We start from the raw sequence: 288,358 nt of genomic DNA, 5'->3' as shown, positions 1-288,358 counted from the left end.
TTTCCATTACTCATAACCTGAGTTTTATTTTGAAGGGTGGATTTTGTTTTGTTTCATTGTTTTGGTTTGTTCTCAGGATCTCTCCTGTACCCATCTTACTTTTATCTTCTCTCCCAGTTGTTCAGATCTCAAGTCCAGAATTGAGTCTTATAATGTGTTTTGGGATTTCTACACTATTATGACATATGGGTTCATAATGGATTTAGACCTTGGCACCAGAAACAGCTTGAATCAGTTCCTAGTCACAAGGCCTCTTCCTTCCTCAACCTACAGCTTCCTATAAGCCCTGAATCAGCAGCAGCAAGGAGAAAGTCAGCAGCAAGGAGAAAAGCAGGGAAATACAGTCTTTCTTTTTTTAGCTTCCTTTCAAAGAGGTGAGCAGGAGAGGACCCACTCCAGCCACCGGCTTCAACCTATGAAGCAGGGCAGATCCCCCATCTCCTGGGGAAAAGGAACCTTTTAGTTCATCACCAGCGGGAGCCATCCATTCCTCACTTCTGTTTCTAGGCTGGTCATCTGGCAGGCCTGTAGCTTCAGCCTCACTTATTCATTCACATTTCTGTCTGTCTATGAACCTTGAAGATGCTTCTGTGTTTTGGACACTGTCTACAGCTTTTACATTTTATCTGTTATAGCTACAGTTTTCATCTAGGTGAAATATACTACCCAGCTGACCAAAGCCCACATAGTTTTAGCAAAGCACCTTATATTAACTCAAGAGTTCATGACAGTAAGCATATGAAAAGATGCTCAATATCATTAATCATTAGGGAAATATAAACCACAATGAAATGCTACCCCACAATTATTAGAATAGCTAAAATTAAAGACTGATCGTACCAAGTATTAGCAATGAAGTGGAACAACAGGAGTGTTCATACATCACTGGTGAGAATGAAAAATTATGCAACCAATTTGGAAAATAGCTTGGCAGTTTTTTAAGCTAAACATATACCTATGGATATGATTTAGCCAGTTCACTCTTTGTTATTTATCCAGTTAAAGCATTCCTCCATATAAACACTTGCACATGAATGTTTATGACAGCTTTATTTGTAACAGCCAAAAATGGGAAACAATCCAAATTCCATCAACAGCTGGGTGGGTAAATAAACTGTGGTATACACATACAAGGCCCTGCTACTTGGCAATTAAAAAGAATGAACTATTAATATAAACAACAGCATGACTAAATCTCAAAATAAAGCTCAGTGAAAGAAGCCAGACAGAAGAGAATATATACTACATACCCCTTGTAAACATTCTAGAAAATATAAACTAATTTATAGTGTCAAAAAGTAGATCAGTAGTTGTCTGGGGGGTGGGGAAGGTGAGAGGGAGAAATTACAGAGTTAGGGAGCTGTCGGAGGTGATGGCTATATTCATTACAGTGATGGTTACACCCAGGAGTTCCCCTCTATCTGCAGTTTACTTTTTGCAGTTTCAGTTACCTGAGGTCACTGAGGTCTGAAACTATTCAAGGGAAAATTCCAGAAATAAACAATTCATAAATTTTAAATTGCGTGCTGATCTGAGTTTCATGATGAAATTTCATGCTCTCCCACTCCAGTCTGCCCAGAATGTGAATCGTCCCTTTGTCCTGCATAACCTGTTAGTCACTTAGTAACCACCTCAGGTATCAGATCAACTGTTGCCTATCACAGTGATTCTGCTCAAATAACTCTTACTTTATTTAATAAAGGCTCCAACACCCAGAGTGAAGATGCTGGCAATTCCAGTAGGCCTAAAAGAAACCATAGTGCATTCTTTAAGTAAAAAGGTGAAAATTCTGTATTTAATAAGAAAATAATCAAATCTGAAGTTGCTAAGATGTACCAATATTCTATCCATTAACTTGTGAAGAAAGAAAAAGAAATTCATGCTAGTTTTGCTGTCGCACTTCAAACTGCAAAGGTTAAAGCCACAGTGTGTGACAAGTGCTTAGTTAAGATGGCAAAGGCTTTAAGTTTGCACTGTAAAGGTATTTTGAGAGAGACCACATTTACATAAGTTTTATTACAGTTTATTGCTGTAATTGTTCTATTTTATTATTATTATTGAATTATTGTTAATCTTCTAGTGCACCTAATTTATAAAGTAAACTTAATCATAGGTATGTATGTATAGGAAAAAATATATTACATATAGCGTTCAGTACTATCTAAAGTTTCAGACATCCACTAGGTATCTTGGATCACATAATCCCACAGATAAGGGAAGAGTTGGAGGTGTTGGAGGTGATGCTGCTAGTACAGTGGATAGGAATCCGCCTGCCAGTTCAGGGGACAAGGGTTCAATCCCTGGTCTGGGAAGATTTCACATGCCGTGGAACAACTAAACCCCTGCGGCCACAACTACTGAGCTCACGCTCTAGGGCCCGCACACATGAATGTTAAACATCAGTTGTACACTTGAAGTATATCCAGTTTATTATATACCAATTATTTATTTAAAAATCTGTTTAAAAGTTAATGTAATGTTATTATATCTGAGCTTGTTTAGCTTGGTCATACTAGTTTCATTATAAGTACAATATTGAAAAAAATATTAATGATGATAGTTAACATTTATCTGACACTTTGCCAAGCCAGTTATGTAAGCATTTTACTTAGGTCATCTCACTTGATCCCCATCAACAAGTTTACCAATAGGTACTTTAGATAATAACTCCATTATCTACATAAAGAAACTGGAGCTTCAGAGGATTAAGTAAATTGCCCAATAGGTGACTATGTGACCAAAATGGAATGTGAACCATATGCTGTGGTTCTAAGGCCCAAGCTGAGTTAAAAAGGACAGTTTGCCTCACTGTATTTCAGTTTCCTCGTCTTGACCTTTGAAACCATCCTCTCTCCCCACTCTCCCTCAGTCTCACTTTTATCTCCTGGTAAAGACTAATAAGCTCATTCCCAGAATGGGAGTCGGGAAAGAGAACCACTTTCTGGTTGCACTGCACCGGCTTCCACATATAAGGAAACAGTGTGACAGACTCGGAAATTACGGGGTGTCCTTGCTAGTCTATAGAGCTAGTGACCACCTTTGCTTGTTTTTGAGCTATTTTAAAACTTTATAGAGATAGAAATTAACTCATAGAAACTTGATAGTAATGCAAATAATTCTTACCCATAGAAATGCAAATTGTGTTTCGTGGGAATACTTGATTACTGCCTTGTGGAAAATAGCTTCTTTTGGCCAGTGTTTTATCCATTTATATATTTATTTCAGCTGGAGAAGGGAATGGCAAACCACTCCAGTATTCTTGCCATGAGAACCCCATGAACAGTATGAAAAGGCAAAAAAATAGGACACTGAAAGATGATATCTCCAGATGAGTAGGTGCCCAATATGCTACTTGAGATGAGAGGAGAAATAACTCCAGAAAGAATGAAAAGGCGGAGCCAAAGCAAAAACAACACCCAGTTGTGGATGTGAGTGGGGATGGAAGTAATGGAAGTAAGGTCCGATGCTGTAAAGAGCAATAGTGCATAGGAACCTGGAATGTTAGGTCCATGAATCAAGGCAGATTGGAAGTGACCAAACAGGAGATGGCAAGGGTGAACATCGACATTTTAGGAATCAGTGAACTAAAATGGACTGGAATGGGTGAATTTAACTCAGATGACCATGATGTCTTCTATCATGGGGATAGAATCCCTTAGAAGACATGCAGTAGCCATCATAGTCAACAAAAGGGTTCAAAATGCAGTACTTGGATGCAATTGCAAAAACAGCAGAATGATATCTGTTTGTTTCCAAGGCAAGCACATTCAATATCCCCAATTAAATATTGAAGTAACAGACAGTTCCAAGTCTATGCACTAAAGAGTAATCCAAGTCTATGCCCCAACCAGTAATGCTGAAGAAGCTGAAGTTGAACGGTTCTAGGAACACTTACAAGACCTTCTAGTACTAACACCCAAAAAAGGTGTCCTTTTCATTTGAGGGGACTGGAATGCAAAAGTAGGAAGTCAAGAGATACCTGGAATAACAGGCAAATTTAGCCTTGGAGTACAGAATGAAGCAAGGCAAAGGCTAATAGAGTTTTGCCAAAAGAACACGCTGGTCATAGCAAAGACCCTCCTCCAACAACACAAGAGAAGACTCTACACATGGACACCACCAGATGGTCAATACCAAAATCAGATTGATTATATTCTTTCAGCCAAAGATGAAGAAGCTCTATACAGTCAGCAAAAACAAGACCAGGAGCTGACTGTGGATCAGATCATGAACTCCTTATTACCAAATTCAGACTGAAATTGAAGAAAGTAGGGAAAACCACTTGACCATTCAGGTAGGACCTAAATCAAACCCCTGTGATTATACAGTGGAAGTGACAAATAGATTGAAGGGATTAGATCTGCTAGACAGAGTCCCTGATGAACTATGGGTGGAGGTTTGTGACACTGTACAGGAGGCAGGGATCAAGACCATCCCCATGGAAAAGAAATGCAAAAAGGCAAAATGGTTGTCTGAGGAGGCCTTACAAATAGCTGTGAAAAGAAGAGAAGTGAAAAGCAAAGGAGGAAAGGAAAGATATACCCATTTGAATGCAGAGTTCCAAAGAATAGCAAGGAGAGATAAGAAAGCCTTCCTCAGTGATCAATGCAAAGAAATAGAGGAAAATAATAGAATGGGAAAGACTAGAGATCTCTTCAAGAAAATTAAAGATACCAAGGGAACTTTCCATGCAAAGATGGGCACAATAAAGGGTAGAAATGGTATGGACCTAACAGAAGCAGAAGATATTAGGCAGAGGTGGCAAGAATACACAAAAGAACTATACAAAAAGATCTTCATGACCCATATAATCATGATGGTGTGATCACTCACCTAGAGCCAGACATCCTGGAATGTGAAGTCAAATAGGCCTTAAGAATCATCACTATGAACAAAGCTAGTGGAGGTGATAGAATTCCAGTTGAGCTATTTCGAATCCTAAAAGATGATGCTGTGAAAGTGCTACACTCAGTACACCAGCAAATTTGGAAAACTCAGCAGTGGCCACAGGACTGGAAAAGGTCAGCTTTCATTCCACTCCCAAAGAAAAGCAATGCCAAAGAATGCTCAAACTACTACACAATTGTACTCATCTCACACACTAGCAAAGTAATGCTCAAAATTCTCCAAGCCGGGCTTCAACAGTACGTGAACCATGAAATTCCAGATATTCAAGCTGGATTTAGAAAAGGCAGAGGAACCAGCAATCAAATTGCCAACATCCATTGGCTCATCGAAAAAATGAGAGAGCTCCAGAAGAACATCTACTTCTGCTTTATTGACTATGCCTAAGCCTTTGACTGTGTGAATAACAACAAACTGTGGAAAATTCTTCAAGAGATGGGAATAGCACAAAATACCACAAAAGTGCATTTCTCAGGACCTGCCTCATGGAACAACAGACTGGTTCCAAATCGGGAAAGGAGTACATCGAGGCTGTATATTGTCACCCTGCTTATTTAACTTATATGCAGAGTACATCATGAAAAACGCTGGTCTGGATGAAGCACAAGCTGGAATCAAGATTGCTGGGAGAAATATCAATAACCTCAGATATGCAGATGACACCACCCTTATGGCAGAAAGTGAAGAAGAACTAAAGAGCCTCTTGATGAAAGTGAAAAGGAGAGTGAAAAAGTTGGCTTAAAGCTCAACATTCAGAAAATGAATCATGGCATTAGGTCCCATCACTTCATCACAAGTAGATGGAGAAGAATGGAAAGAATGACAGACTGTATTTTAGGGGGCTCCAAAATCACTGCAGATGGTGACTGCAGCCATGAAATTAAAAGATGCTTGCTCCTTGAAAGAAAAGTTATGACCAACCTAGACAGCATATTAAAAAGCAGAGACATTACTTTGCCAACAAAGGTCCGTCTAGTCAAAGCTATGGTTTTACCAGTAGTCATGTATGGATGGGAGAGTTGGACTCTAAAGAAAGCTGAGCATTGAAGAGTTTACGCTTTTGAACTGTGGTGTTAGAGAAGACTCTTGAGAGTCCCTTGAACTGCAAGGAGATCCAACGAGTCCATCCTAAAGGAAATCAGTCCTGAATATTCATTGGAAGAACTGATGTTGAAGCTGAAACTCCAATACTTTGGCCACCTTATTCAAAGAGCTGACTTATTGTAAAAGACTCTGATGCTGGGAAAGATTGAAGGCTGGAGGAGAAGGGGACGACAGAGGATGAGATGGTTAGATGGCCTCGCCGACTCAATGGACATAAGTTTGAGTAAACTGTGGGAGTTGATGATGGACAGGGAGGCCTGGCATACTGCAGTCCGTGGGGTCTCAAAGAGTTGACACAACTGATCGATTGAACTGAACAGACTGAACTGATTCATTTCAGCGTTCCTTGTCTGACTGTAAGTTGTCTTTGAACTACTTGTAAAATCTACTGGTTCCGTCATTAATAGTGAGTTAAATAAAAGCTTTAACATATGTTCATTTTATATTTGTATGAGTTACAATTTTACCTTTAAAAAAATCTATTCTTTAACCCATATATATATAGAATAATTTAAAATTATTTTGAAAATTGTTACTTAACTGTAGCTCACTGAATTCAGTAATCTCTTCCTTACCCTATACAGCCATGAAATTCCCTTCTGTATATATTTTCAAAGACTATGAGAATTTCAGCTCTAGTATAAGACAATGGTGAGGCTCTCCCTTTGCATCTAATTAGGAAAAGTAATATTTGGGAGAGAAAAACAGAAAGTAGAAATGAAACAGAGGTGAAGTAAAAACAGGGCTTTAAAAAAACAAAAAACAAACAAAAAAAAAAACAGGGCTTTTTTTCCTCTACAAAGGAATATAAAATTTTAAAAGAATAAGAGGGAGAAAAGTAAATGTAGCCCTTAGGAATGCCTTCTTGTGACATTTGTAAAGAGAAAGGAAGGGAGCCAAATACATGTTCTTTGGCTTGAGTGCTCATAGAAATAACTGAGACTTTAAAATTGAGTATTTGGAAAGAGCAAGAAATACCTGCTTTATGATGGTGAGTATATTAAATACAGATGACTCATGGCTTTTTCCAGTCCAAATATCCAAGTTCTTTTCTGTCCTTTAGCTGAAGCAGTAGGGAAGTAAGACAGAAGATCAAGAGGCCTGACCAAGGTACAGGTCTCTAGAGCACAAGACTAAATAACCTTGGATACAGAAAATCAGAAAAACATTGATAAATTCAGAACTGAACAGTAGACTCATTATCCAGATTATCTGCTATAAAGAAGAGTTCATGGATATCTAGTTAAAACTGAAAGAGAGGGGACATCTTAAAGTTTTCTATAAGAAAAAAGAGTAAATGGGAATTGTGTAGTATATACTATTATCATTTAAGGTATATAAAATATTGATGCTGTCCTTATGAATAAGTAATGGTTTATCTGAGATGACATTCGAAATATTTAACAACCTTAAAGAATGAGAAAGTCCTATTTTGGAAGGATGCAGGACCTCCAGGGAGCAAGGTTCTAGAGGCCTCTTGCTGTGCCTAACATTGACCTGGGGTTCATGCTGGGTTTGGGAAGTCTAGTAGGTCTCAGGAATATAACCAAGACCACTGGGGCGAGGGTCTGGCACTTGGAAGGCTTGGGGCAGTGGCTATTTACAAACTGTATGGAAGTATTTCACTAAAATGCTTCTCTCTTTCTCTTTCCTTCCCTCCCTCCCTGCTTTCCTCTCCTCCCACTTTCTAAGTACTTGGCACTACTCAACTCAGCAGAAAAGGGCAAAGGATTTGTAAAAGAAACGGTCACTGCATGTGGTTTAAAATGTGCATAGCTGCGAATAATAGATGACTCTACTGCAGTGGCTTAAATGGAAGAGGTTTTTCATGTCATGATAAGACAGGCTAGCTATGAGCAGTTTAGGGCTTAGACATGGTGATACGCAGTGATATTGCCAAGGACCCAGGCTCCTTCCATTTTTGTCTTCTACCATCTAGCCATCCTCATCACACTTGTTGCCTCATGGTTGTAAGATGAGTCTTGCACCCCCATACTTCACTTCTGAGTTTCAGGGAAGAATAAGATGAAAGGATGAAGGAGTGGTATCCGTCTTAAGACTGTCTGTCTCAGCAGACTTCTGTTTGCCTTTGGCCCGAAGTGTGTCACGTTACCTACTGTGGATACCAGGCAACGTCAGGAGGCCAGTGTTTTTAGTGATGCGCTTTGTTGCTTTGAGAAAAATGAGAATTTGTTCGTAAGGGTGAAGGGGGAAATAAATATTGTTTGGGCAAAAGGTAGCACTTACCTCACTCATTTAAAGGCTGTATCAAAAACTGGATAGAGGGGGTTTCCCTGGCAGTCCAGTGTTTAAGACGCCATGCTTCCACTTCAGGGGCATGGGTTCGATCCCTGGTTGGGGGCTAAGATCCCATATGCCACACAGCACAGCCAAAAGGAAAAAAATAAAGCAGAGAGTTGGTTCTGCTGCTGAAATCTTAATATTTATGAAATAAGTCTTAAAATAGCAAAGTACAGTTCACTCTGCTAAGAGTTTTTAAATAATGTATTATGCCACTCAGTGAATGTTGTTAAATTTAAATTTCACATCTGCAAAGATGTATATAATCACAACCTCATGTTTAAGTGGAAACCATTGTATTACATATAAGCTGCTTCCAAACATGTATGACTAATCAAATTTCTAAGCCAAATTTCTTCATCCATGCAGAAAAAAAGCACTCCTCATTGATGCTCACATAAAAGCTTTTTGTCAATGTAGGATTAATTTTTGTAGTGTCTGAGGAGAGAAAAGACATAATTTAAAAATTGTGAAACTATCTTAGTTGAAGCAATCAAATATAAAGGAATTTTCAACTTAAACATTTGAATTTCAGAGTTACCTGCCACTTTGAGGTAATTACATTTTGCTCTTCTTGGTTCTGCTGCTTTTCTAGGGTGATCTTCAGTTTCCATTCTGTTTTTGTCTATTTTTGTTTGCCTTTTAATGTTTTTCCTCCATTTCAGAACAGAATTTTTACAAGAGCAATAGAGAGGTTTTCTCCAAATTGCCCAACATTACTTATCTCTACTCTAGAAAATGGGACTCTCATCTGTCTCTGCAAAGAGGCTTTTCATAGTTTCTAGTGCAGCAAATGCAATGCAATAAGTTATACTCCCAGTTTAAAAACATCTATGATGTAAAATGTAAGAGTTCATTGGAGAACAGCCCTTGCATAATATGTTTGAGCATGGCTTATTTAGTCTGAATCCCTGTTTAGGAAGAAAAATGTTCTCAGAATGGTTTTCTTTTCATAATTGTTAATACTGGTGAATCCACCTCCAAATACACCAGAGAGAAGAGGGGAATCAAGGAGAGGCCAACATATTCAGTCAGTCCTCCGAATGCCCAGGCTTCACATCTGAGAATTCAACCAACCATGGATTAAAAATGTTTAGGAAAAAAAAACCTGAAAAATTCCAAAAAGCAAAACTTAAATTTTGCCCTATGCCAACAACTATTTACATAGCATTTACATTGTATTTACAACTATTTACATAGAATTTACATTGTATTAGCTATTGTAAGTAATCTAGAAATGATTTAGTATACAGGAGGATGTGTGTGGGTTACATACAAATGCTACACCATTTTATATAAGGGACTTGCATATCCTCAGACTTTGGAATCCTTGGGGTGACTGAGTCCTGGAACTTATCTCTCACAGATATCAAGAGATGACTATGTGGTTAAGACGCTGATATTCACATATCACACATACAGCGCTATAAGGTCTCAAACAAAAGCCAGATGATGGGCTTCCCTGGTGGCTCAGTGGTGAAGAGTCGGCCTGCCAATGCAGGATACACAAGTTCGATCCCTGATCTGGAAAGATCCCACATGCTGCTGAGCAGCTAAGCCTGTGGGCCATGACTACTGAGCCTGTGCTCTAGAGCTGGGAGCCGCAATCACTGAGCCTGTGCGCCACAACAAGAGAAGCTACCACAGTGAGAAGCCCACACACCACAGTTAAGGAGTAGCCCTTGCTCTCTGCAATCTCAGAAAAGCACGCACTGCAACAAAGACCCAGAGCATCTGAAAGTGAATCAATAAAATGTTAAAACAAAAAAGTTAATGATTCCCTAAAAAATAAAAGTGGAAGATAAGAAGACATTTCCAAGATAGATGTTAGTTCTATATTTATATGTGCAATTATATATGCAATTTATATGTAATTCAAATTGTCATTGTTGTTCAGTTGCCCAATTTATCCAGTTCTTTGCAGCCCGATGGACTGTAGCATGCCAGGCCTCTTTGTCCCTCACCATCTCCAAAGTTTGCCCAAGTTCATGTCCATTACATCAGTGATGCCATCCAGGCATCTCATCCTCTGATGCCCTCTTCTCCTTCTGCCCTCAATCTTTCCCAGCATCAGGGAAATTCAATTCAAAGTAATAATTTAATTAAATAAAGTTAATTTGAATAGCAATTCAAATTAACACAATGTAAATAGACTGAAATACTTATTACATTAGTTTAAATTGATTTATCTTAAACTTTGTGTCACTAAAGACCAATAAGTAATGAGGACCTCCTTTCCTTGTCTCCTTTATGAGGCCTAGACAAATGCCTGCTTGGCATTAAATGGACCCAGTGAGTCACCTAGATCTAATCAGAGGTAGCTTTAAACTTCATTAGAATTTGGTGTCACTGAAATATGTTATATCCTGGTAGTGAGAATATAAGTTGGTTCAACTATTTGGAAGAATATCTGATAATGTATCAAGAATTTTTTTTTTAGTTTTGTAATTGAGGGATAATTGCACTACAGAAATTGGTGGTTTTCTGTCATACATCAATGAGAATCAGCCATAGGTACACCCAAGTCCCCTCCCTCCCAGACCTCCCTCCCATCTCACTCCCCACCCCACCATTCAGCCTGTTGCAGAGCCCCTATTTCAGTTCCCATAGTCATATAGTAAATTCCCACTGTCTATCTGTTTTACCCACGGTATTGTAAATTTCTGTTACTCTCTCCACACATCTCCCCTTCTTCCTCCTCTCCTCCTACCTTGTCCATAGGTCTCTTCTCTATGTCTGTCCATTGCTGCCCCAAAAATAAATTCATCAGTGCCATCTCTTCAGATTCCCTACATATGTATCAGTATATGATATTTATATTTCTCTTTCTGACTTACTTCACTCTGTATAATGGGGTCTAGTTTCATCCACCTCATTAGAACAGATTCAAGTGTGTTCCTTTTCATGGCTTAGTAGTATTCCATTGTATATATGTACCACAGCTTCTTTATCCATTCTCCTGTCAATAGACATCTAAGTTCCTCCCATGTTCTAGCTATTGTAAATAGTGCTGCAATGAATATTGGAATACATATGTCTTTTTCAGTTTTGATTTCCTCAGGGTATATGCCTAGGAGTGGGATTGCTTGGTCGTATGGTGGTTCAATTCCTAGCTTTTTAAGAAGTCTCCACACCATCTTCCATAGTGGCTGTATCAGTTTACATTCCCACCAGGAATGCAAGAGTATTTCCCTTTTATCCACACCTTCTCCAGCATAACTCAGATGACCATTATATCTTCTACTGTGGGCAAGAATCCCTTAGAAGAAATGCAGTAGCCATCATAGTCAACAAAAGACTCCAAAATACAGTACTTGGATGCAATCTCAAAAACAGCAGAATGATATCTGTTTGTTTCAAAGGCAAACCATTCAATATCACAGTAATCAAAGTCTATGCCCCAACCAGTAATGCTGAAGAAGCTGAAGTTGAACAGTTCTATGAACACCTACAAGACCTTCTAGAACTAACACCCAAAAAAGGTGTCCTTTTCATTATAGAGGACTGGAATGCAAAAGTAGGAAGTCAAGGGATACCTGAAATAACAGGCAAATTTGGCCATGGAGTACAGAACGAAGCAAGGGAAATAGAGTTTTGCGAAGAGACAACACTGGTCATAGCAAACACCCTCTTCCAACAACACAAGAGAAGACTCTACACATGGACATCACCAGATGGTCAATACCGAAATCATATTGATTATATTCTTTGCAGCCAAAGATGGAGAAGCTCTCTATAGTCAGGAAAAACAAGATCAGGAGCTGACTGTGGATCAGATCATGAACTCCTTATGCCAAATTCAGACTGAAATTGAAGAAAGTAGGGAAAATCACTTGGCCATTCAGGTATGACCTAAATCACCCCCTGGTGATTATATTGTGGAAGTGAGAAATAGTTTGAAGGGATTAGATCTGCTAGACAGAGTCCCTGATGAACTATGGGTGGAGGTTTGTGACACTGTACAGGAGGCAGGGATCAAGACCATCCCCATGGAAAAGAAATGCAAAAAGGCAAAATGGTTGTCTGAGGAAGCCTTACTAATAGCTGTGAAAAGAAGAGAAGCAAAAAGCAAAGGAGGAAAGGAAAGATATACCCATTTGAATGCAGAGTTCCAAAGAATAGCAAGGAGAGATAAGAAAGCCTTCCTCAGTGATCAATGCAAAGAAATAGAGGAAAATAATAGAATGGGAAAGACTAGAGATCTCTTCAAGAAAATTAAAGATACCAAGGGAACTTTCCATGCAAAGATGGGCACAATAAAGGACAGAAATGGTATGGACCTAACAGAAGCAGAAGATATTAGGCAGAGGTGGCAAGAATACACAAAAGAACTATACAAAAAGATCTTCATGACCCATATAATCATGATGGTGTGATCACTCACCTAGAGCCAGACATCCTGGAATGTGAAGTCAAATAGGCCTTAAGAATCATCACTATGAACAAAGCTAGTGGAGGTGATGGAATTCCAGTTGAGCTATTTCGAATCCTAAAAGATGATGCTGTGAAAGTGCTACACTCAGTACACCAGCAAATTTGGAAAACTCAGCAGTGGCCACAGGACTGGAAAAGGTCAGTTTTCATTCCAGTCCCAAAGAAAGACAATGCCAAAGAATGCTCAAACTACTACACAATTGTACTCATCTCACACACTAGCAAAGTAATGCTCAAAATTCTCCAAGCCAAGCCTCAACAGTACATGAACCGTGAACGTCCAGATATTCAAGCTGAATTTAGAAAAGGCAGAGAAACCAGCAATCAAATTGCCAACATCCATTGGATCATCAAAAAAGTGAAAGAGTTCCAGAAAAACATCTACTTCTGCTTTATTGACTATGCCAAAGCCTTTGACTGTGTGGATCACAGGAAATGGTGGAAAATTCTTCGAGAGATGGAAATACCCCACCACCTGACCTGCCTCTTGAGAAATCTGTATGCAGTTCAGGATGCAACAGTTAGAACTGGACATGGAACAACAGACTGGTTCCAAATCAGGAAAGGAGTACCTCAAGGCTGTATATTGTCACCCTGCTTATTTAACTTATATGCAGAGTACATCATGAAAAACGCTGGTCTGGATGAAGCACAAGCTGGAATCAAGATTGCTGGGAGAAATATCAATAACCTCAGATATGCAGATGACACCACCCTTATGGCAGAAAGTGAAGAAGAACTAAAGAGCCTCTTGACGAAAGTGAAAGAGGAGAGTGAAAAAGTTGGCTTAAAACTCAACATTCAGAAAACGAAGATCATGGCATCAGGTCCCATCATTTCATGGCAAATAGATGGGGATGCAATGGAAACGGCGACAGACTTTATTTTGGGGGGCTCTTTTAATGCTGCAGATGGTGACTGCAGCCATGAAATTAGAAAACACTTTCTCCTTGAAAGAAAAGTTATGACCAACCTAGGGCTGCTGTCCATAGGGTCACACAGAGTTTGACACCACTGACACAACTTATCATGCATGCACGCATTGGATAAGGAAATAGCAACCCACTCCAGTGTTCTTGCCTGGAGAATCCCAGGGACAAAGGAACCTAGTGGGCTTCTGTCTATGGGGTCGCACAGAGTCAGACACAACTGAAGCGACTTAGCAGCAGCAGCAAACAGAATATTAAAAAGCAAAGATATTACTGTGCCAATAAAGGTCTGTGTAGTCAAAGCTATGGTTTTTCCAGTAGTCATGTATGGATGTGAGAGTTAGACTATAAAGAAAGCTGAGCACCAAAGAATTGGTGCTTTTGAACTGTGGTGTTGGAGAAGACTCTTGAGAGTCCTTTGAACTGCAAGGAGATCCAACCAATCCATCCTAAGGGAAATTAGTCCCAAATATTCATTGGAAGGACTGATGCTGAAGCTGAAACTCCAATACTTTGTCCACCTCATGCGAAGAACTGACTCTTTTGAAAAGACCCTGATGCTGGGAAAGATTGAAGGCAGGAGGAGAAGGGGATGACAGAGGATGAGATTGTTGGATGGCATCACAGACTCCATGGACATGGGTTTGAGTAAACTCTGGGAGCTGGTGATGGACAGGGAGGCCTGGCGTGCTGCAGTCCATGGGGTCACAAGGTGTCAGACACGACTGAGCAACTGAACTGAACTAAACTGAACTCTCCAGCAGTTATTATTTGTAGACTTTTTGATCATGGCCATTCTGACTGGTGTGAGGTTATAACTCATTGTAGTTTTGATTCGCATTTCTCTAATAACGAGCGATGTTGAGCATCTTTTCATGTGCTCATTAGCCATCTGCATGTTTTCTTTGGAGAAATGTCTTTTCAGGTCTGTTTCCCACTTTTTGATTGGGTTGTTTGCTTTTCTGGTACTGAGTTGTATGAGCTGCTTGTGTATTTTGGAAATTAATTCTTTATCAGTTGTTTCCCTTGCTATTATTTTCTCCCATTCTGAAGGTTGTGCCTTTCACCATGTTTGTAGTTTCTTTTGCTGTGCAAAAGGTTTTAAGTTTAATTAGGTCCCACTTGTTTATTTTTGTTTTTATTTCTATTACTCTAGGAGGTGGGTCATAGAAGATCTTGCTTTGATTTTTGTCATCAAGTGTTCTACCTATGTTCTCCCCTAAGAGTTTAATAGTTTCCGGTCTTACATTTAGGTCTTGAATCCATTTTGAGTTTATCTTTGTGTATGGCATAAGGTAGTGATCTAATTTCATTCTTTTGCACATAGCTGTCCAGTTTTCCCAGCTCCACTTATTGAAGATCTGTCTTTGCCCCATTGTATATTGTTGCCTCCTTTGTCAAAAATAAGGTATCTATAGGTGCATGGGTTTATCTCTGTGTTCTCTATCTGGTTCCATTGGTCTATATTTCTGTTTTTGTGCCAGTACCATACGGTCTTGATGACTGTAGCTTTCCAGTATAGTCTGAAGTCGGGAAGGTTTATACCTCAGCTCCATTCTTCCTTCTCAGGACTGCTTTGGCTATTTGGGGTCCTTTGTGTTTCCATATGAATTGTGAATTTTTTGTTCTAGTTCTGTGAAAAAAGCCGTTGGTAATTTGATAAGGATTGCATTGAATCTGTAGATTGCATTTGGTAGTATAGTCATTTTTACAATATTTTACAATATTCTTTTACATTTTTACATTACATTACATTCTTTTACATCATTTTATATTTTACATTACAATACATTTTACAATATTCTTCCTACCCAGGAACATGGAATATCTCTCCATCTGTTTATGTCATCTTTGATTTCTTTCATCAGTGTCTTATAGATTTCAATATACAGGTCTTTTGTTTCCTTGGGTTTTTTTTTTTTCTTTTTGTTACAATAGTGAATGGTATTGATTCCTTAATGTCTCTTTCTGATTTTTCATTGTTAGTATATAGGAGTGCAAGTGATTTCTGTGTATTGACCTTGTATCTTGTGACTTTGCTAAAGTTGATTAGCTCTAGTAATTTTCTGATAGTTTCTTTTGGGTTTTCTATGTGTAATATCATGTCATCTGCAAATAGTGAGAGTTTTACTTCTTCTTTTCCAGTCTGGATTCCTTTAATTTCTTTTTCTTCTCTAATTACCATAGCTAGGACTTCCAAAACTATGTTGAACAATAGTGGTAAGAGTGGACACCCTTGTCTTTTTCCTGATCTTAGAGGGAAAGCTTTTAGTTTTTCACCATTGAGAATAATGTGTGCTGTGGGCTTTTCATACATGGACTTTACTATGTTGAAGTAGGTTCCTTCTATGCCCATTTTTTGAAACATTTTTATCATAAACGGATGCTGGATTTTGTCAAAGGTGTTTTCTGTGTCTGTTGAGATGATAATATGGTTTTTATCTTTCAATTTGTTGATATGGTGTATCACATTGATTGATTTGTGTATATTGAAGAATCCCTGCATTGTGTATACTGAATAAATGTGATTTTATCATGGTGTATGAGATTTTTAATGTGGTATTGAATTCTGTTTGCTAGAATTTTGTTGAGGATTTTTGCATCTATGTTCATCAGTGATATTGGCCTGTAATTTTCTTTTTTCATGTTGTCCCATCCTGGTTTTGGTGTCAGGGTGATCATGGCCTCGTAGAATCAATTTGCAAGTGTTCCTTCCTCTGAAATTTTTTGAAAGAGTTTCAGAAAAATGGGCATTATCTCTTCCCTGAATGTTTGATAGAATTCCCCTGTGAAGCCATCTGGCCCTGGGCTTTTGTTTTGGGGGAGATTTTTGATCACTGTTTCGATTCCAGTGTTTGTAATTGAATTGTTCATTTCTATTTCTTCCTGGTTCAGTCTTGGGAGGCTGATCTTTTTAAGTATCTGTCCGTTTCCTCTAGGTTGTCCATTTTATTAGCATACAGTTGCTCATAATATTCTCTTATGATCCTTTATATTTCTGTGTTGTCTGTTGTAACCTCTCATTTTTCATTTCTAATTTTATTGATTTGATTTTTCTCCCTTTTTTCATGATGAGTCTGGCTAGTGGTTTATCAATTTTGTTTATCTTCTCAAAGAACCAGCTTTTAATTTTATTAATCTTTGCTATTGTTGCCTTCATTTCTTTTTCAATTATTTCTGCTCTGATTTTTATGATCTTCTTTCTGCCAATTTTGGAGGTTTTTTTGTTCTTCTTTCTCCAGCTGCTTTAGATACAGAGTTAGGCTGTCTATTCAGTGATTTTTTTTGCTTCTATAGGTATGATTGTATTGCTGTAAACCTCCCTCTTAGAACTGCTTTTTCTGAGTCCCATAGGTTTTCATTGTCATTTTTTCCTAGGAATCTTTTGATCTCTTTTCTTATTTCTTCAGTAACTTCTTTGTTATTTAGTAATGTATTATTTAATCTCCATGAGTTTGTGGTTTTTTGCCATTTTTTCCCTTTAGTTGATATCTAGTCTCATAGCATTGTGGTCAGAGAAGATTTTGATAATGTACCAAGAATTTTTAAAGGCACAAATTCTACTTTGTGGTCACATCTGATCATCTCTTTTAGATAAAGTAGATTTATATAAAGTGAGGTTTGTTATAACATCTTCATAAGAGAAAAAATGTAAATATCCTAATCATTAAATTGTTAGGACATACCCCTAATACATGGTTATAATCAAAGATAGGGTGCAAAATATAGAGTTTGCAGCAGTATATGTATATATGATCTGAATTTTTAAATTATTCATACAATTAGAGTCAATATTAAAAAATTACTGAAAGGAGAAAAAAAAATCACTTGAAGGAAATTCAACCATGTAGCAGTTGTATCTATGTAAAGAGATTGCATCCTTCTATACAAATGTTATACATATATTTGATTATTTTGAGTAAATGCCTAAACATGGAAATATGAGACATATTGTTAAGTCTTTTATGTAGCATTTTCAAACAACCATCCGGAGATATTATGCCAATTTATGTATTTTCATTGTAAGCAAGTCAATTTCAACATGTGCACATAGTTTATCAAGTCTTCTTTATATTTTTCTTTATTGTCCAAATTATCTGAACTAAACAAGAATATTTTAATAATAAGAAATACTTATACACATTAGAAAAGTGGTTATGAAGATATAGTATTAGAAATGAGGATCAAATAGAAGATTAATATGACCTCACATCCCACAGCGGTGTTTGTTAGAGTTTCTGGGAACCAGCATGAACCATAGCATCAACCTCAAATACCTATCTATCTTCCTTGCTTTATGGTAGATTTTTGTACTGAAGTGTATCACCATCCATCTGACACTTAAAGTACCAAAACTGAGACTCCAAATGCAGCTGCCACTAGCTTTGTTTCTACCAATGGTACTATCCTTCTCTCACACTTGAGACCATTTGAACTAGCTTTGACTTTCTCCTTCTTTGCTTAGATTGCTGCTGCTGCTCAATCACTCATGTCCAGCTCTTTACAAGCCTATGAACTGTAGCCCACCAGGCTCCTCTGTCCATGGAATTTTTCAGGCAAGAATACTGGAGTGGGTTGCCATTTCCTCCTGCAGGGGATCTTCCTGACCCAGAGATCAAGCCCACATCTCCTGAATTTCCTGCATTGCAGGTGGATTCTTTACCAATGAGCCACATGTGAAGCCCCAATTATTCAAGGAACACAGAAGCAATCTATGCGTAAAGAACAAGACGTTCAAAGGACCTAAGGTAAAAGGAACCTGGGGCATTTGGAATACTGGGGGGCAAAACCATCTGGATAAAGGACAAACAGAAGCACTCTGCCCTGAGGCTTGGCAAGGTAGGGTAACCAGATCGTAGTGCCCCTTGTAGGCTATGTACTAGATTGTAACCCTTGAACAGCCTAAAATTACTCTCTGCCTCTAGTTTATATTGCCTCTTCAATTGCTATTGCCCACTACAACTAGATACATCTTTCTAAAAGATCTGCTGGAACACATCAGTTTCCTGACACAAAGAAAAACAGAAATGAAAATATATCACTTAGCTTCTCACCACTGCCTTCTCCTGGACTTTGATTTGGGTTGAATTGTGTCCCCCTCAAAATTTGTATGTTGAAGTCTCTACTCCTAGGATCTCAAAATGTGACCTTATTTGGAAACAGGGAGAATAAGGTCATTGCAGATGAAATAGTGAAGGTAAGGTCATTCTGGAGAAGGGAGGACTGCTAATCCATATAACTGGTATCCTTATAAAAAGGGGAAATTTGCACACAGATATAGTAACAGAAGGAGAATACCATGTACAGATTGGAGTTAATGCTCCTACCGGCCAAGAAATACCAGAAGCTAGAAGATAGCCTAGGAACAGATGTTTTGCTTGTCCCTTCAGAGGGAGCATGGCTATGCCGACACCTTGGTCTCAGACTTCTGGACTCTGTGTGAGTAAATACATTTCTTTTATTTAGGCCACTCAGTTTGTGATACTTCGTTAGAGCAATCCTAGCAACTCATCCAAGTTATTCATTTTAATTTTCATTTGCAATAAACTGTTGTCCTCAGGCACACAAGAGGACTATCTCCTTTCTTGTTTCCCTATTTCCTGACTACAATGCTTTCCACTGCTCTCTGCTTATCTACGTCAGTTCTTCCTTTTAAAACCCACCCTTTTAAAAGCCCCTTCTCTTTTGAAACCTTATATAATTATTTTGTATAAATACATTCATATATAAATATATTTTATAAATATGATAAAGTTATAGATATGATATATTAAATATTAATAGATATAATAAAACATAAAAACTTTCTATTTATAAAACATATTTATATACATAAATATATTAATATATGGGCAAAAGTCCGTCTAGTCAAAGCTATGATTTTGCCAGTAGTCACGTATGAATGTGAGAGCTGGACCATAAAGAAAGCTGAGTGCCAAAGAACAGATGCTTTTGAACTGTGGTGTTGGATAAGACTCTTGAGAGTCCCTTGGACTTCAAGGAGATCAAATCAGTCAATCCTAAAGGAAATTAGTCCTGAATATTCATTGGAAGGACTGATGCTGAAGCTCCAATACTTTGGACACCTGATGCAAAGAACTGACTCATTGGAAAAGACTCTGATGCTGGGAAAGATTGAAGGCGGCAGGAGAAGGGGACGACAGAGGATGAGACGGTTGGATGGCATCACTGACTTGATGGACATGAGTTTGAGCAAGCTCCAGGAGTTAGTGATGGACAGGGAGGCCTGGCATGCTGCAGTCTATGGGGTCACCAAGAGTCGGATATGACTGAGCAACTGAACTGAAAAAGTGAAATTCAAAGTTGCTCAGTTGTGTTTGACTTTTTGAGACCCCATGGACTATACAGTCCATGGAATTCTCCAGGCCAGAATACTGGTGTGGGTAGCCTTTCCCTTCTCCAGGGGATCTTCCCAACCCCTGAGATCCAACCCAGGTCTTCTGCATTTCAGGCAGATTCTTTACCAGCTGAGCCACCAGGGAAGCCCAAGAATACTGGAGTGGGTAGCCTATCCCTTCTCCACCAGATCTTTCCGACCCAGGAACGAACTGGGGTCTCCTACATTGCAAGCGGATTCAGACGAACTGAACTGAACCAATAATTATTTTTAAAGTCATAATCATTCAATTTTTGCAAACTACCTTAAATAAGGTGGGGGAGGACATGATTAGAGTAAAATAAATAGATATAAAGATACTGTGGTGCCTAACTGCTATACTACTGATTATCTATTGTATGATACCTTGTATTGCCATCTTGTTATGGATTTGTCTTCTCTTTCCAATGAAATTTTGCACTTCATAACCTTTCTCTACTTATTTGAATCCCCCCAAAGTAGTTCAACAAATCTTAGCTGATTGCCTGACAATAGGAGCCCCTGATTGATCTCCTGTAAACCTCAATCTAGTTGATTTCTAGGTAGTAGCAAAGCATGATGCTAACTTGCCTCTGGGCCAGGTGCCCAAATTCTCACTCTCAGTATCCATCTTGAGCATTCCTCTCCTTTCTGACCATCCCAGCCTCCCTTTCCAAAAGACCTCAAGGCTTTGGAGAACTAAAAGTAGACCTCCATCAAAAAGGATTAGAAAATTTAGGACTGAGACTTACATATATTAAAGTGTGTTCAATTTAGAAATTCATAATTTAAGAAAGGATACAACAAATAATGGTATCCTGTTATAGGTCTAACTGTACTATTAAATATGAATGAAGAAAATGAAGCTAATAACATAAAATTGCTTTTTAAACAGGATTGGACATTTCTACAATGATTTAGACATGGATGTTAGTTTGGCAGTTGCTGTTTTTTCAAGCAATATAAAATTCAAAATCTTTTGTCCCTAACTAAACTAATATTTGTCAAAACATATAAGAAACAGAAAATGGTTAATATTTCATGGTTATATTAGCTTTTGATGTTGCTGTTCATGTCGACTCTTTTCAACCCCATAGACTGCAGCATGCTAGGCCCCCGTTTTCCTTCACTATCTCCTGGAGTTTGTTCAGATTCATGTCCATTGAGTCAGTGACGCTATCTTATCATCTCATCCTATTCATCCCCTTCTCCTTTTGCCTTTAATCTACTGCTAGTTTACTTTAAGGAATCATGCTGAACCACCTAGAGACACATGCGAGTGTGTAAGTAGAATGCGGTTAACCCAGTAATTAAAAGAACATTATTTCCCCTTCAGTTAAAAGGAAAAGTCAAATGATGCTAATGGTAATAGTTAAATAGAATATACAATATCTATAACAAATGATTGTTCTCATTTGCTTTAATTTGATGGTAAGAAACCTGAATTATATTTAGAACAAATGCACTAACCTGACTCTAATTCCAAAATAGGCATAAACCATAACAATTTTAATGACAATTAGATGGATTGTGCCCACAATATATTATCACAGAAACCACCTCTACATAACATGAATTCACTTTAAATATTGACTTTGGAAAGATAAGATTTTATATGGAATCTAAAAATACCAAGCTCATAGAAACGGAGATCAGACCAGTGGTTGCCAAAGGTAAGGTTAGGGAAATTAGGTGAAGATAATCAGAAAATATAAACTTCCACCACAACAATGTAGAGCAATTATCCTCCAATTAAAAAAAAAATATATATATATATGTACATGTATATATATATATATATATATTTCTAGTTATAAGATAAATAAGTTCTTGGGATATAATGTACAACATGATGACTATAGTTAATCAATATTGTACTGTGCAAGTTGCTAAGAGAGTAGATCTTAAAAGTTCTTATCATAAGGCGGAAAATGTAATTATGTGAGGTGATTGTTGTTCACTAAACTTATTGTGGCGATGATTTTGCAGTGTGGGCATATTTCAAATCATTTTGTTATAAACCTGAAACTAATTTAATGTTCTAAGTCAGTTATATCTCCATAAAACTGGGAAAATGAGTTTAAACATTATTTTAAGGGTTCCTGCTTTTATTTGTTACCATCAACTAAATTTCTAGGCAGTTAACCAGATATATTTTACACAGAACAAAATAGCTGCATATTACAATATTACATATTACAATATGCTACTATTTTGTTCTGTGTAAAATATATCTGAAATACAGAGAATATGTTTTTGATTGGCAGCCTGTGGGATGGTCCCCAATGATCTCTGCCTCTTGGTATATTCAAACTGTGCATCATCTGCCTTTGAGTGTGGACTAGACTTAGTGACTCACTTCTAACAAATACAATATGGCAGAAGTAGTGTAATTTATACCCCTTTAGATACGAAGTTATAAAAAGAATGTGGCCTCTCTCTTAGGTGTTGTTACTCACTCTCTCATTCTATTTGGAATTTCGTTTTTTCTTGACTCAGCTTGCGGAAGGCCACTGTGGTGAGTGAGGTAGTCCTATGAAGAGACGATCTGTCTTGGAAGTGGATCTCCTGGGGCTGGCCAAGGGACACTTGCGGAAGCTCTGAGGTGGACACCCCTTCAGATGAGACTACTGCGCTGGCTGACAGCTGGGCAGAACCATTTATAGAAAGCCACTCCCAGACTCCTAAGCCACAGAATCTGTGTGAAGGGGTTACTGAGTTTTGGGGTTACTTGTTACATGGCGATAAGTAACTAATGCAGCATGATATTGTGTGCTGTATAGTGATGTGTTTTCTTTCTGTCCTGAAATTTGTCCAGTCATATTTTGGATATTTAGCATGGGGCTGCTCATTAGTATAATTTGGTCTTCTGTGGAGAATCACATCATTATATAGCTTAATTTTTCAGTGGATATTTTCATAATCAATCTTGGTAGATCACAATGCCCTGTCATGTTCTATGTGATATGGGTAAATTTTTTTCAAAGATCCTGGTGAAACTCCTGATAATGCAAACAAACAAAATTCCAGTACTTTAGAATTTATAGTACACTTACTGCTACATTTAGATACATCTATCTTAAAATGTTAAGAACTTCTATACATTTGGAACATATTCTATCATTTGTTCACTACTTCATTCATCCACTTTTTTCTCGTTAGTTTGGTCAGAAAGCATCTATTGAACCCCCCACTAAAACCAGGCGTGATCTAGGCAATGGGAATAACAAGTAGAATATTGCTAATTTTAGGCTTCAGATATGCGAGGTCTAATAAGATAGACAAATCAGTAACAATGATGATAGAGGGTGATAACTGACAGAAATAGCAGTTGGTTCTGGGAGCTGTTAGCACACAGCAGGAGCATTAGGATGAGAGGAAGCTCGTTTTAGGAAGTCATGACTGATTTTATTTTAGGACAAATAGGATTTTGTCAATTAAAGGAAAGTTTGAGGAAATCTTAGATGTTAAGTCAAAGTACAAGGCAGAAACAGAATTCACAACTTTAGGGTCATCAAGTTATTTATTATGGCTCTGAGGAAAAGGGTGTGTGGTGATGGTGAGACAAGAAGCTCGAGGGGTTGGCAGGGGCAGATCTTAAATTAATTTGTGAATCAATTTAGGAATTGAGATATACTGATTTGTTTACAGAAGACTCACTACATTAAAATCACCTAGGATACTTAGTAAAATTATAGATTCCTATGTTTCACCAGAGACCTATTTAATCAGATTCTGTGGAGTGAGAATTAGACATTATAGTAAGCTCTCCTGGCCAGTGTTTCTAAAATTAGTGAACTTATGGATCATTTTTGTAGGAAAAAATAAACTTTCATTGGCCACAACTATTTCTAAATAAAATACAAGCAAAAAACTGTGAAACTAATGAACTTTAAATCTAATAACATCAATTTCAATTATGTGATGATGTTTGTAGAGATAAATTGTTGCTTTGTTAGTTACTATGATTCTGCCTGCTGCTGCAGTGCTAGATCTTCAGGGTTTAGCATGTAAATGAGATTGTGTATCATGTGATGATTCAGTTCATCCAACACTTTTTCCTATTTGAACTACTGTGAATTCTAATTTATGCAGCCTACTTGAGTGTCCTTTGACTTCCACAGAAAATATTTTTGAATATTGAGTCCATGTACTTACTAGGATTAAGTTCATATACAAGTAGCCAAAACCCAAAAAATTAATTTAAATTGGATAGATGTTTATAACTCTCTTGTGTAAGTCAGGGAAAGTGATGCAAGCTTGGTATGGTCTCCACAGTATCAAAAACTCAGGTTTCTTATACACTATTCTGTTACTCTACCTTCAATGGCCCTAAGTGAGCACTAAGTATCTCATCGTCTAAGGAGAGGTACTCTAGCTCCAGGCATGAGAATACATTCCACAGAACCGAACAGAGAAAAGGGAAGGAAAAGTTCATGCTTTCTTTGTGTAAGGGCAGTCCCCACAGATTGCATATTCCACATTTAATTATATCCCAAGGCCACACCTCGATGAAAGGGATGCTGGGAAATAAGAGCCTTTATTACAGGCAGTGTTTCTATTACTCAGGAAAAGAGAACAAATTATCCACAGGTTACTGGTAAACAATTTACAATCTCAGCTACATTCATTATTTTCTTTTATAATTCATCCACAATGCGAAAATTATACTATTTTTCAGCATGCTCTTCTAAACATAAAAGTAGATGAAGACACTAAATAAGGTAGTCATTGAGTTCTTCCAGAATATACTCGTTTATATCATCTTAGATCATCATTAAAGTGAAAATACAAATGCAAAATATATTTTAATTTAGTTATGGGATCCATGAGAGAATGGGATTCCTGCTTGAACGAAACTACTACCATTATGAAAAAAATCACAGATTTAAACATCCATGCTAGGTAATGTAGAACCATAAAAGGATTTTGAGCAAACTTATGCTCACAAAAGTATTAGTTCTTAAAGTGGGAGGGGGACTATGGAGAGCCATGCCCAAATCTTGGAGGATTCACTTTTTCAAAGCATGTCACTGTATCTCATGCTTTTTTAAAACAGAAAGTAAAAGTTTGATACGATCTTCATGGAATTATTATGGAAGGTAAAGAGAAAAATATTTTAGAAGGTTACAAAATTTGACAAATAGTGCTTTGGAAAGACTACTCTGGAAGGAGTGTAAAAACTCATTTGAAGATGAAACCAGCACTAAGGGACCCAGGAAAGAGGCTCCTGCGGTTACACAAAGAGAAAATAAAGGACCTGGGCTGTCACTGGAGTGTAAATGAAGACAAGTAAGTCTGTGCTGACTTGAAATTTTCTGGCTTGGACCATGTGAATGTGGATGGTCTTGCTATTTATCAAGTCATTGAATCTGAGAGGAGATACAGGTATATCTTTCAGTCATTTATCACCAAATGCTTTTTTTTTTTTTAAGTTTCAACTATAAATCACATATTGTTCTATCCACTGAGAATATTGTGTGAACTAAATAAGTACGGTCCCTGCCCTCTTGAAACTAGTACTTTAGTGATGGAGGAAAATGCATGAGCAAATAAATATTGAATTACAATTGTGGTAAAAAGAATAAAGGGGAAAACAGTGCTAAGAGACTATGAGGGGATTTAGATATAACGGTGTTGTTGGTGGAAATGATTCGTATATTAAACAGTTATTTTTTAGATAATTATGGGATATCCTCTTGGAAAAGTCCCAATGCAATGTATAGAGAGGAGAAGCTGGCCTTAGGATTAAAGAATTGGGATTCATCAGTGTACTGGCCTTAGTTAAAACGGTGGATCTCAATTATGATTCCAAAAGAAAATGTGCAGGGTCTTAAAATTTTTAATTATTGAAAGAAGAGGTAGATTTTGTTAAAGCATCTGCACTGATTAGTTGTATTCTGAGAATATCACTTTTTTGCATCAGTATAGGATTTTAAAATAATTTCAAATAATTTTCACCAAATTATAATATTGGCAAACACAAAAATTGTTACTAATGGGATGCAGTGTGGTTTCAGAAGTTTCATTTGGTAAGTTTGTGAGACTGAAGAGGCTTAAGACTTAAAAAGCATAAAATGCTGTGAGGGCTTCTATTTTCAACTGGTAGGCTTTGGCACTTACTGTACAACCACAGACTAGTTACTTAATATCTTTCATCTCAATTTGTTTCTCTATGAATTAGTGATAAGCCTTATATATGTAGAATGTGGAAAAAATGAGTCTGTGGCAACTATGAGGGTTCAACTAAAATACGGTAGCAACTTCAAATATTATTCTTATGCTTAATACTATGATCATCAGTAGTAAGAGTACCTGTAGTAGTAAGTAGTTGTTCTGTGAGAACTTTCTAAAACTCTGTGAGATATATTGGGCTATAGAATTGTCAGTATTTTTATATTTTCTGGTTAATGTTGCAATTTCTCATTATATGACCATAAAAGAGAGATGTGCTTCTGTTCTCTGTTTGAAGAAGGAGTACAGGAAAAAGAAAGAGGTTTATGGGAACACTAAGAAATAAGGTCAGACAACTGAAGACATGCCATCTGCCACAGGAACTCAGAATCTTAGGATTTCCCAAGATCTCCATTTGCTCCTGGGATGTCAGATACTTAATATTGCTAAGAAATGTAATCACTGCCCATTTTGAATAAATATGGAGACTATTTCTTTACTGTACTATTACATTATTTTAAAATATAAAAATGTTATTAAATTTTCTTAATTATTGGGACTGATTGTTAGAGTGCTGAGGATGTGGCAGACAACGTTATGTTTACCTTTACCCCTTTATACTATTTAGACATTTTTGCCCTGAACATGTAGTACTTTTATCATTTAAAATATAGTTATTTAAAAATTTTAAGATACACAAAAAAAACTATGAAACAGACAAAGTAATTTAGGTTATACTATGACAACATATGATTCTTGTAAAATTCTAGAAATTTAATCTGGTAAAAAAATATAGGTAATATCTCCCCCAACCCATACTTTTCTGATCAGAGTAAAGTGCTTTAAGTCTAGTCTATTGCTAATATTTTCCCTGGTGGCTCAGTCAGTAAAGAATCTGCCTGTGATGCAGGAGACCCGGGTTCGATTCCTTGGTCGGGAAGATCTGTTGGAGAAGGGAATAGCTACCCACTCCAGTATTCTTGCCTGGAGAATTCCATGGACAGAGGAGCCTGGCGGGCTACAATCCATGGGGCTGCAAAGAGTTGGACACAACTGAGCGAATAACACACAACACATTGCTGGTATTAGGGCTTCCCAGGTGGTGCTAGTGGTAAAGAAGCTGCCTGCCAATGCAGGAGACATGAGATGCATGGGTTCAGTTCCTGGGTCAGGAAGATCCCCTGGAGAAGGGCACAGCAACCCACCCAGTATTCTTGCCTGGGGAATTCCATGGACAGAGGGGCCTGGTGGAATACAGTCCATGGGGTCACCAAGGACTGAAGAGACAGTACACGCGCATTGCTAATATTATTTCCAGGGGTCAGATTTAGCTAGCTTTTTGTAAACTAGTTCGTTTTAAAACAAGGTTATTCCCAGGAACAGCAGTCAAGGGGAGAGAGCTGACCAGAACAGTCGTTCAGTGTTTTCCGTTAAGAGTCTCTTTCGCTGGAACTTCCAAGCCATGAGTTCAGGAACTTCTGAATTTACTGCTGGATATACTCCTTTAAGACTGCAGCCAAGCAGGAATTTCATTTCTGCTGTGATGGGAATTGTAGTAAGTGATTTGTGTAGCACTTAAAGGCCCTGCAGTGTTTTTCACATCTATTATCTCATTCTCTCTGCTGAATCATCCTGTGAAACAGTAAGATAGGAAGGTTGTACCTATCAGACCACTTTCTAATAGTGTGTTAAATGTCTTTTTAAACAAGATATTTTGTTATTTAAACCAGCACAAGCTTCAGAGTTCATAGTTCCATTTTTCCAGCTATATAACATTGGGCCTGATTATTAGAGAGATGGCAGAAGTTTCACTTATTAGCCAGTTATGTTTCCTCCTTTGTTGAATTGCCTGCTCATAACTTTTGCCCATTTTTTTCCTATGGAATCATTTTGTAATTGATTGTAGTGAGTTCTAGAGAGAATAGGTGTTAATCATTTTTTAATTATGGTGTTACAAACATCTTTTAAATGGTGGTGGGTTATTTGTTCAATTTTTATACTGTCTCTTGATTTTAAAAGTTTTTCATTTTAACTCTGAGTTTATAAATATTCTTCAAAAAATTTTAATGTTTTGCTTTTCATATCAGGTCTTTAATTCTATCCCTTTACCAGCTTACTTTTGTGCTTAAAATGAGAGGGAATCCAGTTTTTCTCATATGAAGTACTGAACTTGGGAACTACAACTATTCAATCCAAGAGTCTGTTTGGCTGTTTTTCTTAAGGACTAGACCTATGTCATAAGTGAGATTCAGATCTGTTTATTGAAGTGTGTCTTCTTCCCACTGCTGTGAACTATTGGCTTGCTTACATTTTCCTCTGTTTATGTTCTTTGGCCTATCTGTCTGTCCCATTGCTGACACATTGCCCTACTGTAACTTTAAATCTTTCTCTTTGGTAGAACACATCTTTTCAATAGGTTCAGCTTCAAAACTGTCTTGGCTTCTTCCAGCCTTCTACTGTTTCATACATATTTTTCAGTTTTATTAAGGTATAATTGACAAGTTGAAATTCTATGTATTTAAAGTGTACAACTTGACATTTTTATATACCAGTAAATTATGAAATAATCACCTCAATCAACCTCAATTAACATAGTCATCATATCATACAGTTACTACTTCTTTCTTTCTTCCTCCCACCTTCCCTCCCTTCTTCTTTCATTCTTTCATGGTGAGGATGCTTTAAGATATACCCTTCTAGCAGATTTCAAGTATACAATACAATAATGTTAACATAGTCACCTTGCTGTATATTAGATCTTCAGAACTTATGCATCTTATATAACTGATACTTTGTATACTTTAAGCAAGATGTCACCATATCCCCCATCTCCCAGCCCATGATAACAACCATTCTATTCTCTCCTTCTATGAGTCTATTTTGGCTTTCATATATAACTGACAGCATTCAATATTTGTCTTTCTGTGCCTGATTTATTTCACTTAGCACAATGTCCCTCAGATTCATCCATGTTGTCACAAATGGAAAGATTTTCTTCTTTTTAAGGTTGGATAATATTCCTGAGAAATCTGTATGCCAGTCAGAAAGCAACAGTTAGAACTGGACATGGAACAACAGACTGGTTCCAAATCAGGAAAGGAGTACATCAAGGCTGTATATTGTTACCCTGCTTATTTAACTTATATGCAGAGTACATCATGAGAAATGCTGGGCTGTAAGAAGCACAAGCTGGAATCAAGACTGCTGGGAGAAATATCAATAACCTCAGATATGCAGATGACATCACCTTTATGGCACAAAGTGAAGAGCCTCTTGATGAAAGTGAAAGAGGAGAGTGAAAAAGTTGGTTTAAAGCCTAACATTCAGAAAACGAAGATCATGGCATCTGGTCCTATCACTTCATGGCAAATAGATGGGGAACCAGTGGAAACAGTGGCTGACTTTATTTTTCTGGGCTCCAAAATCACTGCAGATGGTGATTGCAGCCATGAAATTAAAAGATGCTTAGTCCTTGGAAGGAAAGTTATGACCAACCTAGACAGCATATTAAAAAGCAGAGATATTACTTTGCCAACAAAGGTCTGTCTAGTCAAAGCTATGGTTTTTTTCCAGTAGTCATGTATGGATGTGAGAGTTGGACTATAAAGAAAACTGAGTGCTGAAGAATTGATGCTTTTGAACTGTGGTGTTGGAGACGACTCTTAAGTGTCCCTTGGACTGCAATGGGATCCAACCAGTCCATCCTAAGGGAAATCAGTCTTGAATATTCTTTGGAAGGACTGATGCTGAAGCTGAAACTCTGATACTTTAGCCACCTGATGCAAAGAACTGACTCATTTGAAAAGACCCTGATGCTGGGAAAGGTTGAAGGCAGGAGAAGGGGACAAGAGAGGATGAGATGTTTGGATGGTACCACCGACTCAATGGACTTGAGTTTGAGTAAACTCCGGGAGTTGGTGATGGATGGGGAGGCCTGGCGTCTGCAGTCCATGGGGTTCAAAGAGTTGGACACGACTAAGCGAATGAACTGAACTGAATATTCCAGTGTATTTGTTTGTGTGTGATTGACTTTTTTCACATTCTTTTTATTCATTCATCCATCAGTGGACATTCTGCAGTTAACATAGATGTGCATAGATTTCAAGACCCAGGTTTCGTTTTCTTTGGCTCTATGTCCAGAAGTAGGATTGCCGGATCATATAGTGATTTTATTTTTAATTTTTTTTAGTAATCTCCATATTACTTTCCATAATGGCTGTACCAATTTACATTCATATAGGCAATGTACAAGAATTTCCTTTTGTTCACAATTTCACCAACACTTTTATCTTTTTGATAATAGTTATCCTAACAGATGTGAGGTGATATCTCATTGTGATTTTGATTTCCATTTCCCTGATGATTAATGATGTTGAGCACCTTTTCATGTACCTGTTGGTCATTTTTATTTCTTCTTTTAAGACATATCTGTTCAGATCCTTGCCTGTTATTTTCACATATATTTTATAATACAAACATTGAAATCCTGACCCCTAGTGTAATGGTATTAGAAGATAGGTTCTTTGGGAGGTAATTAGGTCATGAGGGTAGAGCCCCTGTGAGTGGGATCAGTGCCCTTCCATGAGCAACTCCGAGAGAGCACCCTTGCTCTTCACCATATGAGGGCACAGCAAGAAGATAGCCATGTAAGAACCAGGATGCTGGCTCTCACCAGACACCAAGCCTCCTGGCGCCTTGATCTTGGATTTCCCAGCCTCCAGAACTGTAAGAAATGGATTTCTGTTGTTTATAAGCCACAGGGTCTATATTATTTTTGTTATAGCAGCCAGAGCAGACTGAGACAGTGTTTCTTTAGCAACCCATTTTACTTTTTAAAAGTAGTTGAATTATTTTTAAACAGAACAGCTTACACAAAATCCCAACAAGTTAAACAGAGGAAAGTGATAAGCCTAAAGTGGATAACCTGGAGATGAATCTGTTCTGTCTGCTCTGGGTGCCCTGACAGTCCTCTTGGAGGTTCCTGGGAAATCCTATAATACCAAAAATTGAATCTGAAACCATTGATTGAGAGTGTCTCTCCTTTTCCTGGCATATAAGAAGATGCCTGTTTTATTTATTAGCAAGTGATGCAGAGACAAATCCTCCCTATATCCAAGTTCTTTGGTGGTTAGTTGACTGTTGAAGGGTGGGAGCCACTCAAATACTGTTTACTGAACCTCAGCAGCAAGGCCCAGAAAAAGATAGCTGGTGTTATGTCCAGACTTCAGTTTGCCAGCTTGCTTTGTTATTTTTTTTGACAGTACAACTGATCCTCCAGTTGTCTAATAGCAATTCACTAGAAGGGGGGAAGAGGCCATCAGAGCTCTTTTAATTTGCATTTTTATATGCCTTAGCACCAGCTGATTTTAGGAACACACTGCTAAGAAGTCAGGGTGGGACAGGAGGTGAGGGTTGGGTGCTGAGCATCTGTTAAAAGGTGCTCAGTGAGCTATCTGTACCAGCAACCTGAATGTCGTTTGTGCACCAGGAGTTTCAGAGAATGCTCCAAAATTAATGTGGAGTATTCAGTTTATACTCTTCTACCAAGGAGAGGGTTTTCTGTAGAAACAGGTTATATTCATCAAAACTGTTTAATTGTGTTATGACCAGCTTTTCTTTGGCAATCATATAGGAATGGCTTTCTAGGACCTAGACATCTTAGAATATGTCACAACTTCAATGGGTAACTTAATAAATTCTTACAAATACAATTTTCCTATTAAATGAAAATAAGCATAACAGCTACGCCATATGTAAATAAGCTAAGCATAAATGATAGGCTGAATGATAGCCCCTAAATATATCCAAGTTCTAATCCCTGGATCTGTGAATGTTACTTATGAGAATTTGAAGATGTGATTAAGGATCTTGAGAATGGAGGGTTATCCTGCGCATCTGGGTGGATCTAAATGTGATCACACATGTCCTTGTAAGAGGGAGGCAGAGGGAGACCTGAGACAGAAGGGAGAAATCCATGTGACCTCAGCAGAGAAGAAGATTTGGAAATGCAACAGTGCTGGCTCTGAACAAGAAAGTAAGGTCTATGCAATGAGGAGTCCAGCTCTAGAGACTGTAAGGAGAGGAAACAGATTCCTGCCTGGCCTGGAGCCTCTGGAGGAAGCAGAGCCCTACCAACACCTTAAATTCAGCTCAGTGAAACTGACTTCACTCAGACTTCTGACCTCCAGAACCATAACAGAATAAACATTTGTTGTTTTAAGACACCAAGTTTGTGGTAACTGTCCATTGCAGCCATAGGAGAGTAACATAACATATTCTGACATATGACAAGAAAAGATGGGGAGAGCAGGGGCGGGTGGGAATCACAGCAAAAAGTAATCAAGATGTCCTGACTCCAAAACTCTGAGAATTCTGAACTAAGAATTTGTAATCGAAGGATTTTTGTTGTTATGCCAGTCTTTTTCGGTGGGATGCATGAGACAAGTGCTCCGGCCTGGTGCACTGGGAAGACCCAGAGGAATCGGGTGGAGAGGGAGGTGGGAGCGGGGATCGGGATGGGGAATACGTGTAAATCCATGGCTGATTCATATCAATGTATGACAAAACCCACTGAAATGTTGTGAAGTGATTGTCCTCCAACTAATAAAAAAAAAAAAATCTGTACACTAAAATCAGCAAAAGAGCAGATCATACAGAGGTTCCCAAATGATGGATTATAGAATAGCACTGGAATGGGAAATTTTTATTGGTCTTTGGATGAAGTGAGGAATATAAAGACCATGTAAGAAGTTTTCCCCCCAATTAAATTTAAATATTTACTCTTATATGTTATATTAATATTATTCCTTTGTAAAACTATGTTATAATATGCTGGTGTTATAATTTTAAAAAGTTTAGAATAAGGTTGCAAAATTAAAAGCTGTCAGTTGGCCCTAACATTTTTTGACACTATTTAAGTGCCTATTAAATTCACCAGACTAGTAATTATTCACTATATATTCACCATTTAATGCAAGCAATCAATCATAAACATTTTTTTCTGCTTGCTCTGGATTACTTATTCCTGATGTAACAAATTACTGTAAACAGTGTCTTACAGCAACAAAAATTTATTACATTGCTGTTCTTTAGGTTAGAAATTGGAGCTAGGTCAAGGCATCAGGAGCTCTACATTCTTCCCCAGAGGCTCTAGGGAAGAAAGCATCTCTTTGCCTTCTTTTTTGCTTTGCTCCCAGAGGCCTCCAGCATGCCTTGGCTTATAGCTCTTTCCTCCATCTTCAAAGTCACCAACAGGAGAATAACTCCATTTCACACTGCTTATTAGTCCAACCTCCTGCCTTATTGCATCTCTTTCTCTTGCCTCGGTCTTTCACTTTCAATGATCCTTGTCATTACACTGGGCCCACCTGGATAATCCAGGCTGGTACCCCTATTTTAAGATCAGTTCATTAGCTACCTTAATTTACCTGCAACCTTAATTTCCCTTTGCCCTGTAACCTTACATACCCACAGGTTCCAGGGACAAAGAGAGGCATATATGTTTTTTTTTTTTTGGCGGGTGGGCGGGAAGATTATTCTGCCTACTACATCAACAAACTTAGCCCAAACAAAAACTGACGTAGAGGCATTAGTTAGTTAGTTAGTTAGTTAAGTCACTCAGTCCTGTCCGACTCTTTGCAACCCCGTGGACTGTAGCCCACCAGGCTCCTCCATCCATGGGATTCTCCAGGCAAGAATACTGGAGTGGGTTGCCATTTTCTTCTCCAGGGGATCTTCCCGAGCCAGGGATCAAACCCAGGTCTCCTGCATTGCAGGCAGACACTTTAACCTCTGAGCCACCAGGGAAGCCCCCAATAGAGGCATTAATGTAGTTTAATTTTGGTTATTTCCTTAGGATGAGTTATGAGCCTTATAATCAGTGGATATATGCACACTGTAAAGGTTTTTTTAAATATACTGTCAAATTGCTTTACAAAAACCATGGCAAACTATTACACAAACTATTACATTAAAATAAAGATTAGATTCTAAGATGTATTATCATTTCATGTGCCATTAGGGAAGAAAAATGACTGCAAATTAAACTATGATACTATTTTTATCACTTAGACTTCTTATTTTATAGTTCTATAAAGAATTTTCTTAAACTTACTTGGCCTTAGGTTTTTATCACGCATCACAACAATATGAAGAGCTATGGCCAAGTTCATGCAGTCACAGGCAGTGCAGCTACATCAGAAGTGCTGCCTGGCTGAGACTGATTTAAGACCTCATCGATTGGATGGTACATTTTGATTTCAGAGATGTTAAAATGTGCACGTTAGAATCAATGAAATGTAATATATAGTGACTCCCAGAATATGATGATTTAACGTTCTTGATTCCCACTCTTCACTAGTACCTAGGATGGTCCCTGATGGGAGGTGATTTCAACTTTGCTGAGACACATAATGCTTGTTTCCCATCGGGTCACAGAACAGGGCACCTCACTTGTGAATGAGTGTGGGGGTCTATGCACTTAACTCACATGGCCTTGAATGTACCTATGCAACAACTCACACTCGCCTTGCAACTCTATGCCTAAATTTAAGACTACGTAAAAATTTCTGTAACTCTCACGAATGCCGAGTCTGTGGTAGGCAGTATTAAAAAAAACAGCACATATTACCTAGGGGGAAAAAGACTTTTTAAATATGTGCTTGAACAATTTAAAAAAGAACTAAAGAACTACCATTTATTTAGAGTTTATTATGTGTCAGTCACTATATTGAGGGCTCTGTCAACATTTCTTAATCTCCCACAATTAACAACCTTGTACAGAAGATGTAAATATGCCCCTTTTGTAGATGAAAAAAAGTGAGTCCTGGTCTAGATAAATGATATATTCCAGGAAACATGGCTGGGAGGGGCAGAGCTAGGTTTTGAACCCTGGCTTGTTTGAGTCTAATCACTGTAAATACTTTCTATATTAATTATATCTAAACAAGTAAATCACTGCTTTCAATGTTACTGAAATTACATTAAAGTTGGGGGGAATTTTTCTGCTTCTACTGTAATTCATCTTTCTTACATCTTTCTTTCTTAGCATCTGGATAATGCTAATAAGATACCTCAGGAAAGCATACTTTATGAAAATGAATAAATTTCAAGGGGTAACAGCACAAAATATATATTTGTCATTTCCTCCCTCAACTGAGAACAGCTAAAATCTACTTCACTCCCAAGGACATCTTTGCCACCTCCAAATACTATTTGAAAAGTATTTACTCTGCCTAGTTTTTTATTAATATATTTTTGCTAAATATTCAAAGATACTTCTTTGAAAAAGAACTCCACAAATTAAAAATTATTATATATTGAAATAAGGGGCAACCTATATCACTGGTGTGTTTCAATCTTAATAAATAGGTATAATTATTTGTATAATCTGGAAATTTACCCTCTCATATAACAGATGGATCTAAAGTTATAATTTTCAAAGAAAGCAGAAAAAAGATAGCCTAATAATCTTTCTACATTGTCATCAGTCTACAGCAATATGAACAATCCCTGACAGTCACTTTTTAACTTAGTATATAGAAGTTCTTTTCTTGCTGTTTCTCCATCTCACTGATTCTCAGCATCTCTACCACTAAGTAGTTTTCCACCTTGACCATCCATTGGCCTCACCTGGTAGGGGGGGAGGGGTTAAAAAAGTATTGATACTAATGTCTGGATCTCACTCCCAGAGCTTATGATTTAATTAGTTTGGAGTATGGCCTGTGTATCAGGAATTTTAACAGCTCCCCAATCATTACCAGATGATTCTAACACGAAGCCCAAGTTGAAAACCATGAATACAAAGGGTTAGGTAATAGAAAACACATCTGTGAGTTTGAGAAAAAAAGCTGATTCTAATGGCTTAACAGTGATACTTTTGAATTAGCTACAGATTTCCATGTATATATCTGTTCCTAACACCACAGAAAACGCAGACTTAGTTGTGCTGCTAAGTACTCTAGGCATTTCATGGACCAAGAAATAACCAGATCATTATCTCATTTGTTAACACTGCTTCTAAAATTCTTCTTTGATTCTGGAATTCTGTAACAAATTTGTGTTTGGATCACAGTACCAGAAAACTCAGTAGTACTACTGTCTTGGGGGAGAGAAGTGGGAGTGTTTAGCAATAAGGTTTAAAATTTATAACTTACCATCTTGGGTAGTAATCCTGGCCAAGTTTCTTAAAAGACAATTTGACACACTAATAAAACTTCTGCCAAAATAATCTTTTGCGGAGCCAAAGTACCTTTAGGTAAGATAAACTGACCCCAATGCATGAATTTATGAAATAAAACAAATAACAAGTTATCTGTACTTCTGATGTTGCTGTTTTCTGTAAAACTACACATAGAATAAAGCAAGATTTTATATAGCAAGTGGTAGAGATGCAGCCAGGCCCAAAATAATAATAATTTCTATTTATGTTGAATTTTATAATTTTTTTAGCTTCTTCACAATGAAGTTCTTTATTTGATTTCTCTGACAATTTAAAGTCACCTCACTTCTTGGTAATGTTCTTTCTTAAACAAATATTTTTACAGCTCAAGCAGTGTACTAATAAGGTAATTTAAAAGAAAATTCATGACTGGTTGATGAGAAGTTATCATGATGCTGTCAAGAAGGATAAGGTAAGTCACTATGATGTCTAGACAAGCATTATTGCTTTTTCTAATTAGCATATTTACCTCTGGTTCAGACTCTACATCATTATACTTCAATACGTCACGTTATGTAGCTCCTTAGTGTTATGTCTTCTTAACAGACAATTGGCAACCGCAGTAGCAAACATCCAGTAAGAAAAAACTATGACTTCTCAAGAGGAAAGTGTCATCTACTGGGACTTCACGTCAGTGAATGAATATGCATTCGAATAAACATCTGTTACTTCTACAAGCTACTGCAATAAATCAGGTTTAAGAAGCTATACAGAAATGAATACCATATCACCTTTGCTCACCCCAAATCAATCTCTTTAAAATGTTTTGTTAGAATTTCACATTCCACATTCCACATGCAACCACGCTGTAGCCACTTAGCTTAGGCAATGTAGAGCCTATGTCTGTGCTCCTGATGCCAGCCTCTGTCGCTAGTTTTACTTATTCCCTATTTGCAGCGCCTGAATCATGTGGTTTATCCAGTTATATGGTTGTGAATGCTGCTGCGATGTTGATTCTTACTTTTAGTCTTAAACAAGCACTTGTTCTTATAGCAAATTGTCTGTGCAGACACATGCACAGACAATTAAGTCTGGATTAAGTCACTAATCCATATATTGTACCAGGCTCAGCACAAATGGCTGAAAGTGTTTTCTACTTATGCTGAAAGTTTTCTCTAGACAACTCTTGTAAATGATTCACTATTATTTTTATATATTCATTTATATAACTAAATGAACAAATACAATTTTAATCTTTAGTGTTCTATCCAGAAACCCAGAAATTTCAGCATTCTATAAACTATCCCTTAGCTGACATTAGATACGAATGAACTCTTGATCCTATCATAAAGGGAAGAGTCTAATCAATGTTAAAATGTTCTTTAATCTAAACTTGGAGATACTTTTAAAATTTGAAAGAAAATGTTAAATTTCAGTATGAAGTGCTTTGTATTTAAGAGTAGCCCTCTCTTCTAATAATGAAGTGATGGATTACCAAGGTATATTTTCATAATCTCTCACCGTTTAACAATTAGTCCACTTGGAAGACTTTTTTTTTCTATTAAGAATCACTGACCTGCATGTACAACACTAATAAGGAATAATTTTGAAGTAACTTTAGTTGTTTTTTAATAGAAGTGCAGATGAAAGTGGGATGATGTATTGTTACTGTTCAGTTGCTAGTCTGACTCTTTGTGACCCCATGGACTCAAGTACACCATGCTTCCCTGTCCTTCACCATCTCCCAGAGTTTGCTCAAATTCATGTCCTTTGAGTCAGTGATGCTATCTAACCATCTTGTCCTCTGCTGTCCACTTCTTTTGCCTTCCATCTTTTCCAGTATCAGTGTCTTTTTCAATGAGTCAGCTCTTCGCATCCGGTGGCCAAAGTATTAGAACTTCAGCATCAGTTCTTCCAATGAATATTCAGGATTGATATCCTTTAGGAGTGACTGACTAGTGGAATGATATGGAGAAGGTAATGGCACCCCACTCCAGTACTCTTGCCTGGAAAATCCCATGGACAGAGGAGCCTGGTAGGCTGCAGTCTTGCTAAGAGTCGGACACAACTGAGCTACTTCACTTTCACTTTTCACTTTCATGCATTGGAGAAGGAAATGGCAACCCACTCCAGTGTTCTTGCCTGGAGAATCCCAGGGATGGGGGAGCCTGGTGGGCTGCCATCTATGGGGTCGCACAGAGTCAGACACGACTGAAGCGACTTAGCAGCAGCAGCAGTGGAATGATATATATATATGTATATATATATATATATGATTTAATAAATACAATAATTTAAAATTTAGGTCAATATTACAACAGGCTAAAAGGAACAGTAAAGGGACAAAGAAAGAGAATGGCACAAAAAAGAATGAACTAGATCCAACTTATTTTGAAAAAATTCAAAAAGAATGAACTAGAGAGAGAATAGCAGAAGAAAAATTTCCCAGACATATCACAAATCATTCTGGTTTTTATAAGAGCTTTCTTGCAAATGTCTTTCTCATTGGACAGTTTCTGTCAACCCCAGTATCCAAAGACTGTCCAAAAGCAAACTTTTTGGGATATCTAAAACTTGCCTATTCTTCACCAGCCTGTCCCAAAGAACCCAATCCTTTCCCAACTGACTATGGGGTCAATGATGCTGTTTCCTTCTCCTCCCTTCCATCTCCTCACTCGAAATGTCCCTATTTATTAATATTTGGAAGTGGCATAGCATAGCAGTCAAAACCATAGGCTTCTCTGCCAGAGACCACCATTTATTTGTCATGTGACCTTGGGCTTTATCTTTCTGTGCCTCAGTTTCCACATCTGTGACATTAATGTACAATAACAGTACTTGCCTCGTGGGGGCTATTGAGAGAATTAAATGAGTCATTATATATAAAAATAGCATAAAAAACAGTAAGTGTTATAGAATTGTTTGCTCTTACTCAACAAATATATCTTGAGCTCCAATAATATGCTAGGCATGGATGGGATACAGTTGTGATGGCAGGAAAAGAGCCCAATATCTGAAATATCCTAGCTGGAGGGTTAAACTCTGAACTCTGTTTTCCTTAAAAAAAAAAAAAAAAAAACTTGTTACAATGCAAAAAATAATTCAACTGCTGCTTTTTTAATCATAGAATTATCCGAAGATAGAATTTGTTTTCCATCTACCCTCCTAGTGCCTACTTCTTCAGAGCCTGCTCTGGTGTGCATGAGCTTGGAAAACATGCCATCTGTCTTCAAAAATAGTTTTCTCAGTTGTTCAGTGGGTACTCAATGTTAGTTGAGTAAGAATATAAATCCCTCTTTTACACCCTCTGGTTTCTCCTCGAATGTATTTGAAGGTTGTAAAAGTGCAATTCTAAGGCACTTTTGCTTAATTCTGCTTATTACAAGGGCTTCCCAGAAGGCTCAGCGGTAAAGAATCTGCCGGTTAACGCAGGAGCCAAGGGTTCAATCCCTGAGTCAGGAAGACCCCTTGGAGAAGGAAATGGCAACCCACTCCAGTATCCTTGCTGGTATAAGCCCATGGACAGAGGAGCCTGGTGGGCTACAGTTCATAGGGTTGCAAAGAGTTAGATGTGACTGAGCATGCACGCGTGTTTATTACAAGAAGAGGAGCTGAATGAAATCCTGCTGTTGCCTTTTAGACAGGAAACTCCTGTTCTTGGATCTTGAAGTCCTCGCTCTTAAACCATCCTGCTAGGTTATCAACCTTTCAGAGCAGAAATGGTATTACCACCTGTTTGACTCACATCTTCCAGGACTGAGCTTTGTCCTTGAAAAAGGCATTTGCTATGTTTGTTAAATGAGTAAATAAAGGCTTAGATGTGCAAATAGTTATATTCCTTAAGTTCATGTGGTGTTTTGTGTGGATGGCAAAAATGGTCATAGGTAAGTTATGGACTTTTTTTAAAGAAATTTTTCCCTGGACAAGAAAAAATCAATTAAGTCTAGAATTTATCAGGGAAGGTCCCAGACAGTCAAGTGATTAAGATTCTGCACTTCTAATGCTTCCTCTGCAGGGGGCGCAGGTTCAATCTCTGGTCAAGAAACTAAGACCCCACATGGGGCAGAATGCAGTCAAAAGCAACAAATAAAGATACTGATAGAACCATTTAAAAAACATGATTTGACAGTCAAACCTTAAATTAAAAGAAATAGAATTAATCTGACCAAGAAGAGGAAATTTCACCTGATGTAAACAACCTTATTATTAATAGAAATTACACTATTTTCTTCATAAAACTTCAAACAAGAACTACTGGTATATATATATATTTTCCATTTAAGTTGATAGCTGATTTGGATGCACGTAGATTCATACATCCAAAATAACTGGGGTAGAGGTGGGTTGGGGATGAAGTGGGCTAGCTGATTATGATAGCCTTCGTGTAAGAAGGACATTTGCATTTTCTAAAGCCAAATTGAATTTTAATGGTTAATCAACTTGTATGGTTATATATGGCCTTAAATCATTGCTGGCATAATCTTGCCATTAAGCAATGCTAGAGTTGAAAAAAATCACTACCAGCTATACTAGTTAATTTAGTATGTTCAACAGCACTTCCTTATACACTAGCATAAATCATAGATTCCAGAATTGGAAAGAACCTTCAGACTCACTTTGCTGATGAAGAAACTGGCATCTAGAAGGTTGACACAATGAAACAGGAACCAGAACCCAAGATGCCATGTTTCGGGGTCATTGACTACAATGCTTTTGATTAAGAGCTAAAGAAAGCTGTACCAAATATATCACAGTTTTATTTTTCCAGTCATCCTTTTAAATACCCTGCCAATGAGGCTGAGATTGATTGAAGTTGATTGATTTTAATCTTAGTTGCTAGCATTTAGCTTTACAGAACACAACTTTATCTCTTCTACATAGAAATTGTATAAAGCAGATTAGAAAAAGTTTTGCTGTCCTGCTGTATTTTTAGAATAGAACATAAGCTAATATTCATTTTTGGAGCATAATTCTATAAGAAGTTTAGTAAGAAAATGTGGTCATTGTTCTCCTGACGTGTATTTCATAGATTAGGGTCACACATCAAACACCTTTAATTTATTTTTGAATATATGAACCTATTGTCCTTTAATTTCTCTAAAAAATTTTAGACATCTATATGTTTGGCCTATGCTAGTTTTCATGAAAATTCAGTTCAGTTCAGTTTAGTGGCTCAGTTGTGTCCAGCTTTTTGTGACCCTATGGACTGCAGCACGCCAGGCCTCCCTGTCCATCACCAACTCCCGGAGTTTACTCAAACTCATGTCCATTGAGTCCATGATGCCATCTAACCATCTCATCGTCTGTCATCCCCTTCTCCTCCCACCTTCAATCTTTCCCAGCATCAGGGTCTCTTCAAATGAGTCAGTTCTTTGCATCAGGTGGCCAAAGTATTGGAGTTTCAGCTTCAGCATCAGTCCTTCCAAAGAATATTCAGGACTGATCTCCTTTAGGATGGACTGGTTGGATCTCCTTGCAGTCCAAGGGACTCTCAAGAGTCTTCTCCAACACCACAGTTCAAAAGAATCAGTTCTTTGGTGCTCAGCTTTCTTTATAGCCAAACTCTCACATCCATACATGACTACTGGAAAAACCATAGCTTTAACTAGAAGGACTTTTGTTGGCAAAGTAATGTCTCTGATTTTTTTAACATGCTGTCCAGGTTGTTCATAACTTTTCTCCCAAGGAGCAAGCAACTTTTAATTTCATAGCTGCAGTTACCATCTGCAGTGATTTTGGAGCCCCCCAAAATAAAGTCTCTCACCGTTTCATTGTTTCCCCATCTATTTGCCATGAAGCAATGGGACTGGATGCCATGATCTTCGTTTTCTAAAGGTTGAGTTTTAAGCCAACTTTTTCACTCTCCTCTTAGGTCCATAAATATATCAGACAGTAGAGAAAGGTTGTTTCTTCCTGTTATTCTATAACAGTTTCTTCTGTTGACTTTGAGTGTGATGTTACTCGGGTATCCACTCATTCATTCTGAAATTATTTACTAAATATTACTTACCAGACACTTTGTTAGGCATAAAATGCCAATATGGTCACTGCCCTTATTCTTTTAGGGAGATAAATTTATTAAAGAAATAAGCTTACAAATAAATATTTGCTTACAAACAGTATAAGTATTATATAATACATATAGAGTATTATGAGTGATTATTACAGGATTACAAAATTTATAACAGCATATCAGATGTTTTTCTCATGCTTATGAATAAGGGTGAGAAAAGACTTTCAAACTTATAAGAATTTTTTGATGGTGTCTTTCTGACATTACAGCAGGAGCTAGTGATTTAGAAATATGGGCTATAGGCTATATATAACAGTATAGTGAAATGGGGGCAGAATGCAGACTTTAGGAAAGTAATTTAAGTGTCTCTGACACTCAGTTTCCTTGATTAAAAGTCACTACTTCAATATCCTTTTCTTGGAATTTAAGTATTGGTAATAAGCAGTCATTCCTTAGTATGAGTCCAAGTTTCTCCTTACCCGCCACCATACATTGAGTACATAGTCTTACTGAGGAGTATTTTTTTTAACCCACTCACATCACTCTGTGATGTTTAGTTTATCTGAGCTATTTTGGGACATTATAATCCAGAGAAGTTAAAATCAAATGCATTCTGACATTTTATTAGGCACACCTTTGAGATGTTTTATAAATGATGACAAACCTCTAGAATTTGAACCTGAAAAAAACTGAAGTATAACTCAACATATTTAATTGATATCCCATTTTAAAATATTATTTTGATTCTTTGGTATAAAGACATTTAAGTAAAATGTAAGCTACTTTCTTTGCAGTCCTAAATTAAAACATGTTGTTTCTTATTGAATCTCTTCCAATTAGATAACCATTTGTGCATATGGAAAAGATGGCCAGAATCACAAGTAAACTGGCCCTTAACCCAAAATGATTGTTGGCATATGTCTTCCAAGTCTCTTGTATACACTTTCCAGGCAATCATATTGTGCATACAAGTTTGTTTTCTGAAGCATAAAGTATGCACTTAACCTGATTTTACACATGACATACTGTAAAACATCTTAGAAAATTTAAGTGACATAATGTTAAGTGAAAACAACAGTTAAAAAGATGATGCATGACATCTTTGTTAGTTTTATTAACTAAGAAGGACATGAGCTGATCTCATAGAAAGGGATTTACCATGACAAAGAATTGATAGTGAAAATGATAGTTATAATACTCACTATTTTATATTCATGTACATTCCATTGAATGAATGGAGTGTAATTTACTAAAGCATAGCCTTTATGTGGGACAGTTTGAGTGGTTTCCATTTTTATATAGTATAAATTACATTGGGATAAACATTGTCAAGCATATGGTGTTTTTTAATATTTTGGATTATTTCCTTAGGATAGATTCCCAGAAGTAGAATTACTAGGCTAAAGGGTATGAACATTTTTATGATTCTTGAAACACATTGCCAAATTGCTTTCCAAAAAAAGGTTATATCAATTTACGATGCCACCAGCAATATAGGAAAGTGCCCTTCTCATAATATTCCCATAAGCATTTGGCATCATACAGCTTTTAGATTGAAAATTTTGTGGAATATATATATACACACACACATATGTGTCCGTGCTTGGATGTTCAGTCATGACTGACTCTTTGTGACCCCGTGGCATGTCCATGGGATTCTCCAGGCAAGAATACTAAAGTGTATTTTCTTCTATCGGAGTGCATATTCTTCTCCAGGGAATATTCCTGACCCAGGGATTGAACTCAGGTCTCCTGCATTGCAGGCAGATTTTTTTTTTACCATCTGAGCCACCAGGGAAGCCATATATGTGTATGTATATATGCATACATATCATATGTGTGTGTGTATATATATATACATAATCTTGTATATATGTGTATATATACTATACACATAAACCCATATATATATATGCACCCCTGTATGTATGTGTGTGTATGTACATACAGCTCTGTATTTATGTGTATATATATTATATATGAGCCTATATACATATATAACCTTGTATATATGTGTGTGTATATGTATATCCCTGTGTGTGTATCAGTTCAGTTGCTCAGTCGAGTCCAACTCTTTGCGACCCCATGGACTGCAGCACAGCAGGATTCTTTGTCCATCACCAACTCCCAGAGCTGACTCAAACTCATGTCCATCGAGCTTGTGATGACATCTAACCATCTCATCCTCTGTCATCCCCTTCTCCTTCCACCTTCAATCTTTCCCAGATCAGAGTCTTTTCAAATGAATCAGTTCTTTGCATCAGGTGGTGAAAGTATTGGAATTTCAGCTTTAGTATCAGTCCTTCCAATGAATATTCAAGATATTCATTGGACTGGTTGGATGGACTGGTTGGATCCAACCAGGATGGACTGGTTGGATCTCCTTGCAGTCCAAGGGACTCTCAAGAGTCTTCTCCAACACCACAGTTCAAAAGCATCAATTCTTCAGTGCTCAGCTTTCTTTATAGTCCAACTCTCACATCCATACATGACTACTGGAAAAAACATAGCCTTGACTAGACAGACCTTTGTTTGCAAAGTAATGTCACTGCTTTTTAATATGATGTCTAGGTTGGTCATAACTTTCCTTCCAAGGAACAAGCGTCTTTTAATTTCATGGCTGCAGTTGCCATCTGTAGTGACTTTAGAGCCCCCCAATATAAAGTCTCTCATTGTTTCCATTGTTTCCCCATCTATTTCCCATGAGGTGATGGGACCGGATGCCATGATCTTAGTGTTCTGAATGTTGAGTTTTAAGCCAGGTTTTTCACTCTCCTCTTTCATTTTCATCAAGAGGCTCTTTAGTTCTTCTTTTCTGCCATAGGGTGATGCCTTCTGCATATCTGAGGTTATTGATATTTCTCCCAGCAATCTTGATTTCAACTTGTGTTTCATCCAGCCCGGCATTTCGCATGATGTACTCTGCATATAAGTTAAATAATCAGGGTGACAATATACAGCCTTGACATACTCCTTTTCCTATTTGGAACCAGTCTGTTGTTCCATGTCCAGTTCTAACTGTTGCTTCCTGATCTGGATACAGATATCTTAGGAGGCAGGTGAGGTGGTGTGGTATTCCCATCTCTTGAAGAATTATCCACAGTTTGCTGTGATCCACACAGTCATAGGCTTTGACATAGTCAATAAAGCAGAAATAGATGTTTTTCTGGAAATCTTTTGCTTTTTCTATGATCCAACAGATGTTGGCAATTTGATCTCTGGTTCCTCTGCCTTTTCTAAATCCAGCTTGAACATGTGGAAGTTCACGGTTCACGTATTGTTGAAGCCTGGCTTGGAGAATTTTGAACATTACTTTGCTAATGTGTGAGATGAGTGCAATTGTGCAGTAGTTTGAGCATTCTTTGGTATTGCCTTTATTTGGGATTGGAATGAAAAACAGACATTTTCCAGCCTTGTGGCTGCTACTCAGTTTTCCAAATTTGCTGACATATTGAGTACATCAGTTTAATAACATCATCTTTTAGGATTTGAATTAGCTGAACTTCCAGATGTTCAAGCTGGTTTCAGAAAAGGCAGAGGAACCAGAGGTCAAATTGCGAACATCCACTGGATCATCAAAGACCAAGAGAGTTCCAGAAAAACATCTATTTCTGCTTTATTGACTATGCCAAAGCCTTTGACTGTGTGGATCACAATAAACTGTGGAAAATTCTGAAAGAGATGGGAATACCACACCACCTCACCTGCCTCCTGAAAAACTTATATGCAGATCAGGAAGCAACAGTTAGAACTGGACATGGAACAACAGACTGGTTCCAAATAGGAAAAGGAGTATGTCAAGGCTGTACATTGTCACCCTGATTATTTAACTTATGTGCAGAGTTCATCATGAGAAACGCTGGTCTGGATGAAGCACAAGCTGGAATCAAGATTGCTGGGAGAAATACCAGTAACTTCAGATATGCAGATGACATCACCCTTATGGCAGAAAACAAAGAAGAACTAAAGAGCCTCTTGATGAAAGTGAAAGAGGAGAGTGAAAAAGTTGGCTTAAAGCTCAACATTCAGAAAACGAAGATCATGGCATCTGGTCCCATTACTTCATGGCAAATAGATGGGGAAACAGTGGCTGACTTTATTTTTTTGGGCTCCAAAATCACTGCAGATGGTGATTGCAGCCATGAAATTAAAAGACACTTACTCCTTGGAAGGAAAGTTATGACCAACCTAGACAGCATATTAAAAAGCAGAGACATTACTTTGCCAACAAAGGTCTGTCTAGTCAAGCCTATGGTTTTTCCAGTGGTCATGTATGGATGTGAGCGTTGGACTGTGAAGAAAGCTGAGCACCAAAGAATTGATGCTTTTGAATTGTGGTGTTGGAGAAGACTCTTGAGAGTCCCTTGGACTGCAAGGAGATCCAACCAGTCCATCCTAAAGGTGATCAGTCCTGGGTGTTCATTGGAAGGACTGATGCTGAAGCTGAAACTCCAATACTTTGTCCACCTCATGCAAAGAGCTGACTCATTGGAAAAGACCCTGATGCTGGGAGGGATTGGGGGCAGGAGGAGAAGGGGATGACAGAGGATGAGATGGCTGGAGGGCAACACTGACTCAGTGGACATGAGTTTGAGTAAACTCCAGAAGTTGGTGATGGACAGGGAGGCCTGGCGTGCTGTGATTCATGGTGTTGCAAAGAGTCAGACACGACTGAGCGACTGAACTGTACTGAACTGAACTGGAATTCCATCACCTCTGCTAGCTTTGTTCGTAGTGATGCTTCCTAAGGCCCACTTGACTTCGTATTCCAGAATGTCTGGCTCTAGGTGAGTGATCACACCATCATGGTTATTCGGATCATGAAGATTTTTTTTGTATAGGTCTTCTGTGTTTTCTTGCCACCTCTTCTTAATATCTACTGCTTCTGTTAGGTCCATACCATTTCTATTGTTTCTTGTGCCCAACTCTGCATGAAATGTTCCCTTGGTATCTCTAATTTTCTTGAAGAGATCTCTAGTCTTTCCCATTCTATTGTTTTCCTCTATTTCTTTGCATTGTATGTGTGTGTGTATATATATATAAGAGTCGGACACGACTGAGCAATTGAACTGAACTGAACTGATACACACGCATATATAGATATTTCTTAGAGCAACATATAGTTTAATAATCTCCATTTTTTAACATGTCCTTCAACTGTCTATGATAATTTGATATTTTATAAAACTATATAAAATTATATTTGATGTATATGAATCTGTTTTCATAGTACAAACTGCTTTGTCTATTTTCCTGTTTCAGCCTGGTGATTGCCTGTGTATGTGTGTTGGTAAGCATATTGAGTATTCAATTTTTGTACCTGGTTAAATATATTTTTTCTTCTGTGATTTTTTTTTCTGTTAGATTTTAGCATAGTGTATCATAACTCATCTCTATCTATATTAAGTAATCAAATTATTCTAATTTTTCCAAGGAGTGACTTTATAAAACTTAACTCTTGAGTTAATCTGTAATTTATATGGAAATATAGGGTATGATTCTAAGTGGCCTTTTCCATATTGGGAACTAGTTACCTCAATATCATTAACTAAATATTATTAATTAAATAATCCTTCATTTTCCTATGTTTTTGATGAAGTCTCATTTATTATATATTAAATCACCTAATTCTTAGTTATTTCTGTTTTAGTGATCTATCTGTCCTTGAGCAAGGGTTTATTGTTTTATTTATGAAGAGCCCCTTCACACAATCCTTAATGGATCAGTCTTGTTGTGGCAAAGGGGTTTGCTTAACTCAATGAAACTATGAGCCATGCCATGCAGGACCCATCCAAGACAGATGGGTCAAAGAGAAGGGTTCTAACAAAACATGGTCCACTGAAGGAGGAAACAGCAACCCACTCCGGTATTCTTGTCTGGAGAACCCCATGGAGAATATGAAAAGGCAAAAAGATATGACACTGGAAAATGAGCCCCACAGGTTGGAAGGTGTCCAATACACCATTTGGGAATTGCAGAAGGCATATTAATAGCTAAAGAAAGAAAGAAGTGGATGGGTCAAAGCAGAAACAATGTTCAGTTGTGGATGTGTCTGGTGGTGCAAGTAAAGTCCAAAGCTGTAAGAAGAGTATTGCATAGGAACCTGGAATGTTAGGTCCATCAATCAATGTAAATTGGATGTTGTCAAGCAGGAGATGGCAAGATGGAACACTGACACCTTATGATTCACTGAACTAAAATGGATGAGAATGGGCAAATTTAACTCAGACAACCATTATATCTACTAGTGTGGGCAAGAATAACTTAGAAGAAATGGAGTAGTCCTCATAGTCAATAAGTGAGTCCAAAATGCAGTGTGCCTGTGTACGTTAGTTGCTTAGTCATGTCCGACTCTTTGCGACCTGTTGGACTCCAGCCCTCCAGGTTCCTGTGTCCATGGAATTCTCCAGGAAAGAATACTGGAGTGGGTTGCCACTTCATTCTCCAGGGGATCTTCCTGACCCTGGGATCAAACTTGGGTCTCCCATTTTGCAGGCAGATTCTTTACCATCTGAACCAACAGGGAAGCTACTGAAACGCAGTAATTGGGTGCAACCTCAAAAACAACAGAATGATTTAGGTTTGTTTCCAAAGCAAACCGTTCAACATCACAAGTAATCCAAGTCTATGCACCAGCCACTAATGCCAAAGAAACTGAAGTTGACCAGTTCTGTGAAGACTTACAACACCTTCTAGAACTAATACCAAAAAAAGAGAGAGAGAGAGATGTCCTTTTCATCATATTGGATTGGAATGTAAAAGTAGGAAATCAAGAGATACCTGGAGTAACAGGCAAGTTTGGCATGTCAATGTATGGCAAAAACCACTACAATATTGTAAAGTAATTAGCCTCCAACTAATAAAAATAAATGAAAAAAAAAAAGAGTATAAAATGAGGCAGGACAAAGATTATAATAGGGTTCTGTCAAGACAACACATGGGTCATGGGAAACACCCTTTTCCAACACCCCAAGGGATGATTCTACACATGAACACCACTAGATGGTCAATACTGAAAGCAGATTGATTATGTTTTTGCAGCCAATGATGGAAAAGTTCTATATAGTCAGCAAAATCAGACTTGGGGCTGACTGTAGTTCAGATCATGAGCTCCTTATTTAAAAATTCAGCCTTAAATTGAAGAATGTAGGGAAAGCCATCAGGCCATTCATGTATGACCTAAATCAAATCCCTTATGATTATATAGTGGAAGTGACAAATAGATTCAAGGGATAAGATCTGGTAGACAGAGAGCCTGAAGAACTATGGACAGAAGTTGATAACATTGTACAGGAGGCAGTGACCAAAACCATCCCAAAGAAAAAGAAATGCAAGACAGCAAAGCGGTTGTCTGAGGAGGCTTTACAAATAGCTGAGGAAAGAAGAAAATTGAAAGGCAAGGGAGAAAGGGAAAGATATACCCAATTGAATGCAGAGTTCCAAAGAATAGCAAGAAGAGATAAGAAGGCCCTCTTAAGTGGACAATGCAAGAAATAGAAGAAAAAAATAGAACAGGAAACACTAGACATCTATTCAAGAAAATTGGAAATGCCAAGGGAATATTTCATGCAAAGATGGTCATGATAAAGGACAGAAATGGCAAGGACCTAACAGAAGCAGAAGAGATTAAGAAGAGGTGGCAAGAATATACACAGAAGAACTATACAAGATATGTCTCAATGACCTTGATAACCACAATGGTGTGGTCACTTACCTAGGGCTGGACATCCTGGAATGTAATGTCAAGTGGGCCTTAGGAAGCATTACTATGAACAAAGCTAGTGGAGGTGATGGAATTCCAGCTGAACTATTTAAAATCCTAAAAGATGATGCTGTTACGTGCTGCACTCAATATGTCAGCAAATTTGGAAAACTCAGCAGTGGCCACAGGACTGGAGAAGTTCAGTTTTCATTCCAATCCCAAAGAAGGGGAATGCCAACCAATGTTCTCTTTGTGCCTATTTCACATACTAGTAAGGTTATGCTCAAAATCCTTCAAGCTAGTCTTCAAGCAGTATGTGAACCAAGAATTTACAGATGTACAAGCTTGGTTTTCAAGAGGCAGAGGAACTAGAGATCAAATTGCCAACATTTGCTGGATCATGGGGAAAGCAGGGGGCTTCCAGAAAAATATCTACTTCTGCTTCTTTGACTATGCTAAAAGCCTCTGACTGTGTGAATCACAACAAACTGTAGAAAATGTTAAAGAGATGGCAATATCAGACCACCTTACCTGTCTCCTGAGAAACCTGTATGTGGTCAAGAAGCAACAGTTAGAACTAGACATGGAACAACTGACTGGTTCAAAATTGGGAAAGAAGTACATCAAGTCTGTATATTGTCACTCTGCTTATTTAATTTATATGCAGAATACATCATGCAAAATGCCAGGCCGGATGAATTATAAGCTGGAATCAAGATTGTCAGAAGAAATATCAGCAACCTCAGATATGCAGAGGCTACTACTCTAATGGCAGAAATTTAAGGGGGAACTAAAGAGCCTCGTGATGAAAATGAAAGAGGAGAGTGAAAAAGCTAGCTTAAAACTCAATATTCAAAAAACTAAGATCATGGCATCCGGTCCCAGCACGTAATGTCAAATAGACGGGGAAACAATGAAACAGTGAGAGACTATTTTGGGGGCTCCAAAATCACTGCAGATGGTGACTGCAGCCATGAAATTAAAAGACACTTGTTCTTTGGACAGAAAGCTATGACAAACCGAGACAGCATATTAAAAAACAGAGACATTGCTTTACCAACAAAGGTCTGTCTAGTCAAAGCTATGGTTTCAATAGTCATGTAAGGATGTGAGAGTTTGACCATAAAGAAGGCTGAGTGCCAAAGAATTGTTGCTTTCAAATTGTGGCGCTGGAGAAGATTCTTGAGAGTCCCTTGGACTGCAAGGAAATCAAACCAGTCAATCAAGGAAATCTATCCTGCATATTCATTGGAAGGACTGTTGCTGAAGCCAAAGCTCCAATACTTTGGCCACCTGATGCAAAGAGTTGACTCACTGGAAAAGACCTTGATGCTGGGAAAGTTTGATGGCAAAAGGAAAAGGGGGTGGCAGAGGATAGGATGGTAAGATAGTATCACCAACTCAATGAACATGAATTTCAGCTAATAATGGAAATAGTGGAGGGCAGAGGAGCCTGGTGGGCTTCAGTCCAGGTTATTTGCAAAGAGCTGACTCAACTTAGTGATTGAACAATAACCCTTCTCACAGCCTTTTAACGGTTTTAAAAATGGTCTTTCCAATTTTTTCTATTAACCTTAAAACTTTTGACAATCTGAAAGTCCACTTGAATTTTCATTTTTTTAGTTTATAAAAATAACAAATTAGAAAACCATTAAAACAGTATCAATTTTCACCTAATGTTCCCCTCTGTATTTATTCCCATCATTTTTTTCTCATTATAAAAGTTCAGTTCAGTTCAGTTCAATTCAGTCGCTCAGTCATGTCTGACTCTTTGCAACCCCATGAACCGCAGCACGCCAGGCCTCCCTGTTCATCACCAACTCCCGGAGTCTACCCAAACCCATGTCCATTGAGTCGGTGATGCCATCCAGCCATCTCATCCTCTGTCGTCTTCTCCTCCTGCCCTCAATCTTTCCCAGCATCAGGGTCTTTTCCAATGAGTCAGCTCTTTGCATCAGGTGGCCAAATTATTGGAGTTTCAGCTTCAACATCAGTCCTCAAAGTTGGACTATAAAGAAAGCTGAGTGCCGAAGAATTGAGGCTTTTGAACTGTGGTGTTGGAGAAGACTCCTCAGAGTCCGTCGACTGCAAGGAGATCCAACCAGTCCATTCTAAAGGTGATCAGTCCTGGGTGTTCATTGGAAGGACTGAGGCTGAAGCTGAAACTCCAATACTTTGTCCACTTCATGCGAAGAGTTGACTCATTGGAAAAGACCCTGATGCTGGGAGGGGTTGGGGGCAGGAGGAGAAGGGGGCGACAGAGGATGAGATGGCTGGATGGCATCACCGACCTGATAGGCATGAGTTTGAGTAACCTCCAGGAGTTGGTAATGGACAGGGAAGCCTGGCGTGCTGCGATTCATGGGGTTGCAAAGAGTCGGACACGACTGAGCGACTGAACTGAACTGAACTTCCTTCCAAGGAGTAAGCGTCTTTTAATTTCATGGCTGCAATCACCATCTGCAGTGATTTTGGAGCCCAGAAAAACAAAGTCAGCCACTGTTTCCACTGTTTCCCCATCTATTTGCCATGAAGTGATGGGACCAGATGCCATGATCTTCGTTTTCTGAATGTTGAGATTTAAGCCAAGTTTTTCACTCTCTTCTTTCACTTTCATCAAGAGGCTCTTTAGTTCTTCTTTGTTTTCTGCCATAAGGGTGATGTCATCTGCATATCTGAGGTTATTGATATTTCTCCCGGAAATCTTGATTCCAGCTTGTGCTTCATCCAGCCCAGCGTTTCTCATGATGTAGTCTGCACATAAGTTAAATAAGCAGGGTGACAATATATAGCCTTGACATACTCCTTTTTCTGTTTGGAACCAATCTGTTGTTCCATGTCTAGTTCTAACTGTGGCTTCCTGACCTGCATATAGGTTGCTCTTAAAAGTAGTACCTGCTTATTTAAAAGAAGAAAATTACTGAATAAAAAAAGAGTTAAAAAGATTTTTTCATAGTTGCTCTAAAATATAAGCCTAGTTAAGCTTTTAGAGTATATTCCTTTCAGATATTTTGGTCTTGCTAGTTGTAAAGATATGGTGCAAATTCATTTTTGTGCCATATTTTGCACAGATATTTTGCCAGTTTTCTTCCTAGGCATTGAGTCAAGCTCTGGTTTCACAAAATAAACAAATCCTGCCTTCACTTATTATCATAATAATACATGATGTTATCATAATCTGTTTTTGTAGTTTTGCATAATCTTCATATGTATTACTTTAATAACTTCAAATTTCATTGGGTGAATCAGTTTTTATAGTCATTTTCCTATAGTTGTGTGTTAGTTGCTCAGTTGTGTCTGACTCTTTGCAATCCCATGGACTGTAACCTACCAGACTTCTCCGTCCATGGAATTCTCCAGGTAAGAATACTGGAGTGGGTTGCATTCCCTTCTCCAGGGGATCTTCCTGATGCAGGAATTGAACCCAGGTCTCCTGCACTGCAGGCAGATTCTTTACCAACTGAATCACCAGGTTACTCCCAATTTTTCAATGTTATTTTTTCTGTAGTTAGAGTACCTTTTAAGATACATTTCCTGAAATGGAGTAATTTGGCTAAAGGACATGGACATATTTAAGACTGGATACAAACTTTGAAGTTGCTTTTCAAACAGCTAGTACCAACTCTCATGCCACTGAAAACGGACAAAGGGAAATCTTTTTTTTTTTAATGAATTTGCCAGCAATGACTGTAAACACTGAAAATTGTTTTTGTTATTTTGGTAGGTACTTCATTTTAATTTTTCCTTTTTTTCCTGCCTAGCAAGGTTGAGTCCATGGAATCGCAGAGTCGGACATGACTGAGCAACTGAACTGAATTGAGCAAGATTGAGTTGTATATGTGTGTTTTATTGGAGGGCAATTACTTTACAATGTTGTGGTGGTGTGTGTGTGTGTGTGTGTGTGTGTGTGTGTGTGTGTGTGTGTTAAATGAGGTTAAATAAATGTATTTCTTTTAAAAATTTATCTGTTCAGGAAATTCCCTAGTGGTCCAGTGGTCAGGCCTCTGCACTTCCATTGCAGGGGGCCCGGGTTTGATCGCTGGTCTGGAAACTAGAATCCCACAAGCCCCATGGTGTGGCTAAAGGAAAAAGAAGAAATTATCTGTTCATGCCTTTTGTCTTATTAAGGTTCTTATGCTTTCATTTCATGTGTACAAGCTCTTTATGGAATAAAGACATAGCCCTTTTTGGTATATACTCTCCCTCAGACTTTTGTCAAAGGAGAAAAGCAGAAAGTGATCACTGAGCTTTGTGCCCTGAAGTCAAATAGAGGGGTTTAAGCCATCTTCCCATTTCCAGTTCCAGCCCAGGGCGTGGCACGTGGCAGGTTTTGTGCACACGACACAATGGAGGCACATTAGACGTCAGTCGGGGCACTGGACCCTGGAGGTCCAGAGACACTGAGAAAACAATGGCAATCTTAGCTTCTTAAACTAAGCCTGGGCCAACAAATGACTTCCTAATAAACCAAAATCTGTTTTTATTTCAATGGATAGAGAAAGATAATTTTATAGCCAGAGGACAAATGGATGCACATAACTGGATAACATCTGAAAGGAATGGATGTTGAGAAAGGTTGTTGTGTGGAAGGAAAGAAATGAAAGCAACAAAGCAAAGTAACAAGTATTCTACATCCATTGTGTATAAGGTATGTTGTTGGCCATGGTGGGTGATTTAAAAAAGATCTGTGGCCCTTCTATAGTTTATAAGCAAATCAAATGCGTATTCCTATAGAATTCTTGGTTATATGCACACTTATGTACAGGTATAACACTGAGACCTATTGAAAAGCATGGGAAAAAGCAATTCCCAAATCAGGGAAGTCTAAAGGATTCTGGAACCTGCCTTGTCTCTCCTTGTAATGACCAGTTACTTTAGGTCATGGCATTTGTGAGAGGAAGAGAAGAAGAGGTCTCCATGGCAATACTGAATTTTGTATCTTTCCTCCTACTTCTGACTTTCTCAGAGCTGTGAGCTAGAAGCTGGCAGGACCTCATACCAAGAAGAGAAAAAGAAGAAACCAAAAGGGAATGATCTTCTTGCAGTAGCTGAAGTCTACTGTCGTACTATTTTGAGGGGTCATACGGGAAAATTTTTATTGCATACTTTACAGAATAATTTGCATTAGGCAAACTCTGTATGCCAACACGAATGCATATAAGACATGGTTCCTATTTTCAAGGGTAAAAGCAGCTGGTTACCTACTATTGTGGGGGCATGCCCCTAATGTCCCTAACCTCAACAGAACCATTCATTTTCTTTCTAGTGACTTCAACAATTTTGTGCATGCATGCATGCTCAGTTGCTTCATATGCTCAGTTGCTGCCTGACTTTTTGCGACCCCATGGACTGTAGCCCGCCAGGCTCCTCTGTCCATGGGATTCTCCAAGCAAGAATACTGGAGTGGGTTGCCATTTCCTGAGTACTATTTATTGAACACTTATTATGTCCTAGATAATTTTCCCAGAGCACTGGTTATATTATTACTTAATGATCCTTTCAGGCCCAGTTCGTTGTTACTTTTTTTGACACATACATATCCTCAAGTTTAAGTAATAATTTATTCCATGACTAATTTTTAATTGATAATTATTAATACATCACTCATTCTGTTCACTCCTTTAATGCAGCACTTCTCATTCTGTAGTCTACATCTCTGGCTGTCCCACTATACATTGAGCTCAGTAAGGGCAGCACCTGTATTTCACTCAAATTTCTTAGCATTCGGTAGTTCCTAAGTATTCTGTTGTGTGAATATTGCGTGGAACTCCATGACTTCAAACACATTGAAGAATCATGAGATTTTTGAGCCAAGAGAGGATTTACACTTCTACATGGGAGAAAGATTAAACTGGAAAGTGTAACTTGCCTGAGGTCACATGAATCTGGTAAAATTCAATTAGAATCTAGTTGCCTTCCTTTTCAGTTCATTATTGTTTCTTCTATCATGGAAAATGCTACCAAAACAGCACTAAATATCTTTATCTCCCAATCTCCCAGCTCCACCCAAACCTCATCAGTCCATGGCCTTTGGGCCTTCAGTCTACTTCTGTGATATTAGATTTCCTAAAACAATCAGTCTTTTTAAAAAAATATATAGCTTTCCTTTCACAACTTCACATTCCTAGCAGAGAAAAATCCAAACTCCAAATTGGTTGGCTTTTGCTAGCAGAGTGTAAAAGTTGGGAGAACCTTCTGCCGGTATTTTCACTAACAAGCTCTTTCCACAAGTACACTTTGATCCAACCCAATCAAACTGCTTGTCAACACACACACTATGCTCTGTCTTCAACATTTGAGACTTCATATTCGTTCTGACTGGTGTCCTTCCTTCTAACCAACCTGGTGCACTTTAATACCTGTTCCCCTTCTGGATCGGTGTCTTCTAACACAGAGCAGAGAGATGTGGCTTTAGTCACGAGGTAGTTGAAGGAGTGAATTTTGCATCCAGCACCTGGGGCACAGACCTCCAAAATGTTCACTGAATGATTGTGTCTTAGGAAAAATCACAGAAATGTAACTTACTCATTAGAATTGTAAGCAATCCTTTACCAAAACTTTTCTATTTGGAGGACAAATAAGTATATTGGCTCACTCAGCCTTTTTTTCTTTTTTTCCTTTAATTCTATTTCATCTGTTATGACTCTGCCATTCTCTGTGAACTCCACATTCTCCCAGCACCCCTGCCCCTGACACTTGTGGGAGAGGAATCCACAAATTCCTTTGGGGCTCCATCACTGGAGCAAGTTCTCAGGAGCTGGAGAAGGTCTGGGCTGCAAACAGGAAGTTTCTGGACTTCTGGCCACTTTGCTCCCTGGGGCAAAAACTGGAGTCCACCTGGAGACTGAGAATAACAGAACAAAACTAATCTTCGCTATCCCCCATCTGTAGCTTTTCTGTGTGGACATTCTGACCCAGTACCACTTAGGGATATCGCTCTCCAGAACTGCTATCTAGTACGCACATCAGAAGAGCATCCAGCAAAGTGTCAAGTATGAAACTGTCTTACGTCCCTCTTCACTGTAATCGTTTTGAATTTTTAAGTTTTGAAAGCATCATAGGACCTCTCTTTGGAAGGCCGAGGGCCAAAGAGAAACAGAGGCTGGCCACCTGGTCTCGAAATCCTTTTTTCTTCCCTCCGTGTCCAAGACCTCATCTTGCCCCCCGAGCTGTCAGGAGGGGCAGGTGGCAGCTATCCTCTGCCTCCGTACCTGGCCTCGTCAACGACACCCATTAGTCTCCAGTCTTCCAGGGCAGTGGGGGACTACCGGCCACGCGACCCAGGCCCTTGCCCAGGCATGGGGACCCCGTGGACCACGCTGGCCCGTGCGTTGGCAGAGGGGAGTGGGCCAGCCCGGGCATGACCGCAGCTCCGGCCTGTGGGGCGGGTAGTCCAATGGGCAGCCTCGCTCCGGAGGCGGGCTCAGGCCGGAAGCCACCCCGCGGCACAGCGGCCCCGCGAGACGGCGCCCGCGCCCCCGCCTTCTCCGGCAAGGGCTCCGCGGCCAAGGGCGGCAGGGGCCAGTCCGCCGGGTCCCCGCCGCGCTCTTTGTCCGGGCCGCGCGCGGGCGGACGCGTGCGCCCCCCGGGTGAAGGGAGGCGCGGAGAGACCGCGCGGGAGCGCGCGGGAAGAGCTCGCGCCCGCCGGCCGCCGGCGGCGCGCGCCCCTCCGCCAGGCAAGCAGCGAGCGAGAGCGCGCGCCGTCGCCGCGCCCGCCCCTCCCCCCGCGCTCGCCTCGGAACTTGCTGACTGCGCGGCCGGGAGGAGCCGAGCCGGGCGGCGGCGGCGGGAGGCCACAGCGCGCGGGGGTCTCCCGCGTCCCCTCAGCCTCGCCGGGAGCTCGCGCCCTCGCCCAGCCGGGCTCCCACCCCCCGCTTTTTTCCGAAGGCGCTGGGCGGCGCCACCCTCCGGCCGGAGCCCGGCACTGCACAACCCCCTCCGACTTTCAATGTTCCACACTCCCCGGCCAGAGCCTCCTCGGCTTCTTTTTTTCCCTCCCCCCCCTTTCCCCCCCCCAGCTGCCTCCATTTCCTTAAGGAAGGGTTTTTTTCTCTCTCCCTCCCCCACACCGTAGCGGCGCGCGAGCGGGCCGGGCGGGCGGCCGAGGTAAGGCGGCGGGGCCGGGGGGCCGCGTGGGGGGCGGCCGGGGCGGCGGCGGTGGGGGAGGGGGCGGGGGCGGGCAGCTTTGTTCGCGCCGGGCGCCCGCGCCGCCGGTGTCCGCGAGCCGCCGCGGGGCCGGCCGGGCTGCTCGCATCACTTGGCGCCCGGCGCGGCGAGCGCTGCCCGCGGCCCCCGCGCGGCCCTCCCCACAAAGGGCCGCCGAGCTGCGTGGCCGCCGCCGGCCGCGGCTCGCCTCGGCGGGCGCGGAAATTTGTTGCACTTCTTGAGGCTTTGTTTGTTTGTTTTTCCTCCGGGGGAAAAAAAAAAAATTTTTTTTTTTTTTTTTTGTTATTTTGGACAAAATGTCGGTCCGTGATGTAAAAATTGAGCGAGGAACCTTGATGGCATGGGGAGCTTTGCAGAAGGTGCAGTTTGAATTCTGCTTTTCCCAGGGTGGCAGCTTGGTCTTGGCCGGATGAATCTTCGCTGCTGGCCGTGGCCAGAACAGCTTGTTAGTTGATTTTTTAAATTCCTAAGTGTTGTATTTAAAGGCTTACGTGCACAGAGGAGGAATCACCACCTTAAATAAGCATATGGGCGATTAGCAGGGTATGTTTTCCTCTCGGAAAAGGAATTTGGTAGCTTTGACCAATGTCAGTGTGTAAATATTTAGACGTTATTAGTGACTTTTTAACATTTTTCTGCGAGATCTGTTATTTACAGCGTGTCATATGTTATTAATGCTCGTTCCCTAAGTTCCCTGGCAAATCTGTTTAATGCCTTCTGAGAAAGTAGACAATTGATAGATTGTCCAAGGGATGGAAAAAAATGTGAGTGGGTTTTCTAACTTGAGTTCGGTAAATCCCTGAACGCTGCCGTTGTGAGACACATCACCTCCCCTATAACCTTGCTGTACCATGAGATAAGTGTGAACACTTCTGAAGCGTTTTCAGTAAAACACGATTTTAGGTGATGGAGAGAAGAAAATGCTATTGGTTTATTTCTTAGACTTACATTTCCTTTCTTTCCCCGTTTTTTCTTTTAAAAGTTTTCCAAGAAATAACTTCACCAAGATGTCCAGTGATCGGCAGAGGTCCGATGATGAGAGCCCCAGCACCAGCAGTGGTAGTTCAGATGCAGACCAGCGAGACCCAGCCGCTCCAGAGCCTGAAGAACAAGAAGAAAGAAAACCTTCTGCCACCCAGCAGAAGAAAAACACCAAACTCTCTAGCAAAACCACTGCTAAATTATCCACTAGTGCTAAAAGGTAATGTGTAAAAAAAAGGATTAAGCACGTTGTCAGGTTGTCTTCCAAATGGACGCTTCTGTTGATTTAACATCAGTAGCCATAGTTCAAAAATATTTCCTTTGCTATCAGTTTTGTTTGGACTTGAATGAGTTGTCATTCTTTTTAGGTGGTATAGAAGCCACCTCCCTAGAATTAGACTTTTAAGCAAACTTGTTCTGGGCTTTGGTAACTTCAGAGAGAGTGTCCTTGAGTAGAGATTGGAGTAACATCTGACAGATTAAGGAGTTGGCAAGGAAAATTTGGTGATCCCAGATGAACTGGTAGATTTGAGGATGTTGTCTTTTTGTGAGTTATATTCATCGTCATTGAAGGTGACACTTCTAGAGATCAGTGTCCCTCTTCATGAAACTTAATGATCAGAAATGGTCATGTTTGCTAAAAAATTTGTAAACTCAGGGCCTTGGCTGTATTTGAAGGCAGATTTTCAAATTGTACTTCAAGTCTGTTTTCAGCTTTTAAAAGCATGACTTTAAGTCATTCATCTCAGGTTTTACTTTTTCTAATTAAGCTATGGTCATACCTCCGTGTCTTTGTGAGAGTAGGTAAAACTGAAAAGTAGCCGTTGACATGTGAGGTGGCACTTGGTGATTGAGAAGTTTGCCATTATGCCTCTTCACTCTAAAATTTGTGGATATGCTTGACATGTTAATTCTCAACAGCAGGAGAAGCCTATTTTGTTGGATATAAGTGAAAGATCATTTGTTTTCTGTTGATTTATATTTCTGTGATAGTGAAAATAATGCTGTCAGTGGGACTCCAATCAATGGTGGTAGTAAGTGGCATACCTGTGAATTTTAGTAATTACACATCAAGTGTTCCTATAGCATTAGCCAATATCAACGTTTTATTGATTTTTGTTGATCTCAACCAAAAGAAACAATATAAAAGCTGATCAAATGTTGGCATTCTGTAGTGATAGTCTGTGGATTTTCACCTCTATTGTATCAATAATCAAGTGTTAATAACTAGAGTATTTTATGAAATAACAGCAGTCCATGAGATAATTTAAAATCCTTCTCAGTTTCTTACAATCTTGTTGATGAACATATTAAACATATCTTAAGTTTTGAAAGCATTGTAAATTTGAATAAAATAAGAACTGCTCTTTTTCCTCTTACCTCAAGGCTGTCTATCTTTTCTCCCAAATTTATTAAATTTAAGTGCTGTACTTAAGGTCAGGGAAAACAGATTTACTTAAATAAGAATGCCAGAATTCTTTGAAAGTTTTTCACTGGTAAAAATATTTGTAAATTTTAAACTTTTTTCTAACATAAAATATTGTCAAAATTATTAATGTGCACTTGCAGTAGCTTGTTAATTTTTACCTTGGTAAAGTGTCTTGGAGTCATTGTCAAATATTCTAGTGCTTTCCCTCCTCCCTTCTTGTCTCATTTGCATATAAGCTTGAAAAGAGAATTTCTTTGGTAAAAAGTGCTTTAAAATATATTTTACATCCTTTTCTGAGTACAAGTGGAGGGCTAGTTCTCAAATCAGGTGTGAATGTCTTACTTATTTACAGTAGCAAGTGAGAAAAAAAGCTGCAAAGTTTCTGTTAAGGGATTTGGGTTATGCCTCTGAGAACAAAGAGGAAGCAGCCATGTTAGCATTACTGAAGGCGAAGCCAGCCTTGCATTTAACTGCATGGTGGTAGAGGGCAGTGTAATTCCCCGGTTATTCTGTAGACTCTCAAATCCTTTTTGTCTGTTCTCATTTCACTAACAGAATTCAGAAGGAGCTAGCTGAAATAACCCTTGATCCTCCTCCTAACTGCAGGTAAGAAACAAATTTTGTTGTTTTAATTTCAAATTGTGGAAAAATATCCAGAGATTCATGTATCGTCGTTGGATGTTTGTGCTGCAGAAGAGGCTACATTTGCTTCTTTTCAGCTTTGCAAGTGGATTGAACAAAAATTGTCTTGGGTGAATTAATTAAATTGGGAGGAAAAAACCTTTTTAGAATGTATCATACGTTTTGAACTTATGAATATATTGATTTTTGCTTCTTGCTGGGGTTAGTATGAATGGTGCTGATTTTTACACTGTTGGAATAGTTCTGTAGTGTGTTTATTCAGAAGTATATTGCAGAAACTTCTAAGATTTTGCTCAGCTTTAAAGTTACTACTTGTGTGCAATCTGAACTGACCTTCCAAATTTAGAAATTGCTGAATGTGGTGTTACAGAAATGTAAATGCAGTAAACAGGAGTATAGTTGTTTCTGTTTGATTTATTCAGTAACTTGCCTTTAGGACAGAGTTTATGTGCTAAGCTAATGGTTTTAGCTGTTGTTTTCTAGAGAAGGCATTGTTGGAATTATTTACATTTTAATCAAATGGTTTAATTACTTGGGAAAATTCTTAGTATTTTTGGTACTAGAAATATGCGTATAAAAGATAGTGAATGAGTTGGAATTTGTGGGAAGAAGTCATTTCAGTGAAACTCATGTAGGATGATTTAAGATTGTTGGTTGGTATAAGGTGCGTTAAAAGTAACTGGTTTGTAATTAAATAATATTTCAATTATTTAAATTGCTCTTAGTGCTCAGTTTTTCATCTGTGACTGTATGACTTCAAAATTCATCAAATTTAGAAAAACTGTCATGTAGATAATTTGTATGGCGATATGTACTCAGATACCAGAGAGGCTACTAGAAATAAGGCAGTGTTATGGTTTGATGTGAAAGTGTTTCTTGTCTTACCTATATTTTTCTACAAGTTGTATTCACTAGTGGTGATCAGACCTGTTTCTGAAATCTACTTGAGATAGGATATAATCCAACCGCTTCTTATTTTGTATGTTAACTGGGTCCTCTGATAAGGTGATCTGATGTTTATTTGCTTTTTTTAATATTTGTAATCAGACATTTCAATTCAAAATGGAAACATGAATGTAAGCTAATTTTAAACAGATAGTAGTATGTCAGATATCAAAGTAGTGCTTAGGAGCTAGCTGCGCTATCCAGTAATGTAGCCACTAACCACTTGTGGCTATTGACCACTTTGGTTGTAGTCCAAAATGAGATGTTCTGTAAGTGTAAAATACACATCAGATTTTGAAAACAATATGAAGAAAAGAATGCAAAATATTTTACTGATTTTCAAAAAATATTTATTGCATGTTGAAATACTAATATTTTGATATGTTGGGTTTTGGTTATTTTGGTATGTAAAATGTTTTAAAATTAATTTCTTCCTGTTTTAATATGGTTACTAGACAATTTAAAATTACATATGTGGCTCATGTTGTATTTCTGTTGAACAGCACTGCATTAGAGAATAAATTACTCAGTATATCCTTTCAGGCTTCTAAATGGTGTGTCAAATCTGTAGCCATTTAGGGAGGTCAGGTTAAATTTGCTCTCTGGAAGAATTACTTAACGTGGAGAGTGTATTCTGGTATTTCTCATTATAGAAGATGTAAAGATCTATAGGTTCAAAAGTCTTTATTGTTTTAAAATTGCATATAAGGGCAAACATTTTTTTAAAGGTTTTTGTTGATTTTGTACAAATGGCACAAACTATTAAATAGTGTTTGTGTGTGAATCTAGTAAGCCCAATAGACACGTGCCGGATGCCCTGAGAGCAATAGTGTTGCAGTTGCTGAAGAAATGTGCTCTGCCTGTTTAACCCAGGAATGTTTCCACAAGGTCACTGACGATTATTGTAGAGGAAGTATAGTCTGTCTTAGAGATGAAAAATTTAGTTTAGTTTGCTTTTGTTTTTCTCTTTATATACCAGATTTCCTTTCCGTCCATGAAACAACGCTTCACATTTAGTGACCAGACTAGTGAAATGGTGAGCTCTGGGCTTACTTGTGAGCAGTAACTTGGCCCACATGCATCATCTGTGCTTTCCCTCCTCACAGCTTGTGATCGCTGTCAACTGCTGCAAACGGCACCTTTCAGTTCTCTGCTGCTTTTAATGTGCGAGTTCTTTTGTGACTGTGTGAGTGATTAATAGAGGAGGAAGAAACACGAGAAGATATCAGTCTTAGTAGGAGACCGGAGAAGTTGTTTTTGTTTTTATTAGTTTGGGGACAGTCTTCTTTCATATGCTGGACAAGTGAAGTATTCACATATTTTTATGTGTTTCTCTGTTAAGTCTTCAGATTCTTTTGGGTGGAAGAACTTCTAGGTCTTGTTCTTGAGCAGGAGTTTGGAATAGTAAGGTTTAGTGGAGACATTTTTAGGATTTTTGACAGCTAATTTAAAATTTGTGTTTTTACCTTTGTGTCAAATACGTTTTTGTGGTGTTCTTGTAATTCACAGGTGAGAATTTTAGCTTTGTGGTGATTGTACAGTTTAAATTTTTTAATTTGTTATAATTAATAGTGGGACTCTATTAATAAATTCTAGAAAATATGTGAATTCCTATTGTCTGAAATCTATGAAACCTAATTATTTTGACTTTCATGTGTAGTTAATTAATCAGAATTCCATTATGCTTTTGAATATGATTTTTACAAGCTTGTCAAAGTATGTGATACATTTAATTTTTCAGAGAAGAATGTAAAGTATGTCTGTGTACATTGAGAAAAGAACTTGAATGAAATACAAGAAAACTCAACAAAATCAAAATTACTCAGACTTCAGATACTTTCTTAAATCTTTTCCTATGTTTAATTAATAAAATATTTTTTAGTTATTTATATAGCTGTGTTAAATATGTATACACCCAGGGTGATCATAGGATAGACTTAATTATTGAGTTAAGTGTGTGGCTTTAAACATGTCTGAATATATTTGGATAGTATTAATATTTCTTTTCCTGATAGTATAAACGTGTGATAAAATGTTATTTCCAGTGATTTGATGGCATTTCAGTTTTTAGGTATTGCAATGCTTTAGGCCAAAGCATTTACAGATATAACACTTAGTGGCTTCAATTTATATTCTTTATTCTAGATTAGAGTGTGAAGAGTTGATGCACCAGTGAGAATGAAGGGAGATTGTATTATGTGCATTTCCTTATCTGTTTTTAGAGAAGGTTATTAAGTAGAATTGAGTGATGGGCTACAAGACTTTTATGTTCCATCTGTTCCCCAGAGGGTATCCTCTCAGGACTTGACAGGTGGTGGAAGTTTAGAAAGGTGCTGGATTTTTAACTCAGTCTCTTTAATTCTTTTCATATCTGAGACAGTACAAAAATATGCTCTAAAAATATCCTTTAATATGTTCAGATTGAACCTATGTTAGAGTAGACATTCAGAGACGTTTGTAATAGTTTTTGGATGTCAGAAAGGCCTTATTGAGAGGGAGGCGTTACAGTATCAAGTTACTGTATTAACATGCAAAACCTGAAAGTGGGTGCTATGATGCTTGCAAATTTTGCTCATTTCCGTCTTTCTAAAAAATGAACAAAAGCAATTAAGTTCTAAACCAGTAGTTGGGAAGCCCTGATTTACTCATAAGCCAACTGTCTGTGGATGAGCTCTGCCTCCTTTTGCGGATTACCATCGCTTTGCGCCATTTCTAGGGAATATAGAACTTTGCTGCTCCGGGGTGGTCTTCAGACCAGTTGCATCATCTGCATCACAGGTGAGATTTTAGAACTGTAGAATCTTTTAGAAATGTAGACTCTTGCCTACCCCCCCCCTGCAGAAGTACTGAATCAGGATCTGAATTTCAACTAGATTTCCAGATGGATTGCATGTATTTTAAGGTTTGCAAAACAGTGGTACTTGAGCTGGACTGGGTACAAGTCTCTGCTCTGGCACTTAATAGCTGTGTTAGCTTAGATAAGTTATGGAATATTTCTGTCTTTCTGCTTCTTATATGTATAATAAGAGATTAAAATTATACTCCCTTTATAAATTTGTTGGGAAGATCAGATGAATTTGTATGTTTAGAAATTCCTTAATGTGAATTTTCGGGTCAGTAAAGTGGCCGAGGCGTGGTTAAAGAGCTAGCTTAGCAGTATGTCTTCACCTTTGCTGGCATTTTCTCCAGTGCATCAGCATCCAGCTATCGGAATAATTTTACCTTAATCAGCTCTGCACCTATTGGGAATGTCAGGCGGCTTAGTTAAAAGCAGTTCCTTGGAACTGGAGTAAAAAAGAAAATAAACCTAAGAACACTGGGCAAGGTTGAACAAATAGTATATCCTCTTTAAAGAAATATGCTAATGGTTAATGAAACCTAATTCAGTAGAGAATGGTCTGTCCAGTGGATTATAATAAACTACTTTTAGATAGTGGTGATATGTTTTCCCTTTTAAGTATGCCATTATAGGAATTCATAGTTTTACTGAGAATGAGATTATATCAATAATTTTGTAAAATTTAGATTCTGAATTGATATAATTTGCTAGTTACCTGGACATAGCATTCTTTCCTTCTCTGTGATCTAAGGAGAGATTTTGAAAGCTTTCTCTAGTTGCCATACGAAGGCAGGTCATGACGAAAGTGACATGTGAATCTACATAGCTTTGTTGGTTGCTTATATAATACTTGGTTTTAAATCCTCCCACACATATGGATAGATTGCTTTTTCTTTTTTATGTATACATTTGATTGTTACTGTTTATGTTAGCCAAAATGTGCTGTGGGAAGGTACGCTATTTCGTAAAACAAGATTGTTTCATTAATTATCTAGCCCTTTTGTTTCCAACTCTTGAAAAAAATCCTGTAATGGCCTTTTTATAAAAATTAAATCTTAGTTGGATGCTCAGTTTGTAAAACAGATAAGTACAGAACTACTCTGACTGAAGGTGTTTTCCAGCTGGTCTGTCAAATTGACAGGAATAGAAATTCTAGGCAAAATAATGACTTTGGATTGGAGATCTATGAAATATCCCGTATATTCTTTACTTTTTCATAATTATGTGTGTTTTAATTTTTGGCTTCACACTGAAGCATGGGAGATCTTAGTTTCTCAACCAAAGATTGAACTTGCACACTCTGCATTGGAAGGCAGAGTCAACCCTGGGACTACAGGGGAAGTACCCATGATTGTCATTTTTTAATATGATTGTTCAGAGGTATTTGGCTACCATTTGTATTATAAAAAGAGATTGGTTTGCAGTAAAGCTAGTTATTTCCTTCATACATGCTGGTGTAGCAGAAGGATTCAGTACTTTGTGACTGAACACTTTTTCCAAAAGACTGGTATAATTGAAAATAATATTCTTCCCTCTCAACAGGTCAGATTTTTATTAGGAAGCTGTTAAGTTCAGTGCAGATAATGAAATCAGAAAGTGGGTGAAAACTGCATTTAAAAAGTTATGTGGTTACTTTGCAGCTACATGCAAGACTCAGTTTGTTCCTTTCTATAGATAACCAGCTGGTACCTTATTCTCTCCTTGAATGAGTAGCTGTAACAACAGATGGATATGTTTAGTTATAAGAAAATCAACAAGTCATTGTTCCTTAGAGTACAAGGGTGCTCCAGTGGATCTTGATCTGCCATTCTCATCTTTCCTACAAAATTAAGATTAAAAACAGGATAAAACCACCTGTAGATCTAGAGAACTAGAAAGATTCCCCCCCCCCCCCTTTCTATACTGCTTTAACAGGGTAGCTTATTTGGCATTTTAGATCTAGAAGAAGAAGCATCTTTAATCCTTTACTATTTCTCTTTCCCCAGTTCTCAACTTGGGGGCAGTTTTTGCCTTCTTATTCACACACCCCACACCAGTTGTCCTATGGAACAATTGGCAATGCCTAGAGACTTTTCACAACTGGGGGAAGAGGAGCTGCTATTAATAATTTAGTGAATAGAGGTCAGGGATGCTCTTAAATGCCCTGTAATGCCTAGGTCGCCCCCCTCCAACAAAGATTTTATCTGGCCTAAAATGTCAGTCATTTTACTTTGAGGTTGAGAAATCCTGCTATAGATGTTAATTACAATACCTTGCCTCTTTAATTTTTACATAGTTCATTTATTATTATTTTCCTATCTTAGTAGTGATGCCTAGTGAATATACATTCTCCTATACTTTCCTCAGAGCTGGTATCCCCATCTCCCACTACTCTTGTGCTGTGGTTTATCTTATATTATCTGATACATGTCTTTTTTTTTTTTTTTTCATGTGACCCTTTAGGAATGGCTGTGTTGAGTACCTTTTAAATTATGGTCTATTGAGGCCAGAAATTCTTAATAGCAATATTTATAATTAATTAGCTAGTTTACTATTAGTTCATTATACCCTCTTCATGACTTAGCTTTAGGCTGGTTATATCTGTGTGCTGCTGGAAATACTGAAGTATCATCGAGTGTAAATAACCATTGGGAAATCATCAAAATTCAGTTTGATTCAGTACATTGAACTGCAAACAGTTTAGAAAGTCATGCTCTTCATCTGATTTTGATTTTTATCATTAAGACAATACAGAGATTATCTTCTTATTGTTACAAGTCCACAGTCCTTTATTTCTAACCTTTGGAGCCAGTAATGTTTCAGAATGTGGAAGTTTTCGGATTTTAGAAAGGGAATGTGATGTAGTTTATGTAACACTGTCGGTGGGACCTGGGGCAGCACTCCATAACCAAACACATTCATATTTCTACACCCAGACTGTACGAATGTTCTCACTAAGTGGCATAAATCGGCACTACAGATAGCTTCAGGTTAGTTCATGTTTGGTGTGGCTGCCAGATTATGTCTCAGTCTTTGATTTTTAGAGCTTCTGGGATACTCCAGAATTTGGGTGAGCAGCTGTGGCCCCGTCCTCCCACTGTGACAGTGACGAGTGACACCAGCTGTTTACTGCGTGGTGCGCGGTGTGTGAAGTCTCATTCGCTTTTCTTTCTTTTACCTGTTTCCTCGTAGCTGTCTTTAGTTTCTCAGCTTTTATTTTTGGATCGTTGCTTTTTTTTTTTTTTTTTTAATTGTCTAACCTGTATGATCAACTAGAAAAGAGTTTAGATTCTTGATTTTAGAGTTTTTTTTCTCCTTTTCTTTTGAGGTGAAACTATAAGTATCCGTTTCTAAGTTATTCTGTCTATGTTGGATTACTTTTCTACTTTGCTATCAGTATTCTCTCTTAATTATTCTGTTCATTCTGTACATACAGTATTGCACAGAAAGGAGGATATCCTTTAATACCTAAGCATGCACGCATGCTAAGTTGCTTTAGTCGTGTCCGACTCTTTTGAGACTCCATGGACTATAGCCTGCCAGGCTCCTCTGTCCATAAGATTTCCCAGGCAGGAATACTGGAGTGGGCTACCATTTCCTTCTCCAGGGGGTTTTCCCCACCCAGGGATCAAACCTGTGCCTCCTACATTGCAGGCAGATTCTTTACCACGAACCACTGGGGAGGCCCATGATACTTAAGCATCGGACTTGCCATCGTTATGTAGGCATTTGAGTGCAGTTAGGCTATGAAAGGCGACATTAAATTTTGCTAAGCTGTTTTGTGCTGCATTAACTTCAACATATAAATATTTATTTCTTTCACTTGTAAGAAGTCCTCTGTAGGTCCAGGGACGCTCCTGAGTGGCTCTTCCATATGTTGGCTGGGATCTGCAGCTTACAGCTTGTAGCTCTGCCATTTTGAACATGTCCAGGCAGGATAACTAGAGGGTCATGTGCTGGCTGTAAGTGCTTTGGTCTGAAAGTAAGGTAGGGATTTAATCACATGACCTCAACTAGCTGCAAGGTGGTTGGAAAATGTTGGGGAGCGTCTGGGTATTTAGAGGGAAACTTCTCTGCCTATATATTGTACAAAGTCTATGTACTTCATGAATAGGCAGCTTTCATTCTCACTTCAGAAAAGGAAAGAGGAAATAATTGAGCACCCAGTCTGACACTCTGCTGGATTTCCATACTATAGTGCCTATTAATATACTATTTTATTTAATTCCCAAAACAATCCTATGAAGTATCATTCTTGTTCAGGTTTCAAAAGGTAATCTGAGAGTTGTCACACATGTAGTGCATTTATATACATAACAGCTTCAAGGCAAACATCTAGGCTTAGTTTTGACGTAAATGTAAGCACTTCTTGCTTCTGTACACTGCTGCTTGAGAAATCTGGTAAAAGCATTCAGAGTTGTTTAATGGTCTGTAGGCGCGTTCTTAGTGTGTGTGTGTCCCATTTGTTTGCTTCGAGTCTCCTGAAAGATCCAGCATACTCTATGGTTTTAGAACCTGGCGAGTGAGGTGCAGTTGGTGAATTGGAGAGTTTTCTTTGCCTTGGGGGTACTAGGCTTGCATTAGTGATTTTTTTTTTTTTTTAATCATTCAGACAGAATCATTTTCTTTTTTAGGGAGCATTCCCCAAGTTGCCAGCTCTCTTCTCTGTTCTCTTTCCTTGTAAGGAAGAAGGTCAGGGAATGAATATGATCATAACAGAGAAGGCAAATCTTTGTTCTCTGACTTGTAGTTCCTTGTGTAAGGCTTTTCTTTGAGCAAAGGAATGACTAAATCTACCTCTCCTTTTTTCTCTGGGGTATGATGAAGCAGTCTGTGTTTATGAATTGCTTTGAAACTGGGGGAAAAAATCTCTACAGAAAAGAATTTTATGGAGAAAAGTCCCAACCATATGGGATTTGAGGAATATTTTAATGCTGACTTCTCAGCATCATGTGTATTTGTTATTTTTTAATACTGGTACTAGATACGACTTGTTTTAGAAGTTGGCTTTATGTTAGATCCCTGTTAATTTTGTCTTGTTTGTAACTATATGTTTATAAAGTATCTAAGTTTTATAATTTATTTAAGCACTATTTTTCCTAATACTTTATGGCACTTGGAAGGGAAAAAAGTAGAAGCAATGACAGATTTTATTTTCTTTAGGTTCTAAAACCACTGTGGACAGTGATTGCAGCTATGAAATTAAAAGACATTTGCTCCTTGGAAGGAAAACTATGACAAACCTAAGCAGTGTATTAAAAAGCAGACATATCACTTGTTTCGACAAAGGCACATATAGTCAAAGCTATGGTTTTCCCAGTAGTCATGTACAGATGTGAGAGACCATAAAGAAAGCTAAGTGCCGAAGACTTGATGCTTTCAAACTGTGGTGCTGAAGAATACCTTTATGAGTCTCTTGGACAGCAAGAAGATCAAACCAATCAATCCTAAAGGATATCAACCCTGAATATTCATTGGAAGGACTGATGGTGAAGCTGAAGCTCCAATACTTTGGCTGCCTGACACGAAGAGCATACTCTTTGGAAAAGACCTTTATGCTGGGACAGTTTGAAGGCACAAGGAGAAGGAAGCAGCAGAGGATGAGATGGTTAGCATCATGGACTCAATGGACATGAATTTGAGCAGACTCCGGAAGATAGTAGAGGAAAAGAGGAGCAGCGGTCTGTGGGGTCACAGAGAGTTGGAGATGACTTAGTGACTGAACAATAACATTTTTTCCTATAAACTTGTGAATTTGTACAAAAATATTCCTAGATAATAGTATGGGGATTTGCTTTATTCCTAAGAGTCTCTTTAGAAGAGGAGCTGGTCCACCTAGCAAAATGAAAGTGAAAGTCCCTCAGTCATGTCCGACTCTTTGTGACCCGTGGACTATACAGTCCATGGAATAATTCTCCAGGCCAGAATACTGGAGAGGGTATCCTTTCCTTTCTCCAGGGGATCTTGCCAACCCAGGGATCAAATGCAGGCAGATTCTTTATCAGCTGAGCCACAAGGGAGGCCCAAGAATATTGGAGTGGGTAGCCTATTGCTTCTTCAGTGAATCTTCCTGACCCAGGAATCGAACTGGGGTCTCTTGCATTGCAGGCAGATTCTCTACCAACTGAGCTATCAGGGAAGCCCCCTAGCAAAATAGACGTCATGTTTTCAGTGTGACCTGCTAAGTTTATGTAGTTCATTTTAGATTGATGAAACTAACAAGTTTTATGTATCAGATCTGTGTCTTGCATCTTGTCTAAATACTGTATTAAAATTGAATTCTAAAGCTTTCAAATTTTTCTTTCAGTTGACATGTCATCAGTTTTATAAGGATATAAAGGGAAACAGCCTAAGCTTGTTTTTTAGCACCTATTTTGGATGTGATGGTCAGTAAGAAGTGAACCTTAAGTAATAGCAAGAAGGTCAAATCTCTAGAGTTATTAAATTTTAAAAATCTCAGCCTCCTCTGTTTGGTCCTTGGTGTATATAATAATTTTTTAACCTTATGGTTATTTGCAACAGATAAAGCTTTGGAATGAGTTGCAATATTGCTATGTTCGTTCATTGTCCAAGGTTTAGTTTGCCTATTTTGGAGGGATTTGGACCAGTTCTGCCAGTCTGAAGTTTCTTTCCTGCTTCACTGTCCCAGAGTAAATATACTTTGTCATTCTGTTTAACTTCTAGCTTGTCTGGGGAAAAATAAAGAAATCTCTAGTCTGAAATTGCTTTTGGGAGTATAGCTCCACATGTTTTGGTCTGAGTGAAGGGCCTAGGGAAACATGAATTTTGTTACCTTTTTATTTTATTTTCCTTTACTTATAAATCATCATGATGATTCTCCCTTTACATCCATGGGACTTGCTTTTTATAAACACCATTCATTCCCTTTCTAAGGGTGGTTATTTGTAGTTTGTTTGCCATTTACAATCTTATGGGTCCTTTACAAATGGATCATTTTTTTACATTAAATTTTAGTAGGTCAAGAATCCATTTATTTAGGGTCCCCAAGAGAATCCATCTCAGAAGATTGTGGCTACATGTTTTTTTATGGCTTCCTGCTGCTTTCTATGGTCTTCCCAATTTAAACAGTAGTAACAACAAAATTTAGAGGGCATCTTAAGGCCGTGGCTTTACGGTTTTCTTTTTGTTTCACACTTGTTTCTAAGGAGATTGGTGATATTTGTTGGATTTGTTATATATATACTTGTTGTGAATTTACCTTCGATTACAAAGAGGGAAAAATGCGGCATTTGAATGGTTTGAACACAACCGTAGATGTATGTGACCACGTGGAATTCAATGACAGTTTTAACTAGTGCACCTTTAGATTCTCTTTATTTTATCTACACCAGTGTCTGTTTAAAATTTTTAAAGACATTTCTGTTATATCCTCCCAGATGCTTTATATCCCCATATCCATTAGAGGACTATGCTAAGTATTCATTTTCCTTTATAAGCCCTAAATAAACATGTTGCAAATGATCACTTTTCCCTCCTGCTGAGGTTTCTTAATTTTTTTTAAATTAACTTTTATTATGGAGAACTTGGAACATGTACAGAAGTAAACAGGCTAGTGTGATAAATAGCCATGTAGCCTTCACCTAGTTTCAGCTGTTAACAAATCTTGGCCAGTCTTATGTCATCCATAACCCCAATCATTTCACCCTCCTATATCATGTTGAAGAAAATCTCAGACATCATTTAATCTGTATTTTTAAAGAACAGATATTTCAGGTGCATTTCCAAAAGATAAAGATTTTTTAACTTAACCCAGTATCACTAACACATCTAAAAATACCATCAAAATTCTTAAATCAGTCATGTTCAAATTTACAAATGTCTTAAGGATTGTCTACCTTTCTTCTTCAAAGGTAATTTGAGTCAGTATCCGAATAGACACACTAATTGGTTGAGTGTTTTATGTATCATCCAGTCTGTAATTTCTTTCTGTTTTTGTTTTTCCCTTTTTCATTTTTGCAGATTATTTAAATGAAACAGGGCTGAGTTGTTTTTTTTTTTTTAGGGCTGAGTTTTTATGTCTGGATTTTGCTTGTTGCACTCTGACGGCATAGTTTAGTATCTTTTTGTTCAGTGTTTCCTGTAAATTTGGGAGTTAGGTCAGAAGGCTTGTTAATATTCAAGATTGATCACCATCCCTCCCCCCTTTTTTTCTTTTGACAAAACTGCTTCATGGATGGTAGTGAGCTATTTCATCAGGAAACACCTGAAAATCTGGTTGTCTTTTTGTGATGCTGTTAGCCGCTGAAATACTTGTCTAAACAGAAACTTGCCCACATTTTGTATTTCGTTACCAGTCTGGTAAGTTCCATAGTGAAGGCAGAATAAGTGTTTAATTCTTCCTCTTGTTTATCAAATTTATTTTTTTTCCTCCTTTTCAAAATTGTGAGTTGATTACTTATTCTTTTTTGATGCATGAACTTATATTTGTTTTCTTTCATTCCATTGCAGTCCTTCAGTATATGGCCACTGTTGGGAAACTTTGCATGCATAAAAGTTGCATGGACATATTTGGTAGTAACATAATGCAAATGCATGTTATTCAACTCAACCGTTGCCCTAGGTATTATTTTGAAAACTGAATACTTCTTGAAGCTGTTGCTTTAAACATAAGATATTCTCCTGGCCATATCTTAATTTGTGAAGGAATAATCAATGTCTTAGTAACTAAAATTCCTATATTAGAACTATATGTCTGTTTTTAAGTTCTGAATTAAAGCAGATTAAGGTGGACTGCAAAGACCTTTATCAGAATCAGTCACAAGAATTAAATTTAAAAATGAACTTTATCTAAACATACAAGGAAAGCAATGTTCTTTGTCCATTTGCAGTTTTTCTTATCAGTGTCCCCTTTGGCATTTTGGACTGCATTGTGCTTTTCCTTGGACTTCCCAGGCGGCACAAGTGGTAAAGAATACGCCTGCTAATGCAGGAGATGTAAGAGATGCGGGTTTGATCCCTGGGTTGAGAAGATCCCCTGGAGAAGGAAATGGCACCCCACTCCAGTATTCTTGCCTGGAAAATCCTGTAGACAGGATCTTGGTGGGCTGCAGTCCGTGGGGTTGTAGAGAGTTAGACACGACTGAAACGACCTGGTAACGCAGCAGCATGTGCTTTGCTGTAGAAGACCCTGAGCATCTTTGGACTTAATGTTAGTAGGGCCTCTCCCAGTTAACGTGGCCACCAGAAAGCAGCTCCTGCTCCCTTGTCCAAATGTCCAGTGGGTGACTGCAGCCATGAAGTTAACAGACGTTTGCTCTTTGGAAGGAAAGCTATGACATACCTAGGCAGCGTATTAAAAAGCAGAGACTTCACTTTGCTCACAAAGGTCTGTGTAGTCAAAGCTATGGTTTTTCCAGTAGTCGTGTAAAGGTGTGAGAGAGTTGGACCATAAAGGAGGCTGAGCGCCAAATAATTCATGCTTTTGGACTGTGTTGCTGGAGAAGACTCTTGAAAGTCCCTTGGACTGCAAAGAGGTCAAACCAGTTAATCCCAAATGAAATCACCCCTGAATATTCATTGGAAGGACTGATGCTGAGGCTCCCATACTTTGGCCATCTGATGAGAAGAAGTCAATGCATTGGAAAAGACCTTGATGCTGGGAAGGATTGAGGGCAGGAGGAGAAGGGGGCAACAGAGGATGAGATGGTTGGTTGGCATCACCAACTCAACGGACATGAGTGAGCAAACTCTGGGAGATGGTGAAGGACAGAGAAGCCTGTCATGCTGCATTCCATGGGGTCGCAAAAAGTCAGACAACTTGGAGACTGAACAACAGCAGCGGGAAAAGATTAACACTTCCAGTTGCAAATTACAGTGTGATTCCACATTGTAGTGATATCCAATCATAGTATTTTAATAAAAACATTTTTGTGTAGCATTGCTTCAAGTAATGTGTAATTTGTAATAGACTTCTTAGGTAAAATCTATCATGACCAAATATGTATGATTTTACTACATATGAAATTGTCTTTTATGCAAAAATTATTTTCTTCCTGTAACATTTTACTTTTTTATACTTCCCCCAAACTCTGAAGTCTTAAACTAAATTTAAACTTTTTGTATGATCTTAACATGTACATGTACACACTCTCTGGCAAATAACGTTTCTTAACATATTCTCTGGATCTTTTTATTATTAGTGAGTTTAGTTTTATTTACAGGAAAATCTGAAAATAAAGGTGGGATTTTTCTGCTAGCCCATTGCCTCAAACTGGGCCTTTTCATTTATCTCATGTCTCTAATTATTAACCTCATGCTGTTTCTGAGAGGTGTTTTTTTTTTTTTTTAAAGCCCATTTAATTCTGTCATCTCTTCTTATCCACTATCTTTCTGCCCATTTATATTTAGTTTACTAAGCCACATCTCCCACTTTTCTGTCTTGTATTTCTTTCATCTTCTTGTAATCTGTCTTTTCCTCTTCTATTTTATTTTCTAAAGCTATTTGATAATCTAGCTGCCAATGTTTTCTTTATGTGACTTATTTTTAATTTATTTTTTAAGTGTCTTCCTTCTTACATTTCTTTACTTTCAACTTTTATTGACATTCCTGAGCTGTTTCTTCTTTCTCCTAATTACTCTTCTTTCCTATTTAGTATTTCCTTTGAGAAATGCATGGTGTGAATGTGTTGGTGTAGTGTGTATCCTTTTTTCACCCTTGTATCGTTTTTTCCCTTCTCATCTCTCCTGGGCACTCTTTGCTTTCTCTAGTTGCGGTGGAGGGGGGCTACTCTCTAGTGGCGGTGTGCAGGCTTCTCATTGTGGTGACTTCTCTTCTTGCAGTGCCCGGGCTCTAGGGCATGCATGCCTCAGTAGTTGCAACTGGCTGGCTCTAGAGCTCCAGCTCAGTACTTGCAGCCCACAGACTTAGTTGCCCTGCTGCATGTGAAATCTTCCCAGACCAGGGATCAAACCCCTGTCCCCTGCATTGGCAGGCAGGCTTTTAACCACTGGACCATGAGGGAAGTCCCACAGCTGCTTTTTGATCAAGGAATTCCCTCAGGAATTTTAGTGGTTGTCCATCAAAATGTTCTTCATTTGGTTCCTAACTTATTTTTATCTTCTGTTATGTATAAAAGCTGTGTCTAGCAGAAGTGGTCTGCTTCCCATCCCCTGGCCATAACATGGGCATCTAGGCTCTGCATCTTTGTTTACCTTCTCTCAAGGTCTCGAATGATTTTCATCCACCAATCAATAGTGCTCATTTAAGACCAGTTTTAAATCCTACATCTTGTAAAGCTTTTGGTGCACAATCTGTCTTTTGAGAGACTTGTATTTATTCTCTGGTACTTTGCGCCTCTTGTCACGTCCCCTTTCTTCCCAGCTGAACCGGGCACCAGGATTGGGTGTGGATCTTAGGTTTCTTTATATTTTCAACTCTTAGTGTAATACTCTTATACTACATTTTAGGATACTGTTAGTGAACTCCTAAGTTGAAAGCAGTACTGAAACTAGCCAAGTTTTCAAAGGTGCGGCATAACACAGGAACCTCTTTTGACCATACATCCTGGTTTTTCTCTTTTGTCTTAGTGTCACTGTTAATGGCATTTCCTTTCACTTTCAGAAATACGCTAGTTAGTAAGATAAATTGTAGGGTTACCTTAACCCTGATAGTATATATGTGGGTAGTGTTCTGGTTAGGCTTGGTGAATCAGGAGATTGTTTGTAATCAGCCATTATTCAAAGCAGAGATTCTAATTTCTTGGTCCAAGGGTGTTCTGACAATGTGCATTTTGAGAACATGTCTTAGGATTAGGTACTAGCTGCACTCTATAATCAGTTTTTTTGAGAAGTGGTGCTCTGAGGCTTAGGGTCATTGTTGGAATGAGGAGAATTGGGAAGAGGCAGAGGAGATAGTGAAATACCATTTAATCTCTATGAGGCTAGAGAAGAACAGTTAAGATCGTGTTCTTAACTTGATTTTTAGTGACTGGCTATTTCTTAATGTAAGCACCCTTTATACTTTTTGATTGCTGTGTCATAATGCAAAAGATTAGTAAAGCCTGTGGGAGGCGCGTGCAAAATCAGGGTCATATGTGTATGTATGCGTGTGTAACTAGTGACTTAGTGAGGGCATGACATTTTAATGCAAACAGCTGAAAATAGAAGTAAATCAGAATTTAGTAAGTGGCAGCTTCAGAGGAAGATGGCATGAGCTAAAAGTACCAGGGGCTTCCCTGGTGGCTCAGAGGAGACATCCCTAAATCTTACTAGGTGTTTTTATTTTAAGAAAGGAAAAGACTTCAACAGCAACCTCTTAAACTAATTGACAGAGGATGATTCATTTGAAAACATGGATTAGATTATTTGTTTAAAAAAAAAAAAACTTAAAAAAAATTTAAAATTAAATAATACTTTATACCTTTAATACATTTCTCTGTAGGTTTATAGGTAAGATGTTTTAAACTTCGAGATGGTAGCTGTTTCCCATGGTTAGAGCATAGGAAAAGATGATGAACTATCTTAAACATGTTTGAAGGCAAATATGATCTAAATGATACCACTGCTGCCAAAATGACAGTTCTCTAATTTCTTTGATGAACAGAGTATTAAAATTATAAAAACAAGTAGAATTCACTTATTAGAAAAGAATACCCTGGAGAAGGAAACGGCTACCCACTCCAGTATTCTGCCCTGGAGAATGCCATGATGTGCAGTCCATGGGAGCGCAAAGAATCAGACACAGCTGAGCGACTTTCACTTTCACTTTCAGTACCCCTCAAACAAAGGAAGTTTGTTGCAAGACTGTGAAGAATGTTCCCAGCCCTCTGACATCACAACAGTAGGCTAAAGAAGAAAGTTATTGAGCGTTTCAAGTAATGCATAGTATGATATAACCAAAACAAGGAGAAGAAACAGACTGACTGGTCATAAAGCGCAAACCAGTGGTTAGGGAGCGGGGCAGCAAGGGCAGGGGATGAAGAGGTGCAGGCTGTTAGGTGTAAACTGAGCTGTAAGGATATATTGTGCATACAGGGAGTATAGCCAGCATTTTAAAACTATACATGGAGTATATAACCTTTAAGAACTGTCAGTTACTGTATCATACACCTTTAATTTATACAATATTGTATATCAACTGTACTTCAGTTTTTTGAAAAAGAAACACAATATGAAATAAAAGCATTTGTACATTTTCCCCACTCATCAGTTATGGACATTTTGATTGTTTGAACATTTCGCCTGTTGTGAGGAGTGTTGCTGACCTTGTGTGTCCAGGCATTTGTTTCAGTATCTGTTTTGAGTTCTTTAGGGTATTCCTAGGGGTGAAACTGCGTTGTCTTACACTTGCCAAACTGCTTTCACAGAGTCGTTGCCACTTTACTGTCTTACCAGTAATGTGTGAGGGCTCAAATTTCTCCACATCATTGCCATGTGTATTTTCTGTTTGTTTGTTTATGATAGCCATTCCAGTGGGTGTGAAGTGGCATCTCATGGTAGTTTGGATTTGCCTTCATTTGTGATGTTGCGCACCATCTGGTGTATTTCAACTGATTCTCAAACAGTGAGGTAGAAGAGAGTTCTTCCTTAAAAAAATAAAATATACTCCCCATTAACAAAAAGACAATATTCTATTTGTTGAAAATACTTGTGAACAGTTAAGTTTAGGGGTAGTGGGAACCAAGGTACCTGCATTGTATAATTAAGTACTAACTGTGACTGTAATACAAAGTTAATACTGGAAAAGCCGAACTGGATCACCACCGCCCCAACCCCTTGCCCCCAACACAGAGGAGGCAAGCTCAAACTGACCTTGTATAGCCAGGAAGTCCAGCTGACCCAGATAAAGGACTTTGCAGTTAGACAAATACGAGTTCAAGTCCCAGCTCCACAAATTAACTGTGAGGTTTTGAGCAAGTTATTTAACTCCTCTCTCAGAATGTGCATAATAATGCAATTTCATCTTTTTTTTTTTTTTTTTTAGTGAGCTAGATATGATATAACTTGTATATGTTACATGTAAGTAAGTAGTAGTTACATGGAAAAATAAACAGGTATGTTTACAGAAGGACATTCTGATAAAATGAAGTATTAGAACCAATTAGTGTACAAAAAAGTAGTGCTAGTCCACAAACAGCAGTGATGAGTGGGACAGAATAAGAAAATATACAGCATGGTAATTGATTTATTTCTCTGGTAAGACTAAGATTTTTGTGTTCAGCAATCATCTTTTGCAATCTGCATTATCAGCATTTAGGCCAGTTTCTAGCACACGGAAGATATATATATGTATTTTTTAAAGTTTTGTTGAATAGAAGCTCAGATTGACAGTGAGTTTATTTAACAGATACCTTAAAAAAATCTGTTAAACTTTCCAAAACATGGAATTAAGATAACTTACTAGGTGAAGTTTGGATAAATGAATAGTGATTTTTAAAATTGTCAATCACAACTTTATAAGCTCCAGATGGGTGAAAATCTTAAATATATCATGAAAAGTCAAACTGTTTTTACTTTGGAAAATGGGCACCTGTATTGTTGGTTGAACCAGAGCATCCACATTGTACAACTCCAGGGGTACCATTCACACTGTACTACTCTGTATTCGGGATAAGTGGAAAGCTCTGGGGTTGTATAGTGCAGTGGCTGTGATTAGACCTGAACATTAACTTCCTTTTTTTTTTTTTTTAGTTTATTGAAGCATAGTTGATTTATAAGGATTAACTTTGAATCCATTAGCAAAAGCGTAAAGGAGATGATTGAAGTTACAGTATGCTAAGTAAAAACTCTTGTGTTATGAAAAGGAATGAAACTTTAAACACACAGGGAAAATGTTTACCTCAGCATTACAGGCTATGTATTTATTCATAATGAGGTCGTATCAGTAATAAAAATATCAAAAATAAAAATCATACTGATATAAATCAAGGTTTATAATGGTTAGGTGAAAGATAGGAACTTAAGCTCTTTAAGAAGCAAAAACTAGAAGCGTTGTTGGGGGCTTGCACTCCTTGTGCATGCATGCATGCTCAGTCGTCAGTCGTGTCCAGCTCTTCATGACCCTATGGACTGGCCTTCCAGGCTCCCCTCTGTCCTTGGGGTTTCCCAAGCAAGAATACTGGAGTGGGTTGCCATTTACTCCTCCAGGGGATCTTCCTGACCCAGGGATCAAACCCATGTCTCCCGTGTCTCGCATGTTGGCAGGCAGATTCTTTACCACTGAGTCACCTGGGAAGCCCTTTTGGGCTGCTTCAAAGACATGCTGAAAGCCTGCAGAAAAATACTTAATGCGACATTTCAGGAGGAACATTTCAGGAAGTTTGGGGACCACAAAGTTCTTTCCAAACTTTAGAGTTTTAGAAATGAATTATTACATTTAATGTAAATTAGTATGAAGAAACATATGTTACTTATTCAGGAAAGATAGTTGGAAGAGAAATAACTTTATACCCTTTTGAAAGTTGAGAGCTTGCATGTTGAAAGGTGAATTTAAAGAGCTTCTTAAATAGCTGGGGAAAAGAAAAATAAAATTATGTTTTGTCTTGAGTCATGTAAATCTCTTTCCCTATTATGAATGTGTGGGGGGACAGGAAGTAGAGATACAATTAAAGAGAAGATTTGGAGAAGGGATGGGTTAATGGAGCACCAGATAAAAGTAGATTTGTTCAAGTACAACGGTTACAAAGTAGGCAGAAAAGTAGAGAAGACAATAGAGATTAGCCTGATGAGACTCAAAATTGAAGGTAAGGATCCTGACCTGCGATGGCAGTAGGAAATCTCTGCAGATTGTTGAAAGGAGGGGTTGGTGTTTAGAGGTGTAGCAGATGAGCCTGTAATGTGAATTGTAGTGGTTAAAGAGACTTAGAACTAATCAACAAATGGTTAGTTCTAGGGGGAAATGATCTGGGTGCAATTCATCCTTCAAATCTATTAATATATTACTTTCAAATATGAATGAGGAGATTTTATAATTTTACCTTTTTAACCTTCTTGTAGGACAGTGCTCGTCTCACTTTTGTATATTCAGTTAGTAGAAAAAGTGATGTTTGTCTATGTCTTTGTGTTTTAATAATGGAAGTTTACAAGGAAGCTGTAATTTTCTGGCTGTTGCACTTTGGGGATTCAAAGGCTTGAATATCACAAGCAACAGGCATTAATTACAGTATCATAGAAGCCCAGTTGTCATTAGCTGGAACCACATGTGGCCTTCCACACCTAGCTGGCGAATAAAATTCTAGGAATTAGGTTGACTTTATGATTGGCTTATTAACCACTTCTTGAAATGGGTTTGTATTAATGGATTTCTGTTTTAATGATGTGCATTACAAAGCACTAATGATTAGTAACAGCATAATATTCAAGCATAATCTATATTATATATTAATATGTTTATTCTGATTTGTATTGTTTGCTGGTATTAAAACATCCTAAGAGATTGTATGAGAAGTATGGAGGTGTGACAGGAAATGTAGGTTGTGTAAATTGGCAGATGCTTATCTCTTAGAATAGTGCTGTCCAATAAAAATGTAATGCAGGCTACAAATGTAATTTTCAGTTTTCTAGTAGCAATACTAATAATTAAAAAGCAATGTGAAAAAAAACAATGTGAAATTAATTTTAAAGTTTATATTAATGCAGATGTATAAAATTATTATTTCAACATGTAAACAATATATACTGTATCTTTGAAATTTGGTCTGTATTTTACACTTCCAGCATAGTTCAGACTAGCCACTCTGTCAGTACTTAATAGCCACAGATAACTCTGTATTGGGCAGCATGGATTTAGAATGTTTGCCATGTCTTTCTATCTGTCATGGGTTAACTTGTCTTTTACTCCCTCTCACCACTTTTTATTGTGCATAGATTTCAAGAACTGGGGCACACCCCACTTCGTAAAAGGAAGATTAAAAACCCTTCTTGGCTGGAGGTAATTAGGTGTGAAAGGTCCTAAAGAAAGCTCAGCACCCAGTGTAGAAATGCAGGCTGTTTTCCAAGGAATTCTGTCTTGAAATATCTCTCTCTGCCCGTGATTCTTCACTATTGCTGTCTTACGGTAGTATGTGCATGCTTTTTGCTTGAGAAGGGATCTCTTTGAGAATGGGGAGTTTATCTTGAATATCAGTTTTGTAACAGGAAGTACATTTGGTTTAATTAGGATTCCTAGGTGGAGGAGTTTATTTAGTAAGGAGGTTACAGGGGACCTAAAATGTATTTTTATTGGTCTTCTAAGCTGAAATGTCATTTGTTATGAGTTTGATTTTTTACATTAACACCTTTAAAGCAAGGGTGAGTGTATGTATTGGGTTGGACAAAAAGTTTGTTCCATTTTTCCTTATCTATGTATCTTATACAGTGACAACCAAGGCTACTGTTGCTTCTTGGCCTTTTGCTAAATGTAGTTTTGAAGGCTAATACTGGTATACTAAATGTTAAGATATATACTGTATCTTATAATGAAAATATTTTGTAAAGAATATAAATAAAACCAAAGGGTTGGCATTTGCGTATGCTTGTACCCTGGCAGCCTGTAAGCCAAACTTATCACTGTGTGTTTGTGTGAACTGTTTTAGAAAACTGACTTCGAATGCCTGTACTAGGACTCACTTGGTTGCAATTTAAATTTGGTAGAAAATTTAAAAAATTAATGCTTGAGAAAAGCATTAATTTGTTGGCATTAACTGAATAATGGCACAACTAAATAAGTTGTCTCACAAAACTGGAAAGTTCCAGGTACAGTCGGCCTTGGCAGGACCTCAGCGTCTGACTTACCTCTCCACCTGCCAGCTCTGCTTCCTGTTAGTCAACTCCGGTATTGGACGCACTTTCTCCTTGTGGTTATAGGATAACTGCTAGTAACTTCCTGTTGCATCCTTTAGGTTCAGATACAGTAGGAAGTAGAGTGAGATTCCTAGCTTCAGTAGTTCTGTCAGAGGTCCAAGCTGCATCTCCTTAATCAGTTGAAATCATCATTGAATCAATCACAGTGGAGTGAGTGGAGTAAGTGTGAAATGTTATGCACTTACGGTTCATGCCTATCCCTGATATATCGGGGTTGGTATATAGGTTATGAGAAAAGTTGCAAATGTGAAGCGGCTTACCACAAGTCAGGTGCGAGGGGTTGAGTTGCAAAACCAGTGTGTATCAGTTTTGGGGTGGTAGATATTTATTTCACCATAACACTGTTTCCAACTTTGCCGGCTCATTAAGTAATTTACATTACCTACTTGGTACTTGAGAGTATTTGGTTTTAATTCCTCTGGTTTATAGCTTCCCATTATCAGAAATTATTGAAGAATATGTTATATTTATGTAAATGTGTATTTTTCCCTATTCCTTAAAATCCAGTTTTAACTGAAATTCAGTTTAACAGGTCTATTTTTATAGTTTTAATCTTTGAGATATCTGTGACTAAAACTGTTTGAATAGGAAATTACATTTGAGTTTGAGTTATGGAGTGGTAAAGATGTTTACAAAGGATTGGGTTAAATTTTTAAAATGACTTTACCAGAACCAGTTTTTAAACCTCAACTGGATAATCTTGGACTGCTAATAGCAGTCGCTTTAGAAGACCGTATAGCCAAGGTCTTGGCTTATGTAATAGTTAGAGCTAAACCAGGCACTACTCATCTAAACAGTGGATGGGCTGCCGCAGTTGGAAGGAAGAGGTTCAAAGTTTAATCCTTCTGTAGGAACAGAATCAGAGGCATTTCTAGAGTCCCTCACTCAGAGCAAGCCAGAACCCAGCAGGGTGGAGAGGCTCGTCTGTGGCACTGTTTGGGATTTGTGTCAACAGGTTAAAATTGACAGGTTGGGATCTAGAATTGAGTACAATTAATGTAGAAGAAAGTTTCTCTGACAGGATTCTCTTGCGCTCTCAGAGCCTTCAGGTTTGCTCGCAGGCATGCCTTTACATGTTTTATAGGCACACCTCTCCACCCATTGTCTATATTTACTCTTTCCATATTGATTGTGGTTTCAGATTTTGAGGACTTCCACTCTTTGCCTTTCCAGATGTCATTAAGGCTAATCCTTTGGTGTCTAGGGTGACCAGATAAAATGCAGGGCACCAAATTAAATCTGAATTTAAGATAAACAAGAAGTAACTTGTTAGTGTAAATATGTCCCACATATACATGGGCTATACTAGATATTTCTTGTTTATGTGAAATTCAATTTTAACTGGGTATCCTGGGTTTTTCTTCAGATAAGCTTTTTATTTTGAGATAATTGTAGATTCATTTGCAGCTGTGAAAAATAATTCTGAGAGACCATTCTGCATTTTTATTTGCTAAATCTGACAGCTCTCTCTGGGTCTCTTTTCATCATAAAGCAACCTGACCTCAAAATAGTTGTGTTTTTCTAATAATAAATACTAGTTAGAAACCTTTTGGGGGCCCTCTAGTACTTCAGAGAAGATTGATTTTTGAAGGAATAGTGTTTGATGTATGATACTACTAAAAGTACTTAAACATTTTCAAAACTGCAGAATAAAATTACTTTAAAAGTTATACAGGATACTGCTTTGGAAATGTTAGGAAACAGTGAAACTAATTTAGCTTGAGGCATCTCTGAACAGGTAATATTTTGAGCCAGTTATTCTCAGGTCTCTTTCATAGCTCAGTCCTTTAAAGTTGTTATGACTCCCTTGACCCAGATTTGGCAAAAGAGTTTATAGTTCTATCTTTTCTAGTAGTTTATGGTGATTTCATAACTGTGGAATTATAATTTGCCTGCCACACCTTTGAATAAAATGAGAAACAGAAAAGAAGGGACCCTTGCGGATTTCAGAGATCTTGGTAAAGCAGCTAGATTCCTTGTCCTTTTTCCTCGTCTTGACAGTAGCATGGGGAGAACCACGGCCAGCTTGTTTGCCACATAGCTACTTGGTAAATCCCAGCTGCTACTCGCCATTGGTAAACAAACTTCCTAGTACCTTTATTTTAGAAGACACTGAACTGAGGGAAAGGAGAGGAAGTGGAATGTTAAGTAGAACTGTACTAAGTAAAGCTGTTGGCTTAGTAAAAATTGATCATCTCCCCTTTGCCTTATGCTTGAAACTACTTGGGCTAATAGCTTAGAGCATTATTCTCTAATGAGGAGGTGGAAATTGGAACTGGAATCAATTAGTTCACTGGATCTTCCCCTGGGTCAGCTCTGGTCTCCAGCTCTACCTCCCCTGGAGGTGCGCTGGGTGAGATGCTTGTGCCCTACTGAAGGGTGCCGCTACAGGGCCCCAGCTGACCAGCCTTGTCCAGAACTTCCTGCAGTGGGTGAAGTCCTTCATCTGCCACATATGGAAACTGTGTTTCAGAGGTGACTTGTAAGTGAGAGAAACTGAATTTGTAATTTAATTTTACTTTAGTTAAGTGAAGTGTCATTGATTTACAGTGTTTCCAGTGTACAGCAAAGTGATTCTTTATATTTACACACACACACTTTCTTCTTCAGATTCTTTTCCCTTATAGATTACCAAAAGATATTAAATATAGTTCCCTGTGCTATATAGTACGACCTTGTTTATCTTCTTTATATAAAGTAATGTGTATCTGTTAGACCCGAATTCTTAATTTATCCCTCCTTAGTTTTTCTTACTTTTAATTTTAGTAACCACATGTAGCTAGTGGCTACCATAGTGAATGGAGTTTTAAATCTTTAAGTTTCTTCAGGAATAGACATGTCAGTTTTGTGTTTGTTCCCCAAGCATATCCTGAAACTAAAATACAGTGTTTGTTTAGTCTCTAGTCTGGCTTTTTAAAGTAGGGGTAGACAGGTCAAGATACAATCAGTTTAAACTTTGGCCTTAGTGATAAAATCACCAGTTGTGACATCATGGGTCTCTACAGTATAGATAGATATGATTGTGGTACCAGTCAAGCAGTTATTTTGTAGGACGGTTTTGTTTTTCAACATGAGATTTGGCTGGATGCTTTGCAGATAAATAATTCTGATATTTCTTGAACAATTCCTATTGCTGTGCATTATTCCAAGTCTCACAAAAGTCTTATGGATGTTATTATCACTTTAAGAAAACTGAGGCACAGAGAGAAAATAATTGCCTAGGATCACACAGTTGATAAAAGGTGGAACCAAGATTTGAACTCAGGCATGCTCGCTCCAGAGTTCATGCTCTTTAACTGCTGTGCGGCGCTGGTCTTGTCGTTTGTTAAAGTGTCTGTAGTCGTTTTGTTTGTGTGCATGGAAACTGAGTGCTGTTGAAAAACGTGTTCTCAGTCCCAGCTGAGGTTCAGGTGTGTATGCTGCTGCAAACCTGATTGTGTACGGAGAGGCATCCCAGCGCTCAGCCACTGAGGGGAATGCCTGCTAGGGCCCCTCTGGGTCTGACCAGGTGGTAGCTTGGGCCTGGCTCGTGTGGTGAGGAGGGCAGTGTAGTGGGAAGGGAATTCCTCAGTGGCTTTAAGTTGGGAAAAGTGTGCTTAAAGTGGGTCAAAGAGCACTGAGCATTTTTAAGGCAAGTCAGCTTCTTACAAGGAAACATTAAATAGTTACTGAGAAGTGACAGTTTAATCTCTTGAAAGCTAAATTTGAAATAACAATTTGATGGATTATGACCATAAATCTTTGACAAGTCGTTCAGTCTTACGTTACTTGTTCCTCCTCAGACTAGGCTATAATTTGATTTATTTTCCATTGGAAATGTAAAATTAGTTGAATAGAACAACATTGGGTCTCAATGCATTAAATACTATGGCAATGCAAAAAAATACCATAGCAGTGTTAAAGGTGGTTGTTCTACAACAGTATATTTTATACTATTTGTATAAAATGAAGGAAGAAGTTATTTCTCTTAGCTAACTTTTTTTTTTTTTTGGCCATACCTCGTGGGTTCTGCACAGCTTGTGAGATCTTAGTTCTTCTAGCAGGGATGAAAATCACACCCTCAGCAGTGAAAATGCAGAGTCCTAATCTTTGGACCACCAGGGAATTCCCTTTTTTAGCCAACTCTTGACTTTTTGTCACCTGTCTGCTCCTTTTGAAAGAATGCTTTATCTAATCCCTACTGTTCCTCAGTAATTAATACTAATGTTATATTTTTCCTAGGCATGTAATATTTTTAATGTTGAGTGATTGAGCACATTATAAAATAAATGAATGAGAAATGAATTATCTTTTCCTCCATTTATCTTCAAAGCCACTCTAAATTACTATCATATTGCCTTAGTCTGTTGTAGTATATACCTGCCTGAATTCATGAACAAATATAAATTACTTCCTTTCAGTGTTTCTCATCTACTTAAGTGTTGATTGTGAACATTTCTTCTGACTCCAGTACTGTAAAGTATGTGCTAATACTCATTTATTTAGGAAATGTAAGAAACACCATTTTAAGAATTTGCAAGGTGGTATTAATAAAGGAAATTGACACTTAGCTATTTTATAAATGCTTTTTTATCATAAAAGTACAATTTGTGATTTTTTTAATAAAAAACTTTCCAGTTTCTGTAATATATTTTTGTTCATCAGTTGATCTCTCAACGTATTTGCATTTTCATGTCATAAATACTATTTTTGTTCTCTTCTAGACAGATACCTGGTTGTAATGGGGTTCCAGTCACATTCATTTTTTTTTTTTTAGTTTTATGCTTTTTGAATCTTGATAATATTTCACCAACTAGGAACAGTAAGGTGAAAGTCTACTGAAGTATTAATTCTGGCATAGTGCTGGTACAATAATTAGAGGATATGTATTTGTGGTAGACAGTATTCTTGTGTATTATTAGTTATGTTTCTCTATATAGTTCTTCTTTTCTTTTCTTTTTTTTTTTTTTTTGTGGCATGTGGGATCTAGTTCCCTGACCAGGGAACGAACCTGGGCCCTCTGCATTGGCAGCATGGAGCCTTAGCCACTGGACCACCACGGAAATCCCCGAACATACGATTTTGATACTGTTCTCTAGTTGTATATATAGTTCATGTTTGTCATCAGATGTTTGATGAAAAATAAATGTCAAGACTTCCCTGGCAGTTTAGTGGTTAAGACTCTACACTTCCACTGCAGGGGGCATGGGTTTGATCCTGGTTGGGGGAACTAAGATCCTGGGTGCTGTGAGGCACAGCCAAAAGATTTTTAAAAAATAATAAGTAAATAAGTGTCTCTTAGAAGGTAACAATTTAGGAGATATATATTATCTACAATCTTCCTATGAAAATATTTTCATTCAGAGAGATCGGTAGATGGGTCAGTGCCCTAGAGCTGTTTATCGCTTAGTTGCTAAGTTATGTGCAACTCTTCCGACACCATGGACTGTAGCCCACCAGGCTCCTCTGTCCATGAGATTTCCCAGGCAAGAATGCTGGAGTGGGTTGCCGTGTCCTTCTTCAGGGGATCTTCATGACCCAGGGGTCAAACCCGCGTCTCCTGCATCGCAGGTGGATTCGTCACCACCGAGTCACCAGGGAAGCCTCTAGAGCTGTTTGCTAACATACTATTATAATACTGTTTTTTGTTTGTCCTGTCCTTTGTAACATTGAAGGACTATTTTTTGAGGTGATTGCTTTTAGATGCTTTCTTTTTAAAATAGATGAGAGTAGTGGTTGATATTCTTGGCTGTCGAAGAAGTCAGAGCGATGTTCGCGTATTTCCAGGTGTGCCCGCCCGCCTGCCCTGAATCTTTCCGTGTGCTCCTTAGTAATAGCACTGCTGTTACTGCTGAAACGGGGTCCTCTGCAGGAGCTGTGCAGGTTTTTAATATTTTTATCAGGTTGAAAATCTTCCTCACTATGGTGTAAAAAGTCTATTAGGATTGGCATTGTTTTAGTTAGATTTTGATCATTGTTTTGTGGCTCCCAACAATGGTTTCAGAAGTTACATGTGAACTTGATTTTCACAGTTAGACATAAAAGGAAAACAGTAGCTAGTAGAATTTTTCTCAATATCATGTTATATTTTTCCTTTTTCTCTGTTTGGATAAATAGTATTTTCTAGTGGGAATTAAGAAAAAGGAATTAAGAAAAGGGAATTTCCCTTTTCTAAAGGGAAAACGACCCTTTCTGATAAAAAGTGTGATGTTACAGAGGATTGAGTATATGTACCTCCTGTTTGTAGTTTTTGTTGTATTCTCTTCTTTTTGCATTTTACATGGATGCACTTATTGGCAATATTCATATCTGTCTCAGACTCCTGTGTGTCTTGGGTGCCTCTGCAGAAGTGAGCCTCCTGATTTCTTTATTACTGAGTGCCCTGAGTTAGGACTTGATACTGAAGACTTACTACTTCAACTGTACATCGTAAAACAGACAGGGCCTTGGTAGACTTACCTACTATTAGCCCCAACATTGTTAGTAAGTAAAATCAAGGAGTGATGTAGTTAACTTGGCATGAAGTCTCATTTCTTGATCAGAGCCAGAACAAAAGCTCCAGACCAGTGTTCTTTCTAGTGCTCCTCAAGCAAAATTTTCTTTTAGAAAGATAACCCAGTAGCTGCAAAGAAAGCATGATACAGAAACATCATTTCTCCCTGGATTAGTTGCCAGGTAATGTTCTTCCATTCTTTAGCTTTCATCTTAATACCAGCTTTGTATGAGCTATAACAGTTTAATCGCTGAGATCCTCTGGCAAGTAGTATTATAAAAATTGGATCAAACCATTATTTATTGTTTTATTTGTTTGAAGTGAATGAGCCATGTATCTTACTTTTAACTGCTTTTAGAAAGAACAGATAATAAAGATTGGCTATAACATTTTTTCCAACTATTTAATTTCATAATATGGACAGTGGTTTCTATTTATTTGTTCTTAAATTCCCTGAGAGTCTTATTAGGAAAAGTGGACTCCATAGACTACATCATGTTTTCCTGTCCCTTTAGTATTTTCAGAATTAAACTTTGATTTTATGTGTAAGGGCAGCTCTATTTTGTTCCACTGTGAGGTAAAGGACTCAGTTAATAGGTTGGAGGGGAAAAATTAATTATTGTCTTCTTTTGAGAGAAAGCAGTGTGATTACCAGCTACAGATTTGTTTTGTCCTTTGCCAAGAGTGACAGTTTTTAATAGTATATGTATTCCTTTTTTGTGAGGCAATCCTGATTAGATTAACAACACCAATTAGATTGGGTTTTTAACATATATGTTGCATATAATAGTGTATGCTGGGAATTTTCAGACACAAATCTGGCACATATTTTGTCTTATTGAGTAGATAGAGAGCCAAGATGTCTGTCCCTTAGAGTTGTCATTTGAATCAGTATTGTCTGCTGATTAACATTATTTCCTAAGTAGTTTTCTGTATATTTAGGTACTTCACTAGCCTTTAAACAAACAATCATGGTTAGGGTGTGGGGAGGGGTGTGTGTGTTTGTATACACAAACATACATGTGTGTGCACTCTCATGGATTCATGTTTATGTGTATATAATTGGTTGTAAGTCATTTGTCTTACAACTACGCATTGTCAGATAATGCACAGAGGTTTTAACGTTTAACAGCACAAAAGCATCTCTTTGTTATGCCTGAAGACAGTTTGGAAGATCTGACCAGTTTTAAAAAAATGGAGTATATTCTATGTATACTAATAGTTTGCTACACATACATACCCCATATCTGTGTGTATGTTTTATATACATATGTATGTAATTAAGATATCCATTTTGAATAAGATCTTAAGCCATTTGATGATGTCACACTTTAGAATAAAGTTTTATTATTATCTAATAACAAATTTGTAGTCATGAATTTAGAGATACTGATTAACATTGACATTTCTCATATTGAATATTTCTGGAGTCCCTACTATGGTATTAGACATCACTTGGTGTTGAGAATATAGTAGTGAACAAGTCAGGCTTTGTCTCTGTCCATATGCTTCTTCCTGTTTAGTCAGGAAGACATATATATTAATTTTTCATTGCAAATGTATCAAGCGCAATAAAGGAAAAATATGATAGATGCCATAGGCGTTTTGTTAGCTATGTATTGCTGCTTAATAAATCACCCACAACTCAGTGGTTAAAATAGCAAACATGATTATCTCATACTTTGTAGTCAAGAATTTGGAGAGGATTAGCTGAGTGATTCTGGCTGGTTAAAAATCTTCCATGAAGTTGCAGTATCAGCAGGCTGTAGTTATTTACAGGCTTGATTAGATTGGAGGATCCATTTTCGAGATGGCTCACTCATATAGCTGTTGGCAGGAGGCCTTAGTTCTTCACCACATAGGCCTCTCTATAGGCTGCTTAAATTCCTTATAACGCAGCAGCTCACTGCCTGAAGGACAAGCGATGGGGGGAGGGCATTGGAGTGTGACTTCTCCATGTGGCCTGGGTTTCCTTAAAGCATAGCGGCTGAGTTTCAAGAGCAGGCATTCTGAGAGAGAGGCAGAGAGAGAGAACTCTCGATGGAAGCTACGTTGCCTTTTCTGACCTAGTCTTGGAAGTCATACAGCGTTATTTCTGCTGCATTCTGCTCATCAAGGTAGTTTCAAAATCCTACCCAAATTTGAGAAGAGAGAAACAGACCATACCTCTTAATGGGGAATGGGAGGGTTCTGGAAAACGTATTTGGACCACAGCACTGATGGGGTCATTTTTGAAAAACACAGTCTGCTGCAAAAGGGAGAGGAGGAGAGGACCCTGAGAGATCAGTGACATGTCACTTCCAGGAGGGAGATCATAGTGGTGGCAGTGTGGGCGGGAAAAAGTGAATACACGTAAGAGGTATGCAGGAAGGATGGTCAGAACCTAGTGATTGAAAAGATATGGATGGTAAAGATGGGATTTTAAAGAGACTCCTGTGTTCATACGTAAACAGTCACGTGGATGTGGTGCTGTATTCTGGGATGGGAAATCTTGTATGAAGACCAGAGTTGGGGTTTGGAAGTTTTGTTTTCAGTGGTTGTGGTTGTGACGGACTGAGTTGGGAAGATTCTAAGTTCATTTCTGAACGTTCTGAGTTTGAGTGATAAGATGAGGGACATTCATCAGGAGTGGAATGCTGCTTGTCTAGCCCAGAGAAATAGTCTGGGCTGGAAATAAATATTTGAGAATTTTAGGTATATAGATTGCAAAAGGTATGGGTAAGTTCACTTGGGTAAATGTAAACTGAGAAGATAAAAAGGTGGGGGAAAGGTTCTAAGGAATGTCATCTTTAAATGACTGATTAGAGACCGCATCAGCAAATAAGACTGAAAAGAACTTGCCTGAGAGATAGGAAGAAAACAAGAAACATGTGAGTATGTTAAGGAAGTCTAAGGAAGATAGTATTTCAAAAATGCATAAAGGTCAAGTAACTTGAAGGTTTAATATGTTTTGTGGATTTGGCCTCTCGGAGGTGACATTAGCAAAATTGCTTTTGGAGAGGAGTGGAAGTGAAGACACATTTTAAGTGGTGTAAGAAGTGAATGGGAAGGGCAGAATGGAGATGTCTGATGAGGCAGCTCTTTTAAGAAGTATGGTTAAGGAGGAGAGGAGAGGGGCTGAGGCCAGTAGCTGTAGAGGAAAATGAAGGAAAGAGTTTTTGTGTTTTTTTTTTTAATTAAAAATTTTCCATTTTAAATGGAAAAGGCTTGACACTTTAAATGTTTATTTAGTAATCTAAAGAGATGTATGAAAGTAGGATGAACCAAGGGCACAGAGAGAAAGAAATCTCTTTGTGTTAGAGGCCTGAGCCTAAAAATACCAGGACAGTTTGGAGAAGAGGTGGGTTTGGGACTAGCAACTTGGATTCCATCTTAGGACTTGATCATAAACAAGAAGATGAGGGAGAGAGTGAGGAACACCAGGGTCTGATTTAAAAGAGAGCTTAGGATGGAAGGCCAAATTAAACCAGGGCTGGGACCCTGAGAACAGGAAGGCCTGGAACTGCAGGTGGTACACCCCCTGGGATGGGGAAGGAGCGCATAGAGCCTAAAGGAGGGCCAGAGGGAGGGGGAAGTCTGGAAGAAGCGTAGCACTGGGAGCTCAGACTAGAGCAGGGCAGCGGCCAGGACTCTCAGGAGATGGAGGAAGTGTTCAGGTGAAGTCTGAGGCCCAGCGGGGACCCATGGGATGAGTAAGGGTAGGACCAGTGAGGGGAGCTCAGACGTGAGAGTTTAGAGGTGAGTACATCTCAGGTTGGGACACGTCGGGGCTTAGGATAGGGGACCAAGTATGAGTCTCTCTTGTATGAGGCTGGCAGTTTTTCCACTAGGACTGGACCGTGGATTCTGCAGTTTGGGCACTTTTCTCCAAGGGGAGATAGTTGGCATGTTGTTGTTCAGTTGCTAAGTCATGTCTGACTCTTTAAGACCCCATGGACTGCAGCGTGCTAGGCTTCCCTGTTCTTCACTATCTCCCAGAGTTTGCTCTGACTCATGCCCATTGAGTTGGTGTTGCCATCCAAACATCCTCACCTCTGTCTCCCCTTTCTCCTCCTGCCTTCAGTCTTACCCAGCATCAGAGTCTTTTCCAGACTCCAGAGTCAGCTCAGATGGTCAGAGTATTGGAGCTTAAGCTTCAGCATCAGTCCTTCCAATGACTATCCAGTGTTGATTTCCTTTGAGGTTGATTGGTTTGATCTCCTTGTTGTCCAAGGGACTCTCAAGAGTCTTCTCTCACACGACAGTTCAAAAGTATCAATTCTTCAGCATGTAAACTGTCCAAATTTATCACTTGTATATGTAGTAGTATATACATTGCCCTTTTGGTAATGGTGACGGTTCTAGATTTGAGTCATCTGTCTTTCAGCTCTGGGTTCTTCCTGGGTCTGTTTTGTGTAGAAGTGCTTATGCTTTTGTTTCATATGTTACTTACTTAAAAAGTGGTAAATAAAAAAAAGTTTTTTTAAAAAATCTTGTTTAAATAATACTTACATCCAGGATACTCCTTTGGCCTGCCCCATCTTTCAGCTCCCAACTAGAAATGGGGCTTTGATAGCTAGAGGATCGGGGACCTGGGCTGCCTTGCTAAAGAGCAGTTGACCCGTCGGACTGAGTCCTCCTGACTGCTGCCTGACTGCTGATTTTCTGGGTTATAGGAATCCCATCTTTCATGTTGTCAACTATCGTCTTCCAGCTTGCAGGCTTGGTTTACTTTTTTCTCCATTTCCTTTCAACAGTATCTGTGCTTTCTGGTTTCTCTTTGTACCTAGAGGATCACCCTGGTTGATTGTGTTGTTCATAATGAGGCTGCCGCAGTGGATTTGCTTTGGTTTCATTCATGCCTGTTGGACTCTCATTTGCTCTTGGTACTGGTTGGTTATCTCCTCTAAGATGATTCTGAAATAACTAACAAAAAAGGTTATATTACACTAGTATTTTATGTCAGTAAAATCTAAAGAACAGTTTGTTTTTAAAGATTCTGTCCCTCAAAGGACTATGATGTACATACATGATGTACATGTACATGTGATGTACATGCATATATAAACACACACATAAGCACTCATGTTTACACATGTGGTTAATATTTTCACTTACACACTTAGATATATTTGACCTATAGGAAGACACAGTGTTTACACTGTGTATATAGTATATAGTATACTCTATGTATATAGTATATAGTATAGTTTATACATAGTGTTTATACTGTGTATCTTTGGGGTTGGGTGTGGGTACGTGTGTATACCTGTATACACATGCTCATGTTTCAGTGTGGATGACCCGCTCGTTGTTAACTTCTGTGCTGAAGGACCCAGGGGAGCGTAGGTAGTTAAACTGTGTGCCTGTCTTACGTGCCGACAGCTGTGTTTTGTTTGACTTTATGTTTGTTCTTTTATTAGACCTTTTAATAATAAGGTTCTGAACAGCTTGAAGGAAGTCATTTTATGTGCAGGAGTTAAGGCTTTTTCATTCTGATATTCCCTTTTTGTTAGGATTTGTTAGGATTTTGTTAGGATTCTTCATCTTTGATTTTGATACAGTGGTAATCAATTAATGGACATAGTGTAGTAATGCAGCATATATAATTCCCCCCCCCCCCCCAGTATCTGGAGGATCTATAAAAGCTCATGCCTCTTGTATAGGGGAGAATCATTTTCCAGATAGACGATTATCTGGGCTAGGAGCAGGAGAGATCTGGGTTCTCTGGTCTCAGATTTTTTCGTTGTAAAATGAGGAGGTTAGAAATATTAAAACTCTGAAGTTGCTTTGTAGCTCTGAAATGTATGAGTATATGGGTTTGTGTGAAATTCTTAGTTGACAGACATTAAATCATTGGAACATGTTCAGCTGTTGCTCAAAATTTACTCCCCATAAATGTCACTCAGAAACATATTAACTTTTCATTAATCTCTTTTTCCTGTCTACAGTATATACTTTCAAACTTTGAAAATGCATTATGCAGTGGCCTTTTTAACTTCTTGTTTCAAGTTGTTGCTTTAGGAAGCACAGCATGGGTTTTATTTTCATTTTGCATTTTGAAGGAATCATAGTAATTACAGAACTTCTAGGAGTAGTGAGCTTCATTTACAATTATATCAGATTTTATTTTCATCTGAGGGTGCAGTGTACCAGTTGTTTTTTTTTTTAAGTCTATTTACTGTTGGTGTTTTTTATTTGAAGATTGATATATTAGTTTCTTTGGGCTGCTGTAACAAAAATATCACAAACTGGGTGACTTTACACACAGATTTATTGTCTAACGGAGACAATAGAGACTAGAAGTTCTTGAGAACAAGATGTAGGCAAGACCATGCTCCCTCTGAAACCTGTAGGAGAGCTTCTTTCCTTGCCTAGCCTAGTCTCTGCTGTTTGCAGGCAATCCTTGGCATTCCTTGTCCTCCTTGTTTTTGTAGATGCATTATTTCAATTTCTGCCTCCATTATCACATGGCCAGCTTTTCCCTGAGTGTCTCTGTATCTCTTCTCTTCTCAAAACACTAGAAGCCATATGGAGTTAAGGGTCCATTATTCTCCAGTATGACTTTGTCTTAACTAATTACTTCTGCAGTGACTATTTCTTTTTTTTTAGTACCATTTTTCTAGATTCCATGTATATGCATTAGAATATGATATTTATCTTTCTCTTTCTGACTTTACTCTGCATAATAGATTCTACATTCATCCACCTCATTAGAACTGACTCGAAGTGTTCCTTTTTATGGCCGAGTAATATTCCATTTTGTATACGTGCCAGAACATCCCTGTCCATTCATCTGTCGATGGACATCTAGGTTGCTTCAGTGTTCTAGCTATTGTAAATAGCACTGCAGTGAACAATGGGATATATGAGTCTTTTTCAGATTTGGTTTCCTCAGGTTATATGCCCAGGAGTGGGATTCCTGGGCACATGGTGGTTTTATTCTTTAAAAAATCTCCATACCATCTTCCATAGTGACTGTATCAATTTACATTCGTGGCTGTATCAATTTACATTCCCACCAACAGTGCAAGAGCATTCCCTTTTCTCCACACCCTCTCCAGCATTTATTGTTTGTAGACTTTTTGATGATGCCCATTCTGACTGGTGTGAGGTGATATCTTATTGTAGTTTTGATTTCCTTTTCTCTAATAATGAGCGATATTGCACATGTTATCATTTGTATGTTTTCTTTGGAGAAATGTCTGTTTAGATCTTTTCCCCACTCTTTGACTGGATTGTTTGTTTTTCTGGTATTCCATTATATGAGCTGCGTGTACATTATTTTGGAGATTAATCCTTTGTCGGTTGTTTCATTTGCTGTTATTTTCTCCCACTCTGAGGGCTGTCTGTTTCTAGTTATGGTCACATTCTGTGGTACTGTAGGTTAGGACTTCAGCACACAGGGGATGGGGGCACAGTTCAACCCATAATAGTTGATAAGATTATGATTGTAAGTACTAATGTACTAAAACCAGATTATTGTTGTCTTGCTCCATATTTCATAAATCTTTCAACATTGCCACTACCACTTTTCCATCTGCTGAGCAAATGTTACTGAATTCCGTTTGGTTCTGGTATCTAAGAACAAATAAATGGCTTAACTGTAGATTCAGAGAAATGCTAAAACTAGTTTTCATATAAAGTTAACAGAAGGTGAATAGTTGGAAGTAAATAATGCACAAGAAAGCAATATTAGGTAGTCATAGGAAGTGGAAAGCTTTAAATTCATCTTAACATATCCTGGAATTCTTAACATGTTCATCTTAACATATCCAGGTATCCTTAACATATCAGGAATCCTTTGATGTGAGTATAAAATCTAGTGATACGGTTGTAGTTGACAGGGTAGATTACAATCCTAATTAAAATTTTAGAGTCAGAGAATGATAAAATGTGGAAAAGAAAAAGGGAATTTTATCCTTCTTGTTTCATAATATTTTATTTGGGAATGTTTCAGTATTTTAATGTATAAGCATTTGAAACTAATGAAAGGGTTATTGTATACTCTGTGTCAATAACTTTATAGACTTCTGTGCATAAAAAGCAGTAATTATTTCAGGAAAGGTGGCTTAATGGGTACAACAATATGGAGTAGATAATTGCTACAGCAGTATATCACTCTGTGTACTTACACATATAATAACATAGTCAGAATTAAAAAACATGAGATTAGTTAAGATTGTGGTGTTTACTGGCAAATAGGATATTAATCCCAGTGGAGTGTTGTTCTCCCTCTTGAAATTATTTATTCATTTAAAGTACATTTTTCTGTCCTTATGGTTAATTATTCACATAATTGCAAACCCCAATCACCCCCTAGTTACACTTTTTTTTTTTTAGATGTACTGTTTGTACTGTATCTATGGTCATGGAACCAAATAAAGTAATTCAGTAATGTTTTGTTTTAAATTTAGTAGTGTTTGAGGCTATGGGTTTCTTTTTGTAGACTAATTATCTGCTTCTATTAGTTTATAATTTATTTTTTTCAAGGTTCATATGTAGGTTGGGAAATGTTTTTGGATTTTGTCTTTTTAACCTAAATGATTTCTAAGTATATCTGCAGGTTCAGAGTTACAGTCCTGAGAATCTATGACCTTGGTCTTACTTATGCTTGAAATCACTAGTTTTTCTCTTTTGATCAGTTCTTTTGTTAAGAGTAAAAGCTACCCTGTCTCACTCACCACTTTTGTAAAAAATAAAATAATAGTGTGTGTATCATTTTGGAAATTGTATAGCACAGTAAGATGTTGTTAATGATATTAGAACTTAAGTGAGAATATCCTGTGTGGTGTCCTGTGGTTAACGTTTGTTGTGGTGTAAATATACTGTAAATCTAGGAATTACGGACTGCTTTTTAAAAAAATGAATATTTAATAGTTGCGTGATGGTTGTGAAATTTTAACCTTTTCATTAAGACTGTCTTTAAAATAAGACCTACGTTTACTAGTTCCATCCATTTCAGGAACATGTATCAGATGGTTTGAAAAAGAAATTCAGTCCGTTTCCAGCATCTGCAGTGGTTCTATTCTTTAGCATTGCCACAAACACTGAATTAGTGAATAGTGAACCACTGTTCCTAAAGGAAATGCAATGTTAGGTTCCTGTGAACCTCTGGTTACATTTTCATCAACAGATGAATGCATGACTTTGTATTTTTATTTAAAGATCACCTTATTTGTAGTGTTAATTCATTAGCTTTGAACCCGTGGCCAGTAGTCCTGCAACTCATGCCTGAAGCGAGCGTGTGTAACACATATATTTTCTTAGGTCATTTCAGAGCCTACTTGTATTTAGGGATAGACACTAGACAGACTCTGATACTGTGTTTGGGGGCCATTTCAAACAGCAAGTGACCCCGGGAAAAGCGCAAAAAAATGGGAAGAATAGGTGCTAAATAGACCATGAAAAGAGCACTTGTTTACAGTGTGAGAGCTGAGACAGGAAGGCAGGGTGTTGTCTTGTTTTGTCTTAGACGAAACAGTTTTTTTGATACTGCACATGCCTTGATTGCAGAAGCACAGCTAGTATTGATTTTGGGTAGTAGATGAATTCAAATATAGAATCCATGAATAAATGAGAATCATCTGTCTTAATTGCTAAAATTAAGAAATTAAGATCATTTGTCTTAATTTCTAAAATTTGTTTGTGATGAATACTACATCCTCTATCTTTGTCTCCTGAGTTCTCAAACAGTATAGCCACAGAATATCCATTACCAGTGGTATTTGTAACAAATAATACAATGTTTTGCCTTTTCATGTGTTGCTAAATCTGCTACTCAGGGAGTCACAAATGCTGTGTGGCATCAGAAAGATGACAGGACTTTGGCCCGGTGACTAGTGTGGGCATCCACTACTCGACTCAGCAATAGCTAAACCAACTCCACCCCGACAACCTCTGGGTAATTGTGGGACTATTGTAGCAAAGGCATTAAGAGCATGGACTCTCTCGTGGTAAGACCAGTTACTAGATGTGTGACTTTAGTTAAGTTTTTGTGTCTCAGTTTCTTTTTTAAACTGAAAATAATAATACAATCATGATTTAGGTGTGAGAATTAAACCAGTACATATTGTTGTTGTTTAGTCTCTACGTTGTGTTCAACCCTTCTGCGACCCCATGGACTGTAGCCCGCCAGGCTCCTTCGTCCATGGGATTTCCCAGGCAGGAACAGTGGGGTGGCTTGCCATTTGCCTCTCCAGGGGATCTTTCTGACCCAGGGATCAAACCTGCATCTCCTGCACTGGCAGGCGGATTCTTTACTGCCACCAGGGAAGCCCCGAACTAACACGTAGAACAAACTTAAAGACAGTGCCCATCACCTAAGTTACTGCTCAGTAATGTTCACCGTCATCACATTATGACGACCATTATCATCCTTAATTTAAGGACGCCCTTTTCATCCCTTGCTGCCCCTCACTGTCATGAGTGATACAGAGCAAATGAAAATCCTGTCCCTTCTAGATAATTTGTCACACTTGCAACCTCTCCAGCACTCCTGTTTATCATCCATCTGATCAGTCACTCCCTCCCCTTCTACCCTCTTGTTGTAGGAGGTTCGGAAGGGGAAGCGAGAAAGATGTATGTTCAGTCCTCCATTATGAGCCAGAAGTTGATGTGGGGACTTTAGCAATGAGTCACCAAAGGATTATTTTAAATATATATATTTATTAATACGTTCATCTTTCTTCTCCCAAGGTCTTTTGACTGACTTGTTCTTAGAACATGGTTGACAGTATATAAAAGATTGACTCTTAAAGTGAATAAATAATGGCTGATGTTAAGAGTTGATGAGGGAGGGGTGAGAGACTGCATCCTTCTATCCTCCCATCCTGCAGTCATTCAGCTTGTATGAAAAATAATGCAGAGAAGTTTTCAATAAGGAAGGAACATTTAATGAAGTATTTTAAAAACTTGAGTTTCAGTCATGAAATGAACAGGAAATAATGAGATTAGGTAAAGCTCCAACAAAATAGAATTATAAAACTATAAATTATACTTTGATTTTTTTCCCTCAGTTTATTTTCAGGCTTCACATCATATATACACACACAATATTATTGTGTATAAAATATTATAAAGTTGTAATTGTGATATGCTACTGTGGAGATATGAGTCAGTGTTATGTCCAATTTTTATCAGCATTTTGTCATGAAAATGTTTAAATGTACAGCAAAGCTAAAAATTCTGTAGTAACTTCTTGTATGCACACCACCTAAAGGTGTCTATTTATTTTTACTTAGGGTATTTGCTTAAATTGTACTAAGTCAGATGGAGTAATTTCAAAAGTAGGTCTTTCTGATGTGTTATCATTTTATATCAGCTCCACTGGAAAAAGCAGAAAAATAGCAAAATAATTCTCGCGATTCCATTCACAGCATAGCCAATTTTTAAAAATTGCTAATAAAAATTTTTATTAGAGTCCAGCATAATCATTTTTTGTGGCTTTAGTCACACGTGGATGGGTTCTGGGACCAAAGTTGGAAGTATTCAGAGAGTTAAAAAACATCAAGTAATTTTTAGAATCAACAGTATTTTGAGGCGCAGTTTTGGCTTTTAGGGTGGATCTAGGCATTAGTCTATAGCGATCAGACCACTTTGCTCAACATGCTAAACACTCCCCGAAGTAAATATGAGAGTTAGACCATCAAGAAGGCTGAGGACCGAACAATTGGTGCTTTTGAACTGTGGTGTTGGAGAAGACTGTTGAGAGTCCCGTGGACTGCAAGGAGATCCAACCAGTCCATCCTAGAGGAGGTCAGTCCTGAATATTCATTGGAAGGACTGATGATGAAGCTGAAGCGCCAGTACTTTGGCCACCTAATGCAAAGAGCTGACTCATTTGAAAAGACCCTGATGCTGGGAAAGACTGAAGGCAGAAAGAGAAAGAGATGACAAAGGATGAGATGGTTGGATGGCATCACTGACTCAATGGACATGAGTTTGAGCAAACTATGGGAGATGGTGAAGGACAAGAAGGCCTGGAGTGCTGCAGTCCATGCAGTTTCAAAGAGTCGAATGTGATTGAGTGACTAAAGGACAACTCCTAAGTAGACCAGAAACCTTACTCTTAATAGTATATAAAATAGTGTCGTAAGTTTACTTTTTGAAAATATTTTCATTTTTGTTAGTATTTTATTTATAAATAACTACAACTTGTATGGTATCATTGTGTTGATCTGCGTTACCGAGGATGTTCCCAATTTTTGCCCCTGATAGTTGATGTTAAATTGTGTTCAGCCTTGTTGGGCAAGATAACTTCAATAGTTTCCTTCAGTATTTATTGTGAAAACAGATATAATTGCCTGGAATGTATGCATCTAAAGATTATTAAAGTTATCTAAGAGGAACCTTTAATCATAGTTGTTAAATACCACTAATCACTTTTTTCTGGTTTTAAGTGACTGACATGCTATGTTATTGGACTTGTCTCAGAAATGATAGAAATATAGGGTCATTATATTAAATTAATTCTGGATTTGAATCATATTATTGTCTGTTATAATCTTCCAGAGTCACATCTACATACAGAGTCACACCTACTAAGTTATCAGTAAAGGATTATTTTAGTGGCAATCTGTTAGACTTAATAATAAAGAGAAAAAAAAAGAAAATATCAAGTTTACAATTTGTCTTCTGTAAATAACTCTAAGGTTAGTGTACAGCTCTTCTTTATTTTTAAAACTCTAAGATATTTTCAATAGAGTGGGAAATGGATTAACAAAAGTTGTAATTAAACGTAGTCATATTTTATGTAAAGTGTATAAAAATTATTTTTAATATTCAAAACTGTTAAAATTTGAATAATACCAGGAAGTCATTTTATTTTATGTAGAGGATCAACCGAGTAGTTAATAAAATTATAGAACCGAAGAGACTTTTGCTGTAGGATCAAGTGTGTTGGTATAATGAATAGTTTTAATTAAAATGGCAGAAAAACTGAAATAGCAAACTCAAATTCTTTGTGAGATTTAGTAAAAAATTGTGAGTAATACTTTGAGGCTAATACTTCAGACGTTTTCATAGGAGCAGAAAGACAAGTTTTTAAGGATAGCAAATGTAGATAGTATACTCTATAGATTGTTTTGGCAATCTTTTGTAAACTGATTTTATTTAAGATGACATAGAATAAACCTAAGTAACTTCTTCAGTTAAATTCTGTGAAAAGACACCTGTGGGCTCTCATAGGGAATTTTTGTTTCTGGTACTTTCTCTGTCTTGTTTGTCTGAAGATAAGAAAGAGGCACCTATGTGGTATTTTCTCTGAGGTGGATATTGGGTCTTTCAACCGTTGTTTGATAATCCTGGGGAAATGCCCTCCAAAAGTTGAGAAAAGAGAAAGAAATGGGGGTAATGCTGCATATCATAGGGGTAAAATGGGATAGATTTGTGTTTAATAAGCCATTAATGTAAATGTTTGTGTATGAAATTTGTTTCATCATCACTTCAGGTAGATAACATTACCTTGACTGGACTGCCTATATCTTCTTTTGTGTTGATCAGTCTGGTTATGTTTAATTAAATCTTTGGCAGTACTAGGATTGGGCCTGTTGTATCTATCAATAAACTGTCACTGAACTTGTGTTTGATATTGATTGAAATTCATGTCCAACTTGAGTCTGTTGACCATGTAACATTTTGTATAATTTCTGTGGTTATTATAAACATAAACTTGATAACTAGTTACCTAGGAAATTGTGTTTTAAATGTTTTCCTTTGGGTTTTACTAACCAGTCAGAGGGACTTCCCAGGTGGAACTAGTGGTAAAGAACCCGCCTGCCAATGCAGGAGACACAGGAGACACAGGAGTCTCGGATTCCATCCCTGGGCTGGTAAGATCCCCTGGAAGAGGGCTTGGCAACCTACTTCAGTATTCTTGCTCAGACAAGCCCATGGGCAGAGGAGCCTAGCGGGCTAGAGTCCATAGAGTCACAAAGAGTCAGATACGACTGGAGCAACTTAGCACACACGCACACAACCAGTCAGAAATCTCTCATTGATGAAACCTTTCATTGTTTTTTGTTTTTTTATTAGTTGGAGGCTAATTACTTCACAACATTTCAGTGGGTTTTGTCATACATTGATATGAATCAGCCATAGATTTACACGTATTCCCCATCCTGATCCCCCCTCCCACCTCCCTCTCCACCCGATTCCTCTGGGTCTTCCCAGTGCACCAGGCCCGAGCACTTGTCTCATGCATCCCACCTGGGCTGGTGATCTGTTTCACCCTTGATAGTATACATGCTGTTCTTTTGAAACATCCCACCCTCACATTCTCCCACAGAGTTCAAAAGTCTGTTCTGTATTTCTGTGTCTCTTTTTCTGTTTTGCATATAGGGTTATCGTTACCATCTTTCTAAATTCCATATATATGTGTTAGTATGCTGTAATGTTCTTTATCTTTCTGGCTTACTTCACTCTGTATAAGGGGCTCCAGTTTCATCCATCTCATTAGGACTGGTTCAAATGAATTCTTTTTAACGGCTGAGTAATATTCCATGGTGTATATGTACCACAGCTTCCTTATCCATTCATCTGCTGATGGGCATCTAGGTTGCTTCCATGTCCTGGCTATTATAAACAGTGCTGCGATGAACATTGGGGTGCACGTGTCTCTTTCAGATCTGGTTTCCTCAGTGTGTATGCCCAGAAGTGGGATTGCTGGGTCATATGGCAGTTCTATTTCCAGTTTTTTAAGAAATCTCCACACTGTTTTCCATAGCAGCTGTACTAGTTTGCATTCCCACCAACAGTGTAAGAGGGTTCCCTTTTCTCCACACCCTCTCCAGCATTTATTGCTTGTAGACTTTTGGATAGCAGCCATCCTGACTGGCGTGTAATGGTACCTCATTGTGGTTTTGATTTGCATTTCTCTAATAATGAGTGATGTTGAGCATCTTTTCATGTGTTCGTTAGCCATCTGTCTGTCTTCTTTGGAGAAATGTCTGTTTAGTTCTTTGGCCCATTTTTCGATTGGGTCATTTATTTTTCTGGAATTGAGCTTCAGGAGTTGCTTGTATATTTTTGAGATTAATCCTTTGTCTGTTTCTTCATTTGCTATTATTTTCTCCCAATCTGAGGGCTGTCTTTTCACCTTACTTATAGTTTCCTTTGTAGTGCAAAAGCTTTTAAGTTTCATTAGGTCCCATTTGTTTAGTTTTGCTTTTATTTCCAATATTCTGGGAGGTGGGTCATAGAGGATCTTGCTGTGATTCATGTCGGAGAGTGTTTTGCCTATGTTCTCATTGTTTTTATTAAAACTTTATTCAGAATTTCTTAGGTAATCTGTACTCCTTTAAATGTTAACTGCAGACTTTGAAATTAAAGATCATATATTTTTATGTCATATTAATTTCAAATTTATAGCAAATATACATGTGTGTATATTTACATATGTGCATACATATACAAATTAAATCTTAGTATATAAGATGGACTGCAACAAAAAGTGTAGGCAAGTTTTATAGTAACAGTATCTTGCTTTTTGCTTCTCTGGTTAAGATGTTAGTATATGCTTCATGGCTAGCCAAACCTCTTATTTGAAATGATAGTCATGGTTAACCATGATTTAAAATACCAAATAAATTTGAAAATAGAACTATTCGACCCATTAAATGAAAAGATCTTACCAGGAATTCCTAGATGTAAAACCATTTAATTCTGAGATTTGACTTTTATGGGTAGACTTAAAAAGTTTTGTCATTGAAACATTATGTAGGGCACACTTTTTTTTAAGGTCTGGGAGGGGGAAGTGTTATATAATTATGAGATGAAAGGCAAGTTTTAGCATATTGTATGTTTTAAAGGCTTTCAGAGTGACTTAAAAGCCCCAGTTCTCTCCTAGTATCCCTTTTTAAATAAATTATTGCAGCTGAATGTACTTCAGCTAGGTTTTGGTTGCAGTTTCCTTCTCTAACATTGCTGTAGCTCTGCTTTCCTGGTCATCTGTTTCTGCAGAAAAAGTGTACTCTTCTATTTTGCTTGTTTAAGGATGCTGTATTGAGTATTCATACACATAATACATGGGAAAAAGTTTCCCCTTACTCTGAGATTTTAAAAAATTACTCCCTTACTGCCTTAAAAATACAGGTTCTCTGTATATTCCTAAAAACAGTATGAGTGCTCAGTCACTTCAGTCATGTCCGGCTCTTTGCAACCCTGTCCACTGTAGCCTGTCAGGCTCCTCTGTCTGTGGGATTCTCCAGGCAAGAATACAGCCATTCCCTTCTCCAGGGAGTCTTCCCCATCCAGGGATCAAACGCAGGTCTCCTGCATTACAGGCAGATTCTCTACCACTGAGCCATATCTTTTGCTTATTTTTGAGTATTATGTTTTCTTCCTGTTCAGCCACTTAAGTCGTATCTAACCCTTTGTGACCCATGGATTGCAGCACACCAAGCTTCCTTGTCCTTCACTGTCTCCCAGAGTTTGCTCAAATTCATATCCATTGAGTCCGTGATGAGATCCAACCATCTTAACCTCTGTTGCCTCATTTTGGTTATATACTTGGTACCATAATGTAATTCAGTTCAGTTCAGTCGCTCGGTTGTTCCAACTCTTTGTGACCCTGTGGACTGCAGCACGCTAGGCCTCACCGTCCATCACCAACTCCCGGAGTTTACTCAAACTCATGTCCATTGAGTCGGTGATGCCATCCACCCATCTCATCCTCTGTCGTCCCCTTCTCCTCCCACCTTCTATCTTTCCCAGCATCAGAGTCTTTTCAAACAAGTCAGCTCTTTGCATCAGGTGGCCAAAGTATTGGAGTTTCAGCTTCAACATCAGTCCTTCCAATAAACACTCAGGACTGATCTCTTTAAGGATGGACTGGTTGGATCTCCTTACAGTCCACGGGACACTCAAGAGTCTTCCCCAACACCACAGTTCAAAAGCATCAATTCTTCGGTGCTCAGCTTTCTTTATAGTCCCAACTCTCACATCCATACATGACTATTGCAAAAACAATAGCCTTGACTAGACGGACCTTTGTTGGCAAAGTAATGTCTCTGCTTTTTAATATGCTGTCTAGGTTGGTCATAACGTTCCTTCCAAGCAGTATATGTGTTTTAATTTCATGGCTGCAGTCACAGTCTGCAGTGATTTTGGAGCCCAAAAAATAAAGTCAGCCACTGTTTCCACTGTTTCCCCATCTATTTGCCATCAAGTGATGGGACCAGATGCCATGATCTTAGTTTTCTGAATGTTGAGCTTTAAGCTAACTTTTTCACTCTCCTCTTTCACTTTCGTCAAGAGGCTCTTTAGTTCTTCTTCACTTTCTGCCATAAAGGTGGTGTCATCTGCATATGTGAGGTAATTGATATTTCTCCCAGCAATCTTGATTCCAGCTTTGTGCTTCTTCCAGCCCAGCATTTCTTGTGATGTACTCTGCATGTGAGTTAAATAAGCAGGGTGACAATATGCAGCCTTGACTTACTCCTTTTCCTATTTGGAACCTGTTGTTCCATGTCCAGTTCTAACTGTTGCTGCCTGATCATGAGGCAGGTCAGGTGGTCTGGTATTCCCATCTCTTTAAGAATTTTTCAGTTTCTTGTGATCCACACAGTCAAAGGCTTTGGCATAGTCAGTAAAGCAGAAATAGATGTTTTTCTGGAACTCTCTTGCCTTTTCAATGATCCAGTGGATGTTAGAAATTTATCTCTGGTTCCTCTGCCTTTTCTAAAACCGACTTGAATATCTGGTAGTTCATGGTTCACGTATTGTTGAATCCTGGCTTGGAGAATTTTGAGCATTACTTTACTAGCGTGTGAGATGAGTGCAATTGTGTGGTAGTTTGAGCATTCTGTGGCATTGCCTTTCTTTGGGATTGGAATGAAAACTGACCTTTTCCAGTCCTGTGGCCACTGCTGAGTTTTCCAAATTTGCTGGCATATTGAGTGCAGCACTTTCACAGCGTCATCTTTTAGGATTTGAAATAGCTCAACTGAAATTCCATTACCTCCACTAGCTTTTTTCGCAGTGATGCTTCCTAAGGCCCACTTGAGTTCACATTCCAGGATGTCTGGCTCTAGGTGAGTGATCACACCATCATGATTATCTGGGTCGTGAAGATGTTTTTGTACAGTTCTCTGTGTATTCTTGCCACCTCTTCTTAATATCTTCTGTTTCTGTTAGGTCCATACCATTTCTGTCCTATATTGAGCCCATCTTTGCATGAAATGTTCCCTTGGTCTCTGATTTTCTTGAAGAGATCTCTAGTCTTCCCCATTCTATTGTTTTCCTCTATTTCTTTGCACTGAACACTGTGTACTGAGGAAGGCTTTCTTAACTCTCCCTGCTATTCTTTGGAACTCTCCATTCAAATGGGAATATCTTTTCTTTTCTGCTTTGCTTTTCGCTTCTCTTCTTTTTATGGCTATTTGTAAGGCCTCCTCAGACAGCCATTTTGCTTTTTTACATTTCTTTTTCTTGGGGATGGTCTTGATTCCTGTCTCCTGTACAATGTCATGAACCTCTGTCCATAGTTCATCAGGCACTCTGTCTATCAGATCTAGTCCCTTAAATCTATTTCTCACTTCCACTTTATATCCTAAGGGATTTGATTTAGGTCGTACCTGAATGGTCTAGTGGTTTTCCCTGCTTTCTTCAATTTAAGTCCGATTAGACTTCTACAATGTTCTGTTTCTGTTTTGTTGATATTTTGAAAAAAAATTTTACTGTGATATAATTGAAGGTTAACATACTAGTTTTGGGTGTATAACAGTGATTTGATTTATGTTTTTATATATATATTATGAAATGATCACTACAATAAGTCTAGTTAACGTCTGTAACTACACATACTTAAAATTTTTTTTCTCCTGATGATAACTCTTAAGATTCACTGTCTCAGCAACTTTTAAATATAAAATACAGTATGACTATAGTCAACATGCTATGCATTAAATATAACTGAAAGTTTGAATTTATTGACCACTTTCAACCATTTAGCCCAGTCTCTATCCCTTCTGCCTCCAGCAACAACCAATCTGTTCTCTGTATCTTTTTTTTTTTAAATTTTACCTGTGAGATCATTCAGTGTTTGTCATTCTGTGTCTGATTTACTTCGCTTGCCACCTTCAAGTTCCCTCCATTGCAAGATTGCATTCTTGTCTATGGCTGAGTAATAGTCCATTATATTTATATGCCATGTTTCTTTGTCTGCTTACCCATCAGTGGACGTTTAGGGTGCTTCCATATCTTGGTTACTGTAAATAATGCTGCAGTGTACATGGTGGTGCATATATCTTGCTGAGTTAGTATTTTCACTTCCTTCATATAAATATCCGGGAGTGGAAATGCTGGATCACATGGTAGTTCTATTTTTAAATTTTTGAGGGACTGCCATACTGTTTTCTGTAGTTGCTGCCCCAATTTGCTTTGCCATCAGTGGTGCCTAAGTCTTCCTCTTTCTTTATGTCCATGCCAACAATTATTACCCCTTGTCTTATTGACGGTAGACGTTCTGACAGGTGTGTGGTGATAGCTTATTGTGGTTTTGAGTTGCATTTCTCTGATGATTGGTGTGCACTTTTTCATGTATCTGTTTGCCACGTATATGACTTGTTTGGGAAAATGTTTACTTAGATGCTTTGCCCATATTTAAATCATGTTTATTTTGGCTATTGAATCATATGTGTTCTAAAATATATTTTGGATATGAACCTTTGTCAGATATGTGATTGGAGAATATTTATCCCATTCTGTAGGTTGCCTTTTTGTTTTGCTGATGGTTCTTTGTGCAGAACTCCCTGTCGGTTTGTTGTAGTCCCACTTGTTTCCTTTTGCTTTTGATGTAAATCCACTTGTTTGTTTTTGCCTTTGGTGATCCACGTCAAGGAAGCTTCCTGCCTATATTTTCTTCTGGGCTTTTTATGGTTCAAGGTCTTCTGTTAAGTCTTTAATCCATTTTGAGTTGATTTTTGTATTTAGTGTAAGATAGTGGTCCAGTTGCATTCTTTCGCATGGAACTGTCCAGTTTCCCATCACAATTTTGAACAGACTGTCGTTTCCCCATGGCTTCTGTGTTGCATGTTAAATGACCATATACATATGGGCTTATTTCTGGCTCCCTGTTCTGATCCATTTATTTTATGTGTCTGTCTTTTTATGACATTGCCATCCTGGTTTAACTACTGTAGTTTAGTAATAAAGTTTGAAATCAGGAAGTGTGAGGACTCCAGCTTTCTTTTTCTTTTTCAAGAGTGTTTTGGCTATTCAGGGTCTTTTGTGGTTACATAACAAATCTTAGGATTGTTCTGTTTCTGTGAAAAATGTCATTGGAATTTTGAAAGGAATTGTGTGGAATCTTTACATTGCTTAGGACTGTATGGGCTTTTAAACTATTAATTTTCCAATCTGTGAGCACAGAATACCTTTCTGTTTATTTCTTCAATGGACTTCATTAGTGTTATAGATTTCATTGTACAAGTCTTCACCTCCTTAGTTAATTGTTAGGTATTTTATGCTTTTTGGTGCAATTTTAAATTGAATTTTTAAAAATGTCCTTTTCCTGATAATATATAGAAATTAAACTTTTCTATTAGCCATTATTTCTTCAAAAAAGTTTTCTGTGCCTTTGTTTCTCTCTCCCTTCTGGACCCCTGTGATATTTATATCTCCTCTTGATTATCTTTGATTATCTCCTGTAAGTCCCATAAGCTACTCTCACTCTTTTATATTCTCACTCTTTTTTATTCTTTTTTTTTCTTTATGCTGCTCTGATTGGATGGGTTTCACTGCTTCCTTTTGAGGTTACTTATCCTCCTCCTTCATTTAGTCTGTTGTTGAAACCCATCTATTGTATTTTTCAGTTCAGTTGTATTCTTCAGCTCTGTGATTTCTGGTCACAAACCTCAGAATCTTCCAAGCCAGGCTTCAACAGTACATGAACCAAGAACTTTCAGATGTACAGACTGGATTTAGAAAAGGCAGAGGAACCAGAGATCAAATTGTGAACATCTATTGGATCATTGAAAAAGCAAGAGAATTCCATAAAAACATCTGCTTCTGCTTCATTGACTATGCTAAAGCCTTTTACTGTGTGGATCACATTAAACTGTGGAAAATTCTTAAAGAGATGGGAATACCAGACCACCTGATCTGCCTCCTGTGAAACCCGTGTGCAGGGCAAGAAGCAACAGTTAGAACTGGACATGAAACAACAGACTGATTTCAAATTGGGAAAGGAGTATGTCAGGGCTGTATATTGTCACCCTGCTTATTTAACTTATATGCAGAGCACATGCAAAATGGCAGGCTGGTTGAAGCACAAGCTGGAATCAAGATTGCTGTGAGACATATCAATAACCTCAGATATGCAGATGGCAGAAAGAGAAGAGGAACTGAAGAGCCTCTTCATGAAGGTGAAAGAGGAGAATAAAAAAGCTGGCTTGAAATTCAGCATTCAAACAACGAAGATCATGGCACCCAGTCCCATCACTTCATGGCAGTAGATGGGGGAACAATGGAAACAGTGACAGACTTTATTTTCTTGGACTCCAAAATCACTGCAGATAGTGACTGCAGCCATGAAATTAAAAGATGCTTACTCCTTGGAAGGAAAACTATGACAAACTTGGTGTATTAAAAAGCAGAAACATTACTTTGTCTACAAAGGTTCGTATAGTCAAAACTGTGGCTTTTCCAGTAGTCCTGTATGGATGTGAGAGTTGAACCGTAAAAAAGGCTGAGTACCAAAGAATCGATACCTTCAAACTGTGGTTCTGGAGAAGACGTGTGAGAGTCCCTGTCCAGCAAGGAGATCAAGGAAATCAAACCAGTCAATCCTAAAGGAACTCGACTCTGAATATTCATTGGAAGTACTGATACTGAAGCTTCAGTACTTTGGCCACCTGCTTGGAAGAGCTGACTCATTGGAAGAGACCCTGATGCTAGAAAAGATTGAGGGCAGGAGGAGAATGGGGTGACAGATGATGGCATCATTTTTGGATGGCATCACTGACTCGATGGGCAGGAGTTTGAGCAAGCTCCGGGAGCTGGTGATAGACAGGGAAGCCTGGCATGCTGCAGTCCATGGAGTCACAGAGTCAGATACAGCTGAGGGGCTGAACTACAAATTGATTTCTGCATGGTATTTTCTTATATTTTCTATCTCTGTTGAAATTCCTACTTTGTTTATAAATTGTTCTGACCTCCATGAGCATCTTTATGCCAGCTATTTTGAACTCTTTATCAGGTAAATCAGTTACCTCTGTTTCATTAAGGTCTTTTTCTGACATTTTATCTTATTCTTCTGTTTGGAATGTATTCCTTTGTTTCTTCATTTTCCTTGACTTTGTGTTGGTTTTCTATGCTTTAGATTATTCAGCTGTCTGTTAAAGGAGTAGTGACCTAGTGTAGTAGATAAACTTTATTGTTTATTGTTAAACTGTCCCATACCTCTTAGTTGTCTTTTAAGCCTTGAGATAGTACTAGCCAGCCTCCTTTGTTCTTAGTTGCTCCAAGTAATTCAGGGTATGTCAGTGTCTCAAAAGGAGGGCTCTTAATCAGCACCTCAGTCAGTTCAGTTGCTCAGTCGTGTCTGACTCTTTGTGACCCCATGGACTGCAGCACATCAGGCTTCCCTGTCCATCCCCAACTCCCAGAGCTTGCTCAGACTCATGTCCCTCGAGTCAGTGATGCCATCCAACCATCTTATCCTCTGTCATCACCTTCCCCAGCCTTCAATCTTGCCCAGCCTCAGGGTCTTTTCCAGTGAGTCAGTTCTTCACATCAGGTGGCCCAAGTATTGGAGTTTCAGCTTCAGCATCAGTCCTTCAAGTGAATATTCAGGACTGATTTCCGTTAGGATTGACTGGTTTGATCTCCTTGCAGTCCAAGGGTCTCTCAAGAGTCTTCTCCAACACCACAGTTCAAGAACGTCAGTTTTTCGGCATTCAGCTTTCTTTATATAGTCCAACTCTCACATTCATACATGACTACTGGAAGAACCATAGCTTTGACTAAACGAACTTTTGTTGGCAAAGTAATGTCTCTGCTTTTTAATATGCTGTCTAGGTTTGCATAGCTTTTCTTCCAAGGAGCAAGTGTCTTCTAATTTCATGGCTGCAGTCACCATCTGCAGAGATTTTGGAGCCCCAGAAAACAGCCTCTCACTACTTCCATTGTTTCCCCATCTGTTTGCCATGAAGTGATGGGACTGGATGCCATGATCTTAGTGTTTTGAGTGTTGAGTTTTAAGCCAGCGTTTTCACTGTCCTGTTTTACCTTCAAGAGGCTCTTTAGTTCCTCTTCTCTTTCTGCCATAGGGTGATGTCATCTGCATAGCTGAGGTTATTGATATTTCTCCCGGCAATCTTGATTCCAGCTTGTGCTTTATCCAGCCTGGCATTTCTCATAATGTGCTCTGCATATAAGTTAAATAAGCAGGTTGAATCAGCACCTAGGTACACCTGTCTCTTAGGTACAGGCCTTAAATGTTACCGTCTGAGAGTGAAACTCGTTTTTCTCTTAAATCACATGTCAAGATTTATTTGAGTCGTGGCATGTAGTTATAGTTCATTAAATGTCAGTCTTACATACTATTTCATTATGTGAAAATACCTTGATGGGCTTCCCAGGTGGTGCTAATGGTTAAGAACCTGCCTGCCAGTTCAGGAGACACAAGAGACGTTGATTTGATCCCTGGGTGGGAAGATCCCCAGAGGAGAGCGTGGTGACCCCACTCCAGTATTCTTGCCTGGAGAAGCCTGGCGGGCTGCAGTCTATAGGGTCTCAAAGAGTCAGACACTACTGAAGCGCCCTAGGACGCACACATGCACCTTGATATTCTGTTAGTAATAGGGAGCGTTGGGTGTTCAGTGTTTGTTTTGTCATGAACACTTTTAATTCGGTGATTATTTAACTTGTGTTCTGGTATGTGTGAGTAAATTCTTTATGTATGTGTATAGGAGTGGAATTAGGATGACAGCGTATGTGTGTGTTCGTCTGTAGCAAGATAATGCTAAATTGGTCATGCACCATTGTATACTGGTTCCATCAGCGCAGTGCTGTAATTCTGTTTGCTATATATGCTTATCAGTACTGACACTTTGCAGAGTTTTTGATTTTTTTTTCCTAGTTCATTTGTATCATTCTCTTATATCATTAGAACTTTTTATATCATGGTTAAGAACTGTCTGCCTCGTATAATATCGTAAATATACTATCAGTATTTTATTTTTAAAGGCTTATCTTTGGTATTTATTTTAAATCTATTTGTAGTTGGTTTTTTGGATAGTGTAAGTCCTTAGTCCCGTTGCATTTCCCCCCATGTGTAGCTGTTCTCGTTCCATTTATTGAATAACCTCTCCATGGATTGGAGTGCCGCCTGTCGTTCCATGACTCTCTGCGTGGTTCCACGCTGAGATTTTCCGTCTCTGCGCAGACGTGGTGCTGTTTGAACTGCGAGGCGTTAAGTCACTTCAGTCCTGTCTGGCTCTTGGCAAACCTGTGGACTGCAGCCTGCCAGGCAAGAGTGCTGGAGTGGGTTGCCATGCCCTCCCCCCGGGGATGTTCCCGACCCAGGGTTCCAGCCACATTTCCTGTGTCTCCGGCATGGGCAGGCGGGTTCTTTACCAGTAGTGTTACCTGGGAAGCCCCACGGTTTTAACTACTAAAATTCTAATGAATCTTTATCTGGTGTGGCAAGAATCTATACCTTCTTCATCAGGAGCTGTTGACTGATCCATGTAATTTGAGAATCTGCTTATCAAATTCTTGAAAAAAATCTCTTTGTGGTCTTGATTGGAATTTTGTTGCATCTGTCAAATTAGAAGTGAATTCTTACAAATGTTGACTCTCTTTGTCCATTAATATATACACTGCTCCATTAATTTAGAACTTATTTGATTTCTGTTATGTTTCAGAATTTGGTCCATGTAAGTATTGTACATCTTTTGGTAGCTTTATTTCTAAGTGTTTAGTATTTTTAATATTATAAATTATATCATCTAAACATTTCAATTTGTTCTCGTTCTTCAATTTAGAAATTAAGTTGATTTTTTTTCTGTTCTTGTATTTAGTAACCTTACCTAAACTCTTTTTTATCAAATCTAATAATTTGCTTCTATATTTTTTAAGCTTTGTATGAATTCATTTTTATTATCTCTAAAGGATGATTTTCTTTCTTTTTTAAAAAATTCCCTTTCCTTTTAGTTCTTTATCTCACTGTAATATCCACTAGGTCATATGTGGGTTTCCTGTCTTTATCGAGACTTTGAGGTGTTGCACATTTTCCTCTTTAAAAATGGCATTGAGCTGTATGTATAAATATGTAATTATGACTGATTCACATTGTATCACAATACCAACACAACACTGTGTGGCAGTTTTCCTCCAATTAAAAAATTAAAAAATGATGTTTGATGTGTAGGTTTGAAAGATTGCTGTTGATCATATCAGTTAATGAAATCCTGTTTTCTGATTTTCTAAGATGATATTTTTGTTGTTTGTGGTGTTCTTATGTAAACTCATTTGGTATTAAAATTTCCATCAAATGTTTATCTGCTTTATGCTTCAAAAGAAGTTGTGTTTTTTCTCTAATCTGTTAATATGAGAAATTGCATTTGTATATTTTTCTAATGTCACACTAGCTTTGCATTCCCAACTTGGTCATGATATAAACTTTTGAAGATTGTTTGTTATTAGGAGTTTTGCGTCTATGTTCATTGATGAGATTACCTTTTAACTTTTTTTTTTAATTCTACTTTATTAGCTTATTTTTAATATCAAGTTTATATTGGCCTCAGAAGAAAATTTTTGGTTCTTTAAAAAGTTTTAAAGTTGGAGTGATACTCTACTCATAATTGAATAAAACTCTTCTGTAAAGCAATATTTGGACCTTGTAGTTCTATATTTGGAGTGGCTTGGCATAACAGAAAGGTGGAGATTAGCTACCAGTTCACTTCCTGTATTCTCATAGTCTGCTTTTTTTGATAAGTTCTGTTTTTCTAGGAGCAAGACCATTTGTCTTTAAGTGTTTTTTTTTTTTTCATGTTTATTGTTTGTACCCTTTTTTCAGTCTCGTCAGAGGTGTTTCTATTTTGCTAGTCTTATCCAAAACTTTTTATTTTTCCCAAATTATTTGTTTATTGTCTGCATCAGGTGTTAGTGGTGGCATGCCAGGGAATTCCCTGAAGCATTTATCCTTATAGCTTTTGGGTTTTGTCTTTTAAAAATACCTTATTTCTCTGTGTGTGTGAGAGAGAGAGAGAAAATTCAGTTTGACGATCTCTGAAAAGTAATTCATTTATATTGAATTGGGGTTTGTTTCTACCGTTTACTTAGGACTTCCCGTTTTTCTATCCTTTTCTGTCCCTGTCTCACTATTACCTCTTGTACTTCTTTCTCCCTTTTTAAATTTATTGAAGGTTTTTTTTTTACAGGCTTATTAGTTTCTCTTTTTCTTCATCAGTTCAGTTCAGTTGCTCAGTCGTGTCCTACTCTGCAACCCCATGGACTGCAGCTCCCCTTCAGGGAGCCTTCAATCTTTCCCAGCATCAGGGTCTTTTCCAGTGAGTCAGTTTTCCTCATATTTTTCCTCTTTATCTGTTTTTGGAAGATACACACATTATTTTCTTATGGTTCCCTTGAAACTTTATCATGTGTACTTAAAGAAGTAGACCCCCTTTCATATAGTACAAGGATTGTGGAACATTTTAACCCCTATCAGCTCCTTTTCAGATTTGAAATGGTTCCAGACTTAAAGATTTTTAAAACTCCCTTGTTTCTAACTCATTTGCCAGGCTCACAAATGCCACTTAGCAAATGCCCTGTCACCTGTGCTTGTCATCCAAGAGTTACTTTCTGCAGTGGGAAACCTGCTCCAGGGAAGGGAGTCCATCAGCAAAATCTGGAAACCCAAAGTTGCTGATGATCAGCCTCCTGAGACTTTTCTTCTCTGAAGAAGCAGAAGCTTCCAGTGCTGCTTGGAGCGTATACCTTGTCCAGTTTTCCTTGGGAGACATCTCTGACAAAATGAACTCTCCTATTGAAGTATATCTTACAAAAGCTAAAGCAAACCTCATTTCAAAGGAAAAGAAAAATAGAACATGACCCTACTTATTCATCTAGTAGCAATTGTATGAAATAACATATTAAACATGAATTTTTAATTGGTGACATTTATTTCTCTGCAGAGTCAGCTTCTGCTATCTGATAAAGATTATATTATTTTTTCATATCTAGAGACTACAGAAAAAACCATTTAACTAACTTATTCAAATGACCCCTAACAAAGGAAACCACTGTAACATAGATAATATAAATAGAATAATGACATTCCAAAAAATATTGGAGGGGGAATCATTTTCTGTTTTTGAATATGTTGTCTGCATCTGAGAATTTTCTCATTTCTGTGCATTTCTTTATTAACACTGTCAATCTTCTTTATCTGGTATTTCTTTTTCAGTCTTTGAAAATGTGAAAGAAAAAATTTCAAGTGTATCACCATAATCTGAACATGCAAAGGAAATGAGATTGAAACCATATAATTTTTAAGTGTGCTTCCTTATTCTCATGGGAAATAGATGGAGAAACAATGGAAATAGTGTCAGACTTTATTTTTTTGGGCTCCAGAATCACTGCAGATGGTGACTGCAGCCATGAAATTAAAAGACGTTTACTCCTTGGAAGGAAAGTTATGACAACCTAGATAGCATATTAAAAAGCAGAGACATTACTTTGCCAACAAAGATCCGTCTAGTCAAGGCTATGGTTTTTCCAGTGGTCACATGGATGTGAGAGTTGGACTGTGAAGAAAGCTGAGCGCCAAAGAATAGATGCTTTTGAACTGTGGTGTTGGAGAAGACTCTTGAGAGTCCCTTGGACTGCAAGGAGATCCAACGAGTCCATCCTAAAGGAGATCAGTCCTGGGTGTTCATTGGAAGGACTGATGTTGAAGCTGAAACTCCAATACTTTAACCACCTGATGTGAAGAGTTGACTCATTGGAAAAGACCCTGATGCTGGCAGGAGGAGAAGGGGGCGACAGAGGATGAGATGGCTGGATGGCATCACCGACTCGATGGACATGGCTTTGGGTAGTCCCCAGGAGCTGGTGATGGACAGGGAGGTCTGGTGTGCTGCAATTCATGGGGTCGCAAAGAGTCGGACACGACTGAGCAACTGAACTGAACTGAACTGAACTTATTCTCAACTATGATTCAGAAACGCTATAATTTATAGGCAAATGTTTCACGTAATTTTAGGATTATCTAACACTACCGGAAATCTCTTGGAGGTAGCATGTCTCAATATTATTTTATGCCCTTCTCAAATTTTAGTATGTATTAGAACCGTATTTCATTTTTATTCATGTTGAAGTTTCAAAGCAGATAGTGAGAGGGACAAAATGTGGCTTTTAACTGGTGAAATGATTTTAGTAATAGAAATACAACTTTATCATTGTCATGGAAATTTTACTAAACTTAAAGGATGTATAGTAATACCTGGTTTGAGATTTGTCATTTATGAAAGGTAGAGAAAGGGGTCAGAAGGAAGACACTAGTATTTTATATAATTCAGATAAATAAATTATATTTAGATAAATGACAAAATCGTGACTTAGTATTCCAAACTTTTAATTTGTGTTTATTAGAGCAAAAGAGCTATTTCATTTCAGTATTTGTGTGTATATTATTTCAGGGACAAAACTGTTTTCAGGAGTGAAAAGTGAAGCCGGCAAGTGAAAAATTTCTAAGATACCTGCTATTCTGTGATTTGTATGATGTAAGGATATATATATATATATATATATGTATATATATATGTATATATGGAGATAGACATAGATTGTTGTTCAGTCTCTCAGTCATGTACAACTCTCTCTGACCATATGGTTTGCAGCAAGCCAGACTTCCTTGTTCTTCACCATCTCTAGAGGTTGCTCAAATTCATGTCCATTGAGTCAGTGGTGCCGTCCAACTGTTTCATCCTCTGTCGTCCCCTTCTCCTGCCTTCAGTCTTTCCCAGCATCAGGGTCTTTTCTAATGGGTTGGTTCTTCACATCAGGTGGCCAGAATACTGAAACTTCAGCTTCATCATCAGTCCTTTCAATGAATATTCAGGATTGATTTCCTTTAGGACTGACTGGTTTAGTCTACACCATTGAAAAGCATAAATTATTTGGTGCTCAGCTTTCCTATTGGTCCAACTCTCACATAAATACATGACTACTGGAAAAACCATAGCTTTGACTAGGAGAACCTTTGTTGGCAAAGTAATGTCTCTGCTTTTTAATATGCTGTCTAGGTTTGTCATTGCTTTTCTTCCAAGGAGAAGCGTCTTTTAATTTCATGGCTGCAGTCACCATCTGCATTGATTTTGGAGTCCAAAAAAATAAAATCTGTCACTGTTTCCATTGTTTCCCCATCTATTTGCCTTGAAGTGATGGGACCAGATGCCATGGTCTTATTAGTTTTTTGAATGTTGAGTTTTAAGCCAGAGTGAAACTCTCCTCATGCATCTTCATCAACAAGCTCTTATAGTTTTTCTTCACTTTCTGCCATAAGGGTGGTGTCACCTGCATATCTGAGGTTATTGATATTTCTCCCCGCAGTCTTGATTCCAGCTTGTGGTTCATCCAGCCCAGTATTTTGCATGATGTGCTCTGCATAGAAGTTAAATAAGCAGGGTGACAATATACAGCCTTGATGTACTCCTTTTCCTTTTTGGAACCAGTTTGTTGTTCCATGTCCGGTTCTCACTGTTGCTTCTTGACGCAGGTTTCACAGGAGGCAGATCAGGTGGTCTGGTATTCCTATCTCTTGAAGAATTTTTCCACAGTTTGTTGTGATCCACACAGTCAAAGGCTTTAGCGTAGCCAATGAAGCAGAAGCAGATGTTATTCTAGAATTATCTTGCTTTTTATATGATCAATTTGATGTTCACAATTTGATCTCTGGTTCCTCTGCCTTTTCCAAATCCAGCTTGAACATCTGAAAGTTCTCAGTTCACGTACTGTTGTTGAAGCATAGCTTGGAGAATTTTGAGCATTACTTTGTTCCATGTGAAATGAGTACAGTTGTGCAGTAGTTTGAGCATTTTTGTCATTGGGGTGAAAACTGACCATTTCCAGTCCTGTGGCCACTTCTGAGTTTTCCAAATTTGCTGGCATATTGAGTGCAGCACTTTAACAGCATCATCTTTTCGATATGAAATAGCTCAGCTAGAATTCCATCACCTCCTCTACCTTTAGCTTTATTCGTAGTGATGCTTCCTAAGGCCCAGTTGACTTCACATTCCAAGATGTCTGGCTCTAGGTGAGTGATCACACCATCATGTTTATCTGAGTCCTTAACTCTTTCTAAGTCATTATGTCTTCTTTTTGTATAGTTCTTACGTGCATTCTTGCCACCTTTCTTAATATCTTCTGCTTTTAGGTCCATAGTATTTCTGTTCTTTATTGTGCCCCTTTTTGCATGAAATCTTGATATCTCTAATTTTCTTAAAGAGATCTCTAGTCTTTCCCATTCTATTGTTTTCCTCTATTTCTTTGCATTTACCACTGAGGAAGGCTTTCTTACCTCTTCTTGCTATTCTTTGAAATTCTGCATTCAGATGGGTATATCTTTCCTTTTCTCCTTTGCCTTTTGCTTCTCTTCTTTTCTCAGCTATTTGTAAGGCCTGCTCAGACAACCATTTTGCCGTCTTGCATTTCTTTACAACTTTAGGAACCTCTGTCCATAGTTCTTCAGGCACTCGTCTATCAGATCTCATCTCTTGAATCCATTTGTCACTTCCACTGTGTAATTGTAAGGGATTTGATTTAGGTCACATAAGGAGATATATATACACACATATACATATGTGTGTATATATATATATGCATGTGTATGTGTGTGTGTATATATATATATATATATAAATATATAATGATGTATATAAAATATCCTAACAAGTATATCCTTATAAAAATGTGTTTTTGTGTATCTGTTATACACACACTGTCTCATAAAATATTCCTTTTCCTGGGGTATTATTTTTGCTGTTGCAATAGTTCTTAGAACAACTCATTTTTCTTTTTTATATGCAAGAATTGTCATCATCCTATTGATATTTTAAATGTTTCTAAAGAGTATGAGTTCATTTAAAAATAGTTATTATTGTTAATGGAAGTTTTACTTTCATATGTTCCTAGGATTCTTGCTGTGACAGTGTGGGACAAGGGACACATAATGGGAAATATATGCTTATAATGAGTTTTTTTTTAATCCTTCAGTAGTCTTTAGATTCAGGATTTATTTAATGTGATGTTGACCTGTGTAGGTATATATTAAAGTAAGTATATGTACTTATTTACACTTAAGTGCAGATGTACACTCTTTTTGGAGAAGGCAATAGCACCCCACTCCAGTGTTCTTGCCTGGAGAATTCCGGGGATGGGGGAGCCTGGTGGGCTGCCGTCTATGGGGTCGCACAGAGTCAGACACGACTGAAGCGACTTAGCAGCAGCAGCATACACTCTTTTAAGTATGTATTTATAGTTGTCTCCATATGTAAGTCTCCAGTGTAGTAGTTAATGTCAATACAATACATTCCTTAAACTGCAGAGACATACTCTTCGTTTTCTTGAGTAGTATCTTTGAAGTACCAAATTTTTAATTAACATGGACAGGATGGAAGTATTGGATATGACTGGTACCATTTTAGACATTTTAATTTTCGCAAATAAAGAGTGAAGTTTGAGGCCTCCCACTCCCTAATTCTAAGGCACTGTAGAAAGCGATGGTGATCAAGACAGTGTAGGGTTGGCGGAAGGACAGACATATGTATCAGTGGGACAGAATAGAGAGCCCCAGAAGCGATCAGCACAAAAACAGTCAATTGATTTTTGACAAATGTGCGAAGTCAGTTCAGTATGGGAAGGATTTCAACAGATGGTGCTAGAATAATTGCATGTCCATGTGCAAATTAATGAGCCTTGACCTCTGCCTCACATCATATATAAAAATTAACTCAAAGTGGGTCATGTCTGAATGTAAAGGCTAATGTAACAAAATTTCAAGAACAAAACATAAGAAATAATTTTTATGACCTTAGGTTAAGCAGAGATTTCTTAGGCTGCAAAAAAGCATGAGGTAAAAGAACAAAAATGAGTAAATTGGACTTCATCAAAATAAAACAACTGAGAAAATGAAAAGTCAAGCCACAAATAGGGAGAAAATATTTGTTAAACTTATGTCTGATAAAAGATTTGTGTCCAGAACCTGTAAAGACTCTTAATTATATAAAAAAAGAAACCAATGCAAAATGGGCAAAAGATTGAATGGACATATTGCCTATAAAGCTGTATAAATTCCAGTGATGCTTTACATTATTAATCATGAAGGAGATGTGTTTTAAACATGACAGTGAGATACAGCTGCACACAGACTGGAATGGTTAAAATTTAAAAGTATGTATACCAAGTATCAGGGAGGATGTGGAGTCATGGGAGCTGTCACACATTGCTGTTTGAAAGGCAGATTCATGTATCCACTTGAGTAATAGTTTGGCAGTTGGTTGTTATAAACATACACCTAAACCTGTATGCAGGTCAGGAAGCAACAGTTAGAACTGGACTTGGAACAACAGACTGGATCCACATAGGAAAAGGAGTACGTCAAGGCTGTATATTGTCACCCTGCTTATTTAACTTATATGCAGAGTACATCATGAGAGATGCTGGGCTGGAGGAAGCACAAGCTGGATTCAAGATTGCCAGGAGAAATATCAATAACCTCAAATATGCAGATGACACCACCCTTATGGCAGAAAGTGAAGAAGAGCTAAAGAGCCTCTATTTTTTTTTTTTAATTTTTTTTTTTTTTATTAGTTGGAGGCTAATTACTTCACAACATTTCAGTGGGTTTTGTCATACATTGATATGAATCAGCCATAGATTTACACGTATTCCCCATCCCGATCCCCCCTCCCACCTCCCTCTCCACCCGATTCCTCTGGGTCTTCCCAGTGCACCAGGCCCGAGCACTTGTCTCATGCATCCCACCTGGGCTGGTGATCTGTTTCACCCTTGATAGTATACATGCTGTTCTTTTGAAATATCCCACCCTCACATTCTCCCACAGAGTTCAAAAGTCTGTTCTGTATTTCTGTGTCTCTTTTTCTGTTTTGCATATAGGGTTATCGTTACCATCTTTCTAAATTCCATATATATGTGTTAGTATGCTGTAATGTTCTTTATCTTTCTGGCTTACTTCACTCTGTATAAGGGGCTCCAGTTTCATCCATCTCATTAGGACTGGTTCAAATGAATTCTTTTTAACGGCTGAGTAATATTCCATGGTGTATATGTACCACAGCTTCCTTATCCATTCATCTGCTGATGGGCATCTAGGTTGCTTCCATGTCCTGGCTATTATAAACAGTGCTGCGATGAACATTGGGGTGCACGTGTCTCTTTCAGATCTGGTTTCCTCAGTGTGTATGCCCAGAAGTGGGATTGCTGGGTCATATGGCAGTTCTATTTCCAGTTTTTTAAGAAATCTCCACACTGTTTTCCATAGCGGCAGTACTAGTTTGCATTCCCACCAACAGTGTAAGAGGGTTCCCTTTTCTCCACACCCTCTCCAGCATTTATTGCTTGTAGACTTTTGGATAGCAGCCATCCTGACTGGCGTGTAATGGTACCTCATTGTGGTTTTGATTTGCATTTCTCTAATAATGAGTGATGTTGAGCATCTTTTCATGTGTTTGTTAGCCATCTGTCTGTCTTCTTTGGAGAAATGTCTGTTTAGTTCTTTGGCCCATTTTTTGATTGGGTCATTTATTTTTCTGGAATTGAGCTTCAGGAGTTGCTTGTATATTTTTGAGATTAATCCTTTGTCTGTTGCTTCATTTGCTGTTATTTTCTCCCAATCTGAGGGCTGTCTTTTCACCTTACTTATAGTTTCCTTTGTTGTGCAAAAGCTTTTAAGTTTCACTAGGTCCCATTTGTTTAGTTTTGCTTTTATTTCCAATATTCTGGGAGGTGAGTCATAGAGGATCTTGCTGTGATTTATGTCGGAGAGTGTTTTGCCTATGTTCTCCTCTAGGAGTTTTATAGTTTCTGGTCTTACATTTAGATCTTTAATCCATTTTGAGTTTATTTTTGTGTATGGTGTTAGAAAGTGTTCTAGTTTCATTCTTTTACAAGTGGTTGACCAGTTTTCCCAGCACCACTTGTTAAAGAGGTTGTCTTTTTTCCATTGTATATCCTTGCCTCCTTTGTCAAAGATAAGGTGTCCATAGGTACGTGGATTTATCTCTGGGCTTTCTATTCTGTTCCATTGATCTATATTTCTGTCTTTGTGCCAGTACCATACTGTCTTGATGACTGTGGCTTTGTAGTGGAGTCTGAAGTCAGGCAGGTTGATTCCTCCAGTTCCATTCTTCTTTCTCAAGATTACTTTGGCTATTCGAGGTTTTTTGTATTTCCATACAAATTGTGAAATTCTTTGGTCTAGTTCTGTGAAAAATACCGTTGGTAGCTTGATAGGGATTGCATTGAATCTATAGATTGCTTTGGGTAGAATAGCCATTTTGACAATATTGATTCTTCCAATCCATGAACACGGTATGTTTCTCCACCTGTTTGTGTCCTCTTTGATTTCTTTCATCAGTGTTTTATAGTTTTCTATGTATAGGTCTTTTGTTTCTTTAGGTAGATATACTCCTAAGTATTTTATTCTTTTTGTTGCAATGGTGAATGGTATTGTTTCCTTAATTTCTCTTTCTGTTTTTTCATTGTTAGTATATAGGAATGCAAGGGATTTCTGTGTGTTAATTTAAAGTGAAAGAGGAGAGTGAAAAAGTTGGCTTAAAGCTCAACATTCAGAAAACTAAGATCATGGCATCTGATCCTATCACTTCATGGGAAATAGATAGGGAAACAGTGGAAACAGTGTTAGACTTTATTTTTTGGGGCTCCAAAATCACTGCAGATGGCTCAGTCTTAGTACCTCAGAATGTGACCTTATTTAGAAATAGTCATTGCAGCTTAATACAAGGCGTCACTTGAGTCAATTCAGTTCAGTTCAGTCACTCAGTCGTGCCCGACTCTTTTCAACCCCGTGGACTGCAGCACGCCAGGCCTCCCTGTCCATCACCAACTCCCAGAGTTTGCTCAAACTCATGTCCATCGAGTCGGTGATGCCATCCAGCCATCTCATCCTCTGTCGTCCCCTTCTCCTCCTGCCTCCAATCCCTCCCAGCATCAGGGTCTTTTCCAATTAGTCAACTCTTCACATCAGGTGGCCAAAGTATTGGAGTTTCAGCTTCAGCATCAGTCCTTCCAATGAACACCCAGGACTGATCTCCTTTAGGATGGACTGGTTGGATCTCCTTGCAATCCAAGGGACTCCCAAGAGTCTTCTCCATTACCACAGTTCAAAAGCATCAATTTTTTGGCACTCAGCTTTCTTCTCAGTCCAATACTCACATCCATACATGACCACTGGAAAAACCATAGCCTTGACCAGATGGACCTTTGTTGGCAAAGTAATGTCTCTGTTTTTTAAGATGCTGTCTAGGTTGGTTATAACTTTCCTTCCAAGAAGTAAGCGTCTTTTAATTTCATGGCTGCAGTCACCATCTACGGTGATTTTGGAGCCCCCAAAAATAAAGTCTGTCACTGTTTCCACTGTTTCCCCATCTATTTGCCATGAAGTGATGGGACCAGATGCCATGATCTTAGTTTCTGAATGCTGAGTTTTAAGGCAACTTTTTCACTCTCCTCTTTCATTTCCATCAAGAGGCTCTTTAGTTTTTCACTTTCTGCCATATGGTGATGTCATCTGCATATCTGAGGTTATTGATATTTCTCCCGGCAATCTTGATTCCAGCTTGTGCTTCATCCAGCCCAGGATTTCTCATGATGTACTCTGCATAGAAGTTAAATAAGCAGGGTGACAACATACAGCCTTGACATACTCCTTTCCCGATTGGAACCAGTTTGTTGTTCCATGTCCAGTTCTAACTGTTGCTTCTTGCCCTGCACACAGATTTCTCAGGAGGCAGGTAAGGTAGTGTGGTATTCCCATCTCTTGAAGAATTTTCCACAGTTTGTTGTGATCCACACAAAGGCTTTGGCATAGTCAATAAAGCAGAAGTAGATGTTTTTCTGGAACTCTCTTGCTCTTCGATGATCCAGCAGATGTTGGCAATTTGATCTCTGGTTCCTCTGCCTTTTCTAAATCCAGCTTGAACATCTGGAAGTTCATAGCCCACGTACTGTTGAAGCCTGGCTTAGAGAATTTTGAACATTATTTGAGTAGGGAGTTCTTAATCCAATATGACTTAATCCAGTGTGAATCATTCAGCAGTTCTCCCAAGAAGAGGACAGAGACAGGGAGCATGCAGAGGGAAGAGGGGGTGCTGCTGATGATTACAGACACATCAGCTCAGTGAGAAACGGGGGCAGGTTCTTCCCTAGCAGCTGCAAGAGGGCATGGCCCGACAGACACCTTGGTTTTACACTCCAGCCTCTGGAGCTGGAAGAGAAGAAATTCCAGTTGTTTTAAGCTACTCGGTTTGTGATACTTTGTTACGGCAATTCTAGGAAATGAGTACACCCACCGGTATCACTTACTGGCATTTACCTAAGGAAAATGAAAACGGTTTTACAGAGATGTACTTTGAATATTTGTAGTGGTTTTAGTCCTAATAGCCAAAAGCTGAAACCAACCCATTGTCTACAAACTGGGTGAGTGAATAAAAATTGTGATATATCTGTATAATAGAATGAACTATTGATTCACACCAAAACATGAATGAGTCTGAAGAGATTGTGCTGAATGTATGAACCCAGTCACAAAGCTCTGTGTACTCTTTATTCTACTGATACAACATTCTAGAAAAGGAAAAACTGACAACAGAAAGCAAAACAGTTGTTCTTAGGGGATAGGGCTGAGGAGAGATTAACGGCAAGGAGTATGAGGAAACTTTTTCAGGGTGGTGGAAATGTTCCCTGTGGTGGTTGTGGTGATATTACAAGGACATATATATATATATGTTGCAACCTAACCAGTTGTCCACTTCAAAATGCTAAATTGTGTTATAAATTATAACTCGACAGCAAGAAGGTCAAACCAGCCAATCCTGAAGGAAATCAACCCTGAATATTCATTGGAAGGTCTAGTGCTGAAGCTGAAGTTCCAATACACTGGCCACCTGATGTGACGAGCCAACTCATTGGAAAAGACCCTGATGCTGGGAAAGATTGAGGGCAAGAGGAGAAGGGGTTGACAGAGGACGAGATGGTTGGATGGCATCACTGACTCAATGGATATGAGTCTGTGCAAACTCCAGGAGATAGTGAAAGACAGGGAAGCCTGGCGTGCTGCAGTTCATGAGGTCTCAAAGAGTGGGACATGACTTAGCGACACAGGAAAGCTGATTAAGACATTTAAGAAGGAATATAATAAATGGTTCCATTGAGTATATAGTGAATACGCTTTTTTAGGTTGAATGAGAAAAACATTTAAGATCGTACAGATGGTACTTTTGGGCAGCATAAAATTTCTGATAGCAATGTCAATTTTACAGCCAACAAGAGCTGTATCTCAATAACTTAAAAGTGAGTTCATGTGCTCTAGAAAAGGCTTCTGGTGATGATGAAGACCTTGACGTCAAGGAATTGAATGAAATTTTAACTAAATATGAGAGTGAAGAAAAGCATTATTTGCAGGTTAATTTCCTATTGGGTGATTTAAATATCTGTGAGCTAGTAATTATTTTAAATGATCATTTAACAGTTTCCTTGACTTTCCTAAAAATTGATGTGTTTAAATTAGAAGCAAAAAAAACCTTTTTATCTCTTTGTACCAGGAAAATGGTGGATTGCCTTATATTCAGGCATGCATAGGGCCTTCTGTTCTACATAGTTAAGCAGAGTTGATACAGCCTCCTTCATCCTTCCATGGGACATTGAACCTTCCATGGGATGTAGTTCTGCAATTATGCTATTTGGCATATAACCATTCTGTAAATCTAGATGTATGGTATTTTATTTCTCTCTTTATTTTTGTCTCTACCACGGTCTACAGTGCCTGACTTTTGATGTTCATAAAATAAAATATTGGTGGATAGGACAGAAATATTTTTGTAAAGAATCAGTCTTGTGCCATGATGCCTTTTATCATGCTTGACATTTACTCAACAAGCATTTATTAAGTGTTATGTGGAAAGCATTGTATTAGCTGCTTTGGGATGTATAAAAATGCTGTAACATCTAAACTTTTATGGTTTGAAGAAATTGTAGCCTCTGTTTAGTGTCAAGTGTGGTATAAAGGGTGAGGGTGGGTGATCACTGGTGCCTTCCTGTGTGTATGTGTGCTCAGTCGCTGAGTTCATAGGTTAAAATACTGGAAAAATATGTAGTTTGATGATACAGGAAATCACTGTTCAGCAGCTGTAATATTCAGAGTTATCATAAATTAAATGTTTAACAAAACAGTTCTGAGATTTTTATAAAACTATTCTCCTTACTATCACATTGTTAGATTGATCAACAGAGTTAGACTGTGCAGTCAATGAAATAGTCTTTACCTTGGAAGAACGCGGAGACTTGGATTTTCATAAGTAGACTCTTAGAAGTTCCTTCTGATGCTTCAGCATGTCTCCTTTTCTTTATAAAGAAGTACAGTGAAAAGTAATGCTTCAAAGATTCACTGGCATTTTTTTTTTTCCTTTTTAAAGTAGATTGTAGAGTGCTTAATAGCACTTGAGACAAAGGTCTTTACCTCTCCTCATAGGGGCTCTGAACAGTAATGGAAGCTTAGTATGAAATATCTTTTATATCAGTGATTGGTATAGCTCAATACTAGTTGTTAAAATAGATGTAGGGTTTTCTGTGAGTGCCGTGAAACACAAAGATTATTAACAGTGCAGATTGTGGTAGGGTTTTGTCTGTCTATGTAATAGATTTATTATATATTTTTTCCATGGCTGGTGCTTTCACTCAGTCGATGGAATGACAACCAAGACTTGAACATGAGGCAGTGTAGTTTAGGAGAGCATTGGAATGTGAGGCAGAGGACCTCGTCTCATCTGGACAGACCTTAGTTGTTGACTTAGTACTGTTGATATTAGGTGCCTGTCCCTTAGGCAAGAAAAAGCAATCGGAAATGAGAAGATATTTGTGAAGGCTCCTATAATATCTGTCAAAGCTAAAAAGATTAGTAATAACTGAACTGTAGGTTGTATTCAATTTTTTTTTCCAATAATACTTTTTTTTTGATGCCAGGATCCATTCCAGGATACCACAGTGCATTTAGTTGTCATATGACTTTGTTCTAACATACCAGTTTTCAAGAATAATTTAGTTTTTTCAGTTGTTTGAAAATTAATGTTCATTCGCCTGTTGTAGGAAGCAGAGAATATGTACTGAACATCACTCAGTCTTGTCAACCCAAGGCTGTTATTGTGTAACATGTTATCATTTGGTGCCTTCAGGAGTTGTTTAATGTTTTTATCTGCCTTGACTTCAAGCTTCTCTGCTCTTCCTCCAGCCAGTCCCCCATCTGTGTAACCTAACCAAAAAACCAAGCATCAGTGAGTATTCGATAACTTCAACAGGGAGAAGTCAGTGTAACATTAGGGAGGCCTTTCTATTAATTAGTTCTAATAAAGTATATTGAAAGAGGCAGGGATGATCCTGGAGGTAGGAGAAATGGCATGATCAAAGTCGTTAGGAATTTTTTCAAGGATTCCAGAGGATTTCTGAACCTTCCCAGTACAATTAGTTTGCTACTTCCATTCTTGTGTTAGGAACGATTGCTTAAAAGGGTTTGTTGAATGATTGGATACGTGGCCTGAAGAAGAAGGAAGCTTAAAACTCAAGTCTGTGTAACTGAAACGATAAGTGAAAGTGCTGTGTCTTAAAATAACATTATTTTCTGATTATCAAAGTATAATTATTACAGAATATTTGATAAGACACAGAAGCAAAAATACACGTAATAAAAATCAACTATGATTCCACTGTAGACTTGTAATGTTTTCATCTAACTTATTTAAAATATGATATATGCACTTAACTTTTTATACATTTTGATTACCGCTCATACAGTTTTGTGACACTTCTGCACATTAATCTGTTAAGAGCATTTCTCCATGTCAGTAAATAATCATCAGAATCATGATTTTTAGTGACTATTTTATAGTTAATTGAAAACCTCATCATTTAACTGTTACCATTATGTTGGACATTTGAGTTTCATTGTTAATTTGCTTTGAGCCTCCTTATACAAAAATCTTTGTCCATATCTCTGTTTATTCTCTTAGGACAGCTTCTTAGAAGTGGGATTACTTGACCAAATGGCTCTTGACACTTGTGGCTAAAGAACTTTTAAAAAGTTCACTCCTCTCTCCGCTGTCAGTAATGTGTGAGCATGACTGTTCCTCCCACACTTGCTATCAAGTACTATAATTTTTGGTCTTTAGAAGGGCCGGGTTTTGTTTTGAAGATTATTTTGACCTTGTTGAGTTTGAGGTGACAGTTGGACAGATAATTATGATGTTTAGTAAATGCAAAATATACAGTGCTACAGTTCTAGATTTAGAAACAATCTATTTGTAGTTTCTGTGAAATGTTATCTCAAAGCAATATATATGTGTATATATATATAGAGAGAGTGTGTATGTGTAATGATACCTGTGATGTGTGTGTGTGTGTGTGTATGTATATATATGTGTGTATATATATATTTATATATATCAAAAAGCAGGGTATGTAAGACTGGACTTTAGGGTAAATCCAGATAATAAGAGATGGAAGTTGGGGAAAAAAGGATCTTTCAAAGTGACAGAATGCAGGCGTCCATCAGTAGGAGGTCGTGGTTTCTATAAGGTCTTATCCTGAGGAGTGTTTGATGTTAGCTGACTGGGCAGCAACTGCTTTTGTAATTCACATTTCTAACCTGGCTTCAGTATGCAGTGTTGTGCCAGGAGAACTGTTCTGTGTCACGTAGATTAATGTATTCTTGGTTGTTTTAGTGAATCTTTTACTGTTTTATATTCTTTTAGATGATATTACTAAAGTCCCTGAATGATAGTCACAGGTGTTAAACTATTTAGGTCTGTTTTAAAAGTGTTTTATAGCTTGATGGTCCTAAAAATATCTAGTGATGTTACTGGTTAATGTTCTAGATTTAATAATCATTATAATTAATAATGTGTTTTCCCAAATTATGTGGAATTTTTTAGATGTTACAAGGTAAACTGAAATTACTAAATATAGATAGGATTTAGAATACTATTTTACCATCTATGATTGCTCTACCTGATGCTTATAAATCTACCTCTGCTTTGTAATCAGACAAGGAGAAGGGAATGGTAAGAAAGCAGAGAACAGGAAGAGGAGGGATCTTAAACTATCATAAAACATTTTACTTTTTAGAGACAAATGTATGGGCAAAATTACTTGTGCGTTGTATGAGCAAGAATGTTTTTGAGACAGTTTCTCATTTGACCACACTTTTAAAAATTGTTGTATTCTGCTGGTTGGGCTTCCCTGGTAAATCAGATGGTAAAGAATTCTTCCAGGAATGCAGGAGACCTAGATTTGATCCCTGGGTCGGGAAGATCCCCTGGAGAAGGGAATGGCAACCCACTCCAGTATTCTTGCCTGGAGAATTCCATGGAGAGAGGAGTCTGGCAGGCTGCAGTTCAGACACGACTGAGCGACTAACATTGCTTGCCTGGAAAAGCCCATGGACAGAGGAACCTGGTGGGCTACAGTCTGTGGGGTCGCAGAGTTGGACACGACTGAGCTATACTAGCACACATTTTGCTGGTTATCATTGTAGCTTTTGGAGATGGTGATGGAGGAGTTGTCCAGGGAGGCTATCATGCCCCTGGCTGAGCCCAACAGAGCAGCATCACCTTCATAAATTCACTATAATCCAAGATGATAATGAGTTTTGGCAAGAAGATACTGTAGCCTATTAACATCTGTCTGCACTGTAGGCATACAGAGCCTAGGTAATTATGTCATAGCTGAGTATTTCCCCATTCTTCCTGCATATCAGCGCTCCCCCCTCCCCCAAGTCCTTTTGAATGTTTTCGGCTACACTTTATATCACCTGATGACCTTTTACATCTCTCTTAGCTCAGGCCACACCTCACACTTCACACTGATAAGTCAAAGTTTCTCGGGGCTACAGCCTAGGGATCAGTAATTTTTAAAGCTCCACGGTTGATTCAACTTGGCAGCCAAGGTTGCAGCCCATGGGTTCAGATATACTAACACCATCAGTGAGTTCAGTAGTTCTTAAGAGTGTTGCTTAAGCCATAGTCATCAAGACAGTATGGTACTGGCACAAAGACAGAAATATAGATCAATGGAACAGAATAGAAAACCCAGAGATAAATCCATGTACCTATGGACACCTTATCTTCGACAAAGGAGGCAAGGATATACAATGGAAAAAGGACAACCTCTTTAACAAGTGGTGCTGGTCAACCACTTGTAAAAGAATGAAACCAGAATATTTTCTAACAGCATACACAAAAATAAACTCAAAATGGATTAAAGATCTAAATGTAAGACCAGAAACTATAAAACTCCTAGAGGAGAACATGGGCAAAACACTCTCCGACATGAATCACAGCAGGATCCTCTATGACCCACCTCCTAGAATATTGGAAATAAAAGCAAAAATAAACAAATGGGACCTAGTGAAACTTAAAAGCTCTTGCACAACAAAGGAAACTATAAGCAAGGTGAAAAGACAGCCCTCAGAATGGGAGAAAATAATAGCAAATGAAGCAACAAAGGATTAATCTCAAAAATATACAAGCAGCTCCTACAGCTCAATTCCGGAAAAATAAATGACCCAATTGAAAAATGGGCCAAAGAACTAAACAGACATTTCTCCAAAGAAGACAGACAGATGGCTAACAAACACATGAAAAGATGCTCAACATCACTCATTATCAGAGAAATGCAAATCAAAACCACAATGAGGTACCATTACACACCAGTCAGGATGGCTGCTATCCAAAAGTCTACAAGCAATAAATGCTGGAGAGGGTGTGGAGAAAAGGGAACCCTCTTACACTGTTGGTGGGAATGCAAACTACTACTGCCGCTATGGAGAACAGTGTGGCGATTTCTTACAAAACTGGGACTAGAACTGCCATGTGACCCAGCAATCCCACTTCTGGGCATACACACTGAGGAAACCAGATCTGAAAGAGACACGTGTACCCCAATGTTCATCGCAGCACTGTTTATAATAGCCAGGACATGGAAGCAACCTAGATGCCCATTGGCAGACGAATGGATAAGAAAGCTGTGGTACATATACACCATGGAATATTACTCAGCCATTAAAAGAATTCATTTGAATCAGTTCTAATGAGATGGATGAAACTGGAGCCCATTATACAGAGTGAAGTAAGCCAGAAAGATAAAGACCAATACAGTATACTAACGCATATATGTGGAATTTAGAAAGATGGTAACGATAACCTTATATGCAAAACAGAAAAAGAGACACAGATGTACAGAACAGACTTTGGGACTCTGTGGGAGAAGGCGAGGGTGGGATGTTCTGAGAGAACAGCATTGAAACAAGTATACTATCAAGGGTGAAACAGATCACCAGCCCAGGTTGGATGCATGAGACAAGTGCTCGGGCCTGGTGCACTGGGAAGACCCAGAGGGATGGGATTGGGGGGGGGGGGGTGGGTCAGGATGGGGAACACATGTAAATCCATGGGCTGATTCATGTCAATGTATGGCAGAAACCACTACAATATTGTAAAGTAATTAGCCTCCAAGTAATAAAAATAAATGGGAAAAAAAAAAGTGTTGCTTATTAAAATCACCTGGGAGATTTAGTCCACAATGTTCCTCCCCTCCCTCTCCCTTTATTACTTGAGTCAACCAGTGTTAACTGAAAGGAATATAGTCCATTCTCCAGATGTGTTAGGATGAAACAAAACATAAAACAAAGGATTAGTCCGTTAAGTACTCTTTTTGGGAGAAATCCTGCTTATGTAAGTGACTTTGCATTTAACCAGCATTATTTCATGTTTCATATTTCAAGACTTCCCTAGTAGCTCAGACGGTAAAGCATGTGCCTACGATGCGGGAGACCTGGGTTCGATCCCTGGGTTGGGAAGATATCCTGGAGAAGGAAATGGCAACCCACTCCAGTACTCTTGCCTGGAAAATCCCATGGACGGAGGAGCCTGGTAGGCGATAGTCCGTGGGGTCGCAAAGAGTTGGACACGACTGAGCGACTTCACTTTCACTTTTTGTTTCATATTCATAATTTTGTGATATTTGTGCAGTATTTGTACAGCTTCTGTGAGGGCAAAGACCATGTCTTTTCTGTTCATCACTCTGTTTTCGGTACCTAACAGTGCCCAGCATATAGTGGCTGCTCAGTAAATGTTACAAGAATGGGCCATTAGCACTGAATTTTGAAAGTACCTTGCTTACTGTTTTATATCTATATGTACTACCTATGTTACAAAGCTTTATAATTAGTTATCCACTAAGGAAAAAGATCTTTCATAAAACAGAACATAGGCAGGAAATAGATTTATTTAATTTTGAAAGATTTTTGCAGGTCAGGGATTCAGTGTGGGCTTCATGAAGTTTTGAATGAAAATGGAGCGTACAGCACAAACAGTTCATACTTGGCCCTCAAACTTTAAAACAAAACATACAGAAAAACTTAAAGACAGATCTATGCTTAATTTAACCTTCATGATAAACTAGATTAGAGCTTGGCACATTTATCAACTTGTTAGTTGTATTTTACCCAGTCATAGTAGAGGATGGTAAATTAAAATGAGATGATCCTGTTAAATATGATTGACATATGATACAGATTTACAGTATATTGGCAAAGCTTAAACTTTGGGACAAATTAATGTAAATTAATCTTGGACATTGCTCTGTCTCTTGCTGTGCTCCAAACTTCATAATGTTCAAGGAATGGGGCAAGGACGCTACTTAAGAAAGAATAGGTCATTCTATGACTTACTGCTCTATGACTGTACCAGATGAAGTCTTCCCTAGTCTAACATCCTTTTCAAAGCCACATTTCCCCCCATAGCTCTTCATGTAATTAATCTCTTTTGCTTTGCTCCCATTTACTTTTTTTGTCACTCTATTACATACCTGTCATGGTCTACAATATGTGATTTATATGTGGCTTTGTCATTCTAAATGTCATCTCCTCATCCCTGTATTTTTCCATAATCTGGTTTATCCTCTCATCTGCAGGACTTTAGTTACCACCTGTGTACTCAGGTCTCAGAAATTTGTATCTACTCTGAGTTGTAGATGTTTAACACAGACAAAGCTTTGACATTGTGATACATCTATCTCTTGTGTATTTCTTGTGTATCTCAAAGGCATCTTAATCCTAGCATGTTCAAAGCCATCTTCTTCTCCATTGCCTCTATCCTAGTATCTGTATGCATCTCTGTTGTACATCCAGAAAACTAAACTGTTCGTGATATCTCATTCTCCCTTACCTCCTATATTCCAAAAAACACAAGTTTGGTTGATTTTTACTTCCTAAATCTCTCTCAAATCCATTGTCTTCTCTTTATCTCTGATACCACCTTAGTCCAGTCTGCCTTCATCTTCACCTGAATTATCACAGTAGTCCACTAACATAGCCTTTCTGGTTCTCTTCTAGACCATTTTCCATACAGCAATTTGAGGAATGTTTTCAAAATGTAAATGGTAGTATGACACCCCTGCCCCTGCTTAAAATAATTTGATGTCAGGATCTATATATAATACAGCTCAGCAGGGTCCTGCTCCCGCTTCAGTTCACCTCTCACTGCGCTCTCCCCTGTTCTCTTTGCATCCCCCACACTAGACTTGTTTCCAGGCCCTGCCGGTCACTGTGCTCCTTACACCTCTGGGCACTTAAATATGCTGTTCAGTGTTCCCCAGCTCTTTCCTTTAACCTTTTCCTAGTTAACCCCCGCTGAGTGTTCCAAACATCTCAAACATTGGTTACGCTGCGAATCTTCCCTGTGCTTCCTAACTGGGTCACATCCTTCTGTCACTCAACAAATATACTTGTCCTTTGTCACACATTCTCTGCTCGTGTGTGTGTGTGTGTGTGTGTGTTTATTTGGTTACTCACTATATACAGTGTGTGTGTGTGTGTGTGTGTGTGTGTTTGGTTACTCACTATATTCCCAGATAGGCAGTAATTTCCCTGAAGGCAGTGGCCTTTATATCTTTAGTTTTCTGTATAAATGCTCAGCACAGAATAGAAGACCCTCAAATCTTTAATGAATAAATGAATGACTTGTTTCCATTTTCTCCATTGAGTCAACTGTGGTGAAGTGTGCAAACTTTTGCAGAAGCTCAAGCACATATTTCAGGTTCAGAGTGAATTCATACACTCAGCAAGACACAATATGGCTTAATAAGCAATGCTGCAGACTTCCCAAGGCTTTAAATTTACCAGAAAGAGGCAAACTTTCTGGGGATGGGGAATGGGAAGATAGTTGTGAACTGCTGACAGACTGCTAGGTCTATATTTTAGTTTTCTAAGCCATTTCCCCTCTCCCATTGTCTTACATCATTTCTCCCTAATAGTAAACTCGTACTTACTTTCCATTGAGAGAAATGTGACTTTTTCCAGAGCAGTCAGGAGTAGCACCTGTTCACTTATAAAACAAATGTTTGAAGTTGGAAAAGAAATATAAAGGTATGGTTAAGATTGTGTTCTCTCTAGATAGACTCATTGTGTCTGCCTCCACACTAGCCATGGAGAATTTGGGCAGAGCTACTTACCTGCTGTGAGCCTTGGTTTTCTCATTCGGGGAGCTGGGATCTTTCCTCACAGGATTGTTGTGAGGCTTAAATGAGATACACAGCGTTTAATGTAGTGACTCTCGGCTATATCGGCGATATCCAAATGCTCAGTCGGTGCACGTGTTGCTGCAGCAGCCTTTCCTTTGGGGACATTTTTCCCCATTGCAAAGGTTGCTTGGTCTACTTCATACGTATCTATTTAGCATTTGATGTACTTAGTGTAATTAAATTTTTTCTACATGCTGGGAATATCCCAAAGCCCTGACCGCCATAGATAACCTTGTTAAAGTGAGTTACTCATTGATCCCTGAGATTACCTTCTCCCCCACACTCTACTTTCCAGTGTCCCAGGGAAGGTAGAGCTCTACAGTCTTCAGCCAATGGAGTGGAAGGGACTAGGAGGAGAAAGGGTCGTGAGTGTTCACCTTAACAACTTGGAGGGGATAATAGATATTCTTGGTGTGTTCATTAGTAAAAGTCTGGGATCTTCACATATGTAGTATTTCATTTAAAGTTATGGGGAAGTTGTTTAAACTGACTTATGAGCCAGCATTGAAACTATCAGTTGTAGTAATATGGTTAAAATGTAATCCAAGTTCCAAATTAACTGATTTTTAAAACAAATTTGGAGGGTATGCATCCCTTAAGTTTTCATAAACCAGCAGTTAAAGAAATGGTTACTAACTTGCTTTAATATGGAAACGTTTACTTGTTCTAAACTTTGTTTTTTTTTAATCAATAAAAATTTTTAGAGCAGTTTTAGGTGCACAGCAAAATTGAGTAGAAAGTACAGAGAGTTCCCACAATACCTGCTGTCCCCACATACACAGCTTCCTCACTACTGTCTCGTAACACACTGGTTCATTTGTTAATGATGACATTTGACACCTTGTCATCTCTCAGGATCTCTAGTTTACATTAGGGTTCACTCTTGGGTTCACTGTGGGTTTGGGTGAGTGTATAATGACATGTGTTCACCATGTATTGGAGGCACTAGTTTTATAGCACCCACCTGCCCATGCAGGAAATACAAGAGACTCGGGTCCGATTCCTGGGTTGGGAAGATTGCTACAGGCTGCTCCAGTGTTCTTGCCTGGGAAATTCCATGGACAGAGAAGCCTGGCGGGGGTCCTTGGGGTCCATGGGGTCACAAAGAGTCGGACATGACTGAGCGCACACCCAGTCAGTACACAATACTTACACTATCTTAAAGGTCCTCTGTGTTCTGCCTGTTCATCCCATCCTTCCCATTAAATCCTATCCACCACTGATCTTGTTACAAACTCCACAGTTTTGACTTTTCCAGAATGTCGTATATTTGGAATCATACAACATGTATGAGTCAGATTGGCTTCTTCCACTGAGAATATGCATTTAAGTTTCCTCTATGTCTTTTCATGGCTTGATAGCTTACTTCTCTTGAACACTGAATAATGTTCTACCATCTGAATGTATTAATCCCAATGTATTTATCCATTCACTGACTAAAGGCGATCTTGGTTGCTTCAAAATTTTGGCCATTATGGATAAAGCTGCCCTAAACATCCGTGTGCAGGTTTTTGCACAGACATAAGTTTTCAGCTCATTACGTACCCTGGTGCACAGTTGCTGGATTGTGTGGTAAGGGTATATGCTTAGTTTTGTAAGATGCTGGTCCGACTGCCTTCTGAAGGAGCTGTACCATTTTGCACCCCCACCAGCAGTTAATAGGAGTTCCCGTTGCGCCACATCTTCGCCAGTATTTGTTGTTGTCAGTGTTTGGGATTTTGGCCCCTCACATAGGTGTGTAGTGGTATCTTGTTTTAATTTAAAATTCCCTAGTGATGTCTTTACATTTTATATTAGATCTGTGATCCATTTTGAGTTTATGTTTGTGAAGGGTGTAAGGTTTGTGTCCAAAAATTTTTTTTTTTAACATATGGATGTCCAGTTGTTGGTAGCACCATTTTTTTTGAAAAAACTATCTCTGCTGCATTATATTACCTTCATTCCTTTGTCAGAGGTCACTTGACTTTATGTGGGTCTGTTTCTGGCTTCTGTTTTTGTCCAGTTGATCCATTTGTCTGTTCTTTCGCCAGTCCCCCAGTGTCTGGATTACTGTTGCTGTATAGAAGTCTTGAAGTTGGATAGTGTCAGTCCTCTGACTTCTTTCTCATTCATTCATTCTCATTCTCATTCATATTCATTCTTTGATACTGTGTTGGCTTTCCTGGGTCTTTGTCTCTCAAGTAAACTTTATGATCAGTTTGTTGATATCTACAAAGTAATGTGCTGGGATTTTGATGATTTGCATTGAATCTGTAGATGGAAAGAACTGACATCTTGACAGTATTGAGCTTTCTTACCCATGAACATAGAGTATTCTCCATTTATTTAGTTCTTCTTTGGTTTTATTTGTAATAGATATTGTATTAATGTAGTGTTTTAAAATTTAGTCATGGGGGATAAGGTCTATTCAAATAGGTCTATTCAGGTTATATGAACATGTTATCTTAGTTCACTCTTCCATGGTGGCTCAGATGGTAAAGCGGCTGCCTGCAATGCGGGAGACCTGGGTTCAATCCCTGGATTGGAAAATCCCCTGGAGAAGGAAATGGCACCCCACTCCAGTACTCTTGCCTGGAAAATCCCATGGACGGAGGAGCCTGGTAGGCTACAGTCCCTGGGGTCACAAAGAGTCGGACACGAGTGAGCGACTTCACTTTATCTTAGTTCAAGCTCTTTCATTCTTGTAGACATAAAATTAAACCCATGCTTAAGTAAGAACTATGTATTAGTAATTTTTAAATTTTAAATGTGTACTACATGCAGACATATTTATTTTAGCAATTTAATAGTTTAGAATGGAACGCTCACCATTATACTAGTTTTCATAGGTATGTCCGTCTTATGTCATTGTTGATATTCTTATCTCCTTGAATTTAATTCAGCTTATTTTAAGATTGCCACAGGGATAGAAACCATATAGATTTTAGTGCAGATCTTTTTTGGCTTAGTATGGAATTAAAAAGCTGTGTGGATAAAAGAATTGTGTTTTTAAAACAAGGATATGTATAAAATTGAATCTGTTATTAAGCATTTGAAACTTCTATGCGGCACTCCAGTTCTGTGAAAGGCTAGTGTTTATGACCCTTGTAGTAACAGTAATAGCTGAATTAATACTCAAGCGATGAGAAAATGGAGTTTGCTAAGATCAGTCTTCCTGCTGCTAATGTTTAAAATAAAGTCAGTCGTTAACAATAAGAACAGCTGGTAACAGAAAATTCCCAGGTGCAAGTTTGTCACTCTCTCTTAACTTTCTACCTGCTTTTCACTTTTGTTTGTTTGTGTAGAAGATGTAATAACTTATGGGAAACATGGTATTTAAAGGGAGGAAAGGGAAAAAACAGTAAAATAAAAGTACTTCTCATTTTCTTAATAGTATTTAAACAAATTTAAGTCCTTAGTTCTGGAATTTAGCAATTCATCTTTCTTTTTGGTGTTAGCAAATAGTGAGATTTCAGTAAACAAAGTTCCTGTTAATTCTGTCTCTGCTTTTGCATAATTTGACTCAGAACTGAAATGAATTTTTTTTTGCTGTATCAGTAAATTACTAACTAAATGAACCTTTTCTTCTGAAGCTAATTCAGGTTTACCCCACTATCTGAAAGTAGAGTGCTCCTAGGAAACCTTTGGTAAGCCTAAATGACGTCAAGTGAAGAAGCAGTTACCTTAGGACATGTCTTGCTCACAATGCACAAAATAAATCAGAATAAAGCACAGATACCCACAGAGAAACAGATCAGAGCCATGGAGGCTTGATGCTGAGATGCAGAGTGTAGTCCCGGGGAAGGAGGCTGTTGGTGCTGCCCTCACTGCTCAGGACGCGCCGCCTCCATGTTAAATGCAAGTGAAGACTGGTCGCTATTTTCACCTCTCACCTTTTTTTGTAAAAGCAAAGATCCTCTTCAGGTCTCTTTTGGTTGATGAAAACAGGCAGGTCTTTCGTAAGAGCAGGCATAAAGTGGCATAAGAATGGCATAAAGTGAATTTTGTAAAAGTAGGGGATACCTGTATAAAGAAAAAGTTCCTTTTTCACTTTCTCCTTTCCTTTTTTCTTTGCCTTTCCCCTGCCATTAAACATGCTCTAAGATCTCCCTTTCATCTCCCCTTGGGAAGATCTCATAACACTCTAGTCACTTTGAATGATTATAATACATCTGCTTTTCAGGGCATAAAAAGCCCAGCCCACTGTAAGTTAAAGAGCCTGGTTCACATCTTGCAGCCTCATGGAGCTTATATTCTAGTGGGAGACAGACCAATAAATAGTAAGTGAGAGGAATAGATAAAAAATACATGTTAGAGACTGATTGATGCTGTGGAGAAAAATAGAAGGATGAAATGTGTGGAGACTGTGTGTGACCTTTTAGATGAGAGTGGCCAAGAAAAGCCTCACTGAGAAGGTGGTTTTTGAGTCAGCAAAGACCTTAAGAAGGTGGTAGAGCAAACCTTGTGCGTATTTGAGGAAGAGCGTTCCAGGCAGAGAGACACTGGTGCAGAGGCCCCCAGGGGGATATGTACATTGTATGTTGAAGAGACAGTTGTATAGCCAGCTGAACAAGGAGTAGAGGAGCAGATAAAGAGGAGAGCAGCAAGTGATACAGTGCCTTTAGGTTGTAGAACTTTAACACAGAATAAGAAGGTGAGCCGCCTTATTATCATGGAGGGTTTTGACCGCAGTTATGTGATCTGACTTACTGTCCCTGTCTGGACTGCCGTGGTGGGGGTTAGGGTCCCAGAGGGAAACAAGGAGCCTACTGGAGTTAACCTGCCCGAGGAGGCTGCTGTTTTCAGGCAAGGTTAGGCGATAGGGAGAAGGAGTAGAATTTAAGGTATGTTTTGAAGATAAAACCAATGGAATTTACAGATGTGGGACAGAGATGAGTGCTGTCAAGGGTGAGGTCTAGGCGTTTGCCCTGAGCTTCGACCAAAGTAAGGAAACTTGTGAGAGGAGTCAGGATCAGGGATTCAATTTGGGACATGTTAAACTTTTCAAAATTATTGGATTCAAAATATTAGATATCAAAGTAAAGACTGTTTAGTAGGCGTTTAGATTTATAGCCCTGAAAATCAGTATAGAAATGTAGGCTGGGGATACAGAATGGTGGGTTCAGAGGTTACTGTTGCTCTTAGAAACCATAAAATAGCAGGAGATCAACAAAAGAGTATATGTAGGTAGAAAGGAGAAGTTTAAGGACTGAGCTCTGAGGGACTGGCAATATTTAGAAGTTAGGGAGATAAGGAATAGCAATAGTGATTGCCATAGTGATAATGGCATTTAGTGATTGAGAAGGAGGGGCCAAGAAAGTTAGGAGGAAAACCAGTAAGTACAATGAAGCAGAGAAAGAATACCAAGGAGGAAAAAGTGACTGAGTCTGTCAAATAAGATGAAGATTGAGAAATGAGCATTAGATCTAGTGATGAGGTCATTGGTGACCTGGGATGTGAGTGTTTCGGTGGGGTGGTGGTGGGATAAGAGCCTGTAATTGAAAAGAGGGCTGGAAGCGGTAGAGGAATCAAGGTTAGCTTTTAAAGACTGAGGAAATGGCACTTAGGAAATACTAAGAGGAATCTTAGTATTCCTGTGGGCATGATTCACCAGAGAGGGAAAAACTGATGATCCAGGATGGAGTATAGAATTATTGGAATGTTGTTCTTTTGTAAAAGAGAGACTAAGAACTAGTAGAAAGGTGTCGTTAGGACCTGCCTTGAGATTACCAGCATTTAGCACCCCTTTCTACTCGTTACGACCCTCGGTGGCAGGTCAACTACTAGCCTGTAAAATGTTGTGGTTGAATTAGACTGAAGTCAGTCGTACATCAGCACACCCCCGCCACCTTCCCCCCACCCCCATCTGCCTCCCCGCTAACCCACACCTTGGTTAGCCAGGGGCACCTCTGTGAGAAGGGAGGAGGGAGAGGAGGCCCTTACCCCAGATAGGGCAGCCAGCACGGGCTGTATCTCAGCCCTGACTGACCTCGTGCTGCGCTAAGTCGCCTCAGCCGTATCCGACCCTTTGTGCCCTCAGGGACCATAGCCCAGCAGGCCCCTTTGTCCATGGGGTTCTCAGGGCAGTCCTGGAGTAGGTTGCCATTTCCTTCTCCAGGGTATCTTCCCAACCCAGGGATCGAACCCGCATCTCTTTTAAGTCCTGCACCTCAGGCTAGGTGTTCTTAGAACACAACCATGAGCTACAGCCTACTAGGTCTACTCCAAGACAGTGGCTGCTGCTGCTAAGTCACTTCAGTTGTGTCCGACTCTGTGCGACCCCATAGATGGCAGCCAACCAGGCCCCTCCGTCCCTGGGATTCTCCAGGCAAGAACACTGGAGTGGGCTGCCATTTCCTTCTCCACCAAGACAGTGGGGAAAACCACATTTCATATCCTGCTGTCATAACCAGGTCCTTAGTGTCTTGTAGCAGAAATAGCATAACTGAGAAGAAAGCAAACTTAAGAACCAAGAATTTGCTGTGGGAGTCCCAGCTCTTGTACTGCCTGGAAGAGAGGACTTGAGATGGATGACTTACTTTCTGTGAATCAGTTTCTTCAAGTGTAAAAGGAGGGGTTGAGCATCACCCAGATCCTTTTCATACTGAAATTCTGTGAATTACTAAAGTAGAGTAATCCCCAGCCATCTCAAGCATAACATAATTCTGCCAAAAACCAGAGTATCACTGAGGATATTCAGTTTCTTTGGAGAATAGCTCTCTTTACATTGCTCCCCAAATATTTGTGAAATTTGACTAAAGATTAAATTACACATAGTTGCACAGAAATTATAAGAAGAAATATACATATAGCAAAACCATTGAAGTCAATAGAGATTTATTCAGATTTCGTCCAAATTCTATTAGAATATTTTGTAGCTGTGGGATATATGGAAAGTTATTTAACTCTCTGAACTTCAGTTTCCTCATCTAAAAAATACTGATATAATAATAAGATGTTTTATAGATTCGTAAGGAGAATTCAGTGAGATGTGTACTGTGGTGCTTTGAAACATGCTTGGCTTCTTATGAAGTAAACCTTAGCTGCTGCTTTTATCATTGTCATTATTGTCGTCAGTGTGTGGAGAACTTGTATGGTTTAGAAGCAGCTTAGTAAAGCAGCTATCCTGTAAGTCTCATACTATGGTTTTATGATTACTTTGAGTCATCAAGGGAAAAATTAACTTAGAAAAGGAAATGTCATTGAATCAGGTTAAACTGTCTTCTTTTTATAAACAAAACTGGTACTTCATTTTGTATCTTTTTAGTTAAAGCGAAAATTCCCTTGGGGGGTGTACCTGATTCTCAAATGATTACTGAACAATGAGCCATTACTGTAATTAGTTTCAGTTGTTGCGTATACTTCAAACTTAGAAAATAATATTTTTCAAAAATATATTTTCTGTAAATAAGCCATAATAGTAAGGTTTTATAGTTCATGTATATCTACCTTTAAAATAGGTTTTTGAAACATACTATAAACATTTTGATTGTACCATCAAGTTTTCTACACCCGTTCTGTATGAACTGTTTTCAGAGTGATTATTGATAGCATTGCTTACTTAATGTTTACAGTCTACAGTGTATGTTTTACAGAATTAAGATTTGGTCAGATCTTTTAATGTATGTTTGAATGTCCTAATGTCATTGCTTTATCAATGTTGGTTTGCACTTATTTTAAATCAAACATGCAGATTATTTCTAAACTGACGGTCGCTAAAAGAAGAAAGCATTATATATACTTTAGTGCAGAAAGTTAAGTTATTCTATAAGGTTAGAGGAAAAGTAGAAGTCTGTAAGGTAAATTTGAAATGTACTGTGAGTTTAGATTTTATTTGAATTATCTGTCATTATAGTTTATAAATGAAATGATGGTGTTGAACACAATGTAATGTACTTGGGATTTAGTACCACCTAGCACTCAGACCTTGAGATACATTTGCATTAAAGGGAATCAGGGCTCCTTGAAGAAGTAGCAGATTCCAAGGATGGGAGCCTGGAACATACTGTAATGCTAAAAAGTAAGAAAATGCTTCCCCCAAAATGATGGTGGCTACAGGATACAGGGGTCATTTTGAAGATGTTCTCATTGGCCAAATCTGGGATGATTTGAGCATCAAAATAATTAAATGCAGTAAGAATTCTAAATCATTAGGAAAAAAGATAGGAATCCTTGAGACCTCACCAGTAATACACATGTTCATACAGATAGGAGAAGAGAGGGTTCAAGCACCAACTGGTAAATGCAAAGGAAATGCTGACACTGGAAAATTATGATTTTTATCACTATCATAGTAAAGTTCACTTTAGTCAGGAATCACAAGTCGATGTTAAATCTAGGGTAGAAGTGCTGATAAAGAGTTGGGTATTTGCACGGTTTTAGGGTTCCCTCCTGTTGGTTCAAGCAGTAAAAAATCCGCCTGCAATGCAGGAGACACGAGTTCAATCCCTGGGTCAGAAAGACTGCCTAGAGGAGAGCATGGCAATCCATTCCAGTATCCTTGCTGGAAAAACTCCCATGAACAGAAGAGCCTTGTAGCCTATGGTCCGCAGGGTCACAAAGAGTCGGACATGCCTGAAGCAACTCAGCAGACACACTGAGTTTGCAAAGACGGCTGCTTGGTTACAGTCGCACAGTACTTGATCCGGATAATGAAAACTAACATCCCCAGTGTGCCTCCGGATATGACGCCCTGAGAAGAACACAGCATCACTTGTGTTCTCTTCTGGCCAGGAAGGTACTACCTGCATATAATCCTAAGGAAACACCAGACAAGTTCAAGATGATGAGCATTCTTTTAAAATAAGAACTGTATTCTTCAAAAATGCTAAGTGTTGTAGTAGGCAAAGGAAGGCTGCAAGGCCCTATGTTAAAGGAGACTAAAGATGCTGGGCACAGATGGCCGATCTCATGACTGGGATCCTGTGTCTGGGGGAAAATTGAAGTTTTTTAGAGGCATAATTGGGTCAGTTGACATTATTTTGCAGATTGTAGGTATTGTACGGATTTTACTTTTATCGAAGTTGTAGCTATATTGCAGTTGAATTAGGTTGTTTTAGGAAATGATATTGAAATATTTATGAGGAAAGGACTATGATACATTCAACTTCTCGCAAATGGCTTAGAAAAAAAGCACTGTGTGTGTGTGTGTATTTTAGAAGGGGGAGATGGAGAAAGAGAAAAGGAGTTGACTAAAGCAAATGAGCAAAATGGGATTCTGGATAAAGTTTCTCCGTTCTTGTGATTTTTCTGTATGTTAGAACTATTTCCAAATATGTTATTCACACCTCCCTGCACAAGTTGGTTGAGGCTTATTTCTATTTATCTCCTACTGTTCTAGGCTGCTAATTTACCTTTGATACTTAATTGCTTTAAGATGCTGACATTCATAGATCACAGATATACACATTGATTTTTAATTTTTTTTAAATAGTGCTGGGCCTAAAGGAGATAACATTTATGAATGGAGATCGACTATACTTGGTCCACCAGGTTCTGTATATGAAGGTGGTGTGTTTTTTCTGGATATCACATTTTCATCCGATTATCCATTTAAGCCACCAAAGGTAAGAACCTAGAATTACGTTCTTTAATACTTATTCTTTTCCAGAATCAGTTATCATAAGAGTTAATGTGTGGATGCAGTTACTGTTTTTCATGGATTATGTGGAAACTCTTGTAACCAATGATTTTTAAAATGTGGTAGTAATTGACTTCTGTGTTTTACAAATAACTTTGTATACAATCAGTGGAGAGTGTGTTAAATGTAAATAAAGGTATGCCACTTTGCATATCAATAAGCAAATAAATTATGGTATGAGAGAAAATATCATATGAACCTTACTTAAGAAATCTATTGGGATAAAAGGTAAATTTGACAGCTTCCAGAAATAAGAGTTAGGTATCTTGAATTTTTTGCTGAATACCCTACCTTCATAGATGAGCAAAAACTAGAAACCTATAGCAAAGAAGAGGGAACTAATACTATTTAATATATTTATTCTGTGCCCACTGTAAGTATGATGCGTTAATAATGAGAAAGAGGGAGGCCGAGTGAGAATTATGAGAGAATGAGAGGCTAAGCATGAATTCTCTGGGTAATGGCGCAAAGGGTTGAGTTGTGTCTTGTAATGACTGAGTTATTTTTTAAAGTCTTAAACACAGCAGTTACTTGACTGGCTTCTTCCTCTGACTTCTCCCTATAAAATGGTCAAGCCAGCAGTTTTTACCATCAATATTGAGTCTAATTATGCTCTAGTTAGACTTACAGGATGTTGTAGAGAAATGTTAAGCCAGCTTTCATGAAATGTTTTTCTTTTCAATGTAGTTCCTTACATTCATTCCCTCCATTATTTAAAATATGTATAGCTATTTAGAGCCTATGCTCACATGCCTGCGTGTTAACGTGTGTGTGTAAAAATAAATTTTTTTTTAAATTCTCTCATTGAATAAGGTAACAACAGTTCCACCTAGTGGTATTTACCTCACATTGCAGATACCAGGGTTCCTTATCACCTACAGGTATTTGCTCAACTATAGCTGTCACTTTCTGAGTGCTTTACTAAGTGGTCCCATCAACATCTAAGATTTTTAACGGATTGTTTTATTTAACGTTCTCCAGTATGTCGAGTATCTCTTGCTAGATCAGTCAAAGAAAGGACAAAACCCTCATGTTAATAAAACTGAAGATTGTTTTCATACTCAGAATGACATGTTAAATTCCAGCATATCATTAACTATTTAGTTTGCCTTAAGTTCTTAAGTTTCCCGTATGATACAGGAAAGCAAAACCTTAGCAAAATAGCTCATGACTGTATCTATAGTAATGCTTATTTCTACTTGCCTCATTTTTCATATTGGAAATTGGTTCTAACATGGTAGAAAAATTAGCAGAAAAAGATTTAGTTTTTATGAAATTGTTTTTATACATGAGGGAAAATTTGTTAAAGGAAAACACATTTTTCTTAGCATCTTTTAATGAAAATAGAAATTCACTATCATAGTTACGTATATATGATTTGTCATCATTGTTTTGGTTAATACAGTGTTTATTAACTTAGCATGTTAATTTTTTTGCTAAAATCTCAATATTTTTATTTTCTATCCCTTTAATGTTGATTCCTTCCTCTTCCCTAAGATGTCTTGTATAGTATTTTGAAGCATTCTTCAGATCTATAGTTGGACAGGAGAAAAAGAATAAAACTTCTGCTCTTGTCTTGGTTTAGGTATAATTGCTTCTCTACAGTTCTGCTTATTTTTGAAGTTCAGATAAGGTGTTGAACTTCTGGAAGAATAATAGAAATTTAATTCTTTTCTGTTCATTGGTTTAAAAGCTGAAAGTATTCAAAATATTAATCATGTTTTATAAGCTCTCTATTGAGTAGTCAGCTATCAGTGATACGAACATACATTATTCCCATATTCTAGAGCAGAGCCAATAGAAATATAATGCAAGCTACACGTGTAATATTTGGTAGAAACAGTGAAATAATTTTAATAATATTTTACTTAATCCAGCATGTCCAAAAATACTGTCATTTCAATATGAAATCAGTAGAATTATCATGAATGCCCTATATTACATTCTCTGTTTGGTATTGAGTCTTTGAGATCTGCTGCTGCTGCTAAGTTGCTTCAGTCGAGTCTGACTCTGCACGACCCCATAGACGGCAGCCCACCAGGCTCCCCTGTTCCTGGGATTCTCCAGGCAAGAACACTGGAGTGGGTTGCCGTGTCCTCCAATGCATGAAAGTGAAAAGTGAAAGGGAAGTTGCCCAGTTGTGTCTGACTCTTAGTGACCCCATGGACTGCAACCCACCAGGCTCCTCCGTCCATGGGATTTTCCAGGCAAAGTGTACTGGACTGGGTTGCCATTGCCTTCTCCCTTTGAAATCTAGTGTGTATTTTATACTTTTAGCCCATCTTATTTCTTACCAGCCACATTTTAGGAGTTCTGTGTAACTAGCATGTACTGTGTTAGAACAGTTCTAGAATTATATAAGTAGTTTCTTCTTATCCTCAGAAGCAGAATTCCAAAGCCCTCAGTGGGTGCCTGAAATCCCAGATAATACCAGACTCTATATAATGCTGTTTTTTCCTATGCATAAATACCTATGATAAAATTTAATTATAAATTAGGCACAGTAAAAAATTAACAATAACTAATAATAAAATTATAGCAATATACTATAATAAATGTTACAAGATTGTGGTCCCTCTCAAAATATCTGGTACAAATTGAATGCCTTTTCCATTGTAACTAAGCACTTGTGGCTGTAGCTTTTGCGACTTGAGGTACAACAGCAAAACTAGCACAAGTTCCCCCTGCTCCTCCCCTGCTTTTTTTTTTTTTTTTTTTTTGCAACTTCATGGATAGAAGTATCATTCTTACCATAGATCTTAGCAACCTCAGAGTAGAATTTGTTTTCCTGCCCTTATTACATTGAAAACATTCATCTTGTCACTCAACACAAGAACTTGATGGCTTCTCTTTCCAGATCTGAATTCCCAGCATCACTGCTCTTGGGCTTTGGGGCAGTTGTGAAATAAAGGAAGGGTGACTTGAACGCAAGCACTGCAGCGGTTGAGCTAACAACCAGGATGCTACCTAGTAGCCTGTGACCGGGCAGGGTTACACTGGACACCCAGGCAGGGCAGGACCGTACAAGATTTCATCATGCTACTCAGAACAGCGCAGTTTAAAACTTATAAATTGTTTATTTCTGGACTTTTGCATCTTTGGATCCCAGTTGACCTGAGGGGTCTAAAACTGGAACCGTGGAGGGTAAAAGTGTGGATAAAATGGGTACTACTGTAGTCTCTTCCTCCTCTTTCCCCACTACACCAATGGTTGCTTTCTTGTTTTTAACTATGCATCCTCATCAGAAGTACACATTTGAGGGCGTTAACCATTTTCTTCCCAGACTCCACTTTGGAGATCACAGTACCTTACCAGTTCCAAGGGTTTGGGAACTATTTTCTATTTTGCAGTTCCAAATTAAAAATTAACCACTGAATTTGTGTTTGTGAGTGTTTTGAAATTTGCCAGTACTTGTTTCTATGATTTATTCTTTTTTCCCACATATTTCAAGGATATAATGGTTTCCTTTATTCAGTAGTTTATGACCTTACTTGTTTTGTTTGACTGTCTTATTCTAACAAGACAGTGAGCCATTTGGGGGAAATTAAAGTCTGAGAAATAGAAACACTGGTGATTTCACCAACTTTCTGCAGTATTTTTTGACACATGTTGAGTTGATGGCCTTTGTATACTAACTAATGTAACTTTAGTTTTATGTTTAAAAAATTCTTCACTACTTTCTCTCATCTTTGGCACCAAAACGTTTCTATTCTCCCTCATTTCCTATTTTTAAGCAGGGGTATATGTGTACATGCCCACACATACATATATTGAATTCCTGTATCATTTATTTAAACAATTCTGCACCTCACTTTGTTTTAAAAGCAATGTAGTTCCTGCTATACTGGATAAAAACAAAATTTCCTACAACTGAATTAAATAAAATTATTTAATTTTGCTGTTACTAAAACTAGTGTTTGATTAGCTCTTCAGTTATATGCTGTTTGCTATGATCTGTAATATGTTCCACTTCATTTTTGCTAGTGAGAGTTTTGGTTGGTAATAAAGCTTATCTGTTTTTAATCGCTGCCCTTAGGTTACTTTCCGCACCAGAATCTATCACTGCAACATCAATAGTCAGGGAGTCATCTGCCTGGACATCCTTAAAGACAACTGGAGTCCTGCTTTGACTATTTCAAAGGTTTTGCTGTCAATCTGTTCTCTTTTGACAGACTGCAACCCTGGTAAGTAGATTTTTATTAACACATTCAGTGAGGCTCCGAAAATCGGTGCATTTTTCTCAGTTAGCTTAAGGCTTAAGGTGAATTTGAGAAGTAAATGCTATTGGTAGAAAGATCAGCAAGAAACAGTTTTTGAGAAGCTTATCAATGCCATTTCGGTTAGAATAGACCAGAAGTCTCACAGTAACTTCCTCTGGTTTGTTAATGGCATGCTGCCCTGTGATCATTTTCTCCCGGTCGTTGGTGACCCCTGTCCTCTGAATCACGGAGTTGTCCGGACCCTCCTGAGGAGAGGAATGTTTCTGACAGCGCGGCCGCCGCCTCTGCGCCTCTGTGCTGTCGTGTGCTCCAGTGCCGTCAGCCGCTCCGCAGGGAAGGGCTTCTTGTTCTCCCTTCTGTTTGGATTATGGTTAGTTTGATTAGATGTGGTCATAGTAGATATTAAAATGATAACTGATGAGAGAGTTAGATTAGGATTATTAAAACTCGGGGATAAAGTCATTAGTGTGTAACTTTTAAGAAATGGTTAACTGCCACATACAATCTTTCATGTGGGTATCTGACTTGAAAAAGTAATGTTTAGGCATGGAATTTCGCATGTGATACCTTACTAAGTAGTCATTTTGTAAAGAAATTGACTTATTTTTTCCTAAATATTTAATCAACCACCAAAGGCTATTATTGTTATCTTAGACGCAGCAGTTGTACGTGTACCATAGATAGATAGTATAGGGATGTGTAGAAGGATATTCATTGTGGCGTTATTTATTAAAGCAAAAGATTGTAAAAAACCCACATGTCCATTAATAGAGGATGTAGCTTAAAGGGATGGCTCTGTGTGAATTAATGGAGAAAACTCTCGAAGATACATTAAGCTAAAAAAGCACGGCACTGAAAAATAGGCAAAAAAAATAATATTCTAAATTCTTATAAATATATATAATGTCTCTGGGTAGATATGCTATAAACGGTATAAATCGTTTGCCAGGAAGAGAAACTTCTGAATAGTTGGAGGCAGAAAGGAAGAGAGCTTTTTTACATTTTACTGGCTGTTTGATGTGCTTCAAATTTTGTACCACATGTACATAGTGGACCTTCTTGAAAAAGAAGCTCAAAATAAAATTTACATCTCAGATTCAGTTTCCCGCTCAGAATATTATTTAAAATAAAATGGCAAGTAAGTTTTCAAATGGAGGTAAGGATGATGATTTAAATCATATTATTGTACAGAATAAAAGAAATATTTCATTCTGAAAAGCCTTGTATCATAGGATCTGCATTTGGAAAAATTAATTTTGAAGTAAGACAAATACTGGCACACTTTTCAGTAAAACGCTAAGGGTGAAAAATAGTTTTTATATATTAAAGATATACACATTTTAAAAAATCACACATTTTAAAAGCTTTATTATTTCTTTTTAAAGAGGCTTTTCTAATTTGAATATTAAAATATAAAGATGATTATGTTACTTTAAGCATTTTTCTTTTTGAGAAATTAGCCATTATATATCAAGATGCTGCTGAAAAATCAACATTTCAGTTCCAGACTGCTAGAACTGAACAGTTAAGACACTATATAATATCTTCTAATGTTCTTTCCACTTTTCCAGCGGATCCTCTGGTTGGAAGCATAGCCACTCAGTATTTGACCAACAGAGCAGAACATGACAGGATAGCCAGACAGTGGACCAAGCGATACGCAACATAATTCACATAATTTGTATGCAGTGTGAAGGAGCAGAAGGCATCTTCCCACTGTGCTGCAAATCTTTATAGCCTTTACAATACGGACTTCTGTGTATATGTTATACTGATTCTACTCTCTGCTTTTATCCTTTGGAGACTGGGAGACTCCCCAAAAAGGTAAATGCTATCAAGAGTAGAACTTTGTAGCTGTAGATTAGTTCTGTTTAAAACGCCTACTTGCAAGTCTTGCTTCTTTGGGATATCAAAATGTATTTTGTGATGTACTAAGGATACTGGTCCTGAAGTCTACCAAATATTATAGTGCATTTTAGCCTAATTCATTATCTGTATGAAGTTATAAAAGTAGCTGTAGATGATTAGGAATTATGTCATTTGTATTAAACCCAGATCTATTTCTGAGTATGTGGTTCATGCTGTTGTGAAAAATGTTTTACCTTTTACCTTTGTCAGTTTGTAACGAGAGGATTTCCTTTTACCCTTTGTAGCTCAGAGAGCACCTGATGTATCATCTCAAACACAATAAACATGCTCCTGAAGGCATAGTTTCCTGTCGTAATATTTTAAGTCAGTTTTGTTAGAAGGTGTGTCTGAGATGATTGTTGTTGAAATAAAAATGTGAATATGAAGATTGACTACAAAGGACTAGTACAAATAAATCATTTATTAAATGGAAAACATTTGAAATCTTATAAATGTGTAGTTTTTTTCCTCTAAGTCCTAATGAGAGAATACATGAACTTAAATATACAGAACTGCATTTTTAACCATTGGTCTCAAAAACACATAAAACTCTACTTTGATGATGTGACATCAAAATAACAAAATCCTGGCTTACAAGATTTTATATCCAAAATGGTGACTTCTGTCCACCATTGGGCAGTATTGTCAAATAACTTTAATCTGGTATTCCTCTGTGTCTTTCATGCATTTTTTTTTTTAAACTTCTTACCCTGTTCCTGAGTTTTCATGGTGTTTTTTGGTGTGTATTATCATACTTATTATGGCACTTTTCCAGCAGAGATAGATAGCTGGTTGAACGCAAACTTTTGTCTATCCTGAAGGTAGAATAGGACTCCAGATTAGTGTGCAGATATAGCATTAATTCTGAGTTGAAAAAATAGAGAATTTTAAGGGTTTACAGATGATGTGGATTTCTTCTTTCTAGTTATAATTATTAAATACTACACTTCTTACAGGAGTTAATTTACTTTTCAATATTTAGATTGGTCAGCAGAGTATAAATGTTTTCCTCTGGCTGGGATAGTTATTAAGGTAATTCCCTGGTCATGCTGCAGGTTTGTGGAATATGGGGATATGTCTTGTCTAGTCCAAAAGTTGGAAATAGAGTACCATCTTAAAATGTGTAGAGTAAAACTCTTAGCATAGAAGTACATTGCTCCAAGATAATAAAGCAAAGCATTTCGAGTTGTACATACCCTCACAAAGAATGATGGACTCCTGTTAGAATACTTGTCAGTAGAAGTCTTAATCCAGGGTAAAATAAAATCACACTTTTATGTCTTTCACTTAACACCCCTACTCTCCAAATCTCTCCTTGTTACAAAAGTACACCAAACAGGCTTAGGCCTGTGAAAACCTCTGAGCCTTGAATATTAAAAGCAGTAACTAATAATGAACCTGAGTCATGTCAGTGTGTTGAAAATGGGGATCTTTATGTAAACTCTGAGGATTTCTATGTAGGTGAGGGTACAAAGTAGTTTTTACCCACTTCCACCATTGTACGCCCTGCACCCTAGATTAATAAACTCTCTCGATGCTAGAAAAGTGTTCATCATACTGAATATCAGGATATTTGGGGGATGCAGTCCTTGTACTTCTTTCATTTGCTATGAGCCTATTTACCATCAACCTGCTTACTTGCAGGCTTTGTCAAATACTCACCTGGGGCAGAGTGGAGAGAATTGGTGACATAAACATGTTTGTGGCTGTTCCACAAACTACCATTGTGGCCTTAACTAAGACACTTTCAGCTCTTTTGTAAAATGCAAGTTAATTTGATTATTTCCCTGTTCTCTCTTAGTCTTCAAACTCAGTCAGTCTAATCTTATAAAATTTTGTTACGCATGTTCTGCTTTCTTTTGCAGGGAACAGGCCAGTTTCAAATGGACTGAAAAATAAGTCATTACTTGGGTTCCTTAAAATTCTGAATTTGTAAAAATCTTTTCTATTTCTGATCCACTTCCCAGTTACATAGATATCCATCCATGTATACTGCAAATGGGATTTTTTTTTTCCTCATGAAACTTTGCTCTGGAGGTGAATGTGATATTTTAAAACCTAGGTTTTTTTCTCATTAAGAGCAAGTTTTACAAGTTACAGGCCCAAATGTAGTAGTATTCAAGAATAGCGATGGCACCATATACCCTGTTGACCCGGAGTGTTCTAATCTTCACTGTGTGCCCTCAGAGGGCCTCCGTATGCAGTACACGCCAGGCTCCGTTTAGTTACTGAGGTGCCTTATCTCGTTCAGTATCACCCCAAAAAGCCTTAATAAGAGAGAGGTGCTCTGATGATCTCAGTTGGCAGAATAAAACTGATAGACGAACAGGTTAAATACTTGCCGCAGATTAAACAGCCAGCATGATGTGAGTGGAGGTACAATCCCTATGCTTCACCAGTAGGCTTAAGTGTGTTTGTTCATAGCATTACAGTTAATATTGAATATATATGTTTATATGTAAAAGCAGGTATACATAGATTAATTGAAAACTTCTGAAAGGTAATCTATTAGTACTGTTTTGCATTTTGGTCAATCCTTATTTTAATCTTCTATTTTAGTCTCAAATGGAACCTTACAAAGTAGCACTTTATTAATTGATTCCAGTGAATATGAGGTACGTTTATTTATCTTCTTAGATATTTGTCATAAGAATACTTTTAATATCACTGGTTTCTGTTATTTAATTTGGAAAATGAGATAAGTGGTGATATTTTAAATTTATTTAACTATGCCATCACATAGCCACATGAAAAAATTTGTATTGATAAATTTATCATTTATAATAAGATGTATTAGTTACCTAGACATTGTCTTTTTTTAAAAAAAAATTTCATCAGGATATTCTCAGGTATCATGGGGATAAAATATAGAGGTTTGACTTGGCCTGTGTATACATTACTCTTTCTAACAAGAACCATGAGGTGTTGTGTACTTGGAGTCAGTCTACTACTTGCCCAAGTGTATTTTTGTAACAATACAAGGATGATTATGTAGTAAAATTCAAGCCAGCTTCAGTCCTGTGTGTGGCTTCACCTATTCACCAGCATTGTAGTCAAGGTAACGCCATACACATTTTCAGTTGACATTTATGGTATGGTCTTTGGATAGAATTATGGTGTGATTTGAAGCACTATTTTCATAAAACTATTGCAAGTTATTTGAAGAGGCTGAGATAATGATTCTACAATAATTATCCTCTTGTGTTTCAGTATTTCTTTAGATAAATAGAATATATGAATAAACCCATTGCCTCCTGTCTAAATTACCAAGTTTTTCAAGTAATGCCCAAATAATAGAAAATAATTCATAATTTTAATAGGCAGGTGTTATTTGAAAATAACAGTTATTTGAAAAAAAAAATCAGTTTTTGGTAACTAGTTTGTTAACTTTTGGGGGGGTAAAGTTATTGTGTGATTTAAATGTACTGCTTCAGTGTGTAATGGGATATTTCTACACAGTGGAATGATAGTCCTTTCAAAGTGGTTATGAAATGAATTTGGGGGACTGGTTTATAAACTGTATTGCCAACAGTGATTAAGTGGTGTTAAAACCTCGTCAGACAGGATGAACCTAGATATTACCGATGAGTACATTTAGAGAAATATAAATTCAGTTTACATCTATAGGTTATCTTGCTGAAGTCCAATGAGGCTAAAGCCAGTTAATTATTCAGGTCTTTTTAACACAGAACATAAATAGCAAATTTTCCCCAAATCTAGTTCCCTAAAGTTTTTCTCAAGTTCAGCTCTTTTGATGAAACCTTTCCATTTTACTGTTGTGTAACTTTAGTCTGTCAGTCTGTTTCTCGTTTTCTTTTCCTTTGGATGGGGTGGGTGGGGGTGGGGGTTATGCTATATACCACCTCAACTGGCCTCCATTGCGAGTTTATTCTACAAATGAAGTTTGCTTATTGAAGGACCTTTCAGGCACTGTAATACATGCAGAGATGAATACATCCTTAAATAGTTTATCCTTTTTCTGTCCAAATAGATTTTTTCCTTCTTCTTAGCAGAGGAGAACATATCTTTGTTAATGTGTATTCATTTTCTGCTGAACAAGAAATTAAAACAGATGTCTTGGCTGATTTAGCTATGAAAATATTAGTATAATAATTTGGGAAGTTTTATCTCATCTATATGATATTAAACATTCCTAATACTATTTGATGCTTTGAAAATAATTGCTGTCTGTCTTTCAAACTACCCTGAATACCTAGTAGCTCTAGCATGTGTTTTGGTATTATATTCATAGTTTAACACCTTGTGTATTTCTGGATAGTGAGCTTTTGGAGGATAGTATCTGTAGTCCTTGTCTCTTTATCTCAGCCCAGTATCTGTTGTACCATGATAGATGTTTACTGAGTGAATGCATATTATATCATGGGTGTAATCTCTGTAAGGTTGTTCAGGGACCATGTGAAGCATGTCAGTCCTGTCGTCTTTAATTCCCTGTCATGCTGATTCAGTGCTTTATACTTGGTAGGTACTGGATAGTCCTGTTAACGTGAAGTGTGAGAAGTAACAATGGGTTATTTTCATAACTTACTTAGTATCTACTTGTTTAAAATGGAAAATGAATTCATCTTATAATTTTAAAACTCCTTAATTATGCCAAAATGCTCTCTGCCCTACAAAATGTTCATCATTTCCCATTATCATTACTATTTTATTTGGTATATTTCACCTGCTCCTTTTTACTGATAAGGAAAAGGACACAGTGGAATATATGTATCTGCTTGCAGTATTCTGTTATGGAAATCTAGTAAGAAAAATGAAAAGTGGTAACTTTTGAAAAAATTTCTTTTAAGAGAAATAATTTAGGGAAAAGGAACAAGTATACCCATATAGTATTACGGAGAGGGGCAGTCCTAGAGTGTTGAAAGTTAGTCATTGAAATATTATCCAAATCTTTTAATTTTGTTTTTCTTTCCCATTTCTATCTTCTGTGAGAAAAGAGGAATAGAATAGGATAAAGAATCAAATGAGTCATTTTTTTTTTCTTTATTGCTCTATTTTTTTCTTTATTGCCCTATGTGTGGATTGGGTAAAAGGTCCCTTAATTCCAGAAGTGTAATTCCAGTTTCTCGTTGTAACATGTGAGTATTTCATAAGTCGTCTGAGCAAATTCAGGTACATTGTCTGCTTACTGCTCCAGGACCATCTCACACCAAGAGTGGAGAGTGAACCCAGGGAGAAACAGGTTACTGAGCACTGTTGATCACCAAGGGAAGTCCTGATACTCAAGGGGCAAGTGTGTGAAGAATGTTAGAGATTCTCTAAGATTGAGACAGGCATGCTTCTACCAAGTCGGTGTACGAGTATTTCATGCTGTGTAGTGATGAAGAAGAGTGATTATGAGGGATGCAAGGGGTTGCGGGGGTATTAGTGGCACCCTTGCTTGATTCTTACATTATTTTTTAGGAGCACGTTAGCCCACTGCTAAACTCTTTCCCTGGCTACACAACCCCCAAATGGTAAAGGTCATTTTGAGTCATGTGGGACAGCTCTTTTCTTTTGTAATTTTAATGACACACATTCTATTTGTATATTACGTTTTACTTGATCATGAGCCCCTAAAAATCAGGGATCAAATTCATTTCACTCAGTAAATTAGTAGTTGTGTATTCTGGCCAACATTGGTTTAAGTGCTTAGGGTTAGCATTGAACAAGGCACATGAAAATCCCTATCATAGGTCGTTTACTTTCCAGTTCAAGGTGACGGACAGGTTTTTTTGTGGGGGAGAGTTGTATGTATATAATATGTGCTAAGTCACTTCAGTCGTGTCCAACTCTTAGTGGCCCTGTGGACTGTAACCTGACAGGGATTATCTATGGGATTCTCTAAGCAAGAATACTGTAGTGGGTTGCCATTTCCTTCTCCAGGGGATCTTCCCAACCCAAGGATCGAATCCACATCTCTTATGTCTCCTGCATTAGCAAGCAGGTTCTTTACCACTAGTGCCACCTGCGAAGCCCTTGTATTATAAAATATATATATGATGATAAGTGCTATGTCAAAAACTAAAGTAGGGAATATGAGGGAGAGAGGGGAGGGTGTAGTACGGTTGTAAAAGGGTTATCAGAGAAGCTTAACCAAAAATATCAGCCAAGAGCTGAAGATGGTAAAGGATGAGGGGGGTAGGAGGAGTGTGGAAATTCCAGGCAAAAGAAATAGCAAGTGAAAAGACCCAAGAGCCAGGAGCATGCTCAACGCTTGCAGAAAACAGCAAGACCCTGGAGAAGCTGGGGTAGAGTGAGCAACTGGAAGAGTAAGAGGCAAAGTCAAGACTGACTGCTGACAGTCACATGGGGCCGTTTAGTGTGTTAATAGTGCCTTGTGCGGAGTTTGGGTGATCTAAATAAGATGGAAGCCACTGGAGTGTTGTAGTCAAACAGTGATGGGATTATGACATGTTTTAGAATTTCTGATTACTGTCAGGGGAAAGACTTGGTGGGTTAGACCTGGCTTAGAGATGCTGATGACATCATCCTGGGTAGCATTAGTATAGCTAGTAAGAAATTATCAGATTCTGGTTGAAGGTAGCTACTAAGTTTTGCTGACAGACTTAACTGTGGTGTGAAAAGTCAAAGTTTGCCACCTGAGAAAACCAGAAGACTGGAATTGTAGTTAATTAAGAGGAGTCTGGAGGTGGAGCAGGAATGGAGAAAGATGAAGAGCTTCATGTTAACAGGTTAAGTGTGACGTGCCTATGAAACGTCCACAGGGAGATGTCAGAGCAGCAGATATCCAGATCTGGGATTCGGGAGTTGGTTCTGGGTCATTCACATATATTTGGGATTCATGAGTGGATAGGTGATGTTTACAGCCGTGGGACTGGATGAGATCATCAAGGAAATGAGTGCTGCTAAAGAAGAAAGAAGTCTGGGCACTCCAATTTCAGAAGCCAAGGGCACAGGGAATCAGCAGAAGAACCCAGGAAGTAGAAGGAAACCCCCAGGAGAGCATGGGGACCTGAAAAGAAAGTGAAGAGTTTCCTGGAGATGGGAATGATCTGCAGCTTCAGATGGGACTGAGGATCCAACTAAGATGCAGATGTGGCCATTTTATTGCTCACCTGATGAGCAGTGGTCATCAGTGACTAATAAAAGTGGCAAGATCAAAAGCTCTGTTGGAGTAGGTGCCGAAGGTAACAAACTGTAGACTTCTGACAGTTTTGCAATAGAGAAATGGAGGGTAGTTTTCTTTAAGATGAAGGGAGGTATACTGTATGTTGATGAGAAAGATAAACGGACAAATGGGTGAGTAGGGCAGAGAAGCAGTGTCCTAGAGAAGATTGTCTGCACTGTTTCCAAAGCTCTGCATTCCCCTTGGATTGATCTCTCTTCCTGGTAAGACTAGGAGCTCTTGAGGTGGGGTGTCCCCTTTAAAGAAGTATTGGCCTTCACCAAACTCGAGCTCTCCTACATAGGCAGAAGGAGATGGAATCTAGCATAGAAGTGAAGTGGCTGCTCTTTGCTGGGAACATAACATTCTCATACCATCCATAGTTAGTAGGCGAACAAGCAGAAGGCAAGGGGATAGGTCCAGGCTGGAGGTAGATGTGATAATGGGAAGCTCCCTGTGACTTACACTCCTCTATTAAGGAAGTGGTTGTTGGCTGAAAGGGAGGATGGGGTGACCAAAGCTCATGTGTCTGTGTGAGTCCTCCATGCCCAGGAGAATGGTCATTTATTTTTGAGAGAATAAATGAATGGTTAAGTGAGTTGTCTGTCTAGATGAGCCTTTGATTTTATAGTTACATGGTAATAGTGAATAAGTAATATAGTGAACAAGTACTCAAAATTTCCTTAGTGTGTGGAATGGCTCTTCTTTTTCCTCAAGTATGGCTAGCAACTGATAGCTGAGTTGAATCTTAAGCACCTTAATATTTTCTTTCCTTCGGGTGATTTTCCTTCTCATTGAAGAATCTTACCTTGACACCAAATTTAACTACGTTTAAAAATTCAGGTCAACAGGTTTAAGTGTTTATAACTAATGCTGCTGGAAGTGGAAGGAAATACATTTCGTAAAGAGCTCATCAAAGCCTAGTCAGGAAAAGAGATGTCCTGGGTAAGCAGGGAGAGCTTTCAGGAAGATGGCTTGTCAAAAATCCTTTCTTGCCCATTCAGGTGATTCTAGGAAATGGAGCAAGTCTACTTCGTAGACATGGTGGTGAGAGAAGGACAGAGAGAGGCCAGCTCCTACCCCTGTCACTTCTCGCCCTGGTTCCATGGGAAGGCCCTCTGTCTCTCTACCTTACTCTTGGTAGCAGGGCGTTTGAAGGGCAGATTTCATTTCCAGACAGCCCATGGGGCAGTGAGCTATGGACCAGGGCTCATGCCCTCTCATTTCCCTTTTCCTGCTCCTGTCCTGACTTCCTCATACATAAGAAGTGGAGCATATCTTAGCTTATTTTCTCTGAAAACCTAGTCAGTGACAGACCTAATTGGCTCACCACTGCAATTTTGCCTAGAGAGGGAAGTAAGAGATACTTTGTCAACTTTTCTCCTATTGAGTCTTGCTGAACAGTACTTTTGCTGTGTGATGATTGCACATTTAAATCCAACTCCACTAATTACCTGAGCTGAAGTAGGGTGTGACTCTCTTTAACCTAAATTAATCATCATAATAATCTTTAGAATATCTTATACTTTTACAGGCGGATCTTTGCTGCCTTTTTTCCTTATTTCTGACAGATGTCATGTTTTGGTTCTGTTTTCTCCTTTCCAGTCCCAGGTCTAATTTGGGCCCTTATTTTCAGAAGCCTTTTAAGTTATCCTCTCAGCCATCCACCGGACTCCTAGTCATTCTTCATGCTGCTGTGACATTAATTTTCTAGAGTCAGCACATTCCTTGTTCTTAGACTTCAGTGGTTGCCCATTGTTTTTCAGAATCAAGTCCAAACTCCTTTGAAGCCCAGCTTTCTCTCATGACATCAGTATGCTCCCATGATGAAGCAGCATCTATTTCAGTAGTAGGTTCAGATGCACTTGTTTTTAGTGAAATACCAGAATCATTCTTGCCAATGGCAGCCGTTCTATAACTTAAAAATATTTTGTCAGAGAAATAGCAATAGTGACTCACTGAGAAAACTTCCTTAATCTTCTGACTCTTCTTCAAGACTTTCTGCTCATGGGGCTATAACTTTCTGATGCTCTGACATTTTTATAATTTCTTTTACTACAAGCAGTTCAAAGTATTGATGCATATAACCTTGTTGCTGGCTGTGGTGTCTCAAGCATCAGAAAATGGATAGCTTAAGATACTTTGCTAGGCATACCAGTATTTTAAATCCAAATTGATATACTTGGTGCTTCAAGACAGATGGTTCATTGCTTGTGAGGCTAAAAGCATTTGGCAGTACTGAAATTGAGCCTTCTGTTCAATCCAGAATAATTCAGTGATGAGTGGGCAACTTTGTACTTTTTTTTTTTTTTTTTTTTGCTGGGTTTGAATATTTGGAAGTGTTTTAGCTTACATATTAACTATATGTAAGCGCCTTCATAAAATGACATTCCAAGCATAGGCAAGTACATAATCAGTGGATAAGCACTAAGTTTGGCATATGGTGCCACTTGTTTGTATTTTCATTATAGGGATGTTCCTAGTAAGATTAACAAGTATTTGGCCACATTTAAACATGGGCACAAAAGTTTCCAGGTTTAAAGTTAACTGTTCGTTAGGCTCACGGTAGTTAACATCCAAGGGGAGGATTTTTGGGTGACTGAAGTGAGTCAGAAGAAACTGAGGTTTCTAGGTCTCATGTTGGTCATGTCTCCCCAGTTTCACATGATTCCCCTGGTAACACCTCTCCTCGGGTACCTTGCTAGGACAGCGTTTCCTTATTTAAGGCCTGGCTAGAGGATTGCAAAGAACAGCATCTTTAAAGCCCTGTATTTTGTTACTTAAATTAGAAATCATTTTGTATTCTTTTTGATTTGCAGCTTGTTAGAGCTTTCTTGGTAATTAGCTCGGAATGTCTTTTCTCCATGTATTTGCAAAGTAGGACTTATGTAATTCTGTGGTCATTAGGGGACAACTGGGTGTTGGGAAGCCAATAGCCCACAGCGCGGGAACACCCCAGGATGTCTCCAGAGCTACAGCATCATCCCCGCAGTCGGCTCTGGGTTTGGGGTTTTGATGGCTGGAGGATGTTGATGGTTAATTTAGCAGAGGGTGCTATGATGTAGAGAAAATATCCACCTCATTTAAGCTTTGGGAAAAGGTTTACTCCTTTGAGCTGGAGTTAAAAATACTGTTTTGCCTGCTCTCTTCATGCTGAAAAGATAAAGAGATCAATAAAAACTTTCCTTGGATCCTGTAAGTCAGACTTGTCTCTATTTTTTCTACATTTCTAGGGAAGCCAAGATCACAAATAAAGGGCATTCTGTATTTTTACTGATTCTATAATGTAAATTCTTTTCTGACAATAAATGTATTGTGAAGGGTACTCTGACCACTTTTCTAGATTCATTTCATATAACGCGTCCACGGACTGATCTCTTTTAAGAGTCACTTCTTTAGCATCTACAACTTGAACACACCTGGAAGACTTAGTTCCGTCTCCTGTGTAGTGGCATACATCGGACAGCGGAACTGGAAGAGTGCCTCAGGAGGACATGTGCACACCCAAGTGACATGTTGCATCTCTCAGAATCACTGCCGTCTGCTTACTTAACACAGGGACAGTAACCTCAGCTCTGAGGTCAGGTCCTCTCTAGACTAGGAATCTTTAAAATCATCATTTCTAATGAAATGTTGTCATTGAAAAAAACACTTTATCATTGAATAAAATATAAGCTAATTACCAAGAGTTGCCACCTGACACATTTTGACACTTTGTTTTGAAAGAAATTAAGAGATCACGACTTTTAAATTTTCGTTGTATTATCATTTAGAGTAATTAAAGGTCATTGATGTATTACGATCGTTTCTTTGTGAGTAAAACATTCCAATAGTAATAACTTCAGTTCTCCTGGATCTTCAGTTTCTGAACTCTGGAGCCAAAATAACTACCAGCCTGTGATGGAGTAACTAAGCTCTCATTTTCTGTGGACTCTCTTATCCTAGAAGTAGAATTTTTTTTTTTTTTTTTATGTCGCTGGGTCTGAATTTTCTCAATTATATAAAAGAAAAAGCAGTGAACAACACTGCAGAAATGTAGTGATGGGGAAAATGTGTTTAGTAGCAAAACACTGGGCAGTGTAAAGTATCTGGAAAGACTTTTTAAGCAGTAAAACAATACAGTTGCAAATTGTATGGATAATTATATGTTTGAGTACAGCATGAAGCTTCACTGTTAGAACACTGTTTTTGCTTGTGCTAATAGGTTGTGTCGCATCTTTTTTTGTTGTTTTTTGTTTGTTTTTGTCTCTGGGCTCTGAAGATTGAAGTTTGCTATTAATTGCCAAGAAGGACATAAGTGAGTATATTTCTTTTTTTATTAATTTAACAGACTGATGATACATATTTATATAAGAGTATTCGATTATAATTTAAGTAATGTAGCTGCCATAATATTCTTATAGATTTTACACTTGAGAGGTGGTCTGGTCTAATCATTTCCAGGTGATTCTTCTGAGTCTCAGACACAAATAGAGGAGTTAAAAGAATTTAGAATCATTCTGGCTGTGGTGGGAACAAACTCATGCACATTCTTCTCTAGAGAAAAATCACACATGTCCTCATCCTTGAGGTTTCTTTTAATTCTATTTTTCCTCCAGACCAACAGTAAGATGTTTTTACTTTTTTTTTTTCCAGAAGAGGTGTGGTGGAAGGGTCTGCCAGAACCAGAGGCTAAGCACACAGCAGGGTAAAACAAACTCTTTATTCCAGCTTCCAGAATGCATCCTCTTCGGCCTTCCCTGTTTATTGGACTAAAGCTGTTACGCAGTGGTGTCAAGAACTGTCATCCACTGGCTGAAGCTCAGTAGAAAACAAGGAAGCAGGCGGGTTTAGATCCAGTAGGAACAACTTGACTCAGATCTTTGCACTTTCACTAAGAAGGGTGGGGGGTGAGGAGACAAAATTTACATTTGTACTGAAGCTGATCTGATGTGATTGTGACAGTCTTCCAATCAGTATTTGTTTATCTTAATTTAGTCACCTGTTAAAAATGTGAGAGTCAAATTTACTTCCTCTCAAGGCCACTCTACGTACACTTCTTTGTAGTCTTTGGAAGGGATGGCAAGGAAACAGCCATGCTTTAATGATGGTGCTAGATGTTTACGAAAGCTAGGTGTAATAGTAGAAACATTTTATTGTATATTTTTATTCCAAAGTAAATGCAGTGTATTACATTATATTTAGATAAATGTTCAGTGATAAGCCAGAAATCTTACACATACATTGCTTAAAGACATTTTCCCTCTGGATTTAATAAAATTCTGGTACACAGAGGTACAAAATGTAATTCATAGATGTAATGAAAAAACCTAGAAAACTTACTTCCCGCATGTTTTCCTTCCCTCCCCTCCCCTCCTGTCCCTTTCCTCCTCTTCTCCATCCCACCCTCCAGTCTTGCTTGCCTTCATTGCAGGAGGGAAAAAAAAAAAAAAGAGCAGGTGACCACATAATTAGGTCGTCGCCTTAAATTCTGGATTAGTGGGAGATCCTGCAAGACCTCCCTCAACTGCAGTGCTGAACAGACAACTTTTTGCCACCCCCGTCTGCATCCTCCCACTACTTCTGATTACATGTCTTGAGAATCCGCCAACATTTTTAACTGATCAAGTGAAAAATGCACAGGAAGTGTGCCAGTTATTTAATTTGTTTGTGTATTTTCTTGATGCGTTGCATAAAGACCCAAAGGTACTTTTGCTTCCCTCTGCCCTCACTAGAACTGTGGTTACTGTGGAGGGGGTGATACTCCATAGCACACCATAAATCTCCACTAGATGTCACTGTGTCACCAAATGGAACCAGCATGCTCTCCTGACCTGTTCCTGAAACAGCTTGTTAACCAGAATGGTACAGACAAGTTTTAGTATACAGGTTAATAAGTTATATTTGTCAATGGATAGTAATAAAAATGAAATCTTCAAAGAATTTAGTACCTTTCATCTGAGGATTTCAAAATGTTTTGCTTATATTTGGGTTTTTTGCTGTAAGAGCCCCAAAGAGATAGAATGCAAATATTCACTTTACATTTTACAGTAAAGTAAAGCAAGAGGACAAAATGATTGGCTCAAGATCACATAGACGATATCTGAATAAACCCAGGCTGGGATTTCTGCCATCACAGAATCTACTCTACATGTGTACTTAGATACAGATGCCCTTTATCATTTACATTTAAATGCTTTGCCTTAAAAACAAGCTCAAGAAAAGTGGAAGAATAGTTAAGAATGATGAAAGATTATTGATACGATTAGTATGGGGATGTTTCATATGTAATTTTAAGGTTTCATAAAGACTGCGCAAAGAATGAGCTGAACAACCTAGATGAAAACTTGAAGAATTCACAGCAGTGTTTTACCTGTGCTGTTTTACAGACGGTGAACTCGGGCCACTGTGAGCCTTGTCTCAGCCGCTGTGCTCAAGTGCGGGAGGAAAAGCGGATATAATTTGGTCTGGAAGGTTGCAGATGGGATGATGGGTATGATGGGATTCATGGACATAACTGCATATTGTAGGTTTTTCACTGTATAATTTTCTTTAAGAGGAATAAACACAAACTACTGTATATTAAGACTTAAGTGATTTTCTCAAAATTGTATAAAGACACAAGTTAAAGCTATAAAGGTTATGTTTGTGGATAAATATTAAAAACACATAAAATGGCAAGTTAGGGTGGTGTGATTATGGTAAATTCAATTTTTTCTTTATGGGGTAATATTATTTCTACAATAAATAAAAAGGGAAAATGGTTTTTATTGTAAAAATTCACCACAGTCTCCACTTTAGAAAGGCTTATTTCCTATCAGTGGAGGTACATTGTATACAGCTGAAATTCAAAAGGTATAGTTGATTTATTTACTTCAAATGTTTTAATCAGAGAAACCAAGGTTAAACTGGCAGAAGTACATATTTTCAAATTTGACTGTGTATTTCAGGTGAAAATAAATGCTTGCCCCATCCCAGCAACTGTTTGCTGCAGTGTTCAGCGCATTGTCAGTATTCATACTGATGAAAAATGTTTAATAAATGTAGCTCTCTTCAATTTGTGTCTTTATTTGAATGGTGCAAGGTTAAAAGAGTTGCCAGTAAAGTTCAAGAGATTTTTCAAAATTAAAAATTATAGTAGCTATTGGTTTTGCATGCTTAGACCTATGTTTTGGTTGAGAACCTGTATTTATCAAACCATGCATAGATCAAATTGGAGTATTACGTGACACTTTGCATATGTGAAAGAAAACACGTACTTTTATCATGGCTCATTTCAGTAATCACAGCGTAGCCACCATTGAATTAGGTATAAAAACTTAACGTGCAAAAAAAAAAAAAAAAAAACTTAACGTGCAATAATAAAACGTACACAACTGATCTCTGATTATCCATTGGCAAAGTCAGGCATGTGTATTAGAATTGCCTAGAAAACTTTGTAAAAATCGCATTTCCCAGCTACCACCCCCATCCTGTAGTCACAGATTTCCAGATTTGGTGGTGGGATGGGTGGGTAGAGGAGGCAAGCGTGCACAACACCAGAACTTTTCAGGGTGCTGCAAAAGTTCCACATCCAGCGCACGGGTCCAGAAGTCGTTGTTGCTCTTCGGTGAGTATGGGGATCACCTGGAGAGCTCCTTGAAGCAAATTCCTGGGCCCTACGTCAGAGCTTCTGATTGATGGAAGGCCACGAATTTGCCTTTCCAACTGCGGGCTGCCTGGTACTGACTTTGAGTGGTGAGCTTTACACAACATATCTCCAGGCAGCGTCTGTAACCCTGGCAAAGCAGCCAATATGATATCCCAGCATAAGCTGAAGTTCTAAGATGTGGGCGTTTTCTGACATGCTGCAAAGATGAGCCCAACTCTGGTTTCCAAAGCGTATCATCGAGGAATATCTGCTGTTCAGTCTCTCGTGGTGGTGTCCTTCTTGTCTTCTTAAGCTTAGACACACAGGAAGATCAAGATTTTTTATTGATGGCTTGTGTGCCAAGGTATCAGGAGGATAAAGAACAGAAATTCAGTAGGCATAGAACCTCAAAATCATTTTTGTCAGTTTCCTGGCCATGGTAGCTTGAATTGGTTGAAATCCACAACCTACTGACAGATGCTCGGCAGGAGTTAGGAATGATACTGTTTTAAATGTAGCAGGCTTTTCTTGGCAAAATCTCGTAAGAACTTTGATAGAGATATTTTAAGAACTTGGAAATTCTTAGGAGTTTTTTTGATTTGTTTTTTTGTTTCTGGAATTTAAGAATTAAACACTGAAAATACATTGAAAAAGCATTCATAGACTACTGGAAAAAACTTCTTAAATTTCTTGTCTCCTTAGAACAATGCTTATTATATTATGGCTAAGCTAAAGGATAAAGATGAGGCTAATTATAAAATAGCTTCCCAGGTGGGTCAGTAGTAAAGAATCTGCTTGCCAAGCAAGAGATGCAGGTTTGATCCGTGAATCGGGAGGATCCCCTGGAGAAGAGAAGAGCAACCCACCCCGGTATTCTTGCCTGAAGAATCCCATGGACAGAGGAGCCTGGCGGGCTACAGTTCACAGGTTCGCAAAAGAGTGAGACGTGACTAAACAACATTATAAAATATTTTAACTTGAAAGAGATTTCAGTCTTTATTATTGAAACAGCTTAAAATACAAAACTTAGATTATTGCTTGCAACCAGCAGCTCCCTTTCCATTTTAATCAGTTCTTTTTTCTCCAGTATCCTTGTGTCATTATCCTTATGAGAAAATATGGTTACAGTTCCTCAACCTTCATATAGCAGTATTTAATAATAATTACTTCAATTTAAGGATTATCAAAATTTGTCTCAAAAATTAACTATACTAAATATTAAAAATATTTTTAAAGCATGTTAAATATAGAGGTTTTTTCACCTTTAAATCTATTTTACTTTTATTAATATGTAGCTATCCTCTTTGAGTCATCGTGTGCTGTGACTTGTAAAGTTTTTCTCAGCGGGCATGCATTTAAGAGCATTAGTTTATTAGCTCATTGGAGATTTGTGACAACTGATAGATAATAAAGTACCCCATGCCACAGCTGAGTATTACAATTGGAAATAGCTAAGAAACTTTAGTTACAAAACAACAGGTATTATATGAAATGACGGTAATAAGATTTGTCAAATGTTGCTTGTTAGAGTCTGGTCTGCTTAGCACTGCTAATCTCAATAAATCTATCAAGAGCACATTTCTTTTCCTTCCATATTTTTAGAAACCTCTAGGACATTTACTGTAGTGGATGGATTTCTTAGGTACTGTTCAGTTTTAATAATTCAGTTACGTTAACTACTGTTCTTTCTCTATAAGATTTTCAAATGGGATGACTTTGAAACACAGTCCAATTTCCTTTGTTATATGGTGTCCATAAGCAGGCTTTTTTATTAGCAGAAATCACTATAGTCCATAACTAAAGTATTATTTGTGTGTCTGTTTGGCTATACATTGTCCTCACATGTGCTTCTGAACACATGTACACAAGGAGCATGCCTTACTCGCAGCTTAAGAACTGCTTTTTATTAGTTGTAATTTACTATGAACGAGTTTTCTAAACTCACAGGTAGCAGATACTATTTCTCCAGGTCATCAGTCTCAGGGGCCATTCAGAATATGTGTTAATGGTTAATTTTGTCCTTTGGTCCCTCAAATGTCTCTAGTTCAAGTAAAGGAAAGGTGATTGCTTGGAAGTCTTCTAGCTGCCATCTGCCTTCTGTTAAAATGTGGCTGCTTTGCCTTTCTCTCTCTGAATTCCTACGATAAGCCTGGCAACCCATGGGCTGTGGCTGCTGCTGCCTCTGCCCACAGCCCCCAACCCTTGTGCTTGGATCCATCACTTCACACAAAGCCTGCATCTTCCATGATGGAATCTATTAAGTCTTGAGAAGCAACAGCTCCTCCATATCATGAAACTGTACTTTTCTGCTTCCATTGCTGATGAGCTTGGCAGCTCTCTGTAGCTGGAGACTATTGGAAATCTTGTTTGCCTCATCCTAGACTATGAGTAGGCTCCTTGGAAACACAGTCGTCCTTCTGCAATCAGAATCTAACAATGATGGACACATTTGTGCCCTTAGTATATCTTTTGAACAAAGCATATTGGAGAGGTTATTTTTCTACTTCTGTCCTAGGGACTTGAAGCTTCCATTTTGCTCCTCCTGGTAAAGTTGAACCTCCTCCCCACCCCTCTGCTGAATCCCATCATCAAAGGAGCTTGCTAGCCAGGCTTCTGAAATTGTTTCATGAGTTATCTCTCAGCATTCTCAACGCAAGCCAACCTGAGCGTTCTCTCCTAGCTCTTGCAGGGAGCTGTGTGCTCATCAGCTAGGCTGTGTCCTCGCTATGTGGCCTGGCCACCCACATGTCTCCCACTTCTGGGCATTATTTCCTGTGAGAGGGCAAGCAGCTTTTTGACTGGAGAAATGTGCATTCCTTAAAATGCAATGTGAAGGAAATAAATGTTTTGCGTCCAATTTGTTTCTACATTTAACCTTATTGCTGTGTGGGGGAGGGGGTTGTAGATATAAAATGTTTCATGAGTTTTCTGAACTTGAAATAAAAATCCTTGGGCTGTCTGTACCATTTCCATTTCTTTCTGTCTTTAATAGGAAAACTTTGTTTTAGACCTTAAGAGCATGCTTGGCTTCTTCCCACCCCAATTTTCATCAAGATAGTACCTTTCTTTCCTCTGTCTTCATGGTATATTTTTTGCAGTATCCTCTTTTAACCTGGATTAATTAAATCTTTAGTTTTGTGACAGAACCGAGCTGTGGTCAACTTGCCTGTGTGCGGTAAACCAATCTACTGATTGGATTGTGGTGAAGGGAATTACAGCATTTACTGCAGGGCTCCACGCAAGGAGTCCAGGACAGCTAGTGCTCAGAAGCACCGAAGTCCCCAAAAGGTTGCAGCAAAGCATTTATTTACTTACTTATAACATTTATTTTCGGCTGCGCTGGGTCTGTGTTGCTGCATGTGGGCTCTCTAGTTGCGGCGAGTGGGGCTACTCATTGCAGCGGCTTCTCATTGAGGACTATGGCTCTGGGGCACGTGGGCTTTAGCACATGTTTTAGCATGTGGGATCTTCCCAGTCCAAAGGTCAAACTCATGTCCCCTGCATTGGAAGGTGGATTCTTAACCACTGCACTGCCAGGAAAGTCGCAGCAAAACATTTTTAAAGGCAAGGTGAGGGAGGGGCATCCCAGGGTATGTGATAGGCTCATAGGCAATTCTCTGATTGATAGTGAGGTAACAGGGCAGTGCGTCACAGGGGTTAACATCAGCAATCCCTAATCTTCAGTAGGCTGGGGGCGGGGGTGGGGGGTGGCGAGGTGGGGGGGAGCTACATGGTGGGGGTTTCAGCATCTGTAAAACAACTCAACAACTCAGGGAGTGGGTATCAGATGCTCTTCTATAGATACTGCACAGAGAAGCTACAGCAGAAGATATGGGGTAGAGGTCTGTCCCTGGGAGGCTCCATAGGGTCCTACTTGGTTACAGTTTTATGCTCAGTAGAGAATTATGATTTGATTGTTACTCTAAAGCTTTTAACAAGGTTTTGTTTTACTAGTTTATGGGGAGCAGACAAAATTTGATTAGTTAAGTTTATCAATATCACCCAGTAAGACAGTCATGTAGTGTGGCAGTTAATTACATGGGCTGTTTATCTTGAGTAAATTACTTAACTTCCCTGGCTTAAAATTTTCATCTATAAGGTATACATTACAGTAATACGTATTTTTTAAGGTTGCTGTAATGAGGTACAGGTTGTCCGAGATACTGAAAACTTAGCCTCTGTGTACCAGTGCTGAATTGAATCTTGGGGACAGTTTTGGGTTAAGCTGGAAAGAATAGCTTTATTACTTTGCCAGGCAAAAAGGGACACAGCGAGCTCCTACTCTCAAACTGTATATCCCAACCTGGGAGACTTTGATGAGGAGTTTTATAGCAGTGGTTGAAGGGCAGAGTTAATGGTAAGATTAGAAGGTGTGTGTAGGGCCTGCACTCCTTTAATCTAGTCTCCGGTAATCTCTTGATGAGTTTCTCTAGTTTTTTTAATCTGACCTCAGGTGGTCTTCTCTGGAATGAAGAATCCTAACTTCACTTGTTCTTGTGTTCATTTGTTCTTGTTGTTGAGTAGCTAAGCCCTCACCAGCTCTTTGGGACCACAAGAGCTGCAACATGCCACGCCTCCATCCTTCACTATTTCTCGCAGTTTACTCAAACTCAGGTCCATTAAGTTGGTGATGATATCCAACCATCTCTCCTCTGTTGACCCTTTCTCCTCCTGCATTCTATATCTCCCAGCATCAGGGTATCTTCTAATGAGTCAGCTCTACCAATCAGGTGGCTAAAGTATCAGAGCTTCAGCATCAGTCCTTCCAATGAACACCCAGGACTGACCTCCTTTAGGATGGACTGGTTGGATCTCTTTGCAGTCCAAGGGACTCTCAAATGTCTTCTCCAACACCACAGTTCACAAGCATCAATTCTTCAGTGCTCAGCTTTCTTTATAGTCCAACTCTCACATCCATACAAGATTACTGGAAAAACCATACCTTTGACTAAACGGACATTTGTCAGCAAAGTGATAAATCTGCTTTTTAATACTCTATCTAGGTTTGTCATAGCTTTTCTTCCAAGGAACAAACATCTTTTAAATTTCATGGTTGCAGTCACCATCTGCAGTTATTAGGGAGCCCAAGAAAATAAAGTCTGCTGCTGTTTCCATTGTTTCCCCATCTACTTCACGTGATGTGTTGGGACCATATGTCATAATCTTAGTTTCTGAATGTTGAGTTTTAAACCAGCTTTTTTTACTTTCCTCTTTCACCTGCATCAGGCAGCCCTTTAGTTCCTCTTTGCTTTCTGCCATTAGTGGTATTATCTGCATATCTGAGGCTGTTGATATTTCTCTCATCAGTCTTGATGCCAGCTTGTGCTTCATCCAGCCCCGCATTTTTCATGATATGCTCTGCATAGAATTAAGCAGCGTGTCAATATACAGCTTTGACATACTCCTTTCCCAATTTTGAACCAGTCCATTTTTGCATGTCCTGTTCTAACTGTTTTTTCTCAACCTGCATACAGGTTTCTCAGGAGGCAGGTAAGGTGGTCTGGTATTCCCATGCCTTTAAGAATTTTTTATAGTTTGTTGTGATCCACACAGTGAAAGGCTTTAGCATAGTCAGTGAAGCAGAAGTAGATGTTTTTCTGGAATTCTCTTCCTTTTCCTATGATCCAACAGATATTGGCAATTTGATTTCTGGTTCCTCTGCCTTTTCTAAATCCAGCTTGTGCCATCTGAAAATTCTCAGTTCACACACTGTTGAAGCCTAGCTTGAAGAATTTTGAGCATTATCTTGCTAGCATGCGAAATGAGTACAATTATGCAGTAGTTTGAACGTTCTTTGACATTGCCTTTCTTTGGGATTAGAAAGAAAACTGACCTTGTTTTCACTCCTGTGGCCACTGCTGAGCTTTCTAAATTTGCTGACATATTGAGTGCAGCACTTTAAGAGCATCATCTTTTAGGAGTTGAAATAGCTCAGCAGGAATTCATCACCTCCATTAGCTTTGTTCATAGTAATACTTCCTAAGACCTACTTAACTTCACATTTGAGGGTGTTTGGCTCTAGGTGAGTGACCACACCATTGTGGTTTTTTTGATCTTTAAGACCTTTTTTTATACAGTTCTGTGTACTGTTGCCTCTTCTTAATCTTCTTAACCTCTTCTTAATCTTTTCTGCTTCTGTTAGTTATTTGCCATTTCAGTTCTTTATTGTGCCTGTGTTTGCATGAAATGTTCCCTTGCTATCTCCAGTTTTCTCGAAGAGATGTCTAGTCTTTCCCGTTATAGTCTTTTCCTCTGTTTCTTTGCATTGATCACTTAGGAAGGCTTTCTTATCTCTCCTTGCTATTCTCTGGAACTCACATTCAGTTGGGTATGTTTTCCCCTTTCTGTGCCTTTTGCTTCGCTCTTTTCTCAGCCGTTCGTAAGGCCTCCTCAGACAACCGTTCTGCATTCTCGTATTTCTTTCTCTTGGGACGGTTTTGGTCACCACCTCTTGTACAGTGTTGTTCTTCAGTCACTCAGTCATGTCCAACTCTGTGACCCCCATGAACTGCAGCACACCTTCCTTATCCATCACCATCTCCCAGAGCTTGCTCAAACTCATGTCCATTGAGTCATTGATGCCATCCAACCATCTCATCCTCTGTCATCCCCTTCTCCTCTTACCTTCAGTCTTTGCCAGCATCAGGGTCTTTTCTAATGAGTCAGCTCATCGCATCAGGTGGCCAAAATACTGGAACTTCAGCTTCAGCATCAGTCCTTCCAATGAATATTCAGGACTGATTTCCTTTAAGATTGACTGGTTGGATCTCCTTGCAGTCCAAAGGACTCTCAAGAGTCTTCTCCAACACCACAGTGCAAAAGCATCAATTCTGCGGTGCTTAGCCTTCTTTATGGTCCAACTTACACATCCATACAAGACTACTGGAAAAACAATAGCTTTGACTAGGCAGACCTTTGTTGGCAAAGTAATAATGTCTTTGCTTTTTAATATGCTGTCTAGGTTTATCATAGCTTTTCTTCCAAGGAGCACGTGTCTTTAAATTTCATGTCTGTAGTCACCACCTGCAGTGATTTTAGAGCCCCAAAAAATAAAGTTGCTCACTGTTTCCATTGTTTCCCCATCTATTTGCCATGAAGTGATGGGACTGGATGCCATGATCTTTGTTTTTTGAATGTTGAGTTTTAAGCCAGCTTTTTTCATTCTCCTCTTTCACCTTCACCAAGAGGCTCTTTAGTTCCTCTTTTTCTGCCATATGGGTGGTGTCATCTGCATTTCTGAAGTCATTGATATTTCTCCCTGCAAACTTGATGCCAGTTTTTGCTTCATCCAGCCTGGCATTTTGCATTATATACTCTGCATATAAGTGAAATAAGGAGGGTGATAACATACAGCCTCATTTCTCATGATGTATTCTGCATAGAAGTTATATAAGCAGAGTGACAATATATAGCCTTGAAGTACTACTTTCCCAGTTTGGAAACTAGTCTGTTGTTCCATATCTGGTTCTAATTGTTGCTTCTTTGTCAGGAAGCATTTAACAGGAGGCTTCCTGTGTGCTGTTTTGGATCTGTCAGGAAACCTTTGGCCCTTATTAATTCCTAAATATTCAGGAATTAAGAGGAGAGGCATGCCTTTCCCAGGGCTGAGGAATCCAGGCATTTCCTTTGTTAGTTTCTCATTATGGTGATAAGTACCCTCTTCTCTCTTTAATAGGGATCACCTTGTGTTTTGTAAGTCTGGAATTTTAATCGTTATCTTTGCTGAGAATAACTACCTTGTAAGACAGTATATATGCCCATACCATGTTGATTAAAACACCTTTGCTCCATCAGAGCTTTGCTCCCCTGGTCTTTCTTTCCTTCTCTATGTCTTTCAGGCTAATTTTTGGAGCGTGGATGCCCGCTGAGCTCACTTTTTTGCCTGGGCTTCTAAGACCCTCTCGAGAAAGCGCCTGTGCCTTCACCCCCTCGAGAGGGCACCTGGTGCCTCCATGCAGCAGCGCGAGCTCTGAGAACAGGGCTTTATTGGCTCTCCGCGTAAACCAGGGGATGTCATCCTCTTTCTCTCTCTTACTTTCTTATCGTCGACTCCCGACCAACACTTCTTGACCTGCAAACAGATTTCTCAGGAGGCAGGTAAGGTGGTCTGGTAGGCCCGTATCTTTAAGAATTTTTCCGCAGTTTATTGTGATCCACAGAGTCAAAGGCTTTAGTGTAGTCAATGAAGCAGAAGTAGATGTCCTTCTGGAATTCCTGCTTTTTCTATGATCAATTTGATGTTGATGATGTGATCTCTGGTTCCTCTGCCTTTTCTAAATCCAGCTTGAACATCTGAAAGTTCTCGGTTCATGTATTGTTGAAGCCTCGCTTGGAAAATTTTGAGCATTACTTTGCTAGCATGTGAAATGAGTGCAATTGTGTGGTAGTTTGAACATTCTTTGGCATTGCCCTTCTTTGGGATTGGAATGAAAATGGACCATTTCCAGTCCTGTGGCCCCTGCTGAGTTTTCCAAATTGCTGACATATTGCGCACAGCACTTTAACAGCATCATCTTTAAGGATTTGAAATAGCTCAGCTGGAATTTCATCGCTTCCACTAGCTTCATTCATACTGATGTTCCCTAAGGTGTACCATGTTAGGAACCTCCGTCTATATCTCTTTAGACACTCTATCAGATATGATCCCTTGAATCTATTTGTCACCTCCACTGTAAGGGATTTGATTTAGGTCATACCTGAATGGCCTAGTGGTTTTCCCTACTTTCTTCAATTTAAGCCTGAATTTGGCAATAAGGAGTTCACAACCTGTGCCATAGTTAGCTCCCAGTCTTGTTTTTGCTGACTTTATAGAGCTTCTCCATTTTCAGCTACAAAGAAGATAATCAGTCTGATTTCAGTATTGACCATCTGTTGATGTCCATGTGGAGAGTCATCTCCTGTGTTGTTGGAAGAGGGTGTTTGCTGTGACCAGTACATTCTCATGACAAAACTCTCTTAGCCCTTGCCCTTCTGCATTTTATACTCCAAGTGCAAATTTTCATGTTACTCCCAGTATCTCTTGACTTCCTCCTTTCCATTCCAGTTCCCTATGATGCAAAGGACATCTTTTTTGGTGTTAGTTATAGAAGGTCTTGGAGGTCCTCATAGAACCATTTGACTTCAGCTTCTTCGGCATTAATAGTTGGTGCACAGTCTTGGATTACTGTGATGTTGAATGGTTTGCCTTGGAAACAAACAGAGATCATTCTATCATTTCTGAGATTGCACCCAAGTACTGCATTTCAGACATTTTTGTTAAGCTGAGGGCTACTCCATATCTTCTATGTGATTCTTGCACACAGTGGTAGATACAGTGGTCATCTGAAACTAATTCACCCATTCCTGTCCATTTTACTTCACTGATTTCTAAAATGTCAACATTCACCCTTGTCATCTCCTGCTTGACCATGTCCAATTTGCCTTGACTCATGGGCCTAATATTACAGGTTCCTATGCAATATTATTCTTTACAGCATTGAACTTTACTTTCCCACCAGACACATCCACAGCTGGGCATCATTTCTGCTTTGGCCCAGCCTTTTCATTATCTCTGGAGCTATTTCACCACTCTTCCCCAGTAGTATATTGGACATGTACTGACCTGGGGGGGCTGATCTTCCAGTGTCATATCTTATTTCCTTCTCATACTGTTCGTGGTGTCCTCAAGGCAAGAATACTGAAGTGGTTTGCCATTCCCTTCTCCACATTTTGTCAGAACTCTCCACCATGACTTGTTCATCTTGGATGGCCCAGCACAGCATGGGTTATTATTTCATTGAGTTACATAAGGCTGTGATGCATGTGATCATTTTTGGTTAGTTTTCTGTGATTGTTGTTTTTATTCTGGAGGTTCTGAGATTATAGATCTTGTAGAAGTCAAAGATATTATTATGTGTATTCCTTAGTGTTGAAGCCAGGTCCTGCCCCAAGGCGGCTCTATTATTTCTTGGCTGTTTCTCCCTTGCCTGTGGGTCCCCTTCCTTCCTTGATTAACAACTGTTTGACTCTGCCCTTTGAGAGTCAGGAAGGTCATGAAATCTGGAATCTGTTACCCACAAACTAGGAATGGGAGACTGAAAAGCTTCCATGCCCAGGAAGCCCACAGGGTCCTGCTTGGTTTCATCAGGAGCATAGCGTAACTTGATTTGAGCCTAGCATGAATTAGGTGCTCCATCAGTATCAGTTACTGAGTTTTTGGAATGTATGATAAGTTCCTCATAATTTTTATTTTCAGAAAAGTAACTCTATTTTCTAGACAGCCTAACTAGTTCTTTTTCTATCTAATTTCGTGATTAACTGCACCTTCTTATAGGGGACTTATTTCTTTATTTTGCATCAGCACTTCTGGCCACAGATGAACTTAAAAAAAAAACAAGATGGAATAATAAAGCAGTAGGTAACTAGTGTCACAGAAAGCTTCCTTGTCATGATGTTACAAAAGGATTCATGCCCTGCCAGAATCCCAGAACACTTTCTTGTAGTAACTTCATGAGGCTATTTTGTATTTGGGAAATGTCTGAATAAATCTCTTCACTACTGTCTGGTCCTAAATATATTTAACCCGATCGAGAACAGATTTCCCGACCGTGTACAGTGGAGAGGTCCCTAGGGCCTGTGTGTGCTGCTTTTCTTTTCCTGGCAGGTCTAAGCTTGCCACCACTGAGTATTTAATTGTGCTCTCAATAAATGGCATCCAATCTTTCAGAACTTGATTCTAGGAATTGGCAGCAACAAGAATAAGGCAACAACATTCTTGTTCTTTTTGTTCATCACTTCCTATTTTGTATAATTGTACTCTTTAGTATCTAGGCCCATCATTTATAGTAGATACATTGATTTCTGAAAAATCTCGTATATTCCAAATGTTTATGGGTTTCCTAACACGTAGTCTTTGCTGTTTAGCTTTCAGAAACTATTTGAGGAAATGAGGTGGGAGGCTTCCCTTGTGGCTTCCCTGATGCTTCCCTTGGGCTTCCCTTGTGGCTCAGCTGGTAAAGAATCCACCTGCAATGCAGAAGACCTGGGTCTGATCCCTGGGTTGGGATGATCCCCTGGAGAAGGGAAAGTATACTACCCACTCCAGTATTCTGGCCTGGAGAATTCCATGGACTGTATAGTCCATGGAGTCGCAAAGAGTTGGACACGACTGAGCGACTTTCACTCACTCACAAGGTAGGGAGGTGGAGCAAATATGCTTCAAGAGAAATCATTTGAAATGTTTTTCTTTCTTGAATCCATAATTCAGGTTTTCCTACTTTCAGAGATTTCTTTTTTTCTCTGTAAATGTCTTTCGATTTTTTTCTAAGCTTCCGTATTCCTCATTAGCATGGGTGCTCTTTTTATCATGACTCCCTTTGTTATACCCACTCACAGGAAACTCCTTTAAGTCAAATGAAAATAGTGCCTTCACTTTATCCGACCTAAGATACCTGTGAAAGAGGTGATTCCTTTTTCCTTCCTCAGGGGTAAGCAGCAGGGTGCAGGCTGGCAGTGGGCACGGTTTTGCACAGGCTTTAGGAGTCTCAGGAGAGAGCAGGGATCGATAATAGATACATGAAGGATCATGGCCATCTTCAAGACTCCACCCGGAGCTTGTGTTAAAAGGTCACTCTAACTCCTAGAGTCAGGATCCAAATGAAGAAAGAGCTGAACTCTAGGGTCTAATTGAGGTGTTCAGGGTTATTACCCATAGGAAGCCTGTGCAGCACCGAATGATCAAAGGTGTGTGACACTGTAAAAGCAGGATATATCACCCTCCTATAGAGGAAGAGAAGAGGAAGAGCAATCTAGATAGAGGAGGCATCAAGTATTAAAGGGCCTGATAGAGCAGGCATTGGTGAGATTTCTAGGAGCAGAGTTAACTGACTTACTAATTGGATAAGAAACTTGAAGGGAGTGAATTTTTTTCAATGATCGTGAACCTCCTAGTTTGGATGACTTGTTACATAGTCATGCTCTCAATCAAGAAAGGAAATATTAGGAAGGAAGGAAGAGAGGATGCGAACTCACCACAGCTGTGCCTTGCCATCTCCAAGTAGGATTTCTTTGACTCCTTAATAAACCTCAATACAGGACATTTTATTGGAACTTAGTATCTTGCCCAGGGTTGCAAAGCTAAAGTGGCAGATCCAAGATTCAAATTCAGAACCCAGCAGCTATAGAATCAGTGACCTTTTGTTGCACCAAAGAGAACAGAACATAAAGCACACTGTCTTAGGATGCTTCTCATGCTGCTAGCACTGCACCCCAATAATAAAAATTATCCTATGTATTGAAAAGACCCCCCCCCCAATATTAATCATTGTAAGGACTCAATGTCTGCAACAACCTGCCCAGTCCAACTTTCTCGATTTACATCAAATGCAGTTTATTTAATTTAAACTTATCCACACAATTAAACCAGCAGACACACAGCACTGAAGTGTTTTCCTGTTTTGACGCAGCGAACCTCCCTTACTGGAAATTTTCAGATTAGTGCAGGGTCCTAATCTGTCCTTCCCTAGTGCAGGGTGCTGTTGCAGGCATGATTAACAGCCTCAGAGCCCAGATTGGCTCAGGTCCTGAACAATATTGCCAGGAGACCCATCAAGGTTATTTCCATTTCTCACTATGGAGAGCATAGGCCCTATGTTGTCCAAGATCCAAGCAGTGTATCTTAAAGCGTGGTTCCACAACTCTTCATCTGGGCTGAAGTTAATATAAGAATGTTTGTTGTTGTTCAGACGGTCAGTCGTCCAACTCTTTGTGACCCCGTGGACTACAGCATGCCAGTCTTCCCTGTCCTTCACCATCTCCCAGAGTCCCCTCTCATGTCCATTGAGTCAGTGATGCCATCCAACCATCTCATCCTCTGTTGTCCCCTTCACCTCCTGCCTTCAATCTTTCCCAGCATCAGGGTCTTTTCCAATGAGTTGGCTCTTCACATCAGGTGGCCAAAGTATTGGAGCTTAAGCTTCAGCATCAGTCCTTCCAATGAATATTCAGAGTTGATCTCCTTTAGGATGGACTGGTTTGATCTCCTTGCTGTCCAAGGAACTCCCAAGAGTCTTCTCCAGCACCACAGTTCAAAGACATCAATTCTTCAGCGCTCAGCCTTCTTTATGGTCCAACTGTCACATCCGTACATGGCTACCTGAAAAACTCCAAGTGTATTCACACAAATTATTGCAGAGTGATCCAAGAATCTGTATTCTAATGAACATCTAATATAATTTTCATATACTCTAACATTTGAAACAGCTGGTAGAGATGCGTGTAGACGGGTCACTGTTACCACTGTGTCCTAGATAGCAGAGGCTTTCTTCCCAAGGGAACAGGGAAGAACAGGTTCTTAGAAATACTTCTTTTTACAACCATATGTACTGTTCATTTGTTTTCTGTGAAAGTAAAAGTCTTGGTTGCTCTGTCATATCTGACTCTTTCTGACCACATGAACTGTAGCCCTGCCAGGCTCTTTTGTCCAGGCAAGAATACTGGAGTGGGTAGCCATTCTCTTTCCAGGGGATCTTCCCAACCCAGGGATCAAACCTGGGTCTCCTGCATTGCAGATGGATTCTTTACTGTCTGAGCTACCAGGGAAGCCCCTTGTTTTCTATAAGTGATGCCATAAACTTGGCCTGTATGGATGCTCATGTTTAGTCACTCAGTCGTTGTCTGACTCTGCGACCCCATGGACGGTAGCCTGCCAGGCTCCTCTGTCTGTGAGATTCTCCAGGCAAGAATACTGGAGTGGGTTGCCATTTCCTTCTCCAGTCCTCTGTGCACTGGTGCTGAATCAAATCTCAGAGTTGTGGGTGAAGTAGAAAAGAATTTCTTTGCCAGGCATAGGGGGACATAGCCAGCTTGTGCCCTAAAAAACTGTGTCCCCACCCAGGAGGATTTCGTGAGGAGTTTTATAGCAATGGTTACTGATAGGGATCAGGGCATGTGCAGGGACTATAGTCTTTTAATCTGACTTCAGATGGTCTGCTGATAAGCTTCTCAAGGTTATTAAACTGATCTTCTTCGGAAGCAGGATGCTACCATCTCCCATTTTTTGGAGGTTTTTTTTTTTTTACTATAAAGAGCTCAAAGATATTATGTGTATCCCTTGAATTTGGAACCAGGACCCTGACCCAAAGTTGCATTGTTGTTTTTGACTCTTCCTTCTTTGTCTCTGCACCCCTTCCCTTTCCTGATCACCAGCTCTTTGATACAGTCAAGATACCCAGGTGATAGCAACAACTTTCTAAAAAGCTGCCTTTATCTGGTTAAAAGTGTATATGCTCTGGTGAGAGGGATGTTTAATATTCTATAAAACACTGGTGTTTCATTTTCATGACATTGTCCTTTTTAAATTTATGTAGTTGTAACCTGTGGTGATTTTTGTTGAAGTTGGCCAAGAATATTTTTCTTCCAAGTAATGCACTTGTAAAATGTTGTGCTGGGCTATCCCAAAACAATGCTCAACCAGTGAAACTAGAAGCAAAATGTGCCCCAGAGGAAGCACAGCTTGTCATCATCACTGATTTTTTTTTACAGTATCGTATGAAACCAAGAGTGATCAAGAAAGAGCAAAGCCAAGTGCTTCTGTGGGCAAATTTTTCGCTTCAAAATATTGTTTCTATATTTATAGAACGATCAATAAAATAATTTGATGGATGCACCCATCCTTGCTGTTACCAGTGAGAGGTATTGATTGAAGACCCTCAGCCAAAAACGTTATGCCCAGAAAACTATACTTAGTATTAAAATGGAGTCCTTTTTGAGAGATACCTCAATAAACATTTGATAAATAAGCACAATAGATCTGTTCTACTCACTGCAGCCCGAGTGTACCTTCCAAAATGACATGTTTTGTAGCTTGTCATTATGATGAAGATTAATCTGAGAGTATCAGTCAAAGGATTGTGACACAAAATTAGTGTAAAATCTCAAAGAAATGAGGATTAGCCAGATTTTGTTATTCTTAAAACATAGCTGAAAAGTTGAGAGAGACTCAGCTTCCTTGTCATTTGTCTCTACAACATGAAACAATGACACTCTCTGATGGTTTTGCTTTCTTGGTAGCTCAGTTGGTAAAGAATCCACCTGCAATGCAGGAGACCCCAGGTCAATTCCTGGGTTGGGAAGATCCACTGGAGAAGGGAAAGGCTTCCCACTCCAATACTCTAACCTGGAGAATTCAATGGACTGTATAGTCCATGGGGTCGCAAAGAGTCGGACACAACTGAGCGACTTTCACTTCACTTCATTAAGTTTACTGGCCCCTTCCCTGCAGTGGTTTAGAGACTAAGGTAAATGCATCTGAAAACATAGGGACTAATCATCAATTAATGACACACATATATACAAAAGCCATTAATGGTGGAGAGTGGGGTGGGTAGAGAAGAGGCTGGATCTGGACTGGACTAATCAGGAAGGTTTCCTGGAAGAAGTGGCTGTTGAGCTGAAGGAACCTTGATAGGAATTAAGCAGGGAGCAGATGGTGGGACGAAAGTACAGGAATACCTCTCATTATGAGGGAAAAGCACGTTTGGTAGATGGTGTGCTGAGAAATAATCATTGGAAAATACTTGTTTTTAAAAAGGAATGAAAATAAGGCTGAAAAAGTGAATTCACTGAAAACAAGACATTCCTTGAGGATTACGGGGTACATGGCAACATCTTCTGCCCTGGGGATTTCAAAATAGATGCTCCTGAGAGTAAAAGGACCAGCGTACAGTTGAAAGCCCCTCTTGGCATCCACCACACACTGAAGTCCAACGGGGAAACAGTGGCAATATGAATTTGCATCACAGCAAAGCAAATACCTTAACACAGCGCAGTCCTGCAGGACAGTCCTTCCGCAGTCCCACGACCACCGAGGGTTTCATTGACTCCTCTCAGCCCTTCCCAGTTGTCTTAATATCTTGCTGGCTCTTCTCCCTCCTTCTCTCTGACCTTTACCCACTTTTGCCCCCTTTCATTTAGAGCTGGGAGAAACAAATGAGAAATCCCCCTCTTCCTCCCGTGCTTAGCGGCTTCACGGTCCGCTGGCATCTTGCTGCCCACGGCGCTCTGCGCTGCGGGGGAAGGGAGAGCACAGCTCAGAGGCGGTTCTCTCCGCAGAGCAGTTCCGGGGCTAGCTGCGGAAGTCCTAAGAAAAAGTCAACTTCACTGCACATAGGACAAACGAGGACTAGAGAAAAAAGTATTTTTCCAGGTTCTCTTAGCTTCCCCTGTAGCTCAAGCTCTGTGTCCCCCTGACTTCGACACACCGCCTACACGCTCTTTGTAAAGAGCAGCTGGTTTATTTCCTGGTGACCAGGCCCCGCCTCCCTCAACCCTTTTCTCTTCTCTGCCCCCTCTCTCCCCTGTGGTGATGAGAAAGGAATAGCACGCCCCCTGCCAAGAAAAGTCACTTAGGACCTGGTGTCCTTTGCAATGCTCCCTGGAAGCAACTAATATTCATTACTGGTTAATGACATCTTGCCCAACATAATGTGGATTTTACATTCACATAGCTTCTCTTATGTAATTACCTCCATAACCTTGTGAGAGAGGTATAATTATCCCCATTTTTATAGATGTGGGAAACGCAAGATTTGAGAAATGAAATAACCTGTCCAAGACAAGACAGAATAAAGATTTGAAACCAACTCTGTCTTTAGAGATTTAAGAATAACTTAGCTTGACTCCTTACTACTTTCTACTATCTTGGCTTCTCTTCCAAATTTTTCTTCAGTTTTTGGCTTGACTGAGAGAAGAATTGCAGCTGTGTTCATGTGAACATACCACTAGCATGTCATCTCTTAAATTACTATTAAAATTACAAATATGTTTTATATTAATGATCCTCTTTATGCATTTCCCTATGCTGCATTCACACAAAACACCTGTCAGTTTATCTCTGCTTTTTCATTTTCTGTGCTGAGGATTTCTTTAGATCATGTCCTACATTACATAATTCAGACTCATCCCTCTCAGCTTGCAACTGTACTCTCAGTGTATCCCTAAAAACACTCTTATTAAATAGAACCAGTAGGATGTGTATCTATAAACACAGAGATTATAAATATCAAACAAAAGAGAGATGCATTTTAAGGAACAGGTCCTAAGGACTATGAAAGCAAAAGCAAAATCTGCAAGGTGGGCTGGCAGGCTGAAGATCCTAGAAAAAATTTCAATTTGGGTTCGAAGGCAGGCTCAGAGACAAAATTTCTTCTTCTCTTAGGGCTTTTGGTCTGTTTTCCCTTAATGTCTTCAACTGGTTAGATGTGGCCCACCCACCATATGGAGCATTATCTGATTTTACTCGAAGTGTAATGATTTAGTATTAATCCCACCTCAAAAACTTCTTTACTGAAACATCTAGAATAGTGTTTAACCAAATATCTGGATACCATGTCATACCCATGTTGACACAAAATTAAGCATAACAACTACTTTCTCCCAAGCCATTTCTTCTACTTAGGTGCATATTTGCAAGTGCAGGGGAAGAAAAAAATGACCTGAAGTATATACACTGAGCGACTGGAGAGGATACATCACCTTGGGCAGTGGGGGGAGGGGAGAAAATTACATTTTTGGTAGGACTGTTCTTCATTGCTTGAATTTTTTCAGAGTGCATTGTGATCACTATTACTTATACAGTCATTCCTTGGTATCTGTGGGGGATTGGTTTCAAGACTGTCATGGATACCAAAATCCACAGATGCTCAAATATCATAGTCAGACATCCATATCCATGGTTCTGCATCCATGGATTTAACCAACTATGGATCATGAGGTAGTGGAGTATTATTTTTAAAAATACTGGCATATAAGTAGAACCAAGCAGTTCCAACCTGTTGCTCAATGGTTAGCTGCATTTTCAAATTAGTTTTTAATCAAAATGGAATATACCTACAGTTAAAGTAGAGCAATAGTACAAAGCTTATGAGGAATTTCCTAAGCATCTGTTCCACCACTCCCTACCTTCTGATTCTCATTTCCCTCAGGCTTTCACTTTTTACTCTTTGCTTTTTTTTTCCTGGTTTTAATTTCTGTTTTCAGTAGCACATTTTTGCAGCTGCATCTTGCTATTCCAATTTGAGACATTATCTCTTGACACAACTCTTTACCAGGTAAGTTGGAGTTTTGCATTACCTCCTCCAGTACTTTCTCCAAATTTCCCTTATTCCATTCCCTACAAACCAGGCCAGATTTGGGTTAAATATATATTTAGTGTTACATTATTATGAGAGCATAAGCAATATATTATTTTATAATTAAATTTCTTTTCCTATACAACTCACTGCCCCCCAATGTCCAATTTGATTTTGTTTACTTAGTTTTCTATGTTCTTATTGTTAATTTACTTCCATAATATTACATATCTAAAACTTGTCTTAATACAGTATAACACATAGCTAACCTATCAGTTTAAATGTTTTCCTCAAAGTCAGCACTTTGAAACTACTTCCATTCTAGTCCTAATCACATACTAGTTATTATTTAATAATTTATTTTCTGTTTATTTTATCTGAATTAGTTTTTGGAACCCTTATTAAGGGATATTGTAACTCCTCATCTGATTCCATTATTTTCTTATTTTTTCTCTCCTATTTTCGTGTTTTCTGTTCTTGTTTTGTTTAATTTCTAAGGTATATCCTCAACATTGCCTTCCAACCTATTATTGAATCTTTTATTCTATTTCTGTATTTCAAGAGTTTGTTCTTATTCTCAGAATATACCTTTCTCTAATATCTTGCTCTTTGGGGGAGGGTTTTTTTAAAAATATATATATTACTGAAGGAGAGTGAAAAAGCTGGCTTAAAATTCAACATTCAAAAAATGAAGATCCTGGCATCCAGTCCCATCACTTCATGGCAAATAGATGGTGAAACAATGGAAACAGTGACAGACTTTAGTTCCTTGGGCTCCAAAATCACTGCAGATGGTGACTACAGCCATGAAATTAAAAGACGCTTGCTCCTTGGAAGAAAAGCTATGATAAACCTAGACAGCAATTAAAAAGCAGAGACATTGCTTTGCCAACAAAGGACTGTATAGTCCAAGCTATGGTTTTTCCAGTAGTCATGTATGGATGTGAGAGTTGGACCATAAAGAAAGCTGAGCACCAAAGAATCAATGGTTTTGAACTCTGGTGCTGGAGAAGACTCTTCAGAGTCGCTTGGACTGCAAGGAGATGCAACCAGTCAATCCTAAAGGAAATCAGTCCTAAATATTCATTGGAAGGACTGATGCTGAAACTGAAGCTCCAATACTTTGGCCACCTGATGCAAAGAACTGACCCCTTGTAAAAGACCCTGATGCTGGGAAAGATTGAAGACAGGAAGAGAAGGGGATGACAGAGGATGAAATTGTTGGATGGCATCACTGACTCTATGGGCATGAGTTTAAGCAAGCTGTGAGAGCTGGTGATGGACAGGGAAGCCTGGTGTGCTACAGTCCATGAAGTCTCAAAGAGTTGGACATGACTGAGTGACAGAACCGAACTGATAGTTGACTTACATTGTTTCAGGTGCATATCAAGGTGGTTCAGTTATACAAATATACATATATTATTTTTGAAATTATTTTCCATCATAAGTTATTGTAAGATATTGACTAGAGCTCCCTGTGCGATACAGGAAACCTTATTGCTTTAATTAGAAATCTAACTTTCTATTCATACTGAGTCCGACAAGTGGAATGAAAATGTCATAATATTTTTTAGTTAGGCAAAAATTCATAAGTTTTCTAAAATATATTTACATATTTATATATATGTATAGAAAAGCTATTCTACTACACTTGATAGAAGTTTGATAAAGAACATCAAAAAAGGAAAAAGAAGAGATAAGAAATTGGAAAACATAAACTAAATGAAATGGGAGCATTAAATATGAAATAGAAAAAATGAAACAAACTAGAAAAAAGTAAAAGATCATCATATAGTATAGTTGTTTTTAGTCATGACTGCTCATTAGAAACATCTGGAGCTCTGGGGAAAAAAGAAATGCCTAAGCATTTGTATTTTTCAAAAAAATTCAAGATAATAATTTTGATATGCATCTGGATTTTAAAAAGTAATTACAGGTTTTTCAATTAGATCCTAGTTTTGGTGATAATAGACTTCTATTATATTTCTGTTGACCAATTATGATACAATGGTACTGCATGCATACATGCTAAGTCACTTCGGTCGTGTCCGACTCTGTGCGACCCTACAGACAGCAGCCCACCAGGCTCCTCTGTCCACAGGATTCTCCAGGCAAGAATACTGGAGTGGGTTGCTATTTCCTTCTCCAACAATGGTATTAGGTGAGTAAAAGTTACATAATTACAACAGTAAAAGATGTCTTCACAATCAATGTGTGTGTGTTAGTCATTCAGTCAAGTCTGACTCTTTGCAACCCCGTGGATGATAGCCTGCTGGGCTCCTCTGTCCTTGCCTGGATTTCTCCAGGCAAGAATACTGGAGTGGGTTGCCATTTCCTTCTCCAGGGGATGTTCCCAACTCAGGGATTGAACCTGGATCTTCTGCATTGGGAGGCAGAGTCTTTACTGTCTAAGCCACCACTTTTAATTGGCAATCAATAGCCAGGCAAACAAACAAACAAACAAACAAACATAATTACTGCCAGCCATCACAGAAAAGTAACAATCTAATCACAAGGACCACATCCTTGTCTAACTCAATGAAACTATGAGCCATGTCATGTAGGGCCACCCAAGATGGACGGGTCATGGTGGAGAGTTCTGACAAAACGTGGTCCACTGGAGAAGGGAATGGCTAACCACTTCAGTATTCTTGCCTCGAGAACCCCATGAACAGTATGAAAAGGCAAAAAGGACAGACACTGAAAGATGACCTCCACAGGTTGGTAGGCACCCAATATGCTACTGGAGATCAGTGGAGAAATAACTCCAGAAAGAATGAAGACACAAAGCCAAAGCAAAAACAACACCCAGTTGTGGATGTGACTGGTGATGAAAGTAAAGTCTGATGCTATAAAGAGCAATACTGCATAAGAACCTGGAATGTTAGGTCCATGAATCAAGGCAAATTGGAAGCAGTCAAACAAGAGATGGCAAGTGTGAACATCAACATTTTAGGAATCAGTGAACTAAAATGGACTGGAATGGGTGAATTTAACTCAGATGACCATTATATCTACTACTGTGGGCAACAATCCATTAGAAGAAATGAAGTAGCCATCATAGTTAACAAAAGAGCCCAAAATACAGTACTTGGATGCAATCTCCAAAATGACAGAATGATCTCTGTTTGTTTCCAAGGCAAACCATTCAATATCATGGTAACCCAAGTCTATGCCCTGACCAGTAATCCTGAAGAAGCTGAAGTTGAATGGTTCTATGAACACCTCCAAGACACTCTAGAACTGACACCTAAAAAAGATGTCCTTTTCATGATAGGGGATTGGAATGCAAAAGTAGGAAGTCAAGACACTTGGAGTAACAGGCAAATTTGGCCTTGGAGTACGGAATGAAGTAGGGCAAAGGCTAACTGAGTTTTGCCAAGAGAACGCACTGGTCATAGCAAACACCCTCTTCCAACAACACAAGAGAAGACTCTACACATGGACATCACCAGATGGCCAACATTGAAATCAGACTGATTCTATTCTTTGTAGCCAAAGATGGAGAAGCTCTATACAGTCAGCAAAAACAAGACTGGGAGCTGACTGTGGCTCAGATCATGAACTCCTTATTGCCAAATTCAGACTTAAATTGAAGAAAGTGGGGAAAACCACTAGGCCATTCAGGTACAACCTAAATCAAATCCCTTATGATTATACAGTGGAAGTGAGAAATAGATTTAAGGGACTAGATCTGTTAGACAGAGTGCCTGATGAACTATGGTTGGAGGTTCATGACATTGTACAGGAGACAGTGATCAAGACCATCCCCAAGAAAAAGAAATGCAAAAAGGCAAAATGGTTGTCTGAGGAGCCCTTACAAATGGCTGTGAAAAGAAGAGAAGCCAAAAGCAAAGGAGAAAAGGAAAGATATACCCAGTTGAATGCATAGTTCCAAAGAATAGTAAGGAGCTATAAGAAAGCCTTCCTCAGTGAGAAAGAAATAGAGGAAAACAATAGAATGGGAAAGACTAGAGACTTCTTCAAGAAAATTAGATACCAAGGGAACATTTCATGCAAAGATGGGAACAATAAAGGACAGAAATGGTATGGACCTAACAGAAGCAGAAGATATTAAGAAGAGGTGGCAAGAATACACAGAAGAACTATACAAAAAAGATCTTCATGACCCAGATAATCACAATGGTGTGATTACTCACCTAGAGTCAGACATCCTGGAATGCAAACTCTAGTGGGCCTTAGGAAGCATCACTAGGAACAAAGCTAGGAGAGGTGATGGAATTCCAGTTAAGATATTTCAAATCCTAAAAGATGATGCTGTGAAAGTGCTGCCCTCAATATGCCAGCAAATTTGGAAAACTAAGCAGTGGCCACAGGACTGGAAACGGCCAGTTTTCATTCCAATCCTTAAAAAAGGCAATGCCAAAGAATGCTCAAACTACTGCACAATTGCACTTATCTCACACGCTAGTAAAGTAATGCTCAAAATTCTCCAAGCCAGGCTTTAACAGTACGTGAATCATGAACTTCCAGATGTTCAAGCTGAATTTAGAAAAGGCAGAGCAACCAGAGATCAAATTGCCAACATCTGCTGGATCATCACAAAAGCAAGAGAGTTCCAAAGAAACATCTATTTCTGCTTTATTGACTATGCCAAAGCCTTTGACTGTGTGGATCACAACAAACTGTTGAAAATTCTTCAAGAGATGGGAATATGACACCACCTGCCCTGCCTCTTGAGAAATCTGTATGCAGGTCAGGAAGCAACAGTTAGAACTGGACATGGAACAACAGACTGGTTCCAAATAGGAAAAGGAGTATATTAAGGCTGTATATTGTCACCCTTATTATTTAATTTATATTCAGAGTACATCATGAGAAATGCTGGGCTGGATGAAGCACAAGCTGGAATCAAGATTGCTGTGAAAAATATCAGTAATCTCAGATATGCAGACAACACCACCCTTATGGCAGAAAGTGAAGAAGAACTAAAGAGCCTCTTGATGAAAGTGAAGGAGGAGAGTGAAAAAGTTGGCTTAAATCTCAACATTCAAAGAAATGAAGATTATGGCATCCAATCTCATCACTTCTTGGCAAATAGATGAGGAAGGAATGGAAGCAGTGACAGACTTTATTTTTTGGGGTGCCAGAATTGCTGCAGATGGTGACTGCAACCATGAAATTAAAAGATGCTTGCTCCTTAGAAGAAAAGCTGTGACCAACCTGGACAGCATATTAAAAAGCAGAGACGTTACTTTGCCAACAAAGGTCCATCTAGTCAAGGCTATGGTTTTTCCAGTAGTCATGTATGGATGTGAGAGCTGGGACTACAAAGAAAGCTGACTGCTGAAGAATCGATGCTTTTGAACTGTGGTGTTGAAGACTCTTGAGAGTCCCTTGGACTGCAAGGAGATCCACCCAGTCCATCCTAGAGGAGATCAGTCCTGGGTGTTCATTGGAAGGACTGATGTTAAAGCTGAAACTCCAATAGTTTGGCCACCTGATGTGAAGAGCTGACTCATGTGAAAAGACTCTGATGCTGGGAAAAATGGAAGGTGGGAGGAGAAGGAGACGACAGAGGATGAGATGGTTGGATGGCATCACGGTCTCAATGGACATGAGTTCGGGTAAACTCTAGGAGTTGGTGATGGACAGTGTGGTGTGTCATGGTGCAGTCCATGGGGTCACAAAGAGTCGGACATGACTGAGCAGTTGAAATGAACTGAACTGAACTGCAAGCCATAATGAGAACATGATTAACTTAACAATATAAAATAATCACATACAATTTTGAGGTGGGAGAGTCAAGCAGAGTGATGTGGTAAGTGGAAGTGCATATATGCACATGTTTTCATCCACCCAATCAGTGTATATCTTTTGGTTGGTGCATTTAATCCATTTACATTGAAGGTAATTATCAATGTGTATGATATCCAACCAGTCCATCCTAAAGAAGATCAGTCCTGGGTGTTCATTGGAAGGACTGATGCTGAAGCTGAAACTCCAATACTTTGGCCACCTCATGTGAAGAGTTGACTCATTGGAAAAGACCCTGATGCTGGGGGGCATTGGAGGCAGGAGGAGAAGGGGACGACAGAGAATGAGATGGCTGGATGGCATCACCGACTCAATGGACATGAGTTTGAGTAAACTCTGGAAATTGGTGATGGATAGGGGGGCCTCGCATGCTGCAATTCATGGGGTCAGAGAGAGTCCGACATGACTGAGCAACTGAACTGAACTGAACTGATGATCCTATTACTATTTTTTAAATTGTTTTGGGTTTATTTTCTATAGATCTTTTTCTTCTCTTGTGTCTCCTGCCTAGAGAAGTTCCTTTTGCATTTGTTGTAAATCTGGTTTGGTGTTGCTAAATTTTCTTAACTTTTGCTTGTCTAGAAAGCTTTGCTTTTTCCATCAAATCTGAAGAAGCGTCTTGCTGGGTAGAATATTCTTGGGTTGTAGCTTCTTCCCTTCCATCACTTTAAATATATCATGCCATTCCCTTCTGACTTGTAGAGTCTCTGTTGAAAAAACCGGCTGATAGCCTGATGGGGGTTCCCTTGTATGGTTTTTGTCATTTTTCCCTTGTTGCTTTTAATATTTTATCTCTGTCTTTAATTTTTGTCATTTTGATTACTATGTATCTCAGTATGTTCCTCCTTGGGTTTATCCTGCCTGGGACTCTCTGTGCTTCCTAGACTTGGTTGACTATTTCCTTTCCCATGTTAGGAAAGTTTTCAGTTATTATCTCTTTTAAATATTTTCTCAAGTCCTTTCTCTCTTCTTCTAGGACCCCTATAATGAGAATGTTATGCGTTTAATGTTGTCCCAGAGGTCTCTGAGGCTGTCTTCATTTCTTTTCATTCTTTTGTCAATATTCTGTTTTATGGCAGTGATTTCCACCGTTCTGTCCTCCAGGTCATTTATCCATGCTTCTGCCTCAGTTATTCTGTTATTGATTCCTTCTAGTGTATTATTCATCTCTGTTTGTCCATTCTGGGACATAATAGACAACTCTGAGACATAACAAACAGCTTTTTCATCGTGATTAATTTTCTATAACATGGTTTTTGTTTTAGCTGCTGTGAGATTGTGCTTCTTGCTTCTTCTGTCTGCCCTCTGATGGCTAAGGCTAAGAGGCCTGTGTGAGCTTCTTGATGGAAAGGACTGTTGATGGGAAAAACTGGGTCTTGCTCTAGTGGCAGGGCCTTGCTCATGTAGCTTTAATCCAATTACCTGTTGATGAGTGGGGTTGCACTCCCTCCCTGGTAGTTGTTTGGCCTGAAGCAACCCAGCCGGGGTGTCTATGGGCTCTGTGATAGGGTCAATGGCGAACTCCAAGTGGGTTTGTACCAAGGGGGCTTGAGACTTTCCAGTGCTGCCATCCCTGTGTTGAGCCCCTGCCAGCCCACACCTCCACAGGAGACCCTCCAACACTAGCAGGTAGTTCTGGCTCAGTCTCCTGAGGGGTCACTCCCCCTCTACTCTGGGTCTTGGTTTATGCACAATTTTGTTTGTGCCCTCCGAGACTGGAGTCTGTTTCCCCTAGTCCTCTGGAAGGTCTATAATCAAATCCTGCTGGCCCTCAAGGCCAGATTCCCTGGGGATTCCCAGTCCCTTTGTTGGATCCCCAGGCTGGCAAGCCGGATGTTGTGTTGAGAACTTATTTGGTATTGTTATTGTTCTCCAGTTTGTAGCTTACCTATCCGGCGGGTATGGGATTTGATTTTATTGTGATTGCGCCCCTCCTACCGTCTCGCTGCAGCTGCTTCTTTGTCTTTGGACATGTGGTATCTTTTTTTTTTTTTGGTGGGTTCCAGCATCCTCCTGTTGATGGTTGTTCAACAGCTAGTTGCAATTTTTGTGCTATTGCACACAAATTGCGCTTTAGGAGATAAGCGCATGTACTTATTCTCCGTCATCTTGAACCAGAAGCCTCTATCTTGTTCTTTCTTCATGAAGCAGTATTTCTCTGTCTCTTTAAACTTTTCTTCAGCTTACTGCATTTTTCTTGATTCTTCCAAATATTATTCTGCTTCATTTGGTTTCTTCCTTTCACATCAGATGATTTCCTTGAACACCAGGTGATTTTTTTTTAAGTCTATTGAATTTGTTACAATACTGCTTATATACTGTGTTTTGGGTTTTTGGCTAAGAGGCATGTAGAAATCTCAGCTCCCTGACTAGGGATCAGAGATCAAAACCATACCCCCTTCATTGAAAAGTAAAGTCTTAACCACTGGACACCAGGGAAACCCCACACAAATTTACAATGAACCTTGTTCTTTGTCAATTTTATTAATCTCTTTCTGTGGCTGTGGGTGTAGCCTCATTTGGAACATAATGACTAACGTCTACCAGCACAGTTCTTTGTGACACTTGATATCAGCTCAGATGGTCCAGATCTCATTTCCTTCTCTAGTGATGACTGTATGCACTGGGACTTCCCTGATGGTCAGTGGCTAAGACTCTGTGCTCCCAGTGCAGGAGACCTGGGTTTGACCCCTGACCAGGGAGCTAGATCACACATGCCTCAACTATGACCCAGCATAGCCAAATACATAGATTTTTTTTTTTTTTTTACAAAAAGGACTATACACATTTCTTTACCTTTACCTCCTAAGAGTTCTTGACTTTTCTATTTTCACTATTTTTAAACATCTGTTGATCAACTAGTGCCACCTACAACATACTTCTTTCACTGTCCAAGCAGTTCAGCCCAGAGTACGTGCCCAAAACATCCTCTTTGAAAAGAACGTTCCTCAACTGAGGTCTCTAGAGTTTGTCAAACTGTGAGCGTAAAATGGTTTTAATATTTCACTACTTTTTGCCTTTTACAAATAATTTCTCTCCTTTGGACTATTGTATCAGTATTTCATTTTATAGAGAAAAATGAAAGGTTCAGTTTTGTCACAGTTATGTTAAACATGATGAATTTTACTTCAAATGAAAAATTTCAGAGGTTCTATTGATTTTTAAAAAAGCCACATGAAAAACTTAGCTTTTTTTCATGTACTGTTTTTTAAGGATTTTATCCTTAGGAATCATCCACATGGTTTAAGGCATAAAACTACAGTGTCCTTCCCAGCTTGGCCTCCCACTCCCCCAGGTCCCTCTGTGAAGGCAGTTTTTCCAGCTTCTTGTCTTCCTTACAGGGAAACTGTATACATGTAAGAGAAAACGTATTTTCGTAGAAGTGGTAGTTTGTAAAACACATTGTCCTACATCTTGCTTTTCCCCCACTTAACCAAATAACTGAGCGATTGTTCCTTAGGTAGATAAAGCTCTCTTTTATGCTATACTTTACGGATGTGCCATAATTTACATAAACTGATCACCAGTGAAGCTTACAAACATTTGTGTTATCTTGCACATATAGCGGGCTTCCCTAGTGGCTCAGACCATAAGAATCTGCCTGCAATGCCAGAGACCTGGGTTCAATCCGTAGATTGAAAAGATCCCCTGGACAAGGAAATAGCAACCCACTCCAGTCTTCTTGCCTGGAGAATTCCATGGACAAAGGAGACTGGCAGGCTGCAGTCCACGGGATCACAAAGAGTCGAACACGACTGAGTGACTAACACTGGGAGAACACTGTATGTATAACAGTTTAGACACGCAGAATTTATCCATAGGTTCTGTAGTGTAGGATAAATCCCTAAAGCAAAGCAAAATGGCTTTAGTAATGTTTTAATTTCAATTGATAGCATTCTATGCATTTTATGAGGAAGTAGGTCTTAAGACCTGGAAATTGTGTCTGTAGTTGCGTTTGCTTGGTTTCACTATCTTCTTTTTCCTTTTCATATTCTCTTTGCTGAGTTTCTTTTCCTCCTGTCTCCCTCCCTTCTTTCCTCTCCTTCCTTTCTCCTCCCCTCCATTTGCTTTGATCACAGCAGCTTCTATTTGGTTTCTATTTGCCGATTGAGAGCTACTAACCACTAGGTGGTGGTACAAGAACATCGGGAGCAGTATTTTTGTAAACAGACGAAGAATCCGTTTTGACTTCCTGCTCAGCTTTTAAACTGCTATCCACTTGGGCCCTTTAATACCTCCTAAGGGACATCGTTGTGATCACTGTTTAGCAGTTGAGCCAACATAAAATTGATGTTGAGCTTTACAACAGCTGTTATAGACCACTTTATGCTGATGTTGAGACTTTTTAAAAATGCTCATGGCTTGAAAATGTTAACTCTTCGATTGGAATCTTAAGTTTTCTGAGTGATTTGAAGGGCTTGCTTGTATTTCTGACTGATTTACGAATCTTAAAATGTTACAGTGGAGACTACTTAGACTTTACCTTCATGCTTTATTTAGCTGGCTGAATGTTCCGTTAAAAAAACAAAAACGGCAGTTTCCTAGCTCCTTTCTATGGAAACAAAAAAAAGGCATTTGCTTACTGTGCTTTTACCCTATTGACTGCAATTCAGTGTTTTATGCAAACTTGTAACATTGATCTTCTTCTAAATAAGTAAAATAGGTGCTTTAAATGATTTTGAAATTTGATGTGAAAGTATTTTTTGTGGGTGAGTTTGCTTAAGAAGTGTTTGGAAGTCTATCCTGTCCTTTTTAATACTGTGAATCTGTGCTTAAATTTTTTTGTAGTGAATGATTCTCCTAAAATCTCTTTTTCACATACACACACATGAATCCAGCATAAATATTGAAAGATCTTTGCTTATTTTAGAATGGTGTGATCATTTACATTTACTCTATGAAATGCTGCATAAGTATTCAGTATAGGAGTGTGGTTATGTGAAATACTCTGATGGAGGACACACACAAGCTCTCATCCTGTGTAACATCCCTGTTGGATTTGTGAAAGTGGATATACAGCGACCTGCTTTGTCACAGAATGTTCATCAAGTGAACCTCATATGAAGTCAACCTCACCTCTTTCTGAGACATAACCTTACAACAAAGTACCTACTGACTTGCTTTGATGGGTCAGATATTTTTGGACAAGTGTTGAGGCATGTCACCTCATTTCCATAGCTATTAATAGCTCTACATATAATTCTTGCCAGTGCTCACTGGGTCAGAAAATGAAGAAGCAAACGTTTTGCTAAATTGTCTCACAGGTTTTAATGTTATTACTGCCTTCTTACCATTTAACATGTCTAATCTTCCTAATGAAATTCTGTGATCTAGTATCCAATAGGGATCTGTTATGGCATCACACCTGAAGCCTTCATTTAAGGCAATGGGTGTTTCACGAAAGGGAAAACTGCCTACTTTGTACCTGTTAACACATTAGGGGGAAAAAAAAATAATTGCAGGGTTCAGTTCAATGGAAAAGCACTAATTTAAAAGAATTCTCCCTTAAATGATGAAACCATTACAGCATTGTTCCAGGGAATAAAATCAACTGCAGCCGATTCCTTGATTTTATTAGGAAAGATAGCCCATTTGGTGATCTGCAATGTTTAAATCAATTGAACAATAGTGAAATCTCTCCCCTGAAATGGCTATTACACAGCTTGCAACCTTTTGTTCAGGAGATTAAGTTTGCATCTCCTCGCATTATCTCCTTGTAATTGGAAAACTTTCATTTTGACAGAGAAAATGTGCCAGTACCCCTGTGAGCTTTGCCACAAGCCAATACAGAATGCCATCTGGAGGATGCCTGCCCCAGTCATGCAACAGCCTCCTGTCGGCTTGTATCTGGAACTTTGCAACAGAACAACTAATAGCATCTTAAGCTCCATTTGTCTAGCTCGCTAGTGCTCTTGGCAGAGGTCATAACCAGCAGTGGTTTTGTTGATTTGCTGCATCAAATGTAATTAGGTTAAAGCACTCACTGACGGAGGCTCTGATAATGGCATAAAAGCCTCAGGCTTAAATTTACCCATTGTGTCAAATTTAAGTTTAGGTCAACAAAGACATACTAATTTCGTCACTGGAACAATAGAACTTAATAATTTTTAAAGATGCTTATTTGGGATAACAAGATTTCCCTTTCTTTGGATCTCACAATTGTCTCATGTTTTTCCTTTTATTTTTCAGTTGTCGGCTTCCAATGAAGTGGTTGCTATCTCCTGCTAGAAGAGGTTAGTGTTATAGTATGCTAGCCATACATCCCCTCTGAACCTTACTTTTGAGTGTTTTGTGGAAAATGATGAGATGTTTTTATCAGGATAGGTCAAATAGCTTTGAACTCTAGCAGTTTCATATTCAAAGGGTAGAGGTAACATTATTACTGACCCTTTAACCTTGCTTACTGGAAAACTCCAGGTGTGTCAGAAGCCTCTTTATAAATGAGTAAGTTTCAGGCTCTGAGTAAGATGGAGAAACCATTACTTGGGGTTGAATTTAGGGCAAAGCTGGGCCCAGGACATAAGACTCTTAGTTGCTACTGAGTCAAAAGAAAAATACAAAAACTTTCTGCAGAGAAGGAAAAATTCAGCAGGTATAAGGTTTAACAGTTTCCTGCATAAATGTGTAACAAGTCAGCAGGGGCCTGTGCAAGAGAGACAGAGCAGGGACTTGGTCTCAGCCGGGTGGTAGCTCTTCCCTGGAATGGCTGGGCTGATCATCTGGATGAAGCTTCTTAAAGAACTAGCAGAGGAGTAAAGTGTGGTGTCATATGCAAAATAATAGCTTGTGCATATTTTATTGACCTCTAAATTTCCTCTCACTTCTATTGATTGTCTAACATCTAACATCCCTCCAATACTAGAGCCTGCCAAGAAATCACTCTGAAATTCATGGGGGTGAGCGGGGGTGGTGGCAGGGATTTCTGTGGACTTTGTACCTCGCTGTAGAAGCTGTCTGAGTTTGAGTGTTCCAGGTACGCTGCTTTTGATAAAAGCAACAGACATAATGTGAGAATGAGGTTAAGTAAGTGTTTATTTGAGGATTTAATATCTCATACACTCTAGGAATAAAGCAATTATCATGCTGTTAATTTCATATTCATGTATGGCTTATTTATTTGTTGTTTACCTCTGCATAATGAAAATGCCATGGAAATCTGCATCTTCTGGTGCTCTAATTTTAAGTGATGCTAAATGTTATGTATAATTTTAAGTTACAGATTGCTAATTCCAGTCTATTTTAAATACTCTATGTAGGAGATGCCCCTATGTTCTTGCAGAATCCTTTTTAAGCAGAATCAAAGCGTAATTGTCTAAGTAATTACAGAATAGGTAGTTAATTAAAACATGAATTTTAAGCATATATTTTGAACTATATATTTAATGGAACCATATATATATATATATGTATGTGTATATATATATATATATATATATATATATATCTGCTGTACCTCTAAGATATATATATCTGCTGTACCTTAATTACTTTTTTGACAAATGTAATATAGGCAGAAGATAACAGCAGGTTGTGCCTGCTGGTAAATTATTTGTATCTGGTTTACTTATTATCTCATGGCAGAATCAGTGTTTGAAGTGGTTCTGAAAGCTCCAGGGCACTGCTATTTTCATCTCTTTACACGACATAATATTTTTAAAGAACCTGTCCTTGGCAGAATGCTAAGCCAATTCATCTTCTGGGAATATAACTAAGAAAAAGAAATTCATATCCAACGTATGTGCAGTCTCTCTCCAGTCTGGGAATCCACTCAAGTTACATGCCCCAAATTCTACTTCCTGACCTCCCTTACTCTTCTCTGCTGAATACCAGATCCATATCTGGTATGTCACACACATATCCAAGTTTGTCTAAATATTTTATTTATTCAACAAGTATTACTGTGTGCCCACCATGTACATAGATAAGGTCCCTGCTCCTGGGCTTCTGTGCCCGGAATGAGAGGATAACACACAGATGTGAAATACTGAATAAATCATACTGCAAAGTCAGTATACATTTAAATCCTCCAAAGGCACAGGCTGTTGAGGAAACTCATCTATGAACACCCTTAACACAGTCTGCAAAGCTTGGTGTGTGCCAGTTGTTCAATTTCCATTGTTATTTACAAAAGTGAAGCATTGAATTAAGAAAAAAAAAAAAAAGCACCATCTGCCTACCAGAGTAATAATGCTTGGTTTTATTCCCAAGCATATCAACCACTGGCTTGGCATTTTAACTAACAGAATCACTTTTCTCATTAGAGTGTGTCTGTGTCTACAAAGGACCTTTTTTCCCTGGTTGCTCATTTTAACATTTCTGCCCTCTGATTTAGCCTTTTGATGAACTTGAAAGCTTTCTATTTATTAGTATGGTCAGCTTGTCAAATGATTCTTGCATTCTAGGTAACTCATGTACAGACTACTGGCTTTTGCCAGTTACTTAGTAAATCCTTTTTATCAATTGACAGTTTTCTCAATATTTATACTGAGTGAGTAGTTTTTGCAGACACAAAAGGCATATATAGCTCTTAAAAGGTGCAAGTCAAAGAAAAAGAACATATAAAAATACTCTGTTTTAAGAAGAACCTTCTTATTGCCAGATTGAATGTTACATATTTATTCATTCAGTCAATCATTTACTCAACAAATATTTATTGAGTGTTGTGATGTGTCAACTACTCTGTGACTCACTGGAGATACAAAGATGAATAAATTATGCATGGTGCCTGCCCCACCCTCTATGAATTTAGAGGAAGTAAATAGCTCTGCCAGCTAGAAGCTTGTTACTCAAAGTGTACCTGAGGGCTGCACCTAGAAGCTTGTTAGAAATGCATAATCTCCTGCTCCGTCCAGAACTATTGAATCAGAATCTGTATTTTTAACAAAACACCCAAGTGAATTGAAGTTGGAAAAGCCAGAAGGATTATGGAATGCTTTATAGAAAAGCTTATAAACAGAAATCATCAAGTTTTATTAAAAAAGGAAGGGAGACACATTTAGGCAGGTTCTCATGCTTTCTTATTCAGTTTGGGCTGCTCTAAGAGAAATCAGAGACTAGGTGGCTTATCAACAACAGAAATTGCTTTAACACAGTTCTGAAGGCTGAGAAGTTCAAGATCAAGGTGCCTCAGAGCTTTGGTGTTTGCTGTGGGCCTGCTTCCTGGTTCATAGACTGTGTCCTCACACTGTATCCCCGCATCATGTAATGGGAAGTGGGACTTTTGGGGTCTTTGATCGGGGCGATAATCCCACACAGGAGGCTCTGCTCTTATGACTTAACCACCTCCCAAAGGCCCCACCCTCTAATACCAGGACACTGGTGATTAGGTTTCAACATATGACTTTTGGTGGGGACTGGGGAACACAAACATTCAGTCATAGCAGAGAGGATTAGATATAAATCTAAAACGTGACTCCAGATGTAAGCTAGTTGGAAATATTTTAAGAAAAGATGGGAAGTGACCCAGTAATTGGTTGATGATCCAGAGGGGGGGTAGTAGTGATTGATAAAATTTGATAGGATAAGACTCAAGGCTGAGAGGAGGCAGAATGATTTAGATTTGGGACTCTAGAAGTAGGGACCAGTTGTCAATGGTAATGCAGCGATGCGGGGTAGGACTTTCTTATCCAGAGCATGTCAGGGTAACTATTAGTGTTTTCAAAGGTGATTTCTAAATTAATTTTTAGGGCTGACATTTTTTGAATCTTAAAATTTTAGTGAAAATCAACAAGTAGATATAAATCAAGGTATAGTGTCTTATATACATCAATTTTTCTAAAATGCCTATAATTGATTAGACCTTAGATATGGGGGAAAAGGAGTTAGGTAAACTGGATTAGTAATCTTGCTTCAAAATTAATGGTCAATGCTAGTAGGAGAAAAAGGCTCCTTACATCTTTATCTGCATAGCACTGTATCTTTATAATCAAGTGAGGTCCTACCAAAATTGTGAGAAAATCAGTTCTATCTGTGGTGCCTTGATCATACTTTCTGTTCCTCTCTGCTCAGCTGTCATAGTCCTGAATGCACAAAGGAATAAAGATACCATTATGGGGAAAGTCAATGAGGGTGTCATTGAGGGACTGGTGACCTTTTCAAATACATCCTTTTGAATCACACCATGTCAAGTGGTTTCTGTCCTCTTGTGAGGTCCATGCTCTACACAGGGTGCTTCCATCCTCAATCTGGAAAGAATCTGGAGGGGGCAATTCTGTGTAAACCAATCAACCCTGAGATAACCAATCAACCCTGAGATAATCATAAAAAATGTCCAGTGGCTTATTAGGCCTTTAAGATGGCCTCTGAAAATGATTTCATTTCTCAGATACTTTAAAAATGACATCCATCCAAGAAAAAAAAAGATAAAAAATAATGAAAAAAGAAAGATATCCGTATCTCTCATTTTATGGGCATCTGTTAGTGTGGCATCCCGTGTGCTTTACACACATGACTTATCTGCACATAAACCTGAGCTGACAGGGGGACGCCTGCGGCCCTGCAGTAAATGACAGACTTAATCAGTGAGATGCAGAGCCCAGAGCAGTGTTCTGGACAAAGTTTACCTTACAAAGCTCAGAGAACACCCACTGAGCATCTTTAATGCTGATATTTCCAGTGTATCAGCACAACCGTGAGAAGTTATTCTTTTCTCTGAAGAAAGTGTCTCAAGACACCTTGATGGATAAGTCCAGGATTTTTTTTCTTTATCAAAAAGTATGGAAAGCTGGACATGTGAGAGTAACTATGCAGGGGTTTAGAAGAAGAGTTTTCTAGCTGGAGATGGGGTCCATTTGTGAAATTTTTGTTTCAGGCTGAGATTAACTGACTGAATCATTTGAAATGATATTTTCAAAGTGAATTTTTAAAAATAATTTAGACCCATTTTGGGGTGAACATTTTCTACATAGCCATAGAAATGTGCCCTCATGAGATGAAATAGTAGGTGTACTGAGCATTTGTTGAAAGGACAATTCTTCTCATAACTGTAGTTCCATAAGTAAAGATGTTGCATTATAAATATGAGTTATGTATACACAGATGACTAAGCCACTAGTGGCAAATCTTCAGCATTTAAAGGTAGATTTGATATTTTATTTATAAAAATCTTAGATTTCTAGTAAATTAGGTTGAAAGAAAGATGGAATAAAGAATGGATGAAAGGAAGGGCGGAAAGGAAAAAAGAAAGACCATGTAATTATGAAGTGGGAACACTTTTACACATATGTATTGAAAATCTCTCATTAGTTCCACAGGGAAGCAGCAAGGCTTTACAATTCTTTTCAAAGAAACTGTGATGGAAGCAAACATTTGGATATCTATGTTCCAGTGTGTTTGTCTCAAATAGGTTTCATTGTTCTGTGGTCAGATTTAATGCTTATAAATTACTTGATTTTAGCAGTCACTTTTCAATAGTTATTTCTATAATGAAAGTCACACTACACATAAAAATGCACTATTTCTATCACTACTAAAAGTAGATGTTCTCAGTCTGATTATTTTATGTATGACAATGAGAATTTATAAAACAAAATAAACATCATGCAATTGGAAAGTACAGAGCAAGTCAGAATATTTTCTTTAATTCCTCAATGGATAGCTGCATGTTATGAGAAAATTCATTAGGATCAACAAATATTGGGTTGTTCAAAAAGTTCATTCAGGTTTTCCCATATGATTACTATTTCTGAAAATTTGAGGGTAGAGTCAAAAATTATTTTCTAACACACACACTAAGATCATATTTCCCCCTCCGATCTACACTGGACATGCTTTGGCTCAGTGTCAGTTCTATATTTTGTCTCTCTTTATGCCAATATTTTATCTCAAACTTTTTTTCCCACTGCGTCAGAGTCCCACCAGTGAGAATGACTCAAAATAGCTTTCCCAGTTAAGGGAAATCAAAACAAAAAAAGAACTGGGTGCTGACAGAGTGACTGGCTACTGGAGTTCAGCCTGCGAAAGAGAAAAATGTGGTAGCGCAAGTGGGCACCACATAAATGATTATCAGTGGGAAAATGTCACACATCATGTGGCCTCTGTCTGTTAATTTAATACGATGCACTTGAGTGTAGAAATAATGGGCTCTGTCAGCCTTATTAATTATCTATGCTTGTTCTAGAAGTCAGGATCATGAAATGCCTCTGAACCACCTGATGTAATGGGCCATTTTAGAGCTTTACATGCAAGTCTCTGAGCGAGCAATTGGCAATCCCCACGGCTAGCTCATCTGCAGTTAGGGATGTTGTGCTGAGCTGAACTCGCATACCAGCAATATTGCCACAAGATGATGGAATAATCGATCTTTCTAGAGTGGATTTCTTTAGCCTGGTGGGACAAATTTCCTAGTTAATGAAAACATTTTGATGCCTGGGGTGCTTCCCTAGCTCATGCTGCCTCTGTTTGTCCATTATAGTTTAAATATACTGCATTGAGGTTAATGGTGGAAGCAAATCAGTCTGTTATAATTACTCACATTCATTTATTTGGTGTATTCTTTCACATGGTCCTTTGAAAGCAAGAGGACAATCTAGCATATAGCTAGCTTGGGAACTATTAATACCTTCATGCCTGAGAATTTACTAATGGGACATTTCAGGGAAAAAAAATTTTGTGGCTGCTGAGGGCCATTGCTTCTCTCATTCAAGTAGACTGATCCATTTCAGCGTGTGTGTGTGTGTGTGTGTGTGTGTGTGCATTTACTCTGTGAGCTGTTGTTGAGACCATGTCTCTCTTTCTGACTTGGATCTTGGCATTGTGTTAAGTACAGTGATCCTGTAATGCCTGTTTGTGAGGGGATAGGTATTCTAGTGAAAGCACACAAATTCTGGGTAGAGAAACTTGGGTTTGTTTCAGTTCTTTTTGATACTTGCTGGCTGTTTGACCTTGGGCAAGTCACTTGTCTTCTCTGAATCTCTGTTTATCACCTCTAAAATAATTATAATCATATCCATTCAGCTTATGAGACTATTATTTGAGGATCAAATTATAGAACTAATAATAAAATGCTTTATTGGTGTTTGATGTCATTATCCCTCCATTACTACTACCACCAGCAATAGTCTACTCCTATCATTATTATCAAGTAAACTTTAGGATCTGATCTACTCCAATAGATTTCTAATATTGTGATACTCTTTCTTACGAAGTTCAGGAAAGCATTTTGTTGCTTTTGTTGTCAGTGTGTCTATGTAGCTAGTATCCAAAGAATGCAATCTTCTTAGGTCATTCTGGAAAGAAAAATCATTATGAATGAATAAAGGTGAAAACTTTATCAAACATTTAGGTCTACATACCACATAAGAGTTAGGCAGCAATCTAGTTAGATGAAGATGATTATTTAGTCTCTTCCCATTGTAACTAGATTGATAACCAGATTTAGTGATGCCATTTAGATGTATGTGTAACCAACACAGAATAATTAGTAAATTAATATATCCCAACAGAGCTTTTCCCTTTCCTCTTTAACAGGGAGAGCTAACTGTTCAACTGAAGTGATAGGACACAGAGTAAGTCATTTAACCCACCTGAGTTTTAGTTTTATTGTATAAAACAAGGGAATAATGACTAAATGAAGTTAAATGATTTCTAAAGCCCTCTTTAGCTCTGAAAAGCTTTGCTCTTTGATCTGCATGTCTTTGAATATGACATAGTAAATGATATTATACTTTTCACACCAGGAAGATAATCATCTTCAGCCATTTGAAATAGCTCTTCTCACTCAAATTTTATTGATTATATTACCTGTTCATTTCCTTTATAGATTTTACCACAGTCTCTGTTTATCTTGTTTATTTGCTTACTTTCCTGTTTAGGGTTTGCCTCTCCATGAGGTTAGAGACTTTCTGATCACAGATAGATGTCCAGTGCCTCGAAAAGGGAGTGCATGGCACATAATTGGGAGTCCAATAAGTATTTGTTGACTGAATAAATAAATGAGTTCATGAGTTCTGCTGTTTCTAAAGTACAGCCTTCTTTTTAAAAAAAAAAAAAAACTTTGTTGATTGATTGTGCTGGGTCTTTATTGATGTGCAGGCTTATCTCTATTTGCTGCAAGTGGAGGGTGCTCTCATTGCAATGTGAGGGCTTCTCTTTGAAGTGGCTTCTCTTGCCGTGGAGCATGGGCTCTAAGGCACGTGGCCTTCAGTGGTTACAGCTCCCAGGCTCTAGAGCTCAATAGTTGGGGTGCATGGGCTTGGTTGCTCTGAGTCACGTGGGATCCTCCCAGACCAGGGACCAAACCTGTGTCTCCTGCATTGTCAGCTGGATTTCCCACCACTGAGCCACCAGGGAAACCCCCAGCAGCCATCTCATTCCTTCAAATAATTTCTCCAGAGTTCAGTGGGATAAAGTTGTGGTTGAATCTACTATTCATGTAAAAGAATCACTAGGGGATATGGTTAAATATTTTGTTTTCTATATATGAGAACCATCTGTATTTTATTTACATATGGCTTTATTACTTTAGCTAATCTAGAGTGGGATTTTTATCAGTAAGTTTTTTGTGTGCTTGTTTTATTTTTTTGCAAGTAAATTTGATTAGCTAAATTTGTTCCTAAAATTTATGATTGGTTGTCATACTTGAATGAATAGTAATTCTAAATAAAGTTTTGCAATTGTTTATTTTGCAAAATGAATTTGTCCATTAGGGGCATGCATTTCCATGTGACAGGAAAATTTTATCACCATTAAATGTGAATTTAAAATTTTAGAATTCACTATGAAAAGTAATACATCTTGAAATTTCCTACCAAGATATTAGAACATTACCCATTCTTCCTCACTTATGTAGTTTCCCATAACATGAAAATGTTTGAAGATCTTGTCATTTATCTGTCATGAACTGGCTGAATTACTCCTTGCTTCAACACACATTCAAGTTAACGTCAACTGGGGAGCTATTTTCTCAGCTTTAAATTGGTTGGAAATGTAGATCTTTCTTTGTAAGACATTACCGCTTGGACCTTGACTTCCTTTAATTCTTTAGTTCTTTTCAAATTACAAAAAAGAATTCAAATTGATTTGGGGTGCAGAATTGTGAATATCAGTGACAGTAGAGTCTGTTATTCCCTGTCATAGGACTCTAATCCCTCTCTTTTGAACAGTTAAAGGGGGCATTATTTTTTATTGTCCTTGTTTATATATGTAACATGAAATAGTTTTCCTAGCAATGTTACCTGTATAAGCTAACAATTTTTCTCCATTGAAAAACTGTCGCAGTTTGGTAGAGTGTATTAATGACAGTTTGTTGGAGACAGACCTTTGCAACCTTCTCGTATGATGCCCCTGCCCCTGCCCTTGGATCTAGGTATTATTCCTGACAGTACGATTAAACTCATGCATGTTTCATCAGAATACTTTAGATTACAGATTAGACGGGAGGTGAAAGCAAACCTAGTGGCACGCTAAGGAAAGCAGGTTGTGGAGACATGGTCAGGAAAGTGAAGAGAAAATGATTTGCCTTTGCTTGCTGCAAGCTAGTAGTTGTGCTGTGGCCGTGGACAAAACACTCTTCAGAATACCCTTGCTGCACAGCAAGAGTTGAACAAGAGACTCATCACAAACTTCCTTCAGGATCACACATGTGTGTGCATGTATTTCCATCATACTTTTATTTTGACAATTCTTGAATGCAACACTTTGCATATTAATTGAGTACAACTGGTTCTGAATAGTCTCTAAGAAGGTGCAAATTATGGCTTCAAAGTGACCCAATAGAGGTGCAAATGAACGTTAGCACAACGTTTCTAAAATGGAATCATTTAAAATATACACATATAGTTATGAATTCAGAGTCGGTCTACTTCATTTTTAAGTTGGGAGTTTATTGCCTTAAAATGGGAAATAAATGTGTGAATGCTATCCAAGGTGTGAAATTCTCCATTTGTACTGACTGGAAACTTGGTAATAATTATGAATATAGAAATAGCAGAAATTATACAAAAGTTTAGCAAACATTTTAATTTTAAATGCAAGTATTTCAGAGGAAGAATTTAAGATCTGCTTGGAGAGATTTTTTTCTTGCAGCCTTTGATATTAAAAAGTTAGGGATTTCCATACAGCCAACAAATGCTACTTTTCTTGTCATTTTAAAAAAGAAAATTGCATTGACTAATCTTTTTTCTTTCTAAAGCTGCTTATTCTAAATGTCTGAACCTGATAAACCCATGAGCCCCAACTTAACCCAAACTCAATGAAACTTAACCTTTTCTCTCTCCTCACATCTGTGGACAAAGGGCCTCAGCTGCAGGGAGCATTCAAGAAGCTTGCCTAGACTCTAGGCCAGCTGGAAAGCCAGGCTCCCCTGCTTTCAGCCAAATAGGCACTGGCACTGAGTTACCCGAGGGCAGAGGTTTAACACGGCTTGAATGAAGCTTGGATTTGAAAGTATCCATCCCCTTAGGTTGATGTCACTGGGAGTCCAAGACTCTTCTTTCATTAACCAGCCTCTCACATCGATAGCAATGGTGACACAAAACAGCCAACCCCTAAAACAGTTGGTTCTTTTTTATTATTTGTAATTTTGTCTATTTGCATGAGAGCCTGGCAGCATATGGCCTGATGAATTAAAAAAAACAAAACCCTCTACCACTCTTCATCTACTGGCTAGAGCTTCCAGTTCATGGCATCAGTAGGGCCTGGTGTGGCTCCACCTGCCACTTGTCTGGAGAGTGGGGGCATAAACTGATGACCTAACGGGGTTCCCACAGCCAGAGAGTGCTCGGCTAATGCCATGATTTAATTCCTAACAGTACTGTCAGAAATGGCTAGAAGTGGCAACACCCACTGTTTCAATAGTAAATCTGGTTGGCAAGCTACCCGTTCTCTGCCCCAACTAATATTCTACGCTAATTACGTCGTATCAGGCCAACAGGAATAGAAAGGAGCTGAGATGCTTCAAAACCATGCACACAGGTCAGCACCGGGTAGAAATACATAGAGATGTGTGCTCATATTATTGTTCCCCGCTAAAAGGGACCAGCGGCAAGCCAGGGGAAGAAACAGACCTCTTTTCAGGGCATTGACTTACTTTTTTATTCACTTGATCTTTCAAAGTCAAAGATTTATATGGTGCCTGGATTTTGGTTTTTCTGTATTGGCCATTTTCTTTAATAATAGTGTTTGAGAAAAAAAAATTATGCTATTTTTTGAGAACTGAATCTTTCTTTGCCTGAAACAAAGAAATCACAATTTGGACTAATACTTCATAGTTAAGCGAAATCACAAACCTTTTTTTTCTCCTTAATTTTGTATGCATTTATGATTATACAATGTCAAACCATACAAACATAGAAACAATATACACATCATTAATTTAACAAATTGGCTTGAAGATAAGAAAGCAAGTAATTTTGAAATTCAAAATCTTTCTACGAATTCATTTTGATGTAGTTTAGAAATCCTTCATTTCCCCTGCATTTTAAGATTGCTAATAGGGCTTCCCAGGTGGCACAGTGATAAAGAATCTGCCTGCCAATGCAAGTGACTCAAGAGACCCCGGTTCAATCCCTGGGTTGGGAAGATCCCCTGGAGAAGAAAATGGCAGCCAGCTCCAGTATTCTTGCCTGGACAGGCAAAATTCATGTACAGAGGAACCTGGCTGGCTACAGTCCTTGGGGTAGCAGAGTCAGCCACAACTGAGTGTGCAAGCAAGTATCAATATGTTTACATTCAAGACATGTAATCAGAATTGCCAGCCATCAAAGAAAAGAAGAAATAATTTGGGGGCAAAAGCTCTATCATCTTATGAAGTGAGAGATTTTCCTGACAAGCCAAAGTGGACACTTTCAGTCCTATAACACTGAGCATATATAGGACAGTTTATAATACAGAAAACACATTCCTGCTAAATGCTAGGCATTGCTATCTCACTAAATCCCAAGAATATCTGTGTGAGGCATTTCACATGGTGCAATTTAGGCAGCCGCTATTTATTATTGTGTGGAAGTGTTTCAACTCTTTATTAACCAGTGTGGCAAGACCTCTCTGAGCTGGCTGAACATGGATCCCAAAGACAGGCAGCATTCCCCAGATGGAGGCACTGTTGCTTAGAGAGGTTAGTTAACTTGCTCCAAGTCACAGAGCTATTGGAAGGCAGAGTCAGCGTTCAAGTCCATAGCTGTCTCACTCCAAAACTGAGCTCTCTCTCCTTTTTTTCCCAATGGTGTGCTGCTGCTATAATGCTTCTTAGAAATTTTGCACTGAAGACTTCATTTTTTGCTAAGATTCTGTCTGTGTAATGTGGATAAAGACATCAGAGATACTCTAACAAGTGAAGGGTGAAGGTTAACTGAGAGCAGAGCAAGTCTATTTCAAACTCAAATGATTGCCTTTAGAATGGTACATGTTCCTGCATATAACTGATACACAATAGTTTGTTGAATTAAAGCAAAACATTTATTGTTGTACTTCTACCTAGAGAAGTATGTGGGATATATACTAGCCTTTTTTTTTTTTTTTTTGTACATAAGATGCAATTCTAGGTAAGAGCAAGATATTAAAAATGCTATTAAAAATGCTGTTATTTTTTCTCAGAAGAGGTAATTTAGTTTAAATAGAACTGAACCAAGTGAGAGTATTTTGCTTAAATTCAAAATGAATATAAATAACTAAAGCTTAAATTATAGGGGATACTTTAAGGTTTAAAATTTTCATATATAGAAGTGGTTTATCCTGAGCAGTAACATGCATTAAATGCTATCTGGTAGCTGGTTTCTTTCTAAGGAAATAAATAGGTTTTTACAAAGAATACAGGTTGATTCTGTGCTGAGTTCTGTCCCTCCTTATGGGTCCAGTCAAGGAAAGACTGTGGATATACTTTAATGTGTTTACCATATTCAATTTATTAATGGAAAATTGAATAATTTCAAGAACATTGAGCTTACTAGATAAAATGTGGCTGCAAACAGCCCCTAATGTATGAACAGATTTTGTTCCAAGGGTTTATTTGTAATTTGATATTCTAAGACTTTATGTGTAAATTTCTACATATAGAACTGCAAAGTTAGATATCTCCTCAATCTGACTAGTGAAATTTATTTTACCTATGATGTAACTCAACTGTAGAACTAACTGTGCTTTAGACCCTGCTTTTCATGGATTATATTGTTAATGAGGAAACAGCATCAAGAGTACAAACAAACCAAAAACCCAGAGAAGAAGTCATGTCCTTCCATATTCTCTCAGGATAAGGCAGAAGCTTGTCGAGGAAAGGACTGAAGGGTGAGATTATTTGCCAGATTTGCAGTATAATGAGGAAAACATTTTGTAGAATACTGCAAATTTGTGTTCCAAATTCCAACAATCATCATGGGTTATAGCACGTAGAGTTTAAAACCTGGATAGAACTTTCATGATCAGCAAGTGAGGCATAATCTTCTTTTTATTAAATTATTTTAGTTAGAGGATAATTACTTTATAATATTGTGATGGTTTTTGCCATACATCAGCATGAATCAGCCGTAGGCAAACAGGTGTCCCCCATCCTGAGCCCACTCCCACACTATCCTTCCAGGTTGTCACCGCACTGGCTCTGGCTGCCCTGCTTCATGCGTCGAACCGCACTGGTTATCTATTTTATGTACATATAGGAATGTATATGTTTCAATGCCATTCTCTCAAATAATCCTGCCCTCTCCTTCTCCCACTGAGTCTAAAAGTCTCTTCTTTACATCTGTGTCTTCTTTGGTGCCCTGCATGTAGGATCGTCAGTACCATCTTCCTGAAATCCTTATATTTAGGCATACTCTTCTAATTTGAGTAAAGTGAAAGTGCTACTTGCTCAGTTGGGTCTGACTTTTTGTGACCCTATGGGCCCTAGCCTGCCAGGCTCCTCTGTCCATGGAATTCTCCGGCAAGAATACTGAAGTGGGTAGCCATTCCCCTCTCCAGGGGATCTTCCCAACCCAGGTCTCCTGCATTGCAGGCAGCTTCTTTACACTTGAGCCACCAAGAAAGCCCAAACTGCATGACAATTCTTTCTCCTCCCTCTTTATCTAATTCTTAAACACAAGTTAAGTCCAAAGAATCTTCATGCCTTTGCCTGGTCCACTTTTCTCTTTGCTATGTGTAAGCAATATATATATATATATATATATATATATATATATATATATATATATATATATATAGAGAGAGAGAGAGAGAGAGAGAGAGAGAGAGAACAAGATTTACAGAGTATTCAAAGGCCTTCATGCCAGTAAGTGTTTATCTTCTATTACAGCCTTTCTTTCACTAAAGCATCAGTTCTGCTCCCAGGGTCTGCTCATTGTGCAAATATCTCTTACATTTCTGTCCTGTGCATAGCACAATCCTAGTTGGTGAGTAAACACAGAAACAAATGTGGTTTCTACATCAAGAAGACTGTCTTCTCAGTCAGTTCAGTCACTCAGTCATGTTCGACTCTTTGTGACCCCACGGACTGTAGCATGCCAGGCTTCCCTGTCCATCTCAACTCCTGGAGCTTGCTCAAACTCATGTTTATTGAGTCGGTGATGCCATCCAACCATCTCATCCTCTGTCATCCTCTTTTCCCCCTGCCCTCAATCTTTCCCAATATCAGGGTCTTTTCCAATGAGTCAGCTCTTCTAATCAGGTGGCCAAAGTATTGGAGTTTCAGCTTCAGCATCAGTTCTTCCAGTGAATATTCAGGACTGATTTCCTTTAGGAATGACAGGTTGGATCTCCTTGCAGTCCAAGGGACTCTCAAGAGCCTTCTCCAACACCACAGTTCAAAAGCATTAATTCTTTAGCGCTCAGCTTCCTTTATGGTCCAACTCTCACATCCATACATGACTACTGGAAAAACCATAGCTTTGACTATATGGACCTTTGTTGGCAAAGTAATGTCTCTGCTTTTTAATATGCTGTCTAAGTTGGTCATAGCTTTTCTTCCAAGGAGCAAGTGTCTTTTAATTTCATGGCTGTAGTCACCATCTGCAATGATTTTCAAGCTCAAGAAAATAAAGTCTGTCACTGTTTCCATTGTTTTCCCATCTATTTGCCATGAAGGAAGGGACTGGATGCCATGATCTTCATTCTTTGAATGTTGAGTTTTAAGCTGACTTTTTCACTTCCTCTTTTACCTTCATCAATAAGCTGTCTTAGTTCTTCTTCACTTTCTGCCATAAGGGTGGTGTCATCTGAATATCTGAGGTTATTGATATTTCTCCCAGCAATCTTGATTCCAGCTTGTGCTTCATCTAGCCCAACATTTCTCATGATGTACTCTGCATATAAGTTAAATAAGCAGATTGACAATACACAGCCTGACATACTTCTTACCCTATCTGGAACCAGTCCATTTTTCCATGTCTGGTTCTAACTGTTGCTACTTGACCTGCATACAGATTTTTTGGGAGGCAGATAAGATGGTCTGGTAGTCCCATCTCTTTAAGAATTTTCCACAGTTTGTTGTGATACACACAGTCAAAGGCTTTAGTGTAGTTAATGAAGCAGACGCAGATGTTTTTCTGAAATTCTGTTGCTTTTTCTATCCAAAGGGTGTTGGTAATTTAATCTCTGGTTCCTCTACCTTTTCTAAACCCAGCTTGAACATCAGGAAGTTCACAGTTCACATACTGTCGAAGCCTGGCTTGGAGAATTTTGAACATCACTTTGCTAGCATGTGAAATGAGTGCAATTTTGCAGTGGTTTGAACATTTTTTTGGCATTGTCTTTCACTGGGATTGGAATGGAAATTATTTCCAGTGCTGTGGCCACTGCTGAGTTTTCCAAATTTGCTGGCATATTGCCTTCTAGGTAAGAAGAAATGATACAGACAAGTAAGTCAAGTAGCAATTCAAGAACTTAAGAAAGTAAAAACATGCTGGTGAAATAAAGTTCAGATGAGAGGTGCCATGAGTTCAGAAGAAAAGAGTACTATACTAGAATTGAGATAGATGGATTCATGGAAGGTCAGGACAGCTGAGGTTGGAACTTGAAAGTATGTGTTTGAGTGGATGAAAATTGAACAAAAGAACAGAGCACTGGATAAAAGGACTCAATACCAGTTGGTGATTCATTGAAAAGTGTTAATGAAACAGAACACAGAGTCTAGGTTTGATGTGTGCTACCTACCTCAAGCCATAATCATCCACTAACCAGTCATATAGGAACAGTGATACCCTGACATAGTAGAATGGCCTTTGATTTGGTGGGGGCTGGGGAGAAAGGGAGGTTGTCAGGAGACAGAATTCCATCTCTGCTGCGCACTAGAGATATGGGTTTGGATGAGAAGCTAGTCTTTTCCTGTCTCTTTCTTTAAGCGTGAGATGAGGGATTTGAGTTTGGTCTCTTAAAAACCCATCTAGCTAATAATTTGACTGCTTGATTCATTTTGATGAAAAGAGTACAATGAGATCATTGCAGAACAGAGTGAAGGGCTTCTCAGGAAAGGGGTCCTAAAGGATGCCGGAGGGAGCAGAATGACAGACAGCACCCTGAGAAGAGGGGAGCTGAAGAGCTGCAGGAGTCAGTGCAGAGGGCCATTTCTGTGGTTTGCACTGACGTCTGGGTCTGGCCCTGAGATTCTGTGTCACTGCCTTCGCTCCCTCTGTGAAGCAGCCTTGTTCTCTACCCACTTTTGCTCGCTGCTGCACTTCCTTCACGGCCATCACCACCCACCCACTCACCATGTGCACCCAAATAGCAGAGCGCAGAGACAGCACAGAGGAAGCAGGCTCCGCTTCTTGTTGCAGCAGCTCCCAAGCTCTTGCTGTCCCCTCTTTGCTTTGTGTTTTTTGAATTGCTACTGATGGTGGTCACTGCGACTCTGCTCCTTTGGTTTGCAGGGGCAAGACCCGTGACTCAATGACTGCCTCCTTCAAACCTGCTCAGGCTACCTTGAGACAACATTTTCAAGCATCTCCAGCTCTGTGGAGGGTAGAGGAAAGGTTAGTTATGAGCAGGGACTGAAAAGAAACAGAGTAAATGTAACTCTCGGGACCACACGGAAAAAAGACTCTAGTTATCAAAAAACAGTAACAAAGACAAGGGGAGAGCCAGGGGCAGCATCTGAAGCATTTCTTTATCTGCCAAATGCAGGCTTATGTGGGACTTCCATCAGCAGTTATTTATTGAGTGCCCTCACGTGCCAGCCACTGTTATAGATGCTATAATTTTCTGTTAGATCTAAATCATTATGATAAATGAAAATAAAGTGAACCAGTTTCTTCAAAAAGGAGATGATTTTATAACTCTTTCTGCTTCATGAGGTAGCACTTAGAACATTCACTGTTGTGAAAATCTGTTAGCATCTGTACTTCTTTCTGGCATGGACTTTGTTATTGAAAGCACCTCAATATGCTTCATGAATATTTTTCTTTAAAGTGATCAACCTAATTAAGATTTCCTAAGTATTACATGGATATGCTTGCCATTTACTTGTGTTCTGTGAGAGAAATGTCTCCTGTCATTAAAAATCATCTTGTTGATATCTGTCTCATCCCTTTTCAGGGTCCTCTACCCCCCATCAATATATTGATGAACTAGCTGCTGCGCTGTTTTGTGTCTCTAGATCTTTGTGTAAGTTAAGCCCCGGTCTGGAAATGCATTTCCTTGCATGGAAAAGTATACATGCAATACTCTTTACCACTATTAAAAAATCCCCGTTGATCAATTTTCTCCTTGTTTGGGGTCCAGTGTACTCTGTACCAACTCCTATTATCCGTGCTCTCAAATGGTGTTCACAGTTATTTCCTCAGTTTCTTTTTGCGGCTAGACTTTATGAATTCATTGAAAGCAAGGGTTATGTCTTATTTGTGGTTATACCCTCACAGTGTAAAGAGAAGCTCAATATATGTCTAATAAATTAGATAAATGAATAAATGGATGAATGGGTGGACAAGCCAAGGGTATATACATGCATACCTTCAACTTCTAGGAACATGTTGTGTTAGCATTGTGAGGAATGCAAAGAAATATGAGATGGATCCCTTCCTGAGAATGCTTACAAGGTGCAACAGTGATGCTCTGTGAGGGTTGCAGGCGGTGGTTCCTGAATGATATACCTTAAAGGAAAACGGCTCCCCCTTCTCAGAAAAATAGTCTTATAAAAGTCTTTGTAAGTTGGAAGATATAGTTTTGAAAGGCAGTATTCTGTAGTTGAAGGAAATTCAGCAGAGTGCTTCGCTGCTCCACGTGTGGATGTAGTGAAAATGTTCAGCCGCCCGCCAGCACGCTAGCACTGCCGTTGACTTCTCAGTTTTAATATTCGGGCTGTCGTGAACTTGGCATGCTCTGTTAGATGACTCAACCTGTCTGCCCCATAGAAACTCGCCTCCCTAACCACTGCTTGCTGTTTTCTCTTTTTGAGTATGCTACACCCAAAGCCACTGTCAGATGTCATGGAGATGAGACTTTACAAGAGTAAACGGAAAAAACAACAACAACAAAAAAAACCCAAGAACAAATGCTTTTCAAAATAGAGTTCGGTGATGGCCGTGGCCCAAGAATGATAGGAAACACTACCTTGCAGGGTTTCTAATATTTGGAGTGTGGAAGGGCTACACGGTCCTAGTTCATGTGGAATCATAGATGATGTGAGTGAAGAGAGAGAGAGCCCAGGGTCCCAAGTGCCCCATCTGAAAAGGAAGCAGGCTATGTTGTCTAGACAAGAGGAAATGCTTTATTTTCGAGGGAAAATTATTAGAATTTTAAAAGCCAAATGATGGCTAGAAAATATAAGTGAAGTTTTACTGATTCCTTGTTTTTTTTAGAAGACTTTCTTTTTGTCTCATTCCAAAAGTCTATCTTTAAGCCCAAAATGCAAAGTAAAGCTGAATTAGATTAGTGATTCCAAAAAGATATAGTCCTGTTGTGTGCAGCGGACATCCTCTCTCTCTCTTTTTTTTTTTAAATTTCCCCTCAAGAGTTTTAAACCTGGGGTGCAACCAACATCTTGATTAAGACTTTTCTTAGCCTCCTTTCAGCAAATACAGAGTACATGGCTGTTTCAAATGGCCTTTAAACAATCAATTAAAAATACTCTAAGTTTCAATGTTTGAAATAGTTCTGTTCCTATATTGTAATTATTAGATTATTAAGGGCTCCTTCAACCTTCTTTTTCACGAAGAGGCAACATAGATGAGAGAGATTTGTGGTCCTCTTTCTTCAAAGAGCCATCTCCCATTGACCTTCAGGCATTTTGTTCATTTTCTGGACTGTTTCCACTCCCCCATCTTCCGCCCTCATGGAATGTAAGCTTTACCAATTAAGACATATCAGTTAAGAAATGAAACCAGAGACTTTGAGACTAGACTGGACAGTGGCAATGAGAACAAATTTCTTTTAACTTTGATTGTTATACATTGTGTACATTTTTATTGATGTAAAATATTTTCTTATATTTGAAACTTAGCACTTGGGCATGTTTTAAAAACTTTCAACATAGAATATTATAACCTGTGTTCATAGGTATTGGGCCTTTTAGCAATGTATCTTGTCCAATAACTTTGTATTATATATTTGTGTCAATTTGAAGTCTGTGGTTCTGACAATGGCAGTTATTATCCCAGAGGACATTGGACCTGAGATCACACCTGAATCCATTTTTTTTTTTTCTCAGATGATTTATATTTTCCAGTGTAAAACTGTCTTCGTTTTCACTGCTGGATCTAATATCCAAACTTCTCTTTGGGTTCAACAGACATGATAAGCCAAAAGGAATATCTTGTATTTGTGTAAATTTTACATATATTTATTTTATTCTCTTAATACCTATTCAGGTTATGGTTAACTTTTATAGAATAGCAAACTCAAATGGCTGACAAACAGCTGTATAGAATCTGGAGTCTGATCGCTACACTAAATTCCTAAACCACTGCTAACGGATCACTGGTTAATGTGATCTTAGGCAGATGACTTAATAGCCATCTGCCTTAGTTTCCTTGTCTGTAAAATAATGATTTCTACCACACTGAGTGGTTAAACGGGATTATTTATGAAGTGTTTAGTAGAACAGTGCATGTCACACAGTGAGTACTGTTTGTGTTTTCGTTAATTCGAAAATATACACGCACTCCAGTGTTCATATCTAGAAAAGCACTAAAATCATTAATGGAGATATCTGCTCCTCATAGCTAGCAGCAACCGTCTTGTGACCTTCTTGTTTCTGCTACTCACAGGATGGTTGCTGCTAGGCAGGAAGAACAGTCATCTCCGTTAATGATTGCAGTGCTTTCCTAGATAGGAGAAGATGCAAGAAATTGGGCTAATTTCTTCTGGAAATATCTAACTGAAGGCCTATTCTGCCAGGTTTTCCCAGAGCACAGAGAACCTCGTTCCTGATCTCTGCCCTGAGCTCCTTTTAGGGTGTGTTGTAGGTCAGTGGCTGCAGCGACTAGTGATCCGATCCTTGTAGAGGCAGATGGCGAGTGATGCTATCTAGTCAGCACTGTGCGTGGCGGTCACTCAGTCATGTCCCACTCTTTGCGACTCCACAGACTGCAACCCGCCAGACTTCTCTGTCCATGCAATTCTCCAGGCAAGCATACTGGAGTGGATTGCCATTCCTTTCTCCAGAGGAACGTCCCAACCTAGGGATCAAACCCTGGTCTCCTGCTTCTCAGGCAGATTCTTTACTGTTTGAGCTACAGGCAAGTCCTTTCTAGTTGACACTAGTTTATTACTATCTTAAAGATGAACATCAGTGGTGTAACTTAGGAAGGATGTTAAAAATTATCCTAGTACAATAGGAAACTGGACCGATACATAAACCATTTTGGACAGTTTTAAATTAATTCAGAAGTTATTTTTCTAAGAGGAGAAAAATGTTTAAACCTTGAGGTTGGGAAAAAGAAATCTTGAGCAATTTTTGTCTTAGCTTTAGGTTTCCTTTGAGTAATTTCCCCATCAACATATTTACAAAACCAAACTTTCTTTTTCTCAAAAAAGGTTACCTATTGTAAACAGGAGAAGTAAGGGAGTAATAGACTAATACAGCATAAGAATTTTGAGTTTCTCTATAAGTAAGGTGAAAAGACAGCCCTCAGATTGGGAGAAAATAATAGCAAATGAAGAAACAGACAAAGGATTAATCTCAAAAATATACAAGCAACTCCTGAAGCTCAATTCCAGAGAAATAAATGACCCAATCAAAAAATGGGCCAAAGAACTAAACAGACATTTCTCCAAAGAAGACATACAGATGGCTAACAAATACATGAAAAGATGCTCAACATCACTCATTATCAGAGAAATGCAAATCAAAACCACAATGAGGTACCATTACACGCCAGTCAGGATGGCTGCTATCCAAAAGTCTACAAGCAATAAATGCTGGAGAGGGTGTGGAGAAAAAGGAACCCTCTTACACTGTTGGTGGGAATGCAAACTAGTACAGCCGCTGTGGAAAACAGTGTGGAGATTTTTTAAAAAATTGGAAATAGAACTGCCATATGACCCAGCAATCCCACTTCTGGGCATACACACTGAGGAAACCAGATCTGAAAGAGACACGTGCACCCCAATGTTCATCGCAGCACTGTTTATAATAGCCAGGACATGGAAGCAACCTAGATGCCCATCAGCAGATGAATGGATAAGGAAGCTGTGGTCCATATACACCATGGAATATTACTCAGCCATTAAAAAGAATTCATTTGAATCAGTTCTAATGAGATGGATGAAACTGGAGCCCATTATACAGAGTGAAGTAAGCCAGAAAGATAAAGAACATTACAGCATACTAACACATATATATGGAATTTAGAAAGATGGTAATGATAACCCTATATGCAAAACAGAAAAAGAGACACAGAAATACAGAACAGACTTTTGAACTCTGTGGGAGAAGGTGAGGGTGGGATGTTTCGAAAGAACAGCATGTATACTATCAAGGGTGAAACAGGTCACCAGCCCAGGTGGGATGCATGAGACAAGTGCTCGGGCCTGGTGCACTGGGAGGACTCGGAGGAATCGGGTGGAGAGGGAGGTGGGATGGGGGATCGGGATGGGGAATACATGTAACTCTATGGCTGATTCATATCAATGTATGACAAAACCCACTGAAATGTTGTGAAGTAATTAGCCTCCAACTAATAAAAAAAAAATAAATAAAAAAAATAAAGAATTTTGAGTTTCTAACACGTGAGCAATAATCACCAAGCAGCAACAGATTGCAAAGGTTGGTAATTGTCTTCTTTCCCTATAAATGCCATGCTTTGATGATCACTTGTTTAGACAGAAGTCTTTGGAACATGTGAGCTGGTAGAGTCTAAAGTGCATAAATAAGGAAATGCAAATATCTTTGTTGAAGAAAATCAACAGTGAATCATAAACAACCATTTACTTCCTGTTACTTTAACTTAACTCTTCTGAAAAAAACAGTTTGGGGTGGGGATATTTTCAGTGTCCTCTTCAAAATTAATGTAGACTTCTTGAATAATCAAAACATGCTGAAAGCCTGTACTCAGAATCCTGTGGGAAGTTTGCATCTGTTGATAAGCTCAGATGCTTACTTTCAGTACTAACATACAACAGTCAGTTGCCTTCTGGTAGAAGTCAGTATAGATAATTAGACGTCAGCTCAATAACTCTTGACAAGACAGGTTTCCACAGAGAGGAACCCCCCAGTACCTTAGGGTTTTGCTTAATTGTAAAGTCTGACATCTTTACCCTTTTTAAGATCTTGAAACCTAAAACAATTAAATAATGTACTTCAATCTTATTAGTAGAGAAAATAGTAGAGAAAATGAGTAGTGGAAAAAGTATTGACTATCTACAATGGCCTTTCATCCCAGACACCAAGAGTCACCCTGGAGAATCTTCATCATAATTGAAATAAAAGCCTTTGCAGACTCTTCCCTGTGTTATAAATGTGTCTGCCAAGCAAAACACTCAGAAACTTATTAGTGGACAGCTACTTAAGATAATGTTCTTTATAAATGTCATTGAATTGCTGTCTCCATACTTGCTGTCTCTAAGATGTATAATTTTCTGTTCTCATCTTTAAACTAGATGAATATAATTCACTTCTAGTAAAGTGTCATCAAAGAATAATAAACAAAATGACTTTCTTTTAACTGTACTTATGTACTGCTATATCTGCAGTACATTAAGAGGAAAATTGTGAGAAAAATAGGTTTAAAAATAATTTCATGTGGAGAGCTCACAAAATGTTTTCAATGTGATTCAAGTATAAAAATAATCACAAAAGTAAAAAAAAATTAAGAAAAACAGACATGTTACTGGGAACATAATGAGTGATATATAAGTGTTTTTACATGTGAAAATAGACATCTTTAAAACAAGTATTTAAAAATTCTTAACTAAAATCTTACGTGTAGTAAAACTTCTAATATTTTGTCTCATGTTTCTCATATACAAATTTAATAAATGTTTTGCTATATCATCTCTTAATCCCATTCTTTCCTCTCTCTCTTTGCACACACACATACACACACACACACACAAACACCCCTGCCCCTATTTCTTTACCAAATGCACCCTTGGAATATTTTGATGGCATTAAGAGATTGGGGTCCATGTAAAACTTCAGTTGATAACAGCCATCAGCACAAAGATTTTATTGAGAAAACTTAAGAATTTCTAAGAAATGAAAAAAATAGTTGAGTATGCAGACTAATTTTCCATGATTATAGAACACATGGATAAAAATTATATACACCCTCAGTTCAGTTCAATTGCTCAGTCATGTCCAACTCTTTGGGATGCCACGGACTGCAGAACTCCAGGCTTCCCTGTCCCTCACCAACTCCTGGAGCTTGCTCAAACCAATGTCCATCGAGTCGGTGATGCCATCCAACCATCTCATCCTCTGTCGTCCCCTTCTCCTCCCAACTTCAATCTTTCCCAGCATCAGGGTCTTTTCCAATGAGTCAGTTCTTCGTATCAGGTGGCCAAAATATATACACTCTATTCCTCATAAACTGTGATTTGATTAAGAATTTCTTCAGTGAGGGCTTCCCTGGTGGCTCAGCTGGTAAAGAATCTGCCTGCAATGCAGGAGACCTGGATTCGATCCTTGGGGGAAGACCCCCTAAAGAAGGGAACGGCTACACATTCCAGTATTCTGGCCTGGAAAATTCCATGGACTATTCCGTGGGATCGCAGAGAGTCGGACACGACTGAGCGACTTTCACTTCGTCAGTGAATAATTTGATCTAGAAATGAAGAGAAATTTGCCTTTGTGACAGTAATGCATATTCTTAGTGTTATCTACCAGAATAAAGCCTTCCCAAATCCTCTGGGTTCTCTAACCACTAAAACATTCCTCACTTACTTCTTATGTTTAGTCCAAAGAGGTTTATACTCAAAGTGTAGCACTTAAATTGGCTTCATCTAGAACAGTGAGGAGTGAGGAGTCACAGACACTAGGAACTGAGTTTCTCTAGCTTCAGCAGAATGCTTTATCCTCTGGTTGCCAATTATACCTCAGTTTACTTTTGTTTACTTTCAACTAGACAAGATGTTGATGAGATTCATGTAGAATGATCTCTGGCTCTGGGCCAAGTGGGAAGTTCATGCCCTTTTTTAGCTTTTACTTTCTAGCACCTTTCCCCACAACTTTTATATACTACTCAGTAACTGACGGCCTCAAGTTTATACTTGTTTTTGTTTGTTTATCTGAAAACTACTCCTGAAGTAATTTTGTTAAAAATTGGAACTGATTAAAAAAGAGTATTGCAATATAATTACGGTAAGGTTTATTCAGACTTGCTTATTGATGGATATGGCTTCTAAGCCATTAAGAATTCCATATTTTCTTTTTAAAAAATTTTATTTATAAAAAAATTATTGTTACCATCTTTCTAAATTCTATATATATGCATTAGTATACTGTATTGGTCTTTATCTTTCTGGCTTACTTCACTCTGTATAATGGGCTCCAGTTTCATCCATCTCATTAGAACTGATTCAAATGAATTCTTTTTAATGGCTGAATAATATTCCATGTTTGGACTCTGTGGGAGAAGGCGAGGGTGGGATGTTCTGAGAGAACAGCATCGAAACATGTATATTATCTAGGGTGAAACAGATCACCAGCCCAGGCTGGATGCATGAGACAAGTGCTCAGGCCTGGTGCACTGGGAAGACTCAGAGGAATCGGGTGGAGAGGGAGGTAGGAGGGGGGATCAGGATGGGGAATACATATAACTCCATGGCTGATTCATGTCAATGTATGACAAAAACCACTACAATATTGTAAAATAATTAGCCTCCAACTAATAAAAAAAAAATTTTATTTATGTGGCTGCACCAGGTCTTAGTTGTGGCATGCAGTATCTCCAGTTGCAGTATGTGAACTCTTAGTTGCAACAAATGGGATCTAGTTCCCTGACCAGGAATCAAACCTGGGCCCCCTGCATTGGGAGAGCTGTCTCAGCCACTGGACCGTTAAGGAAATACCAAGAATCACATATTTTCTTGGTTTGAGTCTTTCAGTTCCAGTGTGAATAAGCCAAGAAACTAAAGTAGGCAAGTGTGTTTGACTCCAAGAGGGAGAAAAATGAAGATGCAAATAGTTTAGGAGGCAGAAGGGGAAACCATGATGGGGATAGAATCGTCCAAGAAGAGGGAAGAGAAAGAAAGAGGAGAAAAACAGAAGCACACAAATGTAAAATTTAAACTGAGAATGAACAACTCAGAAATGGAAAAGGGTCAGTCAGCAAAGTGAGAGAATGTGGGGTCTCAGAAGGGAAAGGGGACTGTGGGAAGAATGGGGCCATCTGTAGCGTCAAATGCAGGGGTGAGCTCAAGTGCCAGGAGCCAGCCCGGTGCTCAGGGATGCTGGCGGCCACGGTTCCGTGGGGGACTTTGAGAGAGTGGTTTGAGAAGGCCGGCTGAGAAGGGTGGGAAGTGGAGCCAGTGAGCATTCACACTAAAGGGAATGTTTGGTAATGGGGAGCGGAGTGAACAGTCAGCTGCGGGGAAGGATGAGAGAAGAGATGTGTTTGATTTTTTGGTTTTTGAAACTAAAACTCCATTTCTGATATAAATATGAGAATTCAAAAAGCTCCTGTAGTATTTAGAAGGTTTCAGGGCTGGAGCTTTAATATAACAAAATAGAAATAAACTGACAAAGTTAATTTAGTCACTTGAACTAATTTACATTAAGCATAAACAAAATTTATTTTTCTTAAACTCAAATCAGCTTTATTTAGGACATAGTGACATATCTCATAAATATCAATTAAAATGACAATGTTCACATTTACATTTCTGTGAATACTTTATATTTTGTATGCTATTGATGACACATGTATGATAACAACATACAATATTGTTAGTTGAACATTAAATGAGTAAGAATGCATCTTCAGAATATGCTAGCATATTTCATAGAAATAAAAGAAATATTTTCACTATGATAGTTTGGAATGAAACCTTAAAAATAATATTAAGGAAAAAATAAAAGACAATTTCTATCAATTAAGATCAACAATGATCATGTTGTATGGACTAATGAATAGGAAAAAGGATATAAAGACACAATAAGTTTTGTTACAGGCTATCTTAAATGGGTCTGCATTCCTACTGATTCAGCCTATAGTGAATCAGATAATGATGAGACGCTTTAAACTTGATGTTAAAGTGCTTGATGTGCTTTAAACTTAAACAATTTAAGAAAACAGAGCAAGGTGTCAAGATCCTCTTCATCCAAAACTTCTAAATTCTGGTGTTTCTTAAGGCAGCATCCAAGGTCCCCTTCTCTTTTCTGACTAGTCTTTCCTTAGGTGACTTCATTCACTTCCAGAGTCTGACGTACCATGTTCATTCTGATGACTTCCAAACTTCTCTCACTAGCAAACACAACTTCTCTCAATTCATGTATCTACTTTTTCCTTCTTCCTTTCTCCTGCTTTTTCTAACAGCTTAGAGGAATAATTTGATATACAGTAAACTGCACATATTTAAAATGAAGTCCTTGGTGGATTTTGATATACGTGTTTGCCCATGCAATGATCACCACAAATAAAATAGTGAACATAGTGACCATTCCCAAAGTTTCCTCATGCCTTTTCTAATTCCCTCCATTTCCCTCCCCCACCTCTTTAGTCCCCAGGAAACCAAAGCTCTGCTTTCTATCACTGGGCATTGGTTTACATATTCTAGAATTTTATATAAATGGGATGACCGAATATAGTGTACGAGGAATCTTCCTGTATTATTTAAAGGGTTTCAGGGCTTTAGCTTTAAGATGACAAACTACAAGTAAACAAGGTTAATTTAAACAGCTATCTGCAATAAGTTTTTTCATCTTTTTTGGGGGGATGGGAAGTCTGGCCTTTTTTCACTCATCCTAATTATTCTGTGGTTCATCCATGTTGTTGAATTTATCAATAGTTCATTCCTTTTTCTTGCTGAATAGTGGTATTTCATTGTAATGGCATTCCATTGTATGAATATATAACAATTCATTTATCCATTCACTTACTGACGGGCATTTGAATTCTTTCCAGTTGTTGCCTGTGACAAATAAGGCTGCTATTAACATTTGCATAAGCCTTTGCATGGACGTATGTTTTAATTTATCATGGGTGAATACCTAGGAATGGAATGGCTGGATCATATGGTAGTCTTATGTTTAAATTTCCAGGAAGCTGTCAAACTGTTTTCTAATGTGGTTGTACTATTGTTATTCCCACTACCAATGTGTGAGAGTTCTAGTTATTTCTCATCCTTGTTAACACTTGATATGGTCAGTAGTTTAATTTTGATAGGTATGCATTATTTTCTCACATAATTTCTTCTAGAAGTTTTATAATTCTATGTTCTACCTTAGGTGCAGAATTCATTTTTACTGAATTCTTGTGTGGTAATTATGGATTCCAGCTCATTTTACTGCATATAGATATCCAATTCCTGCATGAAAGTGAAAGTGTTAGTCAGTTGTGTCCAAGTCTTGGTGACCCCATGGACTATAGCCTGCCAGGCTCCTCTGTCCATAGAATTCTCCTGGCAAAGATAATGGGGAGGATTGCCACTTCCTTCTGGGGATCTTCCTGACCCAGGAATCGAACATGGGTCTCTTGCGCTGCAGGCATATTCTTTACCATTTGAGCCACCGGGGAAGCCCAGTTCCTGCATATGGATATTCAGTTGCTTCAGAACCACTTTTCAAAAGACTGTTTTCTCAACTGAATTGTCTCTCATCCTTGTTAAAAACCTAGCTATCTGTATGTGTGCGGTTCTGCTTCTGGACTCTGTTCTGTTTTGTTTTTCTATCTGTGTATGTTCATGTCAATGCCACATCACTTTCATTCATGTAACTTGTATCCATTTTGAAAACAGATAGTGTTACTCTTCTTCTTTTAACGTTATTTTGATACATTGAAGTAAAATGTATGATTACAATAGCAGAAGGCTGGGAGATGCCACAGGCAAGGCTCTACAGAAGATATGCAGAGCTGTAATAGTCCTTGAAAATAGACTGGGATAAGTTTAATAATTATAGTATATACACCTATTCACCTTGGTTTTATTTTGGAGACTATGTTGTTTTTTTTTTTATTATTATTATTTTTTTTTCCCAGTGGGTTTTGTCATACATTGATATGAATCAGCCATGGATTTACATGTATTCCCAATCCCGATCCCCCCTCCCACCTCCCTCTCCACCCGATTCCTCTGGGTCTTCCCAGTGCACCAGGCCCGAGCACTTGTCTCGTGCATCCCTCCTGGGCTGGTGATCTGTTTCACCATAGATAGTATACATGCTGTTCTTTTCAAATATCCCACCCTCACATTCTCCCACAAAGTTCAAAAGTCTGTTCTGTGTTTCTGTGTCTCTTTTTCTGTTCTGCATATAGGGTTATCGTTATCACCTTTCTAAATTCCATATACATGTGTCAGTATGCTGTAATGTTCTTTATCTTTCTGGCTTACTTCACTCTGTATAATGGGCTCCAGCTTCATCCATCTCATTAGGACTGGTTCAAATGAATTCTTTTTAATGGCTGAGTAATATTCCATGGTGTATATGTACCACAGCTTCCTTATCCATTCATCTGCTGATGGGCATCTAGGTTGCTTCCATGTCCTGGCTATTATAAACAGTGCTGCGATGAACATTGGGGTGCATGTGTCTCTTTCAGATCTGGTTTCCTCAGTGTGTATGCCCAGAAGTGGGATTGCTGGGTACAGCCCAGGAGGGATGCACGAGACAAGTGCTCTGGCCTCGTGCACTGGGAAGACCCAGAGGAATCGGGTGGAGAGGGAGGTGGGAGGGGGGATCGGGATTGGGAATACATGTAAATCCATGGCTGATTCATATCAATGTATGACAAAACCCACTGGAAAAAAATAATAATAATAATAAAAAAAAAAATTAAAAAAAAAAAAACTGGAAATAGGACTATGTTGTTTTTAATTAAAAAAAATATATTACTTTAAAAAAAAAGTTATTTTGACTAATCATTCTTGATTTCCTTTAGCAAGTCATAGATTATTCCTCCAAAGCATACCTTCAATCCAGTTATTTCTCTCCATCTTTTCCATCATCCTAGTTGAGCTTGGATTATTGTAACAGTTTTCTAATCTCTCCACTTTCTGCTTTACATTCTCCTCCAGCCCACTATAACATTCATCACATAGCAGTGTTTTTGAGCTTTAAAAACTGCAAACCAAGTCAAATTACACTTCTTAAAATCCTTTAAAATACTTCTCACTGCATATAAAAGTCCTAACTCCTTACAATGTTTTATAAGATAGAAAAAATTTGACCAACATTATCTTAAATTATTCCCACCCTCCTTATCTATGCTTCAGTTACACTGCACCTATGCTTTCCAGAAGATTCCAAACTCTTTCCTACCTTAGAACCTTGCCATCACATGGAATTTTTTTCTTCTAGTTTTGTGGTTTGATTATGCTCTCTCATGCTTCAAGTCTTGATCTAAATAATATCTCTGCAGACAAGCTTTCACTAACTTTCCCATTTAAATACTCTGTTGTTTGTTATCATGGAACCCTGCCTGTTATCTTTATGGAACTTGATCATCTTGTGACTATATTTTGTATTCATATAGCTATTATTTACCTATTTTATATCTGTCTCTACTAAATTGTAAACTTTGGAGCATCTGACCCGTATGTCTTTGCTCACTGCTATATACCCAGCACTTAATACTGCCTATCCCATAGCAGGTATTCAATACTTTGTTGACTGAGTGAAGGAAATGACTGAATTTAAGTCATATTTGATGTGATTTCCTGATGCTGGAAAAACTGTCATTGCTAATTTTTAATTGAGTGCTAAAATTCACAATTTGATAATAATCTCTTTTGGTCTAAGAGCTATTACTTTACAGAAAAATTAGACTTAGACTTTAATTTATGAGGTCATTTCCTGAGGATAAAGATCAGAGGGTAGAGTGAATATGTGAATATTGGTCACATGAGAAGGATATTGAGGGGAGAAAAAAGTGATAGTGGAAGAAAAGAGTGAAAAAATGAATTCTGGGACGTACAACATAAACATTTCCTGTGTCATATTTACCTGTACTAGGTGAATCCTAATCCTTATATTATTTCTGAATCTACATTTGTATCGACTGTATGTTCCATTGCCTATAATATAGTTAACTTTTAATTGCTCAGCCCTACTGCCAGACAACTTGGAGTTCTTGAAAGCTCTTTCAAATATCCGTAAGGAATATTCAGGAAAATACAGGGACTATGAAGGACAGGTGATATTTCTGAGAGATCAGATTGTATTCTGTACGTTCAAAATCATTGTTTTCATTTTCCCAGGAGGCTCTCACATTGAGAATTGTGTTCTCACACATAGAAGTTGTTTTGTGAGTTTCCAACTAACATTAGCTGTTGGATGACTGATTCCACTCTCCTGCGATATTTAGAATTTCTAAAAGCACTGTAACTGTGCTGATTTTTGTTTGTGAACTGTTGTGTGGTTACCTGTCTGTTGGAATGTAAGTTCAGACATTGACCTTCTAAAACTATTGAAAAATGTGGCTTACTTTTAATATCTGAAATTCTATGCATATGCTAGTTTGTGAAAGTTTATGATCTAAGTCCTTGGCCCTTTCCACCTTTCAGTAGATTACACTGACTAGATCAGAGGTAGCTAGGATTTATTCTTTATTCACACTGGTATACTTTATTGCCCAGTAGAGCTTTAACCAGCTATCATAGGGCAGACTGATCTTACTGCCAAGTTGAGATTGGGGTCAATGCAATAGAAAGGTATGGTTTCCACTTTTTTCCACTCTTCCTACCACACTGTCCATCAAGTTCTGTCTGCTGTGTAACCTGCTTCATTTTATTGCTTTCCCATTGTTTCATTCATTCATGAATATTTATGAAGTGAATTCCATGCTCCAGGCACTAATTTAGTGCTAGAAATTTAATAGTAAACTAAAGGGTGAAAATATGAGCTTGAGGAGTTTATATTCTAGGAGGGAGTTAAACATTAAACAAAACAAGTAAATTGTATAGTTCGTAAGGCAATGTTATGCACTTTGAAGAAAAATAAAGCAGGAAAGGGAAATTAGAGAGCCAAGGGTGGTTTGGGATGGGAAGAACTGAGATGGTGACTAGGGTACCAGTGAAGGCCTTGCTGAAGAGATGACCTCTGCTAAGACATGAAAGAGGTAAAGGAGAGATCCATGTAGGTTTAGGGGTGCGGGGTGAGAGCTTTCTAGTTAGAACAGCAAGTGTTCCGTGGTGGGAGTGTGCCTGGAATACTCTAGACAGAGCAAGGAGGTCAGAGAGGGTAGAATTAAGTAAATGAAAGGAAAGGACTGTAAGGTGAAGTAAAAGGAAAAAAGTACAGAAAAACACATTGTAGGATTTATGTAGCATTGTAAATACTTTGGCTTTTACTCTTTGAAATGAGTCCCTTGGAACGTCTTCACCAGATTACTGATATGATCTGACAAATTTTAAAGGATCATTTTGGCCTCTGTGCTAAAAATAGACTTCACTTGCTCAGTCTTTCAGTGCTGTCTGACTCTGCGACCTCATGGACTGTAGGATGCCAGGCTTCCCTGTCCTTCACCATCTCCTGGAGTTTGCTCAAACTCATGTTCATTGATTCAGTACTGCCAACCAAGCATCTCATCCTTTTGTCATCCCCAATCAACCTTTCTCAGCATCAGAGTCTTTTCCAATGAGTCGACTCTTCACATCAGGTGGCCAAAGTATTGGAGCTTTAGCTTCAGCATCAGTCCTTCCAAGGAAAATTCAGGGTTGATTTCCTTAAGGATTGACTGGTTTGATTCTCCTGCAGTCCAAGGGACTCTCAAGAGCCTTTTCCAACACCACAGTTCAAAAGCATCAATTCTTTGGTGCTCAGCCTTCTTTATGGTCCAACTCTCACAACCACACATGACTATTGGGAAAAACCAAAGCTTTATCAGCAGAGTAATGTCTCTGCTTTTTAAAATGCTGTCTAGGATTGTTATAGCTTTTCTTCCAAGGAGCAAGCATCTTTTAATTTCATGGCTGCAGTCACCATCTGCAGCAATTCTGGGGCCCAAGAAAATAAAGTCTATCACTGTTTCCATTGTTTCCCCATCTACTTGCCATGAAGTGATGACATTGGATGCCATGATCTTCATTTTTTGAATGTTGAATTTTAAGCCATCATTTTCACTCTCCTGTTTCACCCTCATTGAGAGGCTCTTCAGTTCCTCTTCACTTTCTGTCATAAGGGTCATGTCATCTGCATATCTGCAAAATAGTTGTCTTAGGAGGATTTACAAATAGCTGAGAAAAGAAGATAAGTGAAAGGCAGAGGAGAAAAGGAAAGAGACACCCATTTGAATGCAGAGTTTCAAAAATAGCAAAGAGTGATAAGAAAGCCTTCCTAAATGATCAATGCAAAGAAATAGAGGAGAACAATAGAATGGGAGAGACTAGAGATCTCTTCAAGAAAATTAAAGATACCAAGGGAACATTTCATGCAAAGATGGGCTCAATGAAGAACAGAAATGGTATGGACCTAACAGAAGCAGAAGATATTAAGAAGAGGTGGCAAAAAAAAGCACAGAAGAACTGTACAAAAAAGATTTTAATGACTCAGATAACCACAAAGGTGTGATCGCTCACCTAGATGCAGAAATCCTAGAATGTGAAGTCAAAGGGGCCTTAGGAAGCATCACTATGAGCAAATCTAGTTGGGGTGATGAAATTCCAGCTGAGCTATTTGAAATCCTAAAAGATGATGCTGTGAAAGTGCTGTACTCAATATGTCAGCAAGTTTGGAAAACTCAGCAGTGGCCACAGGACTGGAAAAGGTCAGTTTTCATTCCAATCTCAAAGAAGGGCAATGCCAAAGAATGCTCAAACTACCACACAATTACACTTATTTCAAATGCTAGCAAGGTCATGTTCAAAATCCTCCAAGCTGGGCTTCAACAAACAGTACATGAACCAAGAACTTCCAGATGTACAGGCTGAATTTAGAAAAGACAGAGGAACCAGAGAGAGATCAAATTGCCAACATTTGTTGGATCACAGAAAAAGCAAGAGAGTTCCAGAAAAAGCATCTACTTCTGCTTTATTAACCATGCCAAAGCCTTTGACTGTGTGGATCACAACAGACTGGAAAATTCTTCAAAAGATGGGAATACCAGACCACCTTACCTGCCTCCTGAGAAACCTGTATGTAGGTCAAGAAATAACAGTTAGAACAGGACATGAAACAATAGACTGGTTCAAAATTGGGGAAAGAGTACCTCAAGGTTACATATTGTCACCCTGCTTATTTAACTTCTATGCAGAGTACATCATGCGAAATGCTGGGTGGATGAAGCACAAGCTGAAATCAAGATTGTTGGGAGAAATTTCTCTTGCTAGACTTTTACTTGTTTTTTAATTCTGATTTGCCTGTCACTATAGGTCAAGGATCACATCTTTACTCATAAAGCACGTAATACTACAGAAAGTGAAAGTGAAATTCACCCAGTCGTGTCAGACTCTTTGTGACCCCATCGACTATATAGTCCATGGAATTCTCCAGGCCAGAATACTGGAGTGGGTAGCCATTCCCTTCTCCAGGGGATCTTCCCAACCCAGGGATCGAACCCAGGTCTCCCTCACTGCAGGCAGATACCTTACCAGCTGAGCCACCAGGGACCCCCAAGAACATGAGTGGGTAGCCATTCCCTCCTCCAGCAGATCTTCCTGACTCAGAAATCGAACTGGGGTCTCCTGCATTGCAGGCGGATTCTTTACCAGCTGAGCAACCAGGAAAGCCCCTGGCATATTACAGATGCTCAGTAAATAAGTTTTAGCATGAATGGAATAGGTGAATAGTTTGAAAGCAACATTGTTATGTATTTAACTACAGTGGAAAACTGTTAATTTTCCTCGCCAAGTTCCTCAAGATAAGATAAAAGGAGAATGAATTTTAAAAAAGTTTCCAAATCAAGCAATAAAATTAAACAAATAAAAACTAAGATGCCCAGATGTTCAGGTTATAGTAAATATTATAAATGAAAGAGTGTAGAGAAATGAATAAGAGACAGCACCATGGAACCAGATTACACTATACTGGTTTAAATTCAAGCTACACATGAGGTTTGTGATATAACTTGTGTAAACCTCAGTGTTTTCCTTTCTAAAATGAAGATTTTCATAATCTAATGTCTAGGTTATCATTAGGTTTTGATATGTGTAAAACTTGTATGTATAGTAGATGCTCATTAAATATTAGATACTATGCTTATCTCAGTTTTCTAGTCTCATTTTTATTTGGTATAAAAATGATTGAATTTAATGAAATAAAGGCAGGGGGATGTAGATAAGTGGTGAGAGTGTGAGAAGAATTGATGTTTTTGAACTGTGGTGCTGGAGAAGATTCTTGAGAATCTCTTGGACTGCAAGGAGATCAAACCAGTCACTCCTAAAGGAAATCAGCTGTGAATACACATTGGAAGGGCTGATGGCTGAAGCTCTAATACTTTACCCACCTGATGAGAAAAACTGACTTGGTGGAAAAGACCCTGATGCTGGGAAAGATTGAAGGCAAAAGAAGGGGGCAGCAGAGGATGAGATGGTTGGATGGCATCACTGACTGAGTGGACATGAATTTGTGCAAATGCTGGGAGATTGTGAAGGGCAGGGGAGCCTGGTGTGCTGCAGTCCATGGGGTCACAGAGTCAAATACAACTTAGTGACTGAACAACAATGAAATAAAAAAGATATTTCAAATAATACTGATAACTCATTTATAGTTGTGAACTTCTAGAAGGAAAGAAAACTGTCTTGCTTTTCAGTTTATCTCCGGTATCTGGTGCACACTATGCAGTACATATGGAATTTTGTCACCAAATAGACAATAAACGTGAAAATATTCATCTTTCCTTCTAGTCTCTCCTCTGTAGTATGCTTTCATAGCTAGAAAAAATTAAACCAGAATCAAGAGTGTGGTCCCTGATGAAAAACTGGGATAAGTATCATATTAAAAGTATCAAGGACTTAAAACTAAAGTCATGAAACAGGCCGGTTATCAGGTGGTTGGGAAGTCTGCATGCTGGATTTTGCTTGACAAAACCAATTCTGACCTGCTAGACAATCGTAGTGCAATTACCTTATCTGTCATCTAACCCTTACAGTCTCTTTTGATTATTAGATAGCTCAGGTGTCATTTTTTCAAATTGAAAAACAAATTGATTTTATTTTTCTGCACTACCAAACTGCTTTTGGTTTGCCTTTCATTAGTAGAACTGTCTGTATAATTTACACGTAAAGCTATCATAGACTTATCATCCGAGACAGTATGCCTGGGGATAATGTGGAAATTATGCTCTTTTGAGTAACTGGGAAGGTCTCCAAGATGAGTGCCATTTCTTGGAACAGCAGAATTCTTTTCTCACATGAGCTACATGACAGAGGAGTGTTACACAGCTCACCCGTGGCCGCTGGCAGCCGGCTAACACCAAGGCAGAGTTCTGGTTCTGCGTTATGTAATCGGAGATCCCTGCAGCGCAATAGCTTTTCTGTGTGTACGGTGACCTAAATTACCACCTCACTTCTGCTCGGGGAGAACTAGTCAGCCAATGATTTCCATTTTTTTTCTTTTAGTTGAGAGAGACAATTTATCTTATAGAAAATTGTAGTAGATTTTTTTTTTTTTCCGCTTGTGTTTTTTGCAAAGTGAAGATATGTACTGTGCTGCCCTTCTTGCTTTTCTGCTTAATCCTTCGAAATGTATGAGCTTAGTACATCTCAGTGTGTTTGTATGTGGTCGTGTGTGTGTGTGTGTATGTGTGTTTGCATTCATTCAGTTGCTATGTGATACTGGGAAGATGCCTTGGCTATTGCACATATCACTTTTACGTACAAAATACCTTTGCTTAGTGGCCAAAATATGGGAGATACTCTTCCTGAGGTAGCAGCAAGTCTGGCAGATTCCAAAAATAATGCAATTGGTTACAATTACTATCAGAGCTGTTTCCTGTGACTTTCTTTCTTTCCTGGATCTATTTGCCTTTTTTTCAACTTGAAAGGTATTACTGCTCTTTGATCCAATTTTTAATAAATGATTGTTTACCTATGGCATTTTTGTAATAAAAACGTGCTTCAATGGAAATTATTTCCTTTTTGTTCATTTTTGGTATTGTATGTTTTATAGTAAAACAGGACAAGGGCTTTCACTCAAAGGGAGATGATACTGATTATTTAGAAACTGGCATTTTGATCCCTTATTGAATTCAAGGGTGTGAAAACCCTTTACCTACCATTAACCTTGACTTGTATTCTCCAGAATATTCCAAAAAGAAAACATCTTTACATGAAAAAATGTGTCCAGACAGAGAAAGAAGAGGATGTATGTTTTATGGAAAATGAAGCTCTCCCTCTGTATATCACTTGCAGACATTTCTAGCTCAGCTGCCCTAATCTATGCTTCCACATTATCTTTTTGGAACCCTGGCAACAGTCTCCTAACTGGGTTCTTCATAGGGACTCTGATCCTCTATAAACTGTTCTTTGCACATAGAATTCACATTGCATCATGTCAACCCCTTCCTCTCCTCAAAACCAACCACATTCCAGGCTTAACATTCTTCAATGGATTTTCTTTGTTCATAGGATAAGAAAACAGACTCTTATCACAGCATACAGCCCGCCTCATTCACTCCCTGCTTCTCCTTCTCTGAGCTCCCATCTCACTTACCTTCCTTCATGCCCTCAAAGAGGCCAAGCTCCCTCCCACCCACACACGGGTCCTCACACTTGAAGCACAGAAGCTCACACATTTTATCCTGTTAATGCCACTCATTCTTCTGATAGCAACCTAATTATCCTTTCCTTAGGGAAGCTTTCTTCACCAGCACATTCGTTCCTTTCTTTTTGGTAGTATACTCCCATAAGCACTGGGTTTTCCTCCTTGACACCACTTTTTACGGTTGGCAATTTTACATTCATTGTGTGTAATAATTTTGGTCAATGTTTATCTTCTTTAAAACATGAAAGTAGAAATTGTATCTCTTTTTTGCTTGACCTTGTATCCCACCGCCAAATACAGAGCCTGGGATATGATAGGTATTCTATAAATACTTCTTTCTTTCATTTACGGCAAGAATTTGGAATAAAGCTTTACTAGGTTTTGTTTTGTTTTGGCCACGCAGCAGTCAGCAGCTGTTAGTTCCCATGTCCCCTGCAGTGCAAGAGCAGAGTCTTAACCACTGGGCCACCGGCAAGCTCCCTGTTGTGATTAAGACAGAAAATATGCCCAGTAAATTGTGAAAGTATATTAGAGCTGTTTTTGGTGAGATGATTTTGGTTGCCAAGTTCACCAGCTGCATTTGAAAGCAAGGATCATTTAGATCTCACATGTCTGAGATGCTCATGTAAGGACACATATTCATATTGAAGAGCAAACACGCATTTGCGTTCTTACTATGTGCCAGACAGTGTGCTAAGCTCTAAACCTGTGACAACTCATTTCTATCCACAAGTCTTCTGAGGCATAGGTATTTCCACTATCTGCTTTTTGTAAGTGAAGAAACTGAAATATGTTAAGTAACTTAACCTGAGATTGTACAATTGTTAGGCAAATCTCAGAGCTTTGTAGGATTCTAGAACCCAGCTCTTCTACTGCCTTATTTAAAATAACATTGCTAACATCTTTATGTTTTGTTTATCAAATAGAAGATGAACATTCTGTACTTTACCAAAGAAGTAGGAGCAGGAGATGAACATACTTTTGAGGATAAGTGCAGATTTTCTGCTTTCCCACCAGTACAGGTATAATCTGTATTATATTTTCAAAATGTAAATAATAAAATGATCATCTATTTTCCTCCTTATACTCACTTACAAAATTTAGGGGATAGTTGGAATCAGTGCTAGAATTTTAATGCTGTTTATGACTGAGTTCAGGTATTAGTAATGATAACATGATGCTTTCCATTTGGATATCATGTTATAGTTTTCTAGGTACTTTTGTTTACATACTAATTTTTTTAAAGTAATTTTTATTGGAGTATAGTTGATTTACAATGTTGTGTTAGTGTTAGGAATACAGAAAATTGAATCAGTTACACATATATCCACTCTCTCTAGATTCTTTCCTCATATAGGCCATTACAGAGTATTGAGTAGAGTTTTCCGTGCTATATATATAAGAGGTCCTTATTAGTTACCTATATATCTATTTTATATATAGTAGTATGTATACTTCAATCCCAGCCTTCCAGTTTATTCCTCCCCCTGAAAACCGTGTTTGTTTTCTACATCTGAAGTTCTATTTCTGTTTTGTACCCCGCCCCGCGCCATCCGCCCCCCACGCCGCCCTTTTTAGATTCATTTCCGGTGGAAGCTTTACCGACTGAGCCACTGGAGAAGTCCCCTTGGATTACACATATAAGCGATATGTGATATTTGTCTTTCTGTCTGACTTACTTAAGACGACAGTCTCTAGGTCCATCCATGTTATACGCTAAATTTAATTCTCTCAAATATCCCATAAGACAGAAATTAAGACCTCCATTTTAAAGATACAAAGCTGAGAACGGGCTCTCCAACCTGCAGTGGATAGCGCGGTCAGGTGGAGGCTCCAGATCTTCTGACCCCAAGACCAGTTATGTGGGCTTTGTCATCAGAGTGCCTCTCAGTTCCCCAACAGCACAGGATAATCTACTTCTGGGACACACATCCACAGACAGTGTCTGAATGCTATTCAATGTCTGCTGAAATATTTTATTGCCATGTGTTCTCTTTTGTTTCATCTCTACTGTGAAATTCCTTAAACATGATTTGTTGTATGGAAAAGAGAGAAACAAAGTTTGGGGTATCTTTTTTTGAATTAAGACGTTTACCTGTCAAGCTACACATGCACATACACACATATATATTTACTTTGTGTATACTTTATATTTAAGCGTTAGTGATTATTTTACAAGACTGCAGAGGAAGTATGATTAGCAACACTTTCTTCACAGCTCATTAGTATCATGATTTCTAGTAAAAATGGTCTCAAACTGAGTTTAATGCTGCTATTTTCTTATTGTTAGCTTCTGGGAATAACAATAAGTACAAAACATTTAAAGAGATGTTAAAACAATTAAAGTGGCATTTTTATGATAGGTTATAATATTAAGGCACAAATGATGGAGTTTTTAATGCAATAATTATTGCCTTTTTTTATTTTATGAAAATCTATTTTCTAGAAGCTTTCTTTTTAATCTTGCTCTGTTTACACCAAACCATTAAAACTTTCTTCAGTGTATCATTAGCACAGGAAACGAGGACAACAGGGTGGCCTGCCTGACCTCCAGACCTCGCCCTTTTTAACTTTGAAGGCCTGAGAGCTAGTTGACATTCTACCAGCACTTACCAGAATGTAGTAGGAATGAAAATAACAAATTTTGAAGAATGTTTTTTTTTTTTCTTATTGAATAGCCCAAAGTAGAGTAGATTTCCAAACTAGAGTTAGATTTCCTATCAAGTTTTGACTCTCTTTCATAGTACATTATACAGACTTCCTTCCCTGGTGGCTTAGGTGGTTAAGAATTTGCCTGCAATGTGGAAGACTTGGATTCGATCCCTGGGTTAGGAAGAGGCCCTGGAGAAGGGAATGGCAATCCACTCCTGTATTCTTGCCTGGAGAATTCCATGGACAGAGGAGACTGGTGAGCTACAGTCCATGCGGTCACAAAGAGTCAGACACGACTGAGTGACTAACAGTTTCCCTTCAATTTATATCAACTTGCTGCCACATTGCCTCTTGTTGTGGCTAGGAAGATGGGAATTATATGAGTGGACAGAAGTAAGATAAACATTTAACTCACTATATTTTCATTAACACATTCCTAGACATTAACCAATAAGGTCAGCCTAGGGTTGTATCAGTAGTTACAGTTAGTTATCTAACATCAAAATTACAGCACGGTGTTCTGAGGTTCTGAGTCAAAGCTCAAATGTTGCAATCAGTATTTGTTTCATTTTGCAAAATACAGCAGTTCCTTTTCAAGAGTTTTTGACCTTCATAGAGAAATTTCAGTTAAGACCTAGATAACATCATGCTGTTGGGTTTCTCCCTCAGCATAGCAGTAAACTTTATTAAACATTTACATGTCTAACTTTCCACAGTTGTGGAAAGCATTTGCTCTTTGGGGAAGAAGAAAACCCTGATACTCAGAAGACACAGAGTATATAATAGCAGTGACCATGAACTCAGAAAGACCTTGGAGAGAGTCCTGGTCCTGCCATCTACTAGCTTTGAAACAGTAACACTAGATGATGGAAAGCATAGCTGATGACCCCTGCCCTACCTAACTGCCAGAGTCATGAGATTCTGCAAGTGATAATTCTGTGAAGCTTCATGCCAAGTACCGCCATCATTTTTATCCTTTACACAAGGTCTAACAAATTAACAGTTCTTTTGTTTCCTAATACCAGAGTCAATGATATCCAGTCACAAAGTGAATGGTGCAGGAAGTGTAGGTCTGGAATTACCAGATAACTGCAGAGAAGTTGGTCATGTTAGCAAGGTTGTGATGGTATTCGTGTACTTCATTAGCTGTCTGTTTTTATTCTCAGCCCTATGTAGTGCTTTAAACAGCAGGGCTTTTGAGAATGGGTATCCCACATGGAGAGTCAAGGTTGAGCTTTATATAGGGTGATAGTGATTGGTGATTGGCCCTGGCTAGCTTCCTTATCTCTTTCAGGAACTGTGAAGAGTTATTTATGATGGTGCTGACAATGGCGCGGATAACCAAATGTCCTGTTGCTATCATTATAACATAAAATATGGTGTGTTTTTCAACTTCTTTTAAGTTAGAAGCCAGTGTCATTGAGGTAGTAATGGTGGTGGATTAAGCCAGTAATGAATCATCTAACTTTGGCCCCTTTTTTCCTCTTAAAGCTCATTTGTCATCACAGCTAAGTATACACTTGGTCTAGCTCACTCTCTCTTATCTACTCCATACCAGGATCAAGACTCCTTTCTTCTTTTTTAAATTGACATAATTATTGAGTAGATAGTACCCCAAATGACTCAAAAAGCAGAAAGTGTGCAAATACATGAAAAGTCTTCCTTGCTTCGCTGCTCACATGCTTAATTTATATACATCCTTCTCCACCCAGCAATAAACAAGGTAACCCTGCTATAGATTTCTTGTTTATATTTACAGAAATGCTTTTCAATAGCTGTAACTCAATATAAATATGTATTATTTGTCTTTCTTAAAAAATTGTGAATATCTTAACATACATGGGTTGGCATTTTGATTATTTTTACTTAAAATCTTAATCTTTCTTTTTAGGCAATACTCACCCATGTAATTCTATGTATAAAATTATCGCTTTGATGGGTTGGTTCTCAGGATATACTTCTGTAACTTTTTTTCAGTTTTTCTTAAGAAACTGGGGAAAAGCATGGTAACTGGTTTGTCCAGAAATTGAGAAAAAAATGTGAAAAGAGTTAGATGTAATTCTGTTTATGTTTTGAAGGTGGGTCCTCTCAGTACATGCTGTGTGAAGCTCATGAGCATCCTGTTAAATGTCCTTCCTGTTTTTCAAAAGAAAATAATGTCTATGAATATATGTTCTCCAACTCAAGGTGTTAGTATAATGACCTGACATTTAAAGAAAGTTACAAGTATCTAGTCAATTTGCCTTTCAGAGATAGCTAAGAAAAATCTTGGTCAAACTGGTGTTTATCACAGAGTTTAAATACCTAGGCATTGCCTGCATTTCTCTGTTCTTTAAGTATATATTTTTTGGAGACAGATGAGGTTTTTTTTTGAGCTTCTCTGATAGCTCAGAAGTGGTAAAGAAGCTGCCTGCCAGTGAAGGAGATACGGATTTGGTCCCTGGACTGGAAAGATTGCCTGGAGAAGGAAAGGGCAACCCACTCCAACATTCTCGCCTGTGAAATCCCATGGACAGGGAACCTGGCAGGCTACAGTCCATGGGATTGCAAAAGAGCTGGACAGGACTTAGTGACTAAACAACAAGGTTTTTCGTAGTTGGTCCTAATGTATCCAGCTCATGTTTTCAGGAAAGTTTAGCATAGTTTTCTCTCAGTAGGGACAAAAAAAGAAAAGTTTAAACACAGTTGATAAAATTCAGAATTTATGATCTTAACTAAAAGTATATTATTTGTAGAATTGGTATTTCTTAAATATTTATCCATTAAAAAACCACACACTGGTCATGAGTACCATTTGACAGCTTTTAGATATGTAAATTATTTCTCTCCTGACTGTATAATTACATGATGGACTGGTTTCTAGAGTATCATCTACTTAATGTGAGTTTGTAAAAATCCTTTAATCAGATAATTGCTAGTTTATCAAGTAGAAAATATGGGTCTGAGAACACTATCATTATGTCATTATTCTCCACAAAAGACTGTGAAACCCACTGAAGAGGCCATTATGAGGCAAATAACAGTTTTCTATGTGTCTAAATTTGCAAGGATTAAAAAAAAAAAGAACAGCAAAGAAAATGCCTAAAGGTAGAGAGTTTAAGATCTAGCCATGCTGTTTATCTTGTGTCTCTATCTGTGAAAATTGGTTCAGACAAAGGAAGTGAATAGGTAAGAGTAGAACAGTAAAGCTAGTGGATTATTTAACTCAATGAGTGACACTAATATTTAATAATTGATTCAGTAAATTCCATGTAGAAAGCCTAAAGAAAATAAACTTGAGACTCAGTATTTGCCTTAGGGTCTAGTTTCACTGTTTTTGTGCTTGTTATGATTGAGTGTACTATGTTCAAATGTGATAGCAAGAGATAACAGTTTAAACTCACTTGGTCTAGAGAGAGTTGGAAACAGGCATATAACCTGGGATGATTAAATGGTACATTCAAATATAGTTTTATAGAACTCAAAGATTAAAACTTTTTTTTTTTTTTTTGACTCAGTGGGTATCAGGAGTCAGAAAATCTATTTTCAATAAAGTCTAGTAAAGTGAAAAAGTGAAATTGCAGTCACTCTGTCGTGTCTGACTATTTGCGACTCCATGGATTGTATGTAGTCCACCAGGCTCTTCCATCCATGGGATTGTCCAGGCAAGGATACTGGAGTGTGTCGCCGTGTCCTTCTCCAGGGGATTTTCCTGACCTAGGGATCAAACCTGGGTCTCCCACATTGCAGGCAGATTCTTTACTATCTAATCCACAAGGGAAGCTCAAAGCCCAAGGTAAAACTGCTCTACCTCTGGGTTTAGTGTGAGAAGACAAGACACCTATAAGCCTCTTTTTGCCAGTATATATTTGTTTTATATATACGTGTGTGTGTGTGTGTGTGTGTGTGTGTATGTTTCTCTCCTCCCCCATTTAAATGGTTATACCTACAGCACTGTGCAGGAGGAAAACCAAAACCATGGTGTTAGATTTATAGATAACTGGGAAGGGTTGAAGATGTTCCTATATTGTGGCCTCAAGATTAGGTAACTGTTTACTCTATTATTGTTTAATCTGCTATCGAAATTAATAATTTCTATATTAATAATTTCAATTATTAATAATAATAATAAATTAATAATTAAATGAATCTCTAGCTCATGATTAATATATCCAGATAATTTGTATTTTCATGTAATAAAAGCATTTTTATTCAAAAAAGTAGTCATTTAAAAAAAATAATAGGTTGCTAAATCACTGCTAAACTTTGCTATTTAATCCTTTGATTTCCCTCCGCCTCTTAAAAAAAAAAACTAAAAATATTGTAAAAAAAAATTATTTTGTCAAGATGCTAGTTTGTTACCAAGTTCAAGGTCACACTGCTCACCACAGGACAAGCCAGTAAATTGAGAGATGAGTTATTGGGGCAAGAAATGGTGACTTTCTTTGGAAAGTCCACAACCAAGAAGATGGAGGACTCGTGTTCTAAAGAACCCTCTTGCCCAACTTAGACTTCAGGCTTCTCTTATACTAAAAGAGGAGGGAATAAAGTCAAACATTTCCTGGTTTAGGTCAGCCTTCAGAGAGGATGTGTTAATTTCTTCGATCCTGTAGTCATTCACCGGTGGCCCTGGTCAGGATCTTTCCTGTGAGCTAAACAAATATATATATATATATATATATATATATATATATTTAAATATTTTTAAACTTAATGTTCATTATCTGGGAGGCAGAGTTCCCAGAGATGGACCATTTTGTGTAAGCTTAAAGGCAGCATTTCTTTAATGACTAACTTGTAATAAAATACAAAGGTTCTTTTCTATATAAATAAGCTAAAATTAGTGAAAACTGATTCATTTCTGATTATTTAGATCTGTCAAGAAAATCTGGAGCTGGAGGTCTGTTGATTGGTGACTTCTGTGAGTCAGACTGGAAATAGAGTGGAGTGGGTTTTAAAGTCTGGAGTTAATGGGTCACAAAGTGTGGGTTTCAATTCTGGCTCTGCCACCTACCTCTCTGTGACTTTGATCAACTTAGCTTCCCAGTATTTCAATTTCCCCATCTGTAAAATGGAGATGGGGAAATTAGGTAGGTACCTCATAGAAGATTAAAGGCCATTTTGCATGGAAAAGGCTTAGAACTCAGTGGGGCAGGCTGTCCGCACTCATTAAAGTTCAGGTCTTGGTTTATGTCTCAGTAATCCTTGTTTGCTGGGTCTATGGCTTTCCCTCCTCCTCCTATACCTTCTTCACAAGTCTATGATATCCCCTTTCACAAAATAAGTTGGTATTTAAGACATAACTAGAAGTTGTTTAAAAAGTGTCTCTGTCACTTAATAGCTGAGCAATCTTGAGAAGGTTCTTTAATTTCCGAGTCTAATTTTTCTTATTCGTAGGTGTCTGTTTTATTGTGAGGTTCAAATGACATATTAAATGTGAAAATACATTAAAAGCTGAAAATTATTAAAGATTATAGCTGCAAATTGTTAGCAAGCTATAGAAAGGAAAAAATCATGTCCTTGCCTTTTTCTTTTTAAACAAAAGTAATTTTTTCGATTTGAATAGATCTTTAGTTTGTAAAACTGAAAAATACAGAAAAGCAGAGAGAAGAAAGAAATTTATATCTCTTCCACTCAAATATTGTTAGGACTTTGATATAGTTCTATTTACTTTCCATATATTATATTATTTAAATTATACTGTGGAAATGTAATTCGGTATTGATGTCTTTAATTTAAAAAAATCTTATTAAAGGATAGCTGATTTACAATCTTATGTTAGGTTTAGGTATACAGTAAAGTGATTCAGATATATACATACATATATAAATACTCCAATATATTATATATATGTTATGAATATATGTATATATAATATATCTGAATATACATAAATATTCTTTTTCAGATTGTTTCCTTATATGGGTTATTGCAAACTATTGAGTATAGTTTCCTTTGTTATACAGTAGGTCCTTGCTGTTTACCTCTTTCATATATAGTAGTGAGTGTATGTTACTCCCAATTTCCCAATTTATCCCTTCCCCTTCCCCTTTCTCATGTGGTAACTGTAAGTTTGTTTTGTATGTCTGTGAGTCTGTTTCTGTTTCCTAAGTAACTTTATTTGTATAATTTTTTTTAGATTCCACATGTAAGTGATATCGTATCTCTGTCTTCTCTGACTTACTTTACTTAGAATTATAATTTTTGAATTTGCTAGCATACCAACATTAAAATGTAATTCAAAGCCATTCTTCCTTAAGTCAATCTCTCTTTCTTCATATATCATATACACATGTACATGTATATGTACAAAGCAATTTTTTCTTCTTCATTTATGTTTTGTTTGCATTGCAATATGATATACGTACCTCCTTTATTTTGCAGTTTTGGGTGGTGAAGAGTTTTTACTCTCATCTGTTAAAAATATAAGAACAACCATCTTTAATTCTATCTTCAAATCAAGTACATTTTACTCAGCTACATTATAAGCAATCAAAATATTCTGCTTTTAGGTATATTTGTCTTTACATCTTAATTGTAGCAAAATTGAAAGCAAAAAGAATTATGAAAGTTTGAGGTTGAGGGAAGGAAGTGGATAAAACCCTCAGCTTTAAGAATACAGAAATTTGAAACTCCTACGGACTAACAATCTGAACCCAATAGTCAGTAAACCTGTTAAAGACTGAGAGTGATTTTCAGCCTGCCGATGATCAAAATAGGTGTAAATACACATATGTTGAAATAATTTTAATTTAGTTAAACCATAGTTTATTAAACATCATAGCACTTACAGTTACTTAAGGACAATTTTTAAAAAACACACATTGTAGTTTAATTTTTGCCAACCACTTTACTTATTCAGTTCAGTTCAGTCACTCAGTTGTGTCCGACTATTTGTGACCCCATGAATCGCAGCATGCCTTAATATATAATATGATTTTAGAACTTAGAAAAAAAAAGAAAAACAGATCATGAGTAAGGGTACAAAAAAAAAGTACAATTATATATATATATTGAAAAAAAACCCACACAGATTAAAAGAGATGCTCAGGTAAAAGGGCAGTTATAGGACTAGATTTGAGGCAAGCAGCTTCCCCAGAGATGCACACCAGCAGACTTGAATGAGACCTTACATTTGGATAATTTAGCTGAGCTTACTTTTTTTAGGCAGTTTCGAACTTGTTTCTCTTAAAAGTAGGTCATCAAATAAGTAGGTATTTTCAGAGCAATCACCTGTAATAATAATAACACCTTTATGGCTGTCTCACATCATTGTGTCACAGTTTACAGAGTGCTTTCTGGTCACCCTCAATAGCAATGTAACAGCTGAACTTACTTACAATACGTATGTTTAGTTTTTTCCAGGAAAATAGCCAGGAAATATTTGCTGAATGTCTGCTACGTGCTAGACCACCCGCTAAGACACTGGGATTTAAAATTAAAAGAATTGATCAAGTCTCTGCCCGCCAGGTCACAGTGTAACGGTGAGGACAGACCCATACACGGTAATTTAAAATGCAACATGGCAAAAACAGGGATGGTGTTATGCCAGGTTATTATAACCTCCAGGAGAAAGAACTTGTAGTCTTACTTGAGTGAGGGTGGGGGAATACAATTTCAGGGAAGGATTCCTGGGGTGGTAACAGTGAATTATATGATGATGTGGAGTTAAGCATAGTGTAAAATAGAAGACATATAAACCAAGCCCTGGAAGTGACAAAGTGCCAGTGTGTTAGCTGGGTATTGTTGGTGCATAATCAGTGAGGCTGGGAGACTGGCTAGGTAGGCAAGAGCTAGATCATGAAAAAGCATGGTTAGCTATCTGAGCATGCATTACTCTGAAGGGGAAGGAGGGATCATTGGAGAGTTTTAAAGCTTCAAATTTAGATTGGTTATCCTGCTATCTCCATGGTGGATGAGTTGAGGGAAATGACAGATGCATAAAGCAGAGAGAATGTTGATGCTCTATGACTTTTTTTTTTAAATTTTATTTTATTTTATTTTTTGGTTTTATTTATTTATTTATTTATTATTATTATTATTATTATTTTGTCATACATTGATATGAATCAGCCATAGAGTTACACGTATTCCCCATCCCGATCCCCCCTCCCACCTCCCTCTCCACCCAATTCCTCTGGGTTTTCCCAGTCCACCAGGTCCGAGCACTTGACTTTTTTTTTTTAATGAGTTTATTTTATTTATTCATTTTTGGTTGCATTGGGTCTATGTGGTGCACAGGCTTTCGCTTCTCCTTGTGGCGGCTTCTCTTGTTGCTGAGCCCCAGCTCTAGGGCGCACACACTTCAGTAGTTTTGGCACATGGGCTCTAAAGCCCAGGCTCAGTAGCTGTGGCGCTCGGGCTTACTTGCTCCACGGAATATGGGATCTTTCCGGACCAGGGATCAAACCCATGTCTCCTGCGTTGGCAGGTGGATTTTTAACCACTGAGTCACCAAGGAAGCCCTGCCCTTTGACATTTTAGAATTTCTTCATAGAATCTTCAGAAAGTTAACAAAAAAGCTCAAAATCATTGGGTGGGATTTGTGTGACAATTTTGCTCTCCTCTGTGGACAGAGAAGCTTATGGAGGAAAAGCACAGTGGGTAGATGGATTACTGGAAAAGAAAAAGAATGAGATTTTCCTACCAGCCTCCCCTGCAACTGGGGGAAAATGGAAACTATGCTCCTTGCAGACCATATAGGTGAAAACTGCTTAACAGTTACCACTGGAGAATGGCTTTCTTAGAAGCAAAATGTTGATTTGAGGAAGTTATTTAGAAGTCATTAGTTTAATTGATTTGGCAATCCAGGTTTTTACTATATTTCAGATTCCATTTCTATTTCCAATATCAATTTTGAAGAAATAGAATAAATGTATGGAGTAGAAAAATTAAGACAGAAGAGTGTAAGATAACAATTTTTTTGTTGATCATAAAGGATTATAAGCTAAAGAAAGGATTTTAGTAAAAATAAATTAGGTAATTGTGTTAGGGCAAGTATGAATTTTGTTAATACTGTACAATGTTTTTCATTATGAACGAATCAATATCTAGAGAGTCCTAAATCAGGTGAAACATCCTTTACAATCCCTCCAGCTTTCTCATTACCCTTTTCAATGGCAGTCTCAAAATGTTCCCTAACTCTCATTGTCTCCCCCTTACTCTTCTGATCTTATGCTGGCACGCAAAGCTGCCACATATGTTGGAGAAGATGGTTTAGAAGTGGTTGGGGTTGGCTTTAGAAAAGAAAGGAATAATTAGAGATAAACTGTTATTTTTTCACCGTATAAAGGTCTACCACTAGTGTCCATTGTGAATTAGTGGTGACATTATTTTATTGACTATTTTAATTAGTACTGGAGCAAAGAAGGCAGAGAGACACGTCAAATTTCCTTATGATATAGTTTTTTCTGGCCAGTGAAATCTCAGAAAGTATAAACTGCAGGCTCTGCAAGTGAGCAGAAAATAGCCGGTAACTTTGGTACAGACAACTGTAAGACAGTCTTTATGGAAAATAACTAGAACCTTAAGAACTAATGGATATTTGTTTCTTTTTTGCTGCATTGAGTCTTTGTTGCTGCATGCAGGCCTTCTCTGGTTGCAGTGAGCAGGAGCTACTCTTCGTTGTGGTATGTGGATTTATTGTGGTGGCTTATTTTTGAGAAGCACAGACTCTAGGTGTGTGGGCTTAGTTAGTTGTGGTGTGTGGGTTTAGTTGCTCCTTGGCATGTATGGTCTTTCTGGAACAAGAATTGAATGCATGTCCCCTGCATTGCCAGATGATTCTTAACCACTTCACTACCAGGGAAATCCCTGAACTAATGGATATATTGTATATTGTAGTTTTGTTTTTGTCAACATCAGCTTGACATTCTTTTATGACCAAATGGGAAATCATGAAAATGATCAAAAATGCTCTTCGAAACCAACTGAAGTATTATAAAAAAGCCATTTTTAAAAATAGGATTTTGAAATACATTATTAGCTATTATTGTTTTATATGTTTTGTGTCAAGAAAGCCAATAAATTGAAGAGAATGAGTGGTCACTTCTTATAGCTTTAAGCAGGAAACTTGAAAACATATAAAGAAGTTAGTAAATGTTTGAGGCTGAGGTGGTCCAAATTGAACCTATACATATTGTCAGAATATCTAGATAAACATATAATGGTAGATTCTGGTTAGATTCTTCAAGGAATCCAAAACAACAAAATCTTCCTGTACAATGAATGTAGGCATGAGCCTGAAAGTCAGAAGGAAATGTTTGAGCAAGTTATTTGAGTTAGAATCTCCTTTTTTTAAATAAAAAGAAAACCCTTTTTATTTTGTATTGGAGTATAGCTGATTAAGAAACAATGTTGTGATAGTTTCAGTTGATCAGAGAAGGGACTCAGCCCTACATATACATGTATATTTTCTCCCCCCAAACCCCTCTCCTCAAAGACTAAACATTTAAATTAAAAAATATATGTAAAGCTGACGTTGGTGCATTGAATTTAACACAGTGCTTAGCACATAGTAAGCACTTTGTAGGATGGTTGTTGTTGTTTACCTTATTCCTTTGTAATATACCCCTGTGTGAGTGACTGAAACAGGTGTCTGAGCTAAATCAGCCACAGATAGGATTTTATAAACCATCTCTTAGGTACAATCTTGCATGATTCAAGGTAGACTGACCGCTTTATGACTTACTCTGAAATCTCAGTGGCTTAATACAACAAAAGGTGTATGGCTCAAATTATAGGCCAGTGTGGATTGGCGGAGTTTGGGTGATGTTGGGAGCTCTACTTCATGTAGTTACTTAAGGACATGATTCCCCTTGTCTAGTGGCTCTGCTATGCCCTGGGATTTGAGTCCTCCCCTGGATACTTGGCATTGGACCAGTTGATAAGAGAAGAAAGGAAGATTGGAAAGGTTTATGGACCAACCCTGCAAGCTTTGTATATTACTTCTGCTCACAGTTCATCATCTGGAACTTCAATACCTGGCCCACTCTAACTGCATTGGATGCTGGGAATTGTAGTCCAGCTGTGGTCCCAGGACAAGGATCTGTCATAGACCTCTTCCTGAGCTTTCATCTACATGTCAACCAGGATATTGTCATTGTTGTTTAGTTGCTAAGTTGTTTCTGACTCTATTTGCAACTGCATGAGCTGTAGCCCACCAGGCTTCTCTGTCCATGGGATATCTCAGGCAAGAATACTGGAGTGGGTTACCATTTCCTTCTTCAGGGGATCTTCCCAACCCAGGGGTCAAGCCCTCGTCTCCAGCATTGGCAGGCAGGTTCTTTACCACTGATCCACCAGGGATGCCCGCCAACCAGAATAGAAAGTGGAAACAAGAAATTCCTAGTGTATCACATCCTACTCAGAATATGAAGCAAAGAGTTAATCAACTCTATTAGATAATTATTCTAATCATCAATCCTCATTTTCAATAATAATAATAATAATATTTAATAAAAATTTCAATTTATAAAATACAGTCCTAGTCCTTAGGTAGTTGGGATGGAGTAGTGACAGGAGTGTGGTCTTTGAGATAAGAAAGGTTTGGATATAACCTGTGGCTCTCATACTTGCTGTATTTGTCAGCTGAGCCTAGTTAGCTACCTCTTTTTGCCTTTATTTTTCATCTGAAAAGTGAAATAAAGAATCCTTTCCCTGAGAATTATGAAGATTAAATGAATTACAGTAAGTAAAGCATCTAGATTAGTAGTTACTCTCTCTTTTTTTTTTATAGTGATTATCATTCAACTGACTTATTCAACACTTTACAGACATTGCTAGCTCTGGGAAACTGACTTAGATAAACAGTTTTTTCAAGTTCAGCTAAGACTAAACCTACTTTTTCTGATTTCAAACTCCATGATCATTATTTTCCCAAGAAAATACATCAGAAATGTTTCAGTTAAGATGGTATAAGAGAACTTCAAAGGCAAGCACTAAAATATATATGGGAGTATATCTAATTGTGGCTTACTTAAGAGATTACGAGGCAAATCCATACTAAAGAAAAGAAAATCTTCAAAAATTTCAAGTATTTACCTACCTTTAAATTCTGTGCACCATACTCCTTCCAGATTAAAAATTAAGCTATGGCTTCCCACTTAGACCTACTTTCTATCTCTTGGGAACAAAATATGTAGTATTATTCTTTGTGTGATTCTTTGTGGTTCAGCTGTAAGTCAAACAAACAGCAGAGTTCTAAGACACCACAACTGCCTAATTGGAAACTCTTAAGTTGTCCTTCATAAGTAACCCAGTGTAGATGTGTATTGTATAGACTTTCAAGGGTTACTATTATTCTGCGCCACTATGGAAATGACATAATTTCTGAGTAGGCAGTATTTTTAAGGTCCCAGGACCCTTACTTAGGCTGGATGGTGAGAATTCTTTTAGGAATCACAGTTGTAAACATGGACTTAATTAATTTTACATACTATTTTACACTTTTTTTTTTCTCTGCAAGCATTTTAAGTTATATTCACACCTGTTAGTAAACTAATGACTGCATATCTTTTCATGCTTGCCCTTGTTTTTTTTGTGTACATTTTTCTCACTTCTAACTTGGCTTCACACTTTTTTTTGTATCAGAGCTCATTAGATTTACTTCCTTTCTACTCAGCCTGTATCACTCTCTGCTTACGCTTGGTGAAATAATCTGCTTTGCCAAAAAGTAATGCCAAAAACAATATTCACATTTGAAATTATTGATAAAAAATACCATATTATTAAAGAATGGTAAAGAGAAATAAAGGAGCTAATTTCTGGCAAGTTAAGATCTTAGCTAAAAAAAAACCCAAGCAGCACTTTATCCAATAAAAGTTTCAAATTGTCAAATCTACATTTTAAATCTTTTTTGTCTATTGCAGAAAATGGAGACCTCCTTATTAAAACCCTATATATGCGCATCCAAGTTGGCACATGACTATTAAAAATCAAATAATCTTTTTCAAGCTGATCTTAGTCCTTTGAAATTTTGTTCTTGAATAAAAAAATCTGGTTCCTTCAGTCTTCTTTATTTGAATACTGTTTCTTTAGACTATACACTTTTTATCTGACAGAAAGAAGTTTATCCAGCTGAAACATTCAGTTAAATTGATGTATTTTGAAAATGGGTTAAAGGAACCACAAAGAAAATATATACTGCTATTTCTAAACCAAATGCCTAAAATATGAGTGTTAGGGCTATTTCTGCTTACCATACAATCACAGGAAAGTTCAAGATGCATGTATTTATGCAACTAGGGTTACTATAGGAGAAGGAAATGGCACCTGACTCCAGTACTCTTGCCTGGGAAATCCCATGGACGGAGGAGCCTGGTGGGCTGCAGTCCATGGGGTTGCTAAGAGTCGGACACGACTGAGTGACTTCACTTTCACGCATTGGAGAAGCAAATGGCAACCCACTCCAGTGTTCTTGCCTGGAGAATCCCAGGGACAGGGGAGCCTGGTGGGCTGCCGCCTATGGGGCCTCATAGAGTCAAACACGACTGAAGCGACTTAGCAGCCGCAGCAGGGTTACTATTAAATATTTTACAAGTAACATAGCAACTAATCATAACAGACACATATTATTTTGCTGTATACTGTTTGGGTGCATACAATTAGATTCCTGTCAACATCAAAAAGTAATAATATATTTTCCAGAAGGTTATTACATTTCTATGTTATAAAACTGTTGTTTTTAATAAAATAAATTTTTTAAATTTTTATTCAAATATTTCATTGTAATCAATACTAGTTGCTTTAACAAAAATTACTGTCACATATACTATTGGGTTGGCCAAAAGGTTCATTCATGTTTTTCCATAACACTCTGCAGAGAAACCCAAACAAACTTTTTGGCAACCCAACAGTTTTGAAATAATTAGTTGTAATTTTTCTAGAGTGGAATAATTAGCAAAACCACTATTAGTCAGACTAACTTGAGGGGAGAAGCAACCAAAACTAGAGGCACTACATAGATCTGGTACAAGAGTGTTTTTGAAGTGTGAGATATCACTAAAATATACCACCTCATAATATTCAGTAATAACTAAGCTACAGAACACTTTGATTCTCTCAACTTTCTACTTTCAGATTATTACAAATTGCTTAGAACTCAGGTACTATAATTACTTATTCATTAGATATAGACTATCTGAATATTTATATAATTTTCTAATAAATATATATATTAATTTATGCTATATATGATTTATATATAAATTGTTGTTGTTTAATTACTAAGTCATATCTCACTCTTTTGCAACTCCATAAACTGTAGCCCACCAGGTTCCTCTGTCCCTGGGATTTCCCAGGCAAGAATACTGGAGTGAATTGCCATTTCCTTCTCCAGGGGATCTTCCCAACCCAGGCATCAAACTTGTATCTCCCACATTGGCAGGCAGATTCTTTACCACTGAATTACCAGGGAAGCACATCTATTTAAATATACAGCACTACATTTTATATGCTATATAAGTATATTATATATTATATAAACATATATAGTTATATAGTTTTATACCATGTATAATTTGATTGACTTGTATATTACCTCACTCTGTTGAAAGAGATACAATAGGGAGGCAGTTGATAATGGAATCAGTTCCACACATTTTAGATTTTAGGTCTGCCCTTATTAACTGTGCAATTTAGGATATTTAATTTCTGTAACTAGTTATGACCAACCTAGACAACATATTAAAAAGCAGAGACATTACTTTGACAACAAAGGTCCGTCTAGTCAAAACTATGGTTTTTCCAGTAGTCATGTATGGATATGAGAGTTGGACCATAAAGAAAGCTAAGTGCCAAAGAATTGATGCTTTTAAACTGTGGTGTTGGAGAAGACTCTTGAGAGTCCCTTGGACTGCAAGGAGATCCAACCAGTCCATCCTAAAGGAGATCAGTCCTGAATATTCACTGGAAGAACTGATGTTGAAGCTGAAACTCCAACACTTTGGCCACCTGATGTGAAGAACTGACTCATTTGAAAAGACTGTGATTCTGGGAAAGATTGAAAGTGGGAGGAGAAGGGGACGGCAGAGGATGAGATGGTTGAATGGCATCACCAACTCAATGGACATGACTTTGAGAAAGCTCCGGAAGTTGGTGATGGTCAGGGAAGCCTGGTATGCTGCAGTCCATAGGGTTGCCAAGAGTGGGACACAATGGATGACTGAAATGAACTAAATTTCTATGTCTTAGTGTTTTCTATTTTAAATGGGGAAAATTAACATCCTCTTAGAATTTTTGTGAGAATGAAGTAAGGGGATGTATGCAAAATACTTACTGAAGTAGCTGGCAATTGGAAAACATAAAATAAATTGCAGACAAGGGAGAAAACAGGGGGAAGTTCACAGAAGCAAGAAGTTTTGTAAGTGTTAATATATTCACTTACTTCATCCCAATTCTAGTGATCATACTGAACTACTTTATAATATATAATGTGACTTTCAAAAACAAAGTATGGATTTAAAATCTCTAAAACAAGGAAAAATAATTTGATGTTCTCAAACAAGTGGTGTGCTGTTTATTTTTTGAATGACTCAGAAGGGTGAGATTTATGAGGATGAAAATGACCAATATGAAGGAGGATTTGTGAATGTATCAGTTTTACTATGTGGTTTGTGATTACAGAATTCTTAACAGAATACTTCATGTGGTGGGAAAATAACTTATTTAAAATTACTCTTCAATTTGGAAGACTTCATATCAGGGTTAAGACTAGTGTATGTAACATGAGAAGGTTGATGTATAAAACCAAGCCACAAAGTCAATACTCCCCAAACATTGCTTGGCTCAGGACCTCTCAGTTAACAATAGAATTCCCCATGTGGCTTACCTCAGTTCTGCATTCAGTACTCCTACGAGAAATGCTAATGGAGATTCTCTGAAACAGGAATCACTGTGAAAATTTTTCTGCTTACTTGTCTTCTCAGAAATCAGCATTTCTGGTTTCATAACCAGATGTTTAAGGAAGGAAAATGGTCTTCAGGAATCTTAGCAAATACTCCAGGCATAAACAACTCTCAGTAATTTTGTTTCATTAAGGGTTAATGGTTTTGTAAAGAGAAAACAGTCAAAAAGAAAAATTTCTGTGAGTTATATTTCTCAAAAGAAGATTTTATTCTTGGTAGATTTAGAGATGGGAAAGAGAAAAATGGATATAGCAATGTTCTTACTTATTAATTTTATCATCATATTAAAGTTTTCTAGGCTATTTGATTACAGGATATATGGTATATTTATATGATTATTTTGTCCAAGGAATTCAAATTACTTTATGTAAATTTGAATCTCTATGTTTACATCTGAGTGCAGCTTGATCTTTTAACTTTGATACAAACAACATTTTGATAACTTGCTGTATAAGGCTTTCAAAATATTGAGGTAACCCAAGCCCTTGCTTGCCCTACCCTATAAAGGAAGTATTATCAGCTTTCTTGTTGATGGGAAATTAGAACATAGCTGAAGTTCTAATGGCAAGTCTCACATTTATAAAGGCAAAGGCATAACTGAGGGCGATATAAAGATACAGAAAGTAGGTCCCTAATCCCTACAAAGTTTACAAACTTTTTGATATAATGGGTAAATCAGCAAGGAAAACTCACTGTACTAAGTGGAGGGTGGAGGATGCTTTGTGTGAATGGTTATAAATCTTGAATTTTTGAGGCAGGTTAGGAAACAAAATTTCTGAGGGAATCAAAGAAGCAGGGGTAAAATAGCAAATGATTCTGAATTTACTGGCACATGTCTAAAAGTATATATTTTGTCTTCATTTTAAAATATATTTTCACAACATATATAATTTTGGGTTGACAGATTTTTTTTCTTTCATCCCATGAAGGAGGTTTCTTGGCGGTCTAGCCCTCATTTATTTCTGAGGAGATATCAAATAGTCATATGAATTGTTGTTCCCCTATATGAAGTATACCATTTTTATTTGACTTCTGTCAACATTTGACTCTCTTTATTTATTTTTTAATTTCATGGCTGTGAACCATCTGCAGTGATTTTGGAGCCCCCCAAAATAAAGTCAGCTACTCTTTCCACTGTTTTCCTATTTATTTGCTAAGAAGTGACAGGACCAGATGCCATGATCTTCGTTTTTTGTATGTTGAGCTTTAAGCCAACTTTTTCACTCTCCTCTTTCACTTTCATCAAGAGGCTCTTTAGGTCTTCTTCACTTTCTGCCATAAGGGTGGTGTCGTCTGCATATCTGAGGTTACTGATATTTCTCCTGACAATCTTGATTCCAGCTTGTGCTTCCTCCAGCCCAGCATTTCACATGATGTACTCTGAATATAAGTTAAATAAGCAGGGTGACAATATACAGTCTTGACGTACTCCTTTTCCTATTTGGAACCAGTCTGTTGTTCCATGTCCAGTTCTAACTGTTGCTTCCTGACCTGCACACAGGTTTCTCAAGAGGCAGGTCAGGTGGTCTGGTATTCCCATCTCTTTCAGAATTTTCCACAGTTTATTGTGATCCACACAGTCAAAGGCTTTGGCATAGTCAATAAAGCAGAAATAGATGTTTTTCTGGAACGCTCTTGCTTTTTTGATGATCCAGCGGATGGTGGCAATTTGATCTCTGGTTCCTCTGCCTTTTCTAAAACCAGCTTGAACATCTGGAAGCTCACAGTTCACGTATTGCTGTAGCCTGGCTTGGAGAATTTTGAGCATTATTTTACTAGCATGTGAGATGAGTGCAATTGTGCGGTAGTTTGGGCATTTTTTGGCATTGCCTTTCTTTGGGATTGGAATGAAAACTGACCTTTTCCAGTCCTGTGGCCACTGCTGAGTTTTCCAAATTTGCTGGCATATTGAGTGCAGCACTTTCACAGCATCATCTTTTAGGATTTGAAATAGCTCAGTGGAATTTCATCACCTCCATTATCTTTGCTCATAGTGATGCTTCCTAAAGGCCCCCTTGATTTTACACTCCAGAATATCGGGATCTAGATGAGTGATCACACCATTGTGATTATCTGGGTCATGAAGATCATTTTTGTACAGTTCTTCTGTGTATTCTTGTCACCTCTTCTTAATATCTTCTGCTTCTGTTAGGTCCATACCATTTCTGTCCTTTATTGAGCTTATCTTTGCATGAAATGTTCCCTTGGGATCTCTAATTTTCTTAAAGAGATCTCTAGTCTTTCCCATTCTATTGTTTTCCTTTATTTCTTTGCATTGATCACTGAGGAAGGCTTTCTTATCTCTCCTTGCTATTCTCTGGAACTCTGCTCAAATGAGTATATCTTTTCTTTTCTCCTTTGCTTTTCACTTCTCTTCTTTTCACAGCTATTTGTAAGGGCTCCTTAGACAGCCATTTTGCTTTTTTGCATTTCTTTTACTTGGGGATGGTCTTGATCCATGTCTCCTGTACAATGTCATGAACCTCCCTCCATAGTTCATCAGGCACTCTGTCTATCCTACCCAGTCCCTTAAATCTATTTCTCACTTCCACTGTATATCCTAAGGGATTTGATTTAGGTCATACCTGAATGGTCTAGTGGTTTTCCCTACTTTCTTCAATTTAAGTCTGAATTTGGCAATAAGGAGTTCATGATCTGAGCCACAGTCAGCTCCTACTCTTGATTTTGCTGACTGTATAGAGCTTCTCCATCTTTGGCTGCAAAGAATAGAATCAGTCTGATTTTGGTGTTTGCCATCTGGTGGTGTCCATGTGTAGAGTCTTCTCTTGTGTTGTTGGAAGAGGGTGTTTGCTATGACCAGTGCGTTCTCTTGGCAAAACCTTGTTAGCCTTTGCCCTGCTTCATTCCGTACTCCAGGGCCAAATTTGCCTGTTACTCCAAGTGTCTTGACTTTCTACTTTGGCATTCCAGTCCCCTATAATGAAAAGGACATCTTTTTTGGTTGTTAGTTCTAGAAGGTCTCGTAGGTCTTCATAGAACCATTCAATTTCAGCTTCTTCAGTGTTACTGATCGGGGCATAGACTTGGATTACCGTGATACTGAGTGGTTTGCCTTGGAAACAAACAGAGATCATTCTGTTATTTCAGAGATTGCATCCAAGTACTACATTTCAGACTCTTTTGTTGACTATGATGGCTACTCCATTTCTTCTAAGGGATTCCTGCCCACAGTAGTAGATATAATGATCATCTGAGTTAAATTCACCCATTGCAGTCCGTTTTAGTTCGCTGATTCCTAGAATGTCGATGTTCACACTTGCCATCTCCTGTTTGACCACTTCCAATTTGCCTTGATTCGTGGACCTAACATTCCAGGTTCCTGTGCACTATTGCTCTTTACAGCATTGTACCTTGCTTCTATCACCAGTCACATCCACAACTGGGTGTTGCTTTTGCTTTGGCTCCATCCCTTCATTTTTTCTGGAGTTATTTCTCCACTGATCTCCAGTAGCATATTGGGCACCTACCAACCTGGGGAGTTCATCTTTCAGTGTCCTATCTTTCTGCTTTTTCATACTGTTCATGGGGTTCTCAAGGGAAGATTACTGAAGTGGTTAGCTATTCCCTTCTCCAGTGGACCACATTCTTTCAGAAGGAAGGAAAGTTATGACCAACCTAGAGAGCATATTAAGAAGCAGAGATATTACTTGTCAACAAAGGCCCGCCTAGTCAAGGCTATGATTTTTCCAGTAGTCATGTATGGATGTGAGAGTTGGACTATAAAGAAAGCTGAGCACCAAAGAATTGATGCTTTTTTGAACTGTGGTGTTGGAGAAGACTCTTGAGAGTCCTTTGGACTGCAAGGAGATCCAACCAGTCCACCCTAAAGGAAATCAGTCCTGGATATTCATTGGAAGGACTGATGTTGAAGCTGAAACTCCAATACTTTGGCCACCTGTTTTGAAGAGCTGACTCATTTGAAAAGACCCTGATGCTGGGAAAGATTAAGGGCAGGAGGAGAAAGGTCAACAGAGGATGAGATGGTTGGATGGCATCACTGACTCAATGGACATGAGTTTGGGTAAATTCTGGGAGCTGGTGATGGACAGGGAGGCCTGATGTGCTGCGGTTCATGGGGTCGCAAAGAGTTGGACATGACTGAGTGACTGAACCTAACTGAACTGAATTTTGTTTTTAGTAGTTTATTATGATGTATGTGTATGTGGATTTGTGGAGATATTTATTCTGTTTGGGTTTTGTTGAGCTTGAATCTGTACATTTATGTCTTTTTTAAAACCAACTTTGGGTAAAATTTGACCACTATTTCTTCTGACATTTTTTTTAAAATGTAGTGTCTCTTCTATCATCCAGAGACTCCAGTTACACCCATTTAGAAAATATCCCTCAAGTCCTTGAGACTCTTCATTTCTTCTAACGATTTCTTCTGCTTTGGATTGGATTATTTATATTGATCTATCTCTAAGTCCACTGATTTTCTGCTTTTTAAGTTCTTCTCATAAGCTCATCCAGTAAATTGTTAAATTTCAAGTATTGCATATTCAAATCTAAAATTTCCATTTGATTCTTTTTTAGCCTCTGTTTCTCTGGTGAGATTTTATATCTTTTTATTCATTGAACACATGTTTTCTTTTATGTCTTTAAGAGTGATTTTAGTGGTTGTTTTAAAATTCTTATTTGCTGATTTCAACTTCCATGTCATTTCAAATGGTCTCAGTTGAATATCTTTTGTCTTGAGAATGGCTCCTATTTTCCTGTTATTTTGTTTGTCAAAGAGTTTTAGATTTTATCATCATTGTGAATGATACATTGTAGAGACTCTGCTTTATGTTATTTATCTAAAGAATATTGAGTTTTGTAAATTTTTCAGCAGGAAGTGAGTTTGATAGAAGTCAAATTATAAACTCTTTCTCTCCTTCAATGGGCAGCAGCTCAAATTTAACTTCCGTTACTTTAATTTCAGTTAGGCTACTTGTAGTTGCCCCACACATGCATAATTAAAGGGCTGAAGATTTGGGCTTCCCTTCTCAATCCTTCCTGACTTTCCAACTGTGTCTATCAATTATGAAGTATGTGACCTTGGAAGTATATTACTCTCTCAAAGTCTCAGTTTCATCATAAAGAGGTAATGGCAACTTCAGAATTTTAATTTAATGATAGTGTACAAGGTGAGTAGAGTATAAAAATGAAGAACCAGTTAAGTTTTAAAACTTATAGAAAAATAGAGTAAACTAGTCTGAGAAATTTATTTTAATTCTTTCAATTTACAGAGGAGTAATTTGACGCTTAGGAAGATGCAGGGACTTGAGCGACTTGTCCAAGGCTGTTAATCATTAACCTCTTTTGGGCAGATTCTGGAGATAAGTTTCCAGAATTCTATTCAGCATTCTTTCCCCTATAACCTACTTATAAGGCAGCACAGTGAACTCAGTTGGAGACCCTGGGGAGGCAGAGAAAACAAATGGACTTATGAAAGTTTGTGGAGGAAGATTTGATCAGTGACCAATCAAGTGATGGCTTGGAAGTCCTAGAGGATAGATATCTATAATGTAAATCACTAATAACTAAAAGAAAATTGCCATCAACTGAAATAAGCAATGGAAGTTGGTAGGAAAAGATTGTGAGTTAGCAAAGGATTAGAGTAGAAAAAAAATACACTCAAGCTAGAATGTGAAGGATTTAGATAGTGTGTGAGGAAGAACTGTTTGTGAACAAAGTCTGCCAGGGGTTTGTAATAGGATATTTGGGCAGACTGGGAAAATCTTTCTATGACAGCTTTAAAACTAGTATAGTTTTCTGTCACAGCTGAAGTGTAACATTGCTTGTAAGCAAGAAGTCATATTTGGTGAATTCTCAAAGTTATTCTGGAGTCTGTGATTCTTTGAAGTTCTTAGATTTAGTGCACTTGGCTTGGAAAATGGATGATGGATATGGGACATAAAAATAGAAAGGATTTGAAATGACCTTTTAAATGTGAGGTGAATTAACCATTCCATATCAGAAGGTTTACTATGGTATAACCTTTCCAGATCCTGCAGACTATAGTGCTTCTAAAGACTCAAGAATCTGAAACCTGGTCCACACACTAGCCACATGGAGCCAGTATGTCTGCCAAGGCAGTTACAGAGAAGGAAGACTGCCTTATCAAGAAGCAGCATCTGCACCAGAAATAGGAGAGAGCCCTAGAGCTGAATTTCATCAGCACAAAAGGGATGATGAGTATGACCAAGTTTTCCCAACAGTTTCCTGTTGAAGGTGATTTTGTAACTTAAAGAAGTTACATTTAACATCATTTTCCTTTTCTGGCTCAATTGGTAAATAGTTTCGCTTTTGTCAGTGTTGGTTTTCTTCAAGCATAAACATGGATTCCAAACAAGTCTAAGAACAAGTGTTTTTTTGTTGTTGTTTTGTTTTGTTTTTTGAGGAAAATCCTATATTTCAACCCATATTACTGTGAGAAAAATCAGAATGATCAAAAATGATGTTTCAAAATCCTGCTTCGAACTTGTCTTAGTCTGGGACCCGGAAAAGCTGTTTCTGTTGTGGAAGTATGTGGATCTTGGTGATCTAGACCCAATAAATTGTCTTCATTTCAGTGAAGTAGTTTATTTACAGCATCTTGATGGGAGAAAATGTGGAGGCTAGTAGTCCATTTAACTATAGTGGTGAGTACCACTCATAAAGATAGATGTGTTCAAAATTTGGTCTCTTTCTTTACAGTTCATAGATTTTATTTCATGATAATTATAGTCAGAGGAACATGGGATAGAAGTGATTAACATTATTAATTTAGGCAAACTAGAGAAAAATTGATAGTCATTATGTCTGTAGATGTGTATCAGAGCACTCTCACTAAAGCATGCATTGAAGTTGACCATCTGGGAATGGTGACTGCTCTCGGTACCCATCTATAGTATTCGTGTATAATGGAGAGGGTCTACAGGGATGGAAGTTTCGTGCACTGGATCTTGGGGCCGTAGAGAAAGATGATGCTGAAATGATAAAGACATAATGGGGGAGTATTTACAAGCCTAATCTATGAGTAAGAATCATTCTCTCCAGCTTTGGGGACTGAAGGGAAATACAGAGCTATTTTGGTATCTGAGAGGTCTTGCAGCTTTGGAAGCAGTTGGAGGGAGGTTTGGTATACAGAAGTCTCTTAACCACATGGCAGCATGTGGTAAATGAATTAGAACTATTCTTAGACTTTTCCTTGTAGCATTAACTAGATTATATTCTTGTTCTGCAGTCTATGACTATGGAGAAATAGGGAATCAAATTCTTGATTAAAAGTTATTTGATCTTAATATTTGTCACACTCTTGCTTTTAGCAGTGTTTTGGGGAAAAAAGGCATTTATTATTTATTCCTTCATTGTGAATTGTCAGTTGGATTCTAAAGTGTCAATGAGGGACAATAGGAAATGAAGACAGAGTGCCAATCTAAATTATGATGGACCCTCAAGGGGCATGGCAGTGAGATAGGGTTTTATTTGTAACACAGTGGGTAACAATTGAGGATCAAGAGAAGCCCTGAGAGCAAAGGTCAAACAGTAGAGCTTTTTACTGCCTTTTGCTTACATCTAGATAGTGTTTCAAACTGTAAAACCTCATGTCAAGAGTGACGTTGGGTTGGGGTACAGACTGTATCTACTGTGTTATACCTTGAGCTCTATACATATTTATATGTATTGCATGCCCCCCTCAACCATCATAGACATTATTGTTGGCAATTCTTGATCTAGAATAGGTCTTCAAGCACCAGATAGAAGCACTGTATCTCCACATTTACATGCATACCACCAGGTCTGACCAACCTATCTGTTCAAGTAGTCTCATTAATATTAATGCTAAATGATTATGGCTATTCACATGTATGACTATTGGACTTCAGCACCATCTATTTCTGCAAATCTTCAGTGATGTCTCACATACAAGAGAAAAAAAATTCACTCATGTTTTCCCCCAGGCTACCAACAAGTCTTTCGCGGGAGTTTTCACATCACAACCACTGTAGTTGATGCCTTCTTGGGGAAAGCATCTTCCCTGCTGCTCAACTGGTCCCGTGGGTGGCTACCACTGCTTGGCTACAACTCTGCAGGTGCCACCAGATGTTACCACCCTCTCCAGTCCTGAGTTGAAGATGTTTCTGTTCCCATATTAGTTTTAAACTTCTCTTTAGGTGCCAGGCACTATCAGAGTTTTACTGGAAAATAGCATCGTCAGCTCTGAATCTAACCTTTCTTCTTTTTATGTGACAAAATCCATCCTTAGGACTGTTTGGCAGAATGACATCAGGACATCCCATTATTTGCCATTTTCCCCTTATTTTCCCTAGATTCCTCCAATCTCCATCTCCCACATACTTCATTTCCTTCTTTCAGCAAAGAAAGTACAAAACCTCAACTGTATCGCATTTCATCCAAATGGACACTCAATTTGGAAGATGACCTTCAGATTCTCAGATAAGGAAGCCTAGTTTTGGACTAAGTTCAGTTCAGTCGCTCAGTTGTGTCCAGTTCTTTGCGACTCCATGAACCGCAGCACGCCAGGTCTCCCTGTCCATCACCAACTCCCGGAGTTTACCCAAACTCATGTCCATTGAGTCGGTGATGCCATCCAACAATCTCACCCTCTGTCATCCCCTTCTCCTCCCACCTTCAAAGTTTCCCAGCATCAGGGTCTTTTCAAATGAGTCAGCTCTTCACATCTGGTGACCAAAGTATTGGTTTCAGCTTCAACATCAGTCCTTCCAATGAACATCCAGGACTGATTTCCTTTAGGATGGACTGGTTGGATTTCCTTGCAGTCCAAGGAACTCTCAAGAGTCTTCTCCAACAATACAGTTCAAAAGCATCAATTCTTCCGTGCTCAGCTTTCTTTATAGTCCAACTCTCACATCTATATGTGACTACTGGAAAAACCATAGCCTTGACTAGATGGGCCTTTGTTGACAAAGTAATGTCTCTGCTTTTTAATATGCTGTCTAGGTTGGTCATAACTTTCCTTCCAATGAGTAAGCGTCTTTTAATTTCATGGCTGCAATCACCATCTGCAGTGATTTTGGAGCCCCAAAAATAAAGTCAGCCACTGTTCCCACTGTTTCCCCATCTATTTCCCATGAAGTGATGGGACCAGATGCCATGATCTTTGTTTTCTGAATGTTGAGCTTTAAGCCAACTTTTTCACTCTCCTCTTTCACTTTCATCAAGAGGCTCTTTAGTTCTTCCTCACTTTCTGCCATAAGGGTGGTGTCATCTGCATATCTGAGGTTATTGATATTTCTCCCAGCAATCTTGATTCCAGCTTGTGCTTCCTCCAGCCCAGCGTTTCTCATAAGGTACTCTGCATATAAGTTAAATGAGCAGGGTGACAATATACAGCCTTGACGTACTCCTTTTCCTATTTGGAACCAGTCTGTTGTTCCATGTCCAGTTCTAGCTGTTGCTTCCTGACCTGCATACAGGTTTTTCAAGAGTTTAGCAGGATACAATAGATGCTAGACTAATATTACTTAGTGTAGGTAACAAACTGCATTTACTTTCATGTTTTCATGGTTTGAAGGAGTACTCATGATCACATCAATATAGATATATCTACAAACACAATCTTCTAAAGCTTTGGCTTAAAAGTTGGAACTGTTCTTTGTCTATTCTAGTAAATTTTATATAAATTCTCCTTTCTTTTCGCCTTTAGTTTATTTATACCACTACAGTTAAGCTGAAGAGTATTCAGTTCTTTACATTTCTTCTAAATGAGAGTTGAAGATGTTTTGTTAGTCTTGCCTTGTTACAACTTTCCCCATCTTCTCCAAATATGTCATCCTCAAAACTCAGTTCAGGACTTCTGTCTTTGAATCTTTTCTTGATTAATCATATTTTGTTTTAGCTGCCATCATATTAGTTCTCATTTTCTGAAAGTTTTTTTTTTTTTTTTAAAGGAGCACTGCTTTCTTGAAAATATTTTACCATGTATTTTTACTTGACATTGGAGTATATAGCCAGTTAACAATGTTGTGATAGTTTCAGGTGGATGGCAAAAGGACTTGGCTATACATATATATGTATCCATTCTTCCCCAAACTCCCTTCCCATCAGGGCTGCCACATAATATTGAGTAGATTTTCCTATGCTCTATAGTATGTCCTTGTTGGTTATCCATTTTAACATGTACCCATAGCAATATGTTCATATCAATCCCAGACTTCTGCCTATCCTTCCCTCCTACTAACCATAAGTTCATTCTCTAAGTCTGTGAATATATTTCTGTTTTGTAAATAAATTATTTGTATCATTTCTTTTTAGATTCTGCATGAAAGGGATGTCATTCAATATTTGTCTTTGTCTGATTTACTTCACTCAGTGTGATAATCTTTAGGTCCATTTGTGTTTTGTGAAGCTGATTTCTAATACTTGGAAATTAGTAGATTTTGGACCCAAGAGGTAGACATTCAAAGTTCAAAGGGATCTCCTATTAAGAATTTGCATTAGAAAAAAAAAAAAGAATTTGCATTAGTGTTCTACTATACTGGATTATAATCCATATGGAGCTAAAAGAATTTGGGCCACAAAAAGAATGGTTTTTGGCTCATTTGGTAATTCAACAAAAATTTATTGGATCCCTATTTGATGTCACAGATATATTACACTCAGTGGTGGCAATGTGGTTATGGTTTTAGTTAAAATTCAGTGTCTTCTGAGGAGAATATAACCTTTAGGGAGAGATAGAAAGTTTAATGATATATGGAAAGCTTAAAAATATAACACAAAAGAAGTTTGTAAAAATGTTACTATAACCTGGTAGAGGAAAGAAAGTGAAAGTGAAGTCACTCAGTCTTTTCTGACTCTTTGCGACCCCATGGACTGTAGCCTACCAGTTTCCTGCATCCATGGAATTTTCCAGGCAAGAGTACTGGTGTGGGTTGCCATTTCCTTCTCTAGGAGAGCTTCCCAACCCAGGGACTGAACCCAGGTCTCCCGCATTGTAGGGAGACGCTTTACTGTCTGAGCCACCAGGGAAGTCCTGGTAGAGGAACACACAACAAAACTTTGAAAAAGCTCTTGAGAAGTTTTTGGTTTTGTTCCAGTTTATTTAGGAGGATGAAAAGCTTCTACATGAAATGTTGTGTGCTCGGTCACTCAACATGTCCAATTCTTTGCAACCCCATGGACCGTAGCCCACCAGGAACCTCTGTCCATGGAATTTTCCAGGCAAGAATACTGGAGTAGGTTGCTATTTCCTAAAGATGCATAAAACAGGAAGAAAACAAAATAGCTTGAGGAGGTGTAGGAAAACAAATATTAGGGTGAAATTCGGGTAAGTGAATATACATGTTATGTCACAGAGAAAAAATTGAAGAAACTGCTTATGGAGTTAGATAAGGCTCATCTAGTAAAATATAAGTCTCTTCTCTCAAAACTCTGACCTTTGAAGCAGAACCTTCCTACATTCTGTGGAACAGTAGTGATCTTTGGCATCAGCCTTAGAGGAAAAATCATGTTGGTGTGTGGAGACTACTTGCCGTGGTGTAATTTCCATGGCACATCTCAAGGTATCAAGATTCTCATAGTCCATCAACTTCTACACACTTCTGCTATTACACCAAGAAAAAAAATATATCACTTAGAAAAATATCTAGAATATTTAATTTTGTAAATTTTATTTCTAATACAGAAACTGAATGTTTGGGTTAACAGCTAGAATTTAAAAAATCAGACAAAAAACCAAATGGAAACAACAACAACAGCAAAAACTCTTCCTGTATTTGTAAGTCAAGAGCTTGGAATAGAAAGAAGAAGGGAAGTAAAACACTGACTTCAAAAATAGTGAAGTTTTTAGTACCATTTTTTTGATATCACTGCTTATGATGAAAAACACATGGGTCTGAAAAGAAGAGGAAACATCTTATAGCATGTGAGTCTGTCAAGATAGTCTCAGATTTGAGAAGAGAATTTAAAGTGATATTGGAGAATTTTGGCATAAGGTAAGCAAAAGGAGGAATTGGGCCAAGTATTTCTTAGCAGAAAGAGTGATCAGAAGCTGTTTTCGAGGCTTTAGTTACCTATGTTCCAATTTCCAAAACACTATCTTTTATCAAAGAAACAGAAAGATTTTGGATGTCCTCAAGGACTGTCCCTGCTGGCAGCTCCCGTTGTTGCCCCACAGGTTTGGAACCCTTTGCTTATGGAGGCTAAAATGGACCAGGGATGAACTGGTCTCTCCATGCCCTTTTGGGAGGGCGTAATTTACACTTCTGCCACATTCTCTTGAACCCTGATGAAGTTAATTTCATTTCTTAGCCCAAGTTTGCCTTATACCAGTATTTTCCTTTTCTCAGGCAATTTAGGTCTTGGCAAGCCTGATGCTGATCACTCTTTTGTTTAAAGTCCCAACATATTGGATAGGCATGTATCCTAATAAAGACTTTTGTTGTTGTTTAGTTGCTAAGCCAATAAAGGTCAAGGCTATCGTCTTTCCAGTAGTCATGTAAGGATGTGAGAGTTGGACTATAAAGAAAGGTGAGCACCGAAGAATTGATGCTTTTGAACTGTGGTGTTGGAGAAGCCTCTTGAGAGTCCCTTGGACTGCAAGGAGATCAAACCAGTCAATCCCAAAGGAGGTCAGTCCTGGGTGTTCATTGGAAGGATTGATGTTGAAGCTGAAACTCCAATACTTTGGCCACCTGATTCGGAGTGCTGACTCATTTGAAAAGACCCTAATGCTGGGAAAGATGAAGGCAGGAGAAGGGGACGACAGAGGATGAGATGGTTGGATGGCATCACTGACTCAATGGACATGAGTTTGAGAAAACTCTAGGAGTTGGTGATGGACAGAGAGGCCTGGCATGCTACAGTCCATGGGGTCGCAAAGAGTTGGACATGACTGAGTGACTGAACTGAACTGAACTGAGTCACTAAGCTGTATCTGACTCTTTGTGACACCATGGACTGTAGCCCTCCAGGCTCCTCTGTCCATGGGATTTCCCAAGAATACTGCAGTGGGTTGCCATTTCCTTCTCCAGAGCATCTTCCTGACCCAGGGATCAAACCCATGTCACCTGGCAGGTGGATTCTTTACCACTGAGCCTCCAGGGAAGCTAATAAAGAATTTGTGTGCCTGCTCAGTTGTTTCAGTCGTGTCTGACTCTTTGCAATCCCATGGACTGTAGCCCACTAGGCTCCTCTGTCCAAGGGATTCTCCAGGCAAGAATACCAGAGTGGACTGCCATGCCTCCTCTAGGGGATCTTCCCAACCCAGGGATCGAACCCCTGTTTCCCAAGAGACCTCCTGCATTGCAGGTAGATTCTTTACCCACTGAGCCACCAGGGAAGCCCAATAAAGACTTTAAGGAGGGTACTTAACTACTCAGATCATACCTGTGATTTTATGTTCTGTGTTAAAAGCATGAATATGATTAATTTAAAATTGAGACTACCAGATGTCTCTGTCTTTAGTGACAGTCCCTAATGAGCTGTCTGTGGAAAATTATGGGAACAGTTTCTGAAGATGTTTCTTTACTTTCCCTAGCCGATGAAGACAGAAGTTTTTTGATCTGTGGACAAAGAAGTGTAGGAGCTGATGGTGACAGTGCAGGGAGAGGAGGAACAGGAGAGAAGGAAGAGGATTGGAACTTATCTCACTTTCATTATCCCGATACCTCGACCCTAGAACTCACCATGTCCAATATCTGGGTCTGTCCCTTTAACCACAGCCAAAGCCCAACTCTCCTCTGGTTCATCAGACCCTCTCATTTCTGCCCTACCAAATTGCAGTTTTCAGAATGAACTTAGTTTTTTGAGTTCAGATGAAGCTTTTTTAGTAAAAGTGGTAAATTTGGGCAGATCTGTTGAATATTTTGTGGATTCATAAAGACATTCATGACATACATATCCTAACCCGGACGAGAGACCATATATATACTTATCATTGCTAGAATCAAAATGTATGTAAAAACAAATAGTTTATTATTAACTATTATTATTATTTTACTAAATATTTGGTGGCTCAGATGGTAAAGAATCTGCCTACAATGTGGGAGACCGGGTTTGATCCCTGGGTTGGAAGATTCCCTGGAGAAGGGAATGGCAACCCACTCCAGTTTTCTTGCCCAAAAAATTCCACAGACAGAGGAGCCTGGCAGGCTACAGTCCATGGGGTCACAAAGAGTCGGACTTGATGAAGCGATTAACACTTCAACATTTTAAATAAATTTAAAAGCCAGAATATAGTCCACTAAAACGCAAAATAGCTAATGTAATAGAAGGAAAAGTACTTTAACCTTCTCATATATCTTCAATTAAAATTATTTTGCAGATATGAAGAAAATAAAAGGTTAAAGATTAAATCTATATTTCCTCTGTAAGAAATGATTATAGAAGATGCTATGAAATTTGTACTTAATTGTTTTTATAATAGTCTGGGTTGGAGTATGCTAATGGTAGTATTTTCATTTATTCTATTTAATATTTTGTTTTAATAATTATTCTTTCTTCACTCTTTCTTGATAAGATGTAGAGACATGGATGAATCTGTTAATTATCATGAAAATGTAAAATGTCTTTCTTTTCTAGCTAAGACTTCTAATTGATTTCCAGAAATCAAAGGTTCTAACTCCCACTTCAGTGTTTTAGTTAAGACTTCCAAATAAGTTAACTTTCATTTTAAAAGAGAGCAGCTAAAGATTTATATTAAAAAGATTATTAAATCAAATGTATCAGTGAGCATATATATCATTCAAAAATGGTTAAGTGAAATCTGATTCTCTAATCAGAAGAAACAATGTTATCAGAGATGTGGCAAAGCAATAAAATTATATAAGATCCATGTAGAGGTGAAAGAAAGCTGAAGACAGTGCTTCTCAAACTATAATAGGCAAAAAGGAAGCAGCTGAAGATCTTCTTAAAATAAATATTCTGCCTTAGGAGAACTGGGTGAAGACTTAGATTCTGCATTTCTAACGAGTTTCAGGCAATACCTAAGTTCCTGATCTTTGTACCTTATGTGGATGAGGAACTGGAGTACATACTATGATTCCACTTCATTTTTTTAATCTCCTTTTTCTCCCGCAGTTGATCTATCTTTTAACTGAGGCAGGTCAGAGTGGATTGTGATGTTAAGGGGGTGGGTTTAAGGATAACTTTTACAAAACTTTGCTGCTTCCAAATCAACTGAAAAGAAGCTACATGTTTTTTCAGTCAAGATGGCTCATGGGCTGCAACAGAAATCACAAAATCATTGTTAATATGCACTATCTGAGTTTTTTTTTTTTTTTAAGCTTCATGTAGTTTTGCTGATAAAGGTAGGAAACAGAATTTTCCACCAACCTGTTAGTTTATTATCCTTAATTTGTCTCTTAGTTTGAAAACAAGTGCAATTATTACTTGGTTTGGAAAAAAAAGTATATAGGATAAAAATAAATGGTTCAACACAATTGTAATGACATTTCTGGGTTATCAGATTAAATGTATACACTGTTTTTCTGGTAATTATGTGGTTTATCATCCCCTACAAATCTGTGCATTCCTTGATGGCAAGGACTTTGCTTCATACTTAGCCTGTGCATTCTACAGGGTCCAGCAATTTCTGAGTGCACGGTAGTACTCTGGACATCTGGTGCAAACTTGTCTGCTCTTAACTCTGCATTCTTCTGCTTTATTTTGTAAACAAGATACATAAGTATAAGGCCTGTCTTGCATGGAGAGTCGTAGTTAAGGGTGCACATGTGGTTCTGGTTTTCACTTCCTAAGAGTCATTTGTTTTGAGGTGACTCTTGTCCTGTTTACTTTTGCACAGAGCCTTGTCTAGTGCTTGAAAGGGAGCCTGATAAGAACTGTTGTACAGTGCTTTAGAAACAAATTATGTCACTTTTAGGATTGTAAACATTGGCTAAATAATTTGTTGAGGTTTGGGAATGAGTTTATTATACTATTCTCTTTCTGTGTACATTTGAAATTTTGCAAAATTAATCTAAAAGAAATAGAGAATCAAAACAAGAGAAAACACTATTTATAAGATTAAGTGAGTATAAAACCAGAGAAACTAAAATGGAAACACAGATACACATGGGTGTATCTATTAATAAATTAAGGCATATGTGTGTAATTTGGTAGTTTAAAATCTTACAAAAATATCTACTTGAAAAATTATTCCTCGAGACTAAACAGGTCAAGCTTTTATAGATTTTTATCACTGTCTTGATCTATTCAAATAGGTTTAAAATGGTTAAATAAATGTGAGGGGATATTTCAAAATGTTATTTGGGGTTTGGCTATTATATGGACCCATCAGTTCTGGTGTTGCTCACATATTGAATCTGATCTGTCATTTAACATTGTCCACCAAGAAAGACTACCTGAAGGCTTGGAATGATCAGTGCAAATGTAATACTAGTGTTTGTGAAACGATGGGCTAGTCATTCATGCCCTTATTTCAACAACAAACATTAAGGGCATATTTTATATAAGACACTATTCTAAGGACTTCAGGAAAAGCAAGATACATTAGGTTTGTTCTTTCCTCAGCATCTTGGCATTTAATTAAGAAGATTTCACTTGTGTATTTAACTGTAACACAAAGAGACTTCCTTTTCCAGCAGGCCGTTATAAAGGAAGACTAGGAGATGGGCAAAGAACTTTTGCCTAGATAGGAAGGATGCTCGATTGATGATGGGCCAAGGAACGTATCTTCACGTTAAAAAGTCTTGTAGACGTGCCAGTGGCAGAAATGTTATTTTCTTTCTTTTTTTAACTACTTGGTATAACAACAACTTTTATTTATTTGTTGAAGTATAGTTGGCTTACAATATTATAAGTGTACAGCAAAGTGATTCAGCTGTACATATATCTATATCTATTCTTTTTCAGATTCTTTTCCATTATAGGTTATTACAAGATACTGAGATTTATTATTTTCTGACCTGAACACATCTTACCCTTTAGGTTTTACTCATTTAGATAGACATTAATAAACATAAGCAGGTCAATACTGTGATTGAACATTGTAGTGCCAGCTGTAGATGATAAACTATTGATTATACAAATACAGTTACAGACCTGTATGTACAGTATAATTCAGATTTATAATAATTCATGTATTTCTATACATGCCAATGTAGATTTGGGAAATTTTAAGCAAGATATACACCAAACTATAAGAGTAAGTCTAGGGGAAGGCATTGGATGAAATAGGGAAGGGGATTCTTCTTAGGTCAGCTTTAGAAGATTTTTACTTTTCTTTTTAGTATTTTACAGATTAAAGAGTTATGATTTTAATTCCAGTATAGAACAATCTTTACAAAGTATTTAGTCCATGTCTTTGTCTTCAGAAAAAATAATAAAATCATGTGGAGAGGCTTTTCTTATTTTGGGGTTTAGATTTTCCTTTTATTTAAGCAAAGCACTGTAGTATGTTTGCATATTGTTGCTGATATAACAATACTGGAAGGAAAATACAACAAAACTAATAGTGAGCTGTGTAAGACTGGAGAGATTATAGGTGACCTGTTTTATATTCCTCATAGTCTAAATTTTTTATAATGTGATTTTTTTATGTTTTGATAAAAATTTATTTAAAGAATAAAACAAAAATCATCTAAAATATATTGGTTTATATAATGCCATGCTTATATATTTCAAGACTGTTACAGGATGACATTTACAATGCATTTCAAGACTATTACAAGAATAAACTCACAATTAGCTATGTCTTCTAAAATATAAATCACTTTTATGCTTTATACCATACACGAGTAATTAACAAGTTAATGATAACCAACTTGGAGAAGACGCTTATTCTACTAAGTAAGCACTGCATTCTCATTAAAGCCGTAACACACAAAAGATATTTCCTAAACATCTGCTAGAAGAGCCAAGGTATTTTGGTTATTTTTTTTTTTTTTTTCACTAAAAGTCAATGGTAAATAGGGTTCTAACACTGTCAGATATAAACATATTTTATTAGGAAGTGTTCATTATGCATTCTCCACCCTAGTTACCTGACAGATGCACACAATAGAAAAGTCAACAACCCTGGTTTTAGACCTAGGTCCACAGACAAACATATCACGTGGATTATCTCTTAGCATGTCACTTAAGGTCTGTGTCAGTTTCCTAATTTGTTAAAAAAAAAAAAAAAAAACATGCCACGGGGGGGAAAATGTTCTTATCGACCCTTGGTGAAAATATATCTATATCTGCTATGTTTTTGTCACAGAAACCTTCTATTGCACGGGTGGGAGGCGGTGGTCAGTGTTATTAGAGTGAGGGAATGGTTGAGGGCGAGAAAGGAACTAACATTTGACTGTCTTCTCAGCGCAGCAGCGCTAGGCTTCACGGACACGCGACCAGCGCAGTCGTATAGGGCTTCGCCTTCGGCAGGGTCCTGGGCCTGGTGTAGGGTCCTCATGGTGGTCACCGTTCTAACACCCTTCATAACGTTATCTTTGACTTCGCGGTCTGTAAGTGAAGCTGGATATGGGGATGGAGACGTACTTGGACCTCTGCGCGGCCTTCCCACCAGTCTGAGATGGTTTCACAGGTCCCGCCGTGGCCCCTGCCTTCCCGGGCCCTCGCTAGCCTCCCTTTCCAGCTCCGTGAGCGACAGTGGGGACCTCCTCCGCTGGCAGGCGTCGGGGCGCAGGCATTTCAGGGCGGGGCATTGCAGGGCTGAGGGTGGGGCAAGCCTTTCACCCACTGGGCATCCAGGTGACAAGTGCATCCCTGAGGACTTGGGCTGGGGTGTTGGGCTAGGAGGAGGGGAAGATGCCTGGCTCAACATCCCAGCTCCTAACATAGGCCTGGTGTGTGGGCTGAGCGGCTCTGAGAGTGGCTGCCCACCTGGGGGCTATAAGCGTCCACACGCAGGTACGCATGCGCCGCGTGAGACGTGCCAGGTGAGGCGGGGCGGGGCGGATGCCCACCTGGCATCTAGAAGCGTCCACACGCAGGTACGCATGCGCCGCGTGAGACGTGCCAGGTGAGGCGGGGCGGGGCGGATGCCCACCTGGCATCTAGAAGCGTCCACACGCAGGTACGCATGCGCCGCGTGAGAAGCGCCAGGTGAGGCGGGGCGGGGCGGATGCCCACCTGGCATCTATAAGCGTCCACACGCAGGTACGCATGCGCCGCGTGAGACGTGCCAGGTGAGGCGGGGCGGGGCGGACGCCCACCTGGCATCTAGAAGCGTCCACACGCAGGTACGCATGCGCCGCGTGAGACGCGCCAGGTGAGGCGGGGCGGGGCGGATGCCCACCTGGCATCTAGAAGTGTCCACACGCAGGTACGCATGCGCCGCGTGAGAAGCGCCAGGTGAGGCGGGGCGGCTAGTGGCTGCGCGTTTACTCCTGCGCTTCAGGGAGCTCAAAGGAAAAATACCCGGAGAGAGAGCCCAAGGGAGAAAGGTAATAGTTTTGTATGTTAGTATCTATAATGACACATTGTACCGGCTTTTGGAACCAGGCACCCCCATATTTTCATTAGGTACTGAGCCATGCAAATTGTTTAGCCTATTGGGTGTGTCAAGACATGCATTAGATTGTTGAAGAGGTTAAGTATAGGTATAGGAAGCTTTGCTAGAAGCAAAGCGTCTGGTAACCTGGTGGGTTCTGATAAACAAAGGGATTAGGAAGGAAACTGGGCGCCTTCAAAGTACAAAACCATTAGGAGGGAAGTTTTGGAAGGGACTGCTAGTCCTGCCAGAATCGTGAGTCAAGAGTCCTCTCATTTTACTGTCGCTTTTCTTTCCCCATCTTGAGTACCCCTGGCTAATTCTAGGGCGTAGTTTGTTCCCTTTATCTTAGAGATTTTTTTGAGGATTCTTTCGCCAAGTTCTTGGAAAGTGGTATGGCGATGCAAGAGCAGTCAGACAAAAGACACTGAATCTAGCAAATCTTTTGCAGTGCTCCATCCATGTGGTCAGCTGAGCAGTTTCGATACAGATTAAAAAGGTGGCTGTGAAATGTTAGAACTGAAAGGCGGCTTAAAGTGCCTTTACCCCAGCGTCCCTTTTCCCAGGTAGATTTCTTATTCACTGTGTGTGTTTGAATCTCAAAGTAGAACAGGGCAAGAGTGGCATGAACCTGCGAAAGGGTTAAGGCTCTCAGTAGAAGGAGAAAAAATAATAACCTTAGCCTCGGGGGGCGGCGAGGGGAACCCTATTTTGTGTAGGTGGTTGGATGGCATCACCGACTGAATGGACATGTGTTTGAGTAAGCTCCAGGAGTTGGTGATGGACAGGGAAGCCTGGTGTGCTGAAGTCCATGGGGTCGCAGAGTCGGACACGACTGAGCAACTGAACTGAACTGAACTGAACTGATTGGCTTAACTAAAGGATTTTACACAGCTTGTTGAGAAACATTTTCCAGATAAGCCGCTGTTTTCTCTTATCTCATTTTTACCTTTGCCACTAACCCATGAACAGTAAACTCAGAAATTTTATGAAGTTTTACAGCTAACAGGGTAATTCATGAATGTAATATGTTTGGTCTGGGGAAATCTATTTTTATTCATTACATGGTACATAGAGTGCACTGTACTTTCTTCCAAGTAACTTTTGGAAGATATCTGGCAAAATAATTCAATATGACTAGCAGTTATTTTTTGGAGACTGGTATTGTTTTGACATGGAGAGCATTGAAAACATATGGTCTTTCATGTCTCTTGCCTTGTGCTCTCCTTAAAAATGTTTATATTTGCTTATGGTGAAATGCATTAAGTTTCATAATCCCGAACAACCTTCTGGTACACAGATTCACTTTCAAGCAGTGCAACTGGGGAAACAGAAGTTTTTACAAAAAAGATGAGATTTTCTTATGTAGCTATGCATTTTATACAGTACAGGTGCCAATTTTGATCTTTATTTTTTTCCCCTAATGTTCCAATTCTAAAGCAACTGTATAAATTATCTCTATGCCACCTCTCCAATAGCTTATGTTCTACGTCAGTGAAAGTTTGGCCAGAATCTGTTGGCTCCAAAGTTAGGATGAAGTCTGAGCTCATTTATAGGGTTTCTACCATAGTCATTGACCCTTGCGATTTTGATGGTGAACATTTCCTGGGCATACCGTAGAGTGAAATGGCTCGATTGGTTTTCCTTGACACAGTGAAGTGAAGTCACTCAGTTGTGTCTGACTCTTTGCAGCCCCGTGGACTGTAGGCCACCAGGCTCCTCTGTCCATGGGATTTCCCAGGCAAGAGTACTGGAGTGGGTTGCCATTTCCTTCTCCAGGGGATCTTCCCGACCCAGGGATCAAACCCGGGTCTCCTGCATTGCAGGCAGATGCTTTAACCTCTGAGCCACCAGGGAAGCCCTCCTTGACACAGGATGACTATAAAAAGTACATTTTTGTCATATACTGTGATTGATCTATTGGGCATTGTTGCTAGCACTGTTTCCTTTATGTCCAGAATCAGTAATCTTTCTTTTTAGCATGTGCCATATTTCCATCAAGGAAGTAAGAGGTAGTTTTGATTGTGCTCACCAACAGTGGAAATCTAAAGTAAGTTTTGAAAACATCTTAATGTACATATTTTAAAAAGAGGGATTGTTTTTGGGTATACTGAAATCAAATCTGAGATTTCATGTTAGTTGGGCAAGCTTTACATTTTGATTTATTTTGTTCTGCATTATAATTTAATAGAACACATGCCATCTTTTTAAGCCATATAGACACGTTTACTTTGTTGGCCTTTATTTTAGTTAATGACAAATTCAGCCTAAAGCAGTAATTAGTACTAAATTTAGAACAGTCATATCATGGTGGTGATGACTTTATACCAAAGGAGAATTCTGAGACCCCACTGTAAGATTGGAAAATACCTTATTGTATTCAGGGTTGAAAGTTTGCAGCTTGTCTTTTTAAACCCCTTTATATTCCAGCTATGTCTAAATTTCTTGATTTATTAGAATTGTGTTTCTTTTAGAGAATTTAGGCATACCAAAGAAGGATTTTAAGAGATACCCCCTACTCCCAAATTTATGAAAATACCAGTTAAAATATCAGTGTAACTGTAATGCCCAAATGCTCATCTTATAATGAATGTGGTTTTATAAGCACAATTTTCCAGTACTTTGGGTCAATTTTCAACAAAAAAATTATTTAATCTTTATTTGAGGTATTAGTTTAAGGCAAAACAGCTTCACTCTTAGTACTTTGGGATTCATTCAAGAATCAAATTGTTACACTGTGATTCAAGTGATTCAGTCTGTTCACTGTCTTGGGTTTTTCAGAGATTATCCACCTGTAGTAAACTGAAGAACCAAGAAAGGCTGCATTGTTAGAACATTTTCCAGTTGGACCATTAAGTACTTTCTGGAGATTTTTTCTCTGAAAATGATGGGCATGACATGCACTGTTCTGTTTGTTTTGAGAAGATAATAATAGCAGCAAGGAAACAACCATCAGGATGTACAGATATTCCCATATAGACAGCATATGAATTCTCAAGGTTAAAGCACTTTAAAAAGGGTTTCACTTTTTGGAAGTTACATGGGCATAGAGATGGGAGAATCAGGCCAATACTTATTAGTATGATTAAACCATTCTTACAGAGGGTCTGACTACAATAGAAACAAGTCATCCAGAACCTGATTGAAGTGAGGTAATGAATATAATAAGCTTCAGAAGCAAGAGAAAACAAAGTGCTTCCAAATGGTTCAGTTTGATTAGTATTAAAATTAGAGGGCGCTCATCTTGGAATATTTAGTAACATCACCATTTTCAGATGTTACTCTAATAATTCTGACAAGTACTGTGGGAACTAGGTAAAGAGTAATTCTGATTATCCAGTTTCATTGTGAACATTTCATTCCCAAGGAAGAAATAATAGAACTTGTGAAAAGTACATGCCATAAAGTCATCAGAAAGAGTATGCCTCTCTGCTTTGCAAATTTTTGCTATCTGGATGTGCTTCTTATGATCTTAATTGCCTGAAATCTGTTTGGCATGCTTTGTAATCTCTCCAAGTCAATAAAATGTTTTGTCTTTTGAACATACTTCTGTTTCAGCAGTCAGATCCAGCTAGTACAGCAGATTTCCGAGTCTGATATTGAATGGTTTTAGTTCAGAGCTTTGCAGACTGGGAACATTTTTGTAGTGAAAGCTACAAAAAAAAAAAAAAAGAAGGGAGATTTGTCCTATAATTGTATATTCTAAAAAATCAGTCAAAACTTAACAAATTTAGGTCAAATATCTCAAAGTGCTTGTTTAGTTCCTCAGTTTTAGAAATTATAAAAATATTGTTAAAAATATTTTTTCTTACTACAAACCTCTTTTCAGTATATCAGGATGAACAGAATTCAGTTGAAGAAGAACAATCAGTGTATCTTTTGAGGAAAAGCAGTTCTGATGATTTTGTTTTATTTAGACCTGCTCCAGCGGAATGCAGGTGTGAGTTTGGATTCTAGACGCTGGCCCATATAATGTGTGTCCTTCCTCTAAGGAGGTTTGGTTAAGAATAGTACCTGAGCCACAAAAAGAGATTATTCCATTTTAAGGCAGTTTTGAGTTTTGGAGAAACTTTGTGTCACTGCCTCTTGCTTGAATAAGGGAATTTGACAAACACAGCAAAATCCATGGAAATGCTGGTCCCTCTTGAGAAACCAGTAGGAGGCAATGGGCCTAAAACTCTGTGCAGGGAGCAACTGAAAGAGGTCCCTGGTGATTTCTCTTGATTAGTTAGAAATTCTTCAAAGTCATATCTTGTTCCTAAGAAGCAATCTCTAGGCATAGCCTGATGAGAAGCCTTGGAAGATGGCCTTCACCTGGGGGCTTATTTTTATCAGTCATTCTGGAACCTAGTACTGGGAGAAATGAACAGAAATCAAGGTCTTCTGTGAAGTCAGACAAGACTCTTATTCATCCCAAACATATAATTTAGAGAAGCATAAAAAAAAGTGGACCATTTCTATAGAGTATCTTTAAAAAAAATTGTCAGATCTGGAAATTTCACAAAACTAGAAATTATTTAATCTAATCCAATCACCTCCTTTTCTTATGCCTTAAGTATTGGACTGATTTAGTGAGGCAATTGCCAAGGCTTGTTTATGTAGCAGGGTGAAGTAAGTGGCCATCTGGCAAACTGCAACTTAAATTCCCATTTCCCTGCCTAATGATCAACTGTCCTTTTGAAGATTATTTCTTTCTAATAGACCTATTAAAGACATGCCCGTAACCCAGTATTATGCACCCTTCACACATGACATCTTATGAATTCCTAAATTAACAAGTGAGATGTTTTTGCAATTTTCCACATTTTTAGCAATCTTTTCAACTTTCAGTAAAGTTTTCTAAGTAACCAGTTTTTACTCTGACTGGAGTATAGGTGAAAACTGTTTATTCCTTGCGTTTATTTCTGTGTAAAATATTTATATCATTCTAAGATACTGAGTCACAGCTAAGTTGAACATTCTCGTCTTACAGACAAGCTGTGCTTTCATTGGCTTCTTCTATTTCCAACTCCAGGGTTCAGTATCTTGGAGAAGAGAGATTGGGAATAAGAGATATATACATACATACGTGTGTGTGTGTGTATATATGTGTGTGTGTGTGTATATATATATATATATATATATATTTTTTTTTTTTTTTTAATAAGAGGAATGTTTACAAAATGCTGACATTTTGCCAGGCCTACTCACTAGCTAGTTTTCTCTTTGGTCTGAGTACCACTGAATTTTGTGAGAGGTTGAAAATGCAAATGTTAAATTTACTAATACCAGGTGTCTACTGTGTCTCTAAATTAGCCTAGTGTAAAATAGTTTGGGCTTCTCGGGTGGCTCAGTGGTAGAGAATCTGCCTGCCAATACAGGAGATGTAAGTTTGATCTCTGGTTTGGGAAGATCCCCTGGAGGTGAAAATGGTAAGCCACTCCAGTATTCTTGCCTGGAACATCTCATGGACAGAAGAGCATGGTGGGCTACAGTCCATGGTGTTGCAAAGACTCAGACATTACTGAGCACACACATACAAGATATTTTGACAAAATATTTTTTAATTTCAGGAAGTACTTCACAATACACTATCTCCTCTGTCTAATCTGTTCATCCAGAATTGCCAAATGGTCGACTTAGTCATCACTGCATTTCTAGTTGTCCTTTTAGTGGCATCCATGTCACATGTTCTCCTGTTGTCTATTTATTTCTTTCATTCTCACAGCTTCTGTGAGCTAATGTGGCTAATTCTCAATTCAAATACATACATTTTTTTGGTAAGCAGTCACTGTACATTGGGCTTCCCTTGTGGCTCAGCTGGTAAAGAATCTGCCTGTAATGCAGGAGACCCAGGGTTCGATCCCTGGGTTGGGAACATCCCCTGGAGAAGGGGAAGGCTATCCACTCCAGTATTCTGGCCTAGAGAATTCCATGGACTGTATAGTCCACAGGGTTGCAAAGAGTCGGACACGACTGAGCGACTTTCACTTCACTTCACTGTACATTATACATTTCCTCAGTTAGGCCTCTCAAGGGATGTAAGATCTAGTATTACCCTAGTTCTATAGATAATTAATCTGAGCTCTGTCTGATTCCAAAACCCAAGCTATGTTGGCTTTCAGAAACCACTGCACCTCTAGGATATTTAGCAGGCAACACAAACCCACCATACTCCAAAGCGAATGATAATCTCCCTTGGGAAAATCAGCAACAGCTCCAGACTTTACTCAACTCTGTTTCTTTTAGTGGAACCTTTGTGACCCAAAGTGTAACATGGCATCTGCTTGCTTTAAGGAGAGAAAACATCCTTTATTCTCAGTAATAGGATCCTAGCCCACTCCTTTCTCAATAATAAGGCTTCAGATTTGCTCATTCTTGTTCTCATTTAGAGCACTTGTATTCTTTCAGACCCTAAGAGGTATCACTCCATCTTCAGAAGCAGTGCTCTGAACCTAAAGTTTCCCTGCTATGCCACATCAAGTTCTGGACTGCTTCTGCTAATCAGATAACAGACCATCAGGCGGCTACCACATAGCCAGTGAATGACCACAGAGTATATGGGGAACTTAGTCATGCATATTTAAAATCACTCAGCCTGAGCATTTTTAACGATAAATAATAGGTGCTTTTACATACCTGTATCACCATACTGCAGTTTAAAAACAAACGTGCTGCAGAGTTAGATCCTCAACTTTTGGGTGTAGAAAAGCCTTTATAGAAAGCAGGGCTCCTGGATAATCCTAATTCTTGCGCTCTAATCAGCTTGAGGGTTTTAGTTATAGTTTAAGAAACTTTGCTCAAGCCAGGACATGCCCTAAACTATCTTCTCATGAGCAGAGTTGTAGTTCTGTTGGTATCTAGCATAATACACATCAAAAACTGTTAAAAATATTCAGTGTTACAGTATTCAAGAAACCCTAAAAGAAAAATAGCAGTTTCCCAACCACCTAACATGAAATCATTAATTTGATTCCTTGTTTCCTTTCAGTATTTCTTCAAATCTGCAAATATATTTTAACTAGTGTCAAGCATACTTTGTGTGGTAAGCACATGTTATGAACGGAAATTTTGTTTTATATTAAATATTTTTAACCCAACAAAAATGATTCTGGTATATGCCAGTATATTGTTGCATCTTTTAATGGAAAGTGATCTAGAGCTATAATAGGACCTACATGAGTATATTCTGAGGTTTTTAATTCCTTGAGGGATTAAGAAAAAATTCATAAAGTAACAACCTCACCAACCATGTGTGTTTAGCCTCACACTTTAATAGCTTATTATTTGCCAGTGCTAGAAACCCAACCCTGCAATGAGTATGCACAATAGAGATTCATAGATAAACTAAAATAACTGCGAGACAGATGCTGGCCAGTATTCATCTTTAAATGGGTTTAACTTGTATCTGTGAAAAATTTCAGCCTTAAGAAATGGTTGACACTGATGTCTTATCAGCCAGTCCTGAGTCCCACGTGGTCCAGGTGGCATTTCCTGAGGGAATACTGGGGCGTCTCTGAAGTGGAGGGGCTCACAGGGGTATGTCCCTTCCTTCTTGACTTTCAGTATAGTGAACAGTATTGCATTTTGTGCACTCAGTTAAGTAGGCTTATGGATTATATTTTTTATTTAAAAAAATAACTCACAATGGACAATTAACTTAAAATTTCACGAAAGAAGTAAAGTGTTGAAGATAATACTGATAATAACAAGCACATTGTAACAAACATAAAAATTCTTTTGCATAATTAGTGGAGGAGAAGTACATATGACGATTCATTTTAATGTATTATTAAACAGCGTTTTTCATTCTCAGTAATTCCTTTCTACAGGAATTACTGTTTTTTAAAGGCTACTACTCCAACACAAGCTTCACTGTGATGTGGGGCAGCACAGAACGTCCGCCTTTATGGCCAGGAGCTCTGAGGCTGGGAGCGATGAATCTGGGGACCACAAAGCCCCTTGGATGGGGTGCAGCAGTTGCACTGGAGACCTTGAGGATTCCATAGACCAGGCATGGGGCCATCTGCTGGGGATAGGATGGATGCTCAACCCGCTCACCCCTCTCTTTTTTGGCCCTGGTACTTTATATCCCTCCCCCCACCCCCAGCCCCAGTGAAGGAGCAGCAGAGGGGAGATGAGAGAATCTCTGGGACTAGGAGCAAACTTGCAGCTACTCTGTGGAACTGGGGGCCTAAAAGAGAAATCTGAGACATTTATAGAAAAAGATTTTGAAATATAGATCAGATCTGAGTTTGTAGCCTGAAAATTGTACCAGGTCTTTATGCCGAGAGCAGTTTAAGTTCCCCTTTATTTATCTTCCTGTTCTGACTAGTGGTTCCCAAACGTGTCTGCATCTTGGCTCCACCTGGGGAGCTTAGACAATGACCTGTGCTTGTGGCCCATCCCTAGTGATTGTCGTTTCAGCTGATCCGGGCTGTAACCTGTGCTTTGCAATTTTGCTTTTTTTAACATTTTTATTTTATATTGGAGTAGAGTTGATTAACAGTGTTGGGTTGGTTTCAAGTGTACAACAGTGTGATTCAGTTATGCATATATGTGTTTTGTTTTTTAAATTCTTTTCCCATTTAGATTATTACAGAGCATTGAGCTGAGTTCCCTGTGCTATACAGTAGGTCCTTGTTGCTTATCTATTTTTTTCTGAGTTAATCTCTTTTTAAATTTTTAATTGGAGGACAATTGCATTACAATATTGTGTTGGTTTCTGCTGTGTAATTTTTAAAAGATCCCAGGTGATCCTAATTTGCAGGCAGGATTGGGAATCACTGCTTTAGAACATTCCCAGTGTTCTGTCAGTATATAAAACACATAGCTCATTTCTGTGCCTTTTCAAACGGGAAGATCACTTACTCCTGATGACTAATTTTGAACTACAAATATCAGAATACATTTTGAAATAAAAATTTACCTTGTGTTGCAAGTAATTGTGTTCCAATACCAAACAAAAGGCAAACAGAACTGGAAAATTTTTAATAGAAACATTTCTAATAGAAGCAATGTAATCTCCTTGCCCTGGGATTTATGGCTAAAGATATTTAAGTAAATTTTTCAATCACACCAGATCTAGTAAGACAAGTATCATTTCCATGATCGTCAAGAATCGCCAGTCCAGGTTGGATGCATGAGACAGGGTGCTCAGGGCTGGTGCACTGGGGTGACCCAGAGGGATGGGATGGGGAGGGAGTTGGGAGGGGAGTTCAGGATGAGGAACACATGTACACCCATGGCGGATTCAAGTCAATGTATGGCAAAACCAACACAATGTTGTAAAGTAAAATAAATAATTAATTAAAAAAAAGAAAAGTATTATAGTAAATAGAAGATAAAACCTTGTCCTGATCTTTGATGAAGACTGCATATGTCTGCTCTGAAACATTTAGTGTAGTTCTGGCCAATAGACTTTAAGAAAGACAGAGCAAGTCCAGAAAATAGAAAAAGGAAATCATAAACTATTGAAACAAAGTAGATGGTAGGTAGTGGGTAGGAGGAGATCTCATTTTTGAGAGAAAAAAAAAAAATCTAGTCTTTTGCAATCTGAAAGTCAGTGTGATAGTTTATTTGAAACCTCTTAAAACTTACTAAGAGCTTCCCTTATGGCTCAGCTGGTCAAGAATCTGCCTGCAATGCGGGAGACCTGGGTTTGATCCCTGGGTTAGTAAGATCCCCAGGAGAAGGGAATGGCTACCCATTCCAGTATTCTTTCCTGGAGAATTCCATGGGCTGTATAGTCCATGGGGTCACAAAGAGTCAGACACAAGTGAGCGACTTTCACTTCTCCTTTTTTCATGTCTGTCCATAGGCATCGGATGGAGAAATATCTGAATATCTTTCTTTTCTTTACTATATAACACATTAGTGTCTTGGGCAGCACATCCTTTCTCACTATTCCCATAAGTAGAAGATACTCAGAGTAAAGATTAAAATATCACTTCCTCAAGAGTAAACCTTTATTTTCTTTTTCAGGTACCTAATCCAACTGATTCTATCTTATAAAGGTCTTTGAATATCACTCTTCTCCCCGTGCTTCTAGTTCAGGGCAGCGTGTCCTCCCTGGATTACTGCAGTAGTTTCCTAACTGGTCTTCATGCATCCTGACTTGTTCTCTTTAGTCTATTCCAATATCAGGACACACACCACTCTGTAATCTGGTCCTCCATTTTTCTCACATTTTTTCCCACCATCCAACATAGTACATGGCATGTAGAGGACAGAGAAAAAATATTTCTTGTGTAAATTGAGGAATTTCCTCATTATACACCTCATTCCTCTTTATACACCACTTTCCTCCTCATTATACACCACTCCAAGCTTCTCTTGAATGAGGAAGCTTTCCGGCTAAAACAGATGAGTTATGAAGCATGGCTGCAAGAGCAACCATGTGAGGAAACAGATACACATATGCTCCTCAGCTAAACTTCTTGACATCACCAATTTGGAGATTATGATCAAATGCCAAGTCTGTTGTCATTACCTTCTAAAGGCTCTAGGAGAGAATATTTCTGCTTTTTCATTTCTTGAATTAGTTAATGCTGTACTATGTAGGGGGCTTCCCTGGTGGCTCAGACAGAAAAGAATCAGCCTGTAATACAGGAGACATGGGTTCAATCCTCAGGTCAGGAAGATCCCCTGGAGAAGGGAATGGCCACCCATTCCAGTATTCTTGCCTGGTTAATTCCATGGACAGAGGAGCCTGGTGGGCTATGGTCCATGAGGTTGCAAACAGTCAGACACAACTAAGCGACTATGTAGAGTGAATAATTAGCTACAGGTTTATGAATGGTTCTTGTTAGGTTGATTCAAATTTATAGCTTTATGTCTTTATATTCTGTGTATTAGTCTGTACATGATACTTCATTAACTTTTACTTAATTCTAAATTAAATATTTCTGTTCAATTTCCAGGAATTTGGTTGGTCACAGTAGTAATTTTAAACTTAAAATTGCCAAGTGCAGGGCATAGTGTGTCTAAAGCTGTGCTTTTCTATAAAATTTTAATTTCAGTGTGGATAATCATAATTCCATAATTGCCATAAGATCATGGCATCCAGTCCCATCACTTCATGGCAAATAGATGGAGAAACAGTGGAAACAGTGGCAGATTTTATTCTTTTGGGCTCCAAAATCACTGCAGATGGTGACTGCAGCCTTGAAATTAAAAGATGCTTACTCCTTGGAAGAAAAGTTATGACCAACCTAGACAGCATATTAAAAAGCAGAGACATTACTTTGCCAACAAAGATCCATCTAGTCAAGGCTATGGTTTTTCCAGTAGTCATGTATGGATGACTATAAAGAAAGCTATAAAGCTTTCTATAATGAAAGCTGAGCGCAGAAGAATTGATGGTTTTGAACTGTGGTGTTCGAGAAGACTCTTGAGTCCCTTGGACTGCAAGGAGATCCAACCAGTCCATCCTAAAGAAATCAGTCCTGAATATTCACTGGAAGAACTGATGTTGAAACTGAAACTCCAATACTTTGGCCACCTGATTAGAAGACCTGACTCATTTGAAAAGACCCTGATGCTGGGAAATATTGAAGGCGGGAGGAGAAGGGGACAGCAGAGGATGAGATGGTTGGATGGCATCACCAACTCAATGGGCATGAGTTTGAGTAAACTCTGGGAGTTGGTGGTGGACATGGAGGCCTGGTGTGCTGCAGTCCATGGGGTTGCAAAGAGTCGGACACGACTGAGCTACTGAACTGAACTGAATCATAATTAGATTAACAAATTTAAAAAGTTTCTTGAGTCTTTTAAAAAGCAATTTTGTGCATACATTTTATGATTATTTATACAAATGGAAATGTACTTATATTTTAAAATTTGACATTATACTTCACCTGATGTTTCTTTATCACTAGGAACACGGAGCACATGGCATGTGCAGAACTTCAGTTCAGTTCAGTCGCTCAGTCCTGTCTGGCTCTTTGTGACCCCCATGGACTGCAGCACACCAGGCTTCCCTGTCCATCACCAACCCAAAGAACTTTCTCAAACACATGTCCATTGAATCAATGGTGCCATCCAACCACCTCATCCTCTGTAGTCTCCTTCTCCTCCCGCCTTCAATCTTTCCCAGCATCAGGGTCTTTTCCAATGAGTCAGCTCTTCACATCAGGTGGCCAAATATTGGAGTTTCAGCTTCAGCATCAGTCCATTGAATATTCAGGACTGATTTCCTTTAGGATAAACTGGTTGGATCTCCTTGCAGTCCAAGTGACTCTCAAGAGTCTTCTCCAACACCAACACCATAGTTCAAAAGCATCAGTTCTTCGGCCTCAGCTTTCTGTATAGTCCAACTCTCACATTCATACATGACCACTGTAAAAACTATAGCTTTGACTTGACAGACCTTTGTCTGCAAAGTAATTTGTAAATAAAGTAATTTGTAATTTGTAAACAAAGTAATTTGTAAGGCAAAGTAATTGTGCAGCAGTCAGTGACCCACACAATAAAGGTTGTTGGCAAGAAGAAAAAGAAAGGAAAATAACTTCTCTAGTTTTTTTTTAAATTAAGTATTTGTTATTTCTGTTAACTTCCCAAGCCCTTGGTGAATCGTTGAAGGCATCAGCAATACTTTCAAAACAAATTTTGAAAAATGATATTGTGATCTAATATGCATTGTCAAGATTTTCCTGAGATTAACTTCATCTGTTTATTGTCCAAAAGTATTTCTTTTGTATAAAATAATTATTCCTTACCCCGTTTTTCTACTTTTTCCTTGTTGATTTGTATGACTTTGTGTATTCTTGATACTGTCACCTTCTGTGTCTTCTGTTATTTTGTGGCTAGTTTTGCCATTTTCTTTAAGTGTCTTTTAATTTTAATATGAGTTTAACTGTCAATATCTTTCTTTACAAATTAAGCCATTTATACATAAACATGCACACACATATTAAAACCTGATATTTAACATGTGAGTGAAGTTGCTCAGTCGTGTCTGACTCTTTGCAACCCCATGGACTGTAGCCCACAAGGTTCCTCCATCCATGGAATTTTCCAGGCAAGAGTACTGGAGTGGGTTGCCATTTCATTCTCCAGGGGATCTTCCCAATCCAGGGATCGAACCTGGGTCTCCTGCATTGCAGGCAGATGCTTTACCATCTGAGTCACCTGGGAATATACATGTGAGTTATATGCATGTTTCTAAATGTCATTTTTATGATTCTAAACCTCATTATTTGAAAAGCCTATTATTTGTGGGGTGGGAGAAAGCAAAACATTTATACCACATTCATTGCAAGTGATCTTTTGAGTAGAGATTTGTCCAATAAAAAATAATCTTCATATTGAATAAATAGTGCATTTTACATTTATTTATTATATGCAAAACTCCAACTACAAAGATTATCCTGATACTTTCCTATTTATCCCAGGCCAAAAAATTATACCTTATACACAGTGACAATGTATATTCTCTATAGAGATAATATCTTCTGATAATTACTTGACATTTATAGGCAGATGACTAGTGATGGATCCAAAATGTAAGAAATCACTTCATAATATCTTTTGAGTCGCATCATAAATGCCAGAACATAAAATCATAGCTAACGCTTATTGTGTGAGCACTTGATAATTACCAGACACTGTTCTAAGATCTCATAGGCATTAATCTATATAGTTCTCACAGCCTCTCTTTGAGGTGAGCACCACCATCCCCACTTATGTATGATAAAACTGACAGAAGTCAAACAACTCACCCCAGTTGTGCTGGAAAAATACTGGAGCTAGAATCTGAATACAGGCTTACTGGGACACTTTTGAAAACAAAAGCTGCTGCTGCTAAGTCGCTTCAGTCGTGTCTGACTCTGTGCGACCCCATAGACGGCAGCCCACCAGGCTCCCCCGTCCCTGGGATTCTCCAGGCAAGAACACTGGAGTGGGTTGCCATTTCCTTCTCCAATGCATGAAAGTGAAAAGTGAAAGTGAAGTTGCTTAGTTGTGTCTGACTCTTAGCGACCCCATGGACTGCAGCCCACCAGGCTCCTCCCTCCATGGGATTTTCCAGGTGAGAGTACTGGAGTGGGGTGCCATTGCCTTCTATGAAAACAAAAGCTGCTACTGCTCAAAACACCTTGGACCATAGGTGTAACCAGGCAGGGTGTTGGTACCAACCAATATGTGTGACCACCTAGCTGTGAAACATCTTCCAAGGATTTTTATCCCTTTGGAAACATAATCTTTGTGAGTCTTGGCATCCTTTAATATGTGAACATAGCTAGTCCTTTTCCTTTTTGCTTTGAGGAATCATTCACATCTTGAGGCCTCAACCCCAAGCAAGACTCAGCATCTGGAGTCCTGCCAGAGTGGGCCTCTTAGATTCCTTGCTCTGCCTTCTCCATGACGGCCTGGACCTCAGTCAGAGATGCCTCCATGCTAAATCTGTGTGTCATAAGGATTGGTCCTCACACTCTAACCTCTTTTAGATAGAAGCAAAGATGACACATCTAGGCCTTCATGCTGTGTAAGAGGAAGGAAATAAATACTGGGTTTTTGAGATATAGCTCAAGAGTGAGAGAACAGTGAAGCTGAGACTGTAGGGCTTCCAAGGCCTTATTTGGCTTTTCTGCTGATTTACCGTCCTATATATTGTTGCTTTATCATCCTATATATTGTTGCTGTGTAAAAAAATCTGTGACGGGGCACGAACCAGCATCAGTCTTCTTTAAGCATCCTGAAAAGCGACCATCATTTACTACTATTTTTGTATAAAGATAAATTAAGGTTTCTCTTTCTTTGTCTCTTTCCTATTTAATTGGGCTCATTTCAAGGTCAGGTATTGTATATATTTTAAAATTTTCTATATATTATTATACTTTGACACATTAAAAAAAAAATCTTTCTGGCTGTGGAGAAATGGCCCCTTCTGAGGCAAGTTAATTCTTAGAAATAGCAGAGATTCCAATGCAAGCATGCCTTTGTTATGTAAGTGAAAGTTGCTCGGTCTTGTCCGACTCTTTGAGACCCCATGGACTATACAGTCCATGGAGTTCTTCAGCCAGAACACCAGAGCTGATAGCTGTTCTCTTCTCCAGGGATCTTCTCAACCCAGAGATCAAACCCCACAGGTCTCCCACATTGCAAGCGGATTCTTCACCAGCTGTCACCAGGGAAGCCCTCACCAGTTAAAGCAGCCCTCCTCTATCTGGTCCGTACACCCCAGGCACAATATACCTCTACTTCCCTCATCCCCAGGCCAGGTGCCAGGCGACTAGAGGGCCATCCCTGTTAGTCCAAGGCCCTTTGAAATAATTCAAATTAGCCAATCCTGACCCTTTACCTGCCCTATCTTGCTTTTCCCACAGAAACCCTGATAAAGATGGAGGCCCAAGCTTTCTTCCTCCTCTCTCCTGCCTGTGATCACCTGGGTGATCTTCCATGTGGCCCTGCTCTGCCTCCTCCCAAGACCTGTGAGTGTAAGGACTTTGTCTTTCTGAATCTCTTCTCTGTCCTGCTCTTACGGCCAATCAGCAAAGTGCTCTGGGCGTCGCTCTTTAACCAGCAGCAGCAGTGCCCTTCTGAGACGTTTGTTCATCTGATTGTCAGCTGCTCCACCTGGGCCCAGCTGAGACCTCCTCGGCTGCCTGGATGCCTCACGCTGTTGTCTGAGGATGAGGCATGACAACTGCAGTAACGAGAAAAACGGTACTGCATCAAAGCCGCACCTCACTGTTAGGGCTGGTCCTGGGTCAAGCGCTTCTCATTCACAGAGAGGCACTGCAACTGAAATGGGAAACCTGAAAACACTTTCTTGACTTAATAGGTTTCTTGGTTGTATTTTTTGATGAAGGGCTTTTATTGACTCAACAATGTTAGTCTTGTTGAATAAAGCTTCTACACAGAGGAGAAAAACCTGATCATTATCTTGTAATGAGCTGTGAGTGATTTTTTTTTTTTTTTTTTTTGGTGTTCCCTTATTGGCCTCATACAGAAGCTCAGTACATTTGGTTTGATATTTGGCTTAATTTCCCTTAGCTATGTCCAGAAACAGAAGCTCTTAAACTGAGCCACGGTTATTAATCATATAACAGCTGATTACTAAATGTGGAAGGAACAATAAAGGGAGTCACCGGTTATTTTTAGTCTGTGATGTGATCCTTATTTTACCATGTTTTTCTGAATATTGGCATGCTTAAAATTTAAATGGGAAAATGGTTTCTCCATTATACAATAGAGTGAAAGTTATAGGTCAAGTTTATCTTAAAGCTACTTAATAGTTTGGTTTTACTAATAAGTAATATATTTTTAATATGTTATCAATAATGGTAAATACTTTGGGGAGAAGAACACCTTCCCTTATATTTTCATTTCATGGAGTCTTGGCTATTCAGGATGGTATTCCAAAACTTTCATGTCTGTTGTAAATTATAAATTTATTTGATTATTCACTTGAGGTATTCAAGAGATGACTTAGAGATTCTTTTTTTGTTTGTTTTTTGTAATTTTTTTTAATGTAATTCAAATTAAATTCTATTCATTTAATAAAGGCATTTGGGAATTTCAAGAACTGCAAGTCAGATAAAAAGCCACATTTATTAGCCCAAGGAGATCACTATAAATCTCAGATGTAAAATCAATTTCTCACAACAACACACAAAAGGTAGAACTCCCTTTAGTTTGTGGCAGCCATCAGGAAACGGTGATCTATTGTTCTTCCGCACCAAGTTGCTTCACTACCAGCAGGTTTTAGTTAACATTATTATGATAGTGAATGACCCTAG

The 288,358-nt window shown here is 38.4% G+C and overlaps 1 protein-coding gene and 2 long non-coding RNA genes across 6 annotated transcripts; 2 read left to right on the top strand and 1 right to left on the bottom strand.

The window, feature by feature from the left end:
- The first annotated feature begins 57,874 nt into the window (after nt 1–57,874).
- UBE2E3 (ubiquitin conjugating enzyme E2 E3) lies at nt 57,875–152,208 on the top strand. 4 transcript variants are annotated; one of them, XM_061135718.1, is made up of 6 exons: nt 57,875–58,203; nt 59,246–59,464; nt 61,229–61,279; nt 145,574–145,706; nt 149,817–149,964; nt 151,572–152,208. In XM_061135718.1, exons 2-6 carry the CDS (start codon nt 59,271–59,273, stop codon nt 151,667–151,669), a joined length of 624 nt encoding a protein of 207 aa, XP_060991701.1. In that variant the 5' UTR covers nt 57,875–58,203; nt 59,246–59,270; the 3' UTR covers nt 151,670–152,208. The 4 variants fall into 4 exon arrangements, with proteins under 4 accessions (XP_060991701.1, XP_060991704.1, XP_060991703.1 ...); XM_061135721.1 differs by lacking the exon at nt 57,875–58,203 and adding an exon at nt 58,538–58,622; XM_061135720.1 differs by lacking the exon at nt 57,875–58,203 and adding an exon at nt 58,663–58,806.
- A 26,492-nt stretch (nt 152,209–178,700) lies between these two features.
- LOC133050779 (uncharacterized) lies at nt 178,701–182,859 on the bottom strand. Its single transcript, XR_009691694.1, has 2 exons — nt 182,435–182,859; nt 178,701–179,783 (listed from the first exon to the last, which is right to left on the bottom strand). It is a non-coding gene; the product is annotated as an uncharacterized LOC133050779 (long non-coding RNA).
- Nucleotides 182,860–194,209: 11,350 nt separating this feature from the next.
- On the top strand, nt 194,210–287,098 carry LOC133051042 (uncharacterized). The gene is made up of 3 exons (XR_009691758.1): nt 194,210–194,310; nt 196,718–196,761; nt 286,943–287,098. It is a non-coding gene; the product is annotated as an uncharacterized LOC133051042 (long non-coding RNA).
- Nucleotides 287,099–288,358: the final 1,260 nt, after the last annotated feature.

This window comes from Dama dama, chromosome 33, assembly GCF_033118175.1.
Source record: "Dama dama isolate Ldn47 chromosome 33, ASM3311817v1, whole genome shotgun sequence".
Classification (NCBI taxonomy): Eukaryota; Metazoa; Chordata; class Mammalia; order Artiodactyla; family Cervidae; genus Dama; species Dama dama.
Note: the sequence above shows the minus strand (reverse complement) of the source record. Positions and strands in the feature narration are given on the sequence as shown.

What these genes read in the sequence shown, in the direction of transcription:
- UBE2E3 (XM_061135718.1), top strand. Translation starts at nt 59,271, where the DNA reads ATGTCCAGTGATCGGCAGAGGTCCGATGATGAGAGCCCCAGCACCAGC. An exon ending in TTATCCACTAGTGCTAAAAG is followed by an intron (nt 59,465 to 61,228) that starts GTAATGTGTAAA and finishes TTTCACTAACAG; the next exon opens with AATTCAGAAGGAGCTAGCTG. An exon ending in ATCCATTTAAGCCACCAAAG is followed by an intron (nt 145,707 to 149,816) that starts GTAAGAACCTAG and finishes CGCTGCCCTTAG; the next exon opens with GTTACTTTCCGCACCAGAAT.